At 39.6% G+C, this 235,508-nt stretch overlaps 1 protein-coding gene and 1 long non-coding RNA gene across 3 annotated transcripts; one reads left to right on the plus strand and one right to left on the minus strand.

Annotated features, from left to right (window-relative positions):
• The first annotated feature begins 34,182 nt into the window (after positions 1-34,182).
• On the plus strand, positions 34,183-162,666 carry LOC121512126 (cadherin-2-like). 2 transcript variants are annotated; one of them, XM_041791205.1, is made up of 16 exons: positions 34,184-34,385; positions 46,592-46,730; positions 97,707-97,936; positions 104,157-104,330; positions 110,694-110,849; positions 115,693-115,837; positions 115,939-116,111; positions 118,051-118,188; positions 118,592-118,777; positions 123,082-123,335; positions 127,896-128,038; positions 132,172-132,405; positions 135,438-135,671; positions 143,783-143,922; positions 152,611-152,772; positions 158,345-162,666. In XM_041791205.1, exons 1-16 carry the CDS (start codon positions 34,344-34,346, stop codon positions 158,549-158,551), a joined length of 2,757 nt encoding a protein of 918 aa, XP_041647139.1. In that variant the 5' UTR covers positions 34,184-34,343; the 3' UTR covers positions 158,552-162,666. The 2 variants fall into 2 exon arrangements, with proteins under 2 accessions (XP_041647141.1, XP_041647139.1); XM_041791207.1 differs by lacking the exons at positions 152,611-152,772; positions 158,345-162,666 and adding an exon at positions 144,080-144,780 and having other exon boundaries at positions 34,183-34,385.
• A 3,603-nt stretch (positions 162,667-166,269) lies between these two features.
• On the minus strand, positions 166,270-198,974 carry LOC121512779. The gene is made up of 3 exons (XR_005992138.1): positions 198,917-198,974; positions 196,651-197,036; positions 166,270-166,440 (listed from the first exon to the last, which is right to left on the minus strand). It is a non-coding gene; the product is annotated as an uncharacterized LOC121512779 (long non-coding RNA).
• Positions 198,975-235,508: the final 36,534 nt, after the last annotated feature.

Consider the following 235,508-nt stretch of genomic DNA (forward strand, 5'->3'; position numbering starts at 1 on the left):
GGTGCCAATCCTTTCGTCCATGACTGTACATGGTCTCTCTGCTGTTGCTCACGCTCACAGCTGCTGCACAACTGTGGATGCAAGGCTTAACCGTGGTGCGAGGACCCTTCAGTGCTGCTTGCAGCCCCAGTAATCCTTGAATTTTTATCCATTTATCAAAGAAGAGAGTGATCTTACCTGCATCCTGACACGAATACCATTTAGATTTTAACGTCTTACCTTTTATAAAGTGCTGGTGAATTTTTCAGCTACTACCATAAAATTCTCACAGCTCTGAGCTTTCTTTATCAATAATAAACTGGGTGCTACATTATGAAAAGCTTGCTAGTGTTAGCTGTTGAGTCAGAGTATTAAATCACCTGAATGAGGAAAGAAAGGTTAGTATCTTAGGCTGGTTCTAAATGTTGAAATTTTTCATGTTTACACATTTAAATGAGTGAATAATTTCATAACAACCTCAGCAAACTTGTTTCCATGTCTGCTTTTTGTATTAAACTGGCTTTAGTGAGAGGTGGTTGTCACTTTAAGACATGATACATGGCTAAGAAGAGTGATATATTAGTCATTATTACTATTATTATTTTAGAAATGTTACTTTAAACCTCCAACCTTATGTCTGTATATGTTTTATGTCATTTTCATGATCACCAGTCTGAGGATTTTAATGACCTTTTTTTCAGTCTCTCCTCTGTTTCTGTTGGTTTGTATTTTCTGAATTTCTTCTTTAATTGACTCAACATCATTCTAAATGATGGCTTTAAATGTTAATGAGCTGTCTGACTCCGCCCCTGACTCCACCCCCTCAGGAAATGGAGGCATCACGTGCTTAACAAACAGAGTAGTTCTTTATAGTAACTCCATGACTCTCTTCCACTGGGAAATGAACCCCAGAATTCCCTTCCATAAAAAGGGAATGTTTCAATGACACTTTTAAAAATCTTTGGCCAAATCCTTATCAGGAGGTTCATTTGCATCAGGTTTTTTCTTATGCTTTATTAAATGCAATGAGTCTTATCAACCACAGCTCTCACAGCCTTCACAAAATGTCCTGAGACGGTGTCAGGCTCAGGGAGGTTTAGTCCACTGAGTGATTTAATACTGTGATGTCCAAAATTAAATTCATGTTTTACTTTGTGGGAACTTGGAATACAGAAAGCAACTTGGAAGCCAGAGGAAGAAGCTGGGCTCCAGGACCGAGAGAACCAGCGAGAGGTGGGACTTGTGACAATGAACACTATAAGATAAGTAAGGTCCAGTGTCTCCTGCCTGTCCGGTGTGAGTGTGAATGTTTATAGCACTGATTATCAGCTGGCGCGAGGCCCGAGGGCCAAATGAGGCCCCCAAAGCTTCCTATCTGGCCCCAGAAGATCTTTACAATCAAAAAAAGAAGAAAAGAAAATGTTGTGGTTTGAAGGGTTGACTTTAAATATCTGCAGCTGTTGAATCCATCCCAAAAACAAATAATACTGATTTTTTTTTTTTTTCAAATGACTTAACATTTGATCTGTTTGAAGAAAAATTCACTTGTCAGCCATTTTAAGCAAATATTTAAAAAAATACATTTGTTGAAAAAAATAGATTGAGACTGGTGAAAATGCTGCAAAAATGGCCAGATTAAGTTGAAAATGGGTTTGAGAGTGGCACAAAGGGAGAAAAAAATGACAAGAAAAGAGGTAAGAAGAGGATAAAAAGTGGCAAAATGGGTAAAAGAGGAAAAGATTGGGAAAAAGTTTTTAAAAAATTAGTTAAAAATGGCATAATGGTGCAAGAAAAAGGAATGAAAAAGAGTTAAACGGTGGCAAAACATGGATAAAAGTTATACAAAGGGGATAAAACATGCAGGAAAAGTGGTTAAAGAGGAGTTAAAGAATGGCAAAGTATCAAAAATGGTTTAAAAGTGGAAAAATATAGCAATAGCCAGGCAGAGTAGAAAAATTGGTTGGAAGGGGCAATTCGTGGCAGGGAAGTGGCAAAAGGGGCTAAAGAGTGGCAAAAAAAACATTTTAAAGTAGCAAAAATGGTCAAAAATGGGTTTAGAGTGGCAAAAATGTTGCAGAAATGTCCAAATGAACTAGTGAAAAGAGGTTAAAGAGTGTCTTAAATGAGTTAATATTGGTGCTAAATCACAATAGGGGAGGGCCCATTCTCTGGGATTTCTGGGGGCCCAGCCTATTCTGTGGATAAAAGGTTTGGAATTTAGAACTAAATACAAATACTAAGACAACAATATGTTAATTAGGCCAAAGTGTTTATTTAATTTTAGTCCTCAGAGTCTCTGTCAAGGCTAAATCTGGCCCTTGTGCAAATGTACTTGATGATCCCTGGTTTAGAGTGAACTGTGAACTGAAGAGAGGTGCCCTCCTTCAACGAAGGGACAAGGACGTTCAGCAGACTCGAGCCGGGCCATGACTACATGGTGGAGGAACTCTCAGGATGGTTGAAACGTGATGGAGGCTTAGCACAACACACACAAACTGCACCCAACAGAGAGCACAACACCAAGCCTATCGTCTCTTGGTGTGTGTGGTTTGTAACCCCCCTCCCTCCTCTAAAGCATGGCTTTGCATCAGAGGAGTGGCAGCGAGACGGTGCAGACAAAACCCTGGGGCCTTTAATTGCTTTTAACTTCTTGGTCTCATTTTTAATAATCTGTCAGTAAAGATGCACTATTGTGCAGGTTGTGTGTGGAACAGGCTCTGTAGACGTGGATGTATGCCCTCTTAATATCAGAGCCCACACACACTGTATACCAGGTTTTAGATGTTCTAAGGCACAGTCATTTCTTTATCCAAGTTCAGAGTTATGTGTTTCTCTGTGTAAGACATACACATCCATGAGCCTCCATCTAAATTTTCCCAGTCCATCTCTTCCTCCACATGACAGAGGAACCAGTGAGCACAGGGGACAGTTTTGATCACTGCTGTGGGGCTAAGTGAGGAGAAATATTCACAAAGGTAGGAAAAACATAAAGTCATAGTGACTGTGGCCATAACTAAGTAATCAGTTTAATCTTTAGTCCAAATTGATGCTTATTTTGATAAACTTCTTTACGTTATTTTATGACTGGTGTCATTCACAGTAATGGGACAGATGGGCGGGTAACTTGGACCTCCTTTGATGGCATGGAGGCCAGCAAGAGTGCAGCAGGAGACCTCAGGCAAATGGCCTGGAGGCAAGACAGAGATGAAGAGCATTAGAGATGTCTGCGAGATCTGGCAGAGCATCTGCGATGGAAAGTCAGGCAGAAGGGCTGGCTGAGTGACAATCTAGAAGTTCAGGCAGGACATCAGAGAGGAGGACCCACTGAAACTGTGTAGTCTGGGACACTTAAGTTTCTGTGACATTGAACAGCTGACAGACACCGGTGTCGGGAGACATGTGGATCACCTGTCTCTACTTAACTGTAAAACCCGAAGAACTGTGTAAGATGGAGTGGCCCACCACACTGCTTTATCTAGGGCTGTGACTGGACCGGAAATGTCAAGTATTTAAGTTTTTCCTCAAGGATAAAGTTAAAGCTTAAGGCTGGATCAGACTACATATTTTATTTTCTGTCTATGTATGTATGTATGTATGTATGTATGTATGTATGTATGTATGTATGTATGTATGTATCTATCTATCTATCTATCTATCTATCTATCTATCTATCTATCTATCTATCTATGCATTGATTCATCCATCCATCCATCCATCCATGCATCCATCTATCATCCATATATCCATCCATGCATCCATCCATGCATCCATCCATCCATCCATCCATCCATGCATGCACCTACCTCTCTACCTTCCAACCTTCCTACTGTCAGCCAATAGCAGGTTGTTCTATAATCATGTCTTGCTGCCCAATTAGAGCATAATGCAGAGAGATAGAGAGCCTGTGATGCAGCCCCCTGTTTTATTGTTATTTCAGTATTAAGCAGTAAAACTCAATAATCAGCAGAAAAATATAGGGTCACAGAGATGCTTGAAATTATAATTCTATCTGTTGAGCCATGTTCTGAGTCAAACATAGGTCTTAAATAATTTGCTAGTCTACACTGTCAGTGCAGAAAGTTCACACTGGTATTGGATCAGTACTTATCATCAGCAATACCAATCAGAATCAGAATCATATCAGGAGGGAAAAATAGAATCAGACCATCTCCAGTAAAAAACCTACTCACCTTCATACCTACCTAATATTGACCTACCTACATACCTACCTTCCTTCTATCAATCTTGCTACCTATAGACCTACAAACCTGCATACCTATCTTCTAAAGCACCTACTGATGCACTTACCTTGCTACCTACCCACCTACCTACTCACCTACCTACATACCTACCTACTTACTATCAACCTGCATACCGACCTACCTTCCTACTGACCTACCTAGCTACCTTTCATAAAATTAGACAGAAAAAATAAGGGATTGTAAAAAAAAGAACATTTTTTGAAGGGCCATCATAAATTGTGATTTTATATATTTTACTTTTTTGGAGTGTCATTTTATTTACAGTTGTGATTTTGCATGGATCTTTCCCTGCAAAGGCAAAGACTTGAAAAATTCACAAATATCCAGGATGTTTTTGTACTAAATCACACTGAACTCTCTGTGAGCACACTCAAATAAAATGGGCGACGTTATCTTACCTAGTATGATCATGAACAAGTCTGCAGTCAGAAAATTGGCATACTTTAAAAAGTCAGAGTGAACTTGACTTCAGAAAAATATGAAGAGGTTAAACAGCAACCACATAATCCAGACTAAAATCACACAGAGACAGAGCCAAATGCAGGAGAGGAAGCTGGCAGAAAAAATGCTGACTGTTTGAATGTGCTAATTAAGGTTTAAAATCACTTTATCATCATAAGTGAACAATACTTTAGAGTACAATAACTTCCCTTTCCTCCCTAAATCAATTATTCTCTCAAGTCTGGCATGTCTGACAGTTTTAGATTTTATATTTTAGTTCCATTGTATGGCATAGTGTGGGACTTATGAGAGTGAGAATGAAATATTACTGAAAGCCAGCTCTAAGTTAGCGAACAGTAATTTGTATGTAGTGAATATAACAACGCTTCTAAGCTTCGTTCCCTAAGTGGGTGAAAGATACAGACATTCCAGGTGTGCAAATAATGATGTACACATCTAAAAAATACTTTCTGTCATAAAGACATTTAGATTTAATGTAATTAAGGGGTCAAGAGTAAAGGAAATATCATAAAAATGAGTTTGATCATCCCATTTAGTCTCTCAGTGGGACTAAAGCAAAGTCCAACACCATCAAACTCCCAAAATGACTTTAGATCAAGCAGATGATAGTTAGGAATTCCCTACAATATATTGATGGATTTCTGAGTGGTAAATAAAAACGTGTCATTTGTGGCAGGAGAACACATATTGCAGAAAAAGTGAGCATTTATGTTTCATTTCTGTGAGGTAGATCTGGCCTAGAGACGTATTAGGATAACCACATGCATTTAGTTTTATCAGTGGTGATATACTAAGAGGTGATGAGAGAGTACAGTTTGGTGTTTGGGTATTTAGATGGACATTCTTCACTCTCTATGATTGCTTTTAGCGAATGAGGAAGGGCCTCATATTGATCTTTGCCTAGGGCCTCTAGATTACTTAGCAGCCCCTGGGTACAGTGGCCTCCAGCACACTCACAAACACTTATATGAGACCAAGACCTGGCAGTAGTTTCTTGGGCCATTTTTGAAAATTTTCAGCACTCATCTGGAGGGAGTGCAGAGTGTCCTGTGAAGTATTCTTAAGAAGGGATTCTCCAGTCAGCTGCCAGAGGCCAAGCAAGTGGTTCAAACAGCCAAATTCTCTGCCCTAGTTCTCAACAAATCCCTGTGAAAAGACCAGAACCAAATCCACGTCTGTCTGTCTTTCTGTGCTTTACAGAGTGCATATAAAACAACTCACAAACATAAAAGTTCATTCTACAAAGGCACATCAGCCTGTTCCTCTATTTATAATGAACATCAGCCAAACAGAAAAATGTTTGTGGAGGATTATTTAAGTGGTGGCTTAATCCATGTGTAAGTCTCGTTCTAGTTTTGAAGAGCAAGAATATAGAGAGCATGAGCATGAATGTGGGTTGAGGCTATATATACATATATATATAAACAGTGCTTAACAAATTTATTAGACCACCTGTCATATTTGTCTCAGAGACCATCCAGCATCATGAAGTGCTTTAATGAGGACTCTTTCATTTTCAGTGAGCTCTCCACGGTTTACCATTTTGAACAGGAATGAGGGATTTCAAACTGAATTCACCTTTTTATGTCCAAATTTGAGCCGGCTCACTGGGCTTCTCTGAGGAGTCAGAAATGAATCAAGCATAACATTCAACCACTAAAACTCATTTTTCTGTTCAGGAATGCAAGTAAATAACTATAATTTGACATATTAATCAAGAAATATTAATGTGCTTTACTATTTTTTCAGTTCTTTTGTAAATCAGTAAATTTAAAAATTCATGGATAACAATAATAATTATATTTTAGCATTAAAATGTCATTTGGGTTAAAGAGCTTCTACATATTGGTGTTTTAACCATTGCAGAAACATAAAAAATGACTTTGGTAATTACAAATGCTGTTAATTTAGGGCAGCTGTGGCATAAACCTTACTTTGGTTAGGGTTGGGGTGGTCTAATAAATTTGTTAAGCACTGTATATGGCTAAAAGTATTCACTCACCCATCCAAATAACTGAAATCAGGTGTTCCAATCACTTCCATGGCCACAGGTGTATAAAATCAAGCACCTAGGCATGCAGACTGTTTCTACAAACATTTGTGAAAGAATGGGTCGCTGTCAGGAGCTCAGTGAATTCCAGTATGGTACTGTGATAGGATGCCACCTGTGCAACAAGTCCAGTCGTGAAATGATGGAGCAGGGTCAGCGGATGCTGAAGCGTACAGAGGTTGCCAACTTTCTGCAGAGTCAATCACTACAGACCTCCAAACTTCATGTGGCCTTCAGATTAGCTGAAGAACAGTGTGTAGAAAGCTTCATGGAATGGGTTTCCATGGCCGAGCAGCTGCATCCAAGCCATACATCACCAAATGCAATGCAAAGTGTTGGATGCAGTGGTGTAAAGCACGTCGCCACTGGACTCTAGAGCAGTGGCGACGCGTTCTCTGGAGTGACAGATCGCACTTGTCCATCTGACAATCTGATGGACGAGTCTGGGTTTGGCGGTTGCCAGGAGAATGGTACTTGTCTGACTGCATTGTGCCAAGTGTAAAGTTTGGTGGAGGGGGATTATGGTTCCCATAAACACACTCCTAAACCTTGTGGAAAGCCTTCCCTAGAAGAGTTGAAGCTGTTATAGCTGCAATGGGTGGGCCAATTTCATATTAAACCCTATGGATTATGTCACTTAAGTTCATATGTGAGTCAAGGCAGGTGAGTGAATACTTTTGGCAATATATATAGTAGTTTCTAGTAAGGTCTCTTTGTTGGTGATTTGGCTCTGCAAATGTAATTGGTTGTTATCAAAGAGACACTTTGATCCACAGCTGTAAAACAAATAATTTGATCACCAGGTAAAAGGTAGCAGAACAATTAAAAATGCAGTCATTGTTGAGATATTGTTTCCACATTTAAGAACTTTCCTTTGAACCTATATATGAGGAGCAGCGCAGATAAGCAGGCCCAGGCGATGCTTTTAATATACTTAGTCCCCATTTCACATGCTGGCTGGCAAGTAGCAGAGAGCTCTCATTATTGTAGAGACTTCAATCAGCACCATTCCTGAGAGGTAACATCAGAACACTGCCACAGTTCTGGCACTTTTCCGTTTTGACTCATCAGCTTTCGGAACAAAGTACAATAGCAGGATTTAATTTGGGTGTAGGAGGAATGTGTGGTGGATTGGATGAGAGGAGATAGGATGGATGGGGCCTGATGTTGTGATTTGGATTGATAAGAAAGCACTTATTTTATCCAAAATCATTACAAGAACGACTCTAAACTGTGCCGGGATGTGAAAAGGTGCGTGTGCGTGTGAGCGTCTGTGGCTGCATTGAAGTATGCATCAGTCACACTGTGTGTTCATGGTGTGTTAGTGTGTGTGGTATCAGGCGTGCAGCCAGCAGGCTGCTGGAGTGGAAAGCTTTCAGCCTGGTCACTAAGTGGGGTTGTAGCCCAGTACTGATCACTGCACTCCTCCATCCTCCACTTCACTCACCCCTCTTGTCTCTCTTCCTTTACTCTCTCTTCATGATCCATCTCTCCCTCCCCCTCCTCCTCTCTCTGCTGCTGTTTCATGTTTTCTATCAGTCCATCTCTTCACTTGCTTTGTTTTCGCTTTATCTCAAACATCCTCTCCCCCATCTCTCCTGTCCTTTCCAATTCTTCAGCCTTCACTCTCTTAAAGCCTTTTTCTTTCCGATCAGTCCATTTCCCCTCAGGCATCTCTTTCTCTTCCTCTCACCACTTCTATTTTCTCTTCATTGCTTTGCCTCTCTGTTTTCCCTCCCCTCTGCTCAATCTCTAATGCCTCTATCCTTCCCCTGTATCCACCCCTTTAGCTGCAAACACACAATGTACCATTTTGTTGTCATGCAATGAAGTCTAATTACTAATGAAATCAGATGGTGCTGATAGACATCATAGCACCCAGTCAGACCCATTTGAAGGTTAACAATGATTTTTTTTTTCTAAATCTGGAATGACCAATGCTGATCAAGTGCACAGAAATCAAATAATATATATCAGAAAAATTTTTCATATGTACTAAAAATGTAAAAAAAAAAAAAAAAGAATCATCACATTAAAATAAGTGTTTGCAAAAACACTTGAATTTTAGCTCAGGTTTTAGCTTAGATGTTTCTACACCACCTGTGGTAAATTTAGCTGGTTGGGCATGATTTGGAAAGGCACACACTTCTTTATAGAAGGCCTCTCAGCTGACAATGCAAATCAGAGTACACACCAGGCCATGAGGTCAAAGGAACTGCCTGCAGAGCTCAGAGACAGGATTGTTGCACGGCACAGATCTGGGGAAGGCCTCAAAAAAAGTTCTGCTGCTCCCAAGAGCACAGTGGCCTCCATGACTCTCAAATGGAAGAGTTTTGGCACAGCCAGGACTCTTCCAGGAGCTGGTCACACAGCCAACCTGAGCTATAAGGGAAGAAGGGTCTTAGAAGAGAGGAGACCAAAGACCTGATGGTCACTCTGACTGAGCTCCAGAGATCCTGTTTGGAGATGGGACAAAGATCCAGAGGGACAACCATCACTGCAGCCCTCCACTGATCTGGGCTTTATGCAGAGGTGTCAAGTAACGAAGTACAAATACCTCATTACCTTACTTAAGTCAAAATTTTGGGTATCTATACTTTACTGGAGTAATTATTTTTCATCTGACTTTTTACTTCTACTCCTTACATTTTAAAAATGGCCTCGTTACTCCTATTTCATTTCAGCTTGTTTTCATTCCAGCTTGCTATCATTCAAAAAAACAAAAAACAAAACAAAAAACCTATCCAGGTAAATCGGCCATCCAAATAGAGTGAATTTGATTGTGGTTGGATGAGAAGTATAAACATATTACTAGGGGTGCACCGATCAATCGGCCAAAATCGAAATTGGCGCCGATATCCTTAATTTTGGGGGATCGGTGATGGGCCGATACTTAGATAAGATCGGTGGATAAGATCGGTTTCATATGTACAGTGCTTAACAAATTTATTAGACCACCTGTCATATTTGTCTCAGAGACCATCCAGCATCATGAAGTGCTTTAATGCGGACTCTTTCATTTTCAGTGAGCTCTCCACGTTTTACCATTTTGAACAGGAATGAGGAATTTCAAACTGAATTCACCCAAATTTGAGCCGGCTCACTGGGCTTCTCTGAGAAGTCAGAAATGAATCAAGCATAACATTCAACCACTAAAACTTATTTTTCTGTTAAGGAATGCAAGTAAATAACTATAATTTGACATATTAGTCAAGAAATATTAATGTGCTTTACTATTTTTCAGTTTTTTGTAAATCAGTACATTCGAAAATTCAGGGATAACAAAAAGAATTATATTTTACCATTAAAAATGTCATTTGGGTTAAAGAGCTTCTATATATTGGTGTATTAACCATTGCAGAAACATAAAAAATGATTTTGGTAATTACCAATGCTGTTAATTTAGGGCAGCTGTGGCATAAACCTTACTTTGGTTAGGGTTAGGGTGGTCTACTAAACTTGTTAAGCACTGTACCTCTACCTACTAAAATGTGAAAAATGAAAGACTAAAGGAACTGATATAATTTAGTAGTTTGGACAGCAATGCTCTAAACGTTTCATTTATATTTGAGAGAACTACCTCATGTGCAGTTAAAACAACAAGTTTGTATTGTTTCACGGGTATTGTTCCATGTTTTTCAATAAAATAAGATTGGAACATTGAAGGTATATGCTGTCAGTTATGAAAAAAAAATTGGTATCGGTCAAAATTGGAATCGGCAGGTCAGGCTTTTTAAAAATCGGTCATCGGTGATCGGCCAGAAAATTGCAATCGGTGCACCCCTACATAATACCATTCTGACACCCTATTGGTTTATTCGCGATGCATCGCACCTGTGCAAATCACGTCACACTCCAGCAAGGAAATATCAGACGTATGTAGCCTAGTACGAAGATGTCCGTGGTAGAGACTCAAAACAACTGGAGCGAAATGTCCCAACCAAGCACCAGCGAGGAGGTTGGTAGCCAGGAAGACCAATACTTACAGTCATCTTATCTTCCACTCCATGAAACACGTTAATGCTCAGTAGTACACATATGTGGTTCTTGAATGAATTTGCATTGTACTAAAATGTGTTCATTTTCAATGGGCATAAATGTGGCTGATACAGGTGCATCCCAAATTTTTCAACATTAACATTTTAATATAACATTATGGCCTTTAGAAAAATGTTTTTTGGGGAGGTGGGGTAGAGCACTATTGGCCCCTGTGGCGTGGCGTAAACTTTTGTCCTTAATGGCATTTTTTGCCCCCTTACATTACTTTTACTTTTTTACTTTAATAGTTTTGAAACCAGTACTTTTACACGTTTACTTGAGTAAAAAGCTTGAGTTGATACTTCAGCTTCTACAGAAGTCTTTTTAAACCCTAGTATCTACCTGAGTAATGAACGTGAATACTTTTGACACGTCTGGCTTTATGGCAGAGTGGCTAGACCAGGGTGTCAGGCTTACTTTAGGTCAGGGCCTAGATATGCTTCACCAGGTTCTTTCAGGTTGTTCTACAGTGAGAAAGTTGATTTGTTCCTATAGTTTCAAAACAAAATGAAGCATGATTTGCACAACTGAAAGAACCACAATTTAGTCAAATTAGGAAGTTAGGGTCCTTTTAGGAAAATTGTTAATTTGTTGAAAATGTAATTTAATGCTTAAAGTGTAAACTAAGAATTCATGTCAGTTAAAACATATTCAATCCAACATGTTTCCTAGTTTGCGTTATCAAGTTGTGTCATCTTTTTTGGTTCTGCTTCTTTGAGCTTTTGAAACTAATTAGTTCAGCTTCTTTGAGCCAACTCACTTCAACTGCACCACGATTCAAAGGTTTCTGGTGAATGAGTGCCTCAAATCGTGTTCCTGTCCCACTCTTTGGTGGAGCACAGTGAAAACTCAGATCAACATTTTCCTTCCTCTGCTCTCATGCTTCCTTCTCCATCTCTGTACTTACCTCCTCCTCTGCCTCTTGTCTGTCTCCTTGATTATTCGTCGCTCTCCTCCCGACTCCCATCTGCCAACTTGAATTAGACGACAATCTCGGTTGATGGGCCGGGGTTTTTTACACCCTGATGGAGTGTGTCTGTATGAACGGCAGTGACACATGGCACAGAGGATGCTCCAGGCTGAAGGAGTTCCATCACATGTTTACCCACTTTTGCAGTGGGACTAGTGTATGAAAAACACACATTTAAAGAGACACAGAATACCCTTTACAATCACAGTCTGTGACTGCAAGAGTGAGGGGAAATATAATTCAGGTCAGGAGGTGCTGTGCCAAAACAGAGGAAAATAGAGCGTAATCTTCATACATGTGAAATGTCAGATTTGCCGCATGATCAAAATCATCTTTGCACCAGAGTTATTGCAATTCTACTTGAGTGGAAGATGAATGTCTCATCCAATTTTGAGAGTAATTCATCCAACAGTGGTGATATTTGAGTCCAGAATGAAGGTTGGATCAGCAGAGCTGCAGAGAGTAATGAAACAATCATAAATGAATGAGATATAAACACAGTGGTAGCAAGAACATACAATAACTATATCTTTGCCATATCATAGTATTGGTGTTATTTTTGAGTTTATTATGTTTCCGTAGCTCTTTGTGATCGTTTTAGCCTCCTGTGTTCCTTGTCTTTATGTGTTAGTTACTAACAAACAAAGACAAGCTGTGCAACATGTCAGGCCTGAAAAAGGCACCCCTCTCCTCTCCTCTCCTCTCCTAACAGTTGGTATAGTCCAGAGGAAATGCTCCCGACCAGCAGGTAAAAGGACACACATAAGTGCATCCCAATAAATCAGAACATCATGAAAAAGTTTATTTATTTCAGTAATTCATTTCAAACACTGAAACTTATACAGTTGCAAGAAAAAGTATGTGAACCCTTTGTCTCAACAATAGACAAACACAGTCTGCTTAAACTAATACCGCACAAAAAATGATATGTTTTCATGTTTTTATTGAACAAAACGTAAACATTCACAGTGCAGGGTGGAAAAAGTATGTGAACCCCTAGGCTAATGACTTCTCCAAGAGCTAATTGGAGCCAGGAGTCAGCCAACCTGGAGTCCAATCAATGTGATGAGATTTGATGTGTTGGTTAAAGCTGCCCTGGCCTATAAAAAACACACAGTTTTGAGTTTGCTGTTCTCAAGAAGCATCTCCTGACGTGGTGATAACAGAAATGTTGGACTACTGAAAAGTATGAAGACGTTCAACACTCAATACTTGGTCAGGGCTCCTTTTGCATGAATTACTGGCATGGAGGCAATCAGCCTGTGGCACTGCTGAGGTGTTATGAAGCCCAGGTTGCTCTGGTAGCGGCCTTCAGCTCTTCTGTGTCATTCGGTCTGGTGTCTCACATCTTCCTCTTCACAATACCACAGAGATTCTCTATAGGGTTTAGGACAGGCAAGTTTGCTGGCCAATCAAGCACAGTGAAACCATGGTCTTTAAACCAGGTTTTGGCAGTCTTTGGCCGTCTGGGAAGGTGCCAGGTCCTGCTGGAAAACTAAATCAGCATTTCCATAAAGTTTGCCAGAAGAAGGAAGCATGAAGCATTCTAAAAATTTCCTGGTAAACGAATCATTGAATGGGCTTCATTTCACTATCCTCTAAAGGCTTAGCTAATCCTTGTTGCTTGTTCACCATTTGTTTTTGGTTTTTTTGTTTTTTTTTACCACATTTTTCCTTCCATTCAATTTTCCATTAATATGCTTGGATGCAGCACTCTGTGAACAGCCAGCTTCTTTAGCGATGCCCTTTTGTGGCTTACCCTCCTTGTGCAGGGTGTCACTGATTGTCTTCTGGACATCTGTGGAGACAGCAGTCTTCCCTATGACTGTATAGGCCACTGATCCAGACTGAGAGACCATTTAAAGGCTCAGCAAACCTTTGCAAGTATTGAAATATATCAGTCTGTGAGCAATGAATCTATATAATATATGAGTTTCACTTTTTAAATTAAATAAATGAAATAAATCAACTCTTGGACGATCTAATTGATTTAATTAATTGAGATGCACCTGCACTCCGCCATGACAGAGCTTTTCATTTCTGAGGTTGTCATTAAAGCATTTAAATGTGTAAACATGCATTAAACAGCTTTTCTTTGTGTGACATCCAATTTAATATTGATAGGAAGGATCAGAGCTGAGTGAATGTAGTGTCAGTGGGCTGAAATATTAACCAGAGCTTTATAACTGTAAGACATTTGATAAATGGAAGAAAAAAACAGAGGTTAAAAAATGAAAAAGACATGACTCACACATTTAAAAAAAGAATATCAGGTAATGTTTCTCATGATTTACAGAAAAAATGTTTTCCATGAACTCTAGAATAATCTCATAAAAAGTGAAACATTTCAAGACTTTTTTTATTTTAATCTTGATGATGACGGCTTACCTAGGCTGAGGAGAAAAAAAACATGGACCATTACTCAGTGGTCCAAAGTCCTGTTTTCAGATTAAAGCACATGTTGAACTTCAGTTGGAAGCCAAGGTCCCAGAGTCTGGAGGAAGATCAGAAGCACAGTATCCAAGGTGCTTGAGGACCTGTGTGAAGTTTTCACAGTCCGTGATGGTTAGTGGGAAAATTACAGTGGTGGATGTTCATAGCAACCGGCACCATCAGTGTATGAAAGTGGAGTTAATGGTAGGTGTGACCTGTGGAGTAGATGCACTTTGAGCAGTCCATTTACCATAAGAGAATTATCCCTGCTGTCATTTGTTACCTTTGTCACACAGTTTGATAAAAGACTTTCATGTAGACTCACCTTTTATAGGCATTGCTTGAAGTTTCTCCAAGTTTTTCAATTTACTCATTGAACAGGAGCCTCAGGAGTGTGTGGAAGAACCATAAACAGCCACAACAGCCATTTGTTGCAAGCCAGCCAGTGTGGTTGTGTTAGTTACTCTGGCATGAACGGCATGGCCAAGCTGATCCCACAAGCGTTCAATGGGGTTGAGGTCAGGACTGCTGGTAGGCCATTCCATCCTCTCCACTCCCAAATTCTGGAGGTAGTCTCTGATAAACCCCGCTCTGTGGGGACGAGTGTTGTCATCTTGGAGGATAGAGTTCCAGTTGTAGACTGTGGAGATATGGGATTGCAACTGGCTGCAGAGTCTTATCTTAATATTTCTCTGCATTGAGATTACCTCCAATGATAACGCCTCACACCATCACACTGCCTCCACCAAAAGATGTCACTCTATTGGTGCAGTAATCAGCATAGCGTCTTCTCATGTTCTCCATATTCTGAAGCTTAAATCCAATGGCTGTGGGCAGATTGGCCTCACAGAACAGGTGCCTTTCATGTACCTGACTCTCAGCATCTGGTAGGTGCAAGCGTCAATAGCAGAATAACCCGTTTGGCATCGGCACATAATATTTTGCAAATTTATCTTACTCAACTCTGCTGCTCATCCCATAAAGGCATGTTCCTTACAAATGTGGCACCATTTAAAAGGAAAGTGAACAGGCTTTCCAACAGAATAAGACTGATTGGCAAGAAGCATTGTTACAACAAAGAAATGATCTAGTAAACACACATCTTACTTTTTTGCTAAGTTTATAACATTAAAAGCATGAATAAAACCCTTTACATGGTGCTGAATTTTTCTCTCAGTCTCATTAAACCACAGAAATAGTCAAAACTGAATAAATACAAGCAAAACAGACAGACAAAAAGGCCTAAAGTCGTCAGGTTGTCTCAGAGTTACAGGTACATTACGTGTACTTCAGACGCTTTCACCTAAGATTAAAACTGTCTGTTACTTTATTTTTTAAAGGCTGTTTCGTGTGTTTGTGCCACCACTTCTGTGGAGCTCCATGATGCCATTACACAGTTTCTGCGAGATTCGTGATGCCACTGAAATGTCTTTACAAGTTGGCCTAGTTTATCAGAAAGCCCGGGGGGTTACAGCGCTAAATGGTTAACCAGCCTTAAGAGATGAGAAGGCCATGACTAATCTTGCCTGGAGGCAAGGTGCATTTATCAGCAGGAAAGAAATCATTTCAGTAGTCTCGTCTGTGTGTGTGCTCACCAGCAGCAAAGCTATACATGTTGGATAAAGTATTCGAGCTGAGCCAAACTATGAAGGGATATTTTTAGCGAGCCTGTAATTTGCTTCAGTGGAAGGTATAATGCTTTGGACTTGTGAAGTTAGCATCTCTGGAAGCCAAGGATTCCAGCCTGTATGGTCTGCCTCTTCTATGAGCAGCCAGAACACTTAAACTTGTTCTGACACTGAATAGCTTCTAATGGGGTCTGGAGTATTGCTGCACCGTTAAACCCTCATCCCCGGCCCTCTAGCTGCTCTCATCTGCGGATGCCACATGGGAGAAATCCTCCGCCGGCTGCTCAGCCTTCAGTTTTGGAGCAGAGCAATAAAGATGGTCAAGTCAGCCCGTGTTAGCCTCCCAGTCAGGCCTGTCATATCCTCAGTCTTAAGGGCCACATTTTTATGACGTTTTAAAAGGTACTTGGAATTCAATACCAATTTAAAAACTAAAAGTCCTTTCACAAATCTTTCCATGACAGCAGTCATAAAATACCATGAAGGGATTTCAGGGCCCAGTACTTAAGAAAAGGGAAACTTTCGGCCAATTAAGTAGTTGGCAGTAATGTATTCAGTAATCCGTGTAAAACAGAGAACAGTATGTAAGGTTAAATTAAATTTTATTTTAGATGAAAAACACACCATGTTAATTCCACTGCCAGGGGCTTTCAGTAAAAACAATAAGAAAAGATGATGAGGAAGATTTCACACTGTTCTTAGCTGGCCCACAGACTCTGATTATAAAAAACTGCTCTCAATAAGGAGCATTTAGTAAACAGATAACATCTGTTTCTTCGAGGAATTTCATATAATAAGGGAGGTCAGTACAGATAAAGTTATCAGCTCCTTTAAAGAAGATACTATATATAGGATTTTAAAAAGGTTTTAACCCCCTTGGATGATTTACCCTTGATAAACCAATCATGGTCGACATAATTTTGCATTTTGACGTTTAAAATTAAGAAAAATAATTTCTACAAAGTCAGGTCCATTAAATGAAAATATGTAATGTTAAAGAAGTGACCACATAAATATTAGTAGAGTCACCTTTGGCTGCAATCACAGCACTGAGCCTGTGTGGATAGGTCTTTATCAGGCTTGCACATCAAGCTCTGTCAGGTTGCACAGGAATGGGTATGAATGACCTTTTCAAGTCCAGCCACAATTTCTCTGTTGGATTGAGGTCTGGGCTTTGACTCGGCCACTCCAAAACCTTTGTCTCGTCTTTAAACAATCTCTTTGTAGCTTTCACTGTATGCTTTTGGCCATTTTCTCACTGGAAAATAATTTGTCTCCCAAGCCGTTGTTCTCTTGCAGACTGAATAAGATTGTCCTCCAGAAATCGCCTACATTTTACTTCATTCATTCCTTCATCCACATTTTTGTGCAGATTTTGGCTTTTAAAGGCTTTGGTCTAACCCGCAATTTCCAAAAAGGACGACTGCGCAGCACATCGAAGTGCTGCAGGTTTGCTACATCCAAAGACGAGAAACAATTTTACCTTTGGGGCTAATTTATCATCCTTTCCAGTATAAGTCCATGATATTATTGCTTCCACCATTGGGTGAGTACATTAGGAAGTAAAAAGGTTAATGTTTGCTTAAAGGATCTGTGATTTTATGCAAATTCTTTGGCTAAATGTCCCCAAAAGTTAACATTTCCTCATCAGTGGTACCTCTAAGTGACCCTTTGCTCTCGCTGCTGGATGAGACGTAATGTTGATATGGTGATGATTTATGATTGGAGTGTGTGCATTGTGTTGTATTTTGAAAGAACCAGATATTCTACGCTTGTGACTTCCTCTTCTGGATTTTTCTGATGGACGGGTATTGACGCGGTTTGGCAGCATCTGGCACTGAAAACAGACCTGCAGCATATCTCGAACGAAGCGGAGTAAAGTGGCTCTAGGCACGCCCCGCTGCCAGTCTGGAGCACCGGCTATGGAAACGCTCTGACGGACAAAAGAGGGAGTGATGATTCGCCAGCAGTTGGTGGCGCATTCGCTGTATGTGGAGATTGGAGGTTAAACTTTTGATCAGCTGATAATGGCCTATTTCAGTTCAATTGTTGTTTTCAACGAATTGCTTAATCAAAAATAAATTGTCTCACTCCCATTTCTTCTTTTTGAGATTTGAAGCTCTACTCAGAACCTTCTTAAGATCCTACAGTGCAAAATGCAAATTCTTGCAATTTTTCAACTGGTCTTAAGATTTTTTCAGGAGTGTATACGCAATCACTTATTTGACATCACATATTTTTATTTGATTGGTGTTCATATGTTTCCTTTGACGTTGATGGTTGTTTAACATTTTTTTGTCAAAAGCCAAATTATATCGGCCATGATGGATTAATAAAATCAATAAAAGGGTAAAATATCCAAGCGGGTGAATGTGTTCAATAATTCTGTATTTTGCATCTCCTTTAAAGGAAAAAATAATCCAAGTTACAGCAATAATTACCTTGGTTTTGCATCACTATAAGACAGGTGTTTTATTAGGAATCATTTTCATACACTCGTTGTTATTTTATCTGACAAAGATAAATGTGCGTACTAAAAGTTCTGACTATTTGAACTTTTCCACAAACCTGCCCTGCTAGCGCCGTTCTTTTATTTGTGTTAAAGGTCAGTATTGAATTGAAATAAACCTGCGAAGTTCTATTATTTTATTGTTTTATTTGTAAATAGGTTTTAACAGCAAACTAGAAAAGGAAGCATGATGAGATGCTTCCAACAACAAAAATGAAAAACAGGTTGTTTTCAAGGATGAGTTTAATAGTCAATCCATTTCCCAATTTGACTGAAATGTTAGTAATGAAAAGAGCTTTTTCAAAAAGAAAATAAATATTCTATGATTGTCCTGTTAAACTGAACACAGAAAGTACCCTGACCTTGCCAAAATTGTCCAGGTTTGAGTGCTTCTTAAGTGTTTTGCTGAGTGATTTGTCATTGAGTGTTTAATTTGTGCTCTTGTTCTTCCTCTGAGCTTCAGGAGAATAATTCTAAGAATAAAAGAGCATCCTTTTGTCTGATGGATCATTTATGTTTATATACATGCATGCAGTGAGTCAGCTCTGTAGTGTTTGCATTAATGGAAAATATATCTTTTTATATGGAGGCTCAGATGCACTTTAAAGTTTCTTGAAATACAATTCATCCCAGCAATTCACAAACATACAGCAGTCATTTTATCATGGCAGTCACTGTAACAAGGCTATTCTCCTTAAAATAGTTTAGAGTTTCTCTTGGAAAACTGTTGGAAATATTTGATGTAACTATTCTCTTAAAACATCACATAGGAGTATTCGCCAATCAGCGTCAACCAGTGTTGTAGTTGAGTCACCAAACCTCTAGTGCGAGTCGGGTTGAGTCCTGAATCCCTAGCGTTCAAATCCGAGTCAAGTCCGAGTCACCAAAGAAAAATCCGAGTTGAGTCCCCTTTACCTGAGTCCCAGTCAAGTCCCCATTACCCGTGAGTGAGTCCTAGACGAGTCCCCAGTACCTAAAACCTAGAGTGAAATTAAGTCAAATTATTAATCATTTTTAAACCATTCCAGCTTTCCAGGTGGGCTACACTGATGTGTTTCAGTGAATGAACTTCTTCAGCTTTTTATTCTAAAGGACTGGAGGAACAGTTTTCAGCAGTTGTGCACAAACAAAACCAAACATCTATGACCCAGTGGTGGAGTAGACTTCAAGTTATTTTTGGCAACCATTTTTAGCTTTAGTCTTTAGACAAAAACACTTTTAGTTTTAGTCACATTTTAGTCCTGATCACCTTTCGTAGTTTTAGTCTAGTTTTAGTTCATGAAAACAAAAACATTCTAGTCCAAGATGAGGGTCATCGATTTTTATTGATATTGATACTCTTATCAATACTGTTTAATGACACAAGCAGCAACAAGAGGCTGGTGCAATTGTGGTGAAAGAGATTAGCGTGGATGCTGCTAAAGCGCCAGTTTTATCAGAACTTGACAAATTCTTCGTTAAAAGAAGAACAAAGAACAGCAGTGAGTTGTTTTCTTTTAAAAGACGACAAAAGTTGTGTACTGACATGTCTACAGTCGCCATGGTTAGCGTTATGCAGTTCTCTATGGAGTCTACACCCTGACAGCGGCTACATCACGTGTTTTGTTGCTCTGATTGGCTCATAAAGATGTCACAGACAGAGCGTTTATCCAGTCACCCTCCGAGTTTTTTTCAAAGGCTCTGCCCTTTCCCAAGCGCTGTCTATGAGTGGTTTTCCAGACAGTGTGTCAGGTTAGGCACCAGCAGCGTATAAATTGTACTGATTTAGCAGAAAAAAAAAAAAAAAAAAAAAAAAAATTATACCATCCCTATTTATAGTCTTTGCTGTGCACAGTCATGTTGGTCTTCCCTAAACTGTTGCCACAAAGTTGGAAGCACAGCATTGTCCAAAATGTTTTGGTATGCTGAAGCATTAAGATTGGAGATAAAGGGCTGAGCCCAACCATTATTCCTCCTCCACCAAACTTCACAGTCGGCACAATACAGTCAGGCAGGTAGCATTCTCCTGTATACACCAAACCTACACTCACCCATCCGACTGCCCAGTGGAGTGGGGTCTGACTGAAACACCTGAATTCAGTACTTAACTGGTGTGACCAAACACTTTTGTCCACATAGTGTATCTGACTGGCAAAATAAATGCTGTTTTACTTTATTTTACTCATTAAGTGTGACCCAGTAGTTGTCATATATTTGAAACAATGATGAAACCGGTCATGTGGAGTCCATACGTGGACCATCTCCTCTACCTCCTTTAAACGTTGTGAAATTTAGTGGTTCAAAGTTTTGATATTGTGAAACTACAAAGGGATCATATTTTTAGAGGCCTTCGTACCTTATATTTTTGTCTGAGATGATGAAAGCAAGTGTTTTTTTCCGTCTTACCTTGGAGCCCAGATACTGAGATTGAGTGTGTGATGCGTGGGCAGCAGCACAAGAAGGCCTGAGCTATACCATCCTTTCTTCTTAGCATGCTCCCAAGGCTTCAGTATATTAGGTGAGCCCAGACACAGAGGCAGACGAGATAAAAACAAGATTTCTGAGAGGTTCAGGCCGAGGACAGGAACCAGTTGATGTTGGTGTTTTCCAAATAATTCTTCAAGTGAATCATGTCTGAACAAATCCTCACGTAAACTAGTGTCTCGCACCTTAGCCCCAACTCCCCAAAGCAAGAACAATTCAAAGTTCTCTGTTCGATAAGTTAATATTCAGTGCCCAGTGCAACTTGAATGGATATTTTTTTAGATATTTATCTTATACTAGGCTGAGACTTTAAGCCTATTTATTTCAAGGGAGAGGGTATCTACATCTGCACCCTAACCACACGACTCAGGCTGCAGCCAGAGTCATGAGAGGAGCAATCTCTGACATTCAAGAGGCAATAAAGGTGGAGCAGCTTTAGCATGAGTGCATCCAGTAGTGAAGCCACTCACTCATACAGAAAGATTAGTGTACATTTAGATGCTGTGTTGTGTTTGGAATATTTTCTAAACCTAATGTAGGTTTCATGCCAGGCTGAGGAGTGGCATATTATTTTCTGATAAATGGGAAATGGACTGTGTTGTATGTGGCAACCGCCAATTTTCCAATCACTAAGGCGGCACTGATCAGCGTGTCAACATGCGCTCATTTAAGCTGGTACAATGTTCACACACACTCCTGCATCACTGGCTTCTCCTTGGGGAGCCTTTAGGGTTCAGTATCTTACCACTTCAACAGGCAGGCCAGAGGTGTCAGGCATTCATCACTAATCTTTTCACCAGTGGATGACCCACTACACCCTCTGAGTCATAGTACCACTGATGGCAGAGATGTGCCAAAAAACACAGATGACTGCCAAGAAGCTAAATGACAGAAAAATCAGTGATTTATCATTGCACTCTGAAAAATTAGGCTCAAGATGAGAAGTTTGGCTGTCTTCAGAGCCGGCTCGAGGCATTTTGGTGCCCTAGACAAAAATTTGATTCAGTAATTTTAACTTTCTACATTTGCAAAGATAAGAGGAAGTTATAATTGGGCCTATGAAGGGACGACCAAAACCTCTAGGGGGTTTCTCCCCCAGGATTTTATTTTTATTATTAAAAAAAAGCCCCATTTTATGTATTAATATGAATTGTATGTGTATGTATCACACTTTATTTACCATAATTTTTGAAATTTAATTCAGTTATCTTTTAACATTTATTGTTAGAATAGGAAGTTTGTGTGCATTTTTGTTTCCACAGGTTCAACGTCTTTGTCATTATTATTATTATTAATGCTACTACTACTACTCTTATTGGTTACAATACTAATTTAGGTGGCTTTCACACCAGGGGCCCAGTCCTGAATCCAAGTGCACTTGAGCCCGAAGTCCAGTTTGTGTTGGTTTGTGTGAATGCAAATGAATGTCCCTCTTGAGGAGGTGGTCTCTGCGCGATTCAAGTGGACTCTGGCCCAGTTCAGCTGAGATGTGAATGCAACCATACCAAATCCTCTACTGGGTTTATGGAGACTTTTTGGGTTCCATGCTCTAAAGTAGTGGTTCTCAACTGGTGGGTCTGGACCCAAAAGTGGGTTGTGAAGCCTTTTTTAACGTGTGCCTGCGAAAAAAATTGTGCCAAATTGTCTATGAGACTCTATAGGCCTTTCAGACCAGCAAGGATGCCGTGCCGGTTCCAGTTCCTGAACCTAAAACTGAACTGCTCAAACCGCAAAAAAATTGGTTCTGAATCTAAAAGTTGGTTCTCGGCTAGAACCAAAAATAGTTGGTTCTTTCTTGGGAACCGTGACATCATCAGGGGGCGTATCACACTCTAGGTTGTGAAGACCAGCAGAAAATGGAGACAAAATGTGATCTGAGCATCAACAGAATCCCAGATGAAGATGGAGAGTAGAACAAGGAAGAGATAGCGAAGGCTGGGTTCACCTGAACACCGGACCAAATCATTAATAAACTCAAGAAACTGAAAAAGGAATACCAGGACAGCAGGAAAGACTTGGACAAAAGTGGAGCTGGATATGGTTATACATGTCCATTATGTCCTCCCACTTTGGTTCTGATTAAACTGGTGTGATTAGGGCTGGTTCTCCAAAAAACACCAAGGTTCTGAGACTCCAGAATGGAACTAAAGCCAGAACCAGAACCATGTATATCTGAAAACACCTCCTAAAACATGCATGTTTTGTTCTGTTTCATTGTTTTGTTAACACGTTGTAGTGTCTTAGACCCAAGCTCTATTATATATATATATTTAAACACATCTGATTGACCACAAAAGTCTCCAAAATTTGGGTCACAATTCTCCTTGAGTAGTTGATGGTTGGTCCCGTGACCAGGTGAGAACCACTGCTCTAAAGCTTTAGTTCTCACCACGGAGGGGCAGGTATGAGGCAAGTCTAGGCATGCCGTGGGAATTTATACAACCATGTGTGATTTTTATCACCAAATAACTATTAAAAAAATGGGCAATCTCTTAGGAAATGAAAATTTTCTGTAGTATATATGGTATTTTCTTACAGTGCTGTTTTAGGGGGTTATTTGCTGAAAATGACTAATGACAGGAGTAAAAGATTTGCTGCAGCATATTGCTTTATCAACATAAGGCTGATGTGGCTATAAATGTATGCTGCATATATAATAATTTTTAGCATGTTTTAGTTTGATTCAGATGTTTCCGAATGTTGTGGCATTGTGAATTTGAAAAACCGTGTGTAATTACTCCAGCTTTATTAACTTGATTTGACCTGTGATTACCCTTCAGAGCTCTTACTGAACATTTGATCCTGGAGAAGAAAAACTGCAGCTCTTCAGAAGGTGTAATAAATGCTTTCTAGCTGGTGCCAGTGGAACACCAAATGTGAACTGAACATTTGATTTCACAGAGCAATTAACGTTTGGCTATAGAAGGGTCCTTAACATGTTTAATCATGTAACAGAGGTGGATTTGCATGTTGTTGTTAAATAATGTGAGAGTACCATCTGTGCTCTCTTTAGCTGAGCGTAATTACTTTGAAAATTGAAGAGTTCTTCCTGCTAACGAGAGGTTCCCATTTCATCTGAAAAATCTACTGCTCCATCTCCACTGAATATTACCTTTGAACGAGCTTTTACTGAGAGCGATGTGTGGGGTTTCTTTCTTTCATGTTTTTAAAGCTCTTAATTTACCTGGGACACAACTCTTCTTTTGTTTTCCTGCATGTGATGAAGTCTGATTTTCTGTTTTCTCCTAAAAGAGAAATGACAGACTGACATTTCTATCCACTGCTTTATTGAACTGAGCAATAAAATAAAGCATCTTTGACCTGTTGAGCACAGCAGGTAAAACTACGTATCATCAGCATGGAAATGTACCTTCTATAGATGAGGCTGCATTTAAGCTGCCTTTTACTTTTACTTGCATTAATCCTGGCTTTCTTTAAACTACCATTTACACAATGTTGAGACCTTCAAAAAGCTTCTAACGACCCCACTTATTAAAAAAAACAGCCACTACACAGCAGCTACATTCAAGCTAAATGCTACACCAGTAGCGGCCTTGCAAAAGGGTTCTAGGACAACTAAACCCCGCCCATAGCAACCGCCTCATCCTCCTCCGGTGAGACTGATTGGTAAGATCCGTTCTCAAACCAGGAACAATTGATTCAGACTGGAGCTCTGAGAGAGGGGTCTGCATGACAGAAATGGAACCTGGCCGATCCATCAAGGTTACCAATCTAACAGTTTCACAACTTCTGACTGCTCTTTGTGAAATTGTTATCATACTTTTACACCACAAACAGTGTTAACAACTAAAAAATGGTTCAAGAAGACCAATTAGGTTGGTTTAGTTTCTTTTTCCATAGTTGAATATCAGTTTTGCTAAATTAAATTTAAAACTTACACTTCTCTGTAATAAAAAGAAACCTGTTGTTAAAAATCAGTTGACCATTAATTTATTCCCAATCCTCCTTCTGCTGTTCTACAGTTTTCTGTATTAGTTTAATTTTCTTTATTCTCGGGGAGGTCATGGATTAAAAGTTATCTTTTTAAATATAAGTGGGGTCATAGTGTCAAAGGCTGGCCTTACAGTAATTTTACTCTTAAACTATCTATAATAAAATCACAGGAAGAGGTCAGAAAGTCTGCAGGAGTCACACAAGAGATCAGTCAAATTTGCAGTTGCTTTAATGTAGTTAGTGCCTGTTCTTTCTAGAAGATCCTGATGTGTAAACTATCAATGATAGGAAATGATCAGCGGTGCCTTTTTCCAAAGCAGAAGAGATTCTGGCTGATGGGTCTTGTTTTACCTGAGGGTGTGAAATGTGCAAAGAAATTTTGACAGTTGAAAGAAATTTAAAAGCACAAGTTTCACATTAGTTTTCATTTCAAGTTAAAAGAATAGGATGAATAAGAGCCTTGGTGTTCTAAGATTATAAATATTTTATAATTGGTGCTGATATTCAAGAGTTTTCAGATAAAACAAAAGCAGGGGGCCTCTAAGATGTTTAAGGGCACTTATTCACTCACATCTGAGCACTGCAGGGTCATACCCTTATATGGGCATAAAAAGGGGCTTTATGCTAATCAGGACCAGCATGTGGCATTCATCACAGGTGAAATCATTTCCACTGATTAGAACATGTCATTAATGTGACGGCTTCTCATTAGAACAAATTTATGGTATAAAAAACATGTTTGATGAAATTGTTTCGTAAGTATATCAGGCTTGCTTCAAACTTTTAAACATAAAACTTCAGACTCTTTCAGACGAGAACTGAGAAAACTTATTACCACTTTTGGGGCAAAATAACCCAACTTTGATTATTTCAGGCACATTTAAAGCCTGCAAGGCCACGTCTGCGGTTGACTTCCAGTTTTAGGTCCTCTTTGTTGGTCACTATAAAGCCCAGACACACAAAGTTGCTGGCAAACTCTAGAACATCATTACCAAGCTGTAAGGGGGGCGGGTCCTGTCCTACCCATGCATGAGTTTGGTTTTTGTCCAGCTCACTTGCAGGCCAAGCTTCACTGCCTCCTTGTTGTAGATGGTCGGTGTGTCTCTCAGCTGACTGTTGGAAGGGCTGAGAAGAATGGTGTCATCAGCGTATTTAAGGTCAGCCAGATGGTTGTTGCCGAGGGACACGCTGGTGACCTGCTCACATACTTTAGTCATCGTGGTCTATGACACGGTTAAATAGATCTGGTGCAGCCACGCAGCCTTGTCAGACTCCACTGTTGATGGCAAACCAGCCAGAGTCCTTGCTGTTTACTCAGACACAACTCTTCACATTACTGTAGAGCTGCTTGAGTGGGACTACAATCTTTGACAGGACCCCAAGACTCTGCAGGGATGATCCGTCTCAGTTAGGGTGGGCTGTTCACATTTTAAGCAGGCAACTTAGTAACCTTGAGTTGAGCATTGTTGTGGACTATAGTACACTTATTCTTTCCCACAATGCTTTGTGAAAAGTAACAAACAACCAATGGTCACTAGCCCAGCAACATTTACCATCATGCATTGCGGTTGCTGCTCTCAAACATGACTGACAAACAAGAGGAGCACAAAAACACATGTCAAAATTTTTTTTTTTTTTTTTTTTTTTTTGATTGGTTGATTTGAACCAAAGTAAACTCAAAACAAAAAGTAAGGAAATTTGTGTTTGGTACATTATTTCTTTGTTGTAACAATGCTTCTTGGTAACAAATCTTACACCATTGGAAAGCCTGTTTATTACCCTTTAAAATGATGCCACATTTGTAAGGATCATGCATTTGTGGGATGAGCAGCAGAGCTGAGTATGTGGGTTGGGCCCATGAAAAATGTGCCAAATGCCAAAATCCCCATACTTATTTGAGACATCATCAGAATATACTTAAACTAAAAAAAATGCTGTGATAAATCATGATTAATCACAGTGAAGTAATGTGATTAACTTGATTATTTTTCAATCGAGTAACAGCACTAATTTAAACACAAATGACACTGGAGAAGTCTGTTTACTGCTTAAACACAGAAAAAGACAAAGACCATCTAAAGATTAGCTTACATTAAGTCAAACCTGAAATAGTAATCTTTCAGTTTCACCAGAAAGGGGCTTATCTTATTGTTACAAAAGATGATTTTTAATACATCTTTGTTATTGATACACTTACAAGTTTAGTTATAGGATGCTAGCTCTGCCTGTCTGTCTCTCCCTGCATCAGTTTTATAGATTTTAGATGATTTTTAGATAATCTGTGTTCATTAGTGCATCTTTAATGCACATGGACTCATCCCGTGGTCAGAGCTTTGCTCTAACACTAAAATGCTGATTTGTTCACATGAGACCATTATTTTCTCTAAAATGTAACAAACCATCCATTTTCTATACCGCTTATCCTGTTGAGGGTCTGGGGGGGCTGGAGCCTATCCCAGCTGTCACTGGGTGAGAGGTGGTGTACACCCTGGACTGGTTGCCAGCCAATAAGAGGGCTGATACATAGACACAGACAACCAGGCACACTCACACCTACGGCCAACTTTAGAGTCACCAATTAACCTAATGAGCATGCTTTTGGTGGTGGGAGGAAGCCGGAGTACCTGGAGAGAACATGCACACTCCGCACAGTAAGGCCCTGACCAGGAAGAGATCCCTGCGCTGGTGTAAAAAACCATGGAGCTTGATATTGATGTATTGAATATGAAGGTACAATGGTAAAGAGAGCGACAGAGATGCAGACAAGAGGGAGTTTTCTCATGGACAGAGAACTTTGAAACTGAGCTATCAGCTGTCACTGTGCTGCCTCTGTTTTTCTATTGTTTTCTGGGGCGGCCTTAATAACCATGAGTCTGTTGAAAACTTTTCCTCTTCTTAAATTATTTCACTAGGATCTCTCTAAAACTGAAAGCTTCTCTCTGATCCCAATATTTAAATCAAAAAAAAAAAAAAAAAGGAAAATGAAGATTGGGTAAAGACATGTCTGAGGCGATGTAGCTTCTAAAATATAAGACTTTTCTCAGGTTAATGAAGACTTTTTAAGACATTTAATGGCTTAAAACTTCAAAACTTATATTTAGGACTCTTTAAAGATCTGTTTAACCCTTTATAGAAACCATAGGAAGTGAAGATTTGCTATTTTATGTAAGTGACTCATAGTCAAATGTGTATAGATTCATGTATTTTTTATATTAAAACAATTAATTCTGAGAGGCTGGTTGATGCATTCCACCATTTTTCCAGGTTTTTAGAAGAATGTAGATTTTTATTAGTTATGAGGCTTTAGTACAGGATGACACATGTTAAACTCATAGTCCAAGCATGCATCCATATTATTATCTGAAATGAGGTCATTCTGGAAATGTCTTCAGAGAGAGTTGACATTTAAAGTCTTCAGGGTCAGTGGAACAGTGGTCTTCAGGGAGGATTGGTTGTTTATGTTTACCACGTCAGTGAACAGGATCCTGTGTCCTGTAGTAATTATGATTGGAATGATTGAATAAGAGCTTTGAGTGTCACTATGTGTACCTTTAATGCTGTTGGAGCGAGCATTGCTGTGAGATGAAATAGAGATTTCACCTGGCTTATGTGAGCTTAGTAGCTGATTGTGTGAGGAGATGACAGAATCTTCTTTTTGGCCTTTGAGAGAGTTAAGATTTCACCATCAGGCAGAGGCGTGTGCACACCTGCTTATAAGACAGGAAAGAGGCAGACTGGGCACGGATAAGTGGACTGACAGCTGCCACGGTTTATTTTTGTTTGATTTAAGTTCTTCCTCATTCACAGACTCTTAGTTGACTAAATAGCATCAATAACACAACATATTTACCACACACTGCCATGTAAACACTGTGCATTAAAATACATTAAAATAATATCACTCTGAGTTCTAGAAATCTGTGCATACGCTTCAGAAATGATCTCATTTCTGTATGACAGAGCATGGATAGTCTAAGTTACACCTGCATTTAAACCTAGCACAAAGAAGTATGTGTTTTCTAGATTATTTCTCTGTTGTAACAATGCTTCTTGGCAATAAATCTTAAACAGCTGGAGAGTCTGTTTATTTCTATTTTAAATGGTGCCACATTTGTAAGGAACATACCTTTGTGGGATGAGCAGCAGAGCTGAGTATGTGGGTTGAGTCCATGAAAAATTTCCCGGATCTTCTCTGCCAAACAGCTTATTGTGCCATTGACTCTTGTTTGGTGGATTGGATGATTGAAGTCTGGAGAAACAAGACATACTGGCAATTTAACTATTTATTCATTTAACAAACAGGAGCTTCAGTAGAGTGTGGAAGAACCATACACAGCCACAACAGCCTGGCTCCTCCTCCTCATGCTGGTCACCAGCCTGGTCACACACTGCTGTGGAATGGCATCCCATTCTTCAACCAGCATTTGTCACAAGTCAGCCAATGTGGTTGTGTTGGTTACTCTGGTAAGAACAGCACGCCCAAGCTGATCCCAGGAGTGTTCAGTGAGGTTGAGGTCAGGACTGCTGGCAGGCCTTTTCATCCTCTCCACTCCTAAATTCTGGGGGTAGTCTCTGATAAACCCCGCTTTGTGAGGGTGAGCGTTGCCATGTTGAGGGATAGAGTTCAGCCCCAGACCATGGAGATATGGGATTGCCACTGGTTGCAGAATGTCATTGTAATATCTCTCTGTTTTTAAGATTGCCTCCAATGATGACAAGTTTCTCCAGTGAGGGAGATGCCACCCCACACCATCACACTGCCTCCACCAAAAAATGGTAACAGAATCTGGATTCAGCTGAACATAACATTCCTCCACACGTTCAGGTTATTGTATGGAACCTGGCCTTCAGTTCAGAGATGGTACTAGGGCTCACATCATATTTTTATGAGAACTGGCCCTTTAGTACGAGGTCTGCACATTTCCTCCTGTATGAAAATGTAAACCTGATGATTGTAAGCATCATTTTTAAGTCATAAGAATTAGAGAGAGTAAAGAGTTGAAATAATTTCATATAAAGTCAGGAATGTGGGAAAAATACATTTGTATTTTCATTTCAATTTTGCATCTCACAACTATGACTTAAAGTGATGGCTTTGACATTTTAAAATCATAAATTTGACTTTTTATCTCATATTTTGACCATTTAGATTCCTGATATTAATTTTTAAGACATATTTTGACATTTTCAACTTCTAACTCTGACTTTAAATCCCAAATATTAACATTTTTTTATTTTAAATCTAAAAATTTCATCTCATATCTTGAACTTTAAAACTCATAATTTATATTTTTTTTCTCATAACTTGACATTGAAGATAAATGATTTAGAGTTTTACCTTATATTTTGACCTTTAAAACTCTTGATTTTGAACTTTATCTCATATTTTCACCTTTTTAACTAATTATTTTGTTTTATTTCTCATATTTTGACCTTTTCAACTTCTAACTTTGACTTTTTATCCCAAATATTGGCCTTTTAGATTCAAAATTCTACATTTTCATATTATCTTTTGACCTTTAAAACTCATGGTTTTGAATATTATCTCATATTTTGACATTAAGAGCTCACAATTTTGAATTTTATCCAGTATTTTAACTGTTGAAAGTCAGGATTTTTTCTTTTTGACTTTCTTTGGTCTCGAAATCATTTATTGTCAATGTTAAGTTTTTTCCCTATAATTCTTCACTAGTGAAGATGAAGTTGACAATTTATGGAAAATTTTAACCCCTCAGGTCAGACCCAAATTCACAGTTCACCCCTGCTGTGATTGAGTCTGACATCCCTGAACTAAATATTGTTCAGAAAGCGAGCCATCAGACTTATCTCAGGCTAGCACTTTTGTTCAGGCAGGGAAAACCATTTCTCTGCATTTCATTGTTAAATCCAGTTTTATAGCCAGCCCAGAACATCAGCATTTCCATCCAGACCCCCGTACTCAAGATGACTGTTATCTCTGGTTTCCTTACACTGTTGAAGTCAAGAATGCCACAGTTTCATTATATATAATTTATTTACAGCAGAGTTTTATTATTTATGCAATGAGTGTCATAAATGGAATTATGTGTGCAGAGCCTTGAGTGGTAGAATGACTGGGAGATATTATTTATATGCAATCAGTGAACCATTCCTGATGCTTTTACTCCTGTATTACTGTCAAATGTTTCCTCTTATTATCATTTCTGAACACAGCAGAGGTGCTTACTAAGGCAATGAGGCAGGGGTTACATGCATGAAAGAGTCATTATCTTTTACAGAGTAAATATTCACTAAGTCAAAGAAACAGCACTGATACCTGCTCCAGGGTTTTGTGCTTTCATCTATCAGAGGATGTTTTTACTCTGTCTTTAGCTATAAATATGCAGTGTGGCTTCTTATGGCCGCTATGCTGTATCCCTGCATGGTTGTAGCAGGACAGTTAAAGTCAAAGTACCCACAAAATACACAATCCAACAACTCCAAAACGCTCTCGTGGACAAGTTGTGACCTGCACATTCACCACGCTATGAAATAATCATGGAACATTACAAGACGGAGATGTTTTAAAGCTAAATGCAAAGCCGGAACTACACTCCAGACATGGCTGCTGCACTGTGTCACGCCGCCCAGTGGTTTACTCAAGAAATAGTTCCGAGTATTTGCTTCATGCGTTGTAATGTTACATAATGATATGTTATTATTTCATAGCGTGGTGAATGTGCAGGTCACAACTTGTCCATGAGAGCATTTTGGAGTTGTTGGATTATGTATTTGATGAGTTTGATGAGGGAAAGCCGGAATACTGTCTGCTTACATTGAGTTGGCACAGCAGGTCCGAACTCGGCAGCGGCCGATCTAAAAATAGCTTGCATCGACAGCTAAAGGTAACGAACCTATTACTAAGACTATAAGGGTTATGGCAATGGACAAATTTGCCAAAATGTTGAAGTATCCCTTTAAAAGAGAGGTAAATAATACTAGAATAGCAGCTGATTAAGTCAGGAACAGGAGCTGTAGTTTGACTGGGTTCCTTCCATTTCTCTGGATCTTTGCTGAGATGTTTCTACACATCCACCTGCCCATCCATCCATTTTCTACACCGCTTATCCCATTGGGGGTCACGGGGGGGCTGGAGCTTATCTTAGCTGTCAATGGGCGAGAGGCGGGGTACACTCTGGACTGACTGCCAGTCAATCACAGGGCTGCAGTCCACCTGTGGTAAATTAAATTGATTGGACAGGATTTGGAAAAGCACACACTTCTCTATAGAAGGCCTCACAGCTGAAAATGCATATCAGAGCAAAAGCCAAGCCATGAGGTCAAAGAAACTGCTGCAGAGCTCAGAGACAGGAGTGTTGCAAGGCACAGATCTGGGGAAGGCAAAAAAAACAAAAAAACAAAACAAAACAAAAAAAATTTCTGTCACTGAAGGTTCCCAATAGCACAGTGGCCTCCATGATTCTCAAATGGAAGAGGTTTGGCACATCCAGGACTCTTCCAGGACCTGGTTGCCAGGCCAAACTGAGCAATCTGGGGCGAAGGGCTTTGGTAAGAGGTGACCAATAAATAAATAATAAAATAATGTAAGTAAATTTAATTTAACCATAGTAAAAATATACTGCTCATAAACGGGGAAATTATGATTCAAGAATACATCAAAATACATAGAGACTTGTAAATATGATGCAACCTTTGTTGCTTTGCTTGTTGGTGAAGGGGGGCCCAGTGTGATATTCTTTCTTGGTGCCCAGAATCCCTAGCTACACCCCTGTTTATGTGCATGCTTAATGCACACTTTTATACGTATACTATCAACCTGCCGGAGACTACAGATGGAAATGGAGCGTGCCCATGTTCATTAATGTGCACTGTCCCCTACAATAAATAAATACATACATTTTCCCAGTAGCACAAAATGCCCAGGGCATGCTGCGTTTGCATTCCTAGTTGGAATGATTAAAAACAGGTACTTGAGGTACTCAAGGTACTTGAGGTGAATGGGGACAGGCCAGAAGTACATGTTTCTGTTAGAAAAGCCTGAAAAAGTGATTTTTGCCCAATATGTCCCCTTAAAGGAGCAGCCCCCCCCAAGTATTGTCTCTATCTGATAAAAAATGTCAGTCCGTTGAGCTGCTTATTTAGTTGCTTTTGACTCAATGATGACACTTATTACTAAGAAAAAATAAATTTAAACTCACTTCACATTGCAGGTTTCTCAAGGACCCCTTCCTACTGTGGGCCTGGATAATCAGAAACCTTTCCCCCCCTGTGCTACGCCCATGCCTAAGAGTCTTAAAGAAAGGCAGGCAGCACATCTTTTACTTATTTTAGTCCAGTGACACTCAACGTGTGGCTCTGGAGCCACAGGTGGCTCTTTTGTGATTATTTGTGGCTTTCATTTCTTAATTTGAAATATTATTCCCCAGAAAACCTTAGAAAGGGAAACATTGACCTCTGAAATTTGTCACATTAATCATTTTGTTTCCCAGACTTATACAGAAGACTTGAACTGTCAACCTTAATTGTCCCATTTATTCCATTTTGCCACATTTAGCCCATTATTGCCCCTTTTCACCCTATTAAGCTACCTTTACCATTAAAAACAACTTTTCTTAATTCTTGCCCATTTTTGAAACTTCTTTTTTAAAACTTTTTCCCATTTTTGGAACTTTTATCCCATTTTGTCCACTTTTCCTCATTTTTTTCACCATTTTATGCCCATCAAAGCTACCTTTTGTAATTAAATACCACTTGTTTCCTATTATTTTGCCCTATTTTGCAACTCTTGACTGCTTTTGCCCATTTCAGTCATTTTTCTCTTTTTTTCCACTTTTTTTCCACTTTTGGACCTTTTTTGCTGCTTTTCACCATTTCTTCACCAATTTGTGCCCATTAAAGCTACCTTTTGTGATTAAATTCTATTTGTTTCCTATTCTTTGCCCATTTTTGCCCCTCTTGACTGCTTTTTGCCCATTTTAGACACTTTTCTTTCATTTTTTTTGCCATTTTTGGCCACTTTGGACTATTTTGACCACCTTTAACTAATTTTTATCACTACTTTAAGCGATTGTGGTGATTGTAGATATTTGCTATTTTCCAACAGTTTGGCTCTTTGGTTTGCAGGGTTGAGTAACTCTGTTCTACTTTATATTCAACTATGAGCAGGATGACGTATACCTGAATGCAGCATTATAAACATTTATTTAACCTTGTATTATGCTCTAAGTTTTTATTCCCTAAATATAATCGCAGGTTTAAACACCAGAGAACTTTGTGTTTATATTGGCATGGTTAGCTGGTGTGTTTTTACTTTCTGATACCGTCCATTTCCAGCTCTTACATGAGGATTGATCCCTTGTTATTGTTCCAGCCGGGCTCAGTGTTTCTGGTGTCCGTCAGAGGGCGACACTGAGGCGCGAAGGGGCCGGGCACTGAGTCAGTTCCAGGCAGGCTGGAGTGCCGCTGAGCCGGGCAGAGCAGATAGACACCGAGGAAGGCTAGTGGAGGGAGGAATGCTGCCTCATGCCGCCGGGGCTCACCGAGAACTAAAAATCTGACGTCCAGCTCTTTGCGACGGACTCTGCTGATTCTGGAAAAGAGGAATAACTATACCAAAATGCATCGCTTTGGGATCTGGATGCTGATGGCGGCTCTGCAGGTAAAAACAGATTTCACATTTTTACACGGAACCAGCTCCGATCTGAGGCTGCAGTCGCTCAGTGGCAGAAACTGAGGCTGGCGCCAGTTTAGGGAGGAGAGCAGAGCACTTTGCATGGCAGGTGGAACAATGCAAATGAAACCGAGACTGCGTTGCTTTCGGATGCTGGATGTTTTCGAGGCTTCATTTTGTTCTCCGTCAGTCTTCGACTAGACAGGGGCCGACAAAAGCAGCCCCATATTAACGTTACTACTGGCTGTAAAACGGAGCTGATCCCAGACCTGCTGCGGCTCCGCTGCACGCTGTCATTTATCAAACAAACGAGGATCAGCCTTATGCTTCCTCTGTTTGATAAAACACCGGTTTGAGCTGAAATCAGGCTGTAATTTCAGAATAGCACAGGCACCAGGTCTGTTCTTAAACATCCATCTATCCTCGGTTGTCAGGCTGCTGTTGTCCCTCTCTAGCATCTCATCTACTATTCATGTTTTGCTGAAATCAGATGCCTGACTTTGCTTGGGCTGTAATCCAGTTCAGCCTGGGTGAATCAAGCCCTCGATATGTTACATGTTTTTCCATTGCTGGGAGCATACGCTGATCTCCATTTAAAAGATGGCAGTTTTATCTGTCCTCTTATAATCGGGCATGCATGGTGGAGCAAGGTTTAATACGTTTTATGAGTCGTGTCTGCTCGTCTTTTTGTCGTCGTAATAAATTCAAAAGCTGCATTTAACTTAATGAATGTGAATTCTAAAGTCTCCTCTCCACATGCCTGCACCAATCCTGCATGCATTTGGACATTTCTTGCATGCAGCCCATTCTTTAAGGCTTTTAGGTGATGTGTCCTAGCCTTTACATGTGATGTGGGAATATCGAGCTCTTTTTGTTTAGGATGAAATATTACATGATAAAACCTTTTTTTGTGACGTTTTTATATCGTGACCTACTAAGCAGGAAGAACTGCCACATTTTAAATCTAGATTTGCTCACAATATCTTTCCACTGTTGGAGACAGAACAGGACAGACAGGAGGGAGATGGTCCAGGCTGGGATGATGTGTGGGTCACCTGCTATCCAAACTATAACATTAAGGAAGATTGCATGGTTGCATTTTCATCTTAAATCTCTTAATTGCATCAATACTGTTTATGCTTTAGTTTATTTGTAATTTGCAGAGAAAACAAAACTTTGCAAATTTCTTATATTTAATGTTTTATATCCTAATGTCATTGGGAGCCTGTTCAATCCTTAAAACAGACATTTCCCAGAGTATAATACACTATCTAGGATGTGTTATTTTATAGCAGAAAGCACGGCAGTATTGTAGTCATGTTATATTTTCATGGCCCTGGGGACTCACTAAATGCTCCTTCACCATAGAGAACAGAGGATAAATAAAGAGACGATAGTCAGTATGTGGGCAGATCAATAAAGAGGACAGCGCTGTGCCAGAGTGTCAAAGGTGAAGTCCTGGAATAAACCCATCACCAATGCCCTACCTCCCAAACAGCTGGGTCAGCACTGCCAAGAGCTTACCTTAAATCCTCTAAAAGCTTTTGCTTTTGTTACGTTGCAGCTACAATTGTTAGCCTTCGATCATATGCTCAGTATTTGTAGTTGAGTGCACCTTTATTGGATGTAAACTCTTATGGGATGTATTGATACGCCGTGAGATTGTCACTGAATTATATACTAACTCTGATTTACAGGGGAATGGGAAAATACATCTCATCAAGCAGAGTAGTTTCCAGTTTATTGAAAATTTAAAAAATGAATTAATGCTATTCAATTCTCCTTAAAGACTCAATTCTCTGTGATTTTTATTTTTAGGACAAAGTAGGCTATACCTTAAAGTTTTTACTGTTAACAACCCAGATTTGATTGAGTCACTGAAGATGCATGGCACCTTCAGTGAGAGTCAGTGACAAGCAAGGTTAAAATAGTTTTGGATTTTTTCAATAGTTTTTATTTTTATTCATTTTCACTTTCTTTTTTCAATTTTAGTTTAGTGTTAATTAGTTTTGACTGCTGGTTTGTTAGTTTAGTTTAGTTTTTATTTTGCAAAAATGTTTCGTTTCAGTTTCGTTTTTATTAGTTTTAGTTTTTTCAGATACATGTCAGGGCTGAGGTAATGTCATGCACTTCTAAAAACATATTCAAACAGGCTACTCTTCACTTTTCATTTTATTTATTCAAAGATGATGTTTGAATACTACTCCAGACATAAAACTACCACTGTATGAAGACTTAACTCAGGCAAGTTTACTCTCCCCAGACTCTGGTGTAGGTGCCAGTCAATATGGTCACGCCAAAAACTAAAACTAAGGATATTTTGTCTCTATTTTTATTTTATTCTAGTTTTGTAAGTGCACTATACAGTTTTAGTTAGTTTTCGTTTTTTTTGGTAAAGCTTAGTTTTGATTTAGGGTCAGTTAACTAAAATGATTTTTGAGTTTTAGTTATTTAGTTAGTTTAAGTTAACTATAATAACCTTGGTGACAAGCTCACCTTAATTACTGGCTATAATAAACAGTTATGATAACTAAAAATGTGAAACATCAAGTGTTTGGGAGGAAAAGACGTTAAAATATACAAAATTCTCCTTTTTGTTGAAAATGTCTCAGTTTAAACAAACCACTCTCTGGATCTTCAATCTCTGTACTTGAATTAGAATCCAATACTACCACTCATTATCTGTAAAAGATAAAACTTTAAAATAAATATAAACCTAGTCTTGAACCAAATGGAACCGGTTCTTGATTCCCATCCCAATCATATAGTTAGGGATGCATGATAGTGATCATTACTGATAAGTTATTGGCTGATATCACAAATATATTTAAATATCTTATTATTACAATAATGAAATATGTACTGATAACATCCGTTGATAATAAAGGTGTTTTTTGACTCCCTCATGACATGACACGTTCTGAAACAGTAGGTGGCGTCACAGTCAGTTAGCTGGCATTAAGCCCCAGAGAAGGAGAAGCCTCTACTGCACCGAGACCACAGCGCAGACTAAACAAGGCATCACTAGTCTTTACTAGTCTTTATTTGACTAGTGTGGGAGTTTGCAGTGTTTCGTAGGAGAAAACACAACTGTGTCTCTTAAACATGCTCCACAACGACTCCAAAGGTAGGAAATACTCCTCGAGTTTTAACACAACAGAACTTCTAAGTCGCATGAGTCGTCACAATAATGACAAACTATTTACAGAGTAGGAAGTGACAGTAGCCTCTAGCATTAGCCATTAGCATTAGACGCTACTAGTGTTAGTACCAAGCTGAAGGCAAAATGCTGACTAAGCATGAGTTTGAAACTCGAGAAGGGCAAATCTATTAATGATAAAATCAGTCCCTCAGTCTCGTGATCTAAAATGACACAACTGTCCCCCAAACTCTCCATGTTTTAAGTATGATAGCAGGCTCATTTTCAACTAAGAAGAACACAGTAATTTTTGGTATTACCTGTCTTTTGTAAAGGGAAACGTGATTGAAATGTTGGATTTGAAAGTTGTCATTTATCATGCCAAAAGTAAAAAATGTTTCATAGTTTATGATATACTTTGTTTGGTACAGAAATGTTCTAGATACAGTAAAAAATAATAAATAGCAGCTGTAAAGTCAGAACTGCTCTTTGTTTTTTGAATTAAAGATGAGTGATCTTAGTTATTGATGGGTTATAAAAACTCTGCTCGGTATATATTAACCCCCTCTTAACCCTAGATGTGCAGTAATTAATAAGACTCTTTTAAAACCAGTTGAAAAAAAATATTAGTTCTTCTTGGCACTTATCCGCTGTCCGTTATGGATTCAAAAAAATACTTACCACGCATCATGACATTTAATCTCCAGACCATGAAGTTTCCTCAATCATAGGTAAGAAACTGACGTTGGAAGTTAAGGGGCACCAACTTCAATGTTATTCAAAACACCATCCTCCATTTTGGTTTGTGATTTGAAGGGCTTTGCACCTTTACAACCCCTAAAACAAATTGACATAGTGTTATTGTAAGGTTTAATTTCAAGAAATTATCTGCAGAAACTGTGAACTAAGTGTCTAAGTTTTGGTCCATTGTTAGGTTTTTTAAACGAAATCATTTTGGACAGCATCTTTGTTTGCAACATTTCTTGTTGTCATAACTTATACGAAGTTTTTTTTTCTTGAGGGAGAAAAGCAAATGATGGATAATGGAACAACAGAAGCAGCCTTAATTCTTTATTAAGTACAATATCTTCACTACATTATAAGAGTCAATAAGCCACAGAGCCCTGTCTTCAAATTCACAGGTTTTTTTAAGTCATATAAGCAGTACACAGAGGCAGTATGTAAATTAATATGCTAATATTGAACACATTTCTTTTTTAAAGACATAATGGTTGTTAAACGAATATTTAATTTATACTAAAGTCATCTAAAAGCCACTATGAGTTAGGCTTTAAAAGGTTTACAGACGCACCTCAAGGTCAACCTTTACATATAATACATACAAGGAGAGTAAGCTGGTAGTCAGACTGAATTTGCAAACTCCATAATAGATATCAGCATGATAAAATGGCTGTGGTAAGCTTCAAGGTTAAGTTTCATTAATTTAATTTTTCCCTTGATAATAGCGAAGTATGTAAGTCCAATAAAATATAAAAGCCTTTGGAAATATGGTCTCTCTCGTTCTTATTAAAGCAGTATTTCATCCACATGTGGTGCAACAGGAAATCTCATGTCAGACATTTTTCCACACACTGGTGAATCCCCATCTCCAACTGCATTTAGTTTGATTTGATTCTCAGATATACAAGAGTGTTTTTAGAAATGTTTATGTCATGCTTCATGTGTTCACTTACTCTATAATTCACTTATTTATTCTGTGGTCTGTGGTATACCAGAAAAGAGTGATAAATGCCTACCACAGTTTGTTTCATTTCAGAATTAGCAGTGTTGGGGAGTTTAGCTACAAGCTGCATGAGCAAAAATTTGAGCTTCACTACACCAACGCTAGAGAGAAATGATCCAAAGTTATCTACAGAAAGAGGCGAAGAAGTAAGCTACATAAGAAATTGTCATTTACCATACAATGCTGAAATGTATAAGTGGCAGCCAAACTTATGTCATGACTACAAACAGGACTAAGAACTTCACATCTCTCTCCTTAACATCAGGATTGAGATGATGTGGAGGTATGGTCAGTTGACAAAAACACAGACTGCACTTGCGATGGTTAATTTCAGAGGTTTGTCATGTCAGCTTATTTGGGATTCATCTGTCTTCCCAGTATGTAAACTCCTGCTTCCTGCTCTGAACTCTGGCGAGTGGCAGAGGCATCAAAGTTGGAAAACGTTAGGCAGGTATTCTGGTTCCTGGTCAGAGAATGACTGAACCAGTCAGCATCACTGGAGGAGAAAAGGAGTCAGCTAAGTAGCTACAGTCAATGGAAATTTTCTTTTCTGCTTCCATATTTGACTGAAATACTTCTTTGGTATTCTGGAGACTGGCTTATATGTACATTTCCTTTGAAAAAATGTTAAAAATCATTTGTTGACATGACAGAATCTGCTCATTGAGATTTGGTTGTGTAACTCGTGAAAATCTGTAGCAAGGTGGGTCTCCTCTGGCAAGAATGAAGCAGTCAACCTGATAGCATAGTAATTCATACTGATGAAGAATACTGATGGTGCATCCTAAAATCACAGTCACTCTAACTCAGTGGGTAACTTCACTCATGGTGCAAATTTCTACAATTCCGAATCGGTTCAAAATGTCCAAGAATTGATATTTTTAAAATGTGGAGTGTATTTTAGAGTGTATTTTCAACCGGTCCAAGTATTTCCCTTTGCGTGTTCTCAGACACAGATGGTGCATTAGGATATACGGCTTGTATGCTGCCCTGTTAGCATTAGCAGCGCTAGCTCTGAGTGTCAGCATTGTTTACATTATTTTTTCTGTCATACTGCTTATGGAACTGCGAGTTTCTCAGGCTGTCCTGTTTTGACAGAAGAAACATTTTAGGTCTCACTGAGGGTTCTACAATCACAGGCCACAGGCAAGAGGAAGCCTGACCTGACGTGTTCGCTAAATGCTAAACTAATGTAGCTTTTTCAGGAACAGTTCATACATCATACAGATACATTCAACTAGAGAAAAAAAATAATGCAACGACAGCCAACAACTGTCGGACTATAAAGTTAACAGGATCTATTGTCTTTTTCACACCAATAACTGGTGTTATGGTTTAATGAGTGACCAAGTTAACTGGTGACTACACATTAATTAATAACAGATATTGAAAACTTTAAGAGCCTATTTCATTTTTTAAAATTAAATTCATATCTTAAGCATATATAAGAAATAGCAGAAAATGTTATAATAATTTTGTTACTGTGACAGAAACGACCCATAGCTGAAAAGTCACCTGTAAACATGGTCACCAGTTAAACCATAACACCTGCTCTCCTATAGCATCATCAACTTCGCAGGCTTTAGATTAAGATTCATGAACGTATTTCCACTCGTATGTTTCTGATAAATGTTTCTGTTAAAGCCCACACATTTATTCAACTATTTTACATTTTGATCCTAAATTGTTTTACTCTTTATTACTGTACTTAGCTGCTTAAAACGCCACGGATATGCTAAAAAGTAGGGCTGTCGAGATTAATCACAATTAATCAAGGTCCACAATAAGTGCACTAATTTTCTTAATCACAGCTAATCTCAAGCTTTATTGTCTTTCAACACAGTTTGGTTAAGCAATGTCAGCTTCTATCTGCAGCCACAGTGATGTAAAATAAATCCACTTCTGCTCCTTAATGTCTCATTTACCTTTAAAAACTCTCAGCCAGCTCAGTGGGTGAGTCAAAATTGGTCTGAACCTTGTGCTAACAAACATTTACCTTTTACAGCCCCCTTATTTCCTTTAAGATCCTTAACAAGCTCCTTCAGCATGCATTATTGGACAGAAGGCGACCTTGTGGACAAACTCTGATCTGTTTTTATGGTCAAACATGAAATCAAATGTTGACACTCTGAGGTTGTCACATTAAAAGAAGTGATAAAACATTGGCATTGGCTAAATTGCTTTTTGAACAGGCCTGCATTTTTAAAATCAGTGCATCTCTACTTATATACTTGCATATTTTGCATTTTTTCCCTCTCATAAATAAGCAAAGATGCTGCCATTGCTCCCTGAAAAGAAAAGATACTGTTTAAAAGAACCCTCTTCCTGAAGTGACATTCAAACAGAGCCCTAGTCCTGCTTTTTCCCTGCTTTATTTCTGCCTGGCCTCTAAATGTCATCACTGAAGCCTGTGTAGTGTTACAAAAACACAGCGTCACAGCCGAGTCTTGCTCTGTGTGTTTACTTCCTCCTTCTTTATGCTAATACAAAAGAGATGAAAGCCAGCCTCCCCCATTAAACATGTCAGGATGGGCAGAGAGGAGCCAGGGTTTAAAGATTTTGGGTTAAGTGGAAGCAAATAACAGCACCCTTCTCGTCTTCATTACTCCAATCATTCCTGCACTGTAACACACATAGCAACAGATGCGTTTCTGCTGCTCTGTGGAGCAGACGAGTGGGAATATGTGCCACTGTGTGTCAGTGTGTAACATATATGTATGAATGTGGGACAGGAGGTGGAGGGAGGTTCATGCCAGGCTGGGGCTCAAACAACAAGAGAGACAAGAGTCTAGACGCTAATTATCATCAAAACTAATTGACCCAGTTGTTTGCCCCTCCTCCTGGTGATTAATAATGCTCCCTCGGTTTGGAATGGCGCTGAACTGGATGGCATTTTCCCTTTAACACAAAAGTTTCTAATGAATCACTGCTGCAGGATTGGAAAACAAACCCCATAAAGAAAATGTGGAATAGTGAATTAGTCTCTGTATAATTAGTCCCTTCACTGTTCTCTTTCCCATATTGATTTTCAGCTTTAATAATGGCAGAGAAAATAATCTGTGTCCATCAGTTCTCATGGCTCTTTTCATAGAAGTTATCTTAATATAACTAGTTTGTTTGTGAGATTCTGCTTTTTCTAACCATCTATAACATGGCAAAGCTGCTCAATATTTCAAGCTTTTAATGAGCATGTTAGCCGCTTAAATTGAAAACGGTCAGCATATGGGTGGTGCAGGTGAGAGAGTTAAAAGTTGATATGTCTTCTGGGGCCCCAGGCAATCGCCTTCCTTTGTCTAATAGTAAATATTGTCTCAGTTAGTGAGTGAAGGCTGTCTCCTCTTTGGGATTGTGGCAGAGTGAGCATTTGGAGGACACGGAGGCAAACTGAAGCGAAAGGCGCCACAATTCTGGGTTTTACTGAAAATCTGTACAGATTTATGGTTTTGTTATGGCACCAGTTTTGGACCAGTACACCCAAGAAGGGTTTTGAGAGAAATCAAGGAGAACTGGAGCAAAGGTGTGGTGTGCAAACTGAGACAGACACACAGACATGCCGTCAATTATAAAGGGTTGCAGCAGATCCTTAAAAAGTCATATATTTGGGTTTGAAATTAACCCTTTACCTACTGAGCCGGCGTCGGCGCTGTGTTTTATATGTCCGGAGTATTATTACCGTAAATCTGTCAAAGTTTGTCCGATCAGAAAAATTTCAAAGGTGTTGGAAAGCTGAGAATTGTGGGCATGCGCACATATATGGTTCATTACGGTACTCAAAACAATAAGACATAGGCATTCATAGCAAAACACCAGAATTATAGCAAGACCGCTACACAGATTCTCAACACTGTAACACCTTGAAAGTTTGCTCAATCTAAAAAATTCCAACGCTGACAGAGAGCTAAGAATCTGTGCTTTCCGGCAATATATGATGTGTGGTATATATATTGGAGTAATGTCGAACAGCACTGTAAAAACGGCAGCTTTGGCAGAAGACAAGTGAGAAAGGAGAGTGAAGGAAGAGAGTAAAAGGAGAGCGAGTGAGAGTGGTGTTTTGTTTTCAAAAAACAGCGTTAGATAGTGGCATTTGTGCATGTCTGTCATGAGCAATAACAATATGTTACTTGAGAATGTTGAGAATGCATTTTTCCACCTTTATTTGCACTAATTTTCGCATATAGTTATCTTTTGCACTGTGTTTTGCACACCCAGAGTCCTAGACTCAAAAAATGACTGGTGATTGTTCTAAACATGTATAGGTGCACATTTCAAATGTCAAATCAAAACTTCATGAGCAATAACAAAATTTCTTTTCATAAAAGCCTTGAGAAACAAATCCATTGTTGTGTTTTTCTTCTTTTAAACTGCTGACAATTCCATATAATGTGCAATAATTATTAACCAGAAGTTGAAAAGTCAAGTTCAAGTACTCCTGGGAAAGGGGACCAAAGCTCTCAGACTTAGGGCATTTCCTGACTATTTTACCACCATAATAACAAAATATGTCCAAATCACCATTTTTAGACTCAGTAGGTAAAGGGTTAAGGCTATAAAAAGTGAAATGTCTTGATTTTATCTGTGAGAGGTCTTAAAATTTATAATGCACATTTACTTAGATGTGTCGAGTACCACGTCTTCATTTTCTTGCAGATTTTTCAGTTGTAGTTTTTCTTTTTTGTGCATGTTTGTGTGTGTTGGAATTAACGGTATTTATAGAAGTGCCGCCTATCCATAATCTGTGTCTGTCTGTGAGTTAGCCCGCCCTCAGTGTTAATGGGGTCAGAGAGAAGCCCTCAGTGTTAGAAAGATATTAGTGGAATAATACAAGAAGAAATGTCTTCAACCTCACATAATCATCCTCGCTAAAAGTTGTCACAAAAAAAAAACAGCAGCAGTAAAGAAGCAGGGCTGTCAAAAGATTACAATTTATTAACAATGTATTAATCTCAGGATTTCTGTAGTTAACTGTGATTAATTGCATTCAAAAATTCCACTATTTTTCATTCAAAACTGTTTACTTGTCATTTCTGGATTCTTCTACTGTCTTAACCTAACAGTATTTGACTTACAGCATAGATACAGACCTGTGTTTATAGGTAGATTGGAGACTTAAAGAAAAAGGAACTTGTTATGGATTGAGAAGAAAATAATAAGAGGTGAATGTTTTATAGCATAAGACTCAGATGAGTTCTGACTCATCCGCTGAGCTCTCTGTGAGTTTTTAAGTGAAATAAGCCTTTAAGGAGCAGTGGTGGATTTATTTTACATCCCTGTGGCTGCAGAGAGACACTGCTAAGGCTTAAGTTTGTGATTTGTGGCAATTGAAACAAATGAGGGCACTAATTGCAGATCTTAGTTGATTAGGACTGGGTGTTTTTGGGGGGGTTTCTGATACCTGTGCTAAATCAGTACTTTTAATATGATACTGGCGCCTAAATGGTGCCTGAATCAATGCTTTTAAGAGAATAAAGTGTGTTAAAAGTCAAAGGGAGAATTAAAGCTGTCTGGATATTGTGATTTATTTGCAGACATATCTTAACACTTTAATCCTATAAATTCCATAGCTTATTTCTTGCTTTTCATTTAAGGTGGCAGGGTATCAAAATTAAGTATCGATACCTGTGTTGTCATTTGTCCTGTAGGTATTGGATGTGTTTACATGTCAGTACCGGATTTCAATATTCATCCCTGTAGTTAATTGCGATTAATTTGATTACTTGGGAGCCCTAAGTAAAAGTGCTCACATATATTTCTACTCTCTCCCTCATCTCTGTCCCTCTCTTAACCAGTGCTCCTTGATACCCTGTAAATTGATATTTAGCACCATGCTTTTAACATTTTTATAGAAAATAGTGATCTGACACAAACAAATCTGCATTTCTGTGTTAGAGCAAAACTCCAATATCTGGTGAGACACATCACTGTGCACGTTTCAGTTGCATTAATAAACAGAGTATGTTGATAATTAGCCACAAAAATTAAACTGGACAAACCATCTGAAAAGCTACAAAAGCAGTCACTGATAAAGGAAGAGAGGCAGGTAGAGTTAGCATGCTACAGCCAGAGTTTCTAAGTTTTCAGACTTGAAAGTGTATCAATAAAAAAATCCAGCTTAGCATTAGTCCATTCAGGACACAGTTGTCATACGCCCAGCCTTGATCAACCAGCTGATCTCAGTTATCGCCTCCCAGCTCCCAAAGCCAATCACAGCTCTTTCTCTCAGCACATATATAAATATATATATAAGTATATAAATATGACTTAATTCTCACTAATCCCTGCTTGCATTAATGCTGATGCACCACACTGCTGCTGGCGAAACTTAACCTCCTCCACCCCAGGCTCCTCATTTATAACATAAAGCTTGTTACATCCTCATATTCAGATTCAAGTTACTGTGTATTAATTGCTTTTGATAATAATTTATATGAAAGATTATATGAAACTGCTCATTTTAAAATGAACATGATAAAAACAACAAATGCAAGTTCACGAGAATGAGAGCTTTATAGAGGATATATCCATCTTCTTTTATGAATCAATGATCTTGGATTTTGCACTAAATTTCCACCACAAATTGTCTCGTAAATATTCAGCAAAATGCAGGAAATTAAGTGTTGGATTCTCCAGGGGGAGGACCCCCAGACCCCTCTCTTATTATATGTTAATCATTGGGATTAAATAAACCTTACACTGTTGGGAAACACTAGTCCAAGTCTTTAAACCTCAGGGTTATGAGGTTGCCTACACAAAAATGTGAACAGCCACTCTTATTTTGAAAGGTCATTCAACATAAAAGCGTTCTTTTTAAAAATTAGAATCAGCTCAGGACATCAGCTATAAATTTTGCGATTAATTTTTGTTTTCCGTTCTATTTTTTGAGAAAATTACGGCTTTAAATGTGTCAGAAATAATCAAAGTTGCACATAAATTACCAAAAAATCTCACATGCCTTTCGTTTTTTCTGTGAAAAAAATTATTCAACTTAATTTTTCTCTGTTCAGGTCAAAAAAGGTCTCAAAAGTGTTAAATTTGATGTTAAAAAAGTGTGCAACCCTTGGGTCTGAAAACATGCATTTTTCAGCCTAAAAATGTGGGGTTTTGACTAAAGCTGTCTGGATGTGCGATAACTGCTGGTGGAACATTTTCAAAGCGAACTGGAAAAAGAGCTACAACCTTCTGTTTGAAGACAAGTGATCAGGAGGTTACAAAAACATCAAAGTCAAGAGGCTCTGAAAGGATCAAGATGTAATTTTGCACTGAGATGTATGCAAATATGCGATATTTTAGCCTCTGCTTTCTTTCCCTCTCCAGGTTGTTGTTCTGGGCGGAGAAGCTGAGCCTCCATTGTCAGGCAAACAGGGGTCGTTGCCATGCATGAGGGGCTTTACTCAGAAGGAATACATCATCGAAATGGACCAGGAGCTGGCAAAGGGACAGGCTGTCTTCAACGGTCAGTACGCACACACTTTAACACACATGCACACACACGCGAAGACTGGAGGCTGGGACAGCTCCAGCAATAATCCCCTGCTGCTGGGTGGGGGTTGTTTAAGAGTCCTGCTGATATTTGAACCATAATAAGACTTCAAGAGGACTGACCTTTGCAAAGACTGAGAGTGGAAGAAGTATGCCTTCCTGTCTGTGTTATCCTCATTATTGTGGTGCCATTTTCATTATGAAAAATACGTGTGATGTGCTAATGGAGTATATTGTGATTTTTGTAAAAGCATTGATGATTACTTTTGTCCTCATGTTTTGGATGGCTTGGAAGTTGGATGGTTTCAGTAAAAGTCAGTATTCCACCTGGAGTACAGTATTATTGGTGAATCTCCCACTCCAAGCCCAGAAAAGATTTCATATTTAAATATTCTTTTTGCTTTGTTGTCATAGCTGTGTTGGGAAAAAGTAAGAGACATACAAACTCTCATTGTTAACCTTATCCATGGAGGCTTTTAGCTAATGAGCTAAGCCTTGCACCAACTTGTTCTTCAGCCTTCTCTTGTTTACTGTAAGCAGGACCCGGTTGTTCTAGTGTGAGGAAAAGTAAAATATCACTTTTGCTATGCCCCTTAAAAGTGAACAGAGCTATTGTTGCTCTCATTTTATAGTCAAACAAAGGAAACTGCTAAGCTGTAAGATGATTATCTTGACAGCCAGCCATCCCAGAATGGATGTGGATTTTAGATATGAGATCAGAGATACAGATATTAATGTAAAAGCATGATTTGCCTTTAGAAATACAATGTATTAAAATAGTACCATACAAAGAAATGCTCTGTCATCTCTTTGCTTATGACTCCATTTAGCAGTTCAGCCATGTTAGTTGTACATCCTGATTTAGAATTTAGGCTTCCTGGGTTATTTTGAAAGAATTCAAGAGGAAATCTGAGATGTTTTAACACTAACTCAACTCTGTGCTCCACACTGTGCTCTCCAGAACTTATTATGACCTCTGTAGTCGACGCCCGTGTTTCCACTGTAGAGCTAGGATCAGTCTCAGGTGTGAACCAGATGCGCCGCTCCACTCTGCGCCCGCTCAAAATACGTACAGTGTCTATTTTTTGATAGAGGCGTTTCCAGCAACCTGGACTGGAAGTCAGACACAGGAACACATCAGAGCATCTGGTCAGTTTGAATGTGAAACACCATGGACAGACTGACAGTGTTTTACAAAGTCTATATCAGAGTCTAAATCAATCATGGTCAATACAATTTAACCTTTTGACAAAGAACACAAAAAAAAACTCTTTAATGTCAATACGAAAACAAAGTCATGGCAATTACATAAAAATATGTAATGCAAAATAAGTGATTATATAAATACTCACCCCAATTAGTGAAATTGGGATCACCTGAGTGCAGTGAATGTGACTTAAGTGATTGTAGTATGAAGACATCTCTGTCCGGAAGGTCCAGTCACAGATTAATCAGTATTCCTGGCTACCATTACACCATGAAGACACAAGAACACTCCAAGCAACTCAGAGAAAAGGTTGTTGAAAAGTGTAAGTCAGGGGATAGAGTAGGAAGACAAGTGAGAGAGGACACCAAGACACCTATGACTGCTCTGAAGGAGCTACAAGCTTCAGCAGCTGAGATGGGAGAGACTCTGTTTAACAACTGCTGTCTGTGTTCTTCGCCAGTCAAAGCTTTATGAGAGAGTGGCAAAGAGAAAACCTCTGTTGAAGAAAAGTCCTTATATCTGGACTAGAGTTCACCAAAGGTACGTAGGAGACTCCATGGTGAAGTGGAAGAAAGTTCTTTGGTCTGATGAGACCGAAATGACTCTTTGTTTGGCAGATATCTAACACTGCACATCACCAGAAATGCACAATCCCCACTGTGAACCATGGTGGTGGCAGCATCATGCTGTGGGGATGCTTCTCAGCAGCTGGCCCTTGAAGGCTTGTAAAGGTAGAGGGTAAAATGAATGCATAAAAATACAGGAAAATCGTGGAGGACAATCTTATTCAGTCTGCAAGAGAACTACGGCTTGGGCTGTTCACGCCTGGCCCCGGAGCAACCTGACAGAGCTTGAGCAGTTTAGCAAAGAAGGATAGAGTAGAGTTGCAGTGTTCAGCCTGATAGAGAGCTAGCCACACAGACTCAGTGCTGTGATTGCAGCCAAAGGTGCATTTACTAAATGCTGACTTGAAGCGGATGAATATTTATTTTTTTTACCTTACATATTTTTATTTAATGGACATTACTTATTGAAATCTGTTTTAACTTTGACATTAAAGAGGATTACAAAAACATTCTGGTAAAAAATAACAAATTACATTGCCCAGGATGAAAAGATAATATAGGCACTGTATATCCCATCACTATGTTAACATTACAATGTTACACTGAATTATGCTGCCATGTCTGATTACTTCAAATTCCCAAGAGCCCAACCCCAGCCTGAGCTTGAGGGGAGGGACAAGGATCTTTACTGATACTGTCTCCGTTCTGGGCTGCAGCCAGGCCAATCACAGGCTTGGGCAGAGACTCCAGTAGCCACCAGTGAAAATAAAACACAATAAAATTCTGCTTTCTTCAAAAATCGAATTGTTTGTCAAAGCTGTCACCTTTGTTTGATTTAAAATGTTATCAGAGTCTATAGAAACCCTGAACAACCACACAGCTGCTGTGTGTTCCAGTCATATCAAGTCAGCAAACTCCCACAGTTCTGTCAGTCACAAAGAAATTTCTCTCCAGAGTTTAGAGAAGCTGGTCTTTGCACTCTTTAGCTGCTAGTCATACAAACCCACTGAGTAAATACGAGTCAGCGGGTCTGTGCTTTTAGATAGAGAACAGAAGTGCAGCCATAAACTTTCAGTCTTCAGTTCGAAGTAAGAGTGCAGAACTTTAAAGCCACATAGGTCAGGTCCTGGTCTAGAGAAATACTCAGACAGGGGTCAGGAGGCCTGCTGCTGTTTACCCGATGAGCCAGGATCAATCGGCATGATATTCCTCCGCACTGTGTCAGAGGGGTTGAAGTGATCAGTATCATTGACCGGGCCTGGGGGTATTAGCAGCAGGCTGATCGATAGGCAGTGTACATTTGTAGATAAAGTGTAGATGGACTGTGTGAGCTCTGCTGACTGTTATTAGATGTCTAATAGGGGCCGGTATTCATTAAAATGTAGGCAAAGATTAATTTGTGTATTTTAAACCAGTACTTTTTAAATATATGGTGCCATTATTAGTATTTTTCAATAGTTTTACGGCCTTAAAAGACCTTTCTATGCTGACTTAATGATTAAAAAACATAAACATGGTTTAAAATGTGTCTTTTCAGCCTTTGACGGAGTGTAAATGTGTCTGTACTGGCAGAAATGTTTGTTGATAGTCAATATTTCTGCACAAAAAGCATTGCCAGTGGCTGTATGTGCCTTTTTTGCTCTGTACAAGAAATGCCTTGACCCTTTGATGCCTTTAAATTAGCATGCCACGGTTCAGAGCGCTCTGCTCTTAGTATCAGTGAATGGGTTTTGTAGGCACTGTATTTGAGTGTGATACAACCAAGCACAGGCCGTTTAGCTCCAGTCTGCTCTGATAAGGGCTTTGTCAGGGCTTTTTGACTGGAAGGGTGCCAAGTTGAACCCCTGGACTGTGGATGTCTCTCTACATCTAGGTGTTACACGGTTTAAGAGAAGCCTGTGGGTGTACAGGGACGTGTGGAACTGTATGAATATAAAGCAGAGCTTTGCTGCCTGTTTTCCTCCGGAGATAGAGCGGAATGAAATCGGCATTTATTGTTGCGTTTTTGCGATTTTATTCTGAGGGAATATATGAAACAGAGCTGTCCGGCTAAACGGGCTTTGTACGACCGCATCGAAGCACCACGATAACTCCGAGTGTGTGTGTGCGATCACATGTTTGTGTGCTTCAGTAGACTTGTATGGGCTCTGTGAAGTGGAAGAAGGCAACGGTGACTGAAGCTGACAGAGCGGCGAGAGGAACAAGAAAGGAGAGTGTTTGAGGGTGTTTGTCTGTGCTGATGCTTGTGTTGTGTTTGTGTTTGGAAGTGTGTGTAGGTAAAGGAACAAATTACAAAGCCTTGTTGTTTACATAGCGGGAAAACAAGAAATATTATTTGTTGTAACATATGCAGCTGACTGCAGGAAAGATGAAGGAAGAAGAGTTTTAATGGCTATTCTCTCTCTCTCCCTCTTTGGTTTACCATCATGACTTCCAAACTTATGCAAATTAAACCATCTTACTTTACCTGAATAATGTCTGAATCTCATACTATCCAGGAAAAATGAATATTGTGCTGAGCACTGTTTGGGCCGTTTGCTCCAGCACCGGCGTTACTAAAGCCGGAGCTCTCGGAGCCAAAGAAAGGATGGGAGTGGTCTCTGAATGGTAAAGATGGATAGAGGCGGTAACATTCTACCTTTTATATGAAGTTTCTGATGTAGAAATCTACTGATGGTAGGATTAGGATAGGATAAAGCAGGTATTTATATAAACTGGAAGCCTCTTATCCTTAGCTGAAGACAGTAGAAAAATCCCCAAACACAATCCAGTTTTGATGCAAAATAGTGGAATTTTTTAATTTTTGTCTTTAGTTGCTATATTGTCCTAGTTATCACACATGGTTGTAGAAATTTCCATGGTAAACCAAGACTTACCTCAAGGCACACTAGCAGAGAGTTAATTTTAACAGATTTTTAAAATTTCAGTCTCTGTCTTAGTCTTTAGATTAAATACCTTTAAGTTTTAGTCACATTTTAGTCATTTCTACCCTTTGTAGTTTTAGTTGATGAAAACTCAAAAACATTTGAGGCTAGTTTTATCCCATAAAATGTCCTCACATTTTAGTCCTAATTTGTAGTCCAAACATTTATTCTCTTGACTTAATCCGTTACCAAATCCTGGTAGTGTGTTCTCTGCATCCTTAAAAACCTGGAGTCCCTGCTTTCTACAGTTTAGAGGCAGAATAGCTACAGCTACGTTGCATTTTGACAGATTTGATAGATTTTGAATGTCCAACAAAAACAAAATAACATTTCAGTCTAGTTTCAGTCATCTTGATGAAAATTAAACTTACCTTTAGGCCGGCCACACACTAGACCATTTTTTAAATCTGGAATGATTTTTAAACTGTGGGAGACCACAGACTTCAGGACAACTTCCAAAGGTTTTTCATCTTTAATCCTCTGGATGCACACACTAGACGACTCAGCCAGACTGTCAAATCACTAGAGACCACACACCTGCCGACCTGCCTACGACCTCGCGTAATCACGTGACTTCAAAAAAACACAAAACACGGATGTCTGTCCATACCGTCTTGCCGTCTCTCCACAACAGGCTGTGTGTTACAGGTGCAGCAACATTTATAACACAAGGGAAAGACTTGAGATGAAATCATGGCTGAAATTAAGTTGAAGTTGTGTTCAATGTTGTGAGCGGTGAAAGTACGTATGATCTGGCTGTGCTGCTACCCGGTCTACTCGCTCTTATTGGTTGTTCTGGGTACTCCGTCAGCGGTACTACAACCTAGAATCGGTGGAATCGATTCAGGATTTTGGATGCTACGACGCGATTTGGAGCAGTAAAACAATCATGTTGACACCACACACATGCAGACCACTCAGACAAACAATCGTTTGTGACGAGGCTCCTCTCGGGATACGCCCCCACGATCGTCAGGGGAGGCAAATCTTGCCCCAAATTGGGCTTAAAATCCTGTAGTATGTGGCCGGCCGACAGTCAGTTGTAGCCATCAAAGATCTACTTTTGGCTAGTCTTAGTCTAGTCTTTCTCGTGGAAAAAAGGATGTCGATGAACAATTTTAGTCATGAAATTAACACGGCACTAGTTTGCCTTGCCGCACCTTTTGAGAACCACTGGTCTAGGGACTACATGCACAAAACCATTACCCCTGAACCGTCACAGTTTGGGACAAATACAAAAACCGTCACACCCCTAGTATTTACGTAGCTAGCAAAATATCAGAAAAGGTGTTTTTATTAAAGTCGGTTGTCTTTCACTTCAAATACAACTGGATTACTCTAACAGTGTTGGTGTTTTTGTAGTAGAACATGAAAGACTCTGAGCTGTTAGAGATCATTCTAGATCAGTCCTGGGTGACTCTGCTGGGCTACAATCTGATGGCTTTGGGTGCTGTTAATTATTTAATTAGAGCAGAGGAAGGCTGAATTATTAATGAGAGGATGGAGGGGGCGGGGGGACATAATTATAAACAGTCAGATAGATGGAGTGTCAGGGGGATGGGATGTGAGGGAAATTAGGTTAGAGGTGGAGATCAGCAGACGGGTCAGGCTGATAGAGAGGAGACAGGACGCGGAAGTGAAGGTTATATGTGAAACCTTCTATTTCTGACATTTGTTTTGGAGTGTTTTTTAAAAAATCCATCTCGGTAAACATCAGTTTTATAACTGTTGAAATGGAAAGTTTTCATAATCCTTCTAAAAAGAGAACAGAGAAGGGCCAAATCCCAAATATGAGGATCAGGACCACACTTAGCATGATTACAGAGAAAATCAATTTATAAGGGCTGCGTGGTTCCTCAGTCAAATTTGTGACCAAATCAAACAGAAACAAAAAAAAAAAGATTTGTACCAGTGTTTTGAGTTTGAATTGGAAATGTCATGCTCTCAGAGAACATTTTGGTGTTGTTAACTGTGGTTTCTTTATACTTGTATTTAAAAGTGCAGTGAGCACTGCTGTTTCAGCTTTGAGTCAAGCCCGATGACTAAAAAGTGGCATTAAGACCTCTTATGTACAAAACTAACCACCGGAATCAAAGAAAATATTAAACACTTACAGGAAGAGTTGGACTGAGTCAGATTTCTGTTTCTGCTGAAAGAAAACAAAAATAAAAAGGGGAATTGGAAAGTTGATTCAGCTGGCGTCAGACCTGCGTCTGTCAGTCGACACCATCTGTTTATGTCTGTATGTTTTTATATTCAGTTATCAGTCTGTGAGGGATAGGTAGGTATGACAGCTTTGATTCCTCTGCTTGTTCTTCATGTTGCTGGTGTTTTTATGTCTCAATGTGTTTATCAGTGAGCTGTGTTTTTCTGTGTGTAGATCTGAGCTGCAGTCTTCATGTGTGTACAGTATCTGTGTGTGTGTGAGTCAGGCAGAGGTCAGCGGCTGTCCTGTACTTCCTTTGCAGCACAGCAGGGCTGACTGCGCCGACCTTCCCTCTTTCCCATCCACCCTTCCTATTAAGGCTGCGTGTTAGTCAGCACTGTGGCCTCACATAGCCGGCTGCTGGTCAGCTCGGCAGTACACAGGCGTGGAAACCTCCCGTCCCACAAACCAGCAGACACTGACCACATTCATCTCCTTATATCCTCCCGCTTAATCCCCCCTCTCTTTCGTGCTTCGCTCCCTTTCTTTTCCCATTTCTTTCCCTTTTCTTGTCATGCAGGGGATTGCCCTACTTTATTCTTGCCTCATACATCACTGTCTCCCCTCACAGCCGGAATCGGGAAGAGGCGGATGAGATATAGAATGAGAGCCCTCTCTCTGTCTCTCTTTCCTCTCTCTGTCTGAACCAGTCCAGCTCTTCTTTTTCCCCCTCAATTGATTCCCTCTCATGCCCTTTTTTGTCTCATAGGGGCTTGTTAACATCCTTGCAATGGGATACTCATTGCTCTTATGTGTTTTAGATTCTGAGTGCAGTGTGGTGTTTGTTACTTAAAATTTGTAGGGGAAAATACTCAATTTGTACCACATGAAATAAATATTAACTGCCTTTTAGGGATGGATGGATGTCCAACACAATATTTACTACACCAGCATCACTTGTAGATTAAATATCCTGATTTTTGGCAGATTTTAAGTTTTCTTGGTGACAGAAAAATCTTGGGAATTAATTTTGACTAAAGCCCTGTGCAAAACTCTTTTCTTAATCCAGCTCCCGCAATGCGTGCCATCCACTCCCTCCCGCACCCACAGCAGGTGTCTCCAATCCCGCCCACATCCCACACAGATTTTGACAATCCATGTTATATATTTAGAATAACAGACAGAGCGTTTGATTAGAGGCCATATTCATATGCTCTCTTAAGCACCACCCTGATTAAGTTTCCTCTCTGAATGAAGGAAACCCAGAGAAAACAAGCACATCCTTGCCAGATGTAACGGTGCCACACATGGATAAAAAAAGCAGCTGGGAGCCTCAGACTGATTTAACCCCTCTTTATGGCTTAGCAATAGCAATGTCTAAGTAATATTTACCAACCTTACTTACACGCAATTTATTTTAAAGTCATACAGAGGTGGAATTGTTTCCTGATGTCTAGAAAGTTGTGTGTCATAAAAACTGCAGCGCAGTTCCATCAGCTCTCACAGACAGTAGGCTAATCTTTACTATATTATACCATGCTATTGCTGTCGTTTTTGTTGTGGTTGTTTTTCACCCAAAAAACTGCGTAATGACTCAGCATCTCTGCGCGGCAGTGCGTATGGACAGTCAAGAGGCCTACAACTCAATACAGGGAGCATTAAAGCTGTGCCTTTTGACTTATGTACAGAGTTTAAGAGCATGCCCTTTTTGTGGAGCTTTAACAAAGTATCACTCGTCCCACCTGCCGTACAATGCTGGCTACTTGGACATAGATGCATATTCAAACAAGTTTACACAGCACTGGCGATTACAGCTTACAAGCAGTGATTTCTCAGTGAATGATTGTAACAGAAATATGTGACACATCTCCTTTATTATCCGTTTAATATGAGTGTGTATAGATGCTCATTTTAAAGTCATACAGAGGTGAAATTGTCTCCTGTTCTCTGGAAAGTTTGTGCACCATAAAAACTGCAGCCTACTTACATCAGACAGTAGGCTAATCTTTACTATATCTATGCCATGCTATTGCCATCCTCATCATTAGATGCTTTACTGCAGTAAGGCCAATTTGCATTGAAAGGATTGTTTTTTTCCCCAAATAACTGCATTATGGCTCAACATCTCTATGCGTCTTTCATCAAATAAATGCATCCTGAGTGATGACTTGGCACAATGTTTTGGGATTTTATAGAAAATATGTATTTATGATTTTTTTCATGGCACCAATCTCAAACCAGTACGCCCAAAAAGTCTTTTGAGAGCTATTAAGGATAATTGTAGCAATGGTGTGGCGTGCAACTCAAGACAGACATACAGATAGACTCAAATGCTGCCAATTATATTAGCAAGAAATCTTTCTGACTCTCTGTTTTCTGTCAGATTTGAAGTTTTCCTGGTGACAGTAAAACCTTCATGGGATTTAATTTGATTTAACGACTAGCTATATCAGGATATCAGCTGTTGGCTCTGGCAGTCAATAAAAGATTTGATTTATTGGTGCTCTACCAGCATAGGCTGTAAAACCCATGTCATAAGGCATCCAGTCTCACTGATTTGTTACCATGATGCTTTGTATAACATTACAAGGATATCATCTGAGGAAAAAGGAGAACAAAACAAAACTATTAATGTTTTATTATTGGACTAATCTCTGTTGGCTCAAGTTAAAAGCTGTCATATCGATCAACCCCTCTGTCTCCTCCACAGCTTGATTGCGAGATTGTTTTATTTGTATTTTCCTGGTGCCAGGAGAATTATAGCACCCCTGTTAGTAATGAAAACAACACCTCTCAGCAAGTTAAAAAAAAAAAGTCTGTTTGGAAGTATGAGGGAGATTTTTTCTTTCAGTCATTGAGCTGGAAGAAAATACAGAGCTATAAGTTAGTGAAGCGAGGGAGCCAGCTTCTTATGATTCTGGGATGCTGCAACTCTGAGAAAAAGAGACTCTGGGCCAGGATGATGATGGTGTGGTTTGGTTTAGTGTGGAGCAGAAAGGCAGGGTAGCGGAAGAGATTAGCTACGGCCCTGCTGCAGAATCTCTGTGAAGAAATGATTAAATTTAAGTGACTGCATATGAAAACTTTTCTGGAAAGCCACCACCAGGTCCAAGTCTGGATCAGTCCTCCTCTCTGCTGCTACCAATCTCATACTTGCTGTTACACGGTTAAGACTGGGGCCTATTGGTGAGTGGAGGGCTTCTTTAGCACCAGTGAGGAAGCTGTTGTGGATATATTATGTTTTTTGCATATAAGTATATTACACTTACATAATGGCTGACTGGCCCCAGCCTTGAGAGAGGATGGTGGAAAGTTCCTGATAAGACAATGTAGACCAGAAAGAGTGATCTGTGTGATAAACGGGAAAAGGGGGGCTTGAAACAATGTTTTGACTCAGATATTGTTCAGTTCCAGTAAGTGTTTTATTAGATACCAAAGAAATATTTTGATAGTGACCAAGAAGTACATGGGTGTAGAACATTAACAATGAGAAATGTTTTGATAGTTATCTAGTAGGGGTGTGACGAGACGAGATTTATACCTTTTTTTATTTTGGAAAAAATATATGAGTGGAAAATATGTCCTTTATATGGCTAAAAGTCATAATTGTGAAGCATTCAGGTCTATTCAGAAATGTTTAAACGAATTATCTTGTACTGAATAGGCTATCAATGCTTACATACAGTTTATCTTGTCTAACTCTGAGTCAAACTGTACATTTTGATGCTCTTCAAATCAAACCTTTCATTTTAATAGTCTACCACATCCTTATTTCACCACATGATGCACTCATTACTACAATAATAATAATAATAATAAAAGCATTAAGATTACTTTGAAAGTAATTTAAAACTATTTACAAAAGACTGAAATATAAAGAGCTGCATCAGCAATATCTCATGAAGAAATCTCATGACGTTTTGATCTTGCGAGATTTTGTTTCAGAGAAGTTTAACTAAACTAAACTAAACTCCTTGTTCTTTAGCTTTGTGCTTGTCGAGGTTGGGATTACTGATCTGACGGTGAACAAAGTTTTTTCTCCTTTTCCTTTTTGTGGTTTGTCTCGAGGAGGGAAAAATTATGCTGGTATTTCCAAGACAGAAAGCTCAGCCATAGTTTAAATGAACATTTGCATGTGTTGGTTTGTGTGTCTTTGCAGCAGTGGCACTCTCTTCTCCCAGGATGCCGCTGTGCTTACATTGGTGTGATGCCATCTGCTGAACAGGATGTTTACTCACCTTTATCATGTATGGTTTTATTTTTACCTCCACCAAGGAGGTTATGTGATCGGCAGGGTTTGTTAGTTAGTTTGTTAGTAACATAACTCAAAAAGTTACAGGCGGATTTTGATGAAATTTTCAAGAAATCGAAGAAATGGCATAAGGAAGAACTGATTAGATTTTGGGAGTAATCTGGATCACCGTCTGGATTCAGGATTATTTTAAGGATTCTGTACTATTGGAAGATAGGGCTAATGGTGGAGGTCTGCGCTGTTACCACTTCACACCAAGAGATGGCGGACATGAGTAACTTCAATCCCAGCCGCATTTGTGGGTGTGTTTCCATTCAAAGTTTTGGAGTATATAGAGTTTGAAAGACGCACGCCCGGTCGAGGAGACGAGTTGGAGCTTAACAGAGAGAAAGACAGTGAACTGTAGCGAGAATACTCACAATGCTGGGAGGAATAGAGGAATATTCACCCTCTGCCATGGTTTCCAGTTGTCCAGTGAGACCATGGGTGAGACTGTCAGTGCATCTGTTGGCACCGGCAGGCAATGCTTCCACCATGACAGTCCACCCATAGTGAAGCCAATGCTTTGCCTCACTGTGTGTCCACCCCACCAGGGAGGGAATAATAGGTGAATACCGTGGTGGGGGACACATGGGGATGGATCCAGGAATTTTTGAAAGGATTCTTCACTATTGGGAGATAGGGCTAATGGTGGATGTCTCTGCTTTCGGAGTGCTTTTCTAGTTTGTAAGTGTAACAGAGTTAATGACTTTAAAAAGAAACTCGCTACACTGCTAGATACCATAAAAAGTAACAGAGTTACTGTAATGCATTACTGCAGTGGTTCCTGAAGCCCCACCCCCCCTTAGGATGGCATGGCAAAATGACAGGGGTCGCGGGGTGGCAAGGCTTACAACACCACCTCAGAATCAACAATGCAGTGGCAGCTTTCATAGAACTGGAAAATTGTATTCATAAGACAAGATAAAAGCTGGGTTTAAATTCTTTTTTTTTAAATAATGATGATACAAATTCTTGAAAAATCATATCCCATCACTTCTAGCCTCCAGAAAATGTCTGAAGAATGTGTAATTTCTGCTCCCGTTAAATAAATGTTAATATTTTTAATGCAAATGTGTTGCAATCTCTAATTTACTTCACAAATCTTGAAGATAATGCTGCTATTGCGTTTTAGATTAGTAATAAGCTTATAAAAGTACTTATCTTGTGGAGTGGAATACTCCCTATTGAATTTTTCTCACTGTTGTCAGAGCTGAACCACTGGAATGCAGAGGTGGTAATTATAACATGGTAACCAGTAATTACTCACATCCCGCCACAGCCACTTCATTTTTATTCTTGTGTCTTCACTGTTTCCTGTTTAACTGTATGTCACTGAGAGAGGAGATTGATACTGCAGTTAAAATGTGAACATTTCAGTCAGCCTTCTGCTAAGTCATGGTGAAATACAGCGATGAGGTCAAAATGAGTCAAATGTCTGCATCCTGATTCCCTGGCTGGCCTTGTGTGCTGCAGAGCGAGGAGTGAACTGGAGGTCGGGAAAGAGGGATGTGTACTTGGTAGAGGTGAAGGAGTGTGTGTGCATACTTGTGTGTGTGGAAGGAGGATCATTAGAGGCGTTATCCTGCAACAATTAAGTGAATTTTGAAGTTTGTGTAATTTGTAAACATCAGTGAAGCTCTGTCTAATGAGGATAGCATTAACAAATGAGACCATTAGAGGAAATGTCTAAATTAACATTTTTAAGTGGGTTACTTCTGCCCACTGTAAGAGGATAAACCTGTTGGAAGTAATATTGCCATCTGTTTGTCAGGCCTACCATCTGCCTTTACAAAAAATCGACTAAACCTTGGTTTGTTGTTATGCAGATTTTCTTGTTTGTTGTTTCCTAAATGAGAGGGTGTTTAAGTGTATCCTCTACCAGGAGCAGGTATTCATTTCTAAAGGCAGGGAGAATAGAGGCTGTTATAATGGATCAGTTTAGGTAAACAACCTCTTCAGCTTCATCCTCGGTGTACTGAGACATGAAGAACTTGAGATCAGTCAGAGGCCAAGGCTAAACTGTTCACAAGCATGTTCAAGCTTCACAAAGAGACAGTGGATCTGCTGTTTGGTACTTAACCTCTTCTGATTCTATCTCACAAATAAGCCAAATAAAATGTGAAGCTTAAGAGGGAAGTGAGAATTTGCTTTTCATTCTGTATAAATATACTTTTAGTTTGAATAATCAATCTTGATATTTGTAAATAAAAACAAGTCTATGGGCAGACAGGCAATGGAAACAGTACAAAACCCAAAATGAAACAAAAGCAGATTTGAATACTATATAGTGCTGGGGCCATCGACTCCTTTACGGATTCTGAAAGTGTAGTTTCTAAACTTTCCAACGATGGGTAACACATGGAAATCCAAAAAGATTCGAAGATGTAGCCTTTTGAATATTGGCAATCCTCAAACTAGTTTTGCTCGAAAATAAGTTCCAAAGTTTCTCAAGGATTGCCACCTTCCTCTAAAGGTCTTAGGTCAACTTTTTGCTGGTTTTCTGGTGGCTGCTCATGGGCGTAGCAAGGGGGGAAAAAGGTTACTGATTATCGGGCCTACAGTAGGAAGGGGCCCTTGAGAAACCTGCAATGAGAAGTTTGTTTTAATTAGAGCCCGACTGATATGGGGTTTTTGGGGCTGATGCCAATACCGATATTTGGGGCTAAAAAAACGCTGATATCCGATATATTGGCCGATCGCTGATAACCGATTAATATAAGAACATTGATATACACAATATATATACTGTACATGAACACAAATTCCTATATTGATATAATCTTTGTTAATTTCACAAAGATGCCACTTAGACGATGTTAAAACGCTGTATAATGGTCTTACATTAGATAATGGTGGACATGTGAATTAACAGTTGCATTTATCATTGTTTATTCTCGACTCCTGCGTCTCTACTCCTCTAAGCAGTAGAGACGCAACTGGTCAACTACAATTCCCACAATGCTTTGCATGTGAAACAAATATGGATGCCCACTGAAGAAAGTCAAAGTACATGTTCGAAAATGGATTAAAAATGGATAAAAACACACTGTGGATGTAACTCTGTGGATTTAATTTTTATAAACTGTGTCACGTTCTGTTGTATAGGACAACACAGTCCTCAGAATAAGTAAAATACAATGGGGGGAGGGGTCACTTTTTCAGGCTTTTCTAACAAAAACATGTACCCCTGGCCTGTCCACAATCCCCTTAAGTACCAGACTTTTTACAGGTTCTAATAAAGGATGTTTTCTCAGGAATCAGTGGATGCCAAATGTATGATTTATCACCAACAATCTTCACACATTGACTGTGGGAATGTGTGACAACTTGCACATGTGACATCCAGCTGGTCTTACCTTTAACAGACGTCTTCAACAGTCAGTGGAGCTCTTTAACTTTTTTCCCATGACATTATACCATGTCTGTGTCATAAATGGCTTGACAAATGCGACAGACTAACAGATTTCCTCAAAGATAAATTGAATTTTCTCCCCCACAAGTTGTCAGTATTTATGCTGATCCAAAGAAAAGCGGACCATTCCTCCCCTCTGTCTCTGTAATTCCATTCATCATAAGTCAGAGTAAAAAGCCAGCTAAAGACGGATTCTGACCACAGACTCACCACACAGTGTGGGCAGAAAAAGGCACACTTTCTCTGAATGTTGATGTGTTTATGGACTGTATTTGTATGTGTGGAGAATGAGATTGTGGGTCTGCTTCTCATTATAACATCTGTATGAACTGACAAAAGCCAGGCAGTGCCACTCTCCTCTCTGCAGATATGGCTGGAATGTGTGTGTATTTGTGTGTATTTCTGTCCAAGTGTGTACTCCCATGGGTGCTCTTCCAGTTGTGGTTGTTCGTGTTCCACTAAATCCTGTCCGCCCATTTGTCTTTCCCTGCCTCCCTCCCATCACCCTCTCCATCTCCGTCTCTCAGCCATTTTCTGTTAAATGAATGATGGCTGCATGCCTGACCTCACATCTGACTAATGTATGTGCGTATGTACTTTTGTACGAGTGAGAGTACGTGCATGGCAGTGTGAGTGCTGGAACCCAGGGGTGGGTACCTTAGTGTTGGTATAGAGGGAAAATACTGTGCATCTGCTGTGAGATGTCCTACATTTGCAGAAAAGATGTTTCTCTACATGGATGTAAACTCATACTGATGGAACCATAGGACTTTAACCTGGAACATTCTCACTGACTGATAAGCTGACAGTTTTCCTGAACAAACAGCTTTACTCAATAGAGCACCGTGTTTTATAGTAAAAAACATTGCCATAAAGGCTGGGTATGATTTTCTACCTTACAGTGTGACCCTCTGGGTTTTCAATGGAGATGTACTGAATACTATTGGACAGTTTGCGATATAAATATTTTGGTGTTTTTTGTTTTTTTTTTTGAGTCTCAGTCTGTTCACAGATATTTTATTAGTTAATATATTGACTTTTGGCATCACGTGATATAGTGTTAAACTGAAATATTTTATTTTAAAACCATCTTTGCATTTACTTTATAAGGGAAGTGGCAAAAAACAAACTTGCTCTTTGTTTTTTGTAAGACTTTATTTTAGTGGACCCTAATGACTTAGTAATTTCATAGTAATGAGTGTATTTAACAAGTAATTTGTTGTGATAAGTTAGCATTTTACCTAGTAATAACTGAAAAATATGGCAATATGAAAGAAATATTTACCTCATAAAAATATTTAAAAGATCAACTACTTCTAATATTGTGACAATTCTCTGTTAATTAATTGATATTTTACCCTAGCCCTAATACCTAACCTTTACACTAGCTCACCCCTAACCCTAAAAATGACAGAAAATTATTCTGAAAGGACTCAATTTGATTTAAAGGGCTAAAACAAAGAAATTCACTGGAAACTAGGGCTGAACGACTTGCAAAAAATAATCTAATTGTGATTTTTTTGTGATTATGATTTAATTTGTAATTATTTTTGGGTTAATGTTAAATATTTTTTGACAAATTCAAGCAATAAATAATAAGGTTGTCCATGTATACTAATAAATTAGTGGAGTTTTAGGCTGAACCAGCAGACCTTTGTCAGTTGAGGTCTTTTTCTATATTTATCCTCATTCTTTAAACTTTAAAGTGTTTTTAAGGACTAGAGTTTGTTTCCTTGCATCCTCAAACTTTAAAGTGTGTCCAAAAGGACTGGAATTTCATGTCTGATAAGTATATTTAAATATCGATATCGATATCAGCTAAAATTAATCTGTAAATATTGGTATATCGGATCTCAGCAAAAATCCAATATGCTGCATCCCTGGTAATCACCACCTAGTTTTAATAAACTCCTAAACTGCTAGGCCCACTAAAATAAAATGCTACTCTTTTTGATATTCTCAAGCTTAATAAGATAGTTAATAAGTTAAATAAAGCTGTGAAACTCAGCTGAATGGAAGAAAGACTTTCTGAACAAGAAGTAAAATAATCTATTTATCTATACATTATAATAACAGCCAATTCATGTTTGAAATCTGAGTAACAATCACTGGCTCTACAAAAGCATGGACATAGTCTCTGTGATGTCACCCAGCGGTTCCTGGAGCACATTTTTGAGGCCCAATAATGCTGGCCACCATTTTGAAAATGCTGCCCTGAATCTACTTTTGGTCCATCAGAAGAAGATATTGATAGAGCACTGAGCCAGGCAGGTCTGTAGATCGTGATATTTGTTATCTAACCAAATTTTTATATAGAATGATATTTTATTCTTATAAAAACAAACAACAGATAAGCTAGTCTTGATGTACATAAAATGATAAATAATCTTTACATAAAAATGTCTTATGTGAACAAATAAATATAGGATACAGCCTCATCCATTCGATTCTGAGAATCTAACCAGTGTTGTTTCAGTTTCAAGTGTCGTTTTAGTATCGATTATCAAGATATTAAACTTGGTATCGACATAAATTTGTGCTGTGGTGTCAGCACTGGCCTGTATGCCTCTATTCAGATACAGATGTAAGAGAGATTTTAAGCAAAGCTGCCTGTAGTAGCTGATTCAAAAACCAGGACCGGATTCATGTTTGTGTAAAGATAGAGGCAGAATGGAAAGCAGACACACACCATCACTTCCTCTGATGTGTTTATTCTGTTGATACGTGCTCAGAGTCAGACAGGTGCTGTGACTGACAGCCTCTCTGTCTGTCTGAGCCCGCTGGCCTCCGGGCTTATACTAGCGTCTACCCGTGCGTGTTTGTAATGCACTGTGATACCTTGTAAACCCAAGAGAGGCCTGTGTGTTTTTCTGTGTGCTTCCTATTGTGTCCCTCTGTGTGTCACTGAGTGTGTTTCTGTCTAATCGTGGGATAATATAATCAGTCGGGCCTGTCACGGCCTATTAGGACTCTGCTGCCATCATCCTAGTCATAGTCCTGCCTTACACTCCTAAAACAGGTCAGCAGCAGAACTCACAAACACTCAGACCATGTCCTTATGCAGAAGTTGGATGCACTGTTGAACATATTGTCTTCTTTGTCCACATGTAGACTCAAACACAGACATCTTCCTATTTAAAAGGGTGTTTTAGTCCTACTTCCTCCCTACCTGCTGACCTACATCAATCAGAACTGAACAGGAACTCATAATCTTCTGTCTCAGGAACTTTTCTTCCAGTCTGTTCTAAAGGTCAAAACTGAGTGGAGGAAGGCGTTAAAGTTTGCTGCCCCCCACTTCAAACAAAGTACAGAAAACCTGAAACTTAATGTTCTGGTGTTTTCTCACTCTAAAGGGCCAGTCTCTGTTTCTGTGTATCTGTGACCCGTTCACCTCTGTTTGAGAGCAAAGGCCGTCTCCTCTTTGGCATTGGTGCAGAATGAGCATATGTGTTATGAAGAGGTAGAGACATAATAGGGGACAGGTACAGGGAGGGGAGGGGATGAAATGAAAGGTGCAACATTTTTGGATTTGATAGAAAATCTGTGCACATTTATGATGTTTTTACCGCACCACTTTCAAACCAGTACACCCAAGAAGTCTTCTGAGAGATATCAAGGACAATTGGTGCAACGGTGTGGTGTGCAACTCAAGACAGACATACACTCAGTCAGCTATAGTAGTTCGCTATCTTGTGTGTTTCTTGTGTTAGGCTGCTTGTAGCGGGAACACTTTACAATAGCTACACATTTTTTTAGCATTAAATAAGCATTAGTATCATTTAGCATTTATAAAGCATTTTATCTAATAAAAATAACGTATAAACATAGCTATAGACATTTTATTGTTGCATTAGTAAAACTTAAGTCAAGCATCAGCAAAGTGGTACAGTTTTGGTTAGGGTTTATCTTATCTTGTATAATTAATGACAAGTAAATGGCATCAAGGTTTGCCTAGCAAAGGGTTAAAGCAAAATAGATAAATAAGAAAATGCAATAAAACGATTTACTTATAAGGCATGCACCTGGGCATATCAGGTAAATTTGTTTCCATTAACTAGCTTACACAAACCCAAACCCTCTTAAATCGACGTTGGAGTGATTACATAGTCACTGACACTGTTTTTGCTAGATTCACAGTTGACCATCTTTGGTCTAACTCATTGTCATACACACTTTTCTTTTCTTCATAGAATAGCAGGCATCCTCTGACATTTTATGGTTCTGGAAACAGAAACAAAACAAGAGAAACAGCATTTTATCTTTCCATAAATAAGAAACGAGTGTTCATTAGACATCCAGTAATGAAAAACCTTCTTTGTATTACATGTGCAACGTGGAAAATGTCATATGCCTTTTTAAGAGCTACAAACAGCAGTAATGACAGAGAGCTCTGTTGTGCACAAAATAAAATGTTCCCTCTGTAATACATGAGAGTGATCGTATCAGCAGAAATACTCTCATCTGTTGCAGATACTGATAATTAATTTTCAAAGCTATTATCTGCCCGCACTGCTATTATGCTGATAATGTAGCACATCAATTAAACTTATTTTTCATCCTCTAAATAGGAATTCACAGTACAATACTGGCCGCACTGAAGAAGACTTGGAAATAGAGAGTGAGCAGAAACTCCTTGGGTAATAGTTAACTGATGTATTAGATGATCCAGAGGGATTTTCTCATCTGTTTCCATACAGTCAAACTTAAACTTGCTTCAGATGGAAATAATGCAGTTTTTACCCTTTTTTTTGCTTTTATTGTGGCTAAACCCTCATTTGACTTTCTGCTGCTCAAATTTACAAGTACTTAAGAACTGGTTTCTGAGGTTAAAAGCAAAGTTGGTATTTTACATTAGATGGTATTTTTTTATTCCATTTTTTGTTTCTTGATCCCTTAATACAGTGGTTGCTAACTTTTTTCTAAGCCCCCCTGCTCATATGTAAGATAATCTAAGGCCCCCAGGTCCCACTTTGAAAAAATAGACATCAACTTTAATCTTTTTATGAACAGAATCCCATCATAACAGACCTACTTACACTTGTTCCTGAAAAAAATCTATGCAAACAAATCCCAAGTGTAAAAATTCATTCATTTACAAGAACAAAAAATACATTTTCAACTTTAACAGTTGTATATTTTAGTTGTACCAAAATGTAGAATTTTTGAGATTATAAAGTCGATAATTGAACCACCACAAAAATGTTTGCCTAACTACATCATTAATATATGAACTGAAAAACCTGACATTTTTTACTTTTGACTTTTTCTTCCTAAACTTGGAAATGTCAAGTTTTTGTCTTGTGAAATTATGACTTTTAATCTTTGAAATTCTGGGTCTGTTTTCTTTGAAATATACAACTTTATTATCTCAAAATTTACTGCTTTTCTGTTTGTTTTTTTTGGCTTTTAGGATGGCCCAGTACGTCTTTGCACATTATGCTTCTAATCCTGATTTATTTTTGTTTTTAAAAACGTATTTGTACATCTGATTTTGACAAGGTGAGAGGGTCCTGCGTCCCTCCTGATATCTTCAGCACTCTCCTCTTAAGGTGCCGGGACCCCAGGTTGGGAACCACTGCCTTGTGGTCTCGGAATGCCCTGGTCTCAGTTAACACTTGCATCACTTCCCTTGGTTTGTGACCTTTATGCCCAATTTTACTGGGAAAAAAACAGTGTGTAAAACATTTGTCTTTCTGTTCTTATTTCAGGTTTCTTTAGAAGCCTGCTTTTAAAAACCCTGTTTCTCCCGACGATAAGGATAACATTAAACTAAAAAATGATGTTACTAATGACCATAACCCATGTGCCTTTAGGGAACGCTGTAACACTTCATCCAGTACAAGAGGCTTTGCAAATTATTAATGTAACACGAGGGGTGTTGCTGGGAGTGGGTGAGAGTTCAGGAGTAAAACCAAGGCTCATCAAGGTCTTTCTTTAATCTGAGATGACGGCTTCTTCTGGCTCTCAATCAAAACAACCCCCACCCCCTAACCTCCCCCAGTCAGACAAGGTCTTGTCTGTGTGGTGTGTGCACCGCTATGTGGGTGGCGCTTGTGTTTGACTCTCACAACAAAATCACGTGACTTTCTGTTGTTTTTCCCTCCTCAAACTCTATGTAGAGGTTTATGCTGAGTTTCAGTGTCAGCAGAGGACATTTTAGGTTCCACTGTCTTAGAAGTAAAGTGAAACTTACAGTTTAACCTACTGGGGTAATTGTGCCGAGAGTTCATATGGACAGCTAAACCTGCTCCTTTAGGTTTGTTTACAAAGTCAAGCTTTAAGATTAAAAATCAGATTTAAAGTGAAAATGAGTGACACTTTGACATCTTGCCCCCCTGTCTGCCCCAAGGGATTCTTTATTATTTTTTCTGCTATAGTTTGTTGTTGCCTTTTACGTGTGAAGTAAAAAAAATACACAACGGACATTTAACTGGACAGAGTATTTAAAGCTTTAGGGTTTGGGCCTCCTTCAACATTTGAGCCTAACTTTGAACTGTGGGTATGTTACATTTTAGGACAATGAATCAACACAGCATTCCCCCGGTGATGATAGTTTTCTGGCTGATGAGCCTCCTCTGGCTTTGCCCCAGCCAACGTTCCTGTTGATGCTGAACAGACATTTTAAACTAGAACTGAAGGGGGGCACTGAGGGCAGAGAACAGGGCACTGGAAGGGAAAAGCTCTGGACTTCTTCAGTTGAACAGGTGTATCCAGGGGACTGACTGGCTGCAGATTTGGATGTGCAGAAAAGTGGCCAGCAGTTGAAGCTGTAGCAGCTGAAAGCTTGGTTGCTGTTTGCATTAAGTTCGACATACTACCAACTATGTAACTATGGTTCCAACAGGCTGAATGATTAACTGCCTTTTAATGTCATTGTGGTGTGAAAAACCATGATGAAGTCTTCACAGAAGAGACCTCAGAAGCAGAGAGTGTATGTATGTATACAAACTTAGCACAAAAAGTAAGGAAGTCTGTGTTTGGTAGATCATTTTTTGTTCCAACAATGCTTCTTAGCAATAAATCTTATACTGCTGGAAAGCCTGTTTATTTCCTTTTTAAAAGATGCCCCATGGTCAGGAACATGCATTTGTGGGATGAGCAGCAGAGCTGAATATGTGGGTTGAACAGGTTTTCTCTGTCAATAAAAGGTTGCTACTGACTCTTGTTTTGAGCCTCTGGCACCCCCAGATGCTGATAATCAGGTGCCTGATTGGCACCTGTAAGTCCAGATTCTGCCTACGGCTGTTGGATCGTGCTGAGAAGATGCAGAGAAAGCTATGCTGATTGCTGCACCAATAGGCTAACATTTTTTGATGGCAGCTGTATGATGAATGTAGGGCAGCATCTCCCTCACTGGAAAAAAACATTCTTGTCATCATTGGTGGCAATCTCAATGCAGAGATAAGATCAAGATGAGTTTCTCATCCAGTGTCAATCCCGTATCTCCACAGTCTAGGACTGAACTCTATCCTCCAAGATAACAATGCTTGCCCCCACAGAGCAGTTTATCAGAGACTACCTCCAGAATTTGGGCCCATGGTTGGGTATCGTTTGGGTTTTTTCGATACCGGTGTTAAATCAATACTTCTGTACGGTGCCGGTGCCTAAATGGTTCCTGAATTGATACTCTCAAGGGGGAAAAACATGTTGAAAGTCAGTGGTAGAATTAAAGCTGTGTTGGTATCATAAATGATTTGCAGAAATCTTTCTATGGTGCCAGTCAAACATGGGAAAATAAAAGGAAACTGGTGTGGCTTTCACATAAATCACACATATTCCATTCCATTGTAATTCACTTTGGTAGGTATCAGATGTGTTGGTACCAGTGGACAGGATAGACTGTCCTGCCAGAAGGCCCAACATCAGCCCCACTGAACACTTGTGAGATCAACTTGGTGATCTGGCTGTTGATGCCAGACTGACCGACACCACATTGACTGACTTGTGACAAATGCTGGTTGAAGAATGGGACGTGTGACCAGGTTGGTGACCCGCATGAGGAGGAGCCAGGCTTTTTTAGCTGTGTATGGTTCTTAAACATGCTACTGAGGCTCCTGTTCGTTAAATGAATAAACTGTTAAATTGCTAACATGTCTTGTTTCTTTAGACTTAAATCATCCAATCCACTAAACAACACCAAACAAGAGTCAACAGCAGAATAAGCCGTTTGGCACTGGCAGAAAAGATTTGGCAAATTTTTCATGGGCACAACCCACATACTCTGCTCTGCTGCACACCCCACAAATGCAGTTTCCTTACACATATGGCATCATTTAAAGGGGAAATAAATAGGCTTTAAAACAGTATAAGATTTATTGCCAAGAAACATTGCTACAACAAAGAAAAAAATCTACCAAGCATAAATTTCCTTACTTTTTGAGCCAAGTTTGTTTATAGGGTACAAAGTGTGCTGTGTTGGACTTGGCTACTCACTCATAGTCATCATATATGAGGTGGCTTTAGTCTCTTTTTTTTAGTGTCCCTACTTTGTGTCAGTGGGTTTCAATCTTTATTTTTTTCCCAAGGCCCTAAGATCAAGCCAAAATTTTAAGGAACACCAAAACCGTATCTTTACAAGTGTGTCAGCTCAGGCAGGCAATGGAGTCAAGCTCTGCCATACAATTGAGATCAGCTGATCTGACAGAAGTCCTCGTTAGCTGATGGCAATCTGATGCTCTCTAGGCGTGCTATTGGCAAATAGTTCTCATGCAGCCATATCTAAAGCCTGTCTGAGCCTTCCTGTTCCCTCTGCAAGCTGCTTTTTATAACCGTCCTCCACCCCAGCTCCTCCTTTATTCTGCTTATGACTTAATCAATGCCATAGACCTCACCTTGTGGATGTTAAGTCTTTTTCACACCACCTCGCATCAACTCACCACCTCCAGTCATTTTAATGAGGGATGGGCGGCAGATGGGAAGCAGTTTCAACCGCTGGGCCGGTAGGACCCAGGAGCGGTTGCTGCCCACGTGAACGTGCACAGATTTTGCCCTGCTGCTCGGAGTTCAGCGTGTTGAACTTTCTGGCGGCAGCCGCCTGGCAGCAGCCAATCACATAGAAGGAGGGAGGGAACCCAGAAATAGCAGGCTTCGCGGGTCAGAGTAAACAATGGAAGAGCTCATAATGTTGGTGTCAGAATATCCTGAGCTCTACAACACGACCCTACCGTCGTACAAAGACAACCAGAAGAAAAATTGTGGAACCAACTATTGAAACTTATTTTCTAGGGGGAATTATTTTGATGATGGAACCGTATTTTTCCCTCCGTTTTATAGTACATTATACATATTAACATGTATAATATATAGTACATTATACATGTTAATATGCAGAAACAGTGAGGTACTCTACATGTTTTTGGGGAGTGGGGTTTGTGATGGACTTGTGGGCGGACTCTGCTGTGACGTTCACCAAAGCACCTCTACGTCATTGCCGACTCTTCCAGCAGGGAGGCGGTTTTCAGGGTAGTTACCATGCGGCAGTGTGTAACCAGCTTTAAAGTGGCCCCAGCATCCTTCTATATCTCTCTATGTGGCTCTCAGTGGAAAAAGTTTGGACACCCCTGCTGTAAACTGTGAGTTAGCAAATCAGAATTTTCTGATTTGAGGCCCAATAAAGTAGGCTACTTTAAAACAGGAGAGATCAAATACTTCACACATTTCTTATTATTTATTGCAATATGGTCATTGTGATACTGAGCACTGTTGCACATCACATCACAGAGTAGACATATAAATAGAGAGAACTGTCAAAGCATTGATGTAGAAATGGAATCTGTGCTGCTGTTGTTAACTGTCCCATCATGTGCTTCATCAGACCGTACTCCTCAGCCCCGCTATGATCTCCTCTCTCCACACCATCATGTATCTGTCACAGCACAAGTTAGAGAAGCATCTTCTGTGGACTTTAGGTAAAAATCCTGCTTTCAGCTCCATCACATTGGTCGACACGGCATCTGCCCTACATATTGTAAAATCAATATCTGCTCCAACCCCAGATTTGTCAGTGTCATAGTTATGCTGTGCCAGATTCACTGCTTCTGCCTAACCCAGTAGAACAATAGAGTTACCCAATCCTCACTGAAAGCCGAAGCGAATCTTGATTTGATGTGACGCATTGCTTTGACATGTGATTCTTGCTGGTGAAGGTTTTAGTGCTGCACCAAGTATCAAATACCCAAATATTTAAGTCCTTGCGTCCAGCACAGCGGGGTGTGGTCCCATCTCTGGGGGGATGGCTTCGCTCAGCAAGGATTATGGGATAGCACATGAAGAGGGGGAGGCTGATTTTTTAAGATGATGCAATTTTAAAGCCCACATTCATTACATCCATAATCCAACTGTGTGGCCAAAGGCTGGAAGCAGCGCTCACCCACATCGTTTGTGTGGGCGTGCTTGTGTTTGTGTTTCAGATCAATCAGGACAGTGCGACAGCTGTCCCATGAGGATTAGCTGTGTGTGACTATAGTGTGTGTATCCTGTTGTCCTGAGTTCAGTCTGCTCCACATACGCAGACAAACGATGCAGCAACAAGCCGAGTCTTGGCCTCCAGACTTCACCCGTAATTACTAACATGCATTCAAATGTTTACCCTCAATGTATAGTCTGCAGCCCCAGTGTAGCTATAAAATGTGGTTCATGGCCTGTCATTTAGGCAGAGCTATAGCTCCTCTCATAGAAATAGGCTCCAATGAAACTTAAAGACAGTGTTTTTATAGGAGGACAGTGAGGAGACTAAATGCATCTCTAAATGATGGTAATAAGGCTGTAAAGATGTGGTTGAGCCTCTTAGGCTTTAGTCACAGCCTACGCTTGTGAAATATTTAGGAATGCACCAAAATATTTGGCCAGTTATTCACTGGATAGTGCATTATTGGGCATGGCATTTAGATTTTTACTGTTATTTTGAAATGGTATGGAAGTGCAGAGAAAGTTCATATAGCTATCTGATTTGCTTTTATAAACTTTGTTAAAAGATAATTATTTTGAGGTTCCTCATCTTGTGCATTTTTCAACAAACACAAGCAATAAATCATTCTTTATGATAACCAGCACAGCACTTGATCACTAAAACTAGAGATGAAAGATTTTTGGGGAAAAAAAAATTTAATTGTGATTTTGGCTCATATTGCAAATTTTATATCAATTGCTATACTGAAGGGGATGATATTTTTAATGTTATTCGCTTTTGATTAAAAATTCATGAATAGGAAAAGCAGGACTTTTTAAAACTATTCTAAAAAAAATACTCTTAAAAGGAACCTGACATGATCAGACAAAGTCAACTAGTTGGATAGATATTTGTATCTCTCATCCATCCATTTTCTACTATTATCCCATTTGGGGTCATGACATATAGAGACAGACAACCAGTTACTCTCACATTCACACCTATGGCCAGTTTAGAGTCACCAATTGTCCTAACGAGCATGTCTGCATGAGAGGAAGCCGGAGTACCTGGAGAGAACCTACATATGCACAGGGAGAACATGCAAACTTGGGACGCGAACCAGGCGCCTTCTTTTCTGTGAGGCAACAGTGCTAACCTCTGCGCTGCCATGCAGTACTTGTATCTCTCATCTATATAGTGAACTAAAAACTGACTGGATATCTGCATTTTGGGTCAACTTGAGCTTATAAACTCACCAGGAAGCCACCGCATTTTGGTCTGCATTTGTAGTGTGACATTATTCGGCCCGCTTGCAGCTGTTGCATGCGTCCTCTCCTGTACACACCGTCACAGCTTTCATACCAGGTATGAGTTTGCTGCGTGTTGGCTTTGTCTCCCTGTTTCTGTCATTCCTCCTAAGTTTTACCTCAACAGACTTCCTACAAGTGACTGGATTCAGTGTATAGTGGAAGTGTGCTGGTAGCTTTTCAAAATAAAAGCATTATGTACAAACAAATGGAGTTTCTCCAGACAAATGCAAAGGTGGTAACCTGGCATGCCAGATGGATTTGTTTCACACATCCATCCGGTAAACCTCTCATGTACAGCGTTTGGGGAAGGGCAGAGGCTTTGAAAATAGAACTTGGAGGGTGATTGGGTAAACATTCTGTCTGTCACATCTTTATGGGCCAATCAGAGCAACAAAACACGTGACGTCGTAGCCCTAAGCCGAGGTGCGCCGCTACCGATGAGTAAACTCCATAGAGAACTGCATAACGTGAACCATGGCGACTGTAGATATATAAGTACTCAACTTTTGTTGTTTTTGAAAAGAAAACAGCTCACTGCTGTTCTTTAATCTTCTTTTAACCAAGAAATGTCGTCAAGTTCTGACAAAAACTTACACTTTAGCAGCATCTGTGCTAATGTCTTCCGCCATATCTGCACCGGCCTCTTGTCGCTGCTTGCTTATGTCACAACTCCGGCACATCAGAAAGTACTGCCCCTCGATGCTGATTGGCCCTCTCACTTTCTAATTGCACCCAAATGGTTCAGACAGGAGCCTTGCAAGATGGATTTGCCAGTGAGAAACACAGAAACGAGTTGCAAGGTTACTAAGGTGAGCTTTTACTTTGAAAAGTGCAAACCAGAAGTGTTTTTGTACTGTGTTTATCTTTACCTGCAATATTTTCAATCGTGTGGAAACAGAAAGCTTCAGAAATAGTGGAAGTTTGGGGAAGAACTTAATTACACAAACAGATTTTACCTTTTGGCCTTCATGTGGTTAATCAAGAAACAAATTTCAAACTTATTCTACCGATGTGGATGAAAATATTTGCTACGACAAGGTAAATATGGCTCTGTATTTGTCATTTTCCTGTCTAGTTTGACTGATAACTGCTCTTAGTGCAGGGAAAAAATAGACGAGACCTCAAATCTTTAAATTCTCTGTACATGAGATGTGGAGACGTGCAGCGTCTCTACATTGAGTGAGATTCAGCCCTCATGCAGGCTGCCAGTCTAAACCCTTCCGGTTAAAGCAAAGGAACAGCAAGAAGCGCTTCAACCAAGTAACATCACAGTGCCAGTGTGGATCAAAACATGGCAGCCACCTGGTGAGTTTATAAGCTCAAGTTTACTCAAAATGCTGATATCTAGTGAGTTTTTAAAAGTTCAATATAAATATGAGACTTACCAATATCTATTCAATAAGGTGAATTTGTCTGATCATGCAGGGTTCCTTTTTAATATTTGCATCATAGGTAGAGAAAAAAACATTGTTGCTGCTGCAAAAATTCAAACCAGTATTTGGGGTTAAGGAAATAATGCACAGTCTGTCATTCGAAAATTGCAATTTAATCTAATTTGCGACCATCTGCCCAGCCCTAGCTGACAGTCTTTTAGCACAAGACAAAAGACTTGTAGGACAAAACATTCAACATCTGTTTCATCTCTAAAACCACTTGATAACATCACAATATTGTTATTAAGTAAATACACTCTGAAAAACAGCTACCCATTAATGACCACAACACAAAATGTCCTTTTCCACCGCTGGCTCTGCCCCCTGGCCGGGATGAGACTGACTGCAGCAGACAGGAGAGAACAGCTCATCTCTACATTCAGTCAAAAAACAGGAACAAACTGGAGGAAGCTGCCAACCTTACAGGAATGTTGATGATGAAGATGTTTAGATGATGATGGAGCAGATAGTGGAGTGAATAAGTGTCAGCTTAAATGAGTTCAGAATTATTGGCATAAAACTAGGAGTAGAGTAGAACAATACAGCACTAGCTCCATGTTAAAATGGGGGCCATATTTCATTTAATTTCATGATTTTACTGCAGGCCAATTAAAATTGGACCACAGGCCGCAGTTTGGACACCCCTGATAAAAAATAATGATACTCAGGGAACAGGAAAATATTTTTGGCACTTTAAGACATTCAATTAACTGTGTTAAACATGGACATGTATTGGCTCTTTCACCTAAAACACAGAGAAAAAAGTGTTATTTTATAAATAAACATTTAATTGTAAGGTTGTGGGAAGACCACTCTGTCATTTCAGCGTCTTAAACCTGTAACGGGCCTTAACAAGGGGCGGGGGAGCGAGACAGAAAAAGAGGAGAACAAGGAACTATGCTGACTGATGCTCATATCTGAGGGCTACTCTTAAAGGTGACGCCTACCTGTACCATGCATTCCTTGAGGTGACCCCATCTATCACCTGTGGCAGGTGACTCCCACTTGGACTCATCAAGCTCGGATTGATATTGTGCCACAACCACAAAAAAAAAGGAGAGTGCACGAGTCTCAAATGTCGAGTCTGAAATCTTTCAGAGGAGAATTGAAGCTCAGTATAAAGTCACAAAGATGTAACAACATGGTAGCAATGTTCTTATAGCATGTGTGACATATGTCGCTCTCCACAGCCCTGCTTATTATCAGCTATTACTGTCAATACAAACTGCATGGTCAGCCGTATCTATAGTTGCTATAGCTGCTATTTCAAATAAATTATCCTGTCACTCATGCTCACAAAACTACACTTTACGTATGCTACAGGGTCCCTGCAAGAAAAGGAAAAATACATTCAGACACTTTTTTTAAAGGTATTTATTTGCAACATGCACTCAGAGCCCCGCTCTGTGGAACTAATTATCAGTCACAGGAAACCTTTCAGCATCATGTGTGACAGCAGGAGAGTTCTGAGCTTGTTTACAGTCAAGTGACAGGCAGACTGTGCATGCACAATGGTAGATTCAGTTCTGTTGAGCGTTTATGACAACGTGATATCGTTTATAATAAAGAGAAACTGCTGCATGTTTGTTTAGCATGCTGAAATGAAAAAATAGCAGAACAAGGTGCTTCCAGTCATTATCACACTGCAGTCACCCTCAACAAGACACCTCACAAACCACAACGTTCATCTTGTGGCTTCTCTTTCAGACAGCAAATCTTACAGGGAGCTGTACATGATGCTATCTTTTTAATAAGGTATTGTAACTCCATGGGGCAGTGAGCAGCTATCTCAAACCTAAAAATGCAGAGCGTTACCCAGCAGCGACACTGGCTGAATAAGATGTTTGGCCCTGATTTATTTTGTTTGGAAATTCGAAGAAAATGGATCTAAAAAAATTAATCAGATGATTAAAACTCCTCCGTTGCATGACAAGGAGACCAGTGGTTTAATACTAATCTATGATTTACCAAAACAAGAGCTGATCTGTTTTGGTGAGGGTCTAACCTTTGAATTGGATTATGGGAGATTCTGGATTATGACTGAACTATGGATAAATGATTGTGGTTTAAAAAAGGTTTACCAAAACAAGAGAAGTAGGATGGATTTGAATCAACATGAAAACATGTTTTCAGATCATGACCTCGACACAGACCGGCCTCAAGTTAAAGACATCCAAACCGATGTTTACAAGACACACAAGGTTCACTTCAGGTGAAGATGTGGAAATAAATTTGGCAAACTTTTTTGAAAGATAATAATTTCTGGAAGTGATCCTGATCCCATGCAGGGATTTCCAGTCCAGAATCATGCCTGTTTATTAATGCAGCGCTGCCTGGGGCGCCAAAGATCCTTGTCTCTTGCACAAGGAGATTTTTCCACATTCTCTGAACCTTTTGATGATATTATGTGCTGGGATGTCAGATGAAATAGCAAAATATCCTAGCGCAATTTTCAAACAGAATGTGCAGTATTTCTTTAACTTGAAATGTGTGTCAAAATACCAGATTGATAAAGCTTTCCAGTAGGGCTGAACGATTTGCAAAAATAATCTAATTGCAGTTTCCCCCCCCAATATTACAGTTTGAAATGCAATTATTTCTAAAGTTCCTCATCCTATGTATTTTTTTAACAAACCCAGGCAATGTATCATGCTATACTATAACCAACACAATATTAGATCAAAGAAGAGCTAAACAATTTGAAGCCTGTTTTTTTTTATATATGTAATTGTGATCATTTTAATTCATCCTGCAAATCGGACATGAATTCTTGTACTGAAGGAAGTGACAATTTTGATGTCATTCTCATATTCAGAAAGAGAAACCTACAAAAATAAAGAAAATAGGATTTATTGTAGACTATTCTCAAAAGATGGCATTTGAATGATTGCATGACATGTAATGCATGACATCTTTGCTGCAAAACATTTTTTAAACTGGTGTTTTGGCACAAATTTCAGGTTAAGAAACACCTTCTGTAATTTGGAAATTGCAGCGGTCCATACTGAGATTTAATCTTTTGTGCCATGAATTGCCTAGCCATAATGTGCAGTATTTCTTGACTTCACTTCAAATGTGTGTCAAAATACCAGTTTGGTCCAGTTTTTCAAGCAGCGATGTTACACTCTACACATCATGCAAACATTGAAGTGTCATCTTTTTAAGAATAGCTTGCAAAATTCCACTTTCCTTGTTTTTTGTATACGGTTGTCTTATTGGAAATGAGACAAACAAAAATCATCATTCCCTTCAATACAACAATTCATAGAAAATTTGCAATCATTCAAAATTATTACTATTAAATATTTTTCCAGAATTGTGCAGATTTAGTGGACTCTACTAATTAATCAAAAATTAGATTATATCGCAAAACGGCCAGCTGCAATTTTCAAATCATAGAAGGTGCAATATTTCTTTCACCTGAAATTTATGTCAAAATACCAGTTAGAAATTTCTTTTGCAGCAGAGATAAAATGCATTACATAATGATGTTTTCAAGTGCCTTTTTTTTTAGAATGGTCTACAAAAACTCCTTTCTTCATTTTTATATTTTTTCTTATTAAATATGAGAATGACAATACAACAGTTTGCAATACTAGTCAAAATCATGACAATTAGTCATTTTTTCAAAATTGTTCAGCCCTTGTTCAGTCTAATATTCTGTTCGTTGTACTATCGAATGATTTATTGCTTTGTTTGTTGGAAAATACATAAGATGGGGAACTTAAGGAATAATCACATAAAAAATCACAATACTGGGATTTTAAAAAAGCACAATTAGAATATTTTTCCAAATCGTTCAGCCCTATGATCTACCAAATATTTTGTTTGTTGTATCAAAGAATGATTTACTGCTTGTTTGTTGAAGAACATGTAAGATCAGGAACTGAAAAAACGTAATGTATTACTTCGCAATTACAGAGAAAATATTTGCAATCATATTATTTTCCAAAATCAACCGACCTAATTAGTTGCAAAATTATCCAGCTTCTTTTGTTGCCCTGTCCCTACTTTTTTGAGATGTGTTGGTGCTACCAAATTCAAAATGAGCAAATATAAATTATTATAAGAGTTGCAAAACCTTTCATACTTTTCTTATTAGCATTTTACACAGAGCCCCAACTTTTTTGGAATCGGGGTTGCATAATGTTATAGGTGCCTTTTGAAGTAAGAGTGAATTATTCCCATCTCCACATCCCCTCAGCTTTCCTGAGCTTTTTCGTGTCTTTGTGCTCATTGTTTAGTTTTCAGCCTGAAAACTCTGCTGTCATCATCTTTGTCTCCGACACGAGCAGACAGCTGTTTCCACTGGATAAACACTCCTGCATCCTTGCTTTCACTACTCTTAGAATAAATGGACATGGCGTTGATCAGGGTCAGAGAGGAATGCTGTCACCTCCCTGCCACTCTGGATGGTGGTGGTTGTGTTGGTCACTCTGGCCTGGACAGCACACCCGAGCTGATCCCACCGGTGTTCAGTGGAGTTGAGGTCAGGACTTCCGGCAGGCCGTTCCGTCTTCTCCACTCCTAAATTCTGGAGGTAGTCTCAGATAAACCCCGCTCTGTGGGGATGAGCATTGCCATCTTGGAGAACAGAATTCAGTCCCAGACTGTGGAGATGTGCGATTGCCACTGTTTGCAGAATCTCATCAATATCTCTCTGCTTTGAGATTGCCTTCAGTGATGACAAGCTTTGTTTTTCCAGTGAGGGAGATGCTGCACTATACCATCACAGATGGTATCAAAGATGTTACTCCATAGGTGCAGGCAGAATCTGGACTCAATGCTGAACATAACATTCCTCCATATGTTCACTTTCCAGTGTAGCAGACACCAGCGCAAATGGGCGTGATGGTAAAGGTCAGACATATCAGACCTCCTTGCCGCCCTATAAAACCAGAGATTGTCTGTGTGGGCAGAGAGCTGTCAGCCGTATTGTTCAGCAACAGAGAAACAGTCTTCCAGACACAAATTTCCTTACTTTGTGTGCCAAATTCATATAGCTTTATGTACAGTATCTATATATCTTTATATACAGTACTGTGAAGACCGAAGATTGACACAACCCAGGAGTAGATTTGGGGAGAGGACATGGCCTAGGGCAGGGGTTCTCAACCTTTTCAGCCTGCAACCCCCAAAATAAAGGTACCAGAGACTGGGGACCACTACTGAGCTCTCTGGGGCCCAGCCAGACTGGGGGGAACATGGTCAGCAAAATCATAGTCCACTGTAAAGTTAAGCTGAGGTATCCAAATTTTATGTTTAACCTGAAAAATAACCACTCTTATCAAAGAAAGAAATATAATTTTCTTATTAACATGTGTGGTAAATAGCCTTGTTAAAGATGTAAATCCCTTTTGTTAAAAACAGAATTAAAATGGGTTACAAAAATGGCTAAAATTGGTTAATAACTGTAAAAAGGGGGGTAGATTGGATTATAAAAGTAGCAAAAATTGGTTAGAAGTGGCAAAAATGGGTTGAAGTGGCAGAAACGGGCATATATTGTAGTAAACCGGATTGAAAAGTGGCCGAAATGGCTTTAAATTGGCAAAAATGGGTGGAAAATTTGGTGAAATTGGATGAAAAATTGATATAAACTGACAAAAAGGTTTAACTGTTACCAAAAAATAGGCAGAAATGGGTTAAACTGGCAAAAATTTGAGTGAAATGCGGTTAAAATGGGAATAAAATGTGTTTAAAAGGGGTTAATAGAGGCAATAATGGGTCAACAGAGGCAACATTAAGTTTAAAGTGAGGGCAATCGGTATAGAACTGTCAAAAACAGGCATAAAAAGTGTTGGAAAGGGTTTAAAATGGACAAAAATGTGTTAAAATTGATAAAATTGGTGTAAAGTGGCACTAGTGTAATTTGAAAGGTTTTTTTGGGGGGCATCTAGAGACCCACTTTCAGTGTCTCGTGACCCTGCGTTGAGAACCACTGGCCTAGGGTACTGTCTGTGCAGGTAGTAGGATTACCACAAATCCCTGGTCATGCTGTGGGAGGTCCTGGCAATCACCAGTGGTGAAAATGTGTCAAAAGAGACGCTGTTTAGCTTGACCCTGGCTGCCGAGCGACACATGTATGTGTCAAAATTTGTCGACACTGAATCTGCCCCCCCCCCAACGTGGAATGTGGCACATAGGGTCCCATGAGGATTCTTTAGCTCCTTACATGCCTAAAACATATGCACATGACTATATCTATCTGTATCACCACATTCACACACTGATGATGATGATGATTGGTGAAACTGATGCTCAGGACCACTGGTCTTCTTATGCTTTTGTATTTCCTGGATGAATCCTGTGGTCTTGGTCCCCTCGGGCGTTGTGATCCATTTCCTAAAGAAAATAGACTTAAGTCATTTACTCCTCCAGGGTCATTGTCTGTGTATGAGTTTAGCCGTCATAATGTTTGGATCAAATAGCCTGACGCCTAAACAACTCAGGTTTCTTCCTCTGTAGATTTCCCCACAGGCTTTTCCTCAGGGATTCTTTGTGTGCATGCTGCAGCGTGGCTCGAGCCCAGAGGAAAATGGAATGGAGGTCAAGAGATGTGAGTGCTTGAGAGACTCTAAATGCCTTTTTCTGAGCTGTATAAAAGGTTTATTTCACATCAAACTCCTTTAAGTCCACAGATTTTGTGCTCGTTATCCAGGGCCATGTAGAAATTCAGGAGGTGGCTATGGAGGATTTAGAGGGGAGAACAGAGGAGCAGGAGGAGGGAACAGACCTGTGAATGGCTTCATTAACACAGAAAGGATGGGTTCATTAACACCAGACAGCCCTGCCTAAAAGGAGAGCCCCAGTGGTAGACTGGGGAGAAACAATGTGTGCTACATGTGTGTGTGTGTGTGTCTTCACAGGTATGAGAGGTGATAATTGGTAGTTAGCTTTGTCTTTCCTGTTCTCTTTCCTTTCTTTTTTTCTGCTTTTTTTCCCCTTTCCACTCTTTTTGCCCTCCCACGTCCAGCCTCCTTCTCCTTTTGTTGTGATGCAGACAGACATGTTCCCCAGATTTTAACTAGCACTAAGACTGCTGCAAACAATTTCAAATACAAATATGAAAAAGAATTGCTGTAAAATGTGGCAGCTGCACACAGCCAGACTGTTTCAACGATCTCAGAGAAGGATGCTGTGTCTAACCAATGCACAATTCTCAATTTTCTGCCATGAGCAAAATTATATTTTCTACACAATGTGTTAAATCATTTTATGCATTGATGCTGCAGTAAAAATGCTGTATGTAAACATAGTTTGTCTTTAAAAATGTCCAACATTTAGTGAATTTGATGAAGTGATACTGCAGCATATGACATGGATACATTTTCTGATCTTTCAAAACAAGCAACAGACAAAAAATAATATTAGTCACATGCAAATATGTTTGGATGATATCCACGACTAAGTTTTCTGCAGTTTAGCTGAGCCCATAAAGCAGGAGGCTCATGCACAGATGCAACAGGTCCAGGGGTGCAGCTAGGGAATCTGGGCCCCTAGAAAGAAAATTACACAGGGCCCCCCTTAGCTGACCAGCCATGCAAAAAATGTAGCTTTGTTTTCAATGCATTTTAATGTGTTTTTATACTACAATTCCCTGTATTAATGTGCAGTATATATATATATTGGTCATATTTAATTCACTTGTATAATTTGGAATTTCCAGCAAACTTTTGGATGACTCTGTCAGCTCATTCAAAAATCATAGGATGCAGTACAGTTCCTCTACACTTATTATAAATAAGCCAGTCTTTTCTTGTGTTCTCACACCCTTTAGTTGAGTTTGCATATTGAAGGTCATTTGGAAACGGCCTGCTTTCCTTATGTTTGGGTGCCATTTTTGTTGGGTCTTACTTTACAGGCCAATACCTGTCTCCCTGTCTTTATTCATGAGCTCTCAGGCCATAATCCTGGGAAACTGGCAAAAATTAATCTGCTTGTCTCACTTTCTTCACCGCTGCCTTCTGTCCCTCCTCCTCTTCACAACCCAAAGACAATCCAACATATCCCCTGCTTTTTTCTCCTACATTATCACCATCTTGCTCTCTGACCCTGCTTTCTTCTCCTCCATCATCCTCATTTTGCTCTCTGACCGTACTTTATAAGCTCACATTCACTCATCTCAGGCTTCTCAAGATCTGCCATCTAATTATTGCATAGAAAAGCAAAACAAATCCTTCAATAAATATTACGTTTGTACAGTGATCTATTTTGAATAAGTTCAAACATGCGAAAACACGTCTATCTGTGTGCTGTATCTTGCTGTGCTGGTTCCTCTCCACATCCTCAGTAACACTGCTTCAGTGCCTGTTTATCAATGATGAGAAGCTTGGTGGGTGGATCAGCCTCAACATGGCTGCTGTGTGCTCCTTTAAGCCACTCGACTAATCTATCAGTCTGTTTACATGTCTGATGTGTGTGTAAAGTGTGATTAGAGGCAGATCAATGCTGGGATTGATCAGAGCCTTGAACATAACAGTAAAAAATGCTTGATGCGAACACTGATTGTTGTAGGTTAAACGCTTAGAAGTCTAGATTGTTTGCTGTGAAAATGTGCCATGCTCTGTTTTAACACAGGGGATGTAATTCTCTGAGATTCTTTACTGAGAAAACTGCGAGGGCGTTTGGGGCTCTTGAACTAAATTACTTCTGATTTCATGTGGATAAAAATCCTCTAAAGGCAAAAACAAATTCTGCAAAATCTATTGCAGCCTGTCAAATGATTTGCAAAATATAAAGATGTATATTAGAGATATATTTCACCTGCACAGTAATTGGCATGCTCCTTTTGGCCTGTTATAAACGGACGGTTCCTGGAATAGCTTTATTAAAATTGAATTGGAAACATACTTTGTTACCACAGGTCCAGTGCCCAGTCAGATTTCTCCTGGGTCTATTTTGTGGTTCCATACTGGCGCTGTTACAATTAGATGAAGCAGAATAATGAAGTTAGGCTCATTTATCTGTGAGAGTCCAGCAGGACAATCAGCAGTTGTCACAGATCTACGCTGCAGATATTGATTGTCTGTCCAACAATGTAGAAATAACAGATGGGAGCTCAGGTTAAGATGAGGCTTTCCTTAAAACACCTCGCACTGCAGACTGTGTGGGTGTGTGGGGGTGAGTGCTAAATGGAAAATCCATTGTAAACTAGATTTATATCACATTCATAAAGCAGATTTATATCTCTGAGCAAGTCAGCATTTCCATGTCTTGTGTTAATTTATGCTGATGGTCCACAACAAGATGCAGCATGATTCCAAGAGCCATGACACAAAACGCTGCACGAGGAAAAGCAACATGATGCAGTAAAATACAGCATGTTATTGCTCTTAACATGATAAAGTGTACATATGGTATATCACACATAAATGCATGGTGGTATTAGCACAGGGAGCAGGAGCAGTCACTGTTACCTCCATACTGTATCACTTCTGTAGTATTACTTGGCATAAGGGTTGCAGTGACTCCCTTTAGTTTTAGTTATTTTACTCACCTCCAATTTATTTAGAAATTAGTTTTATATAGACACAAATAAAGGCATTTTAGTCAAGGACAATCTTGTCATTGCAAAATGGATATACAGTTTAACTTGGCGGAGAAGGCCCTGCTTAAAAGATGCTCCCTGGGTTAGTCCAGCTGCATCTTTGACTCTCCAGGGAGCACATGGCTAGAAACTCCCATATGGACAGAAACATTTATGACAATGTGCACTAAATACAATAAAGACAGTTCAAAAGCAATTAAGCATGAATCTGAATATGAAGGTGCAACAAGCTGTATGCTATAAAGGAGAAGGCTGGGGTGGAGGAGGTTAAGATAGCAGCAGAAGCATGGTGCATCAGCATTTATGCAAGCAGGGATTAGTGAGCAGTATGTCATAGGGATGTTGTTGCTCCACCCACACAGCCCCTCTCACACTGTTTTGGAGCCGGGTTCATGCTGCTGCTCTCACACTTAAGTGGAAAAATAGAAAACGAGCGGAGGAGTTGAGACATTTGAAGAAGCACCAGCTTCATTCAAATCAGCGGTGTGGGTTAATTTCGGTTTGGCTGTCAAATACAACGACGAGGGAGTGAAAACTGTAGACAGCATAAGCATCCTGATATAACGCTTCCCAAACTCAAGACATGGGAGCGGCTCGACTTGTTTCTGCGCTGCGTCATGTCTCCTTCTAGTCTCACCATCACACATCCATCAGCTGTTGGCTGTGCTATCATCAATCAGAAGCTTAACATGTTAAGTGTGACGGGCTGTTGTATACTGCAGCGGTAAACTTAGCCAAACTCTCTTTCAGCGCCATAGAGTCCACTGTTAGCTCCAAAAACCACAGTTCTAGCCTCATTTAAATGCACCCTGCTATTTTAACTGACAGCACAGAGCAGAGACACACACTCGCTCACCAACACACACACATTTACGTGAATGCTCATCTGTGCATCATGTCCAACACTGTCAAAGCTCATATGAAAAAAAAGCACACAAAAAAATCAAATAAACTATTTCTCAAATTACAGCTAACGTGTTATTGGCGAAAATTTCTTTTGAGTGTTTTAAATACAGATGTCCTCAAAGAAGATGAGAAATAGTTTCATTTTATTGATGCAGCTCTTTATACCTCAGTCTGTCGTAAACTGTTTAAAGTAGCCTACTTTCATAATAATCAAAATGGGTTTTTTTTAATTATTATTATAATTGTGGCAGTGAGTGCATAGTGTAGTAAAATAAATATGTAGTAGACTGTTGGAATGAAAGGTTTGATTTGTAGAGCATTAAAATGTACAGTTTGAGTCAGAGTTAGACAAGGTTAATAGTGTTTAAGCGTTGATAGCCTATTCAATAAAAGAAGAGTTAGTTTAAACATTTCTAAATAGACCTGAATGCGATTATGGTGATTATGGCTTATAGCTGAATAAAGGACATATTATCCACCAATCTATTGAAAAAAAAAAAAAAAAAAGTTTTATATTATCCAGTACACCAGTGATACTAGAATTTGTTTACTGTAAAATGCTGTTTTTACTGACAAGCAAAATAAAGAGATACTTTCAGGAGAAAAAAAATTCTCTTTACACACAAAACACGTACCGAAACTGAACCGAAAACCGTGGCCCAACATCTTCATTTAAAAGAGGAAGCAACATATATCCACACGCTTTCTTTCAGTTCATCATGTTGCATATTACAATCATTGCATTTCCTTTTAAATGATAGATAATGTTTCATTAGCAGCCGTGGAAAATGCCTGTTTTCTTTGCGGTCCACAACGTGAGCAGAATTTCAGCCAAGCGTGAGCTGTATCTCGGAGGAAATTTTTCCTTTCAACACATATCCAAGTGCATTAAGCCTGCCTGCTCTGCAGCCTGAAGACATGGCGGGTCAGTAAATGGATAGACCTGTGAACAGCAGGTGATGATAGTGGTCCAGCCGTGGCCTCTCAGAGGCTGTAAGCTCTTATTGCCTGTGATTCATCTATCAGCCCCGTGCTGTCTTCACATGGTAATACTCTTGCAGTGTGTAACACAGGAAGAGGACTGCAGAGGACTGACTCTTTTTGTCTGACTACCAGCTCAGCATTCTCTCTGCATTGCATGTGTTTATTGGTAACATATTGCTCTTTCAGGGCCATGGCTGATTGATTTTGCACGCTTCCACAGTGTAAGGAGGGGGCTGAGGTGAGTGATGCAGCCCTGCTCACGGAGAAAAACGCAGGCTGTGTTAACAGGGGCAGATGCTAGAAGAAAGCCGGGCAGTTGCCATGAGAAACCAGGGTGGTGCTAAGAAATCGCAGCATTTAACCAGTGAGAGAGTGTTTTTGAAATAGAGGTTTTAAATTCAGGGTGGGGGTGCTCCACATTGTTCATCCTTGAGGTCATTTCTGTTGAAGAACTTAATGACCCTCATTGGGCTCAAAAAGAAAAGACATATGAGACAAAAACAAATGAGGCATCAATGAAAGCATGCCTTTTGGGTCAGTTATATTGTATTCCAGCAGGTACAACTTATACTCTGCACAGATTAGTCAGTTTTTATATCTTGCAGTCGATAAGTTGTTGACAGAAGCAGGCATGATGTAAATTTTGAAATGAAATTCTCTGAATCTCCTTTCTGCATGGGCTCGTCTGACAGAGGAGAGAGAAGTTGGCCTCTGGCCTCGCTCCTAGACAGAGTTTATCTAGCAAAACGCAGCTGCCACTATGAGACGAGCACGCACACATGCATACATTAAGAATGCTGGGAGGCTCAAAGTTCAGCCATCTTTGTGAGTATTCAGCAAAGAGAAAATTGTTTTGGAAGATTCATTCGTGATGCTTTAATCCTTTTAGTTCTCTTTGTTGTATTTTAATCTTTGCTCGCATGTGTGTGTGTGCGTTTATGTGTGTGCCTATTGTGTGTTCGCTGGTTTACACATGCCTTCAGTTGTGTTAGTTCATTTATGTAAATGTTTGACTCCTTTTATCTAAAAAGCTACAAAGCACTGCTACATCTGGGCCTCCGAATCATGTCACAGGATTGTTGGTTTGGAGCTTCCTCTCTGTTTGACATTTTACCCTGTTATGTTTAAAGTATGCATACATACTGATCAACCTTCAAAGCCAGCACACTGACAGGTTTAATGGTTTCTGTGCTTCTTTCATCAGCAGACACAGTCACTTCCTAAATCAGTCAGATTAGATGGGTTCAATCCTCTGAGGTTTGATCACCGAGTTGACCCTAAGTGGCCCATTGAGACACAACAGACTGTTTGCTTTCTGTCTTGGCTTTAGTCAATGTTTGTCACTATTTGTGTGGACAAGAAACAATGTCATCACTACAGATTAATCATTAATAGATGTTCCAGTACCATTTTTCCTTCCTGATACCAGAATATTGATTATCTGCTGATAACGAGTACCGATCTGATACTGGTGTGAACTTTCTGGACCGACTTTTCTGTGAAAGACTACAAAATTATTATTATCCTTTTATTTGACTCAGAGCATGGCTCAACAGATAGATTCATTATGCACAGGCTTTCTGTGACTCCACCAGTTCTCAACTGGTGGGTCAGGACCCAATAGTGGGTCACAGGGCCGTTTTCAGTGGGTCACCAACTAGGGCTGGGAAATTAATCAAAATTAGACTTAATCGCACTATGGCCTGCTGCAGTTTTCAAATCCCAGAAGGTGCAATATTTGGCCTGAAATTTGTGTCAAAATACCAGTTTTCAGGTTCGCAGATGGTCAAGTGGTTTAAAGGGGATATATTTTACCCTTTTAAGACAAATTTATATCAGTCTCAGGAGTCCTCAAAACATGCCTGTGGAGTTTGTTACTGTAAAAACACTCCAGTATTGGATTTTTGCATGTCTAAAAACTCCTCTGTTTCCGCCCTTCTCAGAACGAGCTGTTTCTGTGGCTTTAAATGCTAATGAGCTGTCTGACTCTGCCCTTGACCACACCCCTCCCAGGAAATGGATGTAGGACTCGTGATGTTACAGACACCTTTATCCAAAGCTAAGGACCTGACTGGGATTTGAACCATCAATCTCCCAGACCAAAGTCAGCAGGGTAACCCACTGAGCTATCCAGAATCTCTGCTGGTAGCTGAAAGGAAGATCAGGAGAGAAGGGCGGAACTTTCTTTTAAGCGGGGAGGGCCAACCAAACCTGCATACTCCCCATGTGACATCATGAGGGTAAAATCTGAGAACGGCTTGTTTTAGCACACATTTTCTGAAAGGTAGAGAAAGAGATGGGGGAAAGGAAATGGATTTTTCTGGTATTTGAGGGGATTGTGGACAGGCCAGGGGCACATATTTTTGTTAGAAATGCCTGAAAAGTGATTTTTGCATATGTCCCCTTTAAGGGGCTCACCATGTACGCAGGCAGCTAGGGTTCAAATCTGGCCTGTGGCCCAAAAATAAATCTTGGAGAAAAAAAAAAACAGTTTTCAACATTTTTTTCAGCAGAGATGTTTTGCATGACAAATCAAGTGCCTTTTTTCAGAATAGTCTTCAAAAAATTCTACGGTGTTAATTTTTGTACTTGTACTTATTTAATTTGAGAATGACAAAAACCCATCAATGCAACAATAATCAATCAATAATGCAATAATGCAACAATCAATCAATAATCTGATCATAATTCAATATTTGTAGAGAATTGTTCAGTCCTTGTTTAGGAATAAAAGAAAATTAAGGAATATTCGTGTTATCAAATCACAATCGCAATATTGGGGGGGGAAAAATCCCAATTGGGTTATTTTCCTCGTTTGTTAGTTTGTTTGTTCGTTTGTTAGTTTGTTTGTTCGTTTGTTAGTAACATAACTCAAAAAGTCATGGATGGATTTTCAGGAAATTTTCAGGAAATGTCAGAAATGGCATAAGGAAGAACTGATTAGATTTTGGGAGTGATCCAGATCACCGTCTGGATCCAGGAATGTTTTTGAAGGATTCTTCACTGGGAGATAGGGCTAATGGCGGAGGTCTGCGCTCTCTGAGTGCTTTTCTAGTTTTACTCTGTTTTGCTGAGCAGGGAATACATTCTGGTTGTTTTCTTGAGATCTTAATAGAGGCAAAAGACTGAAATGAAATGTTTGCATGCATGTCCTCCTATAGTTTTGGTCTGTCTCGATGTTCAGCCATGTTTTTTTTTCTTCCATCCAAGGTCCAAACTACATTTTTCAATATATTGATTTTAAAAATTTCAGAAATTTGGGTGACAGTTCACGTCACAGAGGTGGTGGTGGGTCCTTTGGCTGGACCAGTAGAGAACCACTGCTTTAAGTTGTTTTTCCTGCTGATTGTTGAGTTTTACTGCTAAATGTTAAAGTAGCAATGACACAGGGGGCTGCATCACAGGTTAGCTCTGTCTGTCTCTCCATTAGGGATGAACGATTTGGGAAAATAATCAAATTGCACTTTTTTTCCCCAGTATTGTAATTTGATATGTTATTATTCCTTAAGTTCCTCATCGTATGTATTTTCCAACAAACACAAGCAACAAATCATTTTATATTATAACCAATGCATTAGATCAACTAGGGTTGACATTATTTTTTCAATATCTAATTGTGATGATTTTGACTATTGCAAATTGGATATTAACTACTGTATTGAAAAGAATGATAATTTTTATGTGCTCTAAGCGTTGTTTTTCTTATTACCTGAGTGACTTTAGTTCGTCCACATTAGTTCATCAGATGTTTTTTCCTTTAAATATGTGACCAGAGAAATAATTGAAGAGTTCTGTGGGAGACTTCTCAAAGACTTGTGAATCACTCTCTCCAGCCCCGAGGCTCTTCTAACTCTTTGAACCATTTCATTCATACGGGTGTCATTAGAGATTTTTTGGTGTCTTTTTGTGGCCCAAATGTCTTCTTTTCAAGGGTTTTATTCTGATGTGACAGAATCAGTGGAGAACACTACTCTTATCACTTTTTGAGACATGGAGAATTAAAGAATACGGGCAGCTTCAGTCCATCAAATCTTAAACACTTGGATCATTTTTTCATCTATTGCTCTTTGCCGTTCTCTGCGTCTGTATCTGTCAATAGTTTCTCCTAGATCTTCTTTATCAGGCTTGTAACAGGGATATACACTGAATGTGTGTGTGTGAGGAGGAGATTTTGTGTGTGTCTTTCTTTCCCTGCAGGGCTTTTCAGAGAGGAACTTCTATTATGAGCTATTTCTCCAGCAAAGATATCGATCATATCCCGTTAGTGTATCGATCAAGCTACACTTGTGTGGCAGATTCAAGATTGGGAGGGCTTTTTGGGAAATATGCCTCTGTCATTACTAAACAGCTCTCTCAGGCTATAAGCCTTTTTGCTTGATTATGCAAATTATCAGTGTCCTTTTGAGCCACTAATGTGTCTCAAAATGAAAACAGACTCTACTATGATATAAAAATACGTTTTAATCAACTCTTAACTAGTGCTGCACCATATTAGCAAAGAAACAAGAGGGGTCTGGCTGCAGACCGTTCATCTGATACACCAAATATCTCAGAGAGGAAGTGTTGTAGTTTGCCGGTAGATATTTTTTAAAAGTCTACTTTATTAATAGATAAAGTCTGGCTGTTCCATTCCTGAAATAACCCTATTAAAAACATTACAGATGAAGTAACATTTAATAAATAAAGTTGGGAAAAAGGTGAGAGGTCCTAGCCCTACTTACACAAACAGTGGCTCACTTAACCTTTTTGGCTTAGGCTAAAACTAACATAGCTACGCTAGCTACATGATTAACTTCACTGTTTAAAATAATGTAGCTAAGTTAGCTTTAGCAACATGGGCTTTAGCAAATATAGCTAAACCTAACATAGCTACACTAGCTACATGATTGACGTCACTGCAAAAGCCAATGTAGCTAAGTTAGCTTTAACAACATGAGCTTTAGCAAATGTAGCCAAAGCTAACATAGCTACGCTAGCTACATGATTGACGTCACTGCAAAGCCAATGTAGCTAAGTTAGCTTTAACAACATGAGCTTTAGCAAATGTAGCCAAAGCTAACATAGCTATGCTAGCTACATGATTAACATCACTGCAACAGCCAATGTAGCTAAGTTAGCTTTGACATCATGAGCTATAGCAAATGTACCCAAAGCTTACATAAACGTCACCACCTAGATAACATATCTATGTAGCTTATGTAGCTGCTTTTTGAGCTCTGATTTAGTAAAATTAGCTATGTTGCATACTTATCTGTAGCTGAGTAACCTTAGCAAATTTAAGCTTTAGCGATTGTAGGTAAAACATACTTAAGCTACAATTGCTCACATAGGTATATAGCTTGCATTGCTGCTTTTTGAAATTAGCTTTAGCTACATAAGCTATGTAGCTCTTTCTTTTATAGCTAAGTAACCTTAAGCAATGTGAGCTTTAGCAAATGTAACTAAAGCTACCATGAATGTAGCTACGTAGATAACATATCTGTGTAGCTTATGTAGCTGCTTTCTGAGCTTGGATTTAGTTACATTAGCTTTGTTGCTCAGTTATCTATAGCTAAGTAACCTTAGCTATGTAAGCTTTAGCAATTGTAGCTTAAACTAACTTAAGCTACACAGATAACATAGATATGTAGCTCACATAACTGTGGTGTGAGCTTAGGTTTAGCTACTTTAGCTATGTAGTTTATTTATAGCTAAGTAAGCTTTAGCAATGTGAGATTAAGCAAATGCAGCTAAAGCTAAAGTAAATGTAGCTGCATAGATAATGTATCTATGAAGTTTACAGATCTTATTTTTAAGCTTAGCTTTAGGTACATCAGCTGTGTTGTAGTTCTGTTATCTGTAGCTAAATAAGCTTTAGCAATATGAACTTTAGAAAATGTAGCCAAGGATAACTTAACTATATAGATAACATAGATATGTAGCTCACATGGCTGCTGTGTGAGCTCAGCTTTAGCTACATTAGCTATGTATTTTCTTGATATATAGCTCAGTAAGTTTTTGAAATGCGAGCTTTACCAAATTTAGCTAAAGCTAGCATGAATGTAGCTACGTAGATAACATATCAATGTAGCTTACACAGCTGCTTTGTGGGCTTAGCTTTACCAATGCAAGCATCTTCACAGGTGACAAATATTGTTGACCAAAGTTCATCGGAAAAGTCAATCAGCGGGTCTTCAAGCTGCTAATTTTGAAAACCAAAAGAATAATAAGTACAGAACTAATCCTGTTTTCTCAGGTTTCAGGGCTCTATTTGTATTCCAGGCAGTTTTGGGGGGTTAAGAGTGTTCACACTGGAAAAGTGGCTTAATGAAGTGGGCTACAGGAGACAGTGTGCATGCTAATTGCAGTCAACTTTTGAGTGTGCTGTTGTTTGACTGATTTCCCATCCTGAAGATGATTTAAGGACTCAACCTTTCAGAGCATGGGACAACATCCTCAATTTTCCCCATGCAGGAAATCTGTTGGCTAATAATGATAAACAGACAGCTTCCTTTGGCAGCTCAAAACGACTTCAGAACAGAGGAAAAGATTAATGTTGTGGAAGTGAGGAGGAAAATGGATTAAATATACAGACAGGAAAAACTGTTTCACAGGAAACAACTTGATGTCATCAAAAAACATGCTAACAAAAACATTGGCACATTTATTTAATAGATCACTGATTAAAATGTGTTTCTAAAATCCAAATAAGCCTTAAAAGGCTTTTCCACCTGCATTAATATGGAACAGTACTCTAAGAAGGCACAGAGGTGGAACCTCTATTTGCTGACTCTCAGGTGCCTGATTTATTTTGGGGCTTTTTATTCCTTTATAGAGCAGAGTGAATATAAGGGTAAAAAGTGGCAAATGAAACTGGAAAAGGGGACACAGGTTGGACTTGAACATGAACTGCCCATGTGCATAAGAGGCCGCCTAACCACTGGGACACCTGTGCCCCTAAATAAACGCTATCTTTGATTTATCTTCTCCTCTTCCTATTTTCATTGCTGAACCAGCAGGAGTTCCACCTGCTGGCTGTGCATATCTCAGGTCATGTCGTCGTGTTTTGCTGCCTGTTAGGAGAGGTTAAACCCGGAGCCAGCAACACTTGAAAGCTGTGAGTACTTCTGCTCCAGTTCCCTTTACATCACAGGTAGGGGGTTGTAAGATCAGACAGCCCTAACATCACACAGCAGCATCAGTATTTTTGAACATGACCATGGATTATGTATAATGTATGAGCATTTACTCCTAGCTAGAAGAGACCGTTGGAGAGAGAGGTGGATGTAACAGCTGAAGGGAGGAGAGGGGGCAGCCTAGGGATGGTTTCTATGAGGGCATCATGTGTTTAGAGACTGTTTGTTTGTGTTATAAACTGATAGCATGGTCACACTGATACTGATTTAGAAGAGCTTTTGGTATTATCTATGTTTGATCCAGTAAACAGATTTAAGGAAGCTGAATGTAAGTTTACTAGGAGGATGGATCGCTCCAATAAAAAGTATTCACCCCCTTGGATGTTTTACCCTTGTAATGATTTTAGAAATCAATCATGATCAATATAATTTGGCTTTTTTTTATTTAAAAAAATACAAAAAGAACCTCTTGGATGTCAAACTGAAACCAGATTTCTAATTTTATTCCATTCTTCTCTGCAAAACTGCTCGACCTCTGTCAGGTTGCACAGGGATCAGACGTAAATAGTAAATTCCCTGTTGGATTGAGGTCTGGGCTTTGACTCGGCCACTCCACAACATTCACCTCATTGTCTTTAAAGCATTTATGTGAAGCTTTCTCCGTACACTGGGTTACTCTCTTGCTTGAAAATAAATCTTTTATCAAGCCGTAGTTTTCTTGCAGACTGACTACAATTCAGGATTTTTCTGTATGTTGCTACATTCATTTTACCCTCTATCTTTACAAGTCTTGCAGGGCCGGCTGCTGAGAAGTATCCCCGCATCATGATGCTGCCACCATGGATGGTGTGTTTGTGGTGATGTGCTGCCCCTTGTCCAAAAAGCACCATTTTGGTCTCATCAGACCAAAAAGCTTTCTTTTGTTTGATTATGGAGTCTCTGAACTTGAGTCCAGATTTAGTCAGAGTCTTCTCCAGCTCTTTGACACTTTCCCGTAAAGCTTTGACTACTGAAGCTTGTAACTTCTTCAAAGTAGTCATGGGTGTCTTGGTGCCCTCTCACCAGTCTCCTCCTTGCAGTTTGTGAGGATGAGCCAAACTAGGCCGATCTACACATGTGCCATATTCCTTCTGTTTTCAGTATCCATCTGTATCCTGACTCATACTTTTCAGTGACTTTTTCTCTGAGTTGCTTGGGTGTTCTTTTGTCATCATGCTGTAATGGTAGCCAGGAATACTGATGAAACAGTGACTGGACCTTCCAGACACAGGTGTCTTTATACTACAATCATTTGAGACACATTTAGTGCAGTCAGGTGATCCCTATTTCTCACTAATGGTGAGACTACCAGCACCAGTTGGCTGGACCTCTGTTGAATCAGGTCAGTCACTTTAAATGGGGGGAATATTCCTGCACTTGTTTTACATTACATATTTTTGTTTAATTGACATTACTTTGTCAAAAAAGCCAAATTATGTTGACTGCGGTTGATTTATTAATGGAAGAAGTAGAAAAATAGTAGTTTAACCTTGGGCACTAGGAGCTTTTTTAAACCATTTCTTATTGGCTAATGCAAACTTGCAGGTGGAGATAACGGAGGCTGTGTTCGACTGGCATTCTGAAGACATTTTTTAAAAAAGAATAAGGCTGTTCTGTAGTTCCTGCATAATGCCAGCATCTCAACTTTTTGCATTTCTTTTGAAATGTTATCAAAGTGTCTTTTTCATTCTTCTTTGTGGTTAGATTTTCCATCAGTTGGACAGAAACCAAAGCCTAAGCCTTCATCCCTCTCCCTCCTCCAGCTGAGATGGAAGAAGCCTCTCAGAATGCACTGACTTGTTGTTAATGTGCCGACTGTGATGAGCTGACATTTGCCGTTGACAGCTTTGTTCTGCATGAGTGTGCTGTGCCTGCTCAAATCACACTGCTCACAAACTTAGGATGATTTCCGGTGAAACGGAGTCACATCCCCCCCCCCAGGCTTTACAAAAAGCCATTTCCTCGTCAAAGGTAGTCTTTACTTGGCAAACAAATGGAGAGGAGAAAATTGCAGAGAGAGAGAGAACCCCGCTGTTCCTGCTGAAAGCCGGCCTGATTTCTGCCCGTTTATGGTTTTACTTCTGCAAATCCTGCCTCAGCTTCGGGATTTACAGGCAGGCTAAAGTCTCTCTGGCCAGGTCCATCGATCTTTCCTCTCATGCTCATCTAAAAGAAAGCCAGGTTTTCCATGTCTTCTGTTTTACTTTGCCGTTCAAGCATACTGTTTTTGACTTTACCTCCTAGTAATGCTTTTTATCACTGAGATTATTCTCTAAAGGCTCTTTAAAGAAATAAATATTTTGTCATTTTGCCAATCGTGGCATATCAGGTACTTTTGAAAATGGTGGATTGGAGAGAATTTCTTAGTTGGAGGGCTTCAGTTGTTAACAAGAGATGCTATGCTCAAGTAATGCTAAGTATTCAAGCAACAGAGACTCGGGGAATTTGAAGTACTTGATAGAAAATCAAATGAAGAAATTGCTGACCGTAAACAGAACTTTCCTGTCACTAGTAGCTTCTAGGCCTGTAGTCAACCAAAGAAAAACTTGGTCAACCAAAATCGCACTTAGACACCAACCAATCGATTGGTCGTTAGGTAAAAAAAAATTAAAAAATAATAATAATAATAACTCACCTCATTGGGGACCAGTTTAATCCATACAGGTTCCTTATTGCATCTGTTTGGTACTGTAAGGTGGCTTTCACACTAGGGGCCCGGTCCCAGATCAGAGTGCACTTAAACTACAGTGAACCACATATTCACTGACTTACACTGAAGTAGAAGTGGGCAGTAGGGCCTTGTTGAAAATATCAAAATTGAAAATATCGCTAAAAGTTTTTACGCTCTCATGAGGTTTTTCAGACATTGCGATATCGAAATATATCACAAAAGTGCAATGGAAACACTTTTTCCGCGTTTACACATCACATGACCAGTTCAGTCCAAGACTTTTCCTATCATACTTACACCCTTTTACGTGGTTTTTGCCATACTTACAGACTTTGCGTCTGAACTATCATCTGTTATCTTGAGCTTTTGTTCAAAATGATCAAGAAAACTGCTGTAGATTTAATCATAACCGTACCAACACGCAACAGGTTTTAAATGTCGAGCTTCCTTGCAGCAGAGTCTCAACAGAAATATGAGGCTCATGCCCAAAACTCTCTTCAATGGAAACACATTCAAAGCACAAGTTTACTTAGTTGAAATTTAAGAAATATCACTTTTATTTTGGGATAAACTGTAAGAGAAATGCATCTAGTGATACACTATAACTCAGTCTTCTCAGAAAGATGCTCTCAGACGTCTCTGCGTTTGTATTGTGTGACTAAATCAGTGTGGTTTTAAGTTGAGTCTCTCTCCTGAATTTTCTAGTATGGCTCTTTCATAGTAAAAGCATTTGAAGAACATAACAACAGGGGACAATTTTGTGTAGAATTTGTTGGACATATCATCAAACAACTAAACAAGAAAAAATCAGAAATTATATTACTCAATCCACATCGCCATCTTTCCATCAGTAGCCACCTTGGTGACTTTGTTTTAAACATTAAACCTTCTGCCCGAAACCTAAGTGTGCTTTTTTTCTATTGCAACTTGTCATTCAAGGCTTATATTCAAACACTTCTGATATCATGTTATCACCATGTATGTACCATCTCCAAAATAAAAATATGCTCTCTCAATCAGATCTGGAAAAAGTCATTCATGTTTTCATCTTCTCCAGACTGGACTATTGCAGTTCCCTTTTAACTGGTATTACCCATAAATCCTTCTCTGTCCTCCAACTTGTTCAGATTATAGCAGCTAGGTTTTTCATTGGTCTTAACAGACAACATCACATCAACCCAATTTTAACTTTCCTACATTGGCCCTCTGTTAGTTTTAGAATTGATTTTAGGTTTTAATTATTGCTTATTAGGCACATATACGCCTGGCTCCAAGCAATTTATCAGAAATATTAATCCCTTATGAGCCAGACTGCAGCCTTAGATCCTCAGATGGGAGCCTCCTGGTTGTTCCAAAGCCAAGGCTTAAAGGTGATTGAGCAAATTACGTCAGGGCCCCTCAACTTTGTAAGGACCCACCTGAGGAGATAAGGCATGCAGGCTCAGTAACATCCTTTAAATCACTTCTTAAAACTAATTTTTAAGTGACGTTGTCCTCTTATTTGGTTTTATTTATTTTTTGTCTACCTTAGTTTGGAACATTTTTCACTTCCTCTTAATATTTCACTCGCTTTTATTCCTTGTTAACCCTAAGTATAGGGTTGTTTTTGGCTGTTTTAAATTGTTATGCCATCCATAATGCTTTCATCTCTTTAAGTGCTTACTGTTTAATGAACTACAGTTTAGTTAAAATAACAAGAACTCTACAGGGGTTTTAGTTCATCATCTGTTCAATGTCATCCTTTGAAACTGTTAGGATTCCTGCCATTAGGCTTGAAATGTGTGGTATCTTAAAGCTGATACAAAACATCTTAAAGAGCTTAACGGCATCTTTGAAAAACTAAAACCTGTAAATATCAGGTTATTGGTGGATAAAATGTGCATGAATGGTTTCTGGGTACAAAAAGTGTTTAACCTTATTGAGATACAGCACACTTAGAGCCCATCTCTCAGGTGATGACAGGTATTCTCACTCAGTCTGACGTAGGTCTTCATCTCTCTCTCTCCTAGTGAGCTTTGTGGACTGTGGTGGAGGGAAGGTGTGGTTTGAGGTTGGAGATTCGTCTGACTTCAGGGTGACTGAGGATGGTGTCATCTACAGCCTGCGGCGCCTCAACCTGGCAGGAAAGGGAAAAGCTGTGGTTGTCGTCTACGCTCGAGACCTGCATTCAAAGCAGATCTGGAAGACCAGAGTGCACCTCTATTCCCATCCAAACGGCAGTAGTGCAGGACCCCAACAGGTAACACAGTGGCACGGTTTGGAATTTTCTTCCATGTAGATTTACTAGAAGTTAATTTATATTTACATAGCACAGAGAATGTGCAAGCTTTCAAAATCGAAGAAATTTCTTTGTTTGACCTGACACTACTTAACCGACTAAAGTCTGGTTTGGGACTCTACCATGGTAATGTATTCTTCTGTGGTAAAGAAAGCTTCTTCTCCTGTTTAGTTTTCATGAGTATTTAAATTATATCATTACTGTTTCTTAAATTTTTCAGCTTTTTGTACACCTACCATTAATACAAGTGTGGATTTTAATAGAAAAATCTATCTGAAGTCCTTAAAATGTGATGCAATTACACCTGTTGTCTTTATTCAGGGTTCCTACATGCTTTTAAAAAAGCAAATTTAAGACTTTTTTAGACCTGAACTGAGAAAATGTAACACATTTTTTTGCATGCTAAACTGTCAAAAATGAGAGGCATGGTATTTCGGTACCTGGACCAGGACTGAATTTTCTGATTTAATTAACTGTTTATGAAACGTCAAATGGTATAGGGCAAAATAAATGTTTTGGGGTGATAAACACCCAAATTTGATGATTTCTGGCACATTTGATTCCTCTATTCTGTCTTTATACAGTATATTAATATTTATCATAACACATTTTTGGTGCTGAGCTGCTATGAACTATTTCAAGGTAAATTAATATTTTTTGTCAGGAAAGACTTGTTAAAATAGGATGGGCTGCAAAAGATTTAAGTGTGAAACATGGTAGCACAGATGTTAGAGAACTGGACTCATGTTTCATTACAGTTTGGAGTGTATTTATTAACAGTGAGTCAGACAAAATCAGAAAGAAGTCTGGGGTCCTCCTCCAGGATTTTAAGAACATCCAACACTGAACTGGCTGAATTATGGAGAATATGTTTGTAACAATTTATGGAGGAAGATGATTGAAATCATGTAAGTTTGGCTAGAAACCAAAGAACTGGATAAGGACATGTCTTAATCTAAGTGCCTGCTAAAAGTTCAAACCTCTAAATGTTAAAAATCTTTTTAAGAATATTCAGGCCTTAAATTTTTAAATGTGCAATTTAAGACTTTTTGAGGATCAGCAGGAACCTTTTTTTTTGTCGTGTTCGTGTGTTTTAAAATTATTGAATTTCTTCAGCTGTAGATGATTAAAAAACAGGATGGACAACTTTCAGTTAAGATGTGGATCTAGTTTAATTGATGCACCAAAGAATAATAATCAATTCATCTTTTTTTTAGCAGCATCACACTCAGCATCATAGCATTGATGGTAATCAGAACATCAATCCTTCTAATGTGATATATCTTTTATTATTACCCTAGTTTTTTTATGTTTTGAGTGCTTAGCATCCCACAATATCAATTCTAACCTCCTGAGACCCAAGCTTTTGTTATGAATGCATTTTTAGTTTCTCCCACTTGTTTGGGACTATTAGGACCTGGTAAATTTAAAAGCTCAGCCTTCTCGTTGGGATGGGAATTAATTTGGACCAAAAATGATTTTCAATATTTACACAAATTCCATTAAATTTTCAAAGAAACTATCTAAAATTTTTGGTAAAATTTCTTAAACATATTTTCAAAATTTTCCTATAAAAGTACCCACATTTTTTTAAATATTCATCATATTTTTCTGTGAAACGTAATCATAAAGCCTTGATTTTATTAAAAATGTCCCCAAAAATTCAATTTAAATTCCTGGAAAAATAATAAAAAATTCCCCAAAATCTCAAAGCAAATTCCCTGAGATTTACATACATTTCTAGAAATTTGAAAGGATAGCCCGCCTCCCAATTCCCAATTAAATTTCCCAAATTATTTTTTTTTCCCAAGTTACAGTGAGAACATATTAAAATTTTAAGGAAACTCTTCCCTAAAAATTCACTTAAAGTTCTCAAAATTTGCAGCTAACTTTTCCAAATTTACACAAAATTTTCCCCTAAATTTGCCCCCAATATTTTTTTCAAGGAAATACTCAAAAATTTCACTGCAAGTTTCCCCAAAAACTTCCAATGACACTCTCTCTAAAAGAAATCCCCAAATTTTCCATGAAAACACTTGAAAATTTTCAAGATACATTCTCAAAAATATTCATGAAAATGTAATCTAAAACCTTCTGCCAGTATTTCAGATGAATTACTCAAATTTCATTAGACATACCAGGTAGTTATCTCAAAAAATCTAACAGTAGAAATTATTATTTTGCTATAGGAAAGCCAGAATGTAATGTCCTTGTATGTGCATGTAGGGTCTTTGGAGGTTAAAGGAAGATTACTTGCCAGCCACCGTACCTATCACCTTTGTTAAATATGTTTTATTGATTCAAAAGTCATTGTTTTCTTATTCATGTTCAGCACACAACAGTGACTGACAGTAAATGGATCATCGGGATAACAGATTGACTGTCAGTGACTCAATAGATATTTGAATAACTTATTGATTTACACTTACAGAGCCTGACTGCTTTAACACACCTTGCTCTGAGGCTGAGGATTCCTGTATGTGAAGCCTCTCTGAGAGGCAGAATAACAAGCAGAATCATCAAACAGTCTAAAAAACCGTGGACTGTTATTTCTCCCCACGGCTTCAGTAATGTTGGAAGAGCTTCGGCGTTCAGATAGAAAATCAGCCTTTCCAGCCCAGCAGGCTTCAGAGGTTGGCCAAGTGCTCATTGCAGAGACAAAACAAGTCAAATAGCCATCTGCTAGTTTGTTTGATGTACAACAGCGATAATAAGGCGCTCTGCATGTATTTAGACAAGACACTGGCCTTGATTGGCGATTTTTCTAAACGTGTCCCAGAAATAGCCAGCTGCCATATGCTTCAGCTGCTACCAGCTCATGTGCCGTATTTATTGAAGAATCACAAAGACTGAAAGGAGCTGTCAACAGTATTTCATAAGAAAAACTCACAAGGAAAAGCCATGGCATTTTATAGCTTTAGGAGTCAGCAGTGTGACCTTTAACTAAGAGGTAGAACCAGGGATGGTATCATAGGAAACTGAAGAGGAAGACAAACAGGCGTCGTATTTATAATCCACTGAGCTTCAAATGCCAGTTAAATCAGTCTTTATTTACCCAGTATGACAGGGTCTCACTGAACAGTGCCTAATAATAATATAACAGAGTGGATTTTAATCCTAATGTTAGAACATGGCATTTTAACACTGAATATCTCTTAAAGTACAAGCTCCCTTCACCAAAAATGACATGTGATGACATGTGCCCTTTTTATTGATTTCATAAATCAATCAAGCATGGTCAATTTAATTCAGCTTTTTTGACCAAAAAATAAAGAACTGTGCCAATTGAATGAGCCGAAGCCACACCCACATACAAGGAATATGATCCTCTGAAATAAAAAAAAAAAACATGCAACGATCTGACTAATGACTGAATTATCTGTCTGCTGTGTTTCAGCTCTTTTTTAAGCCACCAGAGAAACAGTCACATTTTGTAAAACTTCTCAGTTTCATTTTCACATCCAGCATTTAACTCCTCAGGTGTTCCTTATTTCTCATTTTCTGAGTTATATGAATTTAAGTCTCTTCCGTTTATGAGACATCTTTGTTTTATAAGTTGCTGCTGAAAACACTCCATTTCCTGATGTTGCTCTTCAGAATAAAAGTCTTCAATGATGATTAGTATAGGAGGCTTTTATTTTGGCGTACATGGCAGGAATAGAAGCTGTCTATCATTAGATACTTTACTAAACTTAAGCAGCACAATGCTAACAGAGAGGAGGGATTGAACTGTTGCTGCTTTGAGAGAGACAAAGCCACATCCAGCTTCTTCTAATCATCCAGAACTTAAGACAAGTGAAATTTTGATTAAAGCACACCTTCAGCAGGTAAGATGTTTGCTCCTGCTGTCTTGTTCAAGTGTTAAATAGACAAGCATTCCAGCGTTTAGCCTGCCCCCTGACCTTACAGTGGACTCTGACTAGAGCTCAGCTGCCTGGCTCTGTGCCAGAGCAGAGATCTGTTTTTCTGGCACAAATCTCTCTGTTGTGATGCTTTTACTGATCCCTAGCCACAGTGGCTGAAAGATTTGGCAAATTTACCTCACAATGAATGAAAACACCGCATTTAGCTGGCTGTTAATTTTCAGTGAAGGCAGTGACATTGGCTAACAGCAGACGATTTAGATAAACTGGGAGAGGGATAATTCCAGCAGTGCCCCATGACAGTGTGGGCAGCTGTACAAATAAAACCAAGCCAGGGAAAAATGTGGACAAAAAAAGGTGTTTTAGTAGCCTCTTTCCTTTGTTTACCTTTGTTAACTTTTCTTTAACAGTAGTCTAAATCCCAAATTCAGTCACACATAGTCCTCAGTGTTTTCACATGCTTACGTTGTCAACCCTATTCTTACATATCTTGTGTGTAAAGCCAAATGGAGGATTTCGCTTTCCAGGGCCTTTAACATCTTTTGGGATATAAAAGAAATTGTTAAAGTTGAAAAAAAAAATTAAGATGCTCCAAAATTAATAAAGTTTCTGCTAGTGATAATTTTTATATCTATTTTTAATTTTAGTCTCAGTCTTGTCTTTAGATTAAATGCCTTTTAGTATTTGTCCCCTTTTAGTCTTTTCTACCCTTTATAGTTTTAGTCTAGTTTAAGTCAATAAAAAGTCATGGATTTTGAAGCCAACAAAAACTAAATTACATTGTCGTCTAGTTCTAGTCATCTTGACGTAAACTAAAGTTACTTTTGTCAGTTTTAGTCATCAAAGATCTATATTTGGCTACTCTTAGCCTAGTTTTTTGTCACATATGCCACATTTTTAGTCATAGTTTTAGTCAACTAAATTAACCCTGATTTCTGAGAGTCTGTTTAGCAGGCTGCATGCAGCCAAATGTGGAATAGGTGAGGCCTGGTGCAAACTGTCAGTTTGTATATATGGTAGGTGTATATATAAGGTGTGCTAGCATATACAATAAAACAAGTAAATATTGTTAAGATATTCTTTACTTCCAAGTTAGAAATGCAAAAGGCCCACTGGGTCCAACTCCTTAATGTGTTTAATAAAACCCACAATATTTCAGGATTTTGTTTTTCCTTTTGAGGAGGCTTACTGGGATTTTCTCTGTTTTATTGATGGAAGTTCATAGTTAGTAAACAAAGTTTAAAGATCAGTATTTACATGTTTTAATTGAACATAGCTTGATCAAGAAAAAAAGGAAGAGAAAATGAAATTAAAAATCTACACAAGTAAAACATCAATGATGAAAAACCAAATTTAACACACAGATTGACCCATCCAAGTAGCCAGGGGCCCGATAAATAATTGATTCTGCCAAACTGGGATGTCTCATACAGGAGGCAAGACAGCTAGATTTAAAAATAATCGTTATAATGAATGAAAGGTTGCTATATCTCATTAAAGAGTCTATTTAATTCTTTAAGTGTATATTTATTTTTAAGGCTTAAGTAAAGCATGAAATCTTTGAGCCAGACAGGCTTTTACTTAACTCTTGATGTAGATATTTCCAGGAGAGGACTTGTAAGAAAATCTCATACAAAAAAGCCTTACTGACATTTTTTATCAATGTAAAGCTTCTTCCAAAAGTGTAAAAATGGAGATGCTCTTCAGGGGGTTGGTGAGTGGGATGTGATTGTCTTTATTCCAATAGATAAAGCTTTTACCAAGTCTTTCAGTCTAATATTCTACTTTGTTGTGGGCAATGGTTTTTATCCCCTGGTAAGTTTATGAAAAGTTATTTTAAATATCCTACATTTTTTAGAATCCATCTTCTGTCTTTACATTGTTTTTCAGTACTGTTATAAATCTGTTTGACTTTGTTAAATTTATGTTTTTTTCAGAAATTAAAAATTACTGCATAAAAAACCTGATTTAGAAAAGCCTCCAAGGTGAGAATGTAAAATGTAGAGGGTAAAGCAAATGAGATGCTCTTCAGTCTCCTTATCATCCTCTGTTTACCCTGCAGTGTTCCTGCTCAATGACCAGTCAAGCAGATTTGTAGTTGCACAGGATACACACCCACACACACAAGGTGACAGGTGGTGGTCATTTATCAGACTGACTATAATGAGAGCATTAATCCAAGCCACTGGAATGAGGTCAGAAAAACCCTGAGTCACCAAGCCTTCCCAGCAGGCTGGCTCTGCAGCTCAGCCGTGCCGTGTGCATCTGTGTGTATGTTTGCGTGCCCGGTACACACTGCTTGTTTACTGTCTCCACAGGTAAAGCCCAGTGATGCAACACTGACTCAGCGGGTACGGGAGATCTTGTTTCCATGGCACAGCGTGGTTGTCAGGGGAGATGGCACTCTGAGGCGAGTGAAGAGAGACTGGGTCATTCCGCCTATCAACGTCCCTGAGAACTCACGAGGACAGTTCCCTGAGGACCTAGTCAGAGTAAGACACAGCAACAAATACACACAACAGCAGGCCCGTCTTACAGCTGCTGTAAGGAGCCATTATTGACTAAGCTAAAGACTACGTCAGACTGGATTCAGGTTATTGTCAGTGTAACAAAACAGATGCTGAAATATTAAAATTCAGTGTTGCGTCTCAGCAGAAGCACAGAAAGGGCCAGTGTAGCTGATGTAGAATATTTAAATGAATACCAAAGGTTAGATATTCTTGTGCTTAGTTATCAACAGAATGAAAATGTTCAGAGTTGATCAGTTTAAGACCGGGTGTTTCAGATTTGCTATTTGTGGGAGACATGACATTCTGGGACAGATCCACTAAAGAATATTTGTTCTATTTCTATGTATCCTATAATCTATGTACCATACTTACATGCTGAAAGAAGGCTGTCTGTGGTAAAATGCCTCACCTCATATGCATATTTGCACTAATCAACTATCTTAAATAATCTTACCTACCTCATGTAAATCTGCCACCATCCTTGCATGTTTTACACTGATCATGTCTAGTCAGTATGCTTGCACCCTTTGCACATCTTGCAACCATAGTATCAATGCACACAGGATTGTGTATACTCAAAATATACCTACAAGAGCTTATACATATTTAATCCTTATTTTTTATACTTTTTTCGCTTTATTATTTTTTTTGTATTAAATGCCCTGTCCCATTTACATGTATGTAATTTAGGAGTAAGAGGAGTATTGAAAAATTAAGCGCAAAACTGCTCCTCTATCGTGCAAATCAGACTAATTTTTAAACAGCACTGAATCATAAAGGCCAGCATTAGTGATGGGTCATCCGTGAACAAGCTGGTTCAAAGAGCCGGCTCTTTTATGTGAACGAGAAGAGCCGGATACTGTTTTAAAGCCGTTTTAAATCATTGTAACTATTACTTTTACTATTTATTTGTATGTTGTTTGTGTGTTATGTGATTGATTGTAAGGAATGATCTTTTCTACATACACTTCTGCAGGCACATCCCGCATTAGGGACACAAGTTTGATGATATAATGTTAATGATACAAACATGAAAAACATTCATGTTTATATCAGGTGTGTCAAACAGCCCAGCCAGTGAGCAGATTTCATATGACCTGCAAGGTGTTGGAGGGGGGGCAGTATATTTAAGAAAAAAATAGCATGATATTTTCATCAGTTCAAAAAAATTGAGCACAGTTGGACTAAAATACTAGCACAAATATCAGTCATATGTCATGACATTGCTGAATCTGGCAGGTCACATGAACAAAACTGGTACCCAAATGAAGAGCTGTCTGGGAGCCAGAAGAGCCGGCTTCATGATTCGGATCACTGAAAAGAGACGAAATTCCCATCACTAGCCAGCGCTAACTGCAACAGGCAGTAAAAATGGTGTAATTTAACCCCAAACGAAACCAGGTATTACACTGGTGCTATTTCCCCTCTTGCTTCACTTAGTCTGCTGTTCCTGTGGATCCGAGGATAAACCTTTTATTAACAATGGGCCAATGAAGTGGTAGGAACTCAGTTTTAGAATAAATTTGTTTAAAAAACAAAATACATTATCAGACATATATCTGGTGTGAGTTTCTTAGTATTGTGCAGTGAGAGCTTCTGTTGATTGTCACAGAAAAAACTCAGATTGATCACATTAATTCATTGATGAAATATTGCTTTGCACGACAAGAAGTTTAGCGTCAGACAGAATGATTTCTCACTGCTTAAACTGACTAGTGACACAGCAGTCTGTATGTTAATAATGTGTTCTATATGATTTAATGTTAACAGCAGAGACAAAAGTGTTTGGTCAGTATGTTTCTTTTTTTCCAGTCTCTGAGACATACACAATCCTCTAGAAATCATCAAATGTGGCAACAGCCATGCATTTTGCTGCATGTCTCATGACTCTAGTGTGCCACTTTGTGTGGAAAAACATGCACTAAATGCACTAGGTTGGTGAAATTAGGCCGTTTTAGCGCCTGAATGTATTAGAGCTAAATCTTTTTGTGGATTTGTTGCGGAAGTGGCGCTATTAGCTAGTGCAGATCTCACCCTCAAGTTGGTGCCTTTAGTGTGGCGCAAAAAGTCTTAGTGGATCTGCCCCCTTGGCTTTTATTTCAAACACTATACATTTAAGTTAAAATGTTCTATGAAAACACATCCAGGACATTTTGTAAAAGTTAATAGAGACCTAACTGATAGAATTATTGAAGGTAATGCGGTGTCTGCTTTTAGGCTTTTTATGTTCACATTTAAAAGATGTTTTATTTTTGGGGGGAACGTTAGATTTGCTTCTCTTCATCATCTGACTGCTGCATTAACTCACTGAGTGCCATAGACGTATATTTACGTCATTTAGAAACCAACGCTTGAGTGCCATTGATGTATATATACATCAAAGTGTTTTTTCGGCGGCTGGCACAAGGGGGCGCTCTCACGTGCCCTGTGAGTAATTTTGGGGCTTCTGGGATACGTAATCGGAACACTACAGCTACAGTCAGAAGTGACGGTAGATCAAACGTCAGAGGTGGAGACCCTGGGGTCAAAGAGCAGAGCGATCGTTACGGAGTTAATCTAAGCTAAAAGTTCTAACTTAGACGCTTAGAACTTAACAACAGCGAATCCAGGGATCGGCACTTTTTATTGATCTGCCTCGGCCAGCAAAGAAGCTAAAGAATGCCGGGAGGCCCCCCCCCGCGTCGGAGAAATAAGGCAGCCTCTCGCCAGCTGGATGCAAACAGCAACAAGCAGGAGAGGACGTGGGCGTATAGGGAGGTCCTGTGGAGGCCGTCCAGTTCCAGAGTGCGAATGGCATGACAGTGACTGGAAGCACTGTTAATTATTTTACAATAAAATAACATTTGTAATACAATTTTCAGATGTCTTTTATGTTATTGAAGGCAAAATTATAACATTCAAATCACTGTTCTGCTTGACAGACTCACAAAAATGCATTTTTCTCAGCTTTCTAGAAAAAAAGTGGTCTTTTTGGTGAAACTAGCCTCTATTCAACTTAAGATAAATCAAGAACGGAACAAGCTATAAACCAACTTTTTTTTTTCCATGATGAAATATTGAGTTTCTTCTTTCATTTGAGCTATTCAGTGTGTTCAGAATCATAGTACAAAATATTCTGTGGGTCTTGAAAGATGACTCAAGATTGCCAGAAACACTGGCACAAGGCACTTTCCATTTTATTAAAGGTCTGGCACTCAATGAGTTAAGATAGAGTTGAAAATTCTGGTGCACACACGATAATCCCATGAGTTGTTTTTTGAGCCACACCTATTGCTAACAGATGCGTTAAATCTAACGCAGCATATTAAAGCTCAGCCACAGAGAGGTGGACCAGACAAACTCACAGATGGGGCCAAATGAGAGTTAGAACACCGCCACAGAAGCCCCGTGTCATCTCCAGCATTAGTCACCACAAAGTCCCAAACTGCCTCTTAAAGCAACTTCACCTCACTAAATGTTTGTTGGGAACTTCATGGAGCAGCTGCACACAAACCCCTCATCACCATGTGCAATGTCAAGCATCAGCTGGAGTGGTTTGAAGCATGCTGCAACTGGACTTTGGAACTGTGAATACATGTTCTTTAGAGTGTTAAATGACCCTTTACAGTCTAATACACAAATCTGGCTTTGGCAGATGCCAGGACAACAGTACATAGCAAAATGCATAGTCTGTCAGCCTGTCAGAGGGAGGAGATATGCCCACTAACCTCAGGTATTTCACATTTCAAGGCACAACTCTAGTAAACGTTGAAAATGAAAGGCAGCTTTGGAAGACTTTTACAGAGAAATAAAACTAATTTAAGCACATGTAAAATGGAGTATCATTAGTATGCTTTATAATGCTAACGCTGAGGAAGACCTATTACAGTCTGATGCAGTACTCTAGCAGCTGGGTCCATTAAAAGAACTGAAAAGCTGTAGCAGACAGAGGGCTGCAGGATGAAACATTCTTCTACAAAAAGTTAGAAGTATCATCTGGTAAAGCTTTAGTTTACTAACATTTGTTGTTGATTTAAAGATGATGATAGCAGTAAGAGACTGAAAGTTTAACCAAACTTAGTGTAAAAAGTAAGGAAATGTGTGTTTGGTAGATTATTTCTTTGTTGTGACAGTGCTTTTGGCAGTAAATCTTATACTGTTGAAAGCCTGTGGGTTGCACCCTTGAAAAATGTAGCATATAATCTCTGCCGCTGCCAAAAAGCTTATTTTGCTGTTGCTACTGACTCTGATAAGCACCCCTGAGCATGGGCCCCGTTACAGTGGTCAGGAATTGTCTGCTCCAAGAATTGGCATGCAACATTTGACTGATCTGGATAGTTGTGGCATCATTTGGGGTCATTCTTTAGTACCATCTCCAAACTGAAGGCCTCTTTCCATAATAATAAGGGATGTCAGAAACAGGCCGCGAAATGGATGGGGAACATTATGTTCATGGATGAGTCTAGACTCTGCCTATGACAGTTAGATCATAGGGTCAAAGTTTTGCGAAGACGCACAGAGCACCATGTTGATTGTACACAGATAGACTAACATTTTTTGGTGGAAGCAGTGTGATGAATGGAAAAACGAGGGTTAATATTGGTGGAGGCAATCTCAATGCAGAGAGATATCGAGACAAGATTATTCAACCAGTGGCAATCCCGTATCTTCACAGTCTGGGGCCAACTCTATCCTCCAAGATTAAAACACACCCACACAGAGTGGGGTTTATCAGAGACTACCTCCAGAATTTGGGAGTGGAGAGGATGGAGTGGCCTGCCAGCAGTCCTGCCCTCAACCCATTAAACAAATGGGGTCAGCTTGGGCATCCTGTAGGTGGCAGAGTGACCAACGCAACCACGTTGGCTGACTTGTGACAAATTCTGAAGAATGGGATGCCGGGTTCAGGCTGGTGACCAGCATGAACAGGAGGTGCCGGGCCGTGTATTGTTCTACCTCACTCTACTGAGGCTCCTCTTTGTTGAATGAATAAATTGCCAATATGTCTTGTTTCTTCAGACTTCAATCATCCAATCCACCAAACAAGAGTCAATGTCAGAATAAGCTGTTTGGCATTAGCAGAGAAAATTTGGCAAATTTTTCATGGGTGCAACCCACACACTCAACTGTGCTGCTCATCCCACAAATGCATGCTTTTTCACAAATGTGGCACCTTTAAGATCTGTAAGATCTGTTGCCAAGAAGCATTGTTACAACATAGAAATAATCCACCAAACACAAATTGCCTTGTTTTTTGTGCTAAGTGTAGTTCACCATTCACAATCTAAGACTGTCAAACACTTTAAAGAGATCTGGATTACTATAAGAAAGATATTCAGACTTGGCACCATCAAGATCTCCTCTCATACACTCAGAGATGCTTCCAAAACAATATGGGCTTTGTTTCTGGTCTTTCAGTTATTGAAAAGGACTTTCATATCACAAGCAGGTATTGTCTTTCCCTCAAACCATGTCCTTGCCCCGTTACAGTGCCTGCTTGCCCTCTGTGTATCCTCTCACTCAGGCTGCTTCAGTGGCTCGTGTAAGAACACGGTCATAATTTGCCAAATGCTAAAGTTTTAGGGACATGGTTAACAAGGTTCATCAACTTTTTCCCTCCAAGGCTTTATTATATTAACTTTCATTGTGTTTTATGACTCAAAGAGTGATGCAATGGACATTAAAACTGCACAAGGGGAACTACGTCATTAAAATGTTGCACTTCTCAAAAACCATTTCTGTAGAATGGCATGTGTAGCCAGTATTTTAGTTCAGAAAAAGGACTATCGGTTGCAGTAGCTCTGGCCTATTTGGTTTAACATTGCAGCTTATATCTATATACCCGCTGTCATTTGTTGTGCTTTGGAAAACATGACTGTGTGAGATCTGTCTTTGCAGTGGTGTCTGTCCCTGCTTTGTTTTTGATCAAATGGACAGTGCACAGGCTATTAATGGTGCACCAGGCATTGCATTTTATTTTGACTTCAGCTCCAATCAGATTTTCTACAGTTATGTAGCTGGAGCCTCAAGCAGCTGCTGTGTGTTGCTTGTGCAAGCCCAAGTCATTCTGACAGTCAAGACACATCCAGGTCAAAAGAAAGTTAAGCTTGAATGTTTTTTATTTTTACCTTTAAAAAGCTCTCACACTTACTAGGATGGGGAAAATCTTTCAAAATACACTGACAGCAGTCAGAAGGCACAGCCGATTTAGGAAATAAATGTTTATTTTTTGCAGGCATATTTACACATTTAAGCACCTTTAACTTCCTTTTTTACTTACCTCCTGAACTGTTTTTCCACATCTGTCTCAAATATACATGTCTGACATTTCTTTCCCTTATTTACCCTTGCCTGTCTGTTCTCTAGATCCGTTCAGACCGAGATAAGAACCGAATGCTGCGCTACAGTGTGACAGGCCCTGGGGCTGACCAGCCTCCGACTGGCATATTCATCATCAACCCAATCTCAGGCCAGCTGTCTGTCACCAAGCCTCTAGACAGAGAGCACATCTCCAACTTCCATGTAAGTCTCACAATGCTGTAGACGCCCAGATTAACAGCAAAGCAAACTAATGTATTTCACCTGTATCAGTGTATTTTGTACATGTTAATGTGTCTGTTATTTAAGAGTCAGGCTTCTTCTTTTCCATAAAGCAAAGGGTAAAATATAAATAGAGGCTTATGAAGTGGACTGTGTAGAAGAAGATGTATTAGTACAAAAAATGACAAAGTTACAGAAGAGACTGTTGAGTGGCCATTAGAGTCACTCTGTGACTGTTGAGTAGAGATGTTCTGATACCATCTTTTCCTTCCCGATACGATTCCCATACCAAGGTGTTGGATATTTGCCAATACCGAGTACTGATACAATACCAGTGTAAACTTTCTGGAATGACTGTGTAGACTAGCAAATTATTTTAGACCTATAATTGACTCAGAACATGGCTCAACTAATAGAATCATAATGTACAGCATCTCTGTGACCCTAAAGTTGTTTTTCCGCTGATTATTGAGTTTTACTGCTAAATTTTGAAATAACAATAATACAGGGGGCTCCATCACAGTCTTTCTCTATCTCTCCATTATGCTCTATTCAGGAAGCATGACGTGATTACAGAAAAGACTACAACTGGCTGACAGACCTCGAAAAGTGTAAACAATATGGCGGTTAGCATTCGAGGTAGCGGTAATAAATTATCATAATTCGATTAAAATGGATAGAAAGACATTTAATATCAGGTTTACTGGTGTGGATTAAATCATTTAAGTTCCCAAAAGTCACACGAGTTCCAGGCTCCCTGAAAATGCTGACCCCGGGATTCAAAGTCATCAATAGCGTCAATGAGACGACACAATGGCTAGCTTCAGTAGGAAAAACAAGCAAGAGACAGCGATTTATGGTTAAAAAGTTATTTAACTTTTGGTAAATGGTGTCACTTTTTGTCACGTATGACAGCGCCAGTCTGGAAGGCATTTTAATGATGACATACAGAGAAAAACTGTCACGTAGCCACTAATCTTTTCTGCTGCATTGGGTCCTTTGGTTCTTCTTTGCTGCTCTAAAAACAGTAGCTTGTGCATGCAGTGCTTTTCAGCAGTGAAGAAGAATTGTTTTCTGGTTTACAGCGCTAACATTGAGCACTGCTAAACGAATCAAAATATTACGCTAAACTAAATGGTATCGGATCAGTGCATAAACTTGTGTACTCATGATACCAATACCTGCATTTTGAGCAGTATTGGGTGTATTTCCGATACTGGTATCGGTATCGGAACAACTGTACTGTTGAGTTGTCACCAGAAGGGCAGAATGGTCAAAATAGCATAGGCCTGGAAGGGTTAAGAAGACTGTGTGGTTAATACAGTGTTGAAAAGATACAAAAGTAGCCATCCAATGCTCTTCTGTTGATTTATCTTGAAGAAAAAGTAAACCAGTTTATGAAAAACACTGAACTGCTTTCAAGTAGTAAGATAAGACGGTTGTGAGACTTAGAGACTACAAAAGTTGTCACAGTTTCACCAACACCTCAGAAGTTTCCTGTTCATTTACTACACAGTGTTTGTGAGATTGTAGTGGGTAGCATGGCTTCCCTGACCTCAACAGGAGGGTAATAAATTGAGCAAGACCCTTTGACGTGTTCACAAAATGTTGAAATACTTGGCTCCAGAAGCCAGAAATGTCTGGAAATCCATCTAGTTTCCAGTAAAATGCTGAAGCATTTCACTGGAAATGGTGAAGAATGTGATACTGTTGCCAAAAGGAAAGGGTTGAACTTGTATTTGAATGAAACTTTCCATAACTGGATTGTTTGATATGAAGTTTAACAGCACCTCTTAGCAAACCTCTTCAACAGTCATCAGGTTTATCAGCTTGCTGAAAACTAACCCCCCACACATTGCTTACGCTCCTTCTCTTCAAATGAAGCTGATTGGTTCATTCATTCTCAGGCCAGGGATAAACATTTCAGCCTCAAGTTTTGTAAGATGGATCTGCAATCCATCAGCTTTGCAAGGTTATTTTATAACAGGCTTGATGAGGATGGATGCACATAAAATGGAGCTTAACACCAAACCTAACCTTTATATAGTCTTTTTGCTGGAAAGTTTGAGGAACTTATCTAAGGCTCTCTTCCTGCTTCATTTGATGGGTGAATCTGCTCAGGGCTGCCTCACCACCCTAGTTTTATGTCATCTTTCTGATTTTATTTTTATCTACCCTGTCACTTTGCTGGATATAGTCTCTCTCTCTCTTGCACAGAGATGAAGACGATTTTTTTAAAAGACTCTCAGTGTTTGCTTCCTATATCTAATACAGTCGTGCATACCTCCAGAGCAGAGTCTAACCTTTTGATCTGTAGGAATGCACACACACAAATCACACAGGGGAGTGGAAATCTGGAGTCGCAGCAGGGTAATTTGCATTTAAGCTGTCTGATGAATATTCATTTGATTGGACGTAGTTGTCAGAGCTGGGAGCGGGGATTGGCCATCATGTTTATTCATGAGGGAGTCTTTGGCTCTTTAGAGCCTGATACAGATGCCTCATACTTTATAAAGGAACGGTTTATTGAGGCTTCAAGGCCAATCAATAGCTAAAGTCAGCACTTTTTACCGTTTTTTTGCTGTTGAAATAGATGCCTGAGGTCTGCTCTTTCAAGGGAACATCAAAGATGATTACAAAATAGTCGTACAATGATGTATTGTAAAACTTTATAGCATTACAAACAATATATTATTTTAAGAACTAGATGTTTTGTTTTTACATGTTTTGATAAGTTACTATAAAGCTTAGTATTACTTCATTCAAGACATGGTAGTCATATGACCAGCTGTGATCCCAATGATTGCCTCACATCCCCCACAGCCAATCACAGCTCTTTCTTTCAGCACAGTGGTGTGTTTAAATATGACCTATTCCTCACTAATCCCTGCTTGCATTAATACTGATGCACCATGCTGTGACTGCTGCTGGCTAAGCTTAACCTCCTCTACCCCAGCCTCCTCCTTTATAGCAGGGGTTCTCAACCTTTTTCAGCCTGCAACCCCAAAAATAAAGGTGCCACAGACCAGGGACCCCCACTGTACCTGGGGGTGGTTGACCACAGCCATGCACGTTTAAGAATAATCATGTACAAGGCTGCCTATAAAGGGAGGGCTTTCTGATGCCCAGACAAACTGGGGGCCCATGGATGTCAGCAAAATCTTTATAAAGTTAAGCTGTGATAACAATATATTATTTTTAACCTGGGTGATAACTACTCTTGTCAAAGAAACAACTATCTTTTTTTTTTAATTTGTGCCATAGTAACCGGTCTTCTTAAAAATGTAAATCCATTTTCTTTAAAACAGAATTAAAATGGATTAAAATTGGCAAAAGTTGGTGGAAAAGTTGGTGAAATGGCACTTTAAAGGTAAAAGAAATGGGTTAAGAAATAAGCAAATATGGGTTGAAGTGGCAAAAATTAGTGAAAAAAATTGGTCAAATGAGAAGAAAAATCGGGTTAAACTCGCAAAAAAATGGTTAACTGAGAAAAATTCACAGAAATTGGTTAAAATGGGTTAAAATGGGTTAAAATGGGCGTAAAAGGGGGTTATAGTGGCAATAACAGGTCAACAGTGGCAAGAATTGGTTAAGAAGTGGCAAAGCCCAGAAAAAAAGTGGTTGAAAGGGTTTAAAATTGGCAAAAATAGATTTTTAGTGGCAAAAATGTATTATAATTGGCGAAATTTGTGGGAAAAGGTGATAAAGTTTGGCACCATTGGTGCAAAGTAGCAACTGACCCACTCTCAGGGCCTCGTGACCCCCAAAGGGGGTCCTGACCCTCACGTTGAGAATCACTACTTCATTGCATAAATTGTTGCACTCTCATTCAGGTTCATGCTACTATGGATTAATTGCTTTGAACTTATTTTAATTCAGTGGAGATTGTCATAAATGTATCTATCCATGTTTCTAGCCATGTCCGTCTTCTCCGCCAAAGTAAAAACATATCCATTTTACAATGAAATGGTTAAATGTATGACAAGAGTGTTCCTGAATAAATAATTGTTTTCAAGAGCTCCAAAACAAAAAAGTTGCCACAAAACTATTAGTGCAGAGCCACTAGGGCTTCGCTGTAAATGCAATTTTGTTTGTAGGCCTGCAGACGAAATAAGTCGTCAAAGTAGGAGCATCAAAAATGAATCTCATGTCCTGAAAATATTAATGAAACACAAGAGCCCATAAAATTTAGTCTGTGCTCCAAACTTTGATCCAACCACTGGCATTGTCAAGTCTTAAGCAGACCTCCACACTGCATCTCACACCAACAAAGCATCGAGATACCAGTTTATGACAATTCACCTCCAAAGTGAAATAGAGATTAGTACAAAATTATTAGCCCCCCTAAGAAAATGTCCATTTACAGAGGAAGGATTTTTTACCACAGTTTTTCCAAACATTCTAGTTTTATTTTGGATGCTTGCATTATTTTATTTTGCACACAGAAACAAAATTATTTCACAAAACCAAACACTACCAGAGTCTACATTATGAGCTCCCTGATGCTTTTTGTCAAATGTGTCGACTGTTTTAAGGACTGGAATGTGGAAATTTTTTCATCTTTATACTTTAATTGTGCATTTTAAGGACTGAAGTTTTAGGTCTGATTTAAATTTTAGTATTGGCTAAAATATTGTAAGTATCAGCATATCTGTTATTAGCAAAAATTTAATATCATGTATCCCTAGTTCTAACAGTGAACTTTTGTCAGAGTGAGAAGTCAGTTGTCAGTTTAAGCGATAAGAAGCTGTTTTTATGATAATGTTGATTTTGATGAAGTGGCACACAACTACAGCTGATATGGAGTGTGTGTGTTTCTGTGCAGTTGCGAGCCCATGCTGTGGACTTAAACGGGAATCAGGTAGAGAACCCCATCGACATCGTCATTAATGTCATCGACCAGAATGACAACAGACCAGAGTTCACACACACCATCTTTAACGGCTCAGTACCAGAGGGATCCAAGCCTGGTAATGTCATACACACACACGGATAAACATGTCTGTAACTTGTGAATCCCCCCTCCCCTCAGTGATATATCTGTGCTGACTTGTTATGCATCACCCTGCAGGATCCTTTGTGATGACAGTGACAGCAGTGGACAAGGATGATCCAAAAACTGCCAATGGGATGCTGCGATACAAGATCCTTTCCCAGAATCCCCAGAGCCCCTCATCCAACATGTTCACAATTAACAACAGGACTGGTGACATCATCACAGTGGCAGCAGGCCTCGATCGTGAGGTGTGTGTTTGTGTTTCTCTGTGTGTAGGGATGTAAGTCTCATCTATAAACCCATATGGAGCAGCTGCTTCCCAGCCTGTGGATTTCACCTCAGCCTGCAGTGATTCCTTCAGAATAAAGACAGCAGGGGGATTTTTGGGGGTATATTTTTAAATCTGTAAATGATACAGATATTCTGACTGTTATGAAATCATGCTATTTATATACTCTAAATTAAACAAATCTGCTTTTGCTTTACTAAAATTTGTTGTTGATATTTGGAATCATTGATGTATTTTTTAAATCTTAACACATTAGGAGCATCTAAATTGTTACTGTAGTGACCAAACTTTCTCCATTGGGGGCCACATACAAAAATAAGGATGGTGGGGCCACTTTCATATACCTCACCTTGATGTTAAAGTCAGTAAAGGTTAAGATATGCTCAGTGATTGGGTATGCTTAAATGGCTAGTTGATGGCTGACAAGGCAAACAGCCAGTCATTTTGAAGGATTTTTGAGAGGACTATCAGATTTCAGTCAGCTCTGGCTACCACTGGCTCCGTCCCTGGAACATCATTGGTGCTGCTATTTACTGCTGTAATCTATTAGAGCGTTATAAATCAAGATGTATTTATTGTTTTGGTTGCAAATATTTTTACTATTTATAGTGCTGTCTCAATTTAGTCCTTAAAGAACAGCATAAAAACTTGTTGTCAAAATGTTTGTTTACAGTGTTAGTATGGTAACACTGATTTGTGCTGAAACTAAGAAGAATAATGCAGTCTAGCACAAGCTTCATGCTCTGTTGAGGGCCATTCATTTAATTTAAAGGATTTTTGAGGGGCTGATTAAAAATGGGCTGTGGGCCATAGTTTGGACCTCCCTGGAATAAATATAATAGTGTATGTGATAGGTAGAGTCAGTCATCTAGAAACTAGAAAATGAGGGGTTCTATCCCCAGCTCCTCAGTCACATTTACTAAATTATATTAGTAAAACATGCATATGGAGCTATTATTGTTGCAAAACCATTTTTTAATGTGTACACAGATCTGTGCCCAGAACTGAAAATGCATAGCTACATTTGCAAATGCATGTACAAGTCAACAAACGCTTGAACAGACCTGCAAATAGTTCTGCAAATGCATGCAAAATTTATCTCTAAACGTGTGTATAGAGAGTCAATTGAAAGGCAGACTTCAGTTGTAATTGATGTTTTGTGAGTATTTTTACAACTGAAAGCAAAAAAGAGTAGATCTCCTGAACCAAAATGAACTAAATTCACATTTACAAATTGGTCTACACATTTGTAGATTTGTGTATGCATTTGTGGATCTTTGTAAAAATATTGCAAAATGTTTTATGTATTGCATCTTTACATGCATTTTGCACATCTGTCCACACATTTGTGGATTTGTGCACGCATTTGCACATCTGCCAATGCACATATCCGTGTGCACATTAACAAATAGGTTTGGAACAATAATAGCTCCATACCTGAGCACATTTAAACACATCTAAAATACATTAAAACACTCTGACCAAGGGCATCTTGCAACGCTGCCTACAAATCCTCAGATTTGAAATCCACCAATCTCAGCCACCTCAGTCAAGAGTTCAGCTGTTCCTCTTTATCACTAATTTGGACAATGCACCACAGGGGCCGTTGATAGTTCTTGGAAAATGTAATGTTTGAAACTGAGTAAAGACAATAGTATTAGGTGTTAATGGGGATGATCTTGGAAGATGGATTTATATTACAAAAATTATTCTTGTTCAGGAAGAAAAAATCCGAATGTCTTGTTATTGACAACATAAATTGATTTCAGAATTAGGTTTTATGTAAATGTGCTTTTGCTCAGATTTTCTCAGCGTAGATACATCTGAAAAAGGCAAATAAAACACTTAAAATCTATTCTACAAGTGCTTGAAACTCTTTATTTCCTTTCTGTTTCTAGAAAGTCACTCAGTACACCCTGATCATCCAGGCCACAGACATGGAGGGAAACCCCACCTATGGTCTGTCCAACACAGCCACCACTGTGATCAGAATCACTGATGTCAACGACAATCCCCCTGAATTTACCACTGACACGGTAGGTCCTCACATACTCTTTCAGACTCTGCAGAGAAATGTGATGTTTCCTAAATCTGCAAGCCAGAGAGAGAGAGAGAGAGAGGTTTTTCCTCTAAATGGAACTGAAGCTGCTCAGGTTTTATTGGTTCTGGCAGCTGATAAAGAAGTAAGAAAAGAACAATAAAATGGACAATGTGCATGCATTTCTCAGTAAAGAGGAATACATTTGACAGGAGGGAGCAGATTTGCGGGAAATGTGGTCTTTATTTCAGGAACAGAAGCACTTTGCTTTTCTGTGAAATAGAGTCAGTTACCTCCTCATTGGTCTTATTTTCATAGTAATCACACCAAGGTATCACTTCATTACTGTTTAATTTGCAGTGGCATATTTTAATGCTGTCTTCTTTGTCCTTTTCTTTCAGTACTTTGGAGAGGTTTATGAAAACAGGGTGAATGTAATTGTTACTAACCTCACAGTGACGGATAAAGACCAGCCTCACACTCCAGCCTGGAGTGCCGTGTACCGTATCATCGCTGGAGACCCCACTGGACGCTTCTCCATCCCTACTGACCCCACCACCAACGAGGGCCTGCTCACTGTTGTCAAGGTGGGATATGGTCAACATAAACTTCCATATATTCCAGATACATCTCAGAATATTAAAATATCAAAAAACAAGGATTACAGTAGGATTTATAATACAGAAGTATTGACCCTCTGGAAAATTATGCTGATTTATCTGTCAGTAATTGGTTAGAGCTCCTTTTGCACAAAATACTTTATCGATGGGATGTTGTATGGAGCCAATCAGTCCGTGGCACTGCTGGGGTGTTATGAAGCCGAGGTTGCTCTGATATCAGCCTTCTGTTCATTGGTATTGTTGAGTCTGGTGTCTCTCATCTTCCTCTTGACATGTCCCCAGAGATTATCTACTGGGCTTAGGTCAAACACAGTAATATCATGGTTAGTGAACCAGTTTCTGATAGTTTTTGCTTCAGTGTGGACAGGTGCCAAGTCCTGCTGGAAAAGGAAATTTAGAATATTCATAAAGCTTCTGCAGTTTTGAGTCTTGACTTGATTAAGCACACTAGACCAACAGCAGCAGATGGCATGGCTCCCCAAACCATCACTGACTGTGGAAACTAAAAACTGTGACTGCCAAGCAGCCTAGATTATTTTCCTCTCTGATCTTTATCCAGTCTCTTGGACCTTGATTTCCAAATTAGATTCATAATTGACTTTATTTTCAAAACAGGACCTTGGACCACTGAGCAACAGTCCAGTTCTTTTTCTTTTTAGTTCAGGTGGAACTCTGATGACGTTGTCTGTGGTTCAGGAATGGCTTTACTGGGAACATGTCACTTGTAGTCCATTTCCTGGACCCATCTGCGTGGTGGCTCTTGATCCACTGGCTCCAGCCCCAGTCCACTCCTTGTTAAGCACCCGTGTGGCCTTGTCCTTGTCCTTCAGGTGTACTCAGAGAAGTGGGCACTGCTGCACCAGCTGGTTTAAAGGTGTATAATTCCAGGAAGTCAGAGCAGCATTATTACTGAGATTGTTTCTCTTGCTGTGGTTTCTGTGGCGAGCTGCTGTCAGTAACAGCCACTTACTGTCTGAAAGCATCTTTAGGGTTTCAGTGGTGGGGGTAGCTGAGCTGCCTGGTGGTATACAGGCACATTTTTATCATCAAAGTAGTTCCAAAAATTATGTGGAGCTGCATTATGTCTCAGGCTGCCTTTTCTTCTTTGTCAATTTCACATAAACCTGCCATGTTGTAAGCAGTGAGATACATCCATAAATGAAGCCTTGTGTTAGTTAATGCAGGAGGTCATATGCACAGCCATGAATAGCTGATTGTTAGCTGATTTTAATTATTGCGGCCAAGCCCTCACACCCAATCACAGCTCTTTCCCTTGACAGAGGGGTCCATTTTACCCTTGAAGTGCCAAAGTCGCGAAACTGCGACAAGCAACATTGCTGAATTAAACAAGCTCTAGCTGCAAATATGGTGCCCGATGTTGTTGCTACTTTACACCAGGAGATGACAGACATGAGTAACTTCAATCCCAGCAGCATTTGTGGGTGGGTTTCTTCTCAAAGGTTTGGAGAGAGAGAGTTTTGAAAGACCCAGCCCCGGTTTAGGAGATGAGGAAGCAATGGCTGTAGTTGGAACAAAACGGAGAGAATGAGAGCAAATTGTAGTGAGAATACTCACAATGCCGGGAGGAATAGAGGAATATTCACCTTCTGACATGACATACAGTCGTCCAGTGAAACCATGGGTGAGACTGACGGTGCGTCTGTGAGCAGGGACAGCGCGTCTGTGCACCATGATAGTCCACAAGCAGCACATACTGAAGCCGATGCTTTGCCTTACTGTGGCCGGGAAGGGAGGAGACATGGTGGGGTTATCCGGGTGGTCAAAATACCGCAAATAGTGACAAAGGCAGGGAATGAAAAACACCGCGGAGGGAGGGGCAGCCATGTTAGAAGCCGTGGGAGAAAACACACAGCCAATGGCGGTGGAGGCCACCTGGTGATGTCTGTTGCTACCCGATCTGTCCTGGAAACCTGATTTGTACTGCGCATGTGCAAACACGTGTCTACATCCGCTCGGCAGCCCACTTGTGCTATTTGCTTAGTTTAAGGTTATCTTAGATTAGTTTAGATAGGCCTTAATTAGCTTTAGTTTTGGTTTAGCATTTTAATTTCAACTGGTTAGATTTAGGGATAGCTCATTGGGGTAGGTTTGTATTTTAATTAATTAGCTTCCTGGGGTTAGATTTAGCATTTATATTCCACTGGTTAGGGTTAGAATTATTTTATGTAGACGCGGATGTAGACGCGTGTTTGCACATGCACAGTACAAATCAGGTTTCTGGGACGGATCGGTTAGTTATCGGTTAATGGTCGGTTAATGTCAGAATATGCAAATTAGTTGATTGAATTGACTCCCATCACAAATTTTGGGTCATACTGAAGATTTTTCTCATTTACAGTATGCCTTTATCTCTAACCACTTTCAAGCTACAGCCTTTGGAAATCTTGATATCAAAATTGAAATTTTTCTTGAAAAAACTCTGTTGCCCAAAGAGTTAAATGTGTACTTTACAATAATCCCTGCCTACATTAATGCTGCTGCTCTGGGAAGGCTTCACCTCCTCCACCCCAGCCTCCTCCTTTATAGCTCAAGCTTGTTTCACCCTCATTTAGATTCAGTTTGCATTGTCATAAATGTATCTATAAAAGCATCCTGCTTGACTAACCCAGGGAATATCTTTGAGCAGAGCCTTCGCTGCCAAGTTAAACAGAATATCCATTCTGCAATAAAATGGTAAAATGTATGATGAGAGTGTTCCTTATTAAACTAGGATAATCCATTGCCAGACCTTAAAATAATGTAAACAAAACGGGCTTACAGTGGTCTAAGTCCCTGTTCCCTTTCACCCCATGGAATTCAACTGGCCTCCTCTGATACACATTTTCGCTATCAATTTACTTTCACTGTATAAATAATGGAAAAGAATAAGAACAAGGGTGACTGTTTGTTTTTAGATTATTTGTTGAGTTTTATAAATTTATTTAATAGCATATCTGTAGAGAGACAGGAAATAAGAGGGGAGAGAGTGGGACTCAAACCTGCAACCAGTGCATAGACTGCAGTCTTTGTATATAGACACATCTTTTACTAAACGAGCTACACTTAATGTTTTAAGGGAATTTCATTCAGTTTAGTTCCTGGGGGCTACCTATTTACAATCCAGACCTAACAGTTGCATACACAAAAACCTCATGTAGTAAGATGTAAATACGATTTGCCCAGCCTTTTCCAGAACCTTTTACAATCTGATGATTTTTAGAGGACCTTGCATTGTCTCTGACAGGAATTATACGGTCCATCACATGTTCAACACTATCCAAGTCCCTGGACCTGCTTTATGTATTTTCTGAGGCCAGTAAAATGTCAAATTAACTCAAAAATAGAAGGGAGATGTCATCTTTCTCCATGCCAGCCAGACTTCTTACAGCATATGTAGACATGCTTAAAGGGGAGACCAGGCTGACTGAGTGACTCCTAGAGAGCATCACAACACAAACATAAACATGTTCTATCTGAAACTAGACAGAAAATAATATTAGATGGTTTGTGGAAGTATTCCAGCCTTCTCCCACCACCAAAAACATGCTCATCAGGTCAATTGGTGATTCTAAATTGGCTGTAGGTGTGAATGTGAGCGTGTCTGGTTGTCTGTCTCTATATGTGTTGTTGACTGGCGACCATACCAGGGTGTACCCCGCCTGTAGCCCAGTGACACCTGGGATAGGCTCCAGCCCCCCTAAGATCCCCAACGGGATAAGTGGTATAGAATATGGATGGTTTTTGGAAGTTGATGGAATACTGTAGAAGTACCTACTCACATCTAAGTTTGAGGGCTTTTACTGACTGAAAATGTTTGTACTTATGGAGGTTGATTTTTGTTTGATACTTCGCTGGTCACCAAGAAGTTTTAATAAGCTGGATATCCTTTAAAATAAAATGCTTTGCTGTTTATCTGAAAGGATAACCTCTTAGAGCCCTAAGGGACTCTTAATTCAAAGGAGTTTTTAGACATCAGCCAATCTCTACAGGGACCTTGACATCAGACAATGATGCAAAGAGATGGTTTTCAGTTGGCTCATAGAAGAAAATGTGGAGGATTGTATGAAAGCAGCAATGTTGTTAGGTCAACAGTAACATATTGACAAGTTCTTTTTTAAGATCAAGGTTAGATCAAGTTCTTAACAGATTTTCTGAGTTGCTCAAGCAGCACTTAGTACAACACTGCCTGTGAAGCACTTGCCTGTATTCAAACATGATGATATCCAGTGTATCCTGTCATTCTCACCCTATTCCATCATTCTTTTCTCCAGCCTATCGATTTTGAGTTGACACGTTCCTTTATGCTGACGGTGGAAGCCGAGAATGAAGTCCCACTGGCCCGCGGCATCCACCTTCCTCGTCAGTCCACTGCAACTGTCTCTGTACGGATCCTGGACCTTAACGAGAGTCCCGAGTTCAGCCCAAACCCCAAGTCCATCAAACTTGAGGAGGGTCTCCCTGCTGGGTCTCTACTTACCACGTTCACTGCCCAAGACCCGGACCGATTCATGAGGCAAACTATTCGGTAAGACAGCCACCGACTTGTCATCAGAAGCTCCCATTGTTTTAAAGATAAGTCTATGGATCTGTCATTGTTGGACAAATTATATTGCCTGAATATCAAAGAATGTATAATTCAAAAAAGTAATTTTACTGTGCTATAATGAGTAGGTTTAAGTAGAGGAATAATTGTGTCTGCTGATGTCTTTTGTTGGGAAAGAACTTTGAATATCTAAAGGTCTTTTCATCTTTTAAATTAGCCCTGCATTCATTAGAATTAATTTTGAAGTTGCTGTCAGTGACTGTCATTGAAAAGGTATGACTGAGGACAAATTAGCTTATTAATATGTATTTAATGCAACCTTGGGCTCAGTTACAATATTGGTTTTATCTATTCTTTTAGTGTACATTCTCCTGAAGCTTGGATATTGTGATTGGATTAAAGGCAGTATTAGCATAAACCCTTTTTCTGTGGCTGCAGGAGTTATCAGAGCCCATTCATGACTTCCTGGTTTGGTAACATTAGCCAGCATGTCCACAGGAACATGATGGCACTAGCTTTCTTCTTTTTTTTTTTTTTTTTTTTTTTTAATTATAACAGAAAAATCACATATTCTGGCAATGTTAGCCTCCATTGTCATTGGACCAGTTTGCAATTACTGGTGCCATCTTCAAACCTCTTAAATAACTTAAACCAACTCTTATGTATTAACCAGTTTCAATTTATAATTCTCTTTTGTTTAAATCACTGCTTTTAAACGGTTAAAGAAGACATTAGAGGATACAGGATTTTATTGCATCTTGGAATGAAACACTTTACTACCACCAGATGATAGATCAGTGACACCGGATCAGGAAAATTGTGATTGTCCTCACAAACAGATCATAAAAAAAGGTTGTCTGTGTCACGTCCCAAACATAGAGTTTTTTATTAAGTTACTTTTATTGTGGGTTGACTGAAATTGTTTTTTCAGGGCCAACATCGATACAGATTAGAAGTGCATGAGACCACTAACCGATATTTGGAACCGATATGCATTCGTAGTGACAAACAAAATGTAACTGATGTGACAATACACTGCATTAAAAAGAAATTGGAAGAATAAAAAAAAATTTGCGTTGGCTCTGTAGACTTGAGAAACAGCACATGGCAATGCAGCAGGAAACAGGAACTGTTGCCAAATAGGTCGTTTCCACCAAGCAGTCTGACTCAGTTCGGTGCAGAACAGAATGCATAGGGGTACCAATCTCACCTATCTGTCCTAAAAAGATGGAGCTACACACACAACAATAGAGGGTTGCGCTGACGTCACGCCAACGTGCGACACAGCTGCTCGGCTCCAGGCTGCAAAACACAGAAGTCTCTGTGAGGAACGGGCAAAATCGGGAGACAAACAGAATAATATCAGCATTAACCAGGATTTTTGAACTAGACAGAGATCGAAACTGTTCTCTAGTCAGTGGATACTGATATCTGGCCATAAATCCAGTTCCCTGACGTTTAACTGGAACTGATTTTAAGTACACAAAGCAGAGCTTGTAGGCTCACATCAGTCTGGTCTATCCATGATGGATGTGAAATTAAATTAATGCTGAAGTTTGGTGAATACGAAGCCTTAGATCAGTTGATTCATTGTACTGTAACTAGCTTTTAATCTACTTCTTACTTTGGGTAACTTGTGAAAACATCGCTCTGTGGTTGTTGGTCGTGTTTGTAAAACTTTGGGCTGCAGCCTGTTTTAAAATGAGAACAGTGCAGCCAGAATTTCTGATTTAATCTAGTTTGATGTAAACACCAGCTAAACCTTAACCTTATTTTTAATGTGGCGAATTCTCACAGTACAGCTCTAAACTTTCATATTTTGTCATATAAACTGTTTTAGACTAGATATATTCACGTATTAGTGTACCATTACGACTCAAAACGTTTCTGTACATGTATTCCAACAGCTGATGATCTGTACTGACAGCAGTTAACATGATTAAGATGGAGTTCTTTTTTTAAAAAGCACTTTCAGCTGAAATAAAGCTGTTTACTGCTTATTCCCTACTGATTTCTGTTACTCATCCTTTCTACAACTCTGTGGCTGGACCAGCAGACTCGCACTGCATGTGACTTCACATGCATAGCCTTTACAGCACAGCCCACCAAGTGAGGGCACAGGTGTCTGTAAACGCAAACTAAAGTATTTTGGGGTTTAGCGTACCAAACCATACCAAACCGTACTGAATCAAACCAGACCCCCTGATGGAAATGAGGCTATAGACTCCCTGCATCAGTGCCACTCCTGCCTTAGTGGTGATTGACTGGTAGTTTTTGTCACATCAAGCCAGTCAGGTCGTGCTGAGGGTGGGACATTAGGACAGACTATAGAGAGTGAAAAAAGCCAGAGGGGAAGGCACGCCTTGCAGTGGAGCAAAAGGTAGCACACCTTTGAAATAACTGATTTTGTCGATTATCAGTAAATGCCAAATATTGGCACCATTAATCAGCCGGACCAATAATCAGCTTAGCCCTAAGGTCTATGCCTCCACATCTGTAACAATCTCAGCTGGAGGCATTCTTTTTTCAGACTCCATTTGTTAGGGTTACCTGTCAAATAAGGGGATCCATTCCTGGGAATAGGTTATCACAAGAAAGCTCAAACTCTCTTTAAAATTTGCACAAACCACTTAAACTGAATGCTTGAGATTGCATTTTAAATGGATATATTTCAGCAACACTTTGAGGCTCAGATTAGCACAAGAATGTTTGGTTATGGCAGTAAGTCCAAATCAAGTTTCTTGTGAGTTTAATTATAAAAGTCAAAATGATATTTACAATTTTATATTCACTATTTAAAGTGAGAAAAGCTAATCCATCATTTAGCAACTGCTTCTGTGAAATTAGTTGCAATAAACTTAGCATAAAAGTTAAGGGTACTTGTATTTGGATGATTGTTTCATTGTTTTAACAATGCTTCTTGGCAGTAAATCTAAAAGCCTATTTATTTCCCCTTTAAATAGTGCCACATTTGTAAGTAACATACATTTGTGGGATAAGCAGCAGAGCTGAGTACGTACCTCCAGAATTTGGGACTGGAGAGGATGGAATGGCCTGCCAGCAGTCCTGACATCATCCCCACTGAGCACTTGGGCATGCTTTTCAATGCCAGAGTGACCGACACAACCACGTTGGCTGACTTGTGACAAATGCTAGTTGAAGAATGGGATGCCATCCCGCAGCAGTGTGTGACCAGGCTGGTGACCAGCATGAGGAGGAGGTGCCAGGCTGTTGTGGCTGTGTATGGTTCTTCCACACGCTACTGAGGCTCCTGTTTGATAAATGAATAATTCGGTCAATTGCCAATGTGCCTTGTTTCTTTTTTCATGGGCACCACCCACATACTCAGCTCTGCTGTTCATCATTAAGACTTACCACAAGATTTAATGCCAAGAAGCATTGTTACAAAAATGAATAATCTACCACACACAAATGTTCTTATTTTTGTGCTAAGCTTGTGTAAAACTAACAGCAGATGATGAACGTCAAGAAATCAGCAAATTCTTTCCTCATGCAGTCATCCATTAAAAACATTTGAGTATTGGTCGGGAAAATAGTCACATAACCATACCAGTACTTTTCTAAATTAACCATTATTTATCAGCCCGGTTTAATTTGCTCAGGAGGGCCAAAAGCAAAGGCATCATGCTGTTTTCAGTTGCAGCTTATTTTGAGATTAAAGGCTGCTGGTTTTTTTACACTCTGTCTGGAGGAAATGTATATCTTTTCAGATCCTTCAGCACTGAGCTAGCAGCTAAACAACAACCAGAGTGCAGAAAGCCTGCAGGACTGCAGCTTCTTGTCCCCATCCTCCTTTCTTTTACATCCCACTATTTGTTTCTAAATGTGGTGCTGAAGTCTTTGTAGCCTAGCAACAGCCAATGGTGGACGCAGCCTGTGTTCACAAAAACACACAAGCACACAAACACACACAAGCACACAAAGAGGAAGTGTATTGTTCACTATAGAGTGGGCCACAGAGAGCATTTTGGTGTATGATTTTTTTCTCCTTTTCATTCTGCAGTTTTTGCTGCTCCTATATTTATTCACCGTTTTTTGTTTCAATTTCCTTCATTAATTAGAAATACACAAAATGAACAATACTTCCTATTCACGGGAGGCAAATTTTAATCTAAAGCGCTGCTGTCGTCCTGTTAACATATTTACACTATTTCTCTAATGTGAACCCTTTCTGACTTTTCTTGTTGGGTTGTTTTGCAGCAAAGTAGGTAAATAATCATCAGCTGATTCTGTTAAATGAATACATTTTATCAGCAAGTGGCAGGAAATTTTCAAGCCCCATTAAGTTCGTGAGTAGTTTCCCCAGACTTGAAAACAACCATATTAAATTTCCACTGAAAACCTTTTTATACAATTTTCAGTTCTAGTTAGGATTAATGAATGAATCGTGGCTGCTTCATGAGGGTGCTGCAGTCTGCATGTATCAGTTCGGCAGTAGCTGCCTGGCCTGTAGCCAGATTAGCAGATAAAGGAGCCTTTCTGTGGTGGATTCTTATGCTGTGTCTCTCTGACTGAATCCAGGTACTCCAAGATGTATGACCCTGCCAACTGGCTGGAGATTGACCCGGTCAATGGTCGGATTTCCACCATCGCCATTCTTGACAGAGAGTCTCCTTACGTCAAGAACAACCTGTACAACGTTACCTTCATGGCTTCTGATAACGGTGAGATATGGAGGCAGCGCTGGTGTCCTGCAGTAACCTCATCCTCCTCCATACAGAGGTGGATTGTGTTCATAGTGCCTCTTTGCTCTTTCAGTAATTGCAGCGCTGCCGGTTCTTAGTGAAGTCAATGAAATTTCTGACTTTGGTAAAGTATTATTATTTGAAGTATTAAAATCAGATTCAGTGAGATCTGTCTGAAGAAATAGAATGCTAAAACCTGGTAACATTTATTATCATAATATTAAGAATCTTGTTTTTTGAAATCTCAGAATGCTCATTTGATATCCGTAAACAAAGTGGGTCCTCTTTGATACAACTATCCAATCTTGCCATGTTTCCAATATGTATAAATACTCTGTTAATTGAGAACGAGAACATTTTTCTGATAGGAACTTACATAAAACATATAAAAAAGTATTTGCCCCTGTATGTTTTACCCTTTTATTGATTTAATGAGTCAGTCATGGTCAAAATAATTTGTTTTTTTTGACTAAAAAAACTCTTTGATGTCAAAGTGAAACCATTTTTATATTAAGTAATGTCAATGAAATAAAAACATGTGATGTAAAATAAGTGTCCCCATAAATATTCACCCCCTTTAAAGTGACTGACCTAATTCAACAGAGGTCCAGCCAACTGGTGCTAGTAGTCGCACAATTACCTTACATGTTTTATTAAATTTGCATTTCTTTGTAAAAAAAAATATGTTTTCCATTTTTAAATACTTTTTTTTAAATAAAAAAAGCCAAACTATATTAATAATGCTTACCTTATAAAATAAATAAAATGGTAAAACATCCAAGGGGGTGAATACTTTTATAGGTTCTTCATCTGGTTCATGTCCTGGCTCTAGTAAGGAGTAAACTGTAAACTTCACTGATTTATAGGAGGAAAACTTTTTCTAAGACAACAGAGGGTACTGTTCATGTTCTATCACATTTTAGTACTTTAACCCATAATGTCCCAAATGAAGGAGACCTAGACAGCCTTTTGGCATCATTCCCCTATTTTTTTCTAATGAAGATATTTTCCTTCTTATTTCATGCAAGTGTCCAAGTCTCTATCACTACCGTGCTTTATAGCCAAAATAGAAGATTCTCTATTTAAAATGGAAGATTGTTCAAGAGGAATGTCACTAAGCAGCGGCTCCAGCAGTCCATTCTAACACTTGACTCTGTCCAGACAGAGACCCCACTGTGCCCTGAGCTTCCTGCTAACATCTGTCTCCACGCTTTCTCTGAACTTGTCTTTCAAACACTGCAGCGCTTCAACGAATGAAGAAGAATGCCCTGTAGTTTAAGACTCTAAACTTTATGTCTGCTACAGCAGTGGTTCCCAATCTTTTACCCTTAGGGCCCCCTTATTCCAGTCTAAGAACAGCCCACACAGGACCCACTTGGACAAAGTACACATCAATGTTGACTGTTATCATTTACAAAATCCCAAAATAATAGACATGCTTACACCTGTGCTTGACAAAAGATCTAAGTATAAACTATCCATTATTACAATGATGCAATGTAAAACCGAACAAGTTAAGACTACTGTTTAGAGTCATGTCTCAAGTTTGTAAGTAGTGGAAATACATTTTTACCTCCGCCAAGGAGGTTATGTGATCGGCAGGGTTTGTGTGTTAGTTTGTTAGCAACATAACTCAAAAAGTTATGGACAGATTTTGATGAAATTTTCAGGAAATGTCACAAATGGCATGAGGAAGAAGTGATTAGATTTTGGGAGTGATCCGGATCACCGTCTGGATCCAGGAATTTTTTTAAGGATTCTGTACTATTGGGAGATAGGGCGAATGGCAGAGGTCTGTGCTCTCCGAGTGCTTTTCCAGATTGAGTAATAATTTCACTACTTGTACATTTATGTTGGGTCAACTTGACTTTTTAAAGTTAAACTGCACTGTGGAAACTTTCACAAGCTCACAAATTTCATTTAAATCCAACTCAGATCATGTTTAAGTACTTTTCATAAAGCTACATGTTCTTTATGTACTCCACTTTCCCTTTTTTCTATCGCATATTTGAACCTTGAACATTTGTGCCACTCAGGGTAGGTTAACTAAAAGTGACAATATCTGAAAGGTTCACACTGATCCAGGAAGTCCTCTTCAGTTTGGTATGTGTGTTGGGGTTGCTCCTCGCTGGTGGGTCCTCTCTAACTGCGCCAGTAACTTCACTCATGGTGCAAAAGTGTCTAATTGCAAAAGGCATTCTGGGAAAACTGCAGATTAAGGGATGGATGTCAAATAAAATTGAAAAAATACTTAGAGCAACTGAGTACTACCATTTACTTAAAACTAAAAACATGTTCAGTCAGCTCAAGAAATAGAGCTGAAAATGCTGTTTTGTTTTTTTGAGTTACCGAAACTCTTTTCTGTTTTTGTTTTTTTGTTTTTGTTTGTTTTTTATATCTTTTAACTGTTCAGTCTTACAGTGTGTATGAGGGGCATTGTAAAAATAATTCAATATAGAGAATCTTTATTTTCAGGAAAACGGCTTGAAAGAAGCTTCTCAAGTTTAGAAAGCTGTTAATTTACAAAAAATAATGTATGCAAAAGTACATAAAGGTTTTTGCCTTTAAAAGTCATAAATGTACATGAACCAAAATATAGAATTTTTGAGTTTATATAGTCTTACAGTCAAAAATCCAACCACTGTATTGAAAATGGTGTTTTGTTAATTTTTGACTTTACACTGCTGTATGTTTATATCTAAAAAACATTTTTTGAATTAGGTTCAAATGTCAAAATTTAGACTTTTTAAAGTTGGACATTTCAAAAAAAAAAATTTGTTAATTCCCAACTTTTTAAACGTAAAAATTCTGAATTTGTTTTCTTGTAGCTCAAAGTTAGCAGATTTTCAGTTTTTTGTTTTTGTTTTTTTTTTATCTTTTACATTCACCCTTAAATGCTGTCTTACATGATGTTTCTAATCATGATTTAAAAAATAGATAGACATTTAATTTTGACAACAACAGAGCAGACAGGGTTCTTTGGTGCCCTTTTTAGGTGTACTTGGACACCATGGGCACCACTGCGCTACAGTGTTTAAGAAGGTAGGGAAAAGGTTCTTCTCAGATTGGACTTTTGTGGCCACATTGCTTTGCAAACCCTGAAGAAGCACTTTTCCAACTTGCCAACATTACTTCTGCAATAGCTACATTATCAACAATCTCTTGTGTAGGCTATTGAGTCTCAAGTTAAGCTAAAACTTAAACTTAAAAATGTTTTTGCTTGACTATATTGCTTATTTTCCAGGGTGAAAAGACTTGAAATATGATTTTTGTCTGTGGGGCACTCAGCTCTAATCCGATTGGTATCTAACTGGAGACGTCAGTCTTTAAAAACAGATCACAGATAAATAATTTCATTTCTTTAAAGGCTCATCTACTTCCCAAAACAGCTGGCCGATGAACAAACAGAAGGAAATAGTTCATTTGTTTGGGACTAATTTTAGCGGCGGATTAATCCATGTTTGAAGCTTTTATCCATATTTGGGACAGCAGGATCGTGAATGCTAGATTAAATGATGGAAGGACCTTAGAGTGTGTATTTATGGTACATGTAATCTAGTGAGTGGATTTTAATGATTTTGCATTATCAAAAAAGGAAAAACAGATGAGCTATAAGATACAGAGGAAAAACATCTATTAGGCACTGCTTTTGCACCGTGCTTTCTAAAGTCTGGCTCCTTCATATTTCGGAGTCTACACTCGCAACAGGACTTTTCCAGGCTAAAATATTAACCTTGTACTCAATGTGTCTCACTGATACATTTTAACAAAAGCAAAGAAAAATCTTTTTCTGTCTGAATCCTCTTCTCTACCACAGTCCTCTAAAGGTTTTGATGTATTGTAGAGAAAAACAATTTCCATTTTTATTTTCCTCAGTGAAACCAGGAATGTTGGAGAAAGGGGAAATTGAAAGGAGACATGTATCTATTATTAGATATTTTAATCATTGTTATCAATAACCTAATCTGACTTTTAATTCTCATACATTTTAACCTGTGAAGATGGCCTCTGCCACAGGAACACAGATAATGATATTGTTAAAGCTATCAGGATGAGTACTTTTAAAGAAGACACGGAAACAAAATCATGAAATTTTCTTGTTCTGTTTCCAGGTATCCCACCTGCCAGCGGGACAGGCACCCTTCAGATGTACCTGCTGGATATCAATGATAACGCTCCTCATGTGTTCCCCCCTGAGGTAGAAATGTGTGAGAAGCCAGACCCTAACGCCATCAACATCACAGCTAGTGACCCCGACCTGAACCCTAACGCTGGACCCTTTGCCTTTGAGCTTGCTACTCGTCCATCAGATGTACGCCGCAACTGGACTCTCAGTCGCGTCAATGGTCAGTGGGATTGTTTGTTAGTTTTGTTTTTTCTTTTCATTCATTCACGGTCTTTCTCTCCCTGTCCATGTGACTTAATACACAATCAAAAAATCCAAATCCAGAGGCTCTTCAAATCTCTCCATGTAACATGGGGATCTTATGATGACACTGTCCACATTTCAAAAAGCTATAGGAAAGACTGAAGTCCTGCAATGTTTTCATAGTACATAAACAGCTTTGATTTAACAAAATAGTTACACGGATTCCAGGTCTAGTGGTCTTTTTATTGCCTGAACAGCATTTGAGACATGCTCTAAAAAGTCAGGGCACCAATGCAACAATCTTGGTCTAAAGTGTGTAGAGTAAGTTATTTAGGGCATGTCCAACTACATTTTGCAAGTTGAGTATTACACAGTCTGGGTAATACGCGAGGGGCAGAGTGTAAACACATTGAATTACATCCCTTGATTATACAGAGGTGTTTTAGGGGGTAACTTAAATCAAACCAATGTGTCAGTGTCAGCTCTCGTTCTCCTTAAAAGCCAGGTGTGCCTGGAGGCAGGTGTTGTAAACAACATTATTTGATCCAAGAGAGAATCAGCTCTGGTTTGCTCCTGTAACTTCTCTACACCATGTGCTTGGACATGCAGAACATAAACAGGATATTGTATGAAACTAGAGCCCTGTATGGAGCCCTTTCTCAATCCCATTCCCACTGGATTTCTATGAATGCCCACTATAGCAACAGGTGTGTCCATTTCCGTCCGTGTCCCACACAAATTCTGACAATCCATATTAAATATTAGGACTAACAGATCATCATGGGGCTTCAATGATCTATTGGATCATTGAAGCCCTAATAACAGTTTCCTCCTGAAATGAAGAAAACAAACACAACAGTCACGTCCTCGTCATAAGTAATGGTGCCACACATGGATAAAAAACAGCTGGGGGTCTCAGACTTTAACTCCTGGTTATCACTTCCCAGTCAGCATGTCCATGTGGGCCCCATATGGGTTATATGCAGGCTACAATGTGGGTCCCATGTGGGTTTGTCCATGGGTTCCATGGTGGTCCCACCTGCGATTGCCCATGTGAACTGCATGTGTGGATCAGTCCAAAGAGACCCATATTGGCCCCATCTAGATATCCTTGCGGTTGCCCATGTTTACTACAATGCGGCCAGTATGGGTCTCTTATGGGCTGATCCACACTTGCAGTTCACATGGGCATTCACAGGTGGGGCTATCCATGGACAAACCCACATGGGACCCATACTGTAGCCCACATATAAAAACAATTGCTGCATAATGGCTCAGCGTCTCTACACGTTGGTGTGTATATGCAGTGATTGGCCTACAACACAATAAGAGGAGTATTACAGCTGTGCTTACTGACATATTTACAATGTTTTATAGTGTGCACTTCATTGTGGAGCTTCAACAAAGCATCACACACATGTTCAAAAATGTGTACGCAGAACCGCTAACTACAACTGACTAAAAACAGCAGATATACCATGATTTCTAACACCACGTGACACACCTCCTGTATTATCTTGTTTAATATAAAGTCATTTAAAGGGAGATTACTGTAATTAGGGATCATGGAGCAAGGGTAACATTACATCCAGGCGTGCCAAATACGTTTCCTTGTGGGCGTGTCTCAACAAGATCAAGGGGGGCAAACCAATGCAAAAAGTGCAATAATTTTGATTTTTTTGTTGGTTTTTTTGTTTGTTTAAAACAGTGCATATTTCTGATTTTTTTATTGCCCCACATTTGAACCAGTACACCCAAGAAGTCTTTTGAGAGGTGTTAAGGATAGTAGGAGCAATGGTGTGGCATGCAAATCAACACAGACAGGCATGCCGCCGATTATAGTGGTAAAATATGCAGATGCTTGGATTAAAAATATTTGCTGAGGCATACCACTAACATTGATGCATTGCAAAAATTAGAGAGACACTTTGTACATTAAAACACGAGGCACTTACTAGTATCAGCCTGACTGTCAGTGGCACTCATGGTTAAGTTTAAGCATCAAATATATGCAGTTCTTTGATACTTAAGGGCATGTAGGTGTATATTTTAGCTGTGTAATTTTTGGAGAAGGTCAGAGCGAGCATGCATGATAGAAAGCTTTGTGTTGGTGTTGAGTTTTCCCTGCAAGGCTTGAGCAAGAATCTCCCTGAGGTGAAGGAGGCCTGTAAGAGGTAGCAAATTGACTGCATGCCAACAGGAATTAATATGTAAGGAAATGATGGAAACCACGGCTCTCTGTCTCTAGGCCCTTTGTCTCATTAAAAACCTAATCTAAATGTGTCAGCCTCTGTCCTGATGTTTAAGAAGCTAAAGCAAAGGCTATTGGAACCTCACCTGTACGAGGTATAGCTATTAAAAATTAGACTAATGCTGTAATACAAATTTATTAAACATAAACATTTTTCAGTGTCTTTCTCCTTCATACTCCTCCCCTTCTGAATGAACACACTGCTTCCTCAATTTTAAAGGAAACAATCAGCATGGCCTTAAATTTGGACTTGCTTCATGGTTCTTTCTTCGTCATTGGAAGATTCAAGTTTCATCACACATAATCACTCCTTCTGAAAAATTTCCTTCGCCTTCACAAATACATATGTAGTTCAATCTGTAGCTAGCAGTGAATGAGAGAGATGTCATTAATTGGAAACTTACAGAAGTTGTGCGTTAATACCCAACCTTTAATATATAACACTCAGTGGTTTTAGACTCATAGCTGCAGAAATGTTTTTATTCTTTTATCTATTGCCAATTAACCGATATTGATGCAAATATTTGTATGGTAAAAAGGAAATAATCTTCTTTTCAGAAGCATGCAAACCCCAGCTGCTCCAGTTAAGCATGGCAATTAGCAGCCTCTTAGTACAGTACAGTACTGGGAATCTTCCAGTGTAATTAAGTGGATGAGCATGAAAATAAAGCAGACTGGAGTGCATAAGAGATTGCCAGACTTGACTGTCCCTCTGATTTTTCCTCTTTGTTCCCTTCTATCATCACATCAAACTCTAGGAGAGTATGCCCAGCTGCGACTGCGGATCAGCTCCTTGGCCAGTGGGATCTATGAGGTACCCATCACGATTACAGACTCTGGCAACCTGCCCATGTCCAACACGTCATACCTGAAGGTCAAAGTCTGCCTGTGTGATCACCATGGAGACTGTGTGGACATGGAGCGAATCATTGCTGCTGGACTTGGCACCGGAGCCATCATTGCCATCCTAATCTGCATCATCATACTGCTAGGTGAGTCTGCAACACACTCTCACAAACACACGAGTGGATGCCGCAATATGTAGACTGAACAAAATATAAAGTGAAGAAAAAAAATGCTTTCTATCAAGCCATTTTGGTTGGATGATTCCAACCAAGATAACTTTCAATCTTTTTTGGCTCATTCAATAATGAGAAAGTTTAAAAATTGTCTGAAACACCATAAGGGCCTGTGTCTGGAGTGCTAGTGCTCATTTCAACTCAAAACCAGTGCAGTCCAACATTCTCAGTCAAAAACACAGGGTCAGCTGTTTTTGTTAGTAAAAGTACTCTCAGTTGAAAACAATTCAGCTTTTGGAACAGCGCTACACTCCATAAGCAGTTGAAGAGACGCTAATGACAGCAGATGTAGTCCTTTTTTAAGGGCTACAGCCACTGCCTACCACTGCATCTCCTAGAATTAGAATATAATGAATAAAGTTTATTTTGTGTTGTCATTTAATTCAAAAAAATGAAATTTCCATATATCCCAGATTTATCTCATACAAAGTGAAATACCTCAAGACCTTTTTTTTTTTAATCTTGTTGATTACAGTTCATGAAAATCCACTATCTCAATATATTAGAATATTCTTTAAAAGTCTAATTTGCAAAGGTTTCTTTAGCAGTTATTCCACCTCGCTGGTTCAGTGCACACAACCACAATCATGGGGAAGACTGAGGGGTAAGCAACAGAAGGTGGATGAAAGGGGAGGCTGGTCTCAAAGTGTATTCATGGAAAGTTGACTGGAAAGGTAAGTGTGGTAAGAAAAGTAACACGGATGAGCTCAGCCTTCAGAGGAAAGCAGATTCAAGAGTTTAGGAGGCTTCAGATGGCTTGGACAGAGGCTGGAATCAGTGGATCAAGAGCCACCACACAAATGTGTCCAGGAAGTGTCAAGCCCTCTTAAATCAGAGACGTCCTCGACATCTCACCTGGACTAAGGAGGAAAAGATCAGGGCCATTGGTCAGTGGTCCAAACTCCTGTTTTCAGATAAAAGACACCTTGGCATTTTATTTGGAAATCAAGGCCCCAGAGTCTGGAGGAAGCTCAGAGAGGCACAGAACCCAAGGTGCTTCAAGTCCAGTGTTTCAGTGCTGTTGGTCCATGGGGCTTAATAAGCACTTTCATAAGTCCAGAGTCAACAGTGTCAGCCGTCTACCAGGAGATTTTAGAGCACTTCATGCTTCCATCTGCTGAGAGGCTTTATGGAGATACCGATTTCCTTTTCCAGCAGGAGTGAAGCCAAAACTACCAGAAACTGGTTTGCTGACCATGCTGTTACTGTTTGATTGGCCTGTGAACTCACCTGACCTGAACCTCATGGAGAATCTTTAGGGAAATGTCAAGAGGAAGATGAGAGACACCAGACTCAACAATACAGACGAGCTCAAGGCTGCTATCAGAGCAACCTGGGGTTCATAACACCCCAGCAGTGCCACAGACTGATTGGCTCCTTGCCATATCACTTGGATTCAGCAATTTGTGAAAAAGGAGAAACCAATAACTGACTGATAAATGAATTTAATTACCAGCTCAAAAATTCTGTATTATAAATCCTTTTTCGATTGATGTTTTATGATATTGTAATATTTTGAGGTAGTGAATTTTGAATATCCATGTGCTTCAAGCATTAATCATCAAGATTAAAACAAAAGTCTTGAAATATTACACTTGGTGTGAGATTAATCTAGAGTCTGTAGAAGTTTCACTTTTTTGATTAAATCACTGGAAAAAAAAAACTTTTTCATGCTATTCTAAATTTTCGAGATGTACTAGTTTGTCAAGACAGGGTATATTTGCATTGTTTTCATGTTTTCTCATCAATATTTCCTTGGGAAAGGAAATATTAATCACACAAAGCTATTTTAAAGTCTTATGGATAATATCAAGGTAAACAAAAGTCAGCTTTCTTAACCTGGCAGGAATGCTCTGAAGCAGACATTTGAAAAAGCACCGGCTGTGGACATGGGCCATCAACTTTACTTTGAAGAATGTGTACACACTTAAGTGAACACCTTTCTGACACGGAGCCCGGAGAAGTGTGTTTGGTTTTGTGAAAACCCTTTTCTAACCCACGGTGTGTTAGGTTTTAAAGAGAGGAAACCAAGAGGAAGCCCCGAGACCTTGAATGCCACAGGTACAGTCACAATGATCCAGAATGAAATCCATAGTAAAGACCTAACCTTAAAACACACTGGTGTTTTTGTTCCCATGAATATGACTTCTAATAACTTTAATCTTACTGTAACCCAGCCATGCCCCTCTGTGGGACCTTCAACCATTTCAGGGCAGAGAAATCCCAGCGTTCCTTCCAATGTATGCAGTAACCAGCAGCGACATCAGTCACTGTTTTATGCATCTTGTCTAGTAAAGCACATACTTGCCATGGCAGAGATTCCAGGCTCGAAAACAGAGTGTGATTGTCAAGCTAGCTGCTGTGTTTTCACAGATTACATGCTTGTGAACGAGTGGCACTTCATGTGCTTGGACACTGTGAATAGCCTTTTTGAGCTGCTTCCCTGGTAGTGCCACAGAAGGAAGCAGACAACGGAAGGAACTCCATTATGTTAGAGTGTTCAAGTGGAGCAATAAGATATTATTATGAGGATGTTGCAATGTACTTTGATTTCCTGTTTCATAAATTGAATTTCAAATAACATCAGCAATGAGTAAGGCTACGTTAAGCAAATAGCGGTGTTCAAGTACTTGGAAGACCGCAAGAGCTCTTTAGATCAAATCAGACTTTTTAATTTGACAGAAAAATGCTTGGTCCCTTTTTGTTTCTCAGTTTACTAAATGTGTTTTCATTAGTTGTTGATTGATAAGCTCTCAGGGCCAGAATTAAGGCTGAAAAAGAAGTCTGAGTAGCAGTGAAATAGTATTCCCTGCAGAAATTAAAGTTGAAGTTACAAGTTGTGCTCTCCAGAGATAATGAGTTACAGTTAAAGCATGGAATGAAGTGTTTAATTGTAAGCATGTTAGCTGAAGTGCCAGTTGTGTGAAAGTACTGAATGGGTCAAGCTGCACTTTAGGTTTGATTGCTTAATCACTCTGAAGTGTTCTTTTGAGTGTAAACACTGAAGGAAGCTGAAGAATGACTTGAAATAAGGTTCCTGCTGAAGTCTTGAGATGTTTTGCAGTTTAAAGGGAAACAAAATGAGCATGCATCAAAACTCTTCATATATGATGAAGGTCCTTTGTTTCCCCCCTCATTTCAGTAGTTAGAAGTTCCACATACATCTCATGAAAGTCTCATGTTTTGTTTTTTTCAAAGTTAATTTTCAATTCCAATCTGACAGTTCCTACAGCACAATTAAGAGCTGTGTGAACTCGGGGGCATTTCAGTTCATAGAATGTGAGTTTGTGAAATGTTGAGAAGTAAGAACAAAGAGAAATGAGGCAGCAGAGGATATACAACAGATTAGAAAACAATACTTTATTATTAAACTGGCCATGAAACAGATATTAATCGATGTCTGTTTCATGGGCAGTTTGAAAAATTATGCTTTCTAATCTGCTGTTTTATTGAAGGAAGATTTTGTTATGACATGTCAAGACTTGGCGGCGCAGGGGTTAGTGCTGTTGCTTCACAGCAAGAAGGTCCCTGGTTCGCTTCCTGGTCAGGGCCTTTCTGTGTGGAGTGTGCATGCGTGGGTTCTCTCTGGGTCTCGGCCTCTTGCCCAATGACTGCTGAATAGGCTCAAGACCCCCCGTGACCCCCAAGGTGATAAGGGGTATAGAAAATGGATGGATGTCAAGTTGTGAATTTTTATTAGAGGTTTATAGGTTCCTTACAGTCTATGTCTCATTATTTTCTCCTTTGGAAATGACAATGAGAAATTATTTATTGAATTTTAGGAGAAACAAAAAATAAATTAATGAGAAAAATCAGAAACTTTAAAGAGGCTGGGATAAGAGTCAAGACTTTGTCTGACGAGAGTCTCATGAGATCCACTTATGGATAAAAGTGCAGCTGGAAGCCTCGGTTTTAATCCTGGTTATGACTTAGTAATGGCAATGTCAAAGTAAAAGTCATAATTCATAGCAAAATAGAATTTATACTCACTTGTTTTGAAGTCATACAGAGGAGAAATTGTTTCCTGATCTCTGGAAAGTTTGTGCGTCATTAAAACTGTAGCACACTTCCATCGGCTCTCACAGACAGTTGGCCAATCTTTACTCTATTCATGCCATGTTGTTACCATCCTTAGCTTGTTGTATATTACAATTAAAGCAATTTGCATGGAAAGTCTGTTTTTCCCCCAAATGCATAATGGCTCAGTGTCTCCATGCACTGGTGCATATGTGCAGTTATAAGCCAATAACACAAAAAGGGGAACATTAAAGCTGTACCATTCATGATTTTTTCATGGCATTAGTCTTCTGAGAGGTCACAGTTGTAGCACGGTGTGGCATGCAAATCGAGACGGACACACCACCAGTTACAGTAGTAAGATAGCCCACATCAGAGAGCACGGTCTAGACCTGCTGTATTTGTAGAGGGTCTTTAGATAACTTTGATTATAAATTGGCATTGAACAAAGATTGATTGATTTACTGATTGATTGAATTTAACACACAAACAGGATTCAATGGTAATGCAGTAATGAGAGAGTGAGGAGGGCTGCACATGAACAAACACCCAGGTAGTTGTTGGTTCAGTGCCTTGCTTAATGGCACCTCAGCAGTACTAGGGAAGTAAATTTGCATTTTTTTTAGCAACTATCCTACATTCCTCACACTGGTCTGAACCAAAATTTGTGCTAGTGACCCACAGTCCTCAACCTAAGTCCTTATAGGCTGACCTACAGCTGCCCATATGGTAAATTATCACAGTATAGAATAAGACCAATGCTGGTGAAAGCCCTAAACCAAAGCATTGCTTTTTTGAATAGGCTATTGTTTATTGTCTCCTTGCAAATCTGCCAGCCTTCTCTGTTTTTTGCACAGAGAAATGTTACTTATGGTGACAAGCCATTTTTCAAATCATCCCTTCAGGGTTTAAATTATCCACACTTAGAATTTCACTCAGTGTTCTAATGGGTTTTGGCCCTAGCAGGTAAATCAGTGCTCATTCAGAAACACACACACACACACACACCCCAAAGCTTCCCTGTCTCATATATCCAGCCCGATTAATACGATCAAAGAGGAAAAAGCCACATCAGGTTTAAAACTCTCCAGTTGTCTAAAAATAAATTGTGTACCAAATGAGTCCCATATGAGAGGACTTAAGTTGTTTGGCGTTAAACTAGGACTTTGTACAAGGTGAAGAGATAACAGAGGCTTTGCAGCTCTGATTTTAAAGAAAAAAACACTGCACTATTTTTAAAGGGCCAGGTCTTTTTGGGAAATATTTGATGATGCAATTTCTTCATTTAGAACCAGTATAGATAACATACAAACAGTACAATAGAGGAAAGATATTAATACAGAATGTACAATTAATTCATTCAGGAACACTCTTGTTATACATTTAACCATTTTATTGCAAAATGGATACACAGTTTTAATTGGCAGAGAAGACTCTGCTCAGAAAATGTTCCCTGGATTAGTGAAGCAGCATGCTTTGACTTTCCAGGAAGTTGCATGGCTTGAGACTCCCATATGGATAGATTCATTTATGATAATGCATACTTAATACAGTAAAACTAGTTCAAAAGAACTGAATCCAAAGCTGCATGAATCTGAATATGAGGGTTCAACAAGCTTTATGCTATAAAGGAGGAGGCTGGGGTGGAGGAGGTTAAGCTTTGCCAGCAGCAGCAACATGGTGCATCAGCATTAATGCATTACTGACAAGTATGTCATGTTTAAATACAACGCTGTGTTGAAAGTAAGAGCTCTGATTGGCGGTGAGAGTTGGAGGCGGTGATTAGGATCAGCTGATCATGACTGGGTGTATGACTGCCATGTCTTGCATGAAATAATGCCGAGCTTAATTTAAAAAAGGGCGGAATTTATTTATAAGAAAAGTTCAAGGTTGTAGAGATACTTTCCACACAGCATGTCCTGGTAGTATTAAAGATGATCCTTTCAGTGTCTTTTCCTGATTTCCACTGAATATGGAGTTCCTTCATATGAGATTTCCCCTTTTCAGATGATGTTTCATATCTTCCTTTCAAATAGAAATAAGTATAGCTGCTAAAAGCCCTACGATTTAGAAAAAAATGTGAGCAGTTTTAAAAGTACTGTCTTGCTTTCCTTTTTCACTTTAATAATCTTCTGATCCCTCTGATTAATCTTAGAAACCACGAGGGCTCAGTGCCAGCTGATCTCTCTGTCCATGAAGAAATTGGCAGGAGACTGAATGTTTTTTCTTACTTTCTCTATGGAAGATGAACAGAAGCCAACCAGAGGTTTGCTATTTGTAGACAGTTTGTAGTTTCTTTGTACACACACCCCTCCTGTTGGGTCAGAGAAAAAAACATGGTTGGAAATCAAGAAGAATATGTTCGTACAAAAAAGAAAGGCAGCATCAGAGCTCAGTGCATCTGTAACTGGAGGAATACCACACAGTTTTCACCAGTGGACACGGCATTTTCAGCATCATCAGCTGCTCGGTACTCTCTGTGATTAAAAGTCAAGCAGTAACAGTCTCCCAACAGAGCGTGCTCATCTGTTTGGATCTGTCAAAAGTATTTTAAAAGCACACTTCCTTCTAAGGGCAGAGGTATACAAAATTTCTAACAAGGCATGACAAGCCATGGCACTACATTTTAAAAGCTTGTCACAGCTGTCTTTAAAAATCCTGTTTTCAGAGTAGACATCATAACTGTGTTTTTTATTTATGAAAGGGGGATGATGGGGGATAATGAGGCTGATAAATGCATGCTGTGATGCTTTTCATTTGTAGTTTTTCTGGTCTACTTTGTAGTTGGTTTACATGTAAATGTTCCTAAGTATGAGTTGATCATTTCCCCACTTTGCATGGGAATGCTCTGGTGCAATCATACGCACACACCTGTGAGCATACACTGTTTACAGTGTATACTCACTGTTCTCTGGCCTCTTGAGTACAATTTAATGGCTATATATAAAATTAACAGCAATGCATTATTATCCAATACTTTTTGTAAGAATATTAGTTATTAGAATAGGAGGTTTGTGTTCTCTCATCTAAAGAGTATTATTTTCTTTTTTTAAATATATTTTTGGGCTGTTTACAATGTAAAAACTAATATGAGGGCTCAACCTAAAATAGTTAAAGTCCCCATAAAGTGAAATCCAAAATTAGTGTCTTAACACTATATACTTTGGAATAAGGTTGCTGTAATGTGAAAACACTGAACTCTATGTGTGACTGATTTGTGGATTTAGTACAAAAGAAGGGTTTTATTTCTTTCCTGGATTGGTTTAATTTGGGCGCGGCAAATATTTCAGCCTATGACGTCACCAGTCTTGATGGGGAATTACCCGCCCCCTCAATGCTACTAGGATATAAAATTACAGAGCAGTTCATCTTAGTAGCCGATGTCACTGGCAGCTACATGCTGTTTTTGTTCACTGTTAGGCAAATTTCCTAAATCTATCAGATCCGTGGCCTATGGATCATTAAGAGGGATTTGTGCCAGAAAACAGTAAATTCAATCCCTGACTGTCTCTGCTCTGACACAGAGCCAGGCAGCTTTGCTCTGATCAGAAGCATTTTTCTAATTTAAGAGGATCGTATTATTTGTGGGTGGGCGTGGCTTCGGCTCATTCAACAGACACGCCCACACCACCCTAGAGCAGATTTTACTGCCTTATTTTTCATGATTTTGAAGCTTAATTTTAGAAACTTAACAATGTTTCACAAACAACTTTAACAGATTTTTTTTTAATCTGAAGGGCCCAACGTGATACTTTATGTTAGCTTTAGATTACATAACATGCTTTTGGCTAAAAATGTTGAATAGAAAAATATATTCCAGCTCAACTTAAGTAGTTGCGGCAACTATTTAGGTGAGACACTTAGCAGAGGATCACTAGATGCCATCCAAGATACTAAGAATATTTCAAAATCATCTGAAATTGAAATTTTCACCAACTTTTATCGAAATATATGCATGACAGAATTAAAAAATCCCTCATAACAAACAATGTCCTTTGTTCCTGCAGTGCTGGTGCTCATGTTTGTGATGTGGATGAAGAGACGCGATAAGGAGCGCCAGGCCAAGCAACTCCTCATAGATCCAGAGGACGACGTCCGAGACAACATCCTGAAATATGACGAGGAGGGAGGCGGAGAGGAAGACCAGGTATGCATGCTCACAGAGTACTATGGTTTTGACACTCAAGCCTTGCAGCTGCACCTACAGTAATGAGTACATGTGTGCAGATTTCTGTAAACATTACACCAACGATCTCATAAACACAGATATCCTCTCTCCCTGTCTTTCACATAAATATTTGCAGAAACAGCATGAGCTACCGACCGTCGCCACATAGACACACCCTCTGCATCCCTACAGTTTTCAATCATTTGTCCTCCAGCTAAGATTAAGTGTACTACAATAGAGGACCTCGAAACAGGATTAATTGCTTTCTGTTGGAGAACAATTTCCTGTGTCTCTACACAACTCCTCATCTGGTGCCAAGCACATAAGCTGCCCGACACTTCTGCTGGGAAAAATTTAACCCTCAGTAATCCAGAAGACTAGATTAAGGACCATTAGAAATGTTGCAATAGTGAAATGGAAGGATGTCGGTGTAAATGTACAGCATAAACAGTTACAATTCTGAAAATTTAGGGAGTCTCGCTACCATGCATTATTTTCTCTTTGTCAATGATCCTGCATCAGCATAAAAGAAAAATCTATTTTTTAAATCATGTTTTTATGAGTTGGCACGCTCTGGGTGTGCACAGGATGTTCTGCTTTGAGTGTTGAGGCTAATTTTTGCCCTTAATGGTAAAACCTTGTACTTTTACTGTGTTCTTGGCTTAAATTCAGTTTTCAAATGAACTGTTAGAATAAAAGCACCATGGCTTTAACCTTAACAATGTTGCCCTGTTTAACATTTCCAAGTCCCATAGAAACAAACCGCTCAGTTTTGCTCATTTTTGCTCATTTTTGCTCATTTTTGCTGCTGCTTTTTTTCTAAACCACTGTTTTTGATGAAGTCCACATAATAAGAGAGCAAAGCTGCTGCAGCATGGTGACAGCCTCCTAGTTTGCACAAGTACCGTTTTTTTATTATCTTGTCACTCTATGTCAGGCTTCTTTTAGACATTTTTTATTTGTGTTTGTACATCAATAATAATACATATGATGACATAAAGTTAAAGTGAAAAAAAAATCATACATTTGAAGTAAGCTGTGCGTTACTGTGTAGTAATTATTGTTCCCATGTTACATTGTCCTCAAAGCAGTTAGCCTGTGTTTGACTCTGAACCTCTGCTGAATTACCAAACTTTTCATCCAGATTTCTGTTCTGTCCTGTCAAATAAGTCACAGAAAGCCAAAAAAATACAGTGAATTTAGAAAGTATTCAGACCCCTTCTCTTTTTTTGTTTTTCTCATATTGCAGCCTGATGCTACAGTCAAAAAATGTTCTCATTCTCATTAATCTACACTCAGTACACCATCAAGACAAAGTGACACCAGAACTTTAATTGTTTTGCAGTTTTTGCAAATGAAAAAAAAAAAACTGAAATAGCACATTGACATAAACTCTTTGCAAAAACATTTGTGTGCATCAGGATTCTCGCCAATTTCACAGGAAGCTGGTCTTGTTCTGATATGATTTGCTTCAAATTTTACATGCATGATCAAGGTCTGCCCCTCTACACATTTGAATCTTGATTTCATGTCTTTGTTGTTGCGCCACTTATGCAAGATACCAGTAGAACCTCAAACATAATGTGTCCTATCTTCTTTGAGTTTTACAGGATAAATATCAGATCTGCCCTGATCACTTCTACATATCAGCATCTTTCTTTCTTTCATCTTTCAGCAAAAACCAAGCCATAAGGTCAAACTGCATGCAGAGCTCAGAGACAGCTCAGTGCAAAACACACAAGGATTGAGAAAGCAACTTATAATAAAGGGTGCTCTAATGAATGTCTTTATAGGAGCAAAAAACAGCTATAACGCTGGCTGATTAGAAATCTAGGTTTAAAATGGATAGTTTGTTTAATCTGAGATTTCAATGACAGTGTTTTGCAAGCAGCTGTCCAACATTAAACACATAAATGAAAGCTTAACTTTGTGGTTGTGTAAGCTGTGGTTGTGTAACTATAATATTTCATGACTTGTTATATCTGAGCAGCTAATATTCAAACTCTCTCTCTGAGAGGCAAATGCTACTACAAGAGATTCTGAATTACAATAAGGTTTGCTTCCATCTTTATTACCGCTACAGTGACATATTGCACAGGCCTTGGATGGTGTTGAGACTCTCTTCTGTTTGATTAGATTTTCATTTTAGTCCTTTTTTTTACTGACAGCCTGAGTCTTTATTTGTCAGGATTTAAGCTTTGGATGAAAAACAGATTTTGTTCACAGGGACAAAATCTTACTTGAAGCATGACAAATAAACCAAAATTCACACACACACACACGCATACACACAGCACTGACAAATTACAAGTCTTCATTTTTAGAAGATGTTCCTTCCTTCCTAGTCCTAGCCTATAACTAATATTCCTCTGAGTTTAAAGGCTAACTATGGCTGCATCAGCACTGAACACGCCGTCATGCACCTCAGGGTTCGGCCTTCCTGACTCTAATTTGATGTGGATATCTTGGATTGTCTTGCAACAGCAGCTTGCACTGAAAACTTTGAAATTGTCACCACTAGGAGGCGCTAGTAAGCATGATAAATCTCACCACATAGGGCCTAAACGTGTGCAGGTATGGACCCTTCATAATCCCAGAAAGTTTGAGTATGCACAGCTGAGTTAATAAAAACTTCCTGTTTCTTGAAACACATGCAAATTTGAAGGCTCTTATGGCTACACCCACACCTTTAGACTTGTAAAAAAAGGGACTTTTCATCATCAAGCTCTCTTCTAGCTCTGTACCAAAGTCAAGGGTCAATCAGATGAAATCTCTTGGACTAGTTAGATCAAATTTGACCCCTGGAAAAGACCAAACATTCAAATTTTGGCTAACTTATTTAAATAGGCTGATTTCCTGTTTTGTTTTGTTTTTTGTTTTTTTTTTTTTTTGTTTTGTTTTTTTTTTTGTGGATCTGGTCAAGCCGTAACTACACACCAAAATATTATAAATCTAGGTAAAAATGCTTTTTGACAGATTTTTTAAAAGCATGAATGATGAGGCTACTGAGGCAATTCCTGAGGGCCATTTTGAAACTTATATCAACTTTGCCTTTTTTTCCAGTTTTCCCACATATCGGTGCATGTCTAATCCCCCCAAAAAATGGGCAAAAGTGGTGGAAAAACAAAGCAACAATAGGTGCCCAGACTTGTGGTACAATTTTTGCAGTAAAAGCACACTAATACAGCCTTAAAACTTTTAGTTCTTATATCAACCATCGCCAAACTTTACAGGGATGATCATGCATGGACTCCTAATTAATCTATGCATCAATACCGTTCTTTGTCACAGTGCCCCCTTTTGCCAGTTAAACAGTTCCTTTTCTAAATTTTTTTATTTTTGGCTATAAAAAAACATTGAGCCTCCGCATACCATTCACGCAGCTTCATCTCCATTTCAAAATAAGGTGTTCTTGATGGCGCCAAATTACTTTAACCATTGTAACTTTTGTATACATCATTCTATGTTCTTCAACATTCTCTGTCAGCACAACAGTATCACACTGAAGATGCTTACGTACAAAGATTTCATCATAGCGCCCCCTACTGGCAACAGGAAATGACACAAATGGGCTTTAATCTTCATTCCTCTTTTTGTGATTGATCTATTAAGCTCTGATTTTGAAGAAAGGCCACACAACACAGACATGTTCCATTAAGGGATGTCTCACTGGCGAAGGCCAACATTTCAATGTCTCGCCAATTTGACAGGAAGTATAACTCTCAAAAAAACGTATGGTCGCCTTAAATTTTCACATATGATCAAGGTCTCTTCAAAGGTTAATTTTATCGATTTGCTGTTGCTCCCCTTACTGGCAACAGGAAGTGAGTAAATTGGGACATTCCTTTATTTCTATATGTTGTATTACAGGACCCCTAACTACTGATGGCGAGCATTACAGTTCTTACCAATTTCACAGGAAGCTGGTCTAGTTCTGATATCATTTGCTTCAAATTTTACATGTATGATTAAGGTCTGCCCCTCTACACATTTGAATGTTCATGTCATGGCTTTGTTGTAGTGCCACCCTTTAAACCACTAGCCCCTCTTACATAATGTGTTCTATCTTTTTTGAGTTTTACAGGATAAATATCAGGTCTGCCTGGATCACTGATCAGCATATTTCTTTGTCATACTGCCATCTACTGTTGAGGGGTAGTACTGCCTCATATACAAAGTGGACTTTAATATATTTTCTCTTAGATTTAAAATACTAAATTAACTTTGCGTATATCAGAGTTTAATTCAGTATTTTATATTTCATTTATACCTTATAGATGTAAGACGATGCATACAGAGTTTCTATGAAAGTTTGCATGTAGGGTTGCGTGATACTGCTAAATGAATAAAACACTTCATTATGCTCTTGGCAATGGTAAGAAATAGCACTGAAGTATGAATTATCTTTTTGAAACAGTCCCAGATAAGATAAGTACTGGTACATCTTTTTGTCAGTGGAGTCCCTAAAGAAGTGAAATTGTCCTTCCTAGGAGGACATCACTCTCTGGTCCTATTCTCTGAAAAAGTAAGAAGAGAAAGCACATATCCTTTTCCTTTCTCCCAGCCAGCTTATTGCAGGGATCTCTGCAGCTCTTCAGTGAAAAGTATTCTGTGGCTCTGCCATTATGTTTAACAAAGCCCAAGGTCAGTCTACGGCATGCTGTTATTGTCCTGAAAAGGCTGCTTTAGTCGATTTCCCTGGAGACCTGAAAGCATGAAATGGTTTGTGGATGGTTGCTGCAGTGACTCAGACAATATGAACAGATCAGAGGCTGTGACACACATTTTCCTCTCTGCACACCGCCTGTGCTGATGTGTTAGTAAGGGTGAAAGAGAGGCTGTGATTTTTCTAAGTGGATGCTAATTGGGTAGCATTAGAAGTGAGTTCACTCTTCTTGTGCATTGTGGTGTTGGAAAAAGGTTGCACTCAGAGAAACTATCTTGTCAACTAAAAGTTTAAAATGTCAAAAAAAGCTGGAACATAGAGGGATGCTAGTTAATTTAACTGCAAGTCTATGTAAATTGTAGTTAAAATGGGCAAAAATTAGTGTAAAAAGTGGTTGATATTCAGCAATTGGCAGAAAGTGGCAAGAATTGGTTCAGAAAAAGTGATGGAAAGGGTTTTAAATAGGGATGCACGATCCACTTTTTTTCAGTTCTGATCCGATTCTGATAAATATGTGCCGGTACTCATTCTGATATATGTATATACATATATATATATATATATATATATAAGAATTGTTGTTGGTATAATGTGTGAGGTTACATGAGGCTGTAGAAAACCACCCATCTCCTCTTATTAAAAAGCAAATAAATAAATAAATAAATTGAATTTAAATGTATTCCAAACAAATGTATTTGAACTACTACTAAAAAATAAATAATATTTATCAGTAAACTAATTTCCTATCATTTTTTATGTACATGGGCTTGAAATCCCTGTCTTTAATGCTTTTTAATGAAAAAAGAAAAAGCTTTTTAAGTGAAAAGAGGCCAAATATCAAAGCACAATATTAATCTGCAAAGAGGAACGAAGGCGCTAGTGGTGCTAACTTTCAGTGCTAGCCACACAGTACAGAGTATTATCAGGCTAGCAACACACCCACTCTTCTTTGTGTTCTCTCGTCTTTAGACTAGTTTTGACTATTCTGAATATAGATTTACGTTTAATCGACTAGGTAATTATACCGCTAAGAACATCCCTAACTAATAGTAGCTCAGTTACACACAGACTGTCTCGTGTTAGACTGCGGTGCGTTCATGGTCTACTGCAAACTGTAGGACGGATTTGGATCGGTCACTTGGATCAGCGCCATCAATCAGATATCTGATCCATTAATTAAGTTCATATCAGACTTGATACCAATATTGGATCAGATTGGTTACATCCCTAGTTTTAAATGGACAAAAATGGGTTTTAAGTGGCAAGAATGTGCTAAAATTGGCTTAATTGGTGTTAAAAGTGATTAAAAAGGATCCACATTTGGTCAAATTGGTGTAAAGTGGCACCAGTGTAATTTGAAAAATATTCTTAGGTTTTTAAGGCATCTAGTGACCCCATTTCAGTGTCTCACGACCCCAAGGTTGAGAACCGCTACAGTATTGTAATTAAAGGTTAAGAGCCTTTTTTAAAGTTTTATAGAAAAAGACTGCAGGAGCTGCACTGTGCACATCTCTGAGTTAAAGCGCTACCTGTAGGACTTGCTGATATGAGACATTGGTCTGTTTGTTTCTTCAGCCTGTAGAAGATTTTATAAACTTCAGCAAATGACCTGAGAGTTAATATAGCAGAGAGAGGCTTCATGATTTAAGTCCCGCTTTAGTGCTTTCTTTCTGACTGTCTCTCTCCCTTCTGCATGCATATGTCACATAAAACTGTAAATTATTATTTATTTATTTGAAATTAAGCACTGTAAAATCTTCATTGCAGCATGTTCTGAAGAGGCCTCAGCATACTGAGGTATTAAAGAAGACAACATATAGATACCAATCAAATAGAAACACGGTATTGACACAGTGACTGAGGCAGAGACCAGACTGTTCATCAGTCAGGATTCAACAGGTCATAGGAGCTGCTATACACCTGAAAAATGAGCCGTCCAGGTCAGGGGATGGTGTTAAATAGTCATTTTTTTATGTAGTGGTTTACCTCACAAACAAAAACGTGGTTAAAAAAGTTGAAAATGATCTCCCTCTGAAAAATAGATCATATTCCTGTAATGTACCAGCTTTTATAGGCAGTATTAGACCACTGTGTGAATGATGGAGCTTCATTTCCTGCTAGAATGTGAAATATTACACTCATGCACAAAGTACAAGATGTTGACATGATAAGCTAGGGCAGCCCCAAATATAGTAATGGAAATAGTCATATAACTATTGAATTTGTTTTCCTTTTGAATTTCAAACCTTTCTACTTCTGTTAGAGAACCTTTCTTCTGTGCAATAATGGCTGTTTTAAATAAACATACTGTTGTTCATATCTTGATAAAACCCCAAATTCTTCAAGACATATTTTCATGAGATTTTATCAGTGAAACAATTGAGAATTATGTTGATTTTTTTTAGCTGTATGTCTCTCCTTCAGCCGGGTCTCTGAGGGCTTAGCTCTTATTTGATACAAGAGCAGGGAGGGATCAAAGAAAAACATTGGAAACCACTTTGCTAGATGGTAGGAAGAAAAATGTGTTTTTGTTATCATTGATAAACCACTGCTTCTTCACAACGCCATACTTTAGTTCCTTTTTGATGTCTGATTAAATCTAGCTCCAAACCCAGCGTTATTTATTGTTATTATTTTAAGGAAACACATCTGTAACTTTATTCTTTTATAAATTGTTTTCCAAGTTCACACCAGTACATTGAAAGTTTCAGTGCTGTGGTCAAAGACTTCTGTACATCTCATGGCCATAACTGTCAAACTTATTCGCCAGATAAATGATGAGCTAAAAGATAATGAATGCTTTCACTTTAACGACTTCCTGCTATCTATCTAGTGCTATCACAGCGTTGCTGTCAAGACTGATATGATGTTTACCATTAACACTCAAAACACAGAACAGGAAATCTTTCAGTACAAACATTAAATAGTGTCTTTTCAATTAATGGAGGTCATGCAGTACTTTTAAAATGCTTTAATATTGAAATTCCCTGCATTTCCTTTTTTTTGTTGTTGTTGTCTTAACTTGAAACTGATATGAGTCCCTGCATTTTTGCATTTTGCAACTGGATTTTTTTAAGATATTCCTTCATTAGTCCCACAAGGGGAAACTCCAATTTACAGAAGCAAAAAGTATTGTAGACAAAGCAGGTCATTGGTGAAAATAACTCAATAGAAATAGAGGACAAATTAAAGTAGTGTACACAAGAGCATTACATGAATACAAAAATATGGAATATAAAACATCAACTTACAAATTATAAATAGTATCTACAAACTGTTATGCACAGGTTGGATATATATTGCAGATTGGGTATGGTGGAGATATTTCTATGTACACCTGTATACACAAATATACATACACAAATATATATATTAATATAAAAACATGTGTGCACACTTGCCACTTATCCCGTTCAGGGTTGCAGTGGTGGGGAGGCTGGAGCTCATCCCAGCTGTCATAGGGGGAGTGGTGAAGTGCACCCTGGACTGGTCCCTATGGCTGACATACAGTCAAACAACCAGACATGCCCAAAATAGCGTCTAGATTCAGAATGGAGTCAGAATTTAGAGTCATCAATTAATCTTACAAGCATGGTGGGAGGAAGCCTGAGTACCCAGAGAGAACCCACACACATGCACAGGGAGAACATGCAAACTTCAAACAGAGATCCTGACCTGGCAGTGAACCAGGAACCTTCTTGCTGTGAGGAAACAGCGCTATCCCTGTGCCACTGACCAGCCTGAACTCTTCAGTTTTTATTTAATGTAGGCCATGATTTATGCATAACAAGGGTCATAGATGATAAGACTGACAGTCTATTCTACTCTATTAAAGAATTCTTGAAAATATTTATAGAGGTACTCGGTGATGAGGAAATGGTGTTTTACTGCATGTTGACCAATAATCACCGTATGTATTGGAACCTTTCCAGGCTTTAATAACTGAACCGGCCTGTCAAGCTGCCAAATCCATTTATTTGTGATGTTTTCTGTGCGTTTAGGACTACGATCTGAGTCAACTGCAGCAGCCTGATGCTCTGGAACCAGAGTGCGTCAAGGTGGGAATCAGACGTTTGGATGAAAGGCCTCTCCATCATGACCACCAGTACCCCCTCCGCTCTGCTGCCCCCCACCCAGGAGACATCGGAGAATTCATCCATGAGGTACTACTGCACTCTCCCTGACAGTAAATACATCTGGATCAGTAAATCTCATGGTGTCTTTTCCCAACTAAATCTTTATGGTAATATTCTCGTGTCAAGTGGCAGTATAAACCAGTGAGCGTGACCACAGCAGAGGAGAGTGTCTCATCCTCACACACTGATACTCAATCTGTTTGCCCAGATTATATTCTGGTGTCGGAAACATGCACTTCTCAGCACACAGGAAGTGATGAATCACAAGTTGAGTGAAATACAAACTGTTTGTCAGCAGTAAGCAAACACTGTGTCCAGAAAAAGCTGGATTTGCCGCTGTTAGATCTCATGCTTCTCTCATCCCTTTTTCCATCCTTTGGTATAAACCATCAAAGGCTGGCCGCGATGTGTGCAGTTTACCTCATCACCTTACAGGATTTAGGGATATTGAAGATGAAACATGTTCTTTTCAGACTGATGTGCTTAGTTGCTATTCTGAGCTGCCTGTGCAGACACTCCTTCACTGTAACATTCACACACTTTGATTACTGCTAATTAAAACAGAAAGCAGCGTCTATGGCACAGATAGCATCATAAAAGTTTAGCTGATATAAAAATATTCCTGATTCTTGGCTCAGTTTTATATTCCACCCCCTAGTTATGTACAAAATAGATACATATATTTCAGTGGTCAGTCAGTAATATTCTATATGTGGTTAGAAATGCAGCAGAATTAGTTTGTTTGGTAAAAACCCATACTTGGCAGAGAAACACTGAGAGCACAGTGTCTGTGTTTTCTGAATTGGATTTGCTAATGGTCCAGATAAGCTAGCCCCAGACGAACTTATCCACAGCCTGACTACATAATTGAAGGTAAATCCATTGAGTTTTGTTAATCCCAGAGTGTCTGCAGCCATCTTAATGTCCTTAAGAGGGCAGATCAGGAGATTCTGCTATTGTGTTCAGCTTTCTTCTACTATTCATGAACGATTTCTTTTACTTGTTGCTGTACATAGCCCAGAACAGAATGACAGTTTGATTTTACATAAAATTTACTCAATAGATATATGAAGCTGCATTAAACACAAGTTCAGTTGGCCATTATTTATATTTTAAAGAAAAATCTATGTGGGTGTCCATTTCAAATATTTTAAATCTTGTCTGAACCATCAGACAAGACGCTATGTCACCAAACACTGCACATCACCACAAAAACACCATCGTCACTGGGATGGCAGCATCATGTTGTGGGAATGCTTCTCAGCAGCTGGCTCTAGAAGGCTTGTAAAGGCTTGGAGACTAATGAAAGAGACCACAAGAAACCTATGACTGCTCTAAAAGAGTGAAAAGCTTCAGCGGCTGAGATGGGAGAGACTCTGGATACAACAACTGTTGCCTGAGTTCTTCACCAGTCAAAGCTTTAGGGGGGAGTGGCAAAGAGTAAGTCACTGTTGAAGAAAACTTGCATTAAATTTAGACTAGAGTTTGCCAAAAGGCATGTGGGAGACTCCATGGTCAAGTGGAAAAAAAGTTCTTTGGTCTTATGAGACCAAAAAGGTGCCTTTTGGACAATCTTATTCAGTCTGCAATGACCCAAAGCATACAGCAAAAACTTCACAGAATGGTTTAAAGACAACAAGGTGAATGTTCTGAAGTGGTCAAGTTAAAGCCCAGACATCATTCAAATAGAGAAGTTGTGGCTGAACCAGAGCAGCGTCCTCAAGAATGAGTACAAATTCATTCATACCAATGAGAGGGAGCAAATGCAGGGTCTGAATGTGTAATGTTCATCGAGAAAGTGCGCAACTTGGAGCAACTCAACAAAGTGCTGGAGTCGGAGTTGACTGCGCTGCGCCAACGACAGACCGAGCTGTCCAAGCTCTACCTACAGGAGATCCTTGAGCTGTGCTCCCAGCTAGAGGGGCTGAACCGGGAGAAGTCCAAGCTCCTGATTGAGAGGGATGGTATTGAAGAGGACCTGCAGAAGCTCAGGGGAAAGTGCGAAGAGGAGTTCCATGCCCGGGAGGAGGCGGAGGCCATGCCCATGGCTTTACAGAAAGATGTGGATGATGGTGCCGTTGGACCTGGAAAACAAGATGGAATCTCTGCTGAAGACTTCCTCAGGAAGGAACACCTGACAGAGTCTGAGCAGTTTTGCATGGAAGAATGGAGTAAAATAACAGTGTCCAGATGTACAAGCCTGATTGAGACCTATCCACACAGACTCAGTGCTGTGATTGCAGCCAAAGGTTCATCTACTAAATACTGAGATGAAGTAGCTGAATATCTATGCACACATCTCAAATCTTGCCAGTTACTGAAAAAATCAGCATTACCCTCTAGAACTGGACTTGAAAGTTAAATATTTAAAACTCCTTAATAATACCAACACATGGGTTCAGCTCTATTTAAAAGGTGAGCTAACTGTGTTTAAATATGTCATTAGTGTCTGTTTGCTCTGCCTCATAAAAACACTCTCTCAGATGGATTAACATGACTGTCAGAGTTAATCAGATAGACTGCTTAAAGAGACTGAACTCTTCCTCTCACTGGTCTGATATCTAGTCATCTTATCCTGAGAGCGCGGCATCCCGACAGTGGGGCATCTCCACCATGAGGAGTCATCATTTTCAATGCAGTTGATACGTGTCACTCTCTGTGTGTTAACTGCTTCCATATTGTTTGACTGCTCAAGAATGTGTGTGTTTTTGGTCGGGCTGTATAAAGACATCTGCCAAGCTGAGCTATGAATAATGAGAGGGAGCTGTCAGACATGGCAAGCTGATCTAGACAGCTTAATCCAGCAGACATGACAAGCTGATGCTTCTCGTCCTGCCTCTCCCTCTCCCTCTCTCTGTGTTAATTCACTCCACCAGTGGAGTTTCAAAGAGACAGGAGTGTCTTCGAGTCAGGCGACAGACGTGGTCCAAAAATTATTTCCACGGCTTATCAGATTTGCAGCTTTCATTTCCACCATCCTGGACAACAGGGAGAGGAAAAGACCACCTATCCTTTAGCCTGTACGCTTGGGCTAAATGTTTCAGATGTTTTTTTCAAAGGTTGTTTATTTTAATGTATTTTATTTTTTTATTTATGCACACAAATTTTTTTAGTGGGCACACAAAAACTGTGTTTGAAAGAGCGCATGAGGGGGAGGTGCTTTTAAGTTGGAGCTACACTGGGTAATCTGCTGAATCTCTTCCTGGAGATGGAGGCAGCATCTGTCCAGTCTGACCTAAATCCTTCTCTGGTCTACTCTCCTCTGTAATCCCTCCTTCCCTCATACTCCCCCAGCACTCCCTACTGTCCATCTCAGCCCTGACACACTCCAGCACGCTCTGACAAATAAACACAGCCTTTCCTCTTCACTCTCCCTCTTCTTCTCCCGTGCTTTGATCTCCTCCATATCCTCCACTCTTTCACATGCTGTTGGGGGAGTTTAACATGGGTCTTACACTGCTCTGCTTGGATATGAAAGCATGAGCACAGGTTACCATAATACCCTTAGGTTTACTTTACAGTTACTATAGAAATATTATAGGATTACTATAATCCTGCACTAGACATCACCGGTCTTGTCTTGTAGTCTTGTAGCTCTCTCAGCCATAAATTCTGCTTTTTGTGGATTCTGAAATTCTCTACAGTTTTGACTGTTGCACAACCATGAGGAAATATCTAATGCAGAATTAAAATGTGTATTTTTATGCACCTAAAGATGGTAGTTCCCCAAAAGAGAACCACACAAAATTGAACTTTGGGTAGAAGTGATAGAAGAAGACATCTCCAATCATTTACTGGTGGCATGAGTTTGGTCTGAATTTACTGTTCTTTATCATGCTAAACACAGGTCAGTCTTATTCTTACTTGTGTGATCACAGTCAGTTCATTAACATGGTGTTGAAAACAGTCTAGTTATGATAATGTTACTAAAACTGGACATTGAAACACATGAAAACTCGCTTGTTCAGTTGAGATAGTACTGAATCATGTGTATTGAAGCCGGACTAACAGATAATGTATCGGGGGTCACTTTATACCAGGGGTACCAATAATTAGTCCAGCTGACTTTTGGCACCAATATTTGGTATTCTGACAACAATTGGTATCAGAGTTTTAATTCTACTGATTACAGATATGTTATATTAATTAAAAAGTCCATCACTTTGGCTCTGCAGCATGTGAGTCTTCCCCTCTAGCTCCTCTCTCCCTCACTCACACTCTCTTCTAATGTCCTTTCGCTAACACTACCTGATGGTTGAGACGTCACATGACTTCTAGCCAATCAACACTCCAGTCTGACTTTTAATATGTCAAGGAAATGCAGCGGTTATACCTGGGGTTGTTCCAATCTGATACCAGTATCGGAAATACGTCCCATACGACTTAAAATGCAGGTATCTGTATCAGTGAGTAAACGAGTTTATGCACCGATCCGATAGATCCGCTGCCTCTTACTTGTTTTTCCTCCTGAAGCTCACCGTTGTGTCATCCTGTTGACGCTATTGATAACTTTGAATCTCTTGCGGCAGCATTTTCAGCCAGCCTGGAACTTGTGTGACTTTTCAGGACTTTAATGTTTAAATCCACACTAGTTACCCAGAGATTGAACATCTTTTAATCCACTTTAATCGGATTACAATCATTTATTACCGCTAGCCTGAATGCTAACCGCCATATTTGTTTGGGTCAGTTGCAGGCTGTTCCGTAATCACGTCATGGTGCCTGAGTAGAACATAAAAGAGAGAGGTAGAGAGAGAGAGAAATTGTGATGCAGCCCCCCGTATTATTATTTTAACATTTAGGAGTAAAACTCAATAATCAGCAGAAAAACAACTTTAGGGTCACAGAGATGCTGTACATTATGATTCTATTTGTTGAGCCATGTTCTGAGTCAAATATAGGTCTAAAATAATTTGCCTCTTGACTGTAACTGTAACATTAACAATCTCTTAGAGCTCGCATTTTTTATGTTATTTAACACCCCATTAGGCCGGCCACACACTACAGGATTATAAGGCTGATTTGAGGCAAGATTTTCATCCCACAATGATCATGGGGGCTTATCCCAAGTGAAAAGGGCAGTAGGCCAGTTTGTTGTTTTTGTCATAATATGTATTCCCTGTTGGATTGTTGTTATGTACTGTACTGCTGTGCTCTGTATTTATTGTTGGCCTGATGGATTGGTTGAATGGTTTGTATTTCTGCTGACTGCAAAGCAAATTGCCCATATTGGGATAATAAAGACAGCCTTGAACCTTGAACCTAGCTATCATTGGCTTATTAACCTAGATGCATATTGCTTTTATGTTCGTATTTTGTGAAGTTCTCTGAATGATTCAAAATTCAAGAATGAAAGTTATACAAGATCTTGCTACCCTGAATGTCAAAGTCTTTCTTTGCTTCCTTCTGATCTTCATTTATTTTCAGCCAAATAAGAATCATAAATCAGCTCCAACCTTTATTTAATACTAGGTGCAGGTTTAAAATAAGTGTGTGCAGTTTAGAAATGTCTTGTATTGTTAAATCAGATAAGTATGATGGCTCCACCACTATTATTTTTCATTTGAACCCGTCTGTATTTCTCCATTTTTCTCTCCAGGGCCTGAAGGCGGCAGACAACGACCCCACCGCCCCCCCTTACGACTCTCTGCTGGTCTTCGACTACGAGGGCAGTGGCTCTGATGCCGGCTCCCTCAGCTCCCTGCACTCCTCCTCAAGCTGCGGAGACCAGGACTACGACTACCTCGGCGACTGGGGACCACGCTTTCGCAAGCTGGCCGACCTGTATGGCGGAGGGGATGATTAGAACCCTAAACCCCTGACAACAACCCCAATCCACCCCACTTCACCCTTGCTCCAAGGCTCAGGTGGTGGATTGGGTTAATGGAGAGGAGAACACGGGGGTAATGATCGGCACTTCTGTATTACCACGGGACAGCTTGTAAAGAGTCTCGCTGCCCCCTCGATGACGGTTAATGACACTAGGGACCATTCTGACTCCTGGCCTAGCAAGGCCTGGCACCGGCTAGCATTCAGGCTAATGAACATGATCATCTGAGCATTAGCCCCTGTGCTAACAAATGTGAGCAGCTAGAACAGTGCAGAAGGGATGTTGTCTCTATTATGGTGAAGAGCTACAACAGCCATGCTACAGATGCTCATTTACACTTGAATCTCACAGAACAGGAGCACTGGGGTCAAATGTGCCTTTTTGTACATTCTTTTGATTGTGTTCAGTCTTAATTCTGTACATTGCTTTAAAGCTCCTGGTGTTTTACAACGGCGACTGGAGGAGCACTTCGCCATGATGGTTTGTGTGACTGTGTGTGTGTGTGTCTGGATGTATGTATGTGGATTCCACCTCATTACCAGGATGTGTGTGTAAAAGTATGTATGAGTCATTTCCACAGAGACACACTGGATGGACACTAAAGGGCAAAGCCTACTATGAGAAGCCTTGGATGATCCAAACTGCAAAAACGTGGCTTTACTGTGCAGCTCTGGGGGTTGAACATTGCTTCATCCTATCCGTTTTAGTCAAGAAATAAAATCTGCACTGATGTAGGCTTAAAAAATGTACATTTTCTTTTAACATGAATGCCAAATTCTAAGGCTACCACATCTGTTGTTGTTAAAATAGGAAATGGACCACCTTTCGCTCATTTTTGAGCATGTCTGTGTGCATAAACCACAGCTTCATTTCCCTGCATTGCTCAAGTATTAATCAGATTGCCAGTCTTTGTCTAGAAAGGCAGCTAATATCATAAGTTTCAATTTTCTTTCTGCTCTCCTTTGCTGATTTTCCTCTATAAAATAGCATCAAATAGCATCAAATCAATGCAAAGCTTTGATTAATTTGCCATGAAGAAAGGCTGCTTTCAACATTCATACAGAGCTGATATTTGCCGCACTGTATTTCAACACCTTACCAGCAGACAATGTTATCCGAAGTGCTGTTTGATTAGTATGATTACAGTGCCTATGGAAAGTATTCACCCCCTTTTATTGATTTAATAAATCAATCATGGTCAATTTAATTTGGCTTTTTGACAAAAAAAAATAATGTCAAAGAGAACAGATTTCTATAAAGTACCCTCAATTAAATAAGAATATGTAATGTAAAATAAGTTATGGCATAAGTGACTGACCTAATTCAACAGAGGTCCAGCCAATTGCTTCTCAAAGTCTCACAATCAGTGTAAGGGGGATCACCTGAGTGCAGTGAGTGTGTCTCACATGATTGTAGTATAAAGACACGTGTCTGGAAGGTCCTCACTGGTTAATCAGTATTCTTGGCTGCCATTGCACCATGAAGACAAAAAAAACACTCCAAGCAACTCAGAGAAAAGGTTATTGAAAAGTAAAAGTGAGGGACTGGACACAAAAAACATTGCAAGGCACTGAACATCCAACGGATTTCAGTCAAATCCATCATCAAGAAATGGAAGGAATATGGCACATGTGTAAATCTGTCTAGATCAGGCCATCCTGGAAAACCAAGTGACTGTGCAAGAAGAAGACAAGTGAGAAAGGCCTCCAAGACACCTTTGACTCTGAAGGAGTTATCAGCTTCAGGAGCTGAGATAGGAAAGACTCTGCATACAACAACTGTTGGCCAGGTTCTTCACCAGTCAAAGCTTTATGGAAGAGTGAAAAAGGGATGTGGGAGACTCCATGGTCAAATGGAGAAAGTTCTTTGGTCTGATGGCCATTAGATAAGACGCTATGTTTGGTAGACACCAAACAGCATACATGATTACAGACACTCCATCCCCACTGTGCACAATGGTGGCAGCATCGTGCTGTGGGGATGCTTCTCAGCAGCCAGCCTTGGAGGGCTCAGAAAGGTAGTGGGTAAAATGAATGTGGCAAAACATAAAGTCCTTGGGGACAATTATATTCAAGACAATGACCTGAAGCCTACAGCAAAAGAAATGGTTTAAAGACAACAAGGTGAATGTTCTGGAGTGGCTGAATCAAAGTTTAGATCTCAGTTCAATAGAGAATCTGTGGCTGGACTTGAAATGGGCTGTTCATGCCTGATCCTCATGCAACCAGGCAGTGCTTGAGCAGTTTTGCAAAGAAGAATGGAGTAAAAATGCAGTGTCGAGATGTAAAAGCCTGAATGCGACTTATCCACACAGACACAGTGCTGTGATTGCAGCTAAAGGTCCATTTTTATTCAGTTGACATTACCTTGCAGAAATCTGTTCTCACTATGACATTAAGGGGTTTTTTTTGGGCAAAAAGCCAAATAATACTGACCGTGATTGATAAGAGAATCAATAACAGGGTAAAACATCCAAGGGGGTGAATTCTTCTTATGGGACTGTATGTCCTTCACAACCTAAAATCGGATGTAGTTCATCCTTTTGTCACATAAAATACATTCACAGAGTGGTGAAGAAAAGAGATAAAGTACATGTTCATTTATGTGTTTTGTACAAATGAAAAAGAGAGAAAAGCAACAAAAAAATGAAGGCCACAAGCATAAAAAAGAGAAAAAGAATCCAAAACCATGTGAAGTACTTTGGATTGCAAAGCAGCAGTAACATCTATTAAAATTCCCATCATGAAGAGAAAGAATTGAGTAATAAAAAATCAGATTAAAATGATGGGGAGAATAGGAAAAAAATGTGTCCAGATGTTAGTTCAGTAGATGTGGTCTGGATGCCCTTTTCATGCCCAGATTTAAATGATCAGCGTATGGAGATGAATCCTGCCTTATTCTCTCCTCTTTGGCTCTAAATGAACAGTCTGACACCTTTCATCTGTAATGCCTAATTCTGACATAAAAAGGAAAACCAGAATGTGAAACAGAGGAAGAAAACACATTAACCAACTGCTATTTCAACAGTTAGCGCTGACAAATTTAAGCAATTATATTAATTTAACTTCACTTATTTTATAATTGCACTTGCATATGTTGCAGCTCGTCTTGTTTTGAGCCATCTGTAGATCATTTGTCTATGAAAGTTGAAAAATCCATCCCACAGTTTGGTCTTCAGCAACTTCTTTCCAGATTTCCTGACACTTAACAGACATGTTTATAAATTCAGAGGTTTGAGGCTCTGGTTTAAGAAACTAAAAAAGTATTGACATGTTGTACAAAGTTTCTTAAGACTCAGAAAGTGTCAAATTATAGCCACATATGTTTTAATGTTGTCTGATTTCTATCCTCTTGCAGATCTATCCAACTCTGTGGCTTTTCTTATGACAGTATGACCCCCTCTATACATACTCTTTTTTTCTTGTGAATTCCATTTTTCTCACTCTTATAATAGTAAAAATCAAAATGTCATTTCATGCAAATCTCTTGTAGGCCTTGATACAATTTAAAATCAGATGGGCAAATTTCATCAGTCAGTTTTTTGATTGCTTAACAGTTTTGAATTTCAAACCCCTATATTATATTCAGAGTCAAAGTTAGAGAGTAGTCATAAATAAAGTCCTTAATTTATGGTGAGATACGTATTAGACAAACTCAAAGCGCTACAGTAAAGCTGCATTTTTCAAGTTTGGGGCTCCAAAGCTTATGAGAAGACATGTACAGTAATGCTAGACTTTAGATAGATCCCTTCTGTTATTTTTTTAATTTTTTATTATTTTTGCTTTTATCACAATGTAACTTATGCAGCTGATTGCTAGCTAATAAAGGGAGACATCGGTCCTTGTTTTGTAGCAAAGATACTTCTCGATACTCTGCTGTGGTGGATTAAATACAAAAAGGCAATGTTCTTCTGTGGCTGATGGTTTGCCTTAGTGTTCTCTGGTACTGTCCAACTGGCTACTCACTGTAAACTGAAACATGTACAGATTGTATTTTTTCTCTTGTTGTTCTTTTGGCCGTGGTCTCTGACAATGACATGCTAATATCCTGATCCTTGTATATGTGTAATTTGGATTACAAATTAAAACATTTTTGCATGTTTTTATCTTTTCATTATGGGAAACAGTATTTTTCAGATCCAAATAAACAGCAAAAGAGTAAAACTCCAATCACACAAACATAAACACAGTTATCTAAGCAGTCAGGTTAATGCTGACACATAGTTTACTTTAAAATCAAAATCATAGGATCACTTTCAGTCTGCAAGATGCTGACACATGCATCTTCATGACCACCATCATGCTCTGTATGCAACCAGATGTGATTCAAAATTTGCCCCCACTCGTTTTGTATTGCAGTGACCTGCTTGTCCACACATAACGTCTTGGCATACATAGCTGACCAAGCTGGCAGCCCCAACTGTTTATCCCTCATTAGAACACACTCGTCCAATTAAAGATGTAAGTGTTGACAGAACTTCGATTAAAGTGAACAAGTGAGCAGTGGAGGTGAGCTGTATGGATCCTAAGGCTAAGGGCTAAATGTTATAGAAAAATCCAACAGATTTATTATTGCTGAGTGAACAAACAAGTTGATACGACTTATATTAAGTTTTTTTTAAATCAATATTTATTTGTTATAACAATGCTTCTTGGTAATAAATCTTTTACTGTTGAAAGCCTGTTTATTCCCCTTTTAAATGGTGCCACATTTGTAAGGAACATGCATTTGTGGGATGAGCAGCAGAGCTGAGTATGTGGGTTGCACCCTTGAAAAATTAGTCAAATTTTCTCTGCCAATGCTAAATGGCTTATTCTACCGTTGACTCTTGTTTGGTGGACTGGATGACTGAGGATATATTTGTAATTTAACAATTCATTCATTTAACAAACAGGAGTCTCTGTATGCGGAAGAACCATACACAGCCATGACAGCCTGGCATCTCTTCATGCTGGTCACCAGCCTGGTCACACACTGCTGTGGGATGGCATCCCATTATTCAACCAGCATTTGCTGCAAGTCAGCCAATGTGGTTGTGTTGGTCTGTCTGGGTTTGAGGTCACGACTCCATCCTCTCCATTTCCAAATTCTGGATATAGTCTCTTATAAACCCTGCCCTGTTGTCATCTTGGAGGATAGATTTCGGTCCCAGACTGTGGAGATATGGGATTTCCACCTGTTGCAGAATCTCACCTCCATTTCTCTCTGCACTGAGATTGCCTCCAATGATGACAAGCCTCATTTTTCCAGTGAGGGAGACGTCGCCCCACACCATCACACTGCCACCAAAATGTTACTCTAGGTGCAGCAATCAGCAAAGCATTCTCCGCGTATGTTCCAACTTCTGTAGGCAGGGGTACCAAAAGCTCAAAACAAGAGTCAGTAGCAACAGCAAAATAAGCTGTTTGGCATCGGCACATAATTGGCATATTTTTTATGGTCGCAACCCACATACTCAGCTCTGCTGCTCATCCCACAAATGCATGTTCCTGACAAATGTGGCACCATTTAAACAGGAATAAACAGACCTTCCAACAGTATAGGGTCTACATTTTAAAAAGCTATTAAACTTGTTACTGAACTTCCATTCCTGAGTTTAGCTAGAACATACATTTCACAGGTCATAAACACATGACTATTAAAAGTGTCACACAGCTGCTCAGCAACAGTACCTTGTGGACTTTGCTGTAAATGGAAACCATAATCCAGGAAGACAGGCTAACCCTTTCTGTCTTCCTTTCTTTTCTTTGGAGACCAGGGTGCCTCTTACATACCTGAGCTATTTATATTCCAGATTTTACATTAACATTATTTTACTCCTTTGGGGCATCACAATAAATTGCAAATACATCATTCAACATGTTCTAAGAAATAGCTGTTGAAGCTAAGATGTTAATGAACAGTTGCCTTGTTAACTCATGTAGCAGACACACATTAATGGTTCAAGTTGTTTGTCCTGATGAATTTAAGTTCTCCCTTTTACCTCTCTGTCCTCTGACTTTATGTATGCCAGCTAGACTCTCGACTTTCTGCCTGCTGTTCGATCTAAATGGGTAATCAACAGAGTGTGCCAAAACTTTTCCCTGAAAGCAGCTTTCTGCTGATGACAGAATCTAGGTTAAGAGACTGGAGCAAACACTGAAGTGTCAGGCCAGGAAAAAGGCTGAAGAGTTTCATCAAGGAAATGCAGAGTTAGTGATAATCTTGGTGACAAACTGGCATTTTGTCAGAACCATGGAACCCCCTTTTAATGCCTGCTCCCTAACCAGTTTCACTTTAACTGGTCTGAAAATTTACTGAATGTTTACAGTTGAAGACCTGGATCATGTGATACGCTCATGGATCAGTAAAGGCATTACAGTCCTCTTGGTTATTGGTGGGTGTTTGATGTCAGCACACTGAAAAATGAGCATAGCTTCTACGTAGAAAAACATGAATGATGGGCCAGACATTGAAATAAACTGTCTAATTAAAATAGTCTTCTAAAAATATTATTTCCTTACAACATTTATGGAACTTCAAGCCCTTAACAATGAGATCAGTCCCTATCACCTTTACTGCAGCCAGCCACAAGGGGGCGATTGAGATATTTTAGCTCCATATTTCTGGAACCCTCCTGATGTCTGTCGCTAGCTGTGTCCGAACTCACTCCCAGTGCACTTTATAGTGAATACGCCATTTTGTAGTGGTGTCCAAATTCTGAGGCCCCGTCCACATGGAGACGAAAACAATGTATTGCCGTTTCGTTTTGAAAAAGTTTTCCGTAAAGACAGAATCATTTCAGGAAATATCCGCGTAAGCACCGAACTGCTGAAAATGCTGTAGTGCATATGCCAAGCCTGTGCATGGCGCTGTAACGCTGCCACGGACATTCCCCAAACGAGAGAAGAAGATCACAGAAAACTGACACAAACTTTCTTCTAGTTGCCCTTCTGGTTGTTCTCCGTGTTGGATTTAGGAACATATGGTTTATGCATTTCCTGGTGGTGGTAAAGGAGCATCAGATTTTGCTGTAAAAGCCATAACAAGCTCAGTAGCTTCTGCAGCACGAACACAACCCTGTAATGAGCCATTCTTGTTTTTTGTCGGATCCGCGCAGGCATCGTAAGAGAGCTACGCTGTGTGTGACATAATCGTTTCAAGAAAGATGTGGATAGCCGTCCACACGGAGACAAAACAGTGGTCGTTTACGGATTTATGCACTCTGGGACCCGTTTTCAATAAGTATCATTTACAGTCACCCATGTGGATGAAACGCCAAACCGACAAAAATCTTTTGCGTAAACACCTGAATTCGTTTCTGTGTGGATGGGGCCTGAGTGAGCAATGTTATTCACTATATAGTGCACTCATTCTATCCCACAATGCATTTGAAAAGTAGTGAACAACCAAAGCTCACTAGCCCAGCAATATTTACCATCATACATAGCGGTTGCTGCTCTCAAACATGATGGACGACTGAGAGGAGCACAGGACCACATTTAAAAACTTTTTTAATACTTGTTTGTTGGTTTTAACCAAATCTGTAAGAAAATGTTAAGGATTTAAAACGAAGTAACTCTGAGGATTACAAGACAGACCATCATCTTTATACAAAAAAAGTTACTGTAATGATCCGTGAATTGTAATTTTAATGTTGAACCCAAATTGCAGAACTGGACACAGTAGAAGCAGTTAAAAGGATTTATTGAGGGGACACAGGCAGTGGAAGGAGGGGAGAATTTGGGGTTAAGGGTGCGAGGGGAATCCAAGGGCGTGAGGGCTCCAGACATGAGGCGAAGAGGGAAGAGGCTGGTGAGTGAATCCAGGGAGGGAGTGAGGCAGCGTGGCAGAGATTGGGCTAGCACTGACGGCTTCTGGAGGCACTGGAAAAGACAGAGGAGAAGGCAGGATTAGGCTCAGGTAAACACACGTTGTAGATAACTCAGTAAATGACTCAAAGTAGGAAGCTAGCACTAGGAGTTGGCCGATACCACTGTGAGGGCGGGAATAATCTGGCGCTGGTGAAGGCACAGAGCAGAGCTTAAGAGCAGGTGGTGATTGCATTATTTTGCCACTAAAGACACAAGCTTTTTTATCTATTAGTATATTTATTTTTGGGGGAAATACATCACATTTACTGTCAGTTTTCAGCAAAATTCTACTGTTAATTTTGATCCTCAGCTGTAATCATCGAAATCTACAAGCCATTGTTGCTTAACATCTTAACTGTGAGACAGTGATGACATCATTTCCTGCAGCCGGAGTAGTGTCCAAAATCTTTTTTGTGTTTTGCAGTTGAGTCCACTATATAGTCCACTATATGCTGCTCACTATGGAGTGGATAGGGATTGGGGAATGAGTGAGTGGCTTCAGGCACGGCCACTGAGTTTGATGCTAATATGCTGTGTTGTGATTGGCCACACATGCAGGAAACAGATCTGTGAAGATTCTCAGAGGAGGGAAATTGCACTCTCAAAGAGCTTCATATGGAAAATCATTTCCAAAACTGCAACTTGGATCAAGATAAGAATAAGTATGTGTTTTCAAAGCCAAAATAACAGAAATACTAGTGTGCTTTTTGTCTGATAAGTAGAAGTTGAAGATTTTCTTTAAACTTCACAAAAATAAATAAATAAATAAATGATAGCATGCCATATTTTGCCCTCTCAAATTTTCTGAATTTAATAGACTTCTGGGGGCCAGATGGGGAACTATGGGGATGAAAGTACTACTTACTGATACTGTGACTGTTGAGCTGTCATCAGAGTAACTGATCATCAGAGCTGTATATACAGCTAGCCTGGTTCCCCTAATAAGTGTTATCATAAGGCAAAAACGTTATTTTCGTAGACAGGAAAGAAGTATGCAATCCCACTAGCCATGGCAATGCTGACTTGGGAGAGAAGGTGAGTCGTGTGATTCATGGAAAGCTCTACTGGATCATTGCATATCTTTAACTACTGCTGCCACAGTTTCTTTATCTTCAGGAGGCACTCGTCTCCAGTCGTCTTCTGTCCTCTCTCTGTCATCCTCACAGAAAGCAGTTGGAAAGTTTTTGTATTTTATTTTATTTTTTTTTATTTTCCAGTTGGCCCCTTACAACATCATCAGACCTAACGTCAGTAAGATATCTGGTCTCCACTTCTCACCGTGTGCTTCTGTGTCTCATTTTGTTTTGGTTTTAGATTTCAGTTTTTCTTGTTCTGCTGTCATTTCCTGCCTTTGATACAGAGCTCCGAACCTTTCACAATAATGCTTTCACACGGGGTATGAACTGGACCGGGGTTCACTGTGGTCTAGACCGAGACCACCTCTTTTGTTTGTGTTATGGTCCAGGGGAGGTTTCACAGCTGTCAGTTAGGTTTCAGTCAAACTGAAAAAGATTTAACATGATTGATGCGAAAATACTGAACCAACTTTGGGGCATGTCAAATGCAGCCTAGTACACTTACAAATAAGCACTGGTTATTTTGCCAGCTGAACTTTTATGTTTGTGTTTTCTGGTTTCTTTTCTCTTCCTCTGCAGACTTGAGAATGATTGGACAGTCTAGGAAGCAAAAACAGGAGACATTGTGGGATAAAAGGTTGCCACAGATGTGACAGCAGTTTCACTAAGCTTGCAGAGTTATCAAACCTATTAAGTTAACTGTTTATGCAATGAAGGAACAGAAATAAAGAGAGCAAGGTCTCTGTACAACTGCAGAAGGTATTTTTTAATGTAGAAGCCCTGGCAACCAAGGATAAGGTACCAGTGCGTCCTGAAACGTTGTATCATCAAAGCAGTGAGCTTATCAAACAGAGCACAAAGAATGTACGACTGGTACTTATCTCTGACCTTGGAACAGAAATCTCAGCAGAACAAGGCTGCTCTTTCAGGCCACGTTAGTGACAGTGAGTGGCTCCTTCATGATGTTATAGACTTTTTTGTTTTTAAGATTATTTGGGGTGTTTGGGCTTTTTGCTTTTATTTGAAAGGGAAGTTACAAAAAACAGAAATATGGGAAGAGAGAGTGGGGGGTTACATGTACCACACCGCATCAGGACCAGGATTTGATCTCTTCAAGTCCTCTACTAAACTAGATCAACTGATCTAGCACTCCATGTTTCTGAGCAGTTATAGCAGGCATGTCAAACTCAGTCACACCAAGGGCCGGATTCTGGATTAAAGTCTAACCTGAGAGCCTAACAGGGTCAACATTTCCCCATAAACTGTCATTTTTACAAATAATAAACTAGAAAAGCACTCAGAGAGTGCAGGCCTCCACCATCAGCCCTATCTCCCAATAGTGAAGAATCCTTTAAAAAATTCCTGGATCTGTCCCCATGTGTCCGCCACCACAGCATTCAGCGATTACTCAGAAACACAGTGAGGCAAAGCATTGGCTTTGCTACGGGTGCCAACAGATGCACCCATGGTCTTACCGGACAACTGGAAGTCACCGCAGAGGGTGAATATTCCTCTATTCCTCCCAGCATTGTGATTCGCTGTCTTTCTCTCTGTTATGCTCCTCAACCGGGCGTGCGTCTTTCAAACTCTATAAATTCCAACACTTTGAATGGCAACACAACCAAAAACTGCTGCTGGGATTGAAGTTACTCATGTCCACCATCTCCTGGTCTAAAGTGGTAACAGCACAGACCTCCGCCATTAGCCCTGTTTCCCAATAGTACAGAATCATTTAAAAAATTCCTGGATCCAGACAGTGATCCGGATCACTCCCAAAATGTAATCAGTTCTTCCTTATGCCATTTCTGACATTTCCTGAAAATTCCATCAAAATCCATCTGTAACTTTTTGAGTTATGTTGCTAACAAACTAACAAACCCACTCAATCACATAACCTCCTTGGCGGAGGTAAATAAATAAGCAAAGAAAAAGGCAAGATATGAGTTAGAATTTTAAAGAAAGGTCCAAAAATCTGACCTTTCCAACTCCAAAGTTAGAAGTTGGAAAGGTCAAAATATGAGACAGAATAAAAATAATGAGTTAAAAAAAGGTCAAAATATGACTTTAAATCAAAAATTGTGAAAAGGTCAAAACGTGAGATGAAAAGTCAAAATTATGAGTTGAAGTCATAATTGTTAGAAGCAAATTTGAAAAAAATTGTATTAATTAATACACAAATTAATTTCTTTTCCCACATTCCCAAGTTTTTCTCTTATTATCTGCACGTTTTACCAGTGTTAAATTCGTCAACTAAAACTATGACTAAAACTATTTGTTGACAGCCTTTTTTTCCATGACAAAAACTAGACTAACACTACAATACAACAATGCATCTGTATCTCTTTTGTCCCTCAGCTGTAGAAAGCAGGGACCCAGGTTTGACAGGGTGCAGAGAACACACTACCATGATTTGGTACCAGATTTAGGCAAGAAAATAAATGCTTGGACTAAAATTAAAGACTAAAACATGAGGACTTCTATGGGCTTAAACTAGAAATATTTTTTTTAGTTTTCGTCGACTAAAACTCAACTAAAACTAAAAAGAATAGAAATGACTAAAGTGTGACTGAAACTAAAATGCATTTCATATCAAAGACTAAAATTAAAAACAGCTGCCAAAATGAACACTGCGCTGTACTTTATCTCATTTTTATGACTTAACAAGAATATTTGAAATCATCATGGTTAAGTTTACATTTCCATACTGGAGGAAATCTGTAGACTTCATAGCAGTTATGATAAAAATATAACAAGATCTTGCGGACCAGATTTAACTGCACCATGGGCCGGATATGGACCGGGAGCCTTGAGTTTGACACTCCTGAGTTAGAGACTCTAAATTTGTCTATGCGATTAAGGGATCACTATTTTTGAACAAGACAAAGTCAAGGCCTTCAAAACAGAGATCTTAGTGTGGGCAAATCAGGTTTCTAAAAATAAATTAATACGTTTAGATAATGCTTGTGATGAAGCACAACAGCTGGACACTAGAAAATGGAAGAACACTATCAAAGCACATCTCACTCATCTTCAGCGCAGGTTTGACAGTAACTCCCTGGAGAACCAAAATAAAAAATAACTGGATAAATAAATCCTCTGAATATTCATTACTGAGGGTTAGTTTAGGGTACAGGATGATAAGGAAGGACGGTGGAACAGGGATGAACAGGAAGTGGCCAGGCTTGAACAAGGACGTACATGGGGCAGAGACTAACTGCTCAGCCATCTGCACCTCTTAAATTTTAACTTTTGATAAACTTTAACCAGATTACATGGCAATGTCTCAGTCTCGCTCAGATAAATCCAATTTTCTGCTGTTGCCTCCATTAAGATAAAATACAGATGAAAACTGGACACTGAAGATGAACTGAGTGGCAGTTAAACAGCTGCAACCAAGACTGGAGAAGATCTGCAGCACAAAACAAGCAGACATTAGTCCCTGAAATGATTACAAAATCTTAACAGATGTTCACTTAGTTTTTTATCTTCAGGGAATGGCTCATATTCAAAGAGTCTGATCTTTACAACTCAGTTTAAAATGGTTAGTTGTTATTTCTACATTTTTCAGTTTTATGTTGGGGTAAGTTCTAGAAATGGAATTTGTTTGAAAAAATTGCAAAATGACAGTGTGTTTGTCATCAGTTTAAATATGGGGAAGGGGGGCCTGGCAGAGGAAGTCTGGGAACCATTGAACTAGTAATAAGTATGTATTTTAACAAGTAATAACTCAGAAATACAGCAACATTACTGAAGTATTAATTACCAAGTAATTCCTTTTAATATAGTAGCAGTTATCCAGTAATTTTGCCCTCATCCCCTTACCCAAAAAATTAATTGAAAACTATTCAGGAAGGACTCGCTTTAAAGGTCACATAAGACAAGTTTATACTGGTCCAAGAGGACCCCAAAACATGCCTGTGAAGTCTGTTGCTGGAAAAAGGGGATTGTGGACAGGCCAGGGGCACATAGTTTTTTAGAAAAACCTGAAAAGTTATTTTTGCATAATATTCTCCCTGTAAAACTACAAAATTACCTGGAAATCATGAAATAACGTATAAAAAAATCATCATTTTATTTCTAAGAAATTGCCACAATATTAAGAGGAATTACTTAATTAAAAATTAATAATAAATACATTATTGCTAGGTAATGACCACCTTATTCTTGAGAAATTATTAGATAATTACCACTTATTACTTTAAAATGAGGCCCCACTAGAATAAAGTGCCACCCAATCCTCTTATCCCGATGAGTAAGTCATTAGGAGAGACATAGAGCAGACCCTTTCACACACACTCATAAATATTCACTGTTTATCAAGCATTTGAAGCTCTCTCTGGTGTTGATGGAGTTGTGAGAACACTGTTGTACTGAGTATCTGTCCATATTGGCTCACAGACTGACAGCTGTCTTGTGCTGGAGTGTTTGAGTAGATCGGCACAGATGGGATCCTCACATCTGTATCACAGCAGCACGTGCCTGGAGCACCGCATTCAACATACTCTGCAGGTTTATTTTCAACCGCGTCAATTCCTGTTGATCAGAACGCTCCAAAACAGGAAGTCAGAAGCATAGAATATCTGGTTCTTTCAAAAGACAACACAATGCACTGACACCCGATCGCAAATCATCATTAAATCAACATTACGTCTCATCCTGCAGCCAGAGCAAAGGGTCACTGAGAGGTCAGTGAGTCACAGAGCTACAACAGCGCCATTGATGAAGAAAAGTTCACTTTTGAGAACATTTAGCCAAAGAATTTTACATAAAACCACAGATCCTTGAAGCAAACATTAACATTTTAACTTCCTAATGTACTCACCCAGTGGAGGAAGAAACAATATCATTGACTTATACTGGAATGGATGATAGATTAACCCCAAAAGGTAAAATCCACTGTTGACATACTATTCCTGCGCCAACTCACAGTTCTCCCGTGATCTCTGTCAGGGCTGCACGCCGCGACCTAGCACTCTAGACTCGTTCCCAGTGGGTGAGGTCGCTCACCTTCCGCCGGAGGAAACCCGCAGCACTTCGGTTGCGGTGCAGTCGTCGTATGTGGAAATTGCGGGTTTCTGGGATAGTTCCTCGGTTGTTACAGCAACATGCAAAGTTGCTTTAGTGTTTAACTTTTCTTTCATTTCTATTAGACCTAAATGATTTAAAACATCAGGTTATGGCGCACCGGTAGTCGAGTGGTTAAGGCACGCACCATGTACGCAGGCGACCCGGGTTCGAATCCGGTCCGTGACACTACTTCCTGCATGTCTCTCCCTGTTCTCTTCCCTGTTTCCGACTCTATTCACTGTCCTATCTAATAAAGGCCAAAAATAAATCTTACTAACTCAAATGTGATCTCCGTCTCCTTCTACATCTTGTTCTCTGCTCAAAAATTGTTGTGAATTTCCACCAGATGCATGAAGGGAAATAATCTCAAGAACGAATCATATTTTAGTCTTGTAGTTAGTGGCACACACTCTTTGCAAAATCTTAGTCTGAGAACAAAAACTCAACGGCTTGCCGACAATTTGTCTTTAGATGTGAGAGGGTTTCAGATGTCAGTCTTTTTAGAGTCTTCTAAGAGTTTTAGCAAAGTCCTCTGGTTTAAGGCCAGCCTTAGTGTGAGGAAAAGACAGGAAAAAATCAAACTCATGGTGTGTTCTGCCTGCCTTCTCTATCAAATAGTAGTCTGAAAATCAAACCAAATACTCAGATGAAGTTAGGGGTCTGTTTTGGCTGGGTATTATGTCAGTAAAGCAATCAAGAGGCTCATTGGCTGTCGGCAGGTTTCTGCCTTATATTTGCACACTTTTGACCAGAAGCAGACGGTTGTATTTTTGAAGCACCTCTCTCTGTCTCTCTTCTTCTTGGATTGAGGTGACAGCATTTCTGAGAGGTGGAAGTGTAGCCACCAAACAACTCCACTGACAGGTGAGTCTGTGAGACTGTACCTGCAGCAGAAGCAGGGCTGCATCAACGCTTCACTCCATCTGAACAACCTACTGAGAGGAATCGGAGTCAGCTGGTAGTGAGAGATGGAAATAAACTGACACATTTGTGGGAGTTATGATATATTTTATGACTCTTTATTTAAAGAGTTTAAACAGATGCACACATATAACAGGAGAAACAAGAGCTAACCCCAGTAAAACACCTTTAAGTACCTGAGGCACAGGTAAGATCTGGTCCCTGAAAACCTCCCTGAGCATCCTTGAACCTCACTCTGACATACATGTGTTTGATAGTTTCAAAGCCTCAGCCCTAGACCTTTCATAGATTATAAAAGTAAGTGAATTATGTGATATCACTGCGGCGTGTGGGTGGGTGTGCATGTGGCCATAGGATATGCAACATTTCCATTTCCTTCTGATGCAATTCCCATGTCATTTTCTGCAGGTACAATAGTGTATGAGGATCTTTCGGTTCAGATAGGTTCCAATTGAAGCTCCTAGCTCTAAGTGTTGGCTGCTTCTCCACAGAGAAAACCCGTCAGAATGAATTCCTCAGGGGATGAACATACAACACAGCTCCTATCTTAATCCTCTTTCCTATTTCTCTGTTGCAGTCTCCCTCTCCTGTGTGTGTGTTTGTGTGCACTGTCTGTGTGTGAGTTTCACCTAAGGAGCTGATAAAAACAGATACTAAAATCAAACAGCTGCATGCAATGTTACTTTCATATATCTGAGAATTTTGCACCATGATATTTTAAATGTGAGCTGTAATTTTCGGTTAATTACATGACAAATGAGCCATGTCAGCCTGCTGCTTCTCAGAGATCCTGCCTTCAAATGAAGTACTTTATTAATTATTTTTTCCTAATGAACTCTCATTTGATTTAAAAAGGCCTTCTTTTTTCAGACCACTGCGGGAATGTTTCTTCTTCCACAAACTGCCAAAATAATCAGTCCCTCTTCCCACCAATGTTTTCCAGTTCCTCCGGAGGGATTCCAAGGCGCTCCCTGGCCAGATAGGTTATGTAATCCCTCCAGAGTCTGCCCTGGGGTCTCCTCCTTGTTGGACATGCCCGGAAGACCTCCAAAGGGAGTAACCAGGAGGCATTCCAATCAGACGCCCAAGCCACCTCAACCAGGCTCCTTTCAATGTGACGGAGCAGCGGCTCCACTTTGAGATCCCTCAGATGTCTGAACTCTTCATCCTTTCTCTAAATCCTGGTACACACTGTGTGATTTTGGGCTGTCCCAGACGAAAGATGACCAGTCATGGCAACATCTTCGGTCATGGCTCAAGCTAAACAGTGTGTATGTTGCAACTGACTGTTTGCACATAAGAAACAGCTGATCATGATTGTTTAACCTACATCTAGATAAATGAAGTAATGACTTTTGAGAGTCATTTTTACCGTCCAAACATGTATAATTGTTTTAAACAGGCAGGCCGTCCTGTCGGGCCTGGTTTCTACTATCTTGGATTAGGGACAGGATCCAGTGGGGATAAGCATAGTGGAACATTAATACTCTTGTGCAGTTAGTTATGGTTGCAAACATAGGATTGGACAGTGGCTGTTTTAGAGAGGAGCTTGGTGAAGGGTCAGTTTAGTGCCATTGTAATTTGTGCCATGTTGCTCCCCCGCCACACCTGCCTTGCATCAACATCCATTAAATGGTCTTCGGTTTTTCCCCAGATAGCAAAATGTGACTGGACCTGACATGGTTCGGATGTACTCCAAATTTTGGTCCAAGATGGGAAAACAGATGCACCCCAGTGTCTTTTTGCACAATTGGCCTGATCTGGTGTGGAGTCATATGATGGATCTGGTCTGAATTTGTCTGACCACTGGACCAGATGTGGTCCTGATTTGCACCAGAGCTGTTTTCAGATAGACATTGCATGCATGAACCATTTTATGGTCCTTTTTTATGACATTTAATTTTGTCCTATCCAGGGCAATGACAACAATGCAGTAATTATTGTGTGAAACACAGGAAACTTACAAAAAATAGTGCAGTTAAAGGCACTGGGAGTGATGAAGGCTGCATTGTTCTGCTGCTGTCTTTAGTAGCTCTGAAGCTCTGCCTATGCAGATGATACAAGCTGAATCTCAAAGCCAAGGAAGGATCCTCAAACCGCCATAGGGCCATAGGGATACTACTTCATTGAGGACTGTTCCGATGTTGAGGACACTCAAAATTTTTCAAACAGAGAATTTCCAAGGATGCACATATAGATCCTCCACTTCTAGGGCGTAATTTGGAGGGGGGAACAGGGGGGACATGTCCCCTGCACTTTTTAAAAAGGCAGTTTTGGTCCCCTGCAGTTTTTTACCATCCAAAAACAATGTTACGCTATATTAAATGGAGACAGGTTGAGCACTAGGACCAAGCGGAAAACGGCTGCTCAAGCTGAAGCCTGTTTCCCTTTAGACCGCCCACTGGCCCACAAGCTCATCGATTGGCTCTGCCGTTTCTTGCTAACGTGTGATTGGCCGTCCCCGCTGTCACTCCATCTGGTTGTAAACAGCGCCTGGACTATAACACATGAGCACACCGGTGTTTAGCCAGTTGGCCATGAGTCCACGTTCATCTGACACTGTGAGTTGTTAACATGTTGGGCATTTGTTCTGCCTGGGTCACGTCAGCTAGACGGATTTTAATATCAGAGGTTTCATTTACATTAACATTAAATGTGTGTCTGTCTGTGTGCGTGTGTGCGTGTGTGTGTTTGGTAATTAGGCGCAGCCAGGTGGCAAGATGTTGAAAAAAAGAAAACTGGATGTAAGAGACTTCTTTAGAAGTCAAAGTGTAAGTTACTCAGAGGAACACATTACACCACAAACTCCTTCCCCTCATCCATCAGAAACTCAGGCTCTCTCCCCTCCTATTATTATCATTATTATTAGTAGTAGTAGTAGTAGTAATAGTATTACTTGTATTTTTTTAAATATTCTATTATTTAACTTTATGATAAACTTATGTATCGCAATTTATATTTTCATATTATGTAATTGTTTTATTCTTGTAAAGTGTCTTGAGTTCTATTGAAAGAGCTGACAAATAAAATATTATTATTATAATTATTATTATTATTATTATTATTATTATTACTATTATTATTACTGTAGAGCCTCAACAACACAGATATTTTAAAAATCCATATATTTAAAGCCAAAGAGACACACTTTTTGATTTTTTTCATGTATTATTTGTGTTTTGAAAGGCAGCAACTGTTTAAAAAACTAACAATGAAAGTTTGGGAAAAACAAAATAAAACCTTGGACTACAAATTTGATTTTATACATTCCATATTGTTTGTGAATAAATTACATATAATAATTGAGAAACTGAGTTTTTTCTTCAGACTATACCATCAAAATCAATGATTGTTGCATCCCAAATTGTCCCATTGTTCATATGTCATCCATCAATATATTTTTGTCAGGTGACAGATAATAGAAATCCAGAAGGAGATACAGGAAGAGGTAGAGCAAGAGAGGCTGGAGGAGATGGAGGAGGTAGAGGAGGAGATGGAGGAGGAGATACAGGAGGAGGTAGAGGAGGAGATGGAGGAGGAGATACAGGAGGAGATGGAGGAGGTAGAGGAGGAATTACCACTTGCAGGAATTACCCACAATCCAATGTGTACTTTTTTCCTTCTCTTCAAGAAATAAATAAATTGATGTTGAAATATCAAAAGGAAACCAGGTCCTTGAGTGCTTAATACACTTTTAAATGTCCTGTTTCCACATTAGATATATCATCATCATTTCAGTGGCATCAAAGTAAGGTTGGAATATAATATAATAACATTTTCTGGTGGGATCTTATAATAATATTATCATCTAAATTATGATTTTATAAGGGCTGCACGGCGACGCGGGGTTTGCGTTGTTGTCTCACAGCAAGAAGGCCCCTGGTTCACTTCTCGCTCAGGGCCTTTCTGTGCAGAGTTTGCATGTTCTCCCCGTGCATGCATGGTTTCTCTCCAGGTACTCTGGCTTCCTCCCACCACCAAAAAACATGCTCATCAGGTTGATTTATCACTCTAAATTGGTGGTGGGTATGAATTTGAACATGCCTGGTTGTCTGTCTCTATATGTTAGCCCTGCAATTGACTAGCAACCGGTCCGGGGTGGGCTGGATGGGGTCCAAGTGTGAATGTGTATTAATTTAAATACCTAAGACTGACATAGTAGCCTCCGCACCATCAGTGTGTGAATGCAGATTGGTAAGTCAATTTAAGCTCTTACCATACTGATGCGGTCAGTACAGGTTCAGATGCACAACAGGACATCTTTTAGGTTCTGATGTTCAGATCTTCATTAGTCTCCTGGTTTAGGGAGAAATCTCTTTTAGATTTTGTTGTTTTCTTTTTTTTTTTTTTTAAACTGTTGGCCGTTATGAGGAGCAGTGATTGGTGGTCTGTCTCGTCTAAATGGAGACAGGAAACATCCAGGCATGCTTTCAGTTATCTCTTAATTTCACTGCCCCAAAATGACACAAAATCTTCATGCATAACACTTCAACACAGAGCAGTCGTGTCCCTACGACTATAAAGCTGTTTTGGGACTATTCAAGCATGCAGTCATTTTTCCACCTCAAAGAGGATCCTGTCACATATTTACACCGGCTTCTACCAGAGTCAGAGCCCTCCTCTGTGTTCTGAAACTAATATTTCATGCTGGCTTATTTTTGCACTTTAAACTGACAGAGTTTTGAGTGAGTGGCGTTTTTCTGAAACTATAGTCAGATTCACGGTTTCCCCTCAAGGGAGTGTTTTATCTCCTTTAGTTGTCATTATGTTGCAGACAGCTGCAGAAGCTGTAAAGAAGGCAGCTACCTTGTTAAATTTTTTGATGATGCTGCACCAACGTCTCTCCTTCAGGGTCCACAACAACACTGCTGTTCTCTAGCAGCAGTTATTAGGCAGTATAATGATCAGAAGATTCCTGTGTACTCGGTGCACTGTCAGAGTCAACTAAGGAGAGAAGTTAGTAATTATCATACTGTTCCTCTGCTTTTAACACTCCTCTAAGTGTATTTTTTATCCTTTTTTAAATTTTCTTCTGCCATCCTGAGCAGGAAACTTGTTCAATCTGTCCCAAGATTTCTGAAATACAGCTAATGGATTTGGGTTCTTTTTTTTTGACTGGCATATGTCTGAAAGAGTGATGTTTGTACAAGAATCAGACTACCAGAGCACATCTTAGAGAAAGTCTTCTTTCCACTGCCATCTGTTTTATTTGTGTTATCTGTTAAGCTTCAGGTGATTTTTCTCTCTGCAGTCTGTTATTTTTCTTCAGCTTACCATAGAAGATGCTTAGACTTTTACTTTTATGTACTGAAATGATGTTGAAGCGTTTCAAGCAGAAATGGGTCCCTGGTGTTGAATATTTTTCCAACCTTTTTTTATTTTTCTTTATAAGTAAAAATGGATGTTTTGTGAATACATACACACATACATCCTTCTCTGCAGGAGGATGTAACTTCTGGATCATGCTTTGTTATGTTATCCCACATTTGTTCCTAAAACATAATGAGCCCTTTCTTTCGACCCGTGCAAAGCAACAAAGCATGCAGTGGAAGACTCCTTGTTATTTTCTACCAACACAGCTGTCACATTTAAGCCCAGCAGTCATTGTGTGCAGGGCTTTACTTTAACTTTTTTGCTAGTGGCCAGTGGTTTTGCAAAGTTTGTAGCCACTCAACATTTCCACTAGCCTAATACTAATTAGGTATATCTATTATGAGATTGTCACAAAGCAGAAATGTGCTTTTATACTTGGGTTTTTTCATACAGATCTTTATTTTAATTGTCTTGGTTTTATTGCATGTTTTTAGAACCATTCAGCCTTTTTGAGACTGATTTTAGATTATCTGCACCTGTAGCTTTGTAAACTGAGAGGTCAGTGTACCAATAAGGTGCAGTAATGCAGTGGTTCTCAACCTTTTCAGCCCGCAACCCCCAAAATAAAGGTGCCAGAGACTGGGGACCCCCACTGTACCTGAAGGTGGTTGGGCAACCATGAACAATGAATAATAGTCGTGTGCAGACAAGGCCGACCATAAAGAGGGATAAAGGGGGAACTTTCTGGGACCCAGACAAACTGGAGGTCAGCAAAACCATGGTCCATTGTGAAGTTAAGCTGTGAAAACCATATTTTATATTAGACCTGAATAATACCCACTCTTATCAACAAACAAATATCTTTATTTATACATTTAGCTGTTTTATATGAAATAATTTTTGTTAAAAACATAATTAAAATGGGTTGAAAATTCCAAAAATTGGTTTATAATGGCAAAGATGAGTAAAAGGTGGTGAAATTGGATTTTTAAAGAACATAAATGGGTTAAAAGTGGCAAAAATTATCTAAAAGTTGCAGAACAGGCATTAAGTGGTAAAATGGGATTAAAAAGAGTCTGAAATGGCGTTAAAGAGCAACAAAATCATTGAAATAAAGTGCAATGGGATGGAAATTTGACATAAACTGGCAACAATGGGTTAAATGTGCTTAAAATTGGCAAAAAGTGGTGCAGAAAGTGGTTGATAGAGGTAATAGTAGGTCAACAGAGGCAACAATAGGCAGAAAGTAGCAAGAATTGGTTTAGAAGTGGCAGAAACAGGCAGAAAACGGTGATGGAAAGGGTTTAAAATGGACAAAAATGGGTTTTATTTGGCAAAAATGTGCTAAAATTCACAAAATTGGTGTTAAAAAGTGACGAAAAGGGGTTAACATTCTGTAAAACTGGTGTAAAGTGGCAACAGTGTAATTGAAAAAATATTCTTAGTTTTTTGAAGGCATCTGGAGACCCCCCTCTCAGTGTCTCACGACCCTCAAGGGGGTCTCAACCCCAAGGTTGAGAACCACTGCAGTAATGAAGCGCCACATCAGTGGATGGAGGGAGGGCCTACAGGTGCAGAACAAGAAAGTAAAGGACAGCAGAGAGGAGGGCAGACGGACTGGGGCACGGAGAGGACTGGGGCAAGAGTTTGGGACGCACCACTAACAGGACAATAGTGACGAAGCCACAGCAGAGCAGATGCCACGAACGCCAGCCAGCTGTAGAAGAGAAACTCCAGTGTCACAACATGGAATACACGCAGCAGCAGAGTGAGGAGCTCTGCACAGCTGTGTGAGTATCCCCTTGGATTGTAGTAACACTCTGGTACATTGAGCATGACTCGCTTACATAATTTAGCTGGCTTTTCTTTCTTTCCTGTTTGGCAGGTGACAGGCTGTGAGGAGTGATAGAGTGTAGAAAGAATTGGTTAAAGTCTGTGTGGCGTCAGCCGTCTGATTATAATTGGCTAACTCAGACAGCTTCTGAAGCCAATCCGTGGCGGCCTCCGTGTTGAAATTGCTGTCTCAACCAAACTTTGGAATCCACCTAACGGCAGACAAGAGCCCGCCCACTGATCTCGACTTCCTGTTAGCTAAGCTATCACTAAAGCTGGCCTTCTGGAGGTAGCATCTGCCCGTCGAGCTATCTGTCAATCAAATGAGACGTGCCAATCAGTGCGCAGTGAGGTTTTTCCCTCAATATAATCGAAACGACTGTGGTACTAAAAAATTCTACCCCCGTACAGTGAGAGGACATGAAGACATAAGCTAATGAGACACGTTTGGTTTTTTGAACCAGACTGTAAACCAGTTTATTTCTAGTGTAAAAACCGTCTTTTTGTCATGTGTTGTGTACAGGACTTCTGGTGTTCCTGCAGCCAGCCTCAAGTGGACACTCACAGTATTGCAATTTTTTACACTTCCGCATGGGCTTCGTTTTTCAGAGCCAGAGGTTGCCACTTGTGAGGAACGTGTGGCACATCGGAAGAGCAGTGGGCTGCAGCGGGGAGGCACAAGAACATACGACGGCCAGCTTGGCCCCTGATCTTAGACAGTGGAGTGCCCCATTTGACTGAGTGACTGTTTTAGCCTCACAACCATTTTTTTCCTCGCACTTATAACCTATAACACCCATGCCGAGCCATTTTTATCAAACATTTTATGATCTTTTAAAGACATTTTATGGGCATGAACTAGTGGCCGAAAGAATGAGATTGTGGGCACAAGCAGTCGAAATTAGATTCATCAGGAGGTTGGCTTGGCTTAGCCTCAGAGATAGGGTGAGGGACTCGGACATCCAGAAGGATCTCAAGGTAGAGTCACTGCTCCTTCATGTCAAAATGAGCCAGTTGAGGTAGTTATGGCATCTGATCAGGTTACCACCTGGGCCCCTTCCTGTGGAGGTCTTCTGAGCACATCCAACTGGGAGGAGACCCTGACAGACCCAGGACTTGCTAGAGGGATTATATATCCAATCTGGCCAGGAAGCACCTTGAAATCCCTCAGGAAGAACTGGAAAATGTTGCAGGGGAGAGGGATGTCTGGGTTGACCTGCTTCGCCTGCAGCCACTGCAACCTGACCCCAGATAAGCGGAAGAAGATGGGTGGATGTATAAAGACACTTCCACAATAAATGATGGTGATGGGTTTCATCTTGTGATGAAATTTGTGGAACTCTCCGATCTTTTAAATCAAGTTGGGACCATTTAAAACAGTGATCAAAAGAGACAGACAAGAATTGTAGCTGCAACACAGTAAATTAATTGCAAACATATATTTCCTTTTTCACCAATAAAAGCCAGAATAAAAGGGTAAATCGAAAGCTTTGCCTGGAAAACTGCTGATCCTGCACCAATCCGCCTGTCAAACTCATGGTCCATTCTACCCTCACTCGTGAACAAGACCCTTGAACTCCGTCACCTTGGGCAAAGATTCACTCCCGCTGGAGGAAGCAGTACATCGTTTTCTGGCAGAATACAGTTGCAATCAAAGGTATTCAACCCCCATTGCAAATCAGATTTATTGTGAAAATTTAAAGACTTTCTGCTGTCTTTAGTGTTTCCCCAAATCCAACAGAAAATGCAACTTATAATGACTTCTCCGGCTCAAAATTATTCAGCCCCTAAACAGAATCCCCCACAAATGCAAATATGCAAAGCCAGTGTTGTTTCAAGAGCACCTGATGCAGCTAATCAATGGTTTCATTAGTTGCACCAGGCTTACTTGAGCTGGAACACATGAAATACCTGAAGTGTGAGGGATTTATTGAGTGTCATGTTTGAAATACATTAGAAATATAGCAAAGTTAAAAGAATGGTCCAAAAAGTTAAGAGAAGAGCTCATTGTCCTTCACAAACAAGGAACAGGATTCAAAAAGATATCAAAAGCACTGAGTGTTCCTGCAGACACTGTTGGAAGCATAGTTGGCTGGCAAGTTCAGAGTAACAGGAGCAGTGGTTACACTACCTGGACGGGGCAGATAAAGGAAGCTATCAGTGGCTGCAACCAGATATCTGAGAAGGCAGAGTGGCTGCAAAAGACCTCCAGCAAAACTTGGTGGCAACAGAGACTGAGGTTTCAGTGAGTACAGTGAGGCAAGTGCTGAATGTAGCCAGAACTCCACACCTCTACTGACCCCAAAGCACAAGAAAAATCTGCTCCAGTATTGTCAAAATCATGTAAATAAGCCACAGAGGTTTTGGGATTCTGCTGTGTGAAGTGATGAAACAAAACTGGAACTTTATGGCACGATGGATCAGCGGTATGTCTGGAGGAAGAGAAATGAAACATACATTAAAAAGAACAATACGCCCACAGTTAGGCATGGCAGTGGCTTGTGATGCTCTGGGGCTGCTTTGAATCCTCTGGTACTGGAAACCTGCAGCGTGTGAAAGGCAAAATGAATTCATAGAAGTATCAGGAAATCTAGGAAGAAATGTCATGCTCTCTGTGAGGAAACTGAAGCTTGGGTGTCATTGGACCTTCCAACAGGACAATGATCCAAAGCATACCTAAAATTCCACCAAGGCTTGATTGCAGAAGAAGTCCTGGAAGATTCTGCAATGGCCATCACAGTCACCTGACTTGAACCCCAAAGAAAATCTCTTGTGGGATTTGAAGAAGGAGGTTGCAGCATGCTGACCCAAGAAAATTACTGAACTTGAGGCCATTGCATATGAGGAATGGGCTAAGATTCCTCAGGAACGCCGCCAGAACCTGGTGTCTGCCCATGCATCTCATTTCTAGCATGTCATAGAAGCTAAAGGATGCTCTGCTAAGCACTAAAGATGCCCCCCATGAATGGTTGAATAATAATGAGAGTGGTAAAGTCGTTAGTTAGATTTATAGTTAAATTTGGGGAAACCACTTGAAGCATTAGTTGTGTTGAGCTATTGTAATTTCTTTAGTTTGATTTGTTCACGACATAAAGCAGTCTGTAAATTTTCACAATAAACTTGATTTGCATTGGGGTTTGAATCATTCTGATTGCATCTGTATGTGTTAAATAAAGCTTTAAAATGTATTAAATTGCTGTTAAAAGAATAGATGCCAGCTTTGCTGCATGATGTTCACATTAGGAAGAGATATGAGCGTCTGTTTTACACTTATGTCTCTTAATATTACTGGGAAAAATCAAACCACATAAAGAGAAATTTTCACTTTGTTCAGCTAATTTCTCCTTGATGAAATGTTATAATTTCCAGACTCTTATCCATCTGTCTCTGTTTCTCACTGCCTCAGCAAACCGTATCTTAAGTCTCAGTGTTTCTATCATCTTTTATATCTGTTAATCATCAACAAACAGCAAGTCTGTAAATATCTACTGCCAATATATGCATGCCGTTGTTACAATAATGTTTTTTTACTGCAGGAGTTTTAACATTTGTGTCCCTCCATAAACATATAATATAAAGGGAATACTGATCAAATAATATTCTAACAAAGTGCACAGCCCTGGCTCACACTGGTGACAGGCACAGCTGGAGCACATAAATGCAAACACTGACTCGTGATTCTCCAGGACAGGGGGGAGCTTAAAAGCAGGAGGGGAAAGTTCAGGTCTGAGTTTATCATCCAGTATTGTGAAACCTTTGCTCTCAACAGATAGAAGCCTTAAATATGCCAGCGTGCATGTGTGTATGTGTGTTCGGGTGTCACATTTGTGTGTCACTGTTCATTAGGCATTAAAGGGGGGGTCTGATCCATGTATGCACAGACCTGCCTCACTGCAACAAGCATCTAAATCAGAAACACTGGCGCTAATAGCACGGTCAGAGTGAAACAGAAGTTATGACACTGGCATAGCGGCTAGTTTGAAGTCCCTCTTAATCTGCCACAGCTGAAATCCATCCATGTTTTGCAAGTTACTGAAGGTAAATGCTATAAATGGCATGTCACCTGGGCCTGCTAGCACCCATGGAGGTGTTGATCTTTAACCTTACGGGACCAGCATAGGTACCTTTCTGTTTTTGCACATACAGTGGCTTGCAAAAGTAGTCATACTCCTTAAACTTTTCCACATTTCCTCATGTCACAACCACAAACGTAAATATATTTCATTTGGATTTTGGGTGATAGACAAACACAAAGTGGCACATAATTGCGAAGCGGAAGGAAAATTTTACATGGCTTTCAACATTTTTTCACAAACAAAAATCTGAAAAGTGTGGTGTGCTAAACTATTTAGCCCCCTGGAGTCTGATACCTATGAATAAAATCCAGTGCAACCAATTGCCTTCAGAAGTCACCTAATTAGTAGATAGAGTCCACCTGTGTGTAATCTCATCTTAGTACAAATACAGCGGTTCTGTGAAGGCCTCAGACGTATCTTAGACTACATCAGTGAACAAACAGCACCATGAAGACCAAGGAACACACCGGACAGGTCAGGGATAAAGTTGTGGAGAAGTTTAAAGCAGGGTTAGGTTATAAAAATATACCAAGCTTTGAAGCCAATCTATCATCTGAAAATGGAAAGAGCATGTCAAAAGAGATGTTTCACACATCCATCTGGGAAAGCTTCAATGGGAAATGTCCAAGAAAAGACAGAGGCTTTGAAAAAAACTCGGAGTGTGATTGGGTGAACGTTCTGTCTGTCACATCTCTATGACCCAATCAGAGCAACGCTATCAAGCTGCGCGTGCTACTAAGGAATCACACGAAACATGGTGACTATAGTCATGAAAGTACTCAACTTTTGTCGTTTTTGAAAAGAAAACAACTCACTGCTGTTCTTTGTTCTTCTTTTAACAAAGAAAAGTTGTCAAGTTCTGATAAAACTGGCGCTTTAGCGGTGTTCACGCTAAGCTCTTCCTCCATAACTCCATAACTCCATAACTCCTCCCTCATCACTGATTGGTCCTGTCACTTTCTAAGTGGGAGCTTTGCAAGATGGATTCACCAGTGAAAAACAAGGAAACGGGCGTATCCATCTGCTTTGCAAGGTAAGGATGGAGCCAAATACAGGGCAAACTTGGAAGAAAACCTGTTAGAATTGACATAAGATTTGAGACTGGGGCAGAGGTTCACCTTCCAGCAGGACAACGACCCTAAACACAGAGTAAGAGCTACAATGGAACAGTATAGACTGAAGCATATTCATGTGTTAGAATGGCCCAGTCAAAGTCCAGACCTAAATCCCACTGAAAATCTGTGGCCAGACTTGAAAATTGCTGTTCACAGAAGTTCTCGATCAAATCTGATTGAGCTAGAGCTATTTGGCGCAGAGGAATGGACAAAAATTTCAGTCTCTCGATGTGCAAAGTTGGCAGAGACATATCCCAAAAGACTTTTAGCTGTGATTGCAGCGAAAGGTGGCTCCAGGGGGCTGAATAATTTAGCACACTTTTCAGATTTTTATTTGTAAAAGTTTTAAAAGTCATGTATAATTTTTCTTTCACTTCACACTTATGCACCACTTTATGCTCGTCTATCACATGAAATCCCAGTAACATATTTTTATGTTTGTGGTTGTAACTTGAAGTACATCACAACCATCAGCACAACCATATATATCCCTTCCCACTTTTCTACTCTAAAACTGAGGATATTAGCTTAGAAAATTATGGTTATTACATGCACAAGCTTGTACTTTAAGCATGTGATTTTAAAACAAATATTTTCTGTGGATCTTGTAATTATTTTACCCTAATTAAGTGAAGATAGAGTTGGACAGATATTTGTGTGTCACTGTATAAATGCACACTGGAGGCCTGACTCCTGTCCTGGGGATGAATGTTTGACCTTTGGCCTTCACGGCTCATCTCCCACTCACAGCAGGGCAGCACTTTCCCGCTTTCTATGCAAAGTAAAGAAAGTCATTTAACAGGAGATGAAACAGATGCTTCATTTCATCACGACTTCTCTGCAGCCTGTGAAGTGGAAGCCTGATAGCAGGCGGTGCAGAGGCTGCTGTTTGGGATTTAGGCCACTCTCTCCACTATCTGGAGGATGGTTTAAGAAACATACTCATTAGCATGCTAAGCTGGGAGTCCATCTGTGCCCGCTATACTTCAATAATCCTATCTAAAAAGAAAAAAAAATCCATCCAGCTTATTCTAGTTCTTTCCCAGCACTCCACTCCTCTGTTATGGTCTTCATCTGACCTTTTCTTTTTGCACACATTTCAGAGGTAATATGTGGTTCGGGTGACCTGCTGAAGCATGCATCCTCCTGCAAAGATAAGTGAAAGTAAGATTAAAATGCCTCGCCTCTCTAAATCACCTCATCCTTACGGCTTAAATTGAATATTTACAGCTCTAATAATGATGTCATGTCAGTCACAAGTTACGCTCACATAACAGCGTCATGTTGCCTGTCAGTTTGAAGGGAATATTCAAACTAATCTAAAGCATACCATGAACCTTCAATAAATGCTGATCCCATTTAACATGAAGTCTCTTTTGCTCACTAGCAGGGTCAAAACTTTAGTGTGTGCTGTTTTACTGCCAACTGCGACTGGTCTGTCTGCTAAAGTTGTGAAAATAGGAGTGAAGTGCAGATACCTAAAAAATCTACTTAAGTAAAGTAGCAAAGTCTCTGTATTTTGTTACTTACCACCTCTGGCTATAGTATTACAACAGCTTACTAACCAGGAGGTTGTTCAAAACTCATCCAGGCTCTAACAATGTCGGGCATCAGCTGATCAAAGGAAGCCTGCATGACTCCTTTGATGGCTGAGAGAGGATACAGATCCAGACTACACCAACAAGAAAACATGAGGGCTGAAGCATGCGCTGTGGTAGCAAGGGTGATTAAAGAGTTGGATATGCTGTGTAAAGAACAGTTGAATCCCCCTAAAGGAAGGTATATTTGTGTCTGCATTCGTATGAGTATGCAGGCCTGTGGTAATTGTATGACTGTGTTAATTATTCTGTATTACTGAACAGCATTTGGGGGATGTGTGGCCTGACTGTGACAGCAGCAGAGTTTTCTCATGGTGCACAGAGTGTTTTTTATATAAAATTCCCACACACACTCACAAGTGTAAATTTGTTCTCAATTCATCAAAAACACCACTGACAGGGGACTATCTTATCCACTATTTTAACAAATGAGAGCTGTAAGTTCTAGAAGAATAATCTGGAGAAGGGAAGGTAGAGAGAGAACGAAAATAATGAGGAAAATATGATTTAAAAAAAAGGATGGGTGGATGGATGCATGGACAGATGGATGGACGGACTGAGTCAAGGATGTTTGGATGGATGGATGGCTGATGGATGGATGATGGATGGATCGATGGGTGGATGATGGATGGATGATGGATGGATGATGGATGGATCGATGGGTGGATGATGGATGGATGATGGATGGATGATGGATGGATCGATGGGTGGATGATGGATGCATGTCTTTTTCCTTGTTGTGTCTCTTAGTGCAGCAGATACTTGATGTGTTGTGTCATAAATCCATCTTCAATGAGTTTTTTGTTGATGATTTTTGGTAGCAAAGCTTTTAAACAGGTGAGATCCTCTTTTCAACAAGAAAATGTTTTTTCTTTATTTACAGTGCAGAATTTTCATAAAATTTCGAAATAAAAATCCACTCTACTTGATGTAACTCTGAGTGAACTTCAATGGATTTCAATTTCCTGCGACATTAATGAAATAGTAATATTATAATGATATGAATGAAAATGTAATAGAGTTAACAGAGTTTGACTGAATAAGAGAGAAACTGAGTATCTTTTGTCTTTTTTCACCATGTTCAGTGTAGCTCAGTAGAAGCAGCTCAACTGTGACTACAGCACAAGGGCTTTGCATCTCATTAGTGGCCCAAAACACAAGTCGGTCTTAGAGGATAATTAAGAAAGGAGATTCTCACAGTCACTTGGCCTGCTCATCATTTTAAAAGACTGATGCTGACTTGCTCTCCTTCATTTCGTCTGCTGCCCTTAAAGAGCTTGCTGTTGCTAAAAACTTTGATGAAAAAAAATGTGCTAAACTCATCTGTGGCCAGCTCTAATTTAGACTCTTCCAGCTTAAACACCGTTTTTCTTTTCTCCCTGCACACAACCACATCACCTCACTCCCCACAACACAGCTGCTTTATAAGAATTAGAAGCACTGCGGTCTGTAAGTGGCCAAAAAGTTTAAACTGTCCTACATCCATAGCCCAAAATATGAAGAAAAGCCCCGTCACACATAAACGTGTCACATGTGTACTGTAGTGTTTCAGAGTGGGGCTAATTGAGTGAGGGGCTACACACGAGTGGAGTTAGGGTTTGGTGCCCTGCTGAAAGGCACCTCTTCAGTGAACAGGCTTGGTCCACATCAGGATTTGAACATTCCTGACACAAGTCCCTGCAGACATTGATACTACTGTTGGTATTCCCCTCATCCCCAAGTAATCACAGGGAAGGTAACACATCACAAGTGAGGAAACATGTTTTCTTGATTTATTCATGAAAAGCTGATATGCATAGGATTTGTTTAAAAATGCAACATCAATGCCAATCTCACCCTCATTAACCTTCTACTGCAGAGGCTCTTTTGTTCCTTCACTGCTCTGTGGATGAGAGTACTATCATCAACAGCCACACATTACAACACTCTTGGCCGTCCAGTATGAGAAATAAGAACATCTGAGCATGCAGAGTGTCAGCGAATGTTAGAAAGCTTCAAGTGCATACTTTCATTACCCTCATCTGAACCTTCTACATCAAAAGCTTGGGCTCACAGTTGGAAGTAGCATGGAATCTTTAATCCTATTTGGTTGCAAAATAAACATCCACCAACCAAACTATGAAAGCAGGGAAAGGAGAGTACATAGAAAGAGAATAAAGTGACTAAAGGGAATGCAATGGGAAATGTATTACAAAATCAAAAACAGATTTTCTATGTCTCAGCCTTGTTTTTCACATTATGTTTATGCCTTTGCTAACTAGGGCCATTAACTATCTGTGCATGCTACAGGCTTTTATTTGAAACAGAATGGCAAGAGGAAGGCCTTCTTTTATTTTCCTGTTTGATCAGTATTCCAGTGTGTCACTGAAAATATATTTTCCATATCAAACTGTAGCTATTGTGATCTTATTGCACCTGTAAACTGCTCATTAATACATTGTGACCAGACATAATAAAACAATAATGCTTACGGAAGCTTTTATGTATTATTTTCAAACACTACCAGCTTGCATGGACTATTTCTTTGGCAAAATCAAATGTTTCTTTCCTACCGCTACTGTTACTGTCATCTCAGTGCTTTGCTCTGATACTGCAAAGAAATTGTACACCAGAGAAGAATTTGCATTATGTCTCCATCAAAGCCACCAATAAACAAGCAGAAGAGAAGGTTCTTTAGTCAGTTTCTTCTTGTTCTTCTTCTGCTCCAGTGTTCTACATGGAGTATTCAATAGAGAACAGTAATCAGACTTACCTTGGAAAGCACCCGTCCACCATGACACATTCATTCAGTGACTGCGGAAGAGGTCATAAGTAACCCCATTCACACGTCACTAAAGTCTTGTTTCCATCAGGGCGTCTGATTTGATTCAGTACGGTTTGGTATGGTTTAGTACGCTAAACCCCCAAAAAGTTTGGTGGGGCTGTAAAAGCTATGCATGTGACGTCACAGTCAGCGTAAGTCTGCTGGTCCAGCCACAGAGTTGTAGAAAGGATGAGTGACAGAAATCAGTAAAGAATAACCATTAAACAGCTTTGTTTCAGCTGAAAGTGCTTTTTAAAAAGATAACTACATCTTAATCATGTTAACCGCAGTCAGAGCAGATCCTCAGCTGATGGAATACGTGTACAGAAATGCTTCGAATCGTAGCAATACGTTAATGTGGGAATATATCTAGTCTAAAACAGTTTATACAATACAATATGAAAGTTTAGAGCTGTACTGTGAGAATTCGCCACATTGAAAATAAAGTATAAGTTCAGCTGGCGTTTAAGCCAAACTAGACTGAGTCAGAAATCTATGGAGCCCCAGACACGACATGGTCAAAAAAAAGACAAGAAAATGAAATTGTGGCCACAATATGGCTATAACGTGCGCACGTAATACTAATTTGTGGCCAAATTAATAATATCAATGTCATTTCTGGACAGCTGGGTAAGCAAATCGAGCGCACCTTCTCTGAGGTCTAAGGTAGAGGCAGTAGAAGGGCTAAAGCGACACGATGGACAGGGATAGTATGATTGAATTTTATTTCAGTCCATGAATGAGCTACAAAGATATTCTGAAAAGCCTGGCATTGCGAGGAACCATTATTACAGAGAGGAATTTAAACAGAATATTGAGAGCCAGGTTGCTTTACCGGCGGAGGTGCGACTTGGACGCCAGGATAGGAAGGTGCACTCAATTTGCTTACCCAGCTGTCCACGAATGATAATAATATCATTAATTAGTATTATGTGTGCACATTATACTTATTTTGTGGCCACAAATTAGTATTTTGTGGCCATGAATTAGTATTTGGTGTGCACATTATAGCTATATTGTGGCAACAATTTAATTTATTTATTTTTTGACCATGTCATGTCTGGCGCTCTGCAGAAATGCATGTTCAACAACCACAGAGCGATCTTTTCACAAGTTACCTAAAGTAAGAGGTAGATTGATAACTAGTTACAAAGAGAATGAACTGTTCTAAGGTTTCGTAATCACAAAATTTGAGCATTAATTTAGTTTCACATCCATCGTGGATAGACCAGGCTGATGTGAGCATTCAGGCTCTGCTTTGTGTACTTAAAAGCAGTTCCAGATAAACGTCAGGAAACTTGATTTGTGGCCAGATATCAATATCCACAGACTAGGAAACAGTTTGGATCTCTGTTGAGTCCACATATCTCTGACTAATGCAGACATAAGTCTATTTTTCTCCAGTTTTCGCCGCTTCTCACAGAGCAGACTTCCGTGTTTTGCAGCTCGAAGCCGAGCAGCTGTGTCGTGCTCTGATGTCAGTGCAACCCCCCTATTGTTGTGTGTAGCTCCCCTTTTTTGGGTAGATAGGTAAGATTGGTACCCCTACGGAAGGGTGCCGAAAAGTGGGACAGTACAGGGTTTTTTTTGGGACCCTTTCCAACTGTAGCTCTATGGAAACACAAAAAAATGCGTGCCTTTCCACACCGAACTGAGCTGGACCGCCTGGTGGAAACAACCTATAACTGTACTGGGAGCAATTCAGTGGACTCTTCAGCATGTGGACAGGAGTAGCTGGGACCAAACGTCCATCCCTCTGACTAAAAGCTGACTGACTCTACCACAGAGTCTGCCTCTCACTCTTTGCTTTCTTTTCCTGTCCTTTTATTTGGCATATAATCAATTACGCGCCTGTGAGGTTAGTCACATGACAATCTTTACCAACCCATCCCACTGAGACTTCATGTGTGATTTTGTTGAAAAATTGCAAATATGTAATCCAGTCTTGGGTTTATCCAAGAGGAACAATCTTACAAATCAGTACAGCTGGTATCAGTTGTATCCTCATGTCTACAACTCAGCTAGCAAGTCAGGGATTATCAACGTCTTGTAGTTTGCAGTTGGAATTAGTTGCCTAAGTAGATCCATGCAGGCTAATCATTTCATGAGTAAAATGTTTAAATTCATCTTACTACTGTAATTGACCATGTGCCTGTCTGTCTGTGTGTCAATTTGCACGCCACTGTTGCTTCAGTTGTCCCTGATACCTCTTAATGCCACCTCAGACTACACAAATTCAGCCAGATTTTAGCCAAACTGCAACATCGCAGCTCATCGTCAAAACTCTGGCCCGATTTTGAGCGTTGGTAATGGCAAACGGTAGTGTGACATAATTAACTCTGTGATTTCCCCACAACCACGATTCAACAAGACTAGCATGTAGCAGAACTTTCCTTGCCATTCTCGTCTAGTCTGACACCCCAACGTGACGTCAACGACATGGATCCTGTAGCTGACCAATGTAATAACAGCGTTTTTTTTTTTTTTCCCCTCGTGCTCATAGGTAAACAAATATGTAAAAGAAACTGAGACCTGCAGCTGTTCATAGATGGAGTTGTGAAACAGCAAATTCGTTGAACTGTGGAGAGTAACAGCAGGACGAGCCTGGCAGAGTCAAAAAGGAAAAAAACTGGCACCAAATAGCAGAGGCACTTGATCAACCCGGTGCTAGAAGGTATTATGCTAACAGTCCATGCTCTCATCATCAATTCACACCCCTCGTTGTATTTAATAAAAAAGACTATATAACATTAATGATAATGAACTAGATTACATATGCCTTTTACATGTCGGTGTTTTCATGCTAATGTTATTTTTTTAATTTTGGTTGGGAATGGCTGAGAATGAATGATATCTTTAGAGAGGATATTCTTGCATTTGTTTTAGGATAGCTTTCAGTTGTAAAGGGAGGCTCAATGGATGTGGTTAGAGACATTTCTGTCACCAACAGGCGGTGGAACAGAGCTACACTTTCTAAAAACTGATATTTTAATGCTAGCTGAACTGATGTGAATTGACATAAACATGTTTATACATTGAGAGGACTCATTTTTTTTCTTTCTCAAAAATGCTTTCTAGTTGAAGAGGTCCAGACAAAAGCTACAGGACACAATTTTCGAAAGCTACTGCGACCCAAATAAAACAGGAAGTGGCCACAAAGAACCAACACCCAGGCAGAGGATGATTTTAAATAGCCTGGACTTAACGCGTCCACATGTGACCCACAGGCCCACTCATATCACCCTGAATGTAAGTCCTCTTGCCAAACAGCTTCTTTTTACACATAGATCATACATAAGACAAGATGGACCAATGCTTTTTAATCTCAAAATGATTTATGTAGGGGCACAGATGCCCTAGTGCATGGAGGCACACCCCATGTACAAGGGTGGCCCAGATTTGGGTCTGACCTGTGGCTACTTTCCTGCAGGTCTCTACCCAACTCTCATCTTCTGACTCTATCTCCTACCTCCTCTATGAATAAAGGCATAAAAGCGTATTATATATATATCTATGACACCATCTCCAGATAACAGTACAGTTGCTACAAACAAGTAATAAGATTAAGGCTTTATTCCAGCATGATTCTTTTTCACAATCAATCACTTTTAAATTTGCCAACCATACTTTATTTCTGTGAGGGGAATGTACTGTAGGTTGTCAGCGAGAAGAGACAGTTTAAATTCCTTCACTGCTTATATTTCTCCTAACATCTCTTATCTAGGTAGATAATATGCAGTCTGCCAGTGCCAGCCCAGACATGGCAGAGGACAGTGATAATCAGCAGGAGGAGGAGACGTCTGATAATGCTACCTCTAGTTTGCAGCTGTCATCTACAACCCAGCAGGAGTCCAAGACAAGTACATCACAGCCTGGTCATAAGCCTGCGGCCTTAAAGGGCACGTGAAGCAAAAAAAAAAAAAAATGAACTTGAGCTAGAACTTGAGGTAGAGAAGGTTGAGATTTTGAGAAATGTGTCTCAAACACTGCTTAGTGCCAGTCAAGATGTAGATGAGATTTTTGGCAAGCAGGCTGTGTGTGAATTACAACAAATCAAAGATACAGCGATGAAAATTAGACTCCGTAGGAGCATACTTTCAAGATATATGATGCTGCAGAGGCTGAGCAGAGAGCTTCATCAAATTCAGTCCCAAAAAATGTAAATTTAAATGTCTACATGGTCTAGTTCCATCTATGTCTGGTGAATTTGTTAGCAGATACCAGGACTCTAATCGAGCAAACACACGGGCTTCTGTTAATGGTAAGTGTTGAATTCCAAGGCACAAAATGTCCTTTGGACAATCGGCCTTCTCTGTCACAGGAGCAAAACTCTGGAATAATCCACCGACAGAGCTGAAAATGCAACATAACTTTAAAGGTTTTAACAACGGTATTAAATCATGGCTGAAGGAGCAACAATACTGTTCCCACATATAAAACACATGCTTCAATACATGTTTATCTGAAGGAACCATCTCTAATACAGCTTTTTTATTGGACTTTTATTTTATCTGGCTTGGATATTTTAACTCTGATGTATTTGCTGATGTACTGTGTTTTAGGTCTCTCTGTTATTTTCTAGTTTTTCTCTTTTTTTTATAACTCTAATCTTTAAAAGCCTCCCATGGACAGGTGTTGAAAATTAGCACTTTGCTATAAACACTTAAAGCAGTGCATCTGAGACCTGTGTATGATTAAATATCACAGCAGCAATGTTACTGTGTATCCATGTCAAACAAATGCTAAAGAAAGAAAGAAAGAAACACAACACCCCCAATATACACTCCTATGAGACCTTGGCAGGATGACGCCAGGCACCTGCTTCAACCTACCTACGTTCAGAAAAAAAACAAATGTCAACACCTACAAAAGTGAGCCACTTGACATTACTGGAGAAATGTGAGCTGTAGAGAGAAAAACCTCTCTCTACTGGTCTGAATGGTCTCAGTTATCAGACAGTGCATGGTAGATCATCAGAAAGGCACCTGGACTTGGTTGAGATTCTTCAGGTTCTTAAATGACGAGAGGCTTCGGCAGACAAAGTCATCTTTGGGAATTTCAACCAAGTCCAGCTGTCTTTTGGATCAAGCCTAGAATAACATCTGAGAGTACACCTACTCCTTTGCTGTGTATGTTTGTGTTGATTGTGCGGAGGTGTTACAGCCCCAGCCACGCCCCCTCTCCTGTGTGTGAGACCAACCTCTGTGGAGTGTTCTGTGTGTGTATGTGGGTGTGTTTTTGTGTCTGCTGTAATTTTCAGGTAATGTCATCCACCTGTGCTGCCAGCTGAAAAGCTTGATTGGTGTGAAGTTGAACTAAAGCAATTAGCCAATCAGAGAGGACCTGCACCTACAAAAGGCTTCCTGAAACACCAGTCTGGGGCCGCCATGCCTCTCGTCCAGATAGCCACTGATATTAACTTTGAATTGTTCTAACTAGAACTTTAGTGTGTGTTGTTAACTGTAGTTGGTTATCTTAGTAAATTGTTCTGAATTGTGACTAAGATTGGGCCAGGAATTTAGTTTAGTTTAGTTCACATGCGCATACATCTCAGGATTGCTTGTATTGTTTAGTCTCACTAGGATTTAGGGGTGCTTTTCCTTTTTGATTTTAGATTTGGATAGAGTAGGCAGTTAGTTTTTATTTTATTTATTTTCACAAACTAGTAAGCTAGCTGTTAAACTTTACATTCCTCCTTCAGTATTCTTTAAAAGGTTAGGATCAGCATCCACTGGCCCTTTAAGTTACAAAAAAAAAAAAAAAAACATCCCTGGGGGGCAGAAAGCTTGAACAGATACAAAACAAAGGTTAAACTTTTACTCCATTACATTGTAAACATAACAATCCTGCTTTATAGTACAGCCTTTGGGTCTTCTTTGTATTTTTAACACTTTTCCTGAAAGCTTAATGGATCTGAAAATATTGCTATATGAAATAACAATGTTAACATAGATAAACAACAAATTACAGAGTGAACAACAGCTTTAAGGCATATTTTATACCTATCTTAACTCAGCATTCATACCATTTGTGTAGCTTTTTCAGAAACCTAAACTAAACCATGTTTGCCTGCTGGGGGACAGATCCAGCAGGAGACAGAAAGTAATCCTTCACCTGATCTCTCTGCCTCTTCGTCGCTATAGCATTTCTTGCTCTGCTCTTTATGGGCACAGAAGGAAGCTGTGCATCCCTACACCGTGCCCAACTTATGATTTTGTGGTTCTCATCCTCTGTATCGACCAAGGCAGGGGGTAGGTAAGCATCTGAGGCTCTCTCAGAAAACTGTGTATGTTGGGAGCGGATTGTTGTCACCTTGTTAGGCTCAAGAGTAAGGAAAACACGTCTGTTGGTCAAAACTCCAAATGCATTCTCCACTGTACGCCTTGCCCTTAGAGAGATAGACAATAATTTAGTACTCACTGTCCATGGTCCAGGTTCCAGCAGGGGTATGGTTACATCAGGTCAGTCCGGAGAGGGATGCCTCATCACCAATGAAGACAGAAGGCATGTTTGTCGTGGTGTCCAGCAGGGGCTCTGGTAATTCAGCAAACATGGCAGTGCAGAGCTCTGACTGGCTGAACAGCCCTGCATCTGAAACACTGGCATGTATGAACTTGTAGCTCGCGTCTACTATTGCCATGAGAACTGCAGAAAAGCTCGTCATAATTGTGGAAGGTACTTCCAGAGTTATCTGGAGGCTGGATGTATATTTGTTTCCCATCTATGGCTCCAAGGAAATGAGGGAACTGCCACTTCTCCTGGAAACCCTGCACCACCGTTCTCCATTCTGCCTCTTTTGTTAGTGTCTAGAAAATACAGACAAAAAAAATTATAAATGTTGACGTTATTTTACCCTTTTCTTGATAAACCAACCAACCAATCAGGGGGTCTCATCCTGTTGCCAACACTTCTTAATTGTTGATGCAATAGTTAAGGGTAATGTGCAAAAACACACTTGCTTCCAAAATAGTGAATAAATGAAAATGAAATAGTCTCTTGCAAATCAGTGGTTGTTATGATTGTGATTTGCATCCTGATTAATAAAAATGATGAAAACTGTGCTAAAATATCTTTCCCATATATGGTTAAGGTATGACTCTTGAGCCATGGAAACAGACTTCAAGAGCTCTTTCAGGCTGGAGATCTGAAGCAGTTAAAAGAAGCCTGTTAACATTCAGTTACCCCATGTGACCATTAAGACCAGCATGAATAATGCAGCTGAAGTATGATGCAATATAAAAAGACCTCAGCAGGACGATCAGACAAGTTGTATGTGTATGGGTCTTTGAGAAACGTTACGTGGTGAAAGACGGTAAGAACCTGCTCAGCCTCAGTGCACCTGTCTCCACAAACGTGCACAGAGGAAGAAGAGGAGGCCTTCCTCAAACCATCCTCAGCACTCTCTTCCTACACATTAGGTTTTAAAACTCCTGGGGAACCCAGATTTAATCAGAGATGAGTGAGCGTGGACTATAAAACCTGCAAACAGCTGACGGAGTGCAGTTCTCACTGCTTCTATTGTCAAAGATGTGTGGTGCCAACCAGAGGGACTTTTAAAACTTGTACAAAAGAAGTTATCCAACCAAGACTGTCTTACCATTGTGTCATATACTGTATGTGAACTTGTTACTTTGTAAATAAGAGCTAATTCACCGTTTTAAAGTAAAAGATGACATGTTTGTGAACAGCCACTGTTGCGTTTCACAAGTAGCTTGTAAAAGAGCAAAAGTAAGTGAGGGAGCTCCGCATGAGTTCAAACAGGAAGATCGTTTCTTACTCATACATTTGTCCCCACTTGCTCATATATCTCCCTTCTTTCTTTTATTCTCTCTTCCTGCTCTGGTGATTGGCTGATTATGGGCATTCACTTTCTTAAGACCTGGCTACAGCCTTGTTTGACCAATCATCATGCACCTGTCACATTTAAATCTGTTGTTCTCTCTTTTAGAGTCAGCCTGTCATCTCAGTGAGGACGCTGCAACCCTCCTCCACCCCAGCCACCTCTATTCACTTCATCAGAATCTAGTCCAGATCCTCAGAGGACTGGTGTCCTGGCCCAGATTGTCAGGAGTCTACCCCTCATCTGACCCTGCATCCCTCATCAACACAACTACCAGTGTCTGCACCATAAATTTATCTGAGTAAATTTAACTCAAATTGAATACATTTACTCTGAAAAGTATATCATTTGGAGTAAATTTCGCTCTGCTTGCAGAGTGATATTTTTAGAGTTGTTTGTACTCTAAAAATTATTCTTATTTAACACTAAATGATGATGATTATTACTCCACAGTGAATTAAATTTAAAAAACTCTACAGGAATTGCACTCAGAGCTGTTTTTTATTTGTATAGGACGTTTTTTACTCATTATAGAAAAGTGGATTTATAAAGAGCTGTATCTTACTCTAAATAGACCGATGTTCCCCTGTAGAGCTGCATTTTAATGTAAACAAATAATTCTGTTCCTTTTCCAACTATAACAGAGGAACATCAATCTATATAGGTATTAGACTTAAAGTTCTAATATTAAAGAAACAATGATGAACATTATGACAAGGACCCAGGAGAAAAGCACGAGAGAAGGTAGCAAGGTTAAAAGACTTTGACGATAACAGTAGTGCAAACATGGTGAGTGTACTAACACTGCAGAAAAGAGGAGAAAATGGAGTTAGATGAGGCACTCACCAAAAATCACTCGATTTAAAGGTTGAAGAGGAGCCAGGTCACCTGACTAGAAGTTGTGGTGTACAAGGGTGTCTAAAAGTTCATCATGAGGTGAGCAGGTCTTAAATGCCAATGATCATCTGCAGCTGGGACTCCCAACGAGCTGCAGCCGTGACTGTCCATGAGTGATGGCAGCTGAATAAAACAGCTAAGTGGGTGTTGTTAAACTTTTACTCAAGCAGAATTTCATCTGTGTTTTAACTCTGGTGGTGACTGGTAATAAATACACTTTAAAAAGAGTCAAATTGACTATTTTTTAGTGAAATATTTGTTACTCTGGAAAAACAACTCCACAGATTTTCCTGTGTAGACCCTGTAAGGGGGGTGGCCTATTCCTGTTGGCCTTGCCACTCCTTCAAGTTTATGAAACCATCACAATGGAGTCTAATCCCTAAAGAAGTATAAATGTTAAACTTTTAAACTTGTGTTATGTCTCTCCTGATTGAATTCAACTTTTATAAAAAGATGGATTTAACATTACAGACCCTGTAAAGTGAAAATAGATCCATATTTAAGTTTTTTTGTATAAAAGGTCACTGTGTTATGAAACCCCAGGTCAATTTTCAGTCTAATAAAACATCTCTTAGTTTATAAAATTAAGCTCAAAAACCATGAAAAATGAGGCAGTAAAATCTGCTCCAGGATGGTGTGGGCGTGTCTATTGAATGAGCTGAAGCCACGCCCACTCAGGAGAAATACAATCTTCTCAGATTTAAAGACCCTGCTGGAATAGGGTATGTTGGAATAAGGTTGCTGTGAATGCTGAGATCTACATGTGACTGAATTTTGGATTGAGACCTTTAGAGAGTTTTTCACCTTTTTTCCTGGCTTGGTTGTATGTGGGTAATGTGGCTAATATGTTGGCTCATGATGTCGAGAGTCCACAGTGGGGAATGACCCCGCCCCTCTAACACTACAGTATAAAATCGCAGAGCGGTTCATCTCAGTACAGTCTGTTGTTAGCTGATGTCACTGCCTTTATTTAAAGTTAACAGTCAGTTAAATGCTGTTTTTTGTTCATTGTGAGGTAAATTTGCCAAATCTATCAGCTAAAGTGGTCTATGGATCAAGTATCACAACAGAGATCTGAGCCAGAAAGCAGACTCTGTCTTTTCTTCTAAGGTCAGCAAAGGTCGAGAGGCAGGCTAATGGTGTGAGTGCTTTCCTCAATTCAGATTGTAGCTCAAAGGACTCAATCCAAAATTCAGCCATATGCAGATCTCAGTGTTTTCACATGTTTACAGCAACCATATTCCAAGTTATCGAGAGTGTTAAGATTTAAAAAAAAAAAAAAAAAAAAAAGGAAAATAAAGAACTGAAAGAAAAAACTGAAAAGTTGGAAAACTATAGTCAGAGATTTAATATACGGGTCTTTGGCCTTGACAAAGATGCTGAAAGGGAAAATCCGACACAATCTGTGTCATCCTGCCTAAAAGAGTTATTTAAAGACAAAACCCTTCCCTGTTCACCAAAGTTGAAGTGGCGCAGAGAGTGGGGCAGCAACTAAATCTGGTTTCAGGCCCATGATTGTCCGACTACAGAGATACCAGGTCAGAGAGGCGCTTTTAGATATAGCAAAGAAAGAAAAGGTGCTGAAATACAAGATGAAAATAAAAATCTTTCTTGACTTGACCGCAGAAATGGTTAAGAGAAGAGCGCAGTTTAAGGATCTAAGGATGAAGTTATATCAAGCGGGAATTAAAAATGTTCTGATCCATCCTGCCACGCTTTTAAAGGGGCGACAAAATACTTTCAGGACAACAAAACGGCAGAGAAGTACTTCAATCAAGCTATCAAAACATTACTGTTTGCCAGCTGTGATGAAGATGAGTGAGAACTAAGGTGAGAGTTAAAAATAGAGTTGATGAGAAGATTTTTCAAATCTGGCATTTATCTCATTTCTTCTAAGTTGGCTTCTTCAGCGTCCTTGGCGTCTCAAGCGGACATGAAATCACAATCACAATCAACTATACTGCCAGCACCTGTTACTGCCACAGGTGAGTTTAAATGAGCATCACATGTTTGAAACAAAATTATTTACCCACAGTTTTTAAAGGGTGCCAACAATTTTGTCCGGCCTATTTTTTGAGTTTTGTGTAAAATTACGTCCATTTTGCCTTTTTTCTTCTGCTTTTTTTGTGTTGTTCCAATGCACATAAATAAAATAAACATGAGTAAACCAAAAACATTTGTAATTGCTACCATGTCTTGGAGAAATGGTGTATATTCTGCAAAAATTCCAGAGGTGCCAATACTTTCATCCATGACTGTGCATCTCTTAAAATATCAGCAGACATTCGGCAGGTTTAGATTGGATGACAGGCGTGTCATTGCAAAATGTATTTGCATAAGACCAGACTAAAGACAGCAATATCAAAAACAAGCCGAGACTGCAGAAAGACTGCCTTAGAACTGCTCATATTGAGTTTTATGACCACCTTAAACTAAACGGCTGAGATCACTGGAGTGTGCTGCAACTTTTGCAAGACTCACGATTTTGAAATCACTTGAAAAGTCATCAGGTGTAAGGCCAGAATTACTTGTTTAAAAATTGTAATTGTGCAGAATTATGCAAGATAAACAAATAATAGAGCGTAACTGACCATACTACACATATGTGTAATGTTTGGATGTATGAATCTCTGCACTGCATTGGATAAAAGAACTATTGTCCAAGTTTACCAAAATTGCTCGACTCCTGGATGCACTTCGCCTTTACACACGGTCTCACAAATACACTCACCAGCAGAGATAATAAGCTCTGATTGGTCTACTCAGTGACTATATACCTGCAATTAGTGTCATAGTGTTCAGCCTCCGTCCTCTCTGGAGTCCAGAAGCTAAAAGCATGTCAACCTCTTTCATTAGCTTTGGGAATAGGCTTTTCTTCTTTCTCCTTCTGTCTCTCTCAAACACACATACACTGGCGTGCCCACACTGAATTTAGTTAATGTCAGGGCTACGGTCCAGGCGCTGGGCTCTGCTCCTGCTGACAGAAGCAGCAGCAGGCAATGGGGAGATAGCCCCTGAATTCACCATTGTCTCTTGTAATTAAATTGACAGAATCACTGCCTCCTGTGGTAGAGTTCACAAAGCTGCCATCTCGCTCAGCCTACAGTCAAACGATTATGTAAAAAAAAAAAGTCTGTATGAAAGGCACGATGTTCACATAGCAGCAGGATAAAAGTTTCTCAGATTTTCAAATTAAGTCAAGCGTAAAGAGGAGGCAAGAGAAGTCATCCTGTCAGGTGTCTTCCTTCATCTTTCTGGGGCTTTAAAGCTTGAAAAAGCATATATAAGAGACTGCAGAGAGTACTTTTACATACTGTGCACAGTGTGGCTCCATCCTCAGCTGCTTGAGGTACCGCTTACAGAATAAAGCGCCTAGCTAAATCTGTGAAGCCAATTATTTCTTTATAGATTTTTGGTTTGATCAATAACATATGATGCTATGTGGACAGCAGTCAGAGGGTACCCAAGCCCATTAAATCAGAACATGGCTGTAAACTCTTCAAACATTTGGTTGAGATGAGGGTGTGAAGAATGCAGAGACTCTGAACTTGGCAACGCCACAGACGTCACATTTGATCGGTTAGTGCAGCAGGCTGTCTGACTGACTCATAAATGGTGCAGGAGTTCCCATCCAGGCTGAAGGAGGAGCGTGCTTTAGTCTGTAACACACAAGGGTGACTGAGTCATTAGAAACAGTAAAACTAGAACTACCACCTGGCAGGTTGATGCCTCTGCCAGATATCCAGAGGCCTGACAGTGAAAGTACAGTCAAGAAGAAGGGCTGTGGTGTTTACTGTGGTAGCGTGATTAGACGAAGATTGACCCCAAGGCCCAATGACCCTGAACCTCAATAATATACTCTTTTCCCAGAGTCAGAGTGGACGTGTGCATTCGTGAGATATCACGTTTACAGGAACAGCCTGGATGGATGGACAACCTTAAAGCATCCATCCATCCATCCATTTTCTATACCGCGTATCCCTTTGGGAGTTGCGGGTGGTGGGGGCTGGAGCCTATCCCAGCTGTCATTGGGACATACTTATCTGCTAAAATGAGGTTAAATATACATCTCTATTTACCATTTTTCCTCTCTATTTTGTTGAGAGATACACTATATTGCCAAAAGTATTAACTCACCCATTTACATAGTTGAAATCAGGTGTTCCAATCACCTCCATGGCCACAGGTGTATAAAATCAAGCACCTAGGCATGCAGACTGTTTCTACAAACATTTGTGAAAGAATGGGTCGCTCTCAGGAGTTCAGTGAATTCCAGCGTGGTACTGTGATAGGATGCCACCTGTTCAAAAAGTCCAGTCGTTAAATTTCCTCGCTCCTAAATATTCCACAGTCAGTCAACTGTCAGTGGTATTATAACAAAGTGGAAGCCATTGGTAACGACAGCAACTCAGCCACAAAATGGTAGGCCAATGTAGGCCTGTAAAATGTAGGAGCAGGGTCAGCTGATGCTGAGGCACAAAGTGCGCAGAGGTCGCCAACTTTCTGCAGAGTCAATCGCTACAGACCTCCCAACTTCATGTGGCCTTCAGATTAGCTCAAGAACAGAGCATAGAGAGCTTCATGGAATGGGTTTCCATGGCCGAGCAGCTGCATCCAAGCCATACATCACCAAGAGCAATGCAAAGTGTCAGATGCAGTGGTGTAAAGCATGTTGCCACTGGACTCTAGAGCAGTGGAGAAGCGTTCTCTGGAGTGATGAATAGTGCTTCTACATTTGGCAATGTGATGGATGAGTCTGGGTTTGGCTGTTTCCAGGAGAATGGTACTTGTCTGACTGCATTGTGCCAAGTGTAAAGTTTGGTGGAGGGGGGATTATGGTGTGGGCTTGTTTTTCTGGAGCTGGGCTTGGCCCCTTAGTTCCAGTGAAAGGAACTCTGAATGCTTCAGCATACCAAGAGATTTTGGACAATTCCATGCTCCCAACATTGTGGGAACAGTTTGGGGATGACCCCTTTCTGTTCCAACATGACTGTGCACCAGTGCACAAAGCAAGGTCCATAATGGATGAGAGAGTTTGGTGTGGATGAACTTGACTGGCCTGCACAGAGTCCTGACCTCAACCTGATAGAACACCTTTGGGATGAATTAGAGAGGAGACTGAGAGCCAGGCCTTCTGGTCCAACGTCAGTGTGTGACCTCACAAATGTGTTTCTGGAAGAATGGTCAAAAACTCCCATAAACACACTCCTAAACCTTGTGGAAAGCCTTCCCAGAAGAGCTGAAGCCATTACAGCTGCAAAGGGGGAAAGACATCATATTAAACCCTATGGATTAAGAATGGGACGTCCCTTGAGTTCATATACGAACTCAAAGATTTGTTTGTATTATACACGGTAAACATTAATGACTAAGGGTTTTTTTTTGTTGTCAAAGTGTGTTCTGCAATCTCTTGAGAACTAAAGAGTTAAAAAAATTCTGTGAGAAAAGGCGTTAAAATACTCACAATACAAAAAGCCCTTGTGTTTGGGGAATTTGAGTCATTATTCAAAGCAGTTCCTGTTTGCAGAAAGACAGAGAGACCAATCACAGCCTCTCTGTGTCTCTGTCTCTCTCCGATGAGTCGTTCAGGCTCTCTTCTCCAGTTTCTAAGTCTGTGCACATGCACGTTTCAGTAAAGCTTGACATGACGACAGAACAGCCTGCCATTGGTTGATTTTAGTTCTATAAACAGACATTCAGTACAAAGTTACTGGTGTGAATTCAATGTTTAACACTTAAACTACCAAGGCAGTCATTTTGATTGTTTTCAAACTTTGCAACATCATAACTTTGACTAAATAAAACCTATGTACCAGTAGGACCCTGACTTTTCCTAAATGCGTTTATACTTTATTCTAACATTGTTTTATCATTAAAATTTCCAAACACAACAGAGATCTGAGTATTACTACCTCGAATGACCATAGCAGTCAAATTGACTGCATGCTATTTACAAGGGGTGTCATCTCTCACTATTTGCTACGTTTTCCCACTCTTTCTCCTGCTCTATTGTTTGTTTGTTTTTTATGCTCTGTGAAGCTAAAATCTAGCTATACAGTGCAACCGGAAAGTATTCACAGTGCTTCACTTTTTCCACATTTTGTTATGTTACAGCCTCATTCCAAAATGGAATAAATTCTTTTTTTTCCCTCAAAATTCTACACACAACACCCCATAATGACAATGCAATATACATATAAATATAAAATTATTATTTTTTTTAATTTTTGCAAATTTATTAAAAATAAAAAACATCACATGTACATCAGTATTCACAGCCTTTGCTCAATACTTTGTTGGTGCACCTTTGGCAGCAATTACAGCCTCAAGTCTTTTTGAGTATGATACCACAAGCTTGGCACACCTATCTTTTGGCAGTTTCACCCATTCCTCTTTGCAGCACCTCTCAAGCTCCATCAGGTTGGATGAGGAGCGTCGGTGCACAGCCATTATCAGAGCTCTCCAGAAATGTTCGACAGAGAGGTCTACAGGCAATTCCTTTGACTTCATGCTTGGTTTGTGCTCTGACATGCACTGACACCTGTAGGACCTTATATAGACAGGTGTGTGCCTTTCCAAATCATGTCCAATCAACTGAATTTACCACAGGTGGACCCCAATTAAGCTGTAGGAACATCTCAAGGATGATCAGTGGAAACAGGATGCACCTGAGCTCAGTTCTGAGCTTCGTGGCAAAGGCTTTGAATACTTATGTACATGTAATGTCTTAGTTTTCTATTTTTGATATATCTGCAAAAATTAAAGAAAAAAATTTTTTCACATTGTTATTATGGGGTGTTGTGTGTAGAATTTTGAGGGAAAAAAATAAATGTATTCCATTTTGGAATGAGGCTGTAACATAACAAAATGTGGAAAAAGTGAAGTGCTGTGAATACTTTCCGGATGAACTGTATGTTGGTGTCAGTTAAATAAATAAAAATCTCATTCATTATAATTTTCATTTTGTGTCCCGAGGTGTTTTTACCTTTTTCATCAATTTATCTAAGATATTGTTATTGATTATCCAAATGATATGCAAATAATATCTGAGCAGTCAAAATGACTGCTATGGTCATTCTAGTAGTTGCAGAATTCTGGTAGACCGACCAAGAAAGTCAGGCAAGTCGCAGGCTCACTAGAAGACCTGTAAGAGCTCTGAAGGTGTTCCATCATTATTAACAGAGGGTTTTCAGAGGAAAAACTATTAAGTGGCTATGATTTATGATTCAAAGTAAATTAACTCTGAATAACACGTCACTTCTGGTTGCATACGACAACGCTGGTCTCAGAACATTAACATGCATGCCCATATGAAAACCAAGCCCTAATGCAGCCGTTACATGGCCGCCACACACCTAAACTAAAACAACCTTAAGCAAAAATTACCCGAGGTAGGGCCAGATCAAACTGTTGCATTCAAACTAGAGGCTTTATTTCAACATCGGTGACTAACCATAGACTCATTACCGCAGGAGTGACCTGAGTGCCCTGATATTGTGAGGAGAATACAGCAGTGAATAAATAATGGCATAGTTATCGCTGTTTCACTGATTCAAATGACGGCCCCTGGTCTTTTTATGTTTTTCAGAAAAATAAATGCAAAGCTGTCCTCAAGTTGCCCTCCCTCTCCATCCTTCCCATCATTTTTTGCTGAATGCTATTCAAAACAGATTATGATGCTGCACTGCCTCAGAGACAGTGGCACCATGTCCAAACAAATCCTCCAAGAGTAAAAAAAGGAAAATCATAACCCAAGGAGAGCACTGGAGCCAGCAGGCCGTCTGTCAGTCAGAGCAGATGATGGAGGCATCCGTCCAATTTACATCCAGATTGTGCTCCTTTTCTTGGAAAATCACTGCTCTCTGACTCATGGCTCAGTCTGTCTTCTTTCCTATCTCTGGTTTAACTTTATAAGTTTTACTTCCCTCCCCATTCCTGGTAGGATGTAAATATGTGATTTCAGTAAGTTTAGCTATTGTTTCCTACCATAAAAGAAGCTAAGTTGATTAAAAAAAAAAAAAAACTGCTGGGAGGCTGACCTAAAGTTCTGCATTCCCATCAGCCGCATTACTCTGTCAGTTTTCTACCATCTGAGAAAGAATTTAGAAAAAAACAGCCTTTGAATGAAACGCATTCACGCCTCCTGCTATTTGTAAGTTTACTGTAATAGATCCACTGGTAGCCTGTTTAATATGCAGCCACTGTTGTTGATGTTTCCAGACTACAGTATGTGACAGGCATAATTTGTATTTTTTATTCATCCTGGAGGATATCTAGAGCCCTAAATAACCAGGGTACCCTGTAGATCTGCTTGAAATGGCCTGCAAGCTGAACAAAAACTTTTCTCAGTACAAGAAAAATCTTAGTCCATTTAACATTCTAGTCTAGTGAGTGGTTGTACATAATTACATGGATTATCTAAGATGGATATTTCAGAATTGTTGAATTTGGGTTGTATGAGGGACATGGCGATAGATAGATAGATAGATAGATAGATAGATAGATAGATAGATAGATAGATAGATAGATAGATAGATAGATAGATAGATAGATAGATAGATAGATAGATAGATAGATAGATAGATAGATAGATAGATAGATTGATTGATTGATTGACTTTATTTCAGACTCAGGGTCCACACATTAGTGTCATGAGCCTCCAGAGGTTTCAGTGTGTGTCTTCTTCAATAAGAAATAGACTTGAGAAGCTAGGCTATAAAGCGCCATTGACTGGTATAATTTATCCGCCTAATTTAGCGAGATTAACTATTAAGGCCCAATTATACTCCCTTTACGTAGAAAATGTATGCGTCCTTTTCAAACATTGTTACCGTCACTGCTCACATACTTCCATGCGTTCTTTACGTTGGCATGGATGTTAACCAATACATCTACGGGGGGGGGGGCAGCCCAGAGTCAAAGTTTATGACAACAACAAACTCAAAAACAAACATGGCGACTGTGGAGGAGGTTTGATAATGTACCTTTTGCATAAAAGACAAAAACGGAGGCAACAACTTTTCCTCAAAAAGTTCTGCCATTGTTATTTCTTATTTGTGTCTCACTAGAGCTACGTATCGGGTAGTGACAGCAACACTGCCCCCCACAGTTTCTGGTGATACTGCTCCGTTTGGCCCGTATCCGTAAGCTTTAGGGAAACGTGCAGAAATGCAGACGAAATGAATGTGGAGCACGGACAGAAGGCTCTGTCCGTATCCATATTCAACGTTGAGCATAAGTGGGCCTTCAGAGCTCATATGGCACGGATCCATGCCACAGGCACACCGCTTTGTAAATTGCTTGGTAACTTGGTAGCTAATTAACTAAACCTGAGGTTATTTCTATTTTATTAGTGCAGGAAACAGTCTTTGATGGTAAAATTTGTGTAAAGGTTAAAAAAAAGATTCCAAAAAACTTCTAAAAAAATCAAATGGATTTCATAGTGCCCTGTGCAGCGTAGTGGACTTCAGCTGACATAATGCTCGGTCTAAGGCCGGCCACACACTAGACAATTTTTTAATCTGAAACCATTTTAAAACTGTGGGAGACCACAGACATGAGGACAGTTTCAAACCATTTTTCATCTTTAATCCTCTGAACGCACACACTAGACCACTCAGCCAGATTGCCAGGTCAGTGGAGACCACACACCTGCTGACCTTGCGTGATCACATGACTCGCTCTCATTGGTTGTTGTGGGTATTCCATCAGTGGCATTACAACCCAGAATCAAAAATATCAAACATGTTTGATATTTATGATTCAGGGTCTGGGAGGCTACGACGTGATTTGGAGCAGTAAAATAATCGTGTTAACACCACACACATGAGGATTATTTAGACAAATAATCGTTTGCAATGAGGCTCCAGTCAGGATACGCCCCCACAATCGTCGGGGAAACAAATCTGGCCTAAAATCAGGCTTAAAATCCTGTAGAGTGTGGTGTAAAGTAGATACCTTGTTTGGGGCAGTGGGCGGAGCTACTTCTCTCTCCTGTCTGGCATTACAACAGGCACCCCAGTTAGTTGTGGTCAGCCATGTTTTAGGTTTCAGCCTAGTCTTGTTGTTATTTAGCCTTTAATCTAACCAGGAAAACAGTTAAACTCTAACACTGAGAGTTTGTAGGCTGTCGTACAGAAGACTGACTTGTATCCTTCCAGAAAGATTCCCTACCAAATGACAGTCTGTAATAGGATGAAGTTGATCCTCTTCACAAATAATGAATTTGGGGAAGAACAAGTCAATCATATTGAGCAGCGACTACAAAAGGCTGCTGCCTCCATGCATTCGTGTCATAGATTCACTACAATGTGCTGTCAGTCTGTCACAGATTCTCCTGCTCTTTCACTCAGTACAGTATTAATGATAGAGGAACACGTGAACTGTAGATTTTCTGAATGAGATCTTTATTTTCATCATAACCTCAGTCTGCCTCATTCTTGCTTTCAGAGGATTTTTTCAACACTGTTTATTTCACATTTAAATGTGTGCCTCTGTATATTGTTTTCATGAATATTATTTATGTTTTATGGGTAAGGCTTTCAGAGTATCACTCATCCAGAAAAGTAAATCCTCTGTGGACACATAACCTGTGAAAAAGCTCTTGTTTCTGAGAGTTGTTGTGCTCTTTCTCACATTGTTGTTCAAAGTTTGTGTGAAACTAAGTGTGAAATGAGTTCACACAAACTTTTAATGTTGCAGCTTTACTACAGGCCATTTATTTTTAGTAAAAAACAGACTTTAAGAATAAAATAAAGCAGTATTTATTGTATTCTGAACATCTCTTTAACAGAAGTATTGTAATAATCTGGTGATCACAGTGTTGGCTGGATTTTGTGTAATCTAACTTTGACAAACATAAAAACAATATTTCAATCCCTGGAGTGGGGCTGCACGGCTGTGCAGAGTTTGCATGTTCTCCAGATACTCTGGCTTCCTCCCACCACCTAAGGCATGCTTGTTAGGTTAATTGATGGCTCTAAATTGGTGAGTGAGTGTGAGTGTTTCAGCCCTGCAATTGACTAGCAGCAAGTCCAGGGTGCACCCTGCCTACCGCCACGGTGATATGCTCCAGCCCCCCACGACCCCCAATGGGATAAGGGGTATAGAAAATGGATGGAAGTACCCGGAGTCCTACAATGGGTTTGCAGAAGAGTGGAGTAAGGATGGAGACTAAGGCCTTATGCCGAGTCATTTTCTTCACTAGTCATAGGTCTTCAGTCGAACCTGAAGTAGTTCTGACTCGCCATCTTAAAGACTGCTGGTCCTGAAGACACTTGCACTTTCCTTTGATTTGGTTCGCATTTACACTGCTCTTGGTCAAACGGACTGAACCGTCTGAACACCTGCAACCTCCGCCTTTTATGGTGCTGTCATCACAAACAGAAGGCGACCAAGAAAAAGAGATGGCGCAGAAGAAGACGAAACCGTAAATCTGTCTCCTTCCACTGTTCTTTTTTCCACATCAACAATGAAAAAACACTGAATTTACGCTGTCTTTGGTTTCTGCTATTGAATCGGGGCATTATGAGCAGCCAGCAAGGCGGTGAGCTGTCCAGCATGTCGTTCTTTACATGATACGAGTAAATCAGCAGCGACGACGACGTGTTGCTATGGCTACACAGACGCCAAGCGAAGTACCAACATGTGAGAGTTTTAAATCACAAATCCATATCATTACGCTTTGTGCCTCTAATATACTAAAATTTAGTTACTAGTTACTTATTTAGTACTAGTAACTCTAACTTACTGCCTTTGGTTCAAAAGTTGGTCCGCTTTGCTTTCACACCTCAAACGAACCACACCAGAGTTTGTTTGGAAGTGGACCGAGACCCCCTGTTTTCAAGCAGACCAGAGTCCGCTTGTTTGGTCCGCACCAGAGATCTTGTGAGCTTTCACACCGCTCCAAGAGAAAGAGTCTGCATGTTTTTATATACTGCAGGTTTCCCTTCATGTTCAGGTGTTTGTGATCCCACACTGAGACGAAACTCTGTAAATGTGGATATTTGATTAAAATAAATACTGTACAAATGTAAGCAGACACAATCAGCTGTTTATGCCTCCAGACAGCTGATTGATGATCAATGCACCATCATCATAAACTGACATTGCTTCACATGATGCTGCAGAGGGAAGGACGTTTAATGGGCTAGTAAACATCGGCCTTTTGTCATCAGTCCTCCACTTCGATTCCTCCAGGCTCTCCATGAATCCCTGGTGGGACACTTCACATCACCACAAACACACCATCCCCGCTGTGAAGCATGGTGGAGGCAGCATCATGCTGTGGGGGTGCTTCTCAGCAGCTGGCCCTGGAAGGCTTGTAAAGGTAGAGGGTAAAATAAATGCAGCAAAATATAGGAAAATCCTGGGGGACAATCTTATTCAGTCTGCAAGAGAACTACAGCTTAAGAGAAGATGGTGAATGTTCTGGAGTGGCTGAGTCAAAGCCAAGACCTGAATCCAATAGAGAATGTGTGGCTGGAATTCCCTGTCCTCCCTTACAGGAGAATGGAGTAAAGTTAAATGTCCAAATATGCATCCTGACTGGCACCTACCCACACAGACTCAGTCCTGTGATTTCAACCAAAGGTGCATCTACTAAATACTGACTTGAAGGGGTTAAATATTGATGCAGTCTCTAACTTTACCTTACAAATTTTCATTTTATTGACATTACTTTCTACAAATCTGTTTTCACTTTGACATTAAAGAGGGTTTTTTGTCAGAAAGCCAAATCATATTGACCATGATTGATTTCTACAATCAATAAAATGGTAACAAAAATCTAAGGAGGTGAATACTTTTCAAAGCAATGTAAATGATGGAATTAACCTTTAAAAATTCATTTTTAGGTCAGGATTTGAATTTTTTTCTAACTAAATGTATTCCAGAAGTCTTTTAATGGATTATTTAAAACACAGAAGATACTTCAATAGGCACATGCTTGGAGGGTGCAGCCTGCTGTGCAAGGCCTCACAACAGACTCGCTCACAGCTCTGAATAATAGGGATTCTATGGAGAGCTGCCTCAGTGTGTTACAGCTGTCTCCCACCGCTGTGGATGTGAAGAGGGTCTGGCAGTTTCTGTTCACACTGGGTTCATTCTCCTCTTCCTCCTCCTCCTCCTCTTTGACTCCTTGTCAAACATCTCACCTGACGGCACTGACAGTCCAGTTTTGGTGAGTTTTTTAGGGAGCTTCTCTTATTTAATGGTCTGTTGTTGACTTTAACAGAGGTGTTCATTAACTACAGGGTAAAGGCCTTAAAAAGTTAGACTCAAATCATTCAAATTTGAACTATATCTATTTACTGAAGGGGAAGAAGCTGGCTCTGGTGCTTCCCATCAAATCCCATATCCACCATAGAAAGATAACAGTAAACTCAGCATTCACTAGTGCAGTGTTTCCCAAACATTGGGAAGTAGTTGGCTTGTATTAGTGAAATGGGGATCACATGAGTGCAGTGAATGTGTCTCACCTGATTCTAGTATAAAGACACCTGTGTCTGGAATGTCCATTCACTGGTTAATCTTTATTCCTGGCTACCATTACACCATAGAGACAAAAGAACACTCCAAGCAACTCAGAGATAAGGTTGTTGTAAAGTAGAAGGTTGGGGATGGATACAAAATCTCCGAGGCACTAAACACCCCCTGGTGACCAGCTTGTTAGAGCAGGGGTTCTCAATTGGTGGGTCAGGACCCAAAAGTGGATCACAGAGCTTTATCCAGTGGGTCGCGAATATGCATTAGGAAACAGCATGGCAAAAACTGTCTGCAAAAACTATACACACATCCCTATATGGATATACAGTAGATTCAAACTGCTATTTTTATGTTTTCCTATGATAACCTCCAAATTCCAGTACTTCCCTCAAGAGCTCTACTTAAGTATCTCCTTTTCTTTTGGTTACAAAGCTAAGAGAACCAGGAAATTCCTCAAGAAATTACCCAATTTCCATGCTGATTTGTGAATAATGCCATAAAATAATAAGTATGCATGTCCTTTTGTTATAAAGTGCTTTAGAATACTGGTTCTCAACCTGAGGTCCAGGATCCTTGGTGGGGGGGGGCAGAGATTCACTCATACGAACTAAAATCATGATAAAACACTTATGAATAGGTCATGCAAAGGTCCCTTGAAATGAAAACCTCTATGTGGGGCTATTTTACAGATTTGAACAATGAAAAACTTTAAATTTGATGTTTATTTTTGACATCTATGTGTCACCTTTTGTTTGTGTGGGTCCTGGGGGTCCTCAATACAACTAAGGGGGGCTCATTAGTGATGGGAGGTTCAGCTCTTTTCAGAGAGCCGGCTCTTTCAACTCCCGAATGGCTCTTTGTTTAGGATATTTTGTAGCCCTATATTTTACCTTAACTTCGCAAAAAATAACGGTAAATGGCGCATGAGCAAACACGCGCCGCTATGCTGGCCGATCAAAACAAAGTTCTGACCAGAGCTGGGGCTGAGCACTGTGAGAGCTAAGCTGCGAAAGGAAAAACACTGGGAGCCGGCTCTCACTCCATGCGAGCCGGCTCTTCTGATTCACTACAAAGCATCGGCTCTCAGAGCCGCAGCTTTTGCTCATGACCCATCACTAGGGCTCATACGAAAAAAGGTTGTGAACCACTACTTCAGAACATTTTTGTCCAGTTCTGTATCTGGTTTAATTGTGTTTTATTTACCTCCACCAAGGACGTTATGTGATCGGCAGGGTTTGTTAGTTTGTTAGTTTGTTTGTTAGCAACATAACTCGAAAAGTTATGGACGGATTTTGATGAAATTTTCAGGAAATGTCAGAAATGGCAAACGGAAGAACTGATTAGATTTTGGGAGTGATCCGGATCACTGTCTGGATCCAGGAATTTTTTAAAGGATTCGTTGCTATTGGGAGATAGGGCTAATGGCGGAGGTCTGCACTCTCCAAGTGCTTTTCTAGTTACTTTAGTAAAGAAATGTGTGTCCCAACTCACACAGTAGGTGCATTAGTGCATCTGTTAAGTTGAATAAAGCCTTTGGATCTCATAAAACTTAATAAAGAGGATGTGTTTGGTTTGCATAGCGCTGTTTTAACCGTGGTCTGTACACCTTGAAATCCTGGAACAGTATTCTGGTACGTTTATCCCGCTCTCAACACTTCCAAGCCGTCTCATCAGTGTCAAGGTCTACCTCCTCACAAGTCCACACTCCATCACATCCTACAACTCACCACCACCATCTAGACTCCATCAAAGGAGATCCTCTTCTGCTGTTGGCCTCCCTATGCCCCAACATGAAGGCTTCATGCTGGAGTCCATCACACATTTCCCCCTTATCCAAACTTGTAAAATGAATAATTGTTCACCCATATTTAAGTCCCTCCTGACTGACATATGAGGGTGTGATACCACTTTAAACAGTCGCCACCACACACTTTCTCTCTTCCCATAATAATCACAGTCTCTGTTTTTAGCAATGCCATGATAAAACTGGTCCAAGGCGAAAGATCAAAGTTACCAGCAGATTTATATGTTGGAGCACACATGTAGTCTACCTCCTGAAATGTCCTTGTGGGTTTAGCTATGTGGGCAAAACAAAAAAGAAAGACAAAGGAAGTGAGAGATCCAATTTCTGAACACAAAAGTAGCATCAGGAATTATCAGGGGTGTCATGCAAGCCAAAACTCTGAGGTACACAGTGAGAGTGGGGAAAAGGGGATGCTTTTAAGACCAAAATAGATGACAAGAGATGCCAATTTTTGGCTTTTTTGGATATGAAGGCATGAAAGGTAGTACTTTCCCGTCAGGCTGAAAGAAAAAACACGATGAATGTGAAATCCCTCACAAAGACTCTAAACTTTATGTTCTCTCTCTAAAAAAAAAAAAAAGGCTTCATTTCAGACTGCACCTGACAGCACTTCCCTTCAATTAAAATGCTGGATTCTGTCAGGAGATAATTGCTAAAGAAGACCTGAAGTCGGCCCTCTAAAGGCCAATGAGGCCGTTTGTTTGACTAGTGTTAGTGCTCAGTTATGTCACATTCCCTCAGCCCTGACATGGATGCACTCAACAAAATAATCTGGCCTCTTTACCTAGTTTTATTTCAATCACGACAAATTTCCATCCAATTCAGTTAAGTGATTCTAACTTCAACTCATAAAAACTTATGTAATGAAACCGAACAAAATTAGATGAAAAGACTGAGAATTTCGGTAAATATAGCTCATAGAATTTATCTTATTCACCAGAGTGGGTTTATGTAATATGGTGAATGGACCTGAGCTTGTATAGTGGTTTTCCAGCTGTGCTTTTACGCCACAGTTCAGGACACTGAGAAGAATATGCAGCCATGCATATTCAAGAATAGTCAAGTGGAGACAAGGCCACCCTTTAGGGGGGGAATGGGAGAGCTTTCTGGCCCAGCCAAACTGGGGGCCAGCAAAATCATGGTCCATTGTAAAGTTAAACTGTGGTATTTTATAGTTAACCTGAATAATAACCACTCATCAAAGAAACACATTTTTTTTTATTTGGGTAGTAAGTAGCCCTCTTGAAAATGTCAGTCTTTTTGTTAAAAACAGATTTAAAATACATTGAAAATACCTAAAATGGGTTAATAATGGCAAAAAATGGTGGGAAAGGTGTTGAAATCAGATTTTAAAAGTGACAGAAATGGGTTAGAAATGCCAAAAATGACATTAAAGTGCCAAAAATAACCAGAAAATAGCAAAAAGGGTCAAAGTGGCAAAAATGGGCATACTTAGTAGTAAAAGGGGATTAAAGTGGCTGAAATGGCATTTAAGTGGCCAAATAGGTGGATATTTGGTGAAATTGGATGAAAATTGATGTTAACTGGCAACTAAAGGGTTAGCAGAGGCAGAAATAGTCAGAAACTGGTACAAACTGGCATAGCAAATTGTGAAATGTGACTTAAAATGTGGTAAAAGGAGTTAATAGTGGCAATAATGTGTAAGAAAGTGTTTAAAATTGACACAAATGGGGTTTAAGTTGCAAAAATGTGTTAAAACTGGCAAAATTAGTGGGAAAAGTAAAAAAAAATGGGTTAAGATTGCGCAATTTGGTGTAAAATGGCAACAGTGTTGTTCAAATATGTTCTTAGTTTTTTCAAGGATCTGGAGACCCCCCTCTCAGTGTCCTATGCCCCCCAATGGAGTCCCGACCCCAATGTAGAGAACCCCTGCTCTAGAGGTCGTTGTCTCTCACTGAGCTACTCTGATGCTGCTCCACCCGTCCCATAGAGTGAAGGAAGAACGGTCCGCCCTCTGCTCAGCTGTTCTCTTGCAGCCGTCTGTCTCGTGCCGAGGTGAGCTAACATCAGTGATATATTTGTATTTCCTGAAAACCCACTCATTGTTTGCTTATATTTCATTTGAATTTTTTCAAATGCATCTTCTCTGTTATCTTTTGCTACTCTGGGTTGAACTGTCGGCCACATTGCTCAACACTGCCCCATGATGGCCGGCCGTTTTGCAACATTTGGTCCGTATCCGGAAGCATCAAGAAAACGGACGATAAACAACGGAATGAATGCAGAGTACGGACAGTACTATTATACACCTGCTGGCCACAAAAGAAACATACTGACACCTACAGAGCCTGTATGAAATCTTGTTTTTTTTCAATGTGTTTGATTTGAATTCACTCTTAACTAGAAAAAATCACATCCATTTTATTTATTATTAAGAAAGCTGAAAATATGTGTAATTGGGTAAGATCAAGTAAATTCATCCTCACAACATTAATGACAGTCAAAAATCATTTCTGAGTGTGGAAGAGTACTGTAGGCTAGAGCATGGTAGGATTTCTCATGCACATAAAACAAGCAGGGTTGTGAAGCTTAGCTTGACGTATGAATCTGTAAGACTGTTCCTTTCAACAAACATGGAGGGTTATCAGACCTTAATAACTCAAAATAAACCAAAAATGTGTCATGCTGCTGTCATCTTCTCTGTCTCTTTCTCCATTGTACCAGCTCTATGAGACCACACGTCCTCTAAACCGAGTGTCACTCTACGATGTGATGATGTGCCCATGCTGGCTGGGCTATGTAAGCGCCGATCACTGGGGACAAGCATGCTTCAGCATGGAACGGGGCAACTGCAAGTGTGCCCTCAGTCCCAGGGCCTCTGTGCATCCGTAACAACTGATCAGAGAAGACAGGTACCAGGCTGGACAGGAAGTCTGCCACACAGGGCATTTTCTCTTTGGGCAGATGCACACTAGGGGTGGTATGGATGATTTTTCAACTCATTTTCTACACAGCTTATCCCACTCGGGGTCACGGGGGACTGGAGCCAATTCCAGCTGCTCTTGGGCGAGAGGCGGGGCTGAATCCTGGACTGGTCGCCAGTCAATCACAGTGCTGACATATGAAGACAAAAAAACCAGGCACACTCACACATACAGCAAATTTACAGTCACCAATTCACTTAACAAGTATGCTTTTTATCTGTGATTTTATTTTTGTTCATTATCATTATTGTTATTATTAATATACTTTCACATGTTCACCTCTGATCAGTGAAAAAGTAAAAACTTAACATTTTATGTCTATGGCATTTACTTCTCAGCTTTTTAGTAGTCTGGGGGAATGATCTGGGGATAAAGTAACATTAGTTATGTCATGTTCAGCTGTAGGGTAAAGGGCCAGTTCACTCCAAACAAAGCCAGGGCCAAAGTTTCTCCCCAGTCCAGCACGAGATAGGCATCACTACTTAGTTATCCTCAGCACCAACTCTCATGCTGTCAGTAGGCTAGATAGCTGGCTTAGCTTTTTTTTGTTTAAGATTTATTTTTGGGCCTTCATTAGAGAGAGGAGAACAGTGGACAGACTCAGAAACAGGGAAGAAAGTGGGGAGTAACATGCAGCAAAGGGCCACAGGACGAACCCGGCACACCCGCATACATCGTGCGTGCCTTAAACCACTCGACCATCTGCGCACCCATAGCTGGCCTACCTTTATTGAAAAAAAAGCAAAGACAACAAAATGATTTGATTGAGCAATGAAGAGATATAATCTCTTTTCTTCCTCCTTTTCAGTTTAGCCTTGCAGTCACAGCTTGATTCTTCTGCAAGCAAACGTGCCGTGCACAGACACAGACAGTCGTGTTTTTCAGTCCTCCATGTGCTATTTACCCCACCAGGAGTGTTTCTGAAGCTGAGAGCAGCCTAATGTATCTCTCTGACTGGCTGCATGTTTGCTACAGTGTGAGACAGCTCTGGCTCACACTGTCATGACAACAGGCAGTGTGTTAGCTGTGTCTTCTTGACCACATCGAAGCACAGCCTGTCTCTCCTCACAAGTTTTACCTCAGTAAGGTACATTACCTCATTTTTTTCAATTGGTTTTATAAAAGCAGACGTGTCCTCACCCTATCAGCACTTAGGAACTGTAGGCTGTCTCCTACAGATTTGCAGTCAAGGTTTGCAGGACAATGTGGCTGACAGCTTTTCGCCCAGACAGTCCAGAACAGACTGCACGCAGCCAATCTCCAGTCTCATAGAGCTGCCAAGAAGCCTGCCATGGCTGTCCTTCACCATCAGGCCTATTTGTGCTGGTCTAGCAGCACATGCCCTGGAACCTGAACATGTTTGAGGAATTTTATGTTCAGTGTGCATGTGAAAAACATTATGCTGATTACTGCAGTGATTGAGTAACAACTTTTGGTGGAGGCAGTGTGATGGTGTGGGGCAGCAGCTCCCTCACTGGAAAAATGAGGGTTGTCATCATTGGAGGCACTCTCAGTGCAGAGAGATATCGAGATGAGATTCTGCAACCAGTGGCAGCCCCATATCTTTACCAGAGACTACCTCCAGACTTTGGAAATGGAGATGATGGAATATCCTGCCAGCAGCCCTGACCTCAACCCCACTGAACACTGGTAGGATCAGCTTGGGCGTGCTGCTTTTGCCAGAATGACCAACACAGCATTGACTGATTTATTACAAATGTTGGTTGAAAAATGGGATGCCATCCCACAGCAGTGTGTGATCAGGCTGGTGAGCAGCATGAGGAGGAGGTGCCATGATGTCATGGCCGTGTACGGTTCTCCACACTCTAATGAGACTCCTGTTTGTTAATGAACTGTTAAATTGCCAATATGTCTTGTTTCTTCAGACTTCAGTCGTCCAATCCACCAAAAAAGAGTGAATGTAAGAAAAATCCATTTGGAATTGGCAGAGGAGATATCATGGCCGCAACCCACATAGCCAGCTCTGCTGCTCATCCCACAAATGTATGTTCCTTACAAATGTTGTGTCATTTGAAAGGGAATTAAACAGGTTTTCAGCAAGTATAGGATTTATTGTTAAGAAGCATTCTCACAACAAAGAAATAATCTAGCAAACACAATTTCCTCACTTTTTGTGCTAGGGTTAGAAGCATTCTGTTCTAACAGAGGTGTTTGCATGAGAGGTATTGAATGCATGTAGGTCCAAACTGCTGAGATTTTGGGGTCTCTTTTGGCTGAATACAGCATGTTGTTCATGGCAAAAAATAGGTGAGCCTCATATTCTCTATATCATTGGTTCCCAACCCTTATCCCCCCCCCCAACTCCCATCGAGGAAGCTTAGCCTCCCTCGGACCCACTCAGAAAAAAGTACACATCATTAGAAATAGTTGTCATTGACAAAATCCCAGCATGTTCTAGACTAAAGATCTATGTCCAAACTATCCTTTATTATTATGTGCATGAGGACAACTCTTGAAAAAAAGAAAGACTCATTTCAAAAAATACATTTTTATGACTTTAAAAGCGGTAAATGTCCCTGAACCCCGGAAAAGAATTTTAAGATTATAAAGCCCAAAAGTCAAAATCTGCCTACTGTTTTTAGTTTGGTTTCTTGTAAATTTTTGACTTTACACTGTTGTAAAATTGGGATTTAAAATACTTTTAAACTTTTTTTTTTTTTTGAGTTTCTATGGTCAATTTAAAATGTTTTAAATTCTGAAATGTTGTTTTTTTCTTGTAAATTGGTGGGTGCTGAGGCTAGACCAGTTGAGAGTCACTGCTCTAGATTTCTGAATCATATGTAAGATAATTACAGTACAGTTATAACTTTCATTTAGAGAGGGGGGGTGCATATACTACACAATACTAGTACAGACCAGTCTATGCCAGCTTTTGGCTGATGGCTTTCATGAGCATCATAGACACTCACTGTGAAATATCTGACCTTTTTAACACCCACTTCATGAAAATGAATCTGAATCAGTCTGACATGGGCATCAAGTTGTACTCATTAAATCTGGGCAGGATTGTTTGGCTTTCTACAATTTCTTACAGTGCGAGTCAAATTAATTGAAAGGAACATATTTATGTCATAAAACAGTTATTCAGTAGTTGAATCAGAAATTCTGAAGACCAAAGGGGTCTCCCTAGGATATATAGAAACTTAGATGTATTTATTAAGTGGTAAACGTATCTACATGTTGTCTCAGAGCTATGCGCCGCGTATCTCTGAAATGTAAAATCTGACAGCGAGGGTAGCTGATGTTTGCACTACAGCTGAACTCGATGATCTACTTTCCACTAAGTATAGCCACTTTTTCTCTCAAATGTTGTCTAAACTGTAAAACCAGATCGTGTAGATCAAATATGAAGCAAACATCTGTCACTACATCGCCTACTTCTCATCTCAGATATTTGAGAAACTTATTTTGTGTACTATTTAGCTGTAATCACAGGAGCTATGAGCAGATATGTGGTAATGAGGCTCCTGTGGTCATCAAACATGAAGATCCTGTTACTGAGTTTTCTACGTGTCAACTTAAATATTGTCATAAAAATCATTCAGCCTATTGTTAAGTCAGAGAAAGATTATTTCTTTCCTGTCACATGAGGATACTGCTTCAAGGTTCAAACTAACAGGAGCATTCATTGGTCTGAAGCAGTGCAATGCATTCTGGGTCAGGATGCAACAATACCACTGCCAAAATGAGGAATAGGCAGATATCAGAAAGAATTATACTTTTGGTCTTAAATTGGCGCTAATCCCATTTTACAGCATGAAGTTAGCCTCCTGTTGGTTTAGCAGGAACGTAGGTGGAAGTCAAGCAATGTCTGCAGTTTAGATATTTTTTAAGCAAACAGAAATAATAAAATGAGGGCAGACGGCAAACTGTCAAAATGTCAAGAGGAGAGTTGAACATATCTAGTACCTTTAACACAAGCAGTTTGATAAAATGTCAAAAACAATGCAGCTGCTGAAGCTAGCAGTGGTAAACACAACCAGCTTTGCAGCAATGGTGGAAAAAAAGGACAGAAAATGTCCAATAACAGAAATCATTGACAATCATTGTTTTGATAATAGCCTTGGAGAGGATTCTCCCATCCTCTCAGAGCTCCAAAACCTGACACACCAGATAGACTATTCTCCAGTGCATGGATATATTTCCTGTTCATCTGAGAAAGCTCCATAGAAAGCGTTTGGAAAGGGCCCGACTTTTCTAAAAAATCCTCCGAAAGGGATTGGATGAAGTTTCTGTCACAATCATAGTGGGGCAATAAAAGCAGCAAGACAGACTGACTCACAATTTCCACAAACAGCAGCTGTGAAAATGAAGCCAGTGTGGAAGTGCAACAACTTCCTACACAGCGAGTGTCCACTTGAGGCTGGCTGCAGAAAAACTGGAAGCAACGTATTCAGCACATTAAAAAGCTGTTTTTTACCCTAGAAATAAACCGGTTTACAGCCTGGTTCAAAAAAAAAACATGTCTCATTAGCTAACATCTTCATGTCCTCTCACTGTACGTGGGTTAATTTCCCGTACCACAATTGTTCTAATTTTGTTCAGTTTTGCAGTGGCCAGCACTGAAAACAGAAATGCAGCATATCTCCAGCGGAGTGCAGCGGAGTGATGCTTCAAGGACAAGCCGGTGCTGGACTGGAGCGCAGGCAGTGGAATTGCTCTGGTTGACTAGAGCAGTGGTTCTCAACCTTGGGGTTGGGAGCCCATTGTGTGTCGCGAGACACCGAGAGGAGGTCTCCAGGTGCCTTAAAGAAACTAGAAATATTTTTAGATTTACACTGTTGCCACCTTACACCAATTTTGCCAGATTTCAACCCGTTGTCTTCACGTTTTTTCCACCAATTTTGCCATTTTTTACACAATTTTTAAACCCTTCCCATCACTTTTTTGTCTGCCTGTTTTTGCAGCCTCTAAACCATATCTTACCACTCTGTGCCTATTGTTGGCTCTGTTGACCCATTATTGCCACTATTAACCCCTCTTTACCACTTTTTATGCCTTATTTCACAGTCTAATATGCCCTTTTTTGCCTATTTCTGCCTCAGCTAACCTTTTTTGCTAGTTTATAACAATATTTCATCCCATTTCACCAGATTTCCTCCTTTTTTTTTTGTTACTTTAATGCCATTTCAGTCACCTTTTTAATCCCCTTTTGACACTTAGTTTGACTGTTTTTGCCACTTCTATCCAATTTTTGGCACGTCAAACCCATTTCTGCTACTTTTAAACTCTAATTTCACCACCTTTCCCAGCACCATCGCCATTTTTAACTAATTCTGTTTTAAACAAAAGGATTGACATTTTTAAGAGGGTTAGTTACTGCACAAATGAATTAAAAAGATATTTGTTTTTTTGATGAGAGTGGTTATGATTCAGGTTAAAAATAAAATACCACAGCTGAACTTTACAATGGACCATGATTTTGCTGGCCCCCAGTTTGGCTGGGCAACCCCCCCCCCCCCACCAATGTACGGTCTTGTCTCCACATGACTATTCTTGAATGTGCATGGCTGTTCAGCCACCTTCAGGTACAGTTGGGTCCTTTTTTCAAATCCTCTGCAGTTGCCTGATGAGCAAAAACTTTACCTGACATGCCAGATGGGTTTGTTTCACACATCCATCTGGAAAACCTCCCATAGACGGTGTTTGGGAACTTTTCTGAACTTGCTTATTTTGTCTCAAAAGCCTGCAAAAGAATAGAAGATTTTTTTTAACTCATTATTTTTAGTTCGCCTTTCCTCCTTCTCTGTTCTATGATGATGAAGAACTTCTATGCCCTCTGATTCTGCTTTGTTTAAATTCTTGGTGTCATGTAAGCCCATGTGGGCTGGACGTGTGATTGTGTACATGACACAACAATGATATGAAAACTTCAAACTTTTTCCTCCTCACAAAAGGCTGTAAAGTCATGGAAATGGGGAAAAATAATATGGAAATATTTTGAACAAGTTTTAGACATAAAAATGTGTGACAACTTTTCAGAAGCTTTTGCTTCTTGTAAAAAAAAGAAAAACAGCTGTAGTCCCAAAAATCCTGCAAGAATGTTTTCCAGGAAACAACAGGATAAATGAAATGACCTAGATTAAATCAAAAATTTAAACAGAAACAAACCCTAAAAACCTGAAATGCTGATTCCTAAAAGGACTCTGCATGCACATGTTTAAGTAAAGACTTCCACCAGGAGCACTGAGGGTTGGATCTCAGTTTTTCTCTATGCTCCTCCTGGATCCACTCCACGGATTTAAAGTGAAGCCAAGCAGAAGACTTTAGTCTAGCAGGAGGGATTTAACTCCAACATCTAAACTTCAGTGACCCCTGGCTTCACGAGCACAGCTTCACACAGTTGTTCTGCTCTTAACAGTAAATTATTCATCCTGAGTATAAATAGTGAAGCGCTGCCCCGGTGAGAAGGTCGTGGGGTTAAACTGTTTCTCTGTGTGAGCCTCTGAAGGTGAGCTGTAGTTTTAGCTAAGCAAACACAGACAGGACCAGGATGCCTCCCTCCAAGAGCTGTCAACATGCTGACGTTGAATGATTTATGCTCCTCACTGTCGACCCCGCTGTACCAAACAGACTGGACATCGTCTAGTGCAGTGGTTCTCAAATGGTGTGGCAAGGCACACTGGTGTGCCTTGGGGCAAGTCTAGGTGTGCCTTTGGAATTTGTATAACAATGCATCATTAATTTAATTGTACAATGACTGAAGATACAATAAATTAAGACTAGTGTTAGTTTATGCAGGGCACTGTAGTCATATAGCTGTGCATAGCAGTGCATTTAAATATGACGTAATCCTCACTAACCCCAGCTTGCATTAATGCAGATGCACCATGCTGCTGCTGCTGCTGGCATAGACTAACCTCCTCCACCCCAGCATCCTCCTCTATAGCATAAAGCTTGTTGCACCTTCACATTCAGATAAATGCTATGATGGCTTGGATGCTTTTGAATTCATTTTCATTGTGTTCAGTATGCATTGTCATAAATGTATCCATCCGTTTCTAGCCATGCACTCACTGGAAATTCAAAGCATGCTGTGCAACTAACCCAGGGAGCATCTTCTGTGCAGACCTTTCTCTGCCAAGTTAAACTGTAGATCCATTGTGTAATAACATGGTGAAATGTATGACAAGAGTGTTCCTGATTTAACAAGAATTAAAGAGGCTATTTTGCATGGAAATAGTTATGGTGTGCCTTAAGCTTTTGACTCGATCTCAGGTGTGCCATGGTTGAAAAAAGTTTGAAAACCGCTGGTCTAGTACAACATCATACCCATGACTCTAAGCTGAATCTCTTTGGTTCTTCCCAGAACTTTAAGATTACATTCAACACTCTGAAAGGATGCAGGTTTAGCCTGTGGGTAGAGTGTGAATGAAGAGACATCAGTGATAGAACAAACAAACACTTACTGAGATGGTCAGTGACTCACAGCACTTAAATGCAAATGTCTGGACCATTTCTGACTTAAATAAATGCTTCTTTGACTAAAACCTGTTTAGAAATACGGACACAATCTGCTGACGTCTCCTGGGAAAAAAGAAAGCTTTTAGTTTTTAACAAGACAAACTTGTGAACAAAATCCGAACATAATTTTTCAACTTCAAATTACTTTTATTTGGCATCAGCATTTAAGCACTACCATTGTACTGAGTCAGTTCACTGTAACTTAGAAAAAGACATCATAGGGAGTTCACTCTTTATTGAAAAACATGATATAATTAATTAACATGATAAAATTAATTATTGACCACGTAAAAGGACATTTAGGCCGAATCCCAATTCTTCCATAAACCCTCAATCTTACCCTCAAGCTCAACACTCAGCTTTAACTCGCCCCACAAAACCAAGTGTAAGGGCCATCTCGGGACTTAGACATGGGACACCCCTTAATAGCAGTTACAATTTCAGACTGTAGAGTGCAGTATTGTGCCAAAACTGCGTAGTCTGTCGATTCAGAAGAAGAAGAAGAACGAGAACGTGTTAATATTCAACCAAATAACACGTATAAACACCAAAACCACAGACATATTCAGCTGAAAGTCACCGTATAACACGGCCATTAGCTAACGCCAAATACCAGTTTTAACTCGTAGGCTTGTCCGCGACAGCACGGTTACTGGCTTACCATCGTAAATATAAAAGTAAATGTTACGCTACAAAAAGGCAAATAATCCATAAAATAACAAACATAAACAAAGGTATTGGAGTGGCTTTTGTCATTTTTAGATCTCTATTAACAAAGAAATACTTACATTTGTAGTGTGCCGCCTTTAATATAAAGACAGTTAGTTTAAATGCTAAAAAAGTTAAAAAGTATTAAAAGCTAAATATTTACACAAGTTCATGTTTATGGGCTGCCATCTAGTGGTCATTGTCATTTAGGTTTCAAATGTCAGTTAAGTTTCACTTTTAGTCAGACATGCTGAAATGAAGCAGGCAGGCAGGACACACAGAGAGCATGATCTTGTGTTGCTGAATGGTTTACTGGTACGCTTTCGCCTTGGAGACCATTTGTCTGTAAGTTTTGTGTTTAAGTGAGTATACATGTGTTAAAATGTTTAGAGAAATTTCACATAAGGATGTTTATGGTGTTTACATTTTACACGCCCATTGCTAGCTAATGCTAACTTTACAAGCTGATTGATCGTAGCTGCTATTTTGGTTAGCTGGCAGATTTGTGTTGAATTAGCTGTACTTTCATACAGTTGCTTGTTTGTGACTTAATGTACGCATATGCAGAGCTTTGGACTGATTCATTTTTTATTTTCAGTGTGATCCTACAGTTTTACAAAAGGAAACAAAACAATAAGAAAATTGTATAAAGGAACGCTTCAGTAAAGCCAAGAAAAGTCAAGCCTTGTGTTTCATTGGAGGCCTGTAAAGTGTTATCTGACTGTCTAACTCTGTACATGGGTACATGCAGACAGGGCAGTACATGTAGCCTGATTTCTTCCCTGCATTTGCTGCTGGGGCAGAGACGCTGACCCTCCTACCTGCTCCCAACTTTTGCCACTTTGCACTGGGGTGAAAAATAGGACTGGTTACCTGGGCCCAGAAAAGGGAGGGGCCCTTGAGCTTGCAATGAAAATTGTGGTTTTATTGATTTTTTCTTAGTAATTAGTGTCATTATTGAATGAAAAGCAACTAAATGAATTGGTCAGCAGACTGAAATTTATATCAATTAAATAGATATAAAATACCCGGGGGTCCTGCTCCTTTAAAAACGTCCAAATGTTATATTCCTGTGCTGCTAAATAATGCAAGTAAATTTAATTTAACCATAGTAAAAATAAAGCTCTTACATTAGGAAATTATGCTTCAGAAATACATTTAAATGCATAGATATTTGTAAAAATGACACATCTGTTGCTTGGCTAGCTGGTTAAGGTGGGGCCTGTATAATATTCTTTCTGAGGGCCCAAATTCCCTAGCTACACCCCTGCTCTTCAGTAAATGAAACAGTTTGAAAATTAGATACATATTTCTAAGCCCACTGGGTTTGTTTGTCCTTGTTGGCGTTGGTTAAGGATGGCTGAAATACAGCTCTACGCACATCACTAAGCCTCTGGAGGATCCTGCATCCAGAGGTTCTTGGGACTCCAGAGGCCCCAGCAGCTCCAAACACCTGTTCGCTGCTAAGCAGTTGATTTTTTTGGGACATCCTCCTTAAGTAGTTTACCTTCAATTAGGCTCACCTGGCAAACTAATGACCACAGCTGTCTGAGATTGATGTCAGTGGTGGAGACTGACAGGAGAAGCAGCACAGTTTAATGACTAAAAATGAAATGTTTGTTTGATTGGAATCGTATCTGCATAATAATTTGGAAAAAAGTGTATGTTATTGTCATTTACAAGCCAATGTTTGATCATTCATTCGCAGCATTGTTTTAATTCCACTGTTTAGGAAGTTAAAGTTAGGGTCAGGTCAGGGAGCTGTGGTGCGCTATGAATGGACGTTTGATTGGAGTTTCCAGCGTTGTAGCTGTGAGCAGTCAGGCTGTGAGGCAAGAAGCACCGCAGCTTTCCACTTTACAGGCTCAGAAGACGCCGGCTGTGTTCACAGCTTTAGCACTTATCTCCCCCGAGCAGGTGTGTGTAAGTGTGATCGTGTGTGTGCAAGTATGGATTTATCAGACTTGTTCTTCCTCAACATTCTGATGGATGTTTGTGAATTTGCAAGTGTGGGATTGTGTGTGCATCTGTTTGTGTGTCTGTACGGATGTTTGATGGTGTAAATATACGATGGTTTGTGCACATTTTCTTTACTGAACATTTAAGGAGATTGTGAACGTGGATGTTTTTGTGTTCATAGTAAAGATTATGCATATGTGGGAAGTGGAGCTCTATCAGCTCAGATGACCTTTAGTTGAATTTCTGCTTATCAGAATTGTTGGTATATCTCTGCATATAGAACAGATGCCAAAGCTGCTGTTATATACAGAGGAAGGGCAAGAGGCTATGGAAGAGAGGGAATTAGGGTGGATGTTTTTTCACCAAGAGAAAATCCAGTGCATTTTTCTCTGTTGACAGTGAAGTACTATAACATGTCAGAAAGCCCAAACCCTCCTGGCCTAAACCTCTGAGTGTTGATTCACACTAGACAAGACTATGGGGAATTTCTACAATCTCTACAACTTATTCCCAGTAACTCTAAACCAGTGGATCCCAACTTTTTATCCTCGCTTTATACCATCTCAGAAAAGCTGAGTCCCTCTCCCAGAGGGCCCACAGTGAATAAGTGATGCATTTCTGTCAAAGAATAGCAAAGTTTAGTCCGTTTCATTGCTACAATTCCAGAAAAAGGACTGCACTCATTTGATTTTCTGGTCAATGGTGGACTAAATGGATCCATTTGTGACTGCAGGAGCTGGAAATTGAACCTTTGACCCTCTACTTATTGAGCCACAGTTGCCAAACAAAAAGACAACTTTGTGCAAACTTTCTACTGGGTGTTTCATCATAATTTTAGTTAAAATGTGCATAGTTGATTCTGACAAATGAGCTGACAGAGCTGTGTGCAACCCTGAGATCTCTGGTGCCCCCCTTAGGAGGTCCTAGAGCCCAGGATGGGAACCAATTATCGAAACAGTGAGCCAAATATGTGTTATTCTACACACCTATAAGCCCACTTTCAGAAAAGTTGGAGTACTGAGTAAAATGAAAGTAAAGACAGAATGTGATTAATCACAGTTGAACAACATAGCTGATGTTGAAGTTGAGACATTTAACCATTTCATTAAAATATTACTTCATTTTGAATTTGATGGCAATAACGCACCTAAAAAAGGAATGGACAGGGCCATGTTTACCAGTGTCTCTCCTCTTCTATAACAACAGTATGTACACGCCTGGAAAGTGAGACCAGTTGTTGGAGTTTTGGGAGAGGAATGTTGTCCCATTTTTGTCTGATGTAGGATTCTAGCTCCTCAACAGTCCTGGGTCCTCTTTGCTGGAGTTGTAATCCAATGATGCCAATTCACTGGAGTCTTCTACTGTGAAGCCATGCTGCTGTGATGGATGTGGTCTGTGGTTAAGCATAGTCTTGCTGAAATAGTCAAGGCCTTCCCTTAAAAGGGACATGATCTGGATGGGAGCATATGTTGCTCTAAAATAGCGTTACTCAACCCTGCTCAACCAAAGAGCTAAATTGTTGAAAAAAACCTTTGCAAGAGCCACAATCTAAGAGGCAAAAAGTGGCAAAACGGCTTGAAATAGCAATAACAATAAGTTAAAGGTGGCAAAAATGGTCAAAAAGCAACAAAATGGGTGAAAAGGGGCAAAAATAGGGAGGAAAAGTGGAAAAATGGTCAGAAAGTTGCAAAAATTGGTGAGTAGTGACAAAAAACATGATTTACAGGTGGCAAAAAATGGTCTAAAAGTGGCAAAAACATGACAAAAAATGAGTGAAAAGTGACTCAAATGGGCAGAAAGCAGACAAGAGTGGCAAAAATGGGCAAAAATTAGGAAATAAGTGGTATTTAGTGGCAAAAGGCAGCTTAAATGGGTGAAAAGTGGTGAAAAAGAGCAAAAATGGGATATAAGTAGCTCAAAGAAGTGGCGAACTTGGGCAAAAACTAGGAAAAAAGTGTTTTTTAATGACCAAAGGTAGCCTAAATGGTTGAAAAGGGGATAAAGTAGCAAAAATTGGGAAACAAATGCAAAAATTGGTAAAAAGTTGAAAAAAAAAAGTGGCAAAATTTGGCAAAAAAGTAGGAAAAAATTGGTATTTTATGTCAAAAGTTAGCCTTAATGGGTGAAAAGTGGCAAAAATGTTTCAAAAGGCAAAAAAGTTTTCCTTTTTTTTAAGGTTTTCTGAGGGAATAATATTTCAAATTAAGACATAAAAGAGCTACATGTGGCTCCAGAGCCACAGGTTGAGTATCACTGCTCTAAAATCTCTGTAAAATTTTCAGCCTTGATAGAGCCTTTTCAGAAGTGTGAGCTGCCCCTATAGGCACTAATGCAACCCTACACCATCACAGATGCAGGCTTTTCAAATATGCACTTATAACCAGATGGATGGCGACTAAAGAGGAGGCGCCATTTTTTCTTAAACGAATTTCAAATTTTCATTTCTCTGACCACAGAACAGTTTTCATTTTTGCCTCAGTCCTTTTTAAAGAAACCCCTCCTCTCAGGAAGATCAGGAGAGGAGGGTGGAACTTTCTTCCAAGCGGGGAGGGAAAATGGAACCTGGGGGCGGTGCTAACTCCTCACATGACATCATGAGGGGAAAATCTGAGAACGGCTTATTTCAACACATATTTTCTGAAAGGTGGCGAAAGGGTTGTTGGAGGGAATAGATTTTTCTTATTCGCGGAGGGATTGTTGACAGGCCAGGGGCAAGTGTATTTTGAATAATAGGTGACCTTTAATCATATTATTTCCAACAGGAAAGATGTGGCTAGTGAAAATGCACAGTGGCTAGTAACTTTGGAACACAACTAGGCCAATGGCCTGGTAGTTAACGTGAAGCCCTGTTAGTACCATTTATTTTTCTAGCCTTTTGTTGCCCTGTCCTTCCTTTTTTTAGATTTACTGCTGCCATCAAATTCAAAACTAGCCAATATTTTAAATCATATGGTAGAACGTCTGATTCAACATCTGATATGTTGTTTATGTTCTACTGTGAATAAAATATTGGTTTGGGAGATTTACTAACCATTGCATTGTTTTTAATCGAAAGTTTTTACACAGTGACCCAATATTTTTGGAAATGCGATTGTACAAGCAGCCTTCAAAAGACAGAATTCATTGAAACCTAAAAAAACTCCACATCCCTTTTTAAATTATTCTCTACTTACTATGGAGATTTGCATAAATGTTTTTCTATTGAACAATCTGACTTTAGAATCCAGGTTTCCCGAAGTCTCTGTAACAGTCGCTTTGTGTCTGAGAGGTCGCAGGAGCCACTCTTGATTCTGGCTCTTTAACAGACATTTGGGTCCTTTCACTCACATTAAAATTCACTCTCATCTTTCTATAGTTCCCTTCACAAAATCAAACATTTTCTCCTCAACATTTTCAGGTTGAATTTCACTCAGATATTTAAACATGTTGTTGAGGAGGCAGTTGCATATTTTTGCTCTTTATGGTTTGCTTTTGTTCACAATGTGAACAATTTGTTCTGATGCAACATTTCTAAAGAAAAGACTATTTATACTGAAAAGCATAATGGGAAGGAATGAATAGAAGGTCGTTTGTAAATGACAGCATTACCTACAGATATCTTCTTCTAGAGAATCAGGTTGACAGACTTCTTTCACATGTAGTGACGAGGCTGTCCAGATTAAATGGGAGATTGTGAATGTCTTTGTTTTTGGGTGAAGGACAGATAGGTAGAACATGCAAGAAAAGAAAGTGAAACCATAGCAACCACCTTACTGAGGACTTAACAATCTACTGACAGCTAGAAACTTAACACCTTAAATACAGTGTATTCATAAAACACTCTTGTGTGGCAGCCTGATGCTACAGTAAAAAAACACATTTTTATTATCATTAATCTACACTCAGTACCCCAACGTGATCAAGTGAAAACTGAATTTTAGAAATTGTTGCAAATTAAAAAAAACAAAATATCACACTGACATAAGAATTCAGACCCTAAATTGATTGGACATGATTTGGAAAGGCAGACACCTCTCTATGGAAGGCCTCACAGCTGACGATGCATATCAGAGCAAAAACCAAGTCATGAGGTCAAAGAACTGCCTGCAGAGCTCAGAGACAGGACTGTTGCACGGCACAGATCTGAGGAAGGCTACAAAAACATTCTGCTGCTCTGAAGGTTCCCACGAGAACAGTGGCCTCCATGATTCTCAAATGGAGGAAGTTTGGTACAACTAGGACTCTGGGTTTTTATGTAGTCTCTTGTTTAAGTGTATGTCTCACAAGTGGAAAAAAAAACAAATACTAACTTTCTCCTGAATTGCACACCATTCTAGCACACAGAAATCCAGAGACTAAGTTTATTGAAGTAATAATGCAATCCTAGGATATGAGGATATACACTGTGGAGCCCTTATTTACATCCAAATGTATTTGTGCAAAGTTGATGCACACCTGCTGTCATTAAACATTTAGGTAAATCTGATTGAAGAGAGAGGATTATGCGTTTACATTATAACACTAACTCTTAGTCCTACTACAACATTCTTCTTGTGTTCACTCTTTTTCAGACCAGTGTTAATCTTGGCAGCTATTTTTAATTTTAGTCTTAGTCTTTAGACTAAACGTCTTTTAGTTTTAGTCCTATTTTAGTCATTTCTACCCCTTTTAGTAAGGATGCACTATAATTATTGGTACCGATAAATTATCGGCTAATATTGCATGTATTATACATATTTTTAGTATCCTGATAACAGAAATTAACCGATAAAATTCACTGATAATAAAGGCGTTTGTTTTCTTTCTCATGAGACATTCCAAAACAGTAGGTGGCACCGCGGTTCATGACCTGCTGTTAAGCACCAGAGAAGAAGAGGAAGCAGCCTCAGTGCTAAGAGGCTGACAACATGGTGGAGTTATTCAGTATTTACGGGAAGGATAACTTGACAGTGTGTGTAAAATTTGCCCTGCAAAGATCCCGAAGAGTGGAAAGAAGTCCTTGAGTTTTAACACAACAGATCTTATAAGTCACTTAAAAGTCATCATCCTAACAACGTTAAAACGAAGTGGCAGTAGCCGCTAGCCTCAGCCACGGGCATTTGGACCTAAACAAAGCCTAATACCAAACAGAGTGCTGATTCAGCAGGTATCAGGAACTGCAGAAAGTTTGCCAGAGTCAAAAGGCAATGCTAATAATGACAAAATCATTCTCCCAGTCTCCTGATCCACCACTGCTTTCATAGACATAATCCCTGCTTGCTCTGTTTGATGTGGTTTCATTCAGTTTGATCCACATTAGGAACAGAAGTTTAGCCACAGACCATGGTGCCCTTAACATTTTTAATCTATCTCTGATATGACTTATGTCTGTGCATATTTTTAATCTTTATGTAAAACATCAGCTCTCTTTATTGCTGACGTATGCAGCAAAAAAAAAAAAAAAACACACAAAAACCCAGACCCCCAAACATCTCCCTTAACTAAGAATGACAGCCTGTTATCATTTGGATTTATGTCTGATTTGACAGAAGTCAGCTGAATTCTTGTTTAGTTTATTGAAATGTCAGATTTGACCACTAGTCAAGATACTTTCATTCATTTCAGGGGAAAAGGGGAAAAACAGATGTCAGTCGTTTGTGTATGTTGTACTTTGTTTGGTACACAGATGTTTAACTAATAACAGTTCTAAAGTTAAAATAGTTCTTTGTGTATGTACTCTGCCAAACCTGGGTCCCTGCTTTCTACAGCTGAGAGGCAGAATAGATACAGATGCATTGCATTTTGACAGATTTACCACCAGTAGAGAAATATCATGGACTTTTACATTTTAGTCTACAGTTTTAGTCATCCTGACGAAAACTATACTTATTTTTTGTCAGTTTTAGTCATCACAGATTTATTTTTGTTAGTTTTAGTCTAGTTTTTGTCATGGAAAAAAAGGCTACCGACAAATAGTTTTAGTCATACTTTTAGTCGACAAATTACCACTGTTTCAGACACAGTTTGAAAAGGCTCCTGCTCTGATAAATGTTAAGCTTGTGTTTTTGGTTGTTGACTCCCATGCAATTAGTTAAATAGAAGATATACTTTGAATTGTGTTGTAAAAATGTATGGAAATAATTATTTGAGGTGAGATGCCGTTACTGACCTGCAAACACACAGAGCAGTTAGCTCAGACTAAGCATAGTGAGTCAGCTACAGAGCTAAAAGACATTTATTCATGAAAGGATAATTTCCTTTACATTAAAACATGATTTTAATGGGACAATATGGAGCTGTTTCCACTGTAGTGTTGGACAGATGTTTTACTTTGTGTTCTCTCTTTTTTTATGTACAGAGAAGCCAGAGAAATGAGCCTGTTAACATGAACATAAGAGTGTCAAGCTTTCAATTATATGTTGAACAGAATAAATACATTCTGGCGGGATTGACCAGAAGAACAGCTGCAAGTTTTCTCTGTGTCATTATTCGTCCTTTTTTACAGGATTTCAAATCTGCATTCATGCCTCCATGCCTGGGTTCTGTTACAGTATCATCCTCATTATTAGTTGCTTAATAGAAGAAGGCCAACATTCGACTTCTGAGGTAAATGGAACACTGCAGATACGACGACTGGACACAACATTTGAGATTTTATAGAAAATCTGTGCATATTTCTGATTTTTTTTATGGCACCAGTTTTGACTCGTACACCCAAAAAGTCTTGTGAGAGCCATCGAGGACAATTGGTGTGGCGTGCAAATCAATACAGTAGTTGATACAGACAGACAAACAGACATGCAGCCCATTGTAGTCATAAGATACATTATATTGCTGAAAGTATTCACTCACCCATCCAAATAATTAAAATCAGGTGTTCCAATCACTTCCATGGCCACAGGTGTATAAAATCAAGCACCTAGGCATGCAGACTGTTTCTACAAACATTTGTGAAAGAATGGGTCGCTCTCAGGAGCTCAGTGAATTCCAGCGTGGTGCTGTGATAGGATGCCACCTGTGCAACAAGTCCAGTGGTGAAATTTCCTCGCTCCTAATTATTCCACAGTTGACTGTCAGTTGTATTATAACAAAGTGGAAGCCATTGGGAATGACAGCAACTCAGCCATGAAATGGAAGGCCACGTAAAATGACGGAGCGGGGTCAGCAGATGCTGAGGCGCATAGTGCGCAGAGGTCGCCAACTTTCTGCAGAGTCAATCACTACAGACCTCCAAACTTCATGTGGCCTTCAGATTAGCTCAAGAACAGTGAGTAGAGAGCTTCATAGAATGGGCTTCCATGGCCGAGCAGCTGCATCTAAGCCATACATCACCAAGTGCAATATAAAGCGTTGGGTGCAGTGGTATAAAACACACCACCACTGGACGCTAGAGCACTGGAGACACCTTCTCTGGAGTGACGAATCGCACTTCTCAATCTGGCAATCTAACGGATGAGTCTAGGAGAACGGTACTTGTCTGACTGCATTGTGCCAAAAAGGTAAAAAGGTAAAGTTTGGTGTAGGGGGGATTATGGTGTGGGCTTGTTTTTCAGGATCTGGGCTTGGCCCCTTAGTTCCAGTGAAAGGAACTCTGAATGCTTCAGCATACCAAGAGATTTTGGACAATTCCATCCTCCCAAATTTGTGGGAACAGTTTGGGGATGGCTCCTTCCTGTTCCTACATGACTGTGCACCAGTGCACAAAGCAAGGTCCATAAAGACATGGATGAGAAAGTTTGGTGTGGATCAACTTGACTGGCCTGCACCCAACCTGATAAAACACCTTTGGGATGAATTAGAGTGGAGACTGAGAGCCAGGCCTTCTTGTCCAACATTGGTGTGTGACCTCACAAATGCACTTCTGAAAGAATGGTCAAAAATTCCCATAAACACACTCCTAAACCTTGTGGAAAGCCTTCCCAGAAGAGCTGAAGCTGTTATAGCTGCAAAGGGTGGACTGACGTCATATTAAACCCTATGGATTAAGAATGGGATGTCACTTAAGTTCATATGCGAGTCAAGGCAGGTGAGCGAATACTTATGGCAATATAGTGTATATGCATATTTCTATGAAATTGTTCATGGGGTAGTTCTTGTGAAAGGCTAGCTTTATTAAAGGATTTGAAAACTCAAGAGTCCCTCTCTTTCTCTGTCTCCAAAGCCCACTACATCACTATGGCAACCGAACCATTCAGCA

The sequence above is a fragment of the Cheilinus undulatus genome, linkage group 7 (assembly GCF_018320785.1).
Source record: "Cheilinus undulatus linkage group 7, ASM1832078v1, whole genome shotgun sequence".
Lineage (NCBI taxonomy): Eukaryota > Metazoa > Chordata > Actinopteri > Labriformes > Labridae > Cheilinus > Cheilinus undulatus.

What these genes read in the sequence shown, in the direction of transcription:
- LOC121512126 (XM_041791205.1), top strand. Translation starts at nt 34,344, where the DNA reads ATGCATCGCTTTGGGATCTGGATGCTGATGGCGGCTCTGCAG. An exon ending in TCCCTGAGGACCTAGTCAGA is followed by an intron (nt 104,331 to 110,693) that starts GTAAGACACAGC and finishes TCTGTTCTCTAG; the next exon opens with ATCCGTTCAGACCGAGATAA. An exon ending in GAGGCGGAGAGGAAGACCAG is followed by an intron (nt 143,923 to 152,610) that starts GTATGCATGCTC and finishes CTGTGCGTTTAG; the next exon opens with GACTACGATCTGAGTCAACT.